General features: G+C 42.1%; 1 protein-coding gene and 1 long non-coding RNA gene across 4 annotated transcripts; both read left to right on the forward strand.

Moving 5' to 3' along the window:
• Positions 1–25,099: 25,099 nt before the first annotated feature.
• On the forward strand, positions 25,100–32,902 carry LOC121709573. The gene is made up of 2 exons (XR_006031988.1): positions 25,100–25,534; positions 32,690–32,902. It is a non-coding gene; the product is annotated as an uncharacterized LOC121709573 (long non-coding RNA).
• A 16,599-nt stretch (positions 32,903–49,501) lies between these two features.
• On the forward strand, positions 49,502–225,215 carry tmem132e (transmembrane protein 132E). Of its 3 annotated transcripts, none has more exons than XM_042092998.1 (9): positions 49,502–50,796; positions 174,891–175,848; positions 198,845–198,985; positions 204,369–204,561; positions 208,522–208,665; positions 214,156–214,361; positions 216,045–216,321; positions 218,365–218,559; positions 221,270–225,215. In XM_042092998.1, the coding sequence occupies exons 1-9, from the start codon at positions 50,736–50,738 to the stop codon at positions 222,338–222,340; spliced, it is 3,246 nt and encodes a 1,081-aa protein (XP_041948932.1). In that variant the 5' UTR covers positions 49,502–50,735; the 3' UTR covers positions 222,341–225,215. The 3 variants fall into 3 exon arrangements, with proteins under 3 accessions (XP_041948932.1, XP_041948933.1, XP_041948931.1); XM_042092999.1 differs by lacking the exon at positions 49,502–50,796 and adding an exon at positions 78,637–78,726; XM_042092997.1 differs by lacking the exon at positions 49,502–50,796 and adding an exon at positions 173,434–174,056.
• The last annotated feature ends 63,143 nt before the right edge of the window (positions 225,216–288,358 follow it).

The following is a 288,358-nucleotide window of genomic DNA, read 5'->3' on the forward strand; positions in this document are numbered from 1 at the left end:
TCGTCGGGTTTTTTGCCTCCACTATGTCCATTAACTCTGTATCGGGAGACCTTGGTGGCCGTTATCCTATCCATATCTTTGCCGTGGATCAGCCCAGGGTTTCCTCCAACAGGGGAATTTTTTTCTTGTCCCTGTCGCCTTAGTAGTTGTTGTAGGAGAATCAAAGATAAAGTCAAAGCTGGATTCTCTAAAAGTCCTTGAGACACATTTGAGACACTCTACGTTATAGAGCTATATGAACAAATCAATTGAGTTGAATCTTTGTTATAGCAGACCCCATCTGTGGTATTTTGTTGAATCATCTTTTAAATCAAAATATTGTGCAGTTGTTCAGGGAGTGCATGCTTGATGTTCTGGCATCACAAACCTATGTATAGTATTTCTGTTCCCTCAGCAGCTGGGGAATGAGGTCTTCAGTGCTCAAATGCGCTTCACAAGCATTTAGATTTATAAGGAAGAACCCTCCTCTGGGCATATTTAACATCTCAAATTAAGGATTAACCCAGAAAATGTATCGTATGGGTCACAATCCAGCCTTGGGCATGAGGGGAGAGAGGGAGAGAGAAAATGAAGATGTCCTTTATCATCCTTAGCAGCAATAAATGACTGCCCTGGGGTGGACCCCACTGCCGTCTCTGAGACAACACAATTGACTGAGGAGTTTTTTTTTTTCTAAGAAAACTACAGTTGCCTTGCCTAGAGTCTTCCTCACTTTTTTGGAAACCGTAAATAAGGATGTTTTTTTTTCTACAAAGAGAATGGGATGATAGATCTTCAGAAAATCAGATGACAGGGAGTATTCAGTCATAAGGTTGAGGTGGATAAGGCCCTGGAGAGGAGTGCTCCAACAGTGCACACAGGGCTGCATGCAGAAGAGGGAGGTGGGTGGAAGTCTAGGGGCCCTAATTTAAATGGCAGGCAAAATGCAAAGTCTAACTAAAGGCAATTTAATAACAAGGCAATATCTATTCACTGTAAATTAATACCATGAGCGAGATCCTAAGATGAAACATCAGTGGATCAACTAAATACTCACATATGGCTTTAGATCATGCACAAGAAACTTAGCTCATTGATTGATTTTCTTTAGAGACGTTTTATCTCTAGATGTTTTCCTTAGATGTTCCCAATATTATAGAATAGCTGCATGCAGACCTTCCACAGTGGATTTAGTTACAATTTGTATATGTACAGTACAGTTGTCTACATCAACGTTAGCCGACATATATATGACGTATATGCTTTATCTGACTTATGTCTCATGGGTTACAAAGGAGTTATAAACTATTTAATAACGTACATGATTATATCATTTATCAGAGCGGATTTACATTTACATTTATTAATTTAGCAGACACTGTCACATATGTCAACTATTATTACAAGGCATTACATGCCAAATGAAGTACTAAGTGAACTCTGAGCACTGTTGTGCCCCACCCTCCATCAGTCAAACAGTAGCAAAGAATACACAAAAAACAGTTCATGCAACACACAGACACAACATCCCAAACCGTGACTAAGTCAACATATAAAGCCAATTACACTGATATATCAACAGGTAGGTTATTTCCCCCACTTTTACTCCATTACTCTGGACTACTCTACACTGCTCTATGAATTTAATCTCCCTTGGGTCAACTCTTAACAAGATAATTCTGTGAAAGATGTTATCTGCAAAAGGTTTTTGATTAAGTGAACTGGATTAAAATAGTGGACTGTATCTTTATGGTTGTTACTCCCATCTGGTGCTACATACATATGCAGAGACACATTCACATCTCTCCCAATTCATTTTCAATGCAATCATAACATGTAGGTAAAGGTGATGGTGTATATATATCCCCTTATAGACCTATCTATGAATTGATTCCATGCATTTAAGTTTTAAAGTTTTAAATGAAAAAACATGGAACATGAATGATTAAGAAAGGACAAGTGGAATACATATGGAACATGAATGATTAAGAAAGGACAAGCTTGACAGGTTGTAGCAATAGTGCTCCATCAAAACACAATCTAGCAATCTCCCTGTAAGCAACAATAAGATCTGTAAGGTCTGCCAGGTGGAGCCTTGGTGAAGGGAGTTTGTGACCTAAATCAACTCATCTAAGTGATTACTGGCCTTTTGTAATGATGTGAATGGCTAATGAATTTCATCTGCATAGTGAGGATGATGATGATGACGACAATGATGGTTTTAGACAAAACCACAAATATTCTGTACCTCTCTATTCATTGCAGAGCGTAGACAGAATAGGATTGATTCACTATACTTTTCACTGATGTGTGGTCTCAAATGATTTAAATTTCTATTTTCATTTTCTTTCCTTAATGAGTCATTGTATAAGAGATGTGTATGCCATTACTTGAGATAAAGATAAAATACCTTTCTTAAGGCTTGGCAAGTTGTCAGTATCAGTTTGAGTAATGCATTATTTTACCTGGAGTCAACTGTGCCTGGATACAAACTAGAGATGATTACTCTTTCCTCTCACAGTTTGAATTTTTGAAAGAGCTGTCTTCACAAAGCTTTTGGAAACTTTAATGTGCTTTAATCACCAAGCTTGAAGTTTCTCACAGAAAACATAGAACATCTGTGAGAACTGTGAATCTATGGCTTCTTGCTCTATACCATTTAAATGAATCATGAACGTGACCTAATTTCTAAAATTAATCATTAATGGAAACTAATGGTGTCAGAGCTTGTTTGGATGTGGAACAGAGAAGCCTATGTTGCCGAAACTTGCCGAAATGTGTGTTGTTGTGTCACTATAGAAGTGTCCTACAGCCCTGGTCCTACCCATTTCTACAGCAAAGACATGAAACCCCTCAGAGAGTTGGTTTTCTGAAGTTTATGTTCTGACTTTCAGTGACCAAATCCCAGAATGCCTTTGGAGAACACAGAGAGCCAAGCTAAGATTTCTCTGGGAGCCTTATTCGCCAATGCATCAAAAGAGGTGGTGGATAAAAGTTTTGAAGAGCGCCTGGTCTGTTTCTATGGTTTCCTTGCCTTTTTCAGAGGTGATACTGTTAAGGTGAGAGGGGATAGTGTGAAGGACAAGTCGTTGTAGTTTCAAACATGGAGCTAAATACAGCCATACATTGGATTGCAAATGAGAAAAAGATATGGTGACACATTCCATTTTCAGAACGTTTGTGCATAATCTATGCCACATTTACCTCAGAATTGCCATATGTAATTATAAGCTTTAACTCTGTAATTAAGATGTTTGACGTGGCAGTTCAAAGCATAAAAAATCACATCACACTTAAAGGGGAAGATGTAAGACAGTTCAGATATCATTAAGAAAATGTTCCATTAAATCTCATAGGGTTTAGTGGTTTAAAAGGTCCTTTGCAGTTGCTCTAATCCAATTCCAGAAGCATAATAAATGGAAATTCTGGTAAATATAATCCCCTGTAAACGTTATGTCATATCAACATGACTCGGTTGACCATAATAGACATCGTAATGATTCTAACTTTTTTCTACTCTTTACCAGGGGTCCAATCTGTCAGGGATGTCACTGAATGAGCTAGAGTACCCGACTGAAATAAATTGTGATCATTAGGTGAGATAAATTGTCTATAGTGAAAAAATGACTCTGTGGCAGCATGAGACTAACAGTGGAAAGGTAAGCTAAATATGTGGAATTTTATGAGTTAGGGGATGCATTTCTGTCATTAAAAGGCATGTCTTTTATAAACCATAGAACTGATTTTGAGCTACATTCAGTGGACATAACTACAATACTGGTTCAGTATGATGTGAATGTCCAACCAGGACTTCGTAGGACTACAGATCTGGTGAAGCACAGCATTCTGTGTACAGCAATCCACATGGACAATCCAACACCTTGACATAGAGTGTTCATAGGGTGGCGGCTTCTGTATATTGTGCTATTAAAGTATGGGCCTTGTTAAGACATTTGGTGGAGAAATGAGTTTTAGAGGTATATTCAGCCTCTTGTTGAAAATAAAAAATACAGTCAAGTTAATTTGGGGAAAAAAACTTTTCTTCAACATCTCATGGATAAAATGCTTTCCGCAGCTTGTGACTTGATTTCATCATAAGTTACGGTCAGAGGCGGACAGAGTACACAGCTTCATTACTTGAGTAAAAGTACAGATACCCTTTGCTAAATTTTACTCAAGTACAAGTAAAAGTACAACAGTCAGATGTCTACTAAAGTAAAAGTACTGAAGTACTTGTTTTTAAAAGTACTTGAGTATCAAGAGTACAAGAGTAGCCTACATTTTCTAAATATTGCATTACTACTGCCACAGTGCTTACATTTATGTACAGAAACGTCCTACATGGAGTTATGAAAAATGTTCATGTTAATACCTTGGAGAATGTAAAATTAATTGGAAGTAAAATCAAGTCATTTTCATCTTTTTACCATGTTGCCAGGGATGGGCAGAATTTCTAATACATGTATTTAAAATACGTATTTCAAATACAAAATACTATTTTGTAATTGAAACACTTGAAGCGAAAACTATCATTAACTTGTTCAGAAAATTGAAATAGTCTGGCGAGGTGGGGCCACAGGTTGGCACATTCCCGGGATGGACCTGCTGCGTCTTCATCCATTGTTTCGTCCATGGTTTCGTCTCTTATCTAAATCTGACCATGGAGTTGACTTTGGCGAAAAGCTGAAGGTGATTGCTGATAGGCTGTCCCAATCAGTGGCGCTTGCACAATCCAATCACGTTTGAGAGGGAAACAACAAATTGAGGGTTTCCGAGATTTTTCTTTTTTCCTTTTTTTTTAGAAGTAGTAACGGGTACTCACGGTTATGGATAGAAATGTAGTGGAGTAAAGAGTACAATATTTGCCTCTCAAATGTACTTGAGTAAAGTCATGAGTACTCCCCAAAAATGATACTCGAGTAAAGTACAGATCCCTCAAAATTGTACTCAAGTACTGTACTCAAGTAAATGTACTCCGTTACTGTCCAGCTCTGTTTACGGTAATAGCAATAGTTTGACTAAGTTTACAAAATCAAACCTAGCTACAACTCCTGAAATTATACTAGGAACCTGCCATAATCTGTATAAGTCAAGTCGGCTTTTATTGTCAATTTCTTTACATGCACTGGTCATACAAAGAATTGAAATTTCGTTTCTTACTTTCCCATGCAGACATAGACATGCTTTAAATACAGACATAGACATACTATAGACATAGCCATAGACAATAAACATATAACTGATTAATCTGTATAATTAATTAAAGATGTTGTATTTCAACCTTTGACAAATGAAAAGTTGGCCTTAAATTTTCATTCTCATTCATTCTCATTGACCCTCTTCCGTGTCCTTAGTTTTTGCTCCTTATAGCAGCAGATTTGTCTTACCCAGTAAGTTGGAAAGCACTATACAGTGCTGGCCAAAAGTATTGGCACCTATGCTAAAGTTGACTGAAAAGAGGAATATAAAATCATCTTTTGGAAATTGATCTTAATGCCTTAAGTGAACAATGAGGAAATATCTAACCTTTAAGGACACCAATTTTCTTAGTGAATGAATAATGTATCATAAATAAATAAATGTTCTTCCTTAAAATACAGGGGTCATAAGTATTGGCACCCCTATGTTAAATTCCTATAGAGACAGGCAGGTTTTTATTTTTAAAGGCCAGTTATTTCATGGATCCAGAATACTGTGCATCCTGATAAAGTTACCTTGGCCTGTGGAATTAAAATAGCCCCACATCATCACATACCCTTCACCATACCTAGAGATTGGCATGGGTGTTATTTCAGTTAGCCTATTAGCTGGTTTGATTTGCATTGAGCTCAATGAGCATCAAACCAGCTAATAGGCTAACTGAAATAACACCCATGCCAATCTCTAGGTATGGTGAAGGGTATGTGATGATGTGGGGCTATTTTAATTCCAAAGGCCAAGGTAACTGCACTGGACCATGAATATGCCACCAAAATAATAAATAGCCTACCTAAATAGCCTTATACTAACTCCACGTGGGTATCGAACCTGCTTCCTAAATGAAACCTCTTACATGATAACCATTTATCTATATACTTGCGCCACGAACCAACCCTAAAGTCATAGTGAAATTTACTTGAGTTAGTCTATACAATTAGAAGAAGTCAGCTGATGATTGTAGCAAGTTAATACGGCTGATGGTGGTGTCTTGCTACAGCAGTTGCCCAAGCCAGTAGGTCTTCAAAGTATCAAGTTTTCAAACATTTCACTGACTGCTGGTCAGGCTCTCTGTGGCCACCTAGTCTATCTGTAGCCTAAATTGAGGAAGCGTTGCTGGTCTAAAATAAATAAATAATAATAATAAAAAAAGTGTGATGGGGAGGATTGAACCCATGTCGACTGCGTGATCAAGCAATTTATAGGCATGAACCTGTTGCGCCACAGGAGAAGCACCAACTTAAGAATTGGGAAGTAAAGTATCAAAAACACCATCAAACCCATGTCTACGTGTTAGCAACATTAATGTTAATAAGCTTAAAGAGTTTTGACTCTCCCTGTGCGCAAATTTTGTGTAAAATATGGACACGTTATAGACTTCTCCTGCCCATTGCTGTGTGCGTTTCAATGCCTGTGTTTCATGAACTGAATTCTTAAAAGAATAGGCTGGACAGAAGGATACACAATTAGGCAACACATTTTTATTTGATTTATTTGCTGACGTTCATGTTCATGTGCCTCTACAGAGACTTCAGGTAGGGGCGACCACAGCCTAACCTCAGTGAAACGTTTGTAAAACTTAACCATGATACTTTGAAGGCCTACTAAATGGCTTGGGTTCAATCCTCCCCATCACACTTTTTTTTTTATTATTATTTATTTATTTTAGACCAGCAACGCTTCCTCAATTTAGGCTACAGATAGACTAGGTGGCCACAGAGAGCCTGACCAGCAGTCAGTGAAATGTTTGAAAACTTGATACTTTGAAGACCTACTGGCTTGGGCAACTGCTGTAGCAAGACACAAATGTATGACTGTTAAAGCTAATTTATTGCATTATTGATTAGCCATTGCAGACCATATGTTATGGTGTTATGCTAGCTCACAATAACCTTTAAGGGACCGTTCGTTATTTATAAACGGGGTCACCAGAGGGATTTTGAGTGCTTCAATCAAAAGTTGCATGACCCTCCCCTGCCTGCAAGAAAATTATCAACGACCCTCCAGCAGCCTTTTCAAAAAAGACATGACCCTCCCTGGCCAATTGTCGATACCTTCCACCCACGTTATAAAGCGCTATGTAAACACATCGACTTTAACTGTCGTTCTAAACTCACCCTCTGCTTTCTGATCTTACACATCACACTTCACCAAGATGGCGGCCATCTCTAGGCTTCCTCAGTCATTGTAAAGTTGCCGAAGCTGAACATTATCCAAAACTCAATTTCTCAGACGAGCGTCAATTTGGGAGCTTGCTACTCCTTCCTTCTCAAATGACTTGAAAAGGCCGTTTGCACAATTTCACAAATAATCACAGGGACCGAAAAATACCTAACATGCCAATTTTTTCCGGGTTTAGGCCTATCATTTTAACTTTTCCCCGCTGTCTTGCCGTTTTAATATTTTCCCGTAGAATATCCCATATTACTGTAATACTAGTCCTGCATTCTGGCCTGTCTCTGTGTTATCCTGTTGTTACCCCTTGCCCTTCCAGAGAAACAGATTTATTCAAATCATCGTTTTGCTTGCTTGAATGCGAAGAGTGATGTTAACCTACAGGCCTATTTAAGTTAACGACGTGGTTGTCGTGAAAGCACGATTCATTGGCACTTGCAGTGTTCGGCAGTAGGCTATGTCTACGTGCGCACCTGCCAGGCTAAGAGCTAAAGAAATCCCCCTGTATAGGCTATTCACTCCAAGTTGGTCTACCATAACTTACCAACTCTACACTGTAGACCATAAACTGGCTATTTATTTGACCAATGTATTTGTTCAACTTTATGAAGCAGAATTACGCACTGCTTGGAACGTAACACATTTTTGTTGGCAGGAGAGAGAATGACAGCGATTAACAAATTGCACTTGTTGCTGGTTACCAATAAATAGGGCCTACTATATATTTTTTTGCAAACAACAAAAACAGAAAGGATGGAGACAGCAAAGCTAGAGATGGGCAGGAACAAGGTCAATTGGTAGAAATGCTTGTCAAAACGTTAGGACCTGGATGTGTGGATGAATGAAGCACATATGCTTTATAAGCATGCACACTGTTTAAAGTTAGGCTAGGCTACACGGTAAACTACAAGTAAACCAAAGTTAAATTGAGCTTTTTTAGGGCTGGATAAAGTTGACCAAATGGATAGGCCTATAGGCTGTTAGGCGTGAAATAAAGTAGGCTACTTTGTTGCTCCAACCCTTCCAACGTTAATGGAGACGGATGTTGACATTTTCCGTATTTTGCGTGAGAAACCCGGGAAATCTCCCTTATTTTCATTGTTCAATGTTGACAGAGCTATGGAACGAAAGAGAACGTTATGGCGACAGAAATCAACAATCAAACAAGCCACTTTGATTTTTTGCTGTTTTCATTAATACAAAAGATGGGTGACCCCCCCTCCTAGACAAAAAAAAGTTAGGTGACCCTCCCCTCAACAAAGAATAAAACGACATGACCCTCCCCTATTTTCCTCCGGTGACCCTGTTTATAAATAACGAACGGTCCCTAAATATGCTTATTTTGGCCATATCCACTTGATAAAACCAGTAAATATAGTTGATAAACTGCTTATTTCTTACATGTCTGAAGCATTTGGTCCAATAGTGATATTTCAAGTTGCTGTGTTAACTTTAATTGGGTGATGGCGGCACAAAAATCATAATCCATAACTCGCAATGAGAATGTTCGCGCATGCGCGATAAAATCAGTTCATTTTGCCATAGAGACTGGTGTTACAACTTTTTATTTTCATTAAATTGCATTTGCTGTGACTATACAAATCAAATGGCACTCATGTTAACTTGAAACAGAGGGACTGAAGATATGAATGACATGTGATTGAAGTCCACACGCTCAAATTTCACGAAGCAAACTTAAACAAACAGTTGCGGTTAAAAAATAAATAAAAAATCGCTATGCTTGAATTTTGCACCTTTTTGCTTAATATCTCTGGTCGTATTTATAGTAGACCATTCATATTTGGATGGCTGTAAGATTATACATAATTACATGATATGTGTCTGTTTACGTTTCCGTACACCATATCTTGAGAATAAAACACTGTTACATTTGTACCGCTGTTACAATTGTACCAGGGGCCTGTACTACGAAGGGAGCTTAACCTACCCAGATGTAACCCAGGGTTACTTTGTTAAACCAGGGTTGACAAAACCTGGTTATCTTAAGTGGTGTTAATCGGTACTACGATGCTGATTATGAAGTTGATTTGTTGAGCCGGGGTTACGGCTCCCACACACAGCTGCGTGCATCGCGTTGCTGGAGACGCATCCCATTCACTTTAAATGGGCTCACGTGATCCGTTGCCTAACTGAATTGTGGGTCCGTCGCGTCGCGTTTCTCCCGCTGCTCACGTTGAGGAGTTCAGCTGTTGCTGCACCGACAGACGGCACCGGCCAATCAAGCCAATCTACGGACGGCACCAACCAATCACATTACGGTTTTACTTCAAGTCATTTGCATAGCTACCGTCGGGAACACCCACTGGAATGCGTTGACGGAACGCAGCTGTGTGTGGGAGCCGTCTACCTGTGCGCGTTCACATAAAAGGGGCGGTTTGCAGCGCAAGTCACTTTCAATGATGACGCGATCACCTTATTTTACGGATGAGGAATGCACAATTATTATGACAAGTTATGAGGAATTAAAACCCACTCTACGACAAAAATCGGCAGTGAGCAAAGCAAGGCTGTTGGCAACGTATTACAGATCGGGTAGCGTAAATGCCTAAAAGTAAAGTTTTATTCCCACATGTTCTTCAAATATGTGTTACGGAGGATTAGTAGCTTGCGGATGGAATGTCTGAAATGAGTTGAAATAATTAAATAGCCTAATTTGAGTTCATAGAAAGGCCTACAGATGCAACCCAATTCAGAAGTGGGCATAGATTACAGTAATAAGGATAATTGAATGTTTAAGTAGCCCCCATTGACTGATTTAGTGTATGCCTAATCCTGTGAACATTTCAGATGCAACACCATTGCCAAACGCACATGGCAGCAGGTGAAAATGAAACACAAAAACATTATTCAGAATAGTAGGTTTATATAGTTATAGCTTGCATTAATATTTCTTAATTATGAAAACATGTAAGCCTAGCTTATAGCCACTAGGCCTCTGTTTTACAGCTAACAAGAAACAGCTGTCTTTGAACACTACTGTAGGAGGAAAGGCACCAGAGTGTTTTACAGTAGCAGAGGAGTTGGCCATCGCAAATAATAGTGGAAGGCCGATTATGGAGGGGGTTGAGGGAGGCATTCGGTCGGATTCTGGTGCTGTGGAAATGTGTAGCCTTTATGTGCGGGGTACAGTAATATGACATTCAATTCAACAAGTTTGTTAAAACTGGTGATTTTTATTTATTAGGCCTACTGTAGGCTATGTCCGATTTATTTTAGGCTATTCTTGCTCAGATGTTCAGCATACTGAAGGCCTATGTCCGATTTATTTTCGGACATAAGCCTACAGTATTCTTGCATCACCGATTGAATACATGAATGTCCACGTACGGGCATTGCTATGAGACGTCTTCCTAGATCATCTGACAAAGATAACGAATTCCCTCGGCTGACAATCTATATCTTCATAGAGAATATCGTCCGGGTAGGCTATATATATTTTCTGGCGGTCTCTAAAACCCCTCGCCCTGCGAAGAGAGTCCCTCACGATTTGCGCTTCAATGGATCATCCAGGTACGCCGACATGTCTCGGGAGAAATTATTAGTGGAGGGGTGGTACGTATAAAGGTTGTGGTTAACGGAAACCTCGGGTTAACCAAGAACATAACCTGGTCGGAGCAGGTTTGAGATGCAGCGTAAATTGCCATGGCAGCATACCTCGGTTAAAACCTATCCTTTCGTAGTACGGGTTAATCGGGAAGTTACGCCACACGTGATCAAGTTACTCTCGAAGTTACCCAGATAAGCCAGAAACCCCGCTTCGTAGTACAGGCCCCTGCTAGGAGCAGGTTTGAGATGCAGCGTAAATTGCCATGGCAGCATACCTCGGTTAAAACCTATCCACCTTTCATAGTACGGATTAATCGGGAAGTTACGCCACACGTGATCAAGTTACTCTCGAAGTTACCCAGATAAGCCAGTAACCCCGCTTCGTAGTACAGGCCCCAGGTTTGGTTGACAGCATAAGATACCATCGTGATATAGCGACACTAAAACAGATCCACTTTCGTGTCACAGCATAGCCTGGCTTTGAGCGCAACATACCTCACTAACCCACTAATCGAGATTCGTAGTACACCCCACAGGTATGTAACCTATTTATGTTTTTGCCAGCTAACTTTTAACATGATCTTCATATTCATTGTGATGCTAAATAGTTAAATTATTTAATAGTGAATTATTGTAGTGAGGACATTTATTTTGAAACAGTTGTGGGCAGAGGAAATAGTAGTCTTAAGAGAGCCAGATTGTATGCTTAACTCATTGAGTGCCAAAAACGTAATATTACGTTTTTAGTTTTTTTTTTTTTAAATTACGAAACTAGACACTTTAACACACCTTATATGTGATTTTGGGAACTCTTTGATGAATGGAAATGAAATATATGACGATCGAAAACTCATGAAAACGCACAATCTGGACATTTTATCTGGACATTTTATCATAATTTGGTTGCCGCTTTGGGTCGAATCAGTGACGCATGCACGTCAGGTCAAAACCAGGCCATTTCCGTGGGTCTATCACTAGGTGGCAGTCTCGCCAGGTCTCGCTGATCACTTCCCGGAAAGTTACAGGCAACACTTCATATTTCATGAAAGACGTGAAATCTCCAAAAAAAAACAGTGATTTTGATAAAAACTAGCCACTGGTTCGCTTGGGATTTCTCAGGAACAGAGGCGTGTAGAAATACACGGTTTGCACCCACTGAGAGCTTAAAGTCTCACCTTTTAAAGTCTCACCTTTGAAAACAGCTTGGCATTCAATGAGTTAAAGCCTGAGACAGAGTATATAGTTTAAAAGTTGAATGTATAGTAGATAGTATAATGGATGTTGATAGGCAGATTGTTTAATGGATGTTGATGGATAGTTTAAGTGGTGGATGAGTGAATGGTTTGAAGAGGATGAATGGATAGAAAGTTGGATGGAATGTGCCTTATATCCTTGTAGAATGGAGAGACACAGAGAGAGTTGGCCTAGTTAAGCAGAAAGCAGTTGATATAGGTGCAATCAGTTTAACTGGCCCTTTGATGGGTCCTAGTTGAGCAGCTGGAAGTTGATACAGGTGCAAATCAAGTTAATTAGTCCATTGTGATGTCATAGTGCTAATGCAAAGTCTATACGTTAGACCGGCACATCCGGGAACTTGACTCGTGACAAACGTTCCCGCCCCTTTCGGGGGGAAAACAAACAACCCCTCTCATTAACTCCAACGCAAATTAGGGTCAATAAACGTAATTCGTACAGAAATCGCAGGAGTAAATAATAACAAAAAATACCACAAATCAATATGACCACTCAATACATAACCACTTTGCCGGTCGTTGACCGTGAAAGATACCTACAAAAGCTTAATTCAATTAATATAAAAACATGTCCCTTCAGTCTCCCGAGTAGGCTACGAAGTGGTGCAACAACCCCACTCAGTGACCAGAAGTGTCATACGGTCTTCTCTTCTTATGGCTTGTAGCCATAATTTTCTTCTGTCAGGATTTTTTTTGAGGACATGGTAGGCAAAAGAAACTCAGGGAGGGGTTCTTAGCTGTGTGGTTGGTACATGTCTACCGGTTCACTCTGGCTTGTTCTGAGGGAATGTTTTCCCCTCAAAAGGGGCATGGCGCAAACAACCTGCTCTGTGTGACGCGGGTCCGGTTGTAAGTATGGGGGAAAATAAGCTTGTTTTTTGTTATATCTCAAAAAGTATAAAGTTTACAAAAGTGAAAAATACATTCCTCAAGTGTCCTCTTCAAGACCTACGTTACAAAATTTGAACAAAGTTTCTACATTAAACGGTTGAAGCTGAATTAGACGCAGAAATTTGGTGGGAAGAATAACTAGAAATGCAATTCCAAGGAATTACCAGTGCATGAAAATGCAAAAGTTGTGATGTGAAATATCATGTATAGTTAAAATAGATAATACAGAGATGGTTACTACGGTGATGCTAGGATAGACATGGTGGTTGCATAGCTTAATAAAAGCTGATAGTTTAAAAGTAGACCGTTTAAAAGTTGAATGTAGATAGTTTAAAAGTTGTTGATAGACAGCTAGTTTAATAGATAGATAGTTTAAAGGAGAATTCCGGTGTGATATTGACCTAAAGTGTGTTGAAACATGATACCGAGTGTGAACGTATGTCTCATAGCCCATCTCGGCTTTTTCCCTGCACTCCAAAATCTGGCGCTAGTTAGCCGATGCTACCAACAGCTTTTTCAATGGTGGTGCTTCGGCATCGGGCTAGCCATGCAAATAAATCACTGTTTTACACCATTTACGAGGCTCAATGTATCTCCACACTTCATTGGTAGACTTCCGAGGGCCCTGACATTTAAAACGAGACATTGAGAACTTTGAAAAAGCACTGGTAGTTTACTTACAAGACGATTTATACAGACAGTATCTTCACGAAGTTTAGCGTTTGCAGCCATCTTGAATTTAGTCACGATGAGTCGAGCGACGAGTAAGAATGAACAGGTATGATAAGGGATCAGATTCCAAAAATAATTCAGTGGAAATGCATGGATTCCAGTTTCTTCCAGTAGCAGCAACTGGAATCCATGCATTTCCACGGAATTATTTTATTATTAACTTAGCTAATGTTTTATAGCAGTTTTGCTAAAAATGGTAACTATGCTAATAATGATAACTATGCTAACAATGCTACTTAGTTAACTTAGCTAATGTTTTCTAGCAGTTTTGCTAAAAATGCTAATGATGTGACTATGCTAACAATTCTAACTAGCTAGCTAGATAGATAGATAGATAGATAGATAGATAGATAGATAGATAGATACTTTATTGATCCCCAGGGGAAATTCAATTCAGCTACAGTGGGTAGGAGCCATAGTTGATGACAAGTGACAGTTACAATGGCTGAACAGTAAAAAAGTTCAGTAGTTTAAAGGGTTAAATTGTTTAACAGTGAATTATTGTAGTGATGACTTTTATTTTGAAACAGTTTTGGGCAGAGGAAACAGTTGAATAGGATGTGTAGTCTTAAGAGACCCAGATTGTATACTTAAAGCCTGAGACTGCAGGTGGCCTGAACACCTGGCATAGGATTCTAATTGCTTAATAGCCACATTGTGATGTCACAATCACAATGTTAAGTCTATGGGGATTTTTAAAAAGTTTTTCTTTAAAAGTTTAGAAAGTATAGACCCTTTCAAGAGAGTTCCATTATCAGCATCATAGTTGGCCCCACAAGACTTCCTTTTAAACATTCCATATATTATCTTAATGCAGAGGAAGTAGATTGGGGCCCAAATAGAACGTTCAAGCATTGTTTTTGTTTTTATTGTTGAAAGGGTCTATAAAAGTTTCAAAGTTGAAAAGACATAGCAACCTGATGTGTTTGAAGACCTACGTTACAAAGTTTGAATGAAGTTTCTGAGTTAAACTGTTCAAGAGAAATTGCGTACGGAAAAAGTGGTAAGCGGAATAATAATAACTAGAAAATGTAATTGAGGAAATTACCAGTGCATGAAAATATAAACATACTGTATATTAACATAAAATGCAAAACAAACTTTTATTTGATAACAGTTGGCAGAAGTCATAGTTGATAACAACTGACAGTTGAAATGGCTGAACAGTTAAATAGTTGAGTAGTTTAAATAGTTAAATTATTTAATAGTGAATTATTGTAGTGAGGACATTTATTTTGAAACAGTTGTGGGCAGAGGAAATAGTTGAACAGGATCTGTAGAGCCAGATTGTATGTTTAAAGCCTGAGACAGAGTATATAGTTTAAAAGTTAAATGTAGATAGTGTAATGGATGTTGATAGACAGAAAGTTGAATGGATGTTGATAGGCAGATTGTTTAATGGATATTGATGGGATAGTTTAATGGGTAGATGAGTGAATGGTTTGAAGAGGATGAATGGATAGAAAGTTGGATGGATAGAAAGTTGGATGGAATGTGCCTTATATCCTTGTAGAATGGAGATACACAGAGAGAGTTGGCCTAATTGAGCAGAAAGCAGTTGATACAGGTGCAATCAGTTTAACTAGCTTTTTGATGGGACCTAGTTGAGCAGCTGGAAGTTGATACAGGTGCACATCAAGTTAATTAGCCCATTGTGATGCCATAGTCCCCATACAAAGTCTATTACAAAAGTTTACAAAAGTGAAAAATACATTCCTCAAGTCTCCTTTTCAAGACCTACGTTACAAAGTTTGAACGAAGTTTCTACGTTAAACGGTTGAAGCTGAATTAGACGCAGAAATTTGGTGGGGAGAATAAGAAGAAGACTTCGGATAACAGAACAGTGCATTTTCATGCACTGTAATAAGAAGCCTAGGAAGAACAGTACAGTGCATTTTCATGCACTGTAATAATAAGAAGTTGTTGCCTATAGGAAGAACAGTAATATAGTATTATAGTAATAATAATAATAAGACTTCGGATAACAGAACAGTGCATTTTCATGCACTGCAATTAAATAAAACATTATTTTGTTATTATACAATAGCACTGCATTAAAAATAGATCCATTCAAACATTTGCCCTGTAACAGTTCAAGGTTCAAGTTTCCTTTACTCGGTCTCCCACGGGAGAGATTTGTTTTGGATAAGGGTGAGGGCTGCCACCTCTTCTAGTCTTTCTCATAGTCCCTTCTAAACACATAGACGGCCTTCACACTGACACATTTTTTTCACCTCCACAATGCGGGCATTCCAAGTAGTGAGTGTAATGTAGTAATAGAGTCTAAGTAGTAAAAAAAAACATGACCTCAAAAGTTGAACTATTTCTAACTTTGAGTTGGGAGACTTTTTCAGCTTGTGTCTGAAACGTGTGGTGCAATCCAACAGTCAGTTGCTTCGTTCCATTGGGAAACAATTCGAGGAATTCAAGCACTTGGAGGTGAAGAGCGTATCAGTATTGCCCCATAGATAATCTGTCACGACACAGACTCAGGACAAGGAGGTAGAATTCAAACAAGGTAGCTTTATTCCAAATGAATAACAGGAAAAGGGGTGTCAAATCCAGGGCACTAACGCACAGAAGTTCAACAGGAAACGGTAAACCAAGGAGAGTCCAAAACACAGTAGATCAACTTAGCTAGATAGGATCCGGAGAGGGTGACTCGAGGGATCAGACGAGGAGGACGCTGGGCCAAGCGACTGAAGCGAGGGGTATCCAGGAGGAGTATTCCCAGAGACTTTCTAATGAGGAGACACAGCACTCAAAAAATCCTCCATAGAAATGCATGGGGTTAGTTTGTAACGTCAATATGGCCGTTGTCTACACATATCACACCCCTTCCTCGGAAAAACGTCGACATGTGAATACATTGAGCCAATCATGTGGTGTGGTGTGAATACATTGAGCCAATGATATGGTGTGTTGTGAAGACATTGTGCCAATCATGTGTTGTATTCGCCGCTGGAGCAAGATTGGTGTCGTGAAGCCTTGCGCACGCGCATTTCTGCCGAATAGGATGCCCGATGAGTGCCCAAAAAGCGTTGCAATATGGCCGCCGAGTGGAGGGACTTGCCTAAAAGGACTTTGGTATTCCTAGGGAGTCAGGCTTGTGGAGAGCACTTTGGGTTCTTCAGTGTCATCTCTGGCGACGCCAGACCATGACTGAGAGGAGACTGGGGTTTAAGTGAGGCTGATTGGGAACAGGTGCAGGTCATTAGTAGTCTGTGGAGTGTGAATGAGTGAGGGGAGCTTCAGGAGAGTGAGAAGTGGCTGTGGCTGGAGCAGAACCTGGTGTGACTGTGACACAATGTAAACACCCTGGGGAATAAGTGAACTATTTCATGAGGCTCACCTGAGGTTTCCCAGTTTACTACTCTTGCTTTAGGCATAGTCTTTTGGCATTGCTCAGTGCTTGGCACCACAGATCAATTCCAATTCCACACGGAATTGAATAGGAAAAAAGAGTAAAGAACCTATGTTAATAAGCTGTCTGTCATAGTCACCATTTTTGTTCAAGATGGAACACAGAAAGTTGCTAGGTCGTTAGAGGGCCGCTCAGACAATGGCAGAAGTGTATTTTGTCATGTTATGAGGTCATGTGCCATCAAAATAATTTTGGAAATGTTTTGTTATGTTAAAAAGACTCTGAAGGGTGCCTTTAATCAAATGTTGGAGTCATGGAAAAATTAAGAAAGAAAAAAAAGCAGGTCACACATTATGGGTATCTCGTTAGACATTTCAAAAAGAATACATTCAAAGAGAATATCATGTGCTTGCATTAACAATTTATCTTATGCCAGTGGGATGAAAAGTGAAATACAGATTTATCATTATAGCTGTAAAATAAACATTGACTTAATATCCATGATATTTACTTCAAGTGTGACATTAAAATGTGTTCCTATCACACTGTAGCTGATTGTTTACATTTGGTGAATCAGACTTGGTCTGTGAGAGACTGTTCTTACAGTTTTTCCTCGATTGCTTTTACCTGCTTAAGTAAACTAGAACCCACTTGGTCTTCATGACTACTTTCTTTGCACAGCAGAAGTCATCTCTAGCGAATGTGTTCACACATTTTCATTGGGTTCACACATTTCTCACACCCTTTTGCAAAACAGTTAACACAGGTGTCATTCAAAAGCCCCAAACTCTATTGGTTTTCCCATGCTAAACAAAAGGAAAACATCTTTTCACAGGTGGTATAGATTCCTTGCATAAGTCTGAATCTCTGATACACCTGTGTGAAACTCCTTTGCACAATTCTTCAATCAGCAATCATTCATTATCCATTAGAGATGTCTGTTCTGTGTTGCTATTTGCAAGTATGGATCTAATGCACATTTAGACAAAGTACTGTATTGCCTATTTGGTGGAGAAAACAGTACAAAAGGTGTTTACTGTAGGCCTATTTCGATGAAAAATGACAAGTTGTAGTTCAATGAAATTTACTGTATCTTGCTAGGTATTTACTGTATGTCTTACATGTCAATGGCAGTTACATCTTGGGAGGAATGAATAAATTATTTTTTTATTCAGTACATTTTGTCTTTTCACAGTTTTTTTCTGATAGGCCTACCAGAAAAATTAGAAAGTAATGGAACAGACATAGCAAAAATACTAATTTTGAGAACTAGATTTTGCATTTTGTTGTCCAGTGTGTAATGATTGATTAAAGAGTGTTTTTTTAATTGGCAACAAGTTGTAGTGTTTGAAGGCAAGATTTGCTTTTGCTGCATGTTTTAAGTGTTTTGAGAGAGTAACAGCCTTTTGCAAGCAAAATGTGTCATTTTGTCCAGAGTGCTTTTGTTCAGACACGGGTGTTAACTGTTTTGAGAGTGTGATTTCAGAGTTGACACAGGTATCAAAACGATTGAGAAAAACTATAGTTCAGAACCGAAAAAAAGGCACCTTACAACTATTGGCCATCAGCTGCATGCATGTCTTGCCATGACAGATCATTTAATAAAGGAAAGTTTGAGTTGGTGGTTTTCATGTTCTGTCGCACAGATTAGACTTCCACCGTATATGCTGCTATCTATCCAGAGAAAGTGAAGTGTATAGTCAACAGGACTGCTGTTGGAATTCTCTGTCTACTCAAAGAGAACTCAAAACCCAAAGGGCTACCATGATTGACAAGACTCATCAACAGGCACTAGTCCTTTTACCATGTCGATATGGCAGTAGATATGTCAAGCATGATACAAAATTGCAGTGAAACAGTTACTTGTCTGAATGCCTCTCTAGGGGAGAGATAGAGTTGCGGAGTCTGTACGTCTCGACACAGTCTATCTACATCTTTGGTTGAAGGGGTGCAAATTTTTTTGTCTGCGTATAGCCTATGTGAGGGGAAGGGATTCTGAGGTGTGTGTATATGTGAGACAGCATGTCTAATAGTGAGAATATGTCTGTGAAGCTGTTACTTGTTAAAAAACTGTCTAGGAGAGGGAGATGGCGCTTGTGTGAGCTAGTGTCTATGTGTCTGAGTTGCTCTGTGTGTGTGCTGTATGTCTGTGTGAGTGTCTTTTTATGTGTGCGGAAAAGCAGTTTTCTGTGGATCATCCTTTGAGTGTGGATAGATGAGACAGAATATCTATATAAAAGTGATGCTATTTTATTTTAGCCTGTATTTGAGATTCTTTCTCTCTCACTCAGCTGTCAAGGAAAAATTGTTTTTAAACAGAACTTGTCGACAGTTTTGAGTGAGTGTGGAATGTAGTAATAGATTTTAAGTAGTGAAGTTCCAAAACCATTTGAAAGTGTTGGTAGAGAGCTGTTGCAAGAGATTGATTAAGTGTTGGAGGAGAATCATATGTGAAGAGATGGTTCGACAGGATAGGCAGAGAAATGTGATCAGGAGGAAATCAACACCACTGTGCTGGAGCAGATGGATATGCTGACATCACCTTTTGAGATAATACAGACGTCAAGGATGTGTTGTTCTTGAAGGATAACTCCAACACTCAATGTTCAACAACAACAACAAACTTCTGGCCAACATATTCTGAAATCACTGTGGCCGAAAATGTAATATCTTATTATTTGTCGGCAACACAAACAAACATTCCAGCGAATGCAGAAACTCCAAATACCTGCAAAGCCACTTACTGTATGTCTGTCTTAAACTCTGGAGTCGATTCTGCCCACCCTGACTCAACTAGGATTCCCTCTGCACCGCTGCTCGCACCCCAGCCACCGCCACAGCTTCCGACCGAGATGAAAAGGAAGAGAAGAAAGAGAGAGGGAAAAAACAGACAAACAATTTGCCATAGACACAGGCAGACAAACAGAAGGGGCAAAAGGACACAGACTATCCGTGAGGCAAACAGCTATACAAATGGACAGAAAGGCTCAAAGATATGTATTGCAATTCAGGGAGACATGTGAAATCATACAGTTTCAACTTCTCAACTCAACTTCTCAACTATGCCACCACATAGAGGACGAAGACACCTAGGCACATTAGTACACACAAACATTACTTTTATGTCCTCAATTGATGACCACGTAAAATATATGGTTGTTATTGTGTCATATTTGATAGGTTGCATAAAATTTTATTTGTTTTCTCAAAGTCCAACAGCATCACTAAAGTTTTATATACATTTCTGTTTAGAGGATCAAGACTTTAATTTAAGGTCGACATCAAGTTATTATTGGGAGACAAACACTGCAATACTCATTTTGTTTTATATCGGTGGTAAGGTTACCCTCTGACAATCAGTTGGCCCGGGGTTCGATTCCCGAACCTGCTGTTCATGCAGGTCATGCTTTGTTAATTATAAGACATAATTATTTGCATAATTAATAATGCAAAATATAACTAATATACTGAAATGTATCACATTAGTTACCATGAACAGACTGTTAATGACATCATTGTTTAATTTTTATTTCTTGAGATATTTCTAATGCATCAGTAAGTGGAAGTATTGTAGCGTGTCTGAGTTAACAACATTATGGTTGGCAGGTTAATGTGTGTACTGTTTGGTGATAAGCTGTGTAACCTGGGCCAATGGGGTACCACCCCGTGTCTTGTGTGTGGTTGACTGGAGAGGTTGTGAGGCGTGGTTGTGGCCAACAACAACCGTAATAAACAGATAATTGCATCAAAGTTTCTTTGCATTGCATGTATTTAAATAGCAGTGTACGCTACAGTATTTTAGAGTGCATATTATGAGGATCCACCCCTTCTCCTACCACTCTGAGAGAGTGAAACGGGGGTACACAACCAGACAACTTTCCCTCCTGCTACAGGCCACCCCAGTTGGATTATGAGGCAACTAGACTGACATACAGAAATGTGACACGAGAAATAAAAATAGGGCCTGTCTGCTGTGATGTGACTGGCACGAGCCAAGTGTATCTGAAATAGTTAATTCAGCTGTGTTGAACAGACAAGTAACATCTGGGTGAGCTGCTGACAGCAGAGTTACACAATATTGGTTTCTGGAAGACTGGCCATATCATGTCGGAGCATGTGGCTATGGTCTTTGAAATATACACATGATCTACACGATATCCTTGCTTTAGTGGCAATATTCACAAGTGTGTGTGAATACATTACTAAGAGTGACATCCTTGCACATTAGCAGGCTGAGAGATATGAAGCCAGCTTTTGGACTGGTTTTAAATTAATGTCATGTTTCCTTGTAAATGCCAAGTCCATTAGCAATCATGCGAGGAAGGTAGATAGGAGAATGTGTGTCTAATGCGTTGGATGCTAATGGTCTTTAGCAATACTGGGGTGGAACCAATCATCAGTCAATTACATCATCACCATATGTATGATGGCAAGACGTTACACACAGGGGTATAGATGACAGAATGTGATGCCAGGCATCATGCATTCAGAAATGTTTATAGTATACATGAAAATATGATAAAAATCTTTTTAAATTAATCCGCAGGCCAGTTTTCATACCTAAGATGTAGGCCTAGATCATATTTTCACATCTTAATAGTTCAGGTTTCATACATACGGTATAGGCCTACAGTATGCTTAAATGCTTGCTTACAGTAATTGTATTTTACAAAAACATCAATTTTTGCAAATAAATATCATATGCTAGTGTAGCGGAGTAAATATTTCTACTTGCCATTAAAATGTAACTTTTCATTTAGCTAGTAATTTCTCTATGAGACAGGCTTTTCATGTAACACGAGCACCATCTATTGGTGCTATTCTGCTGACGTTTAGGGTAAGTTCTTACACACACAATCACCAGTCTGCAGTAGCCTGTTCTCGTGGTAAGTTGCATATATTGAGCTCCGCTGTTATAGCGTAAATAAATGTGTCCAGTGTAATAATATGCTAGTATGCATGTAGTAAATCCACACAGGAGGTCTCTAATAGACCATTTTGTTTTGTTTCTTTTGGTTTAGCTTTAAAGTGAAATAGTTCGCCACGTTCTGCTAGCTTGCTAGTCTGGTTAGAACCTAGCTTGATAGCTTAACTTTTGTAATACTTTACGAACCGTGAACTGAATAATTTCTGTTTTCGTTTTGCTAGCTGGAGCTCTCATGGCAAATGTGTGTGACTGTGAGACATTTGTTCTATCAGGTACAGTTGTCTATTTTCGTGATTCATACTTTTGTTCATGTCTTGTGTAAATACTGTTAACCAGTCTGCAGTAGCCTGTTCTCGTGCTGGAGCTCTCTATGGCAAATGGTGTGTGACTGTGAGACATTTGTTCTATCAGAATAAACGGCTGTGGTAGCCAGAGAGAGTCAACGCCTCGTCGTCTATAACACAACGCAAGAGAGAGAGTAGCCTACACACCCGCTACACTAGATCAACATTATCCCATCTCTTGAAACTGTGACTTCTCAAAGTGGTACTTCAGGCGCGATTTTCCCCAGTCAGTTAGGGCAATTTTCTGTTCATTGCTTCTGTAAAGCAATAAAACTGCTCATACTGAATAGTTCTCAAGTAATAATGTAACTTCATACAGTACCTCAAAAGACTTATTAACATACCATTGCTTCAGGCTGTCTCATAATAATTTTAACCTTCATGAAATGACCCATTGCTAATTTGTTATTATCCTAATTGGATTTACTGGTACATTACAGATTTTGTACAGACAACATATTTTGAGATACTGTACTTTACATAGGAAGGCAAGACTTGGCAAGTGTATTTGTGTAGCACATTTCATACACAAAGGCCATTCATTGTTAAGTACATGAACAAAAGCAAAAGGAATGTCCAAAGGGAAAAAGGCAAAGTGCTTCTGAGCACAAAACAATAAACTATTGCTAAAATAAATTAAAAAGTAGAGTAGAATCGCTCTATTTGGGATACATGTAAGATCCTCTGGCAGTGTGTTCCAGTTACATAAAGCCTAAGGCTGCTTCACCGTGGCCTTTGTTTTTGACCCTTGGATCTAGCTGACCCCAGTCCATAGACCTTAGAGCCATACTTCGTTTATACTCTGTCAGAGATTTGGGCCCAAACCATTTGCGTTTTACATTTGCAGATTGCGTTTTATAGACTAGCAGCAGCAGCAGCAGGACTTTCAAATCTATTCTGTAGGTTGCTAGCCTTTCTAAAGATTTTAGAACTAAGTCTCTGTCGTGTATAATCATTCTAGCAACAGCATTTTGAACGAGTTGTTTCAAGAAACCATTACAGTAGTCCACCATGTTGGAAAAAAAATGCATGGATGAGGTTCTCTTGAAATAAAAGCATGAATGAGTTTCTCTTGATCTATCCATTTAGTACAATGAAAATATGAATGTGAAATAATGGTTCATGATATGGTTGGAGTTTGACTGCACTGAGAGCATTTGATCAATAAAAATAGCCTTGGCTTGATACACCGATAATTTAGTCATGTGGTCATATAGTCATTAGTCATACACTGGGAATGTATGGAGGATAATTGCAAGGAGTGGGTGATTGGTGCAGATACTGTAACCAACCACGGGATACACAGAGCTCTAATTTAAAGAGTAGTATCTAAGACAGACCATCAGACCCACATACTGTAAAACGGTGTGTGTGTCTGGGGTCAAGTGGACGTGGTGGTGGTGGAGGAGGGGAGGTGCTGTTCACCAGTTGAATGAAAGTTCACACTCCAAATACTTCAGACTGGAAGAAAAAAAAAACAAAGTCAGAACAAGACCAAAGAAAGAAAAAAGAGTCACACACACACACACACACTCACAAAAGAGTGAAAATGTCCATGACCTTCATGTAAGTACCGACAGGAGCTGAGACAGACTGAGGACGCAATAAAAACATGAAGCCTTGAAGTGCTCCAGTGGAGAGGGTAATAAGCGAGGAAAACCTTCCCCTCTCTCATGATCACAGCAATCACAGAGCTATGTGGAGACTAAGACAAAGACTGAGAAAAAGACTCAGATGGTCCGGCCCGCACTTAAGCAGAGTATCATTCGACTTTGAGGCCGTGTCTTCTGGAGACATTATTTGCTCCATTTCTTAGAGGTGCATGTGTGTGCGTGTGTGGGGTGGGTGGGTGGGTCTTGGGGCTGTTATTCAAAATGAAAGTGCTAATGTTTCATTTTTTTGTGCCTCCATAAAATGCTAGCATTTGTGCTTTGTTGCGACTACTTAAAATGAAAGTAGTGCAGTTTGTCAAAGAATTTATAAGAACATTGACCACAGCTGAGACAGGGACAAACTAAACTCTGTTTTCTGCTGATGTGCTGGGCTTTGTCATAAAACTGCCTTTGTGCGGTTAGTCCTGCAGCAACACACGAAGCAAAGGGGCCTTTAGGGGGGGATAGTATTTCAAAAAAATGTTTTTAATTTCACCCCGTTTCTTAAAAGATTATTTCGACTGCCGCTGGCACTTTCAGCTGCCTTTCAGGACAGTGATTTTATAGGATTAGATTTACCAAGACTTCCTTAATGGGATGGCTGGCACATATCCCATTCATTTTCTTTCCATCAAAAGCTAATGCACCTTTTGAGTATATCAGTTCAATTTACACTAATTGCTCAGATTGCACTATGCTGTATCTGTGCAGGAGGCAAAATGGCATTTACTGTAAGGTGCTGTGTTGAGGTAGATTTATTCAAGGCCGTTTTGGACCTATGATTCACTTGACCAGTTCTTCAACACAAAAGGTATTCATTTGAGGCAATTAGAAAGTGCTGCATTTAATGAGCAAATACATTGCATTGGTTACTGTGAATATCTCGAGAACCGTAGGGCCTAGGAGGTCCACCTTTTTTATGTATGTTGGTCAAGAGTTGCATTGGTTACAAGCCTGGTGTTTAAAAATGACCTGATTCCAAAAACATTCTTTTACTTTAATTGCAGATCGTGTAGAGGATCTCATATTCCAAATCCAATGTTGCAGAGGTGATGAGAGAGTAGAGTGCATTTTCAGTCACTAATGAATCAATATTAATGGTGCAATATTTTGAATGAGATAGGGCAATAACTGTTACTGTACATTGCTACTCTCCTGACTTTGAAAAGATCTTTCATTTGTCTTCAAACTCAAATACATTATTTATTAGGCATGATTTTGGTTCTGACACTGGCAATGGTGACGATTGGAACATGACTAGAAACTAAACAGGCAAAGAGACTAGATGGCAAGCATGGATCACCAGCTCAGGCCTCTAAGCATTTGTGTTGGAGGTGCTCTAGTCTCGGAAGAAAATGACCACAGATCCACACACACAGGAGGGAGACAGGGGACAGGAGGAATAACAGACTTACACAGCCTGGACACCACTCATTTGGAGCAGAACCACACAGGTAAATGAAAATGAAATCCCATCACCATTTGTTTGTGTGAAAATGAAATCCCATCACCATTTGTTTGTGTGAAAATGAAATCCCATCACCATTTGTTTGTGTGAAAATGAATGCTTGATGGTCTTTTGGGCCCCCACCGTCGACTTCAAGGCACCTAACCCTAACCTTAACCCTAACCTCAACCCTTGACTAAGCCTAGCGCATTTCAGGCAGCACTGCTAGGGGCCCAAGAGACCACAGATCAAAATGAATAGTAATTTGTCTCCAGCAAACAACTTACGTAGCGAGGTCAATTCAGCTTCAGTTTAATGTGAACCGATAAAAAGCTACCCAGCAGCATCCACATCACTGTATTGCATTTAGCTGGCTCAAAAGCCTAGAAATGGATCAGGTAAAGCAAGATGTTAGGGATATAGCTTTTATAAGCATTCGGCTGCTCCTGGCCCTGTCAGATATGGCAGTGCATGGTGGTCTTTATGGTTTTGCCTCATTTGTTACTGTAGAACAGAGAATTATTGATGCAACCTGCCGTAATTGAACAAAAGCACCATAGGGATAGAGAGCAAATGAAAAAGGGGAAATATTGCTATCTTGGTGAGCTTGTGTGCAGTTTAAATCAAGTTCTCCTTGGCAGTTTCCCATAAAGATGCTCAGCAGAAATGCTTTACATCACAAGAAGAAACTAGATAGCTGTTCCATTATCATGATGCCGCCATTATGTGCAGTGAGACAGAACAGTTAATAGTCATCCTGCTGAGATTATGTTTATAATTTCAGAGCAATACTATCTCAATCTATTTAACAAACGTATTATCTGATAACGTCTGAGGAAGTGCTCTTGAATGTGAATTTGATCTCATAGACCTGCATGGTGATAGTATGATAGTGTAGTTATGCTGTTATTATGAGGAGCATGATACCCATAGCTTTAATCTTGTCCTCTGCATTTTGCAAAGAAAGAAAAACACCTCTCTAATATGTAAGACATTTAAACTGACTATCAAATAGTACAACAGTATTACAATGAGTTGCACAGTAAGGGGGTTTAAATTCAAATAATAACTATATGTTATGCTGTAGGCTATACATTCACTACATTTATACAGAATGAAAAAAATAACTGTATATATTATGCTATTGGCCAAACATTCACTAACAAAATTTGTAGAATATTTCCCAAGATAAAAAAAAAGTTCACGTCATGAATATTCATTGGTGCACTCTCGTCTGTTGGGAATGTTTTTTATGTTTACAGGATACATGTTCTTCTTCCAGCATGTTTAGGATGTGTGGCGCCGTGAAACCTCTTACTTATTCATAACCTACATAGCAATGGAACAGAAGACAAGGGTACATTACCAGGTGCATTAGTGAATTCATCTGTAAAGCCGTTTAATGTTGTTAGCGCTACAGGCCTAATACATGCATGTGCACTAATGAAATGGTGATGGCTCTATGGTGAGCTGGATATTTTTCATGTACACAAGATACAGTATGCCAGAGATGTCTAACTCTCTCCTGTTTGAAAGAGACTCCCATAGAGCCCTGTAGACTGCCAAAGGACATCCCTCAGATGTGTAAGAAATACATTGAAGGGCTTCCAGCTGGGAAGGATACTGTTATGGCTTTGAATACTGGAGATAGACCTGGTAGAAATTCAGGGCCAGATGTACGTACATTTGCAAACATAGCGTTATCAGCGTCATGGACACACCGCAGATTGCAAATGCTGTCAGACCGTGCTGAAGTTTCCGTCGCATCGTTTAATCCTTAGTGTAAACTGCGCCTTTCTGGGCCCATAAACGCAATTTACGAACGTCCACAACTGAATGGCAGCGCCTACATACAAGCGCAGTTGAATGAAGTTAACTGATGACAACATTAAAAAGAATGTTAGCAAGTAGGAAAGTTTAAGTGAATGACGTGAAAGTGAAAGTAAGACATTCGAAAGGCCAACGAAAGTTAAGGTTGCTTTTGGTAGTACAAATACTTTCACCACAAAAACTGGTGCTCTAAATTTTGTTGTCTTTGAAAGGTTCTCTTATTGACGCATTGAACTGCAATTTGGATTAACACCTGCTTTTACAAGGCGGAAGTATTTAGGCGCAGAATAGACGTGCGCTTTCAAGAGCAGTCTTTGTACATACCGCGGAATACATAATTAGGCGCTCTTTACTCTTCCCCTCCCATGTTTTTACGCTAAACTCCCACTTTCCCCTGGATCCTCCCATGAATGCATGACACTATCTGCCACTTTCAGCTCCCGAGACAGGCAGTTTGCGCTTTTACATCATTGCGGCCTGTTTGTACATACCTTGCAATGATTTTACACGCACATTACGAAACAAATACGCCTGAAGTGGGCGCAAAAGCGTTAGTACATCTGGCCCTCAGGGTACTCAGAAATGTGGCTTTTCCTAGAAGCTCAGACTCAGATCTGGGCCCCACCTCCCAATAATGATGTATACATGCATATATAATATAAAATAATATAAGCAAGAGAGTGTTCTCTCTGAGTGATTTTATGAACGTGTTTTCATTTTTACAATGTAGCTCATGCACTTAATGGACACAATGTCCATGCAAGCAGTGATGAATTATCACTTAATTTGTTGATATGATCATGTCACAGCTACTTATTATGACCGCCGTGCCGCGCAGCGAAGCGGCGGCCATATAGGTTTAGTCAGATTTTTTTTTTTTTTTTCCACATGCCTAAATTTCCGTCAAGGATTCCCGGAACACTGAAAGACCGGGGTACACGAAACTTGGTGGGCATGTAACCCCACATGGATAGAATGGAACCATCGTTTTTCGTTTTGATCTGTAGCCCCCCCGCTGGACTGGACCCCCCGAAAGGAGGGTAGGGCAGACACAGTTTTCTGTGAATATCTCGAGAACCGTAGGGTTTAGGAGGACCATTTTTTTTGTATGTTGATCTCAAGGGGCCATGTCAACCCATTCCATAACTACTCATTTCATGTATAGCGCCACCTAGTTAAACACAAAAAAGTAAAAATGAGGTGTTGTAATCGCAGGTATCTGTGACCTAACATAGTCAAAACTGCACAAAACTGGAAGTGTAGGATCATTATGACACCCTCTGAATGCACGCCAATTTTCGTGGAATTCCGTTCATGGGGGGCCACACAATAAATTAATTTATGTTACTATACACCAACTGGCCTGTAGATGGCCGGAGACAGTTTTCTGTGAATATCTCGAGAACCGTAGGGCCTAGGAGGTCCACCTTTTTTATGTATGTTGGTCTTAAGGGGGCATGTCAACCCATCTCATTACCACTTATTTCATGAATAGCGCCACCTAGTTAAAAATTAAAAAGCAAAAAATTAGGTGTTTTCATCACAATATCTCTGGCTGACATGGTCAAAACTGCACGAAATTAAAAGTGTAAGATCATTATGGCACCCTCCGAATGCATGCGAAGTTTTGTGTACTTTCGTTCATGGGGGGCCTTACAATAAAATAAATTATGTGTACATTTAGTGACGTACACCAACAAGGATTCCCGGGACACTGAAAGACCGGGGTACACGAAACTTGGTGGGCATGTAACCCCACATGGATAGCATGGAACCGTCGTTTTTCGTTTTGATCTGTAGCCCCCCCGCTGGACTGGACCCCCCGAAAGGAGGGTAGGGCAGACACAGTTCTCTGTGAATATCTTGAGAACTGTAGGGCCTAGGATGACCAATGTTTGCCTCCAGGGGTCATGTTAACCCATTTCATGTGCACACATGTGCACAAACAGATACACACGCACACACATACATTCACAGTAATCATACGTATGACACATACTCACACAGTACACATATGTACGCATGCATGCACAGGCACATACGCAGGCACACACACGCACACACACACACACACACACACACACACACACACATAACATAAACATGTACATGCACATATGCACACAATTCAAAAATTTCTCAGAATTATGAACAGGCAAGATGGAGGTGGGCTTGTATAAAATTAATTTTACATGTGAAATCTATGAACTAATCATGTTTTGGTACTTGTTGTCTAGCAGATACCAGTGAGAATTGAGTGTGGATAATGCAATTTAGTGAGACAGTTAGAATCATATAGGCCTTTCAGCGTGATTTATTTTTGTGGAAAAAATGTGCTGGACTGGGCGCCGGTCATATTTTGTACCGCTCTGCGGTACATCTAGTTGAACTAGTAGCTGTGTACTGATAGGAATCTGGTGATATGAATCACGATCTGATTCAATATATCACAATATGTTGCTACACTGTAAACAAGTTGATATGTTACTATAGGTTGGCTAATGCTCGTGTTGGCAGTGCATCTTCCTGTCCAAGTTTATGTTAGCCTATGTTATGAAGTCCCTCGGGATGAATAAAGTATCCATCTATCTATCTACCGGTATCTATCTATCTAAATTATTCATATATAAGACTTTCAATCAAAGTCAGATGTGTGTCACTCTGGTTCTTCAGCAGAATTCACTGTTCCATCCATAGACTGTATAGTCTATGGTTCCATCAGCCACCTCCACCCCAAGCCATTGGGTGCAGGCATAGTTTGAATTTGAATTTCAAACCTACTGTGGTGAGTCCGTGTCGCTTTGGATGAAAGTGTCTGCTAAATGAGTCGCCTTTACTTTACTTTAGGTGACCATGCAAAACGTGGTACAGTTTTCCCTCCCATGAACCTTACTGGTTAACTTTCAAGGATGACATGACTTTGAGCCTTTTGATGTGGACAAATAGTAGAATTACCTGCGATAAAAAGTAATGAACTATCTTTCTGATTTTGACTCGTGTGTGTGAGGACATGTGTCTGATTGTATTACAGTTTTTCTCAGTCACTTTGGTGCTTTTCTCAGATCAGAATGAAAATTCTCATAACTATTAGTTCAACCTCCACAACATTTACTCTTTGTGCACATCATAGTAGCAATTTCTCCTTCCTCTGAACAAATTGCAAATGCTTTTGAACATGTATCAGTTGCTTTGTCATGTCAGTCAAAATTAACTATACTTATGGATGCTGAATAGTCGTTCCCAATAAAACTAATAGTCTTCATTTCATTGCTTGAGTCATTACATACAAAATTGGTGAACTAGTTAACAAATTCTGTCACAATGCTGTAGAATTGCAAAGAGCATAGTAAAAATGTGAAACGTACATACAGTTTTTCTCAGTCGCTTTGGTGCTTTTCTCACATCACTATTAACATTTGCACAGCAGTTAGTGCAATTCTCAAAACAATTAGTGCAAACTGCAAAACATAGTGGATGACCTGCAAAAGCACGTCACTTGCTGAAAATGGATAGTCCATTCCTCAAAAGCAGGTATTCATGTCAATGAAACTGTCAGTGTCATCAAAATTAGAAGTCTTGACACCATCGTTTATGAACAAGATAGTCAAATGGCTTTGTCATGTTTTCATTATGACAGTTCTCTCAGTGTTTTCCAATGCAAAAAAAGGTCAGAACTCGGTGGCACTACCTGAACATGCTCAAGACAGCACTATACAGCACTTGCACAGCCATTTAAAAACTACAGTAAAGTTACACATTGCTGTAGTTACGTGAGTAAGTGAGTACAAGACACTGAATACATACATTTTTACTGTATGCTCTTTGCAATTCTACAGCATTGTGACAGAATTTGTTAACTAGTTCAACAATTTTGTATGTAATGACTCAAGCAATGAAATGAAGACTATTAGTTTTATTGGGAACGACTATTCAGCATTCATAAGTATAGTTCATTTTGACTGACATGACATAAGCAAATGATAATGTTAAAAAACAGCAGAGAATTGTATGAAAGCAACTGATACATGTCCAAAAGTATTTGCAATTTGTTCAGAGGAAGGAGAAATTACTACTATGATGTGCACAAATGACTAAATGTTGTGGAGGTTGAACTAATAGTTATGAGAATTTTCATTCTGATCTGAAAAAAGCACCAAAGCGACTGAGAAAAACTGTATTCAGTGTCTTGTACGCACTTACTCTCCTATGTACAGCAATTTCTAACTTTACTGTAGTTTTCAAATGGCTGTACAAGTAGTGTATAGCGCTGTCTTGAGCATGTTCAGGTAGTCACCTAGTTCTGACCTTTTTTTGCATGCGAAAACACTGAGAGCATAAACTGTCGTAATGAAAACATGACAAAGCCATTTGACTATCTTGTTCATAAACGATGGTGTCAAGACTTCTCATTTTGATGACACTGGCAGTTTCATTGACATAAATACTTGCTTTTGAGGAATGGACTATACATTTTGAGCAAGTGACGTGCTTTTGCAGGTTATCCACTATGTTTTGTAGTTTGCACTAATGTTTTGAGAAATGCACTAACTGCTGTGCAAATGTTAATAGTGATGTGAGAAAAGCACCAAAGCGACTGAGAAAAACTGTAATCAATGTTTAAAATGTTCTTATGACTTGGCCAGGGAACAAAGAGCGGACATTTTGAAAAACATTCGATAATCACCGGCAAACGGTCAGAACTTTTCAGTTGATCAGAACCATTTTTGCATTCGTGCACTCTGTACAGACGGGATAGCAAGTCAGTTCAAATACCAATTAGCAGGGAGCAGACCTCAGCTGCACTGTGAACGAGGTCTAGAGAGAGAGAGAGAGAGAGAGACAGAACTCTGGACAAGAGAGAAGCACAAATGGCTGATGTGACATTGCCAAGGTCAGAGCGAGTGCCAAAAGTATGGCTATTTAATCATGAAACCCTCCATCTTCTGGTCCCAGCCCTAAAAATGGACTACCCTCTCTTGTCAAGTCTCACAGGACCTTGGCGCTGAGAGATAGCGAGGATTTTGGCACTTGCCATGTGGCAATCTCTGCCAAAATCATAAACATCCCTTTGCATATACAATCTTTCACATTTCGCCGTCACTCTGACAAAGACAAATACTTCCGTCTGTGTGGCTTGTCTCATCTTTTATCCAATTAGAGCATTAATACTTCTCCCTCATGCTGCTTATGGAAATGAAGATATTATTCTCCAAAGACTTGGCATGTGGGCAGATTTTTTTTCACCCTGCACTGTAAATGTACTAACATTCAGTGCGTGCTGCTTTCAGTGTGAGGCCTCTGAAGTTATTCTCTTTTACTTGTATGTCTTTAGGCAGTTTTCACTGAAGACCCCATGAGACCAGCAGGATGGTGTGTACTGTTTTGTTTAGAACAAGCAAGACTCAAGATACATGTTCAAAACTCAAGCAAGACTCTGGTGAGACAGCTGAAAACAAAGCAATTATTTGCCCTGTAATCAATTCCTGATGACAGAGCTACTGTTTGGGAGATGAAATTTGAATAAATTCATCTTCGGCATTTGAAACCTTGATTGTGTTTGTACAGTTTAACCTAACCAGTGAACAAAGTGAGAGGGCTTGGCATTATTTATTAATCTTGTCCACTGGCTGCTGGCTGTTATCTCCCCAGATGTTTGTAGATAGCTCATTACAAACACGCTCTGTGAAGTGAGAGCCATTTGGTTTGGGTGGAGGTTCCAGCAACAAACCCATGATCCATACACACACGCACACACACACACACACACACAGACACACACACACACACACACACACACTGCAGCATTGGAGCCATCTTTATTCATCTCTGAAAATGTCGCCTTTCTCGGCCACAATGTGCAAGGCACCTGGGGCCTGCTGTCTAATAGTGATGGCAGCGATGACAGAAGAGAGGCAGGACAGAGAGGGCTGAGGCCTCTTTTGTCTCGAGCCAAAAGTCAGAGCCATCACCTTGTAATTATATCATTTAATTAATGAGTCTACCTCCAGGGTAGGACTCCTCTCTGTTGAGCCTGGGACTCATCCTTCATCTCAACCTCTCACTGTCAGACAAGGGGATTTTTTGGAAGTGCGTTCTCATCACTTTAGCGCATATATTCCCAGTTCACTCTAAATGGGTTGTAGCTACAAGATGCTTCTATTGTCCTGGATGAAGTCACATTAGAGCTGATTGTTTTGCATGATTGGCTGCTGAGTCAGCAGTTTCACAGTGGTCCATGTGGTATGACAACGTTTCCCACATGGTATATTGTTCACAATAATACCAACACGGATTATCCGTAAAAACATTTATTATGTTTTTTAAAACACGCCCAATTTGATGAACTACATAAGCTCATGTCCATTTTAAAGTGCAAAAAAGAAAAGACCTCTATTATTTTCAGTCATATCATTCAGTCGCAGATAAACATCATGCATGCAATTATGAATGAGTTATTGATGATAAAACCAATAAACAAGGTTATTATCTCAATAAACTGAAATTATGGTTTTATTGAGAAGACTTAACGGTAACACTTTATTTTAATGTGTCGCTGTTACAGTGTACCTACCTAATTAGGTACAGTGGTACAACCTGTGTAACAACATGTACTATCAGGTACTATCATTGTACTTGCATTATGTATTTGTGGGTACCTACATATAGTTGTTACATTGTAATACTGAGTGCTTTTACAAAACTTTGCCAGTTTGCCTACATTTTCATCAGAGGCAAAGAGCTGACCTGAGACCTGCTGGATGGGGTAAATCTGGTCATGATAGATTTGATATACAAAGCATTCTTAGCTCCAGTCAAGGCCTCATTGTTTTCAGTACATGTAACAGCTGTGCTGCTACAACCTTGTTACTCTTTGATACAGTGGAATAAACCTATTAAGTGTACCAGTTAATTACTTACATGTACATATGACATGTATGTTATGTCTTCGATGTCTTGGAACAGGTCTACTAATTCACTACATAGTACATATATCAACTGTGTTGGTACACACTTATTGCTCTTTGATACAGTGGCATAAACCCATTAAAATAAAGTGTACCAGTTAAGTACTTACATCTACATATATACAGTACATCCTGTCAATGATGTTATATATCCTGTAATTGATGTGTTGAAACGTGTCTGCTGTTACACCACACAGTACATGTGAATTAGTAGATCTGTTCCAAGACAAGACCTGTTCCAGTTTATTCCACTGTATCAAAGAGTAACAAGGTTGTAGCAGCACAGCTGTTACATGTGCACTGAAGACAATGAGGCCTTGACTGGAGCTAAGCATGCTTTGTATATCAAATCTATCATGACCCGATTTACCCCATCCAGCAGGTCTCAGGTCAGCTCTTTGCCTCTGATGAAAATTTAGGCAAATTGGCAAAGTTTTGTAAAAGCAGTCAGTATTACAATGTAACAACTATATGTAGGTACTCACAAATACATTATGCAAGTACAATGATAGTACCTGATAGTACATGTTGTTACACAGGTTGTACTACTGTACCTAATTAGGTAAGTACACTGTAACAGCGACACATTAAAATAAAGTGTTACCGACTTAACAAAAACACACACACACACACAGAATCTCAGCATAGCAGCTGGTCGTTTCCACAAATAGTTTGTAAAAGATTGAAACTCCATTAGTACTCCATTCACTGAAATATCCCAGTGATACCATGAGCTGTCAACAGAAGAGCTTTGAGGACTTTGGAGAATTGCTAAGATCTGAACATATACCATAAGTTTGGTATTCCAATAACAAAAACATTGTATGCATGATAAAACAGGAGGATCAGCACTAGGTTGCAATGTGAACTAATTTAAACTTCACAATGAGTTTGGCGAATTAATGTACAAGCACTATTGTACATTAAACCACTGCGTAGGTTTACAATTATCTGAAAGTTTACTGATGTTGTAAAGAGCGCATCCCAATAGGAAATTCAACCAAGCAGAGGTATAACACCAAGATGGAGTTAACTCACTAGATAGATACTTTGATCTCACTGTGATGACTGAGTCTGAGTATGTGCAGGCAAAAGGATTTAGTCTGACGTGCAAGTTTACACACTGCGTTGATGAAGTGTGTCTGAGAATGAACTTGCCAAGCACCAAGAGAAAAATAAGCCCTTCTATATACAACCAAGTTTGACAGCTTAAAGCATCTTCATAATGATGTTTACAAGAATCCACATTGAAGCTATGTTTCTAAAAGTGGCCTTTATCTGATTAATTGATTTGTTTGTGTGCCTTTATCTTCATGTCATAAAAGTCAAACTCAAGGTCAAATTAATGTTCTACTTTTCCCCAAATTTGTATTAAAGTGAATGGAATGTAAGTATGAATAAATCGAAAATGGAAAAAAAATAATTAAACAAAAATGTATTTGCCAAATAAAGCACAAAGTTCATGGATATGATTATACTGTAGTATTAAGTAATAACTTTGAGCACTATCTACTGGCCATCACCTTTTCTCTGCTCAAATTTATCCTGTACATTCCATCATGTACTATTCAATTGTAGCTCTATTCAAGACTTCTAATTGGTTTCCTTTGTCTCCACCCTCAGCTGCAATAGTTTCTATACATGGGTAAGGTGCGAAGTTGTTTTGGTTGAGAGGGGGTTATATTAATTAACACCCCATGATATGAATAACACTCCATGGTCTCAAATGTACTTGTAATGCCCTTACAATACATATTTATAATGAACTGGGCTTAAGATATGCATTGCCATCTGAAATGCTTCAGTTTTTTTGCAGAGGGGACTTGCATGTGGATAATGAATCTGACGCAATGCCAATGGATTTCAGAAATCTTCTCCCTGGCTCCTTGCTGAGCCAATTCACAGTGAGCTACATATTTTCGACCTGGCAGTGCCACGAACCACCATGTGTCCTTTGGGCTATTGAATCCAACCATGTCTTTCTCTAATTTGCAGAGTATATAAGGTTCCATGGAGAGCCTAATCAAACAAGAAAATTACAGGAAGCACAAAACAATGAGCAAAAAAATGGAAATGAAATCATCTGCAGACAGAAAATCACCCATACTGTCCTTTACGATGCTACTAATAATAAGAGCCAGATTTTCTCTTCCTGGGTGTTGCTGGAGCAGCCAATGAGACCCTTGGCCATCGTCATCTGATTCAGAGTCAGTGGGAAGTGAGTGAGGAATTATGCATGGTTCCAGATGTTAAGGAGACGGAATAATGAGGTGGCTGGGGGTACTCCGTTCCGCGCCTCTCCTCTCCGCTCCTCTCCTCTCCTCTCCTCTTCTCTCCTCTCCTCTCCTCTCCGTTCCTCTCCTCTTCTCTCCTCTCCTCTCCTCTCGTCTCCGCTCTGCTGTCAGTAGAGGCACTCAGCCATGTGTGCCTCTACCATTAGCCGCAGCGCACAGTTTAAGAGTGCGGTTTGGAGTGAGCGCTTGAGGAGGGGAAAATTAGCGGTAAATCAGAGTCAGAAGCCGGCCCGTCTGCCAGTCCCTTTAAAGAAGTGTGGAAGAGCTTGTCAGAGAAAAAATACTGGGGTAAATGAGAGAGGAAAACATTGCACACTGTATCTTACATCCTTCATGTATCATAGCAATTAGACACAGCCTAGGGGTCTGACCAGAGACTATGCCTAATTGGACCGTCATGGATAAACCATCCAGTCAATGTTGTAAATATCATTATCATGGTTTTCAATTTTACTTAAAGGAGAATTCCGGTGTGATATTGACCTAAAGTGTATTGAAACATGATACCGAGTGTGAACGTATGTCTCATAGCCCATCTCGGCTTGTCCCCTGCACTCCAAAATCTGGCGCTAGTTAGCCGATGCTACCAACAGCTTTTTCAATAGTGGTGCTTCGGCATCGGGCTAGCCATGCAAATAAATCACTGTTTTACACCCATTTACGAGGCTCAATGTATCTCCACACTTCATTGGTAGACTTCCGAGGGCCCTGACATTTAAAACGAGACATTGAGAACTTTGAAAAAGCACTGGTAGTTTACTTACAAGATGATTTATACAGACAGTATCTTCACGAAGTTTAGCGTTTGCAGCCATCTTGAATTTATTCACGATAAGTCGAGCGACGAATAAGAATGAACAGGTATGATAAGGGATCAGATTCCAAAAATAATTCAGTGGAAATGCATGGATTCCAGTTTCTACCAGTAGCAGCACCTTATCATACCTGTTCATTCTTACTCGTCGCTTGACTTATCGTGACTAAATTCAAGATGGCTGCAAACGCTAAACTTCGTGAAGATACTGTCTGTATAAATCTTCTTGTAAGTAAACTACCAGTGCTTTTTCAAAGTTCTCAATGTCTCGTTTTAAATGTCAGGGCCCTCGGAAGTCTACCAATGAAGTGTGGAGATACATTGAGCCTCGTAAATGGGTGTAAAAGTGATTTATTTGCATGGCTAGCCCGATGCCGAAGCACCACTATTGAAAAAGCTGTTGGTAGCATCGGCTAACTAGCGCTAGATTTTTGAAGTGCAGGGGACAAGCCGAGATGGGCTGTGAGACATACGTTCACACTCGGTATCATGTTTCAATACACTTTAGGTCAATATCACACCGGAATTCTCCTTTAAGATACTTACTGTAGTTATAGTCAAATATATGTGATGAGGACTTATCGTTGGAAATTATAGTCCAATATATGTGATGAGGATTTATCGTTGAAAATCATGAGCAAAAACTAATGCACCTAAGCACTCATATGAGACATTGTTTTTTTGTTGTTTTTAGAGGGTGTAGGCACAGTATACTGGCACACACAAACACATGTGTGCTGGCTCCTACACCAGAAATGTAACCCAAGCAGCAGACTATACAGCTTTCTGGAGCAAGGAACTGAGCTGTGAAGCTTTGATACAGTATTTCATCTGACCGGCACAAGGCATATCTTCACAGAGTGGCTCAGTACAGTGAAATGTGGTATGAAAAAAAAAAAAGTCTTTGAAAACACATTAATCAAGTACTGCTGCATACATATAACTTATCAAAGAGGAAACGGGCAAGAAATGTGCATGCTACATGATGCATGAAACATGAGCTCACACCCCTTGGTCCTCTGAGGACAGATCTACTCTGGCTTCCTGTGCAAGATACACATAGATGCGGTAATGGGCCACCCCCACCCCAACCCCCCAGGTCAAAATGGTCTGTGGGGCAGAGTGTAGATACAGCAAATTATTCACCAGTAAGCAAAGTATGGTAAGACATATGATTTGAATGATTAGCGTAACTGGAGATTACAGTGTCTGCATGGGGTTTGTGGTGATCATCTAACGGTGCTTCCCCATGAAGAAAACAGTGCAAATTGCATTTATGTGACTGTGAAACCAAAATGTCATATCAACCTCCCAAATTGATGTGAGACTTGGTTGAGAATGAAGGACTTACTGGTGTTTGCCACTGTGTTGACTGGAGATATTAACCAGTTTGCATGGCCTCAATTAGACTGTGTTCTCAGCTGGAGGTGACAGGCAGTAGACATAGTATTCTCCTGTGGGTATCTACACACACACACACCATGCAGCCATATCAAAGGTGATCATTTGCTTAAGTCCAGAGTAAAAAGTCCAAATGAATCTAAAGCAAAGAAATAGTTGTCTGTAAATGTATCAGCAAATAAAGTGTTAATTTCCCCTCCCTCGAATAAACTGGTGATATGATGGCAATTCGCTAACATCCAAAGTGAGTTTGCCTTTCAAAAACCCCAGATAATTATTTTGTTGGTGTGTTCATAGTTAAAGGTGCCATGTGTAAGAATAGAGGTAAAAATATCCAAAAAATTAGCTACACGCATCAAAAGAATGAGAAGAAATAAGGGCGATGATGTCATTAAAAAAATGGTATTTTGGACAAGGTATAGTGCTGCAGAGATATCAACCTGAATTAGCATGCTAAATTACTAGCCACAGCCCAACAGGTATCACCAGTTTCGGCCATGGGAGGCGGTATGCGGGCAACATAACCGCCAGCCAAACTGCAATACATGTTTGTCGGTTGTTACTCTAGGGTAGACCATTTCACTTTCTGGAGGTATACTGCCCCCATCTTTTATGGAATGTGAAGTATGAATTGATTTTTTGGCGGACATTACACATGGCACCTTTAAGCACAAGACATCATGATGAGGAAATAGAAACTTAGAAACTTACCTTCTGCACTGACAACAACTGTCATCTTAGCTGTCAAAGATTTGACTGGCAGGCTGTCACAGCCAGAAACAGCAGACCTAGATCATATGAGGGCAGCAAGTGCAATAAAGCCCAGAGAGACTCATCATCCCCTGTCATGAGAACAATGTGAATTGAAAGTGCAACTTCTCATCAGCATCTATTATTGTCATAACAAAACTATGATAGGTGATTGGAGCCTCTAACAGTGAAATATTCCCTGCAATACAGAGTAATGTCAGGCTAAGTCTGATCAAATATCAGACTGCTGTTCTTCCTCTTGTTTGGCTGCATATCCATTGACCTGTAGTGGCAGAGCTGGTATTTTGAGTGGAGAAAAAAATCTGCATAATGAAAACAAATGTCTTAGGGTCTTTTTTGAAAGCAGTAGCAAGGAGTTTAGGTCTAAAACTAGCAAGTTATCTTCACTTCCTTCAATTCATAACTTCAACTTTGACTCTTGCATTTGCAAGAGCTCTGACATAGTTGATAGTCTTCTTGTGTTTGACTGGCTAAAATGCACTATTCAGAGTGGTGCAACACTCAATAACCACCATTTTCTATGATCATATCTGAGTATGTAGTGCGTACGCCTTATGCAATACTATGCTATTGGTATTATATGTTTGTCTTGTGCAATAGTGAAGCAGCATGGTGCGGTTATCTGTTGCAGGTGATTTTTGCCATACTGACTTAGGTCTACTACTGTGTCTTGTCTCAGTCTGTGTCTATCGACTTCTTCTCTGTTTTTATTCTCACTTGTTTCCACATTGTTTATGTAAACTACCATGATGGCATTTCTCTCCATATCCCTAGTGTTTTTCTTATCTCCATGTCTGTCGTCCCTACCCTGCCTTTTCTTTTCTCTCTGTGTGTATGCGTATGTGTTTGTTCCGACCTGTCTGCACCGTCTCTGCATCTTTGTATGCCGTAAAGGTTAAATAAAACACAAATAGAATATCAGTACAAACTTCAGTTTCTAAACACACTTCTAAACATTATCTCTGTTGTATACACGAGTGGTATACCATAGATCCAGTCAACCCTTTGTTCTCCTCTCCATTGTATCAGAAACATTGATGGCGGCTACAGTGATGTCGCTCTTTAATTTCATTTTCTTTTTTTGGCATGAGCAACTTGGGAGAATCAAATAACTGTATCAGATTTCCAGAAGCAGCAGCACAATTGACCTAATCATATGTGTTCTTCCCATTCAACATATCAAATTGTAGGACATCATTTGATCTCTTCAGCAGCACCTGACACAGTCACTTTGTGTTAGGCACTTCTCGGTCTGTTTCATTCAGCAGTCTATGAGCCACATCTATTTGTTTAGCAGACACATTTATCAAGTCCACAAATAGTAGATATTTCTCTTAGTGTATGTGGTGCCTGGGAGTTGAACCCGTGACCTCAGAGCAGTCTGCATTTTCCTCTACCAGCTGAGCACACATGAATACATTTATTTATGTTCAAGCCCTTTGTGGTGATCAGAACAGAGTCTGACATTTTGATCCACTGTTCAAATGTGGAACTTGGTGGAGCGTCAATACATGTTCATGCTCATGTTATTTTTAAAATAAACTACGTTGAGAACTGAGGAGCTGTTTTTAACCACTCGTAACAGAGGCTAGTCTCAATTCGGCTTTTGGTTTTGCAGGAACCTTTGAGTTGGTGCATTTCAAACTGACGCACGGTTTTTGAAACAGCATAAGTGATCCCCTCTGTAGTCTCCTACCACAACCTCCAGAGAACTGGTAAAGGAATGTTCATACATTTTTTATCACACGTCTGTAAGTCGCTTGTGTATTGCATGCAACATGTCCTTGTTCTTGCCTTCATGTATAAAGGCTTTTCATTAATCTCCCCATTATGACTGGTTTAATTTATCGGTGCTTTAATAAAATAAATTATAAAGCATAGTGCTCATGATTTGCCCTATCTAATGTAATAACCTAGCTGCAAAACTTGTTAGGCTTTGTATTGAGGGCATTCATCAAATAAAAAAATATATCTTGTAGGTGTGACAAAGAAAGACAAGTTAATAACTATAATGCAAAACAACATCTAATTGTAAATCGGAGATCCAATAATGAACCAAATCCTCGGTGAACTGTTTGATTAATATTTATTATGTATCAATATGGTGGTACTGTACAGATGCATTTGCTATACTGATGATGGTACAGTCACAGTGGATGTGATGGCATCTGTCATCACCTGCCAGCTTTGGCAACTGGCCACACCACAGCAACCGACCAGCTCAGGACCATGGAGAGCGACTGTCAATACTTGCACACAGACATCCTTCAAGCACACTGACACAAGGCAGTCTCAAAAACTACCCCTGCAATCTTCAATGATCTTCTGTAGGCGCAACCATTTTCATGCTGTCCTTCAACTCAGGAGGAACAGCAGGGCAAAAGCTCTCTGGTTGTCTCCAGGGTAAGAACTCTGTTTTCTCCCCCCATACAGATTCAGAGCTTAGGCCCTCTTTAAAGGCCGATGAATAACCCCACCATCCTCCTCAGCAAAAAAGTCCATTTCACATTTCACTCACATAGACCATTGTTACAGTATACTGGGCTCCTCTGCACCTCTACAATAAGTTCAAACTGATCCTTCGGATATAGTACAGTCAGTTGGATTCTGAGTGTAACCAGGATGCCAGAGCAAAGCAATCCAAGGGTGTACGTTTACAGTTTCTATTCAGACTGTCCTGCCAGAGAAAAGAGAGCTGGTGATGCAGAAAAGCAGGGAGAAGGTTGCTGAATGGATGCTCTGCTGACAGTGCCGGACAGATCTATCCAGGAAGAGGGAAACGACAAACAGCACTGGCCAGTCAGAAATTCATTTTGTAAAGCCTACTGTGGACACATGGGTGGTATTGAGATGAGTGAAAGCTAATGAGTGAAAGCTGATTTTGAGTGTTGTCAGTCAGCATTCTGGTGGTTGGCTGGCAAGCATGCTTGTGGTGACTCCATATACGAGCAATCATTTTACCCAAGAGCGACCATTGCACACAGTGGGCCTCCCTGTTTCAATATACTGCAGTTTCCACACTTGACCCCCTCCGCGACTCTCAGCGAGTTCTCCCTGTAGAGTGGAGCTCACTCGGCTGAAGAGCGAGAGAGGCTGGTGTGGCTGGGGCCAGGAGAGTTGTCATTATGATTAAATGGTTCACTATCCTGATCGCTGAGGGCACACCGCTGGAGAATGATGACCAATGATCTCATGGCACCCGCTGCAGATTGCAAGGCCCCTCGCGGACCTACTGGTAGAGCAGCTTTGGAGATCTTTGCCTCCGGGGCGAAGCATTTATTGTCATAGTTAAGGCCACTTGATGTATGGCCAGGGCACAACATATTGTGTCTTATTTGGCTTAAAAGATAAGGACTGTAAGTAAGTAGATAGGTATGTGCACATGTCAGTGTGTGCCTCTTGCCTTATATGCCTTCGATACGTCTGTATGTGTAGACTTGTTATGATTAAATGGTTGTGAGAGCTATGAGGTTGCCTGGGGAACACAGGCGTGAAGTGATGCTTGGCATGTCACAGAGCAGACAGTTGTCATTAATCTCAGGGATAGGACGGGATCTATTGTGTCTGTGCCATATCTACCGGTATGTATGTGTTATGCATGGACTTGCGTTATGCATTCAAGAGAACCACATAACCCAGTTAAAATCATGTTGAAACACCACTGCAAATATTTCATCCATACAGCAGCATGCAGTGTCATTCACACATACTCAAACAGTAGAGAGAGATAGTATTAACCAGAAAAGAGGCCAAATACGACCCATGGCTTAAATAAGAAAGTCCAATGTTGCAATGAGGGTGACACTGATTATGGATTAGTCATAATGTATCACTACTGAGCAAAACCAGCTGAGGTGGAAGCGGCTCCAGTTTGCCTCTTGTTGATATATGATGGAATTGGCCAATTTGTTGAACTATTGTAAAGCTAGAGGAGATTGGGAGTTATTTAGACATTTGGCATTCAAGAAACATTATACCAAATATATTATTGATAAAGCCAGAAAGTAATTGCCCAGGAAATACATTTATCACCAGTGCAAGACACTTTCTATGAAAATGTTGTTTGTTATTCAAAATAAAAGACGCTAATAAAATGTTCAATTACTGCATGTCACTTCTCTAAAGCCAGCTAATTCATATTACTAACAGATTTTTTGCACCATTCTTGCAAGGTTAGGCCTAAATAACTTACAGCAAAATATATACTTTTATCATCAAAGGAGAACAGTGATGCATTATTGAATTGCCTGCGGTATCAACATTCAACAAACTGCTTCTTCCTGGTCAGTCAATAACTTCCTGCTTCATGTATGCATGTGTGTGTGTCTACGTGTGTGCGTAGGTGTGTTTGTGTATGTGTGTGTGTGTGCATGTGATGGTAAATATAATCTGACATTGATGTTTTCAAGATATAAAAGACCAAAAAAAGACTATAGCTTGATATTAAAGTGTAATGCCTTTGGCAATGCAGCTACAGGTGGCTACCATTAGTGCCATATAGGACCCCCCATTCAGGCACTCTGTGGAGATGACTCTGGGCACAGATCAGACCACTGGTCTCTCAGATGCCATACATCCAAGATGATCTGTTTATTTATTTATTGCAAATAAGAACAAAGTGGCCCACATTAAACATTTAAACTAGAAACTATGGATGTTATAGCACATCAATTGAAAGTGCCAAGAGCTATCCTGTAAGTTCAAGGGGCTAGTCAGAAACAGTTGACAAATATTTTCACCACAACATAGGAAATACTGTGTACTGAGTAAATGTAAAATATGATGCAATCTAGTATATACTACTACTGTATACTCAGCACAGCACAACACACATCTAGCACAAATGAACAAAAATATGTTGCAATATATTGGAAAATAATCAGAAGCAAACATTACACCTGAACAGGCACTGCTGGAAAGGTGAAACGTGTGTGTGTGTGTGTGTGTGTGTGCGCGCACGCGTGTACATGTGTACATGTACTTAAAGCCCTGGCCCAATAAATAAAAAAGTGCACCAAGTATTCCATAAGTACCATAACATAGGTTGCACCAAGTGGATCAGTAGGTGATGTTACTTCAGAATAAAAAGTTGTAACTTGCCCTCATTCCCCGATGATCTTAACTCTGAGAACTTTCTTTTACGGAAAGAGCCTACATCACTCCACTGGGAGACAGGAATAGCATGTCATCATCCACAAGGCTTTTATTTTTATGGATGTCATTGCGTGCAAGCACTTAAAAACCATCACAGAAGTATCTATCCAAAGATATCTTGCTCGCTCTTAAACATATTTATAGGTTCCTGACTGCCTTTGGTGTGCCAGACTTTTTGAGCCAACCCACCAGGGCATTTTGATCAGATATCTTCTACAGAACCATCTGAAGATGTTGACATGAAAATTAAATTGATCTTTTTACCACTTAATTACCATTATTCATGTTAATCTTGCATAAAAAGGTAATTTATTAGCAAGAGATTGATTGTATGTAATATAATAAGGACATATATTAATTTAAAATAAAACACTATTATATATTTTTGATATATTTTATCTTAGCTACTGTCAAAGCCAAAACTGAGTAATCTGTTCAATTATATTCTTTCATAATTTGTGTTGCAGACATACATGGGAGCACTTTCTGGACATTATTTCATGCACGAGTTTGAAGATAAATTTAAGGAAACAGCTTATCAGACATGGCATATATGAAGTGGTGTACAATACAGAACATTGTTGTGTATATCCTTAAGAACTTCATGTTCCAAGTTAATACATGCATAAAAGGCATGGGGATAAAATACTTACAAACCATTTTCTTCCATTGACTATATATTTGCCAACCTATTTGACTAACCTAAAGAACATTACATTTATGTTTTATTTTTACTTAGTAGCTGTGGTTAAGGGTAGAAAGCAAAAAATACATCTACATTTGTACATCATTTTTACTGAATGATGATGCCTTACTAAAATTACCTTGTTGCTGTTTGGTCTCTTTAAATGTAGTGCAGTTTGGCAGACACTGCTTTCTCATGCAGCAGCTCCTCAATTCATTCCCATGACCTAACTACTAGGGCTGCACGATTTGGGGAAAATATCTAATTGCAATTTTTCTGACAGATATTGCGATTGAAACAAAAAGTAAACACACTCTCAAGCTTTAACTCTTTTAATTATTCTAAGAAAGCATGTCACAAGACGGACACGTTTCGGCCAATGCCGTCTTCAGCGTCTTACCGAGGATAAGACAAGGTGTAAACAGGTAAGATGTGACGTCAGCTAATTGAAATCTTTTTGATTTTATAATAAGTATTGGGTATCATTTGAGTTTGTGATCTTTTTCTTTTTTGTTTCTTTTCTCCACTTAGTCTTGTTCCAATTTGTCAATTAGCTGACGCCACATCTTACCTGCTCAAACAAAATAAAGGAAACGGGGAGAAAAGGAATATAACAACAGAAAAATAACATTATTGTTATACATTGCTTTGCAGCTGCATGTATCACCATGTTATGAGGACTTTAACCCTTAAGCCAGTACGGAATGTTGGAAATTGAACGTTCTAATTTTAGAACGTTCCAATGTTAGGATGTTCAAAACTCCCCTGCTGAAGTTAAGTCACTTTTAGAGGCTTTTGAGACTTCTGGTGCTGTCATTTGTTATGCAGCGTTCCTTTGACTCCTAGTCTATTCTGAAATGTTTTTGTTGCATTCATGAGCAAGCAAACAAACAAATCATATTATTTTGTAAAAGTCACTGGTTCTATCCCCTAAAAGCTGTTTGTTGTGAGTATGAAGGATATTTCTATTGTGATATGCCAAGGTTATTATGATCCCCCTACTCATTCCCTCTTGTGGTCCAACATTTTTAGAGGGTGTGATGAATGTCCCCTTTCACCAACCAGCTTTGATTAAAGCTTTTATGATGGAGGCCTATATAAACCCACTCTGCACAAGCCTTGCGGTCTGTGTGGACCAGACTTTACCTCGACCATTAATAACATTCTAATAAATGGACTCATTCTTACTTTTTTAATTGCCACAACGTTTCATATTTGATTCCAGAACCCGGATTCAAATGACCCAACTTCTGTCTGCTTGTCTGATGGCTTAAGTTAAACAAAACAAAGCTAACCATAGCTTGAGTAAGTGTCATTGTAGATCATCCTTTGAATGGAATACCAGATGACACAGAGTGTGACAAAGGAAGGTTTGAAATTTAGAAAACATCAAGATTGGAGGTTAATAATGCAGAATGCACATGCCACTGAAGGTTTCCATTATCCAAAAATCTTCAAGTGGCAACCTATTTCAGCTTTGCATCAATATATCAAACATAGAATATATCAAGACAATAATCTTTTAAAGGCAATTGTTACAGAGTGCTTTAAAGAAAATAGTTTTCGATAGATATGTTAGACTGGAATGTCCTCATTTTAAGATGCATGAAACAGACCATGGAACAAGTTGTTGGGGCACTGAACTGCAGTTAAAGCAACACAATGTAGTTATTTTACCTTCAAATAACAGCTTCACACTCGTATGGATGATAGTCAAAATTCAGAGAGTGCAGTCTGACATTGTCAATTGTTTGGTTTAGATTAGATTAGATTAGATTCAACTTTATTGTCATTGTGCAGAGTACAAGTACAAAGACAACAAAATGCAGTTTGTGTCTAACCAGAAGTGCAAAAAAGGAGAAAAGTGCAATGTGATAAAGTATAGACAGGTGGTGCATAGACAGGACGAGAAATATAGTTCAGTTTAGACAGTAGCATGTTTTACAGAAGGTGGTTTAGAGTAATATAAGTAAAATATAAATATGTGCAGAGTATTAGCAGTTACCTTATAAGAGCAGAATAAATATTGCTATATAATATGAACAATTAATTTGAAATTGTTGAACAATGAAATTGTTTGGTATTGCACTGTGTAAGGTTTTATGTGGCGCATGAGTCTTTTTGTCCGTTTTAGATTAATTGGGTATCCCCTTAACGCTACATTGATACACACTATGTTGAAAACAGACTAATAGGGGGATTCCTACATTGTCTTATCACAGCAGAATGGACAAAAACACCAATTCTACTGGTATACTCATGACTATACCGGTTCTATGAGGGAAGTAACAGACACAGTTACTTTGTTTTACGTCATAGTCCTTACTAGTAGTCTTCCCTTGACTTTTGTTTTGAAGCACAGCGAATCCAACATTCAAAGATTCTTTTCAATGTAATGAAATTAAACCAAATAATATAAATTGAACAAGTACAGGTTGTCTGTTGTTTTGATTGTCCTATGAACTTTTTCTAAATTAACAAACATCCAGTTACTTTAATACAATGACATTTCAAAAACATCAGTTGTCCTTTGAAGGGTAAACGATTAATTAGCTGTGTAACACACGGTGAGCAACAGCGGACAGAAATTAATGATGTCTCTGTCTTTAAAATAATAGCCATTTTAAAGGTGTCTGCTGACAGTAATTGATTACATTTATTCCAAGCCATTAATAATGACAACACTTTGTCATTCTTGTCATGAAATACATGGGCAAAATGTTAATACATTTGGTTTTGCATTGGATTTTTTGACCCTTTCATTATGTATTGATCTGTTTCACTGTGAGAATTGGAAACATTTCTCAACAAAACAATATTCTGCTCACAATGTCACAAACTTGTGACACATACGATACATATGATAGCCTGGTATAAAGTAATGATAACATTGTAGCAGCCAGGGTATGTCCTGTCACATGACTTTGAAATTGAAGCCTTTTTCGTTAATAAGCATACCCACCGCTTCATGCAGTGTGGATGAGAGTCATAATCTTTGGCAACATTTTGAATTGTTGATCAGTAATAACTTCAGGCTCTGCTGCACAATATTGGACAGTTGGTCACACTAACTATGGCCCACTGTATCCTCATAATCCCTCTTGAAGGCAAATTGCCCAATGTCTGGTGAAGTGAAACACCTTAAGGGTTGTCCGGTTCAGATAAGGTTGCCATCCAGTGAGGGGGTGCGTAGTGTGTGAGGTGGTAAAAAAATGATGGCATAGGGCAAGAGGAATAATAAGATGGATAAGCCTCTGGTGGTCTCTGATTTAGGACAAGGGATTGAGGTCAGATATCGTGAGGACGCAAGGAATTATTCACAAGCCATACAGTCTTGATCAAAAGATCCCCGAAGGACGAAGGATTGAAGGAATTAAGCATTACAGTCATCAAAATGGGTGTGGGCCTCTATTGCAGTAACCAGTAGATGTCACTGTGCAGCAGAGCCTCTGGCAGTTTAATGTGGTATTGTTTGCCGAAGTTTGGAAGAGCGGGCTTTTGAATGATGGTCCAGTATGTTCTCCCTGCCTGTATAAGGTTAATTGTACAACTTCAGAGTTGAAGTTAAGAAAGTAGGCTATACGTACATCGATAAAATATGTAAATTAAAGCCAAATTGTGACTACTGTGACATTTTATTTTTTTAGAATTTGGGGCTTTAACGCACGCGAACAGACTTGCAGGGGCTGAGGAAAAAGGTTCTTCCTTATGCCCATACATCCATTTTTGTTTCATTCTCCCTCACGCGATCACTTTAGTACAACTACATTTGGTCTGTCCCTGTTTAAAGGGAAAAAGTCATGCATAATACCTACTGAAACAAGGACCAGAAATCTGTTGTTTTTCTGATGGACAAAAATGTCTTGAACGGACTGGAGCTTTACTCAAAATTCCACTACACAAAAGCTACTATTATTATGGTAATAAGTTTAACCATCATACCTAGTGTTTTATTTTCATCCGACCGGTTGGCGGATGGGGGACCGTCAGTCTATGTGATCACCGAACCACGTGACTAAGATTTGGTTGTAGCCGCTTACCACTGAGGTAGAGGAGAAGAGTGATTTCCTCTGTTCCAACAATCGGAAGGTTACCTACACTCTGTCATCGAACATTATAGAAGTACACAGGCGTTGCTGCTACGAATGCAAATGAACTTAAATTGTTTCACTCGCCAAAAGGATAGCCTGCGCTCACGCAGTCTCTTTTCTTCTGAATAGGACACTCAACAATGAAGACGAAGTACCCATGAGTTTTTTTCTCTGACTGGACTGACACAATAGGCTACAACATTCAATTAAGCGCGCCACCGCTGGTTTTAGTGGAACTTTGACGTTTCGAAACGACTTGGAGAAGATTATATCACGGAAAAAGGACGTTTAGGAGCAGAGCTAAATGCTGCGGTTTGCGGTGCGCCTGACGTTTAGCTTACTTGTAACAGACACTATTGCATTTGTGATCGAGTTGCAATGTTAACATTTTACCACCGTTTGTTTTGGTGAGATCTCACCAGAAGGAGAAGGACTTTTCGCTTCGCTGAGCGGAGGACAGTGTTTACAGATTTGCACAGTCGAAGCTTGAGTCACTCCGGCACACGCTGTGGAACCTGATCCGGTAGCCTAGTCCGCATCAGGAAGAGCGGGCGTTTTTCTTTGCCTTCTTCATGTGTTCAGACAAACCGGCACATTCTTAAACAGGCAACTCACCAGCTGGGAAAGAAGACGTGTGTTTAAGGCTAGACATTTAGCAAGAGCTACGTGTGTTACCGAAGACATCTCCCGTGCTACATTGTTTAACTTCCTAGAAGCCCTCATCTGGACATGCCACACGTATAATATTTTATCTTTCGTTGCTCTGGTATTTACTTGCAAATTTGCCTAGGAGAGTAAATTCGGATTAGCTCACTAGGCCCTGTTACATTGTGGAATTAACTAGAGGAAAGTACTCAGAGGAATAAAGCGCGTGGGAGGCTAAAGGATCTCGAATTGGACACCAGGAACTTTTCTCCTTTTGATAAGGGCGAACCTTAACGATTTCGGGTGCGCTGCGTTTGGCCGACCATAACAATCGTTTAGTTCGGCCATTATAACATTCGGGGTTGGTAATGGAATTGACTACATTTAATGAAGTTAAACATAATTTTGCCAAATTTGTTTAAACACACCATTTGTTCTCAGTGAAAGCTAATGCTCTCAAGACTGCGGAGAAACCGCCATTCCATTCATTCTGTCGGAAGGCTGTCGAAGTGACCACCACTCCTTCCATATTTTACTGGATATATTTGGATAACTACGATGTCAGTAGCACGATCTTGTAGAGGAACTGTGCTGCTTTGGCTCATGTTCATTTCAGACGGTAAGTAAAGGAAACTATGTCAAAAATACTTCCCGGCAAGTTACTACATGGAACTATTTACCCTCCCCTAGACATGCGAATTGCGTTGCACAGATTACTACTTGGTATTTTTGATGATGGATTCACTGCTGCAGTTCTTTCTTTGTACTGATTGGTTATTCTGAACACACGCACACACGCGGTCTCTCTCTCTCTCTCTCTCTCTCTGATCAAGAGGTAAACCCTGAATGCAGAGGAGGAACATGCTAATTTAACTCTTGGGTCGTCTTTGAGTAGCCTGTATCTACTCACTCACCACTCGATGTTGGTTCTCTAGTCTTTTTAATCTGATGCTAAATAGGCAGGTTGCCGCTGGTGAGATCATATGCGTTAAACACAGAACATGAACATGCCTGTAGACCAGACTTTGTACATCTTGCTGAGGTGGTAACACAATTGTTTCATCTTCCATACAAACCAGCCACCAAATCGCTACATATTCCTAACCAGAGCAGGCTTCCATTTCAAAAATATAACACCCAATTGAACACACACACAAACACACACACCTCTCATCCCATTGTACCCGATGACATGGACTAAGAAAGCACAGCTGCAAGGCAACTGTAATGCAGATCTTTCTGAATGAGGAGAGCTCCGGATGCTTTACCAGGTCCATGTGTATTCAGTAATCTGACATACTTTTAGGTATGGTAAGGAAAGGCATAATGGTTAGGGCTGGATTTAAGTGCCAAAACTTTGTAGCTGGTTGTTGTAAGTTGAAATTGTTCAGATTTACATGATTGGAACTGTGGACTCCCAAAACCAAATCCAAATATGGATTTATATGTTTTCATTTCTTCCTTCGCCTCTAAGAAAGTGGTAGATGGTTGCGTTGTGTTTTACTAATCTTTTCTCTCAGACATTTTGTTTTGCCTTAGGCAAATGACACACTTGATGAACTCTGAATTAGACTTGCTGAAAGTGTTGGAAACCTGGCTATGAAAGTCAGGTTCTGAGAAGTTTCCCTCAATGGTTTATGTTACATGCATTTGAAGTTGTAAAAGCTGCATGTTTGTGCAAGTCCATCTTTGTCATAGACAATGATTGCAGTTTGATCTCCCTTTTCATGTCACAGATCCTCCTGTACAGTGGGAAGAAGGCCAGTTTTATTCCTGTGTGCGTATGTTGCTATTGTTACAGCTCATCAAGGTGATCAATGGCTGTGCAAGAATTTCATGAAGGATTTAATGAACAAATTGTGATCACCCAGCAATAGAAGAATAGTGTCTACATTTGATTGCACTGTTCAAAAACCTTTACATTATTCAAGTGTAATTTCAGGAAGTCTGTTTATATCATATTCAGGCAACATGTAGGCCAACAACAACCAAAAGATATGCCAGATATAGATTGGAGACATTACTGGGGGGAAAACTCGTTAGGAACCAGTCTGCAGTAACATTCTCCAATCACAGACAGCTCACTAAGACAAGGTTGGCCCCTGCTAAGAAGTCTCAGCCCAAATAGTATTCATCTTTTCAGTGAGCACAATTCCTTCAGACAGTGAAAGGCTCTATTGTCTGTATGCATCCTGTTGTGTTTCATCAATGACGGTGACAGACAGGGACCAGGCGAAGGATCATGGTAACAGATAAACATGGAGAAAGCACGTCTGAGAGGCACTGTGTTCCCCAGGGACGGCGTGTGACTGTTTTGTTGTGTGTGCAACCAAGTCATCTGTAAAGAAATTGCTTTGTTATGCTCTTTTTTCCACTGTATTATTTTGCAAACAAACAAGTGGGATGCTATTATGAATCAGTCTGCATTGCTTGACTCAATAGCAAGACCTTTGTGTGCACTGATTCACATTATACACGGCTGTGTAATTATGCTTGATAGTGTTGCTAATTGAATTCTGATGAAGCCTGTATTTGACATCTCATTTTTGTCAGTTGTCAGTCTCTGTTGCTACTAGAAGTCTGGTAACATCCAATGTATGTTGTCTTTGCTGCTCTATCCTAGTGATTGTTGTGAAATGTTAGCATTTAGCCTCTCAGGATATCAACTGGTGCTTTTAGATATTGAAGATGAGGATGTGGTTTTTGCAGTTGCTGTGTCTCAGTTGTCAATTTACTAAGTGGGTATATTTCCCTGTGCCACTTCATAACTCTGGTGCCAGTGTTTTTTGAAGTGGGAGTGTTTCAAGTGCCTATTTTATGATGGTTAGTTTGCAGGTCTTTGAAGTTAGCAACATTTCCACACTTCCATTTCATGCTGATTCCGACATCAAGTGGACCTCGCATATTTGCTTTTTGCTCACTTTCCTTTTGATTGTTACTCAACATTAAATGCAAATCAGTTTGTTTGGCTGCGTTTTCCAAACCAACTGCATTATATTACAGCTCAGGATGCGATTTAATTTGAACCTTTAGAAACTCAAGCATTCAAATAGATGCCTCAAGCCAAGTTATTCTCTATTGTAGTATGAATTTCCATTATATTAGTCAAACTTATTCCTGTGTCTGAGGGAACACCACCAGCTATGCTCCACAAATAGCTGAACATGCTCTGTTACCCATATACACTATATTGCCAAAAGTATTGGGTCACCTGCCTTGACTCGCATATGAACTTAAGTGACATCCCATTCTTAATCCAGAGGGTTTAATATGACGTCGGTCCACCCTTTACAGCTATAGAACACCTTTGAGATGAATTAGAGCGGAGACTGAGAGCCAGGCCTTCTCGTCCAACATCAGTGTGTGACCTCACAAATGTGCTTCTGTAAGAATGGTCGAAAATTCCCATAAACACTCCTAAACCTTGTGGAAAGCCTTCCCGGAAGAGTTGTAAGCTGCTATAGCTGCAATGAGTGGACCGACGTTATATTAAAACCTATGGATTAAGAATGGGATGTCACTTAAGTTCATATGCAAGTCAAGACCCATTACTTTTGGCAATATAGTGTTTATCTTCATGAGGATTGGCGTTTGGAAACATTTTGAACCCCCCACACCCCCCCCCCCCCCCCCCCATCCACAATGGACCTGAGGCCTAATGGCCTTAATGGCCATACCAGCTGTTTACATGTATTGCAGGCATGCTCTTTGAATGGTACACTTGCAGACACAAATGTGTCTGTCTTCAAGTATGCCAAGGATGAATGCATTTAGCAAAGTGTTCTTTTATGTTGGCAGAGGTGGGCCTAATGGCATTAGATTCAATGCGGGTTTTTTCTGAATAACCGTTTAAAGAATAGTCCTTCTATTGTGTTTCTGAAGTCATATCGATTTTATGCAAGATAAATGAATTCCCCCCCAGGCGACTAGTATACCCAGACGTACCCATCAGGCTGTAGGGAGATGATGCAACCATCTCCTTATGTCCCAGTAATGGCTTCAGTCCAGTGGACTGCCAAAACCAGCTCCCCATAGCCAAGGTCTGGTGTGCTGCAAGATCGTCTTCAGCATCAACCTCTTTAGTCAGCACAGAAAATAGAATTGGAAGCAGTGTGATTTCTGAAGCTATTTAAGGAGCTGTTCGGAAGAGTAAAATTGCTGACTCAGATGGCACTAACATTTATTTCCTGCTCCTTCTTTTGTTCTTTTATGTTTTGTTCCCTCCAGGTCTTTGGGAGTGTGTCTTGACTTAAGGAATAGTTATTATAAACAGTGTTATTGGCAAAAGGAACACGATGAAAGGAGATGGATAGTTTAGTCTGTGTTTAAAATCGCAATGAGTACTGTAATTAAAAAACTAGGGGGAAGAATTAGGAAGACCTGAATCGAATAATAAAAGGCACATTATTTTAAGTTGAATTATGATACAACATTTTTTTATATCTGCATTTTTCCCTTGAAATATAGCCTGACATTGTTTTGTTTTGGTCAGAATTGACAGCAATTACCGTCGTCTGAAGTCCCAACTTGAACCCCGTCTTGAGCATTTCTTTATCGTTCAGTGGACGGTTTGAGTTTACATGAAAGATTAGTCTTTAATGAAAGCAGTTGGAAGCTCAAGAATTATGGGCAGATTTTTGCCCTGGAGCACCTCTTGGCTGTGGCTACCCCCTCCCTTAACGCACATCTCACAAGTGACAAATGTGGAGAAGAAGTCATACACACTGTCCTCCTCCTACTCCTGACTGCAAAATCAGCACTGTCCCTTTCACTGCGACTTTAACTGCGCTTGGCCCTTATTTTCATTATGATAATATTTTGCTGCACTGCAGTGAGCTCGCGCTGCCCATGCGAAGTTCAGCACCTGAAGTCGGACCTGTCTCATTAACCTGGCATATCGGTCAGGCTTGCCATCCGGCGTTACGCAAATGAGCCATGTTAGCCCACCGGGAGGGGGGTTTGGTTCGGCAAAAAAATTACTTTTGGTCGTCTTTATTTTCAACCCAATTAAGTGGTCTCATGACACGCGAGGTGGCCATGGCACCGAGAGCTTGTTGGATCTGTGTGGTTGGATCATTAGTTTACTTGCCTAATTTTCTGGCTCGTGTTATGTATCTTGTCATCAGAATTATTGCAAAAAGTTGCTGTCACTTTATAGCTTTGAAAGTGGAAGCAACTTAGGCAAGCGTGATTTAACTACATTTTATTGGCCTTAGTTGAATGAACTTTTTAACTGTTTAATAAAAGTCATATTTTATGCTTGATCATAAAAAATGGTGCATTGGAAGTGTCCAGAAGATATAAATTTAGATCAACATTAGATAGAAGGTTCATTGTATCCCTGTTTCATAATGAAAATATTTGAGACAGATTATTTTTATAGCATGGTGATGTTAGTTGGTATTTATGCTAAGCAAATCTGCCCTACATATTTGAAGTGTTAAACATGTTGAAGACCCTTATTAGTTTCTTCCTTATTAGGCTGTCCTTGGTATGTAGTCATTAGTTTTTCTCTCTAATACATCCTGTGATGGAGCAATTCTGATGGGCTCACAATCAACATCATTGTTGATGCACAGCAGTGAACAATATACCTCACATGGAGCACCTACGAATGTAATTACCGCTTAGGGCAGCTTACTTGAATACCATTGAGCTGAGAAATTGCCAGAAAAGCTTGAAATTGTGGAATTAGGAGAAGCATATTACATTGGCACCAAGGTAGTCAAGCCTGTAGAGCCTGGGGTGTTGCATGGAGAAAATGGCAAGTGCAGAGCAGTGCAGTATACTGTACCAACACACTTTGAGTATGAGTCCAATCAAAGAAACATAAGGAAGTTACTCTCAGAAAAAAGTTTGAAATGTTGCATAGTCTTGTTGTGGAGGTGTTTTTTATTTTTACTTCTTTGATTGGGCCCTTTTCTGCCTCCCTCCAGCATCCTCCAGCATCAACTCAAATCAGAGCGCTGTGTGGAAGGGTTATGGAGTCGAGCTGTTTAAATTCAGTCTCTGCCTCGGAGGGTGAACAAGAAGTACTACTTGTCTTGGCAGCAGGAAACGACGTTTGTTCATAAATTAATACCCCTCTCGTGCCCTAAGGCCACTGTAAACGCCTCTTAAAAACTAGACTCCATCGACACAAGCAACTATGGGAATATCACAAAATAGTGTTATCATTCAGTTCCATTCTGAGCTGTTTTTTTTAAACTTTGTGTGCAGTTGCAGGTATACACTCATCATAAGAAATCCATTAGTCTTCAAACATGTTCTCGCTGTGAGTATGTAAACCAAATAAAGTCCCCATATTCCACTTGGAATGCTCTGGCTGTCGAGGGGGGGGGGGGGGGGGGCGCATTTCCCCCAGATTGAAATCTGCACCAGTGAAGCGGTGGGGATTTTCTAAGATTCTCTAATGATGAGAAACTGGAGGATTCACTCATTCGGAGATTAGATCTGAGCTGCTTTGTACCTGAAGAAGTACTGTAAAATCAATAGATTTCAGGGAACTGTCAGTAAGCTGTCAGTGTGTGAGACTTGTTTTTTTTTCTCTCTTTCAAAATGCGCCTCTTATGTGGAGGGACTGAAACTACCATATTTAGCACTACTGTGAAATAGTCCTTGTCTTCTTCAGGGGAAGGGAGGGGAACGGGGCAGCAGATGAAGTGAAAAGCTCATGCCTTTCCCGGTATGACTTAACAATGACTTTCCCGGTATGACTTAACAAAATACCAATACCCACAGTGTAAGGATAGACTCATGGTATAATACTTGCATTAATGTGATTAGCTCTCTAGGTACCTAGTATTAAAAAAGGAGCCCCCAGTTGGAAGTGTTTGTTTACATTTGTTACATGTCACAGCCAGCAGCGTGTTCCCTCAACATCCACAGGCTTGTAGGACAGGCTGGCAGGCAGTGTCGTCCCAGTGAGGGGCTAAGTGCTATCAAGAGACGGTTCAGGATGAAAATAGCACTGAAACATCGCCACGTATTCCCAGGCTTGGGTTTGCACACTGACAGAGAAACCATAGTAACACCCCCCCCCCCCCCCCCCCCCCAAAATAGGCCGTGCATGGATGGAGTCATTAAAATGCCTAATGTATTTAACCTTCACATGAACAGTGGTGACGTACGCAGAGGCTGCAAATAACTGATGGCGAATGTAGTCCGCGGTTGCAGCCAACGGAGAGTGCGACGCGCGGAAGATGGAGTGCCTCGCCGAAAAATGGCTCTCTGGGAAGGACGGGCCACATTATGAGCCATTTTTATTGTTGAGTAAAGATGTGGCAGAGCCGAGATTCTGACACCTCTCCGATAGAAACGGATTAACCCGAGACAAGCACGTTGGAGGCTGAGAGATGAGAGTGCCGAATCCTTGAAATAAGCACTTGCACCCTTGGGAAATCAAACTCCATAGGAACTAGGGGGTCCAACATGGGTAACACTCTGCGAAATATTAAATCACACATCGCTGTTTATCTGGAGATATTTTTTTTTTCCAGAAGCTTCCACAGTCATCCTCAAATACAGTATACATAGACACTCTCTTTCCATACATCTCCCTCTCTTTTTTGCTCTCTCCCTCCATCTTTCTCTCCATCTCCCACTCTCTCTTTCTCTCCAACTCCCACTCTCTCTTTCTCTCCATCTCCCACTCTCTCTCGCTCCCATGGTCTCCATCATACACACAAGACATATATAGACCTATGTTTGGTGTGGTTTGTGTGTGTGAAGTTGATGCTTTTTCCCTCCTCTTGCGCACTGCTCACAGCCATAAAAGAGTACCCAACAAAGTCAACCTTCTTTTGTTCGTCTCTTCCTCTCTAGCCCACGGACATATACTGTCGCTGTCTGTAATGGTAGTCTGTAATTAGTGATTTTAGAGGACGGCAGAATAGACATCACAAAATGAAACCGTTTCCTCTGTGAAATGAAACCGAGAGCATAAATATGTCTTTGGAGTTTGAACGATGAGGTGCCCCCCCCCCCCCCCAATATTCAACTTTGTGTTTAGATCTGACCTTTCCAGAACTGTCTGATTTGTACAACGCTGTCTTGTCGTCGGACATTCCTGCAAAATCAGGTTCAGGTGCCCTTTTCACAAGCTTTAATTATAGGTAAATGTCTTGGCGTAAATTTCAGTCCAGTGCTGAGGTTATTGACTAAGCTGGCACTCTAAAATAATTTTTCTGTTTAAATATGCATGGGCCTTTGTGCAGTAACAGTGATTCAGCACAATACGGTCATCTCAGGAAAAGAAATAGTCCGCCCATGGGCTTTGACCTTTTTGTTGATATATTCATGAAATTTCAAAAGAATTCTGCTTGCCCCTTTCGCCAGAGCACCCCAGATAAAAGCATAACTTGAGCTCTATTATATAGTGTACGCTGCTCTTAGTATGTGCCTATGGTGTACGCTGCTCTTAGTATGTGCCTATGGTGTACGCTGCTCTTAGTATGTGCCTATGGTGTACGTTGCTCTTAGTATGTGCCTATGGTGTACGTCATATACTATGTACTCCCTCTGTTTCTGTTATCCGCTGTGCAAGTGAAATCACAAAGTTGCAGCTTTTGCAGTAATTTGGTTGCAGAAGAAAATATTTCTGGGGAAAAACAGTATCCATTATTCAAAAAGTCCAAATAAGAAAAGGGAGAATATGAAAGAAGAAGGGATGAAAAACAGCTGATGGCATGTCTGGAACTGATCCAAGTCTTGAAAATGGGATGGTTTTAAATGGCTTTTATAAGCAGAGACTATGCTGCTTGCAGATGGGGCTTGTTGCCATGTCACTTTTAAGAACCCATCTCTGACTGACTGCCTCTTCTTTGACTCCAGTCATGTGTGGAGGCCTCCGATGCCAGAGGCTCTCACATGTGTCTTTCTTGGCATAGCGGCATAGCGATGGAGAAGCTCCAGAGTACATTAATAACATCCTGCTTTTCAGAGGTGGGCCTTTTGTAGTTTTTTGTTTTGTAGTTTTTTTCCCCCTTTCTTTTACTGTGTTTGTACGCCTCATGCAGAGAATCGTAATGCCTGCTGAAAAGTCTTGATGTCGTCGTCAAGTTTCAATATAATTTATAGACTTAGCATTCTGCTCGGAATTAGTGTGGAAACATAACTCCAGCTCATAAAAATGATGCTAATTTGGAGGGGAAAGCACCTTGTTTTGTGCACCTGGCACAGAAAATGCCATGTGATGTAATTTGTTAAGTCGTAATTGCTGCACCTGTGCATACTTTCGTTCATTAGTGTGGCTTTCTACAGGTGTGCAATAACTTTGTGCTTAAAAGCCCCAAGACGAAGTCAAGTACCTCTGTTCCATCAATAATGACCTTGTGCTGTTTTGAACCACACACTTGCATATTTGCTAGCAAAACCTTCCAAGTAAAGCCAGATAGATAGGCATTCACCAGCAAATACAAGCAATTCAGTTCAATTTGATTTTTATTCATATAGTGGGAAAAAATGTAAATTGTCTGAGTCCAGAGCCTGAGCTTCAGCAAGCGAAACAGGAAATGTGTCATCAGTATCATTACAGTGCCGTGCGTCCTCATACTGCCCCTACTTTGGTCTAGAGAGTAGAGTTTAGAAAGCCTGATTCTGCCTCTGATTGTCCTTGGAAAGCTGTTACCGAAAACATGACTGCCATGCACCACCATACGGCAGGCACCTAACACTGTATTGTCATATAAATTGGGTCTGTAGCTAGACCCAAAATACTGGCTGAGTCCCTGCTCATCCGCCATGATTTGCTGTGGCAGAGTAGCTGACCGAGTTGCACTGGGGGAAATTTGATAAGGCAATTTACCGGGATGGTACACATTACAACAAAATGACTTCCAGTAGTCTGCCAAAGGTATCCAATGAAGGATTGACATGTGCCTAGTATTTTCATCCCGATGCATGGAAAACACCAGCTGTGTTGAGGACAAAAACTCTCCAAATCTAAAATGACTTTCTAATGGCTTTTGTCTAGAAATGCATGAATTTAGAAGAGCAAGTATGCCGGAAAAAAGCACTTTTATTTATGCAGCCCTTAATATGCTGTGCCAGCATGTATTCACTTCTTCACAGTATCGAAACAACAGACTGAAGGAATGACTGGATGCACTGCTGCATTTCGATTATTCAAAAAGAAAGACTTGCATTGTTTTTTTAGTGGAGTAGAAGAACATGCTTGTGTGATGTACTGATAAGATTATAGCCCGGTCAGACAGCCTTTTTCCCTGCATTGTAGTGGATCACTTTGGTCAAAAATGTGTGTGGAGGTGATAATGATGTTGACTCATTTCCCAGAGCCGGTTTCAGAGCAGAGAACATAACTGCACTTTACTAAGGCTAAGTAGCTCAAAAAAGCCCACTCTGTTCATTTGAGTGTGTCTCACAAATAAAGCTTCAATGTCTTCTGTTCTTTCAAAGGAATTTAATTTTCGCCAGCTTTGGGAGCTTCAATGTGTGTGTCAAGCAGACATAGCCTGGCACTGAGTGATCCTATTTACCAGAAGACTGGACTGTCAATTAGCATATGGTTAGTTACATTGTGTTATGTTCATTCCAAATAGTGCCACAGATTTGTGTGCACACACCATTTTTTTTAAACAGCAATTCTATGGTAATTATCGCAATGCTCAATAGAACCGGACCACCCACTAAAGAAAGTTTTGCTCTCATCTCTTTCATTTTCCAACTCAAAGACCTCCAGCTATACAAAGTTGAGGTGGTGCCAGAATCTGCCACTGGTGGCACCCAGAAGCTGGTGCATGGCAGACATTCAGCCTCATTTGCACAGCTGGGTGGCTCTAAATGTATGATTTAAGAAAGGAGAATACATTGCTTTTAATTGCTTTGAAGTGAGCTTCATCTGGGCCCTGAATCGAACCCACTTGCTCTTCTGGACTCTATTGAGATGCTAATGTAGTCTCTCTCTCACACACACTTACACTCTCTTTCTCTCACACTCTTGCTCTCTCTCACCCTGTCAGTGAACACAATCTTATGTCATTTACTTGCTTTTGCAGTTGTTTTTTTTCCAGTTTTTTTCTCACCACAAAAGGACTCTACATTCCCTGGCCTCAGCTAGTTCAAGTCTGCAATTATGAGATACTTTATGAACTTCTCTTGTTCATGAGTTAATTACACTGGCAGGTGAAAATATGGCAACACCAAAATGGAGCTTATTTCCTCCTTGTGAACGGGGATGAGGGGTTGTGAAGCTCAATAGAAGCATTGCAGGGCACCTGAGTGTGCGTGTGAAGACGTAATTGGCAACAAAAATAACCCATTTGTTTGTTAGAGTGGTGTGTTTTTAATGTCTAAGTTTTAGAACTTTACTGTGAATTTACACCGCAAATTAAGACATGAGTGAAAGGTAAATTAATCAATTTACACTGCCTGCATCTCCAGTGTGACCCGACAATGTGTTTTTCAGCAATTCATGTGCTTTTCTAGCCTGACGAGCCAGACCCACATTAAAATGTAGGGTCTGGGCACTCACCGTTCGCAGTGCTCAGTCCGAGGGGCGGGATAATCGGTTGTCTTTCAAATTCCCTCTGCACGCAATAGGACAGCGCTGAGTCCCATGCGTTTTCCCACCAGCGGAGCTAGTGGGCTAGTTCAAACTTTTGCCAACTTAAAACAAGCTTAACTCGTGTCACACTGTTCGCCAATAGCAACATCCATCTTCTTTGTTTTCAAGTAGCAGGGAATTCAAGCCAAACCGTTGCAACTCTGCTATCAATCATTATGTTAAGCCTGCCTAACGACTCTATACACGATTTGATTGGCCTGATGGAAGTTTAATTTTTCGAGCTCACAAGCCAACGGAGAGTTGCTAGACTGGCCCTGGAAGCAAATGTAATTTGCTGCCGCTAGGGTGCGTCTAGATTTCGAGGCTAGTGCTTTTCTATGCGTACACCTTACATATACTCTCCAAAAATAAAAGTGCAACATAAACATGCTATTTCTGTATGTTACTTTTCATTGCCGTAATACATGCGTAAAACGCTGCTGGTGTGAATTGATGCATTGACTCTAATGGAATTCTGTACCTAACAATAGTCAGACATCAGACGAGTGACTAAAAAAACGGGCTCAAAACTATGTGAGAAGCTCTGATTTGTGTAAGTATGTTGTTTCTGAGTGTGGGAACGTTGATGACGGAAATTACTTACTGACGCAATCAGGAATAGTTGTCGGAATTGGAATTGTTTTGTCTTTGTTAGACAAATGAATTATGACAAACAAATAATCGTCTTCCGAAAACAAAACTTGAAACAGAAAGAAAATGCATGTTTTCTCTAAAAGCAGCAGAATATCTTCAACAAATTATAGAAATCCCTCATCTAGATATGTGCTTTACTCTAAAGTAAACCATGATGTAACATAGCTCCGATACTAGTTAAATGAAATAATCAATAACCTATGAAGTTGTAGCTCATATACCTTTACATAGGAGATGCTGTGGTAGGAGCATCCAGGGAAGTCTCAAAGCTTTAACGTTTTTTTCAATGCCTTCTATTCCATATTAACAAACGTTCAAATTGGCTTCCTCGTTTGCAGCTTCACAACTGGGACCAGCGTTTTGGAGGCAGTGCAATCCTTTTTTTCTTCCGATTCCACCTTCACCCTGCAGTCAGTGTGTGTCCTAGATTCTCCATCTCCTGCTCTCTCCCATACACTCCACTCATCTACTCCCTTTATTTACTGTTTGTGCATTTCAGAACAATTTAATCACCTATGCCTAGTATAAGAACACCTATGTTTCTTATACTAGGCATCGCTTCAAGGATATCTCTTCCATATAGCCTAATTTGAATCTGGCACAGTGGCATAGAGGTTATAGAGTCCAGCACGTTGCATGGTGCATACCACAAGGATGTTTTTGAGAGTCTTGTTTTTAAAAGGATGTTTTCATTATGGTTACGAAAACAAGAGCTGGCTCAGAGTTCCTGCTGACAGTATGATGTAGAGTGTAAGGAAAACAGCAAACAAACCAGTGATATCAGACTAGCAAAATATTGCATGCAAATGCCTCAAGAAGTTTAACTATGTTGACACTCCAGCTGAAAAGTTTTTGTCTGACAATGTCATAATAACTGGGAAAGATCTTTTGGAAATGCTAAATGAAGTAGGCCCATCTGTTTCTTAGTTGATCCGGAGATTGTTGAACTTTTGCATTATGTGTTTAATTTATTTTCTGAAACTCATTCACTCATTTAGTTAGTGGTTAAAATCACTGAGAAAAATGATTCTCCTCACCCTCCTCCCCACCCCCCAGGCAGACAGTTGTACCTTTTGTGCACTACAGATGAAAAAGGTCAAGTTAATCCCTTAACATCATTCCAGCAGTTTACTGAGGCATGGCGTTTTCATTGACATAGCATGGCAGAAACACCTACTGCTGGTGTCCTATTATGTCACAGTGTCAACAGTGTCAAACAGTAACAGCAGATCTGTTAAGTATGAGAATCTGTTTTTCTGGCTAGTAACGTTATCCAAGTTAGCATTCTGTAGGTATGGTGCATTATAAGCCTACTTCAAATGCTGTCTTCAACAAATTGCACTCTTATAACCATAAGTATATCAAAAGGTTCATGTGGTTCCATGATGAAAAATATTTTTACTGGAGAATAACTTTGTGTCTGTTTGGTGTTATGGCAGCCAGCTGGTACGTAGCAGTGCAGTGTGTGCATTGTGTAAACCTCCCTCCTGACGCCTTAAGAGTTGTGCTAGTGAGAGAGCTAGCAGCCTGGTCTTTTAGCTCAATTGCTAGCGCGCTGGACTCCCAAACCGAGGTGCTGCTGTTTGCATTTGCGGATTTGAGTACAGACAAGTGTGGGCCTGAGCCGCGTGGTCAACACAACACAGTTGATTTGGTGCCGTGACCCGGATCGGGAGTGAGGTTTAGGGGGGCGAGTGTAACAGTAGCCAGCTGGGACGTAGCTGTGCAGTATGTACATTGTGTAAACATCCCCCCTGAAGAGTCGTGCTAGTGAGAGTGCTAGCAGCCTGGGCCTGGTTGCAGGTTGCTTTAGAATCTTCTAATATTACTCAGGGTGTGGTTTAGACAGGAGTTGGAATGACTGGTTTGATGCTTTAATTCTGAAACTGGGGTTTTAGTGACCCACATTTATTTTGACTAGATTTGGGATGGATTATTTTCCCCCATTGTTTCTTTAAAAGTTATCAGTCCTATCTGTCCTTACATAATTTAGGTAGAGCTAAAAATAGCATAGCTGTGTGCAGTGCAAGGCAATTTCATATCTGTGTGAAAATGTACCCTGCACTATGTGTATGTCTGGGATATTGAATTCCATGGTGAGAATGTTACATATTGGTTTTGTTTTTGGACTTACCCAATGCATATTGATGACTTTTAAATTCTAAAAAGCACTCTGATTCAGCATGCACAGCTGAAACTATTATTGAACTTTTAATTTAGTATAATGAAGGCTTTTTATAATTATTTAAAGCCCTTGTTCATACGACAAGTGTATCATTTTCTTGCCTCTTGTCTGGTTAAGCATGACTGTTGTACATTCATGATGTTTTATGATGACCTCAAGATTCAGTTAGGACACTGTAAAGTAAGGCATATGTGTTTCTCCTAACCTGTATTACACATACACACATACTTACTTAACCCACGTTTATGCTCCTTGTAAATATGCAATAGACTTATAAAAGGCTACCCAGAGATACCTCAGTAAGTAGTATGCAAAAAAGTGCTTATGTTATTACTTTGGCATAGGTCTGCATGGGAATGAAAGGTATAGTGCTCCGTTAACAAGCATTTTTTTTAATTGTCTGGGAAAACTGCCGTCTTATAACCCCCATGTGGAACGGTTTCCCGTTTATCGGAAAAGGCCAGGCTTCTCGCTCTGTTTGAACGAGGAAAGTGAGCAGGCGCTGTGCCCTCCTCGCAACCTTCTCTTTTCCCCTGCCCGACATAATTGGATTGTAAAAATGGAGGTTGGAAGAGTATGACAATGTCCTGCTTACACAAATGGGTCCAGTGAACCAATAAACTTTGGATAGAGGTCCTGTACTTGACCTACTGGCAACAATTTCCTGTCCTTTGAGCTTCCGTTTTGGATGTGAAAACTAGTTTCTTTTTTTTTAAATTTGTCCTGCATGTTGGAGATGTTCACCTTTTTACATAGAACCTCAAATAAAAAATGTAAAAAAGTCTGTAGCCTCTGAATTGTCATTTATTGAGGTGTACTATTATTGAATTTCACTCTTTTAGTGCCAGTTTGAGGTCTATTGGGCATCATCAGTAGGCCGTAGGCATCATTAGTGCGGTGTTGTGTTTCCCCAAAGGTTTATCACTCTTAGACCAAAGTTACTGTGTATGGCCGATTGAAGGGATGGTGTGGTGAGCACAAGGAGGAGCTTTTTTCATTTGGGTCCAAGAATCAGAATCAGGTGAATCAGGAGCTATGAAGTGTACAATGAATCCTCGTGGAGATTTCCATCTGAATCAATTCTGTAGTTTTCATTTTCACCCAAATGGTAATAGGTTGATGAATGCAGACATCTGCTACATGCCCAGTGACTGGGTTGTCTGATAGCCATGTTATTTCAGATCCTTTAGATCTCTCTGTGTTGCTGTCAGAATGCCCATGTAATGTACATTTAAAAACATATACAACAAGTAAACAAGGAACAAGTGTTAAGGCACAGAGAAGTTTAGGACCATAAATCCTTCTGTTACATACTCTATGGTTGGTTGGTCATCTTTGAGTTGCTGAGAATTGCAAATGTTAACAGTCTAGTTATTAAACCTCTACTGGACATGGGCCAGATCTGTAATGTCATGGCCTTGCGAAATGTTATTTCACCTCCATTGGTAAATGGATCATATCATGGTAGTAAGATTTGTGAAAGATTTGCTCTGAGGCACTGTGGAAGCAAGTGGAGTTGTTGCATATTAATGAGGCATCTCTTGTTTCATATTCCCATGACCCAGCCCTGCAGGCTTTTGGAAAATGTTAGTAGGAGTTTTACAAGCACAAACAGGGCCCTGACAAATTACAGAGAAGACGCATTGAGCGGTATTGGGCTCTGTCACCACAGTGTGAGGCAGAATGACAACTTGATTTGGCTTTAATTAGGCCACGACAGGCATTTACACTACCGGTCCTGTCTGTCAAGTCGAGCACGGAGCTTAAGGGTGAGGAGTGTTCATCTCTGCCACCCTTGGAGACATATTACCTGCTAGCTCTTTCTCTGTCATGTCATAGCCTCTCGACACTTTGGAGAGTGATGGATGTTAACGTTGAAAGACTGAGTGCACAATTGTTTGCCGTGACATTCTATTGATCTGATATTAGAGTACTGCTATGCCAGCGATTGTGTGTGGACTGCAGTATCTTAGTGAGTGCATGTGTTTTAGAAATTATGGATGGATTTTTCCCCTACAAAATGTCTGGGTCACCTCATGAAGAACAAGTATGTGAGATTAAGCTTGGATACTCCTCGTTGTATGGTACCCTGTTCGGACTCAAAGAGTCCATGATGAAGCATGTCTGTCACATGTTTACAAGAGAATGAATGAAAAGAAACGAAAGAAGGTTTATGAAAATGTTCACTGCCTTTTGAAATCTCAGTGAAAAAAGATTATCATTGTTCTTAAGAAATCACAATATGCATGGCTGGACCGAACATTTTGGACTATAGTGATTTTTTTTTTCCCCAGAGGTTTGGTTCCTTGCACCGCCTAAGGTTAGCTTTAGATAGCAAATGGCTTTTCAGGAGCAGCTGTCTGAGGTTCAGCCGGTGGGATTTGGCGTAACCATGCCCCAAAGACAGAAGGAATTAGTTGCCTCTTATCTTCAACAAGCAGCCATATTTTCCAGTAATCTTATCAGTGAATCAGGTTTTAAGGGTTGGCATCAGAGTGAATCCCTTGCCTTAAGTGAGTCGCTGATCACTGAAAATACGGCCCAAAGATTTAGCAGTTTTTTCATTGGATCTGTGCACCATGACTAAACTCCATGCAGACACAGTGAGGTGTCCTGATGGCATGTTCAGATTTAAAAGCACAATACTGATAGAATTGTGTAGTCGACTCTGGAACTGACTCATTCTGAGTACAAAACATCATGCTGTGCTAAGATTTAAAACCTATTCCTGTGGTAATTGAAATTAAATAATGAATTAATAACCAAGGTACACAATTAAGAAACATGGCATCTTTTGTTACATAGCCCTCATCCAAACCATGATCCAAATGTTGCACGTTGATATGCTGTGCTTGTATGATTAAAACCCTAGCCCTCACCTCAGTCCCGACCTCACAAGCCATGTTTTATTCAGCGGTATGGCCATCTGATGCTTCAATGCTTTCAGTTCAAAGTACGCACAAAATTAATATATCCTTGCTTTATATGCACGGAATTAATTTTCATACTTGACTGTGATCATTTTGATGAAGATCCCTCCTCCCCATCCTCTCCTGATAGTGTAGCCTCCCTCTCTCCTCCCTTAAGATCACACACCTCCACTGTAATTAAAGCTGGCGGAGGAGGAGGATGTCTGTGTTTACTCTGGCTCTGCTGACGTGCGAGTTATGGGAGTGCTGTCTCAGCAGTGCCGCTCCGCTTGGCTCCACTCTGCTCTGCCCGGCCCGTGGGCCCGTGGGCCCGGGGTCCTCCACCGCGAGCCGGCTTCATGGCAGGAAGTCCACCATTGTGTCCCGACAGAGGTGGCCCCAACTCGTGCCTCTGTAATCAGTCTGGCAACGCCACCAGAGGCTCATCTCCTTCTCCAGTCCTTACACTGGGCTGTAGAGCAGGGAGGGTGCCTTACGTCAGCAAAATGTGCTGATCACACACACATTCAGGAAATTAACAGATACAAAAAATAATTAAAAACTGTTAAAAATGCTCCTGTACTAAATGGATTGTTGGTGCAGCATGCCATTGTAGCAATTGTAAATCATTATGAAGTGACATATTGTTTTGAGTCTGGGAGGGACATGAGTTGTCATGTGTGACTCTTTCACTTTATGCTGGGCATGTCATCATTTATTGAAAACAAATCTGATTTATCTGGTTATTTGATAAATCTGTTTATTTCCAGTGGTTGGCATCTGTGACTGTGGCCCATAGGACTGTTATTAGCTTCGTATTGCCTTCCACCACCACCACCTTCACCTCGTTGCACAGCTGACACATATTTTTGAAGAGACAACTAGATTCTATGTTGCCTCAGACTTTTGTATTCCAGTGTAATTTATCAGCAATTCATTACTTGTTAATATTGCCTTTGTGATCCTCAGGGATGCAGCTTGTCAGCCTTAATGACTATGGATATGGAGTTTGTTTTCATGGCAGCACTGTACTCCCATTCAAAACATGCTGGACAGATTACCTCTTGGCTTGAATGGACATGCTGGAATGTGTTTGCTCTGTCTTTTTATTTGTTCTTGAATACCCTGTAATAAAGGCACATTTCCACTGCAGTTCTAGATGGCTGTACATGTGAAGCGGCTTGCTTCTTAAATAGCCGTGTCTTTGATGAGCACCTGGCGGTATCATGGCAAGCCTTATGATAATGACGGAGCGAGGAAATGGATGGTAAAAAGTGCCGGGGGTGCCCAGCGCGAGAGAATCTGTCGTCTTCTATTGTGATGAGCAGCTGGCTCTGCCTCTTGCTCTGGTGTGTGTTTATGGGTGTGTGTGTGTTGTGTTTGTGTTTTGTTTGCTGAGGTGACATGTCGCATCCTGCCTGGCGGTTATTTATTTGAAGAGCCGGCTTTTTTGTCCTAATAAACACTGATAGGGTAGCATCTGCGAGCTGCAGTTGGTAAATAGTGGCCCGTCAGTGAATAAGCTGAGTGATTATGTGGCGCCTCTTTTTGTCTTCCTGCAGGTACTCTGTGTAGTGCACTGCACTAGCGTCCTTAAGGATTCACAGCAATTTTTCTCCCTCTTCCTGACAGCATTGACATGTGCATTATATATCTTATTTATTTATATATATATATATATATATATATATATATATATATATATATATATATATATATATATGTTGGTCGTGTAATGTTAGTGTCTCTAAGATGGTTTGGTTGATTTATTTAACGACCTGTCAGATTATTCTCAGAGAGCACAAAGCAGAGAGCTACTTAGTGCTTTCGAGAGCATCCAGTAGGATGGTAAACATGCCAGTGGTGTTTTTTTGTGTGTCTGTATAAACATTGCTCGTATTGGGTTTTTTCCACATGTTGTTTTGGTGGACTCCATACTTTAATCAGCCATGAGTCTGGCCAGTGCTTAGAGTAGCACAAAGAAGTTGTCAGGAGAAGAAAATGAAATTATGACCCCATTTCGCAAGGGCAGCGGTACTCAGTACGCAGCTGTATTTTGTGCTGCAAAGATTACAGAGACAATCACACACGCACACAGACACAGACACGCACACAGACAGACACACAGACAGACAGGTACACACACAGACAGGCACACACACAGACACACAGACAGGCACAGATGGACGGACGGACGGACGTTCCGGACAGCATTGACGTGCTTTATATATCTTATATATATATATATGTTGGTCGTGTAATGTTACAGTGTCTCTAAGATGGTGTGGTTGATTTATTTAACGACCTGTCAGATTATTCTCAGAGAGCACAAAGCAGAGAGCTACTTAGTGCCAACGGACGGACGGATGGACACTCTACCAGTGAGCACACATGAGAAACGAAGCAAAGGATTACCAAAAAGAGAAAGCCAAGGGGCATCTGGGCAAATAGTGTAGTCTTAAGTGCACTACAGGAAAATACATCTGATGCCAATAGTTTTTTGGCCTCACTCAACAGTAAAACCTCTTCCCTCTTTGCTGCCTGTCTTCTTGTAAAAGCATTTCCATTCAATGCTTTTGAGTTAGCCTCTAGGAGAGACGATCCCTCCAGCATCTCTCCCTCCCTCCCCCTGCTGTAGTAATGGACTAGCAGAATAGACATTGTGAACATGCTTTTTTTGTTGTTGCAAGTTTAAGCTCTTAAAGCGCCACTTTGATTGCCCCCTCCCTCCCCTCCCCTTCCCCACAATCTTGCTTGTAGAAAACAACTGGAGCGAATAGCAGATCCAGAGGGCACCTTATGATCATGAAAGCGCTCTGCCCGCTAGTCCTAGCTGGCTCGCATTGTCCAGAGTGCAGTCAGCGACTGCTGTGACAGGACTGGCCCATTCAGTCTAGTTTCTACATTGCTTATATTGTGACAAGCCATCTCAAAAGACCCCCCCCCCCCCTTCTGCCCTCCCACCCTCCCACCAAGTCAATGCAAGCAGTCACTCAAGTACTTGCCCCTGAAGGATGGAGGACAGTTAACCCTTAACTTGTCTAATTGAAAACAAACATCAACAGGTTTTTTTATTTTTTTATTCCTCAAACAGATTTTTTATTGTTTTTGTCTGTATCCAGTGATGGTGGGTTTGAATAAGTCCTCTGTGTGGCACTTTTGAAGACCCTGAGTGTGCCTTTGTTGTGCATTCAGTAGGCTGTGCAACTGGCACCTGTAGAAGGCCACCTCTTGTGTGAGCAAGAGTGTTTGCTGAAGGTGGCACCATAGTCGAAATGGTGGCAAATCCCTCAGAAAGTCAGTGCTATCAAAATGGCAAACATTCACTGTGAACATTTGCAAACACTCAGGACTGGACTGAGGAAATGGTTCTTGGCAATGGCAAGCAATGATGGATGCTGGGCTAAGGGTTAAGAATGTTTACATAAAAATGAAGATATAAATGTTAATATATATAATGTCAATAAATGTTTGCATCAAACGTTTGCTGAACAACAGCATTTTCATGCCATGTTGTATTCTTGGTGAAAAGCCAGGCCAGCAGGGATCATATTTTCTTCATAATGCAGAACTGACCAGCTATCAATCATGAGAGATCAATTAGCAAAACTCCAAATGTCACTAGGCAACGAACCCTGGCACCAGCACTATGCTGAAATGAACTGTGCAGACTTTACCAGTTCTCCTTTGTACTCAAACTTGTATTTTAGCCAGGGTGTTGTTTTTTAAGACTCAAGGTCAGTGTTAAAGTCTGACTCACTGTCTTTTTTCTGATTTAGAGACATGTGGAGCTTGTAACTGCTAACCCAACCTAACCTTGCAGACTTTTGACTTGTTGACCACATTTACATACATGTATAGTGCTGTAGACTTGGCTTCTTGCTATAAATAAATTGAGCTTCTGGACTTGACCTCATATATTCAGATGAAGTGCATCTGAGTGGAGCCAGTAAAGTGAACAATGTTTTTTCTCATGAAGCTGGCAAAATTGTAAATTATCCCAGCACACAGTCCTGAAGACACTGATGTTATTTGGCCAGCAGTTTGAGTAGAAACATTTTATGAGAATCTGAAGGAAATGTGGTTAGTCTAATGTTTCTGCACCAACCTGAGAGTATGATGTTAACATTTATCTAATGTTTCTGCACCAAACTGAGAGTATTATGTAAACATTTCTCTTGCCAATTTGTCCATGACACTTGACACATCTTGAGTATTACCTTGATGAAGTAGTAAAAATACCACAGATGTGCCTTTTTGCAGCTTGGAAAGTGGTCTTTTGTTTTAGAATGTAATATATGCAGTGTGCAGAGCTAGTGGGAATGTGTCAAAGCCATAACCTCCCCAGTTTTTAACATGACAGCTTTTAGGCAGTGCTCACAAATGTCTATATAAAATCACAATTTCCCCATATTTCAGATGAATGTCACTTTCCCAGAATCCCAGCACAGATGAGGAAATTAAGATGTTCTCATTTTTATCCCATGATGTAGCCTCTGCAAGATTTGTATAGCACTTCCTTGTGGCCTTTAGCGAGTATGCAAATGACATACGCAGCAGAAGATGTTTGTGCATCCCAGCCCATTCATCTCCAAGGCTGCTAGTGCAAGCGAGAAAATGGCAGAAAAATCACCATGCATGCATTTCCCCCGTGTGTGTGTGTGCGTGCGTGTGCGTGTGCGTGTGTGTGTGTGTGTGTGTGTGTGCAGGGTGGAATATGGGGCTCTCAAAGGCTCCATCTGGAGTCGTGCGAGACTGATACTTACTGCTCTCTATCTTCTTGCGGACGTGTCGCTAGCATCCCGGTGATTGGAACCTGCTTTCTTTACATCTACAACAGGGGTGCAGTGAAGGGAAGCCTCTAAATTACAGCCTCACAATTTATCGCTGCAGTGTTTCCTTTTAAAGCAATACAGGGGGCTTGCTTTCAGAAGTCTGGTGGTGGACTTATGAAGATTGCAAGGCCATCATTTTTTTGGCTCCTTTGAATATGTTTTTTCCCCCTCAATACCACAGCTCCATTTTGTGTAAATGAGTTTCTATGGCAGTACATGTAGATCTACCTGTGAATGTTGTTGTCCCGTGTCTCTGAATAAGGAGACATTTCTCTCTGAGTGCGGTTTCTGTACCCAAAGGCTTCCTCCATCCCGCACTCTGATGGTTTTTCTATGTGATGAGGGGGCTAGGGGTAGGGTGATAATCACAAGCACACACACAACACAGCTGGCTCCTGCTCTGCCAGAAACATGTTTGGATGAATGCTGCTGCAGCTTTGCTGGGTTTTGTCGGAGTGTGTTGTGGTGTTATTGCACTGGCTCTGTGAGGCTGCAGTAGCAGCAAGGCAACAGGGGCGACACAGGGGGATTTTATGGGCCACGGTGGAGGCGTTTGCATGTGAGCTGCATTTTGAACAGATTCTGTGGTCATTGGTCAGTCTGTCATGGCACGGGCAGCAGAGGCACTAGTGCCTTTTAGTACAAATCTAATACATGAAAATCCTATTACAATTAGATATAATTAACGCTGCTTCTAGTCTGACCAAACTGATCTAAGAAGATTTGATAAGATTCATATTCACCACTGCAGCTGCTAGCAGAACAGTCAAGTCTTTCCACTTAATTATCTGAAATATCAGATGTCGTCATTCATCTCTGTGTTTCTCTGAATAAATAATACCATCATTAGCCAGCCCATGTTCTTGTCTTGACTGAAACCTAAGCACTGTTGACTGGGTAGCCTGCCCCCTCTCTGCAGAGGCTGTTTGCCTGCTCTCGTGTCTGGGATGATATCAGGCGGATTGAATACCCTTGCAAAGTTTTACTCGCTGGGAAATGTATACGTCCCTTTGTGGAATCTCTGTCTTTGTAGTCTTTTTCATTTAGTTTCACTGAGCTTGATGCAACAGCGAGCAGACCATTGATCAAGGGTAGAATTTGGTTTCATCTCACACAGTCCCACTGCACTGTTCTCTCTCTCTCTCTCTCTCTCTCTCTCTCTCTCTCTCTCTCTCTCTCTCTCTCTCTCTCTCTCTGTCTTTCTCTCTTCACCCCCTCTAAAACGGACATTAAATTTTAAACACCACTTCTGCATCTGTGTGGTGAAATACTAACCAATCCAGGCACAGTTTGTTTGTGTGCCTTTGGAGTGCGTTATTCCCAGACACGGGAACAGTGATTTAATCAGTGACATGCAAGATGTCCGGCAGCCCATGATGTATGTATATGGGGTGTGTACACAGACAAGCCTTCTCCAAGACTGTCCAGCCTTAGACTAGCAGCTCCACAGCAGAACATTGCAATGGCTTCCATCCAGTGAGATGCTAGTAGAAGTAATATACTGTTTTTCATCCATCATTGAAGTGAAGTTTGTGAAACACAAAAGTAACAGTGGTGTGTTCTCAGGCTGTAAAAGGGATTGCCCTTCGCTCCAAGTAATTATATGTTCGTGTTATCTGCTTAGTTGTTTTTGTGTAACTTGCACACCTCTCAGCTCACAGAAAATGACTCTCAGAAAGAATGACTTCGAACAAATAGTGGATCTTCTCAGTTGTCATGTCCTTGAGAAATCCTTCTACGGTCTAGAATTGGAGATCATTAATTGAGAAATCCTTCTACGGTCTAGAATTGGAGATCATTAATTTGGGTTTCACTCAGATTTCACTCAGATTTTGCTAGGCCCAGGAAGATGGAAGGAGTTTTTGTTGCAGTGTCTGACACTGTGCTTACTTCCATTGTACAGTTATTTTTCAGAATGCTTACATTAGCTGGCTATTTACTCTGATGGCCATTGCACAAATGCTTTTAGAGGGGGAAAAGTAGTTTAAGGGGCTCTGAGAGTAAAATCTGAAGATGGGTCTGACAACATTCATGAATCATGGAGCATCCAAAGAGACAGGCAACGTTGCCTGCCAATTATTTTGCGTGCATGCCACTCACTCAAGCGGTTTGGGGTGGGGGTAGGGTGAACTGCTTGTGTAGTCTCCTAATGCAGAAGTTTGAACTAAGCACCTTTTGAATCATATGCTCATCTCCCTTCATATTTTGGATTGAAACAAACATCAGTAAACTCATCCTTTTAGTTATCGTGAGTGTATTGTTGTCATTCATTTGTAAACCAGTAAATGAATCAGCTTGGACCCTCATGGCATTTAGATATTCTTTAAGCTTGCCCGAGTAAGCAAACAAATTTGATGTCCATTTCATTTGCCTCAGTCATCCGTGGCTCATTTCGGAAGTAGCCCTGACATCTGTCCACCACAAGTTCACAGTGGAGAAGGCCAGCCAGTTATAGACAGTCATGGCTGCGCTCCCTTGCGAGCTTTAGACCCCACCACAGTGGCGGGGCAGAACTGGAGCAGGTCATGCGGCACTGCCGTCTGCCGTTGTGCATGGCACGCTGATGAGAGGAGGCATTAGAGGTGTCTGCTGATTTGATTTACCCCTTCTGTCACCCTGCCAAGGCTTTCTGACTGATTGATGTCACCGAGTGGAACTGTAACTGTTCCCCTCACTGGTGATGTTGCTCATGGAGTGTGTGTGTGTGTCTGTCAGATGATTCAGAGGATTGTTTACTGTGACACAGTTGTCAGACTATTTTGTGCAGCTAACCATAAAAGAGAAAACACTGTAGATGTGTTGATGTCAGGTGTGTCTGGGCCTTCCAAAGGTTCACTGTATCATACAGGATGTATTACAGACAAAAGAGTTTACAGAGAAAAACTACAACTTCTCATTATCTTGACCTTTTCATTCTGTTTACAGCTGTAGGCAAACTTCTATTCATTGATAACTTTATCATTGTTTGTAGCCGGAGGTAAAGTTATTACATATTTGTCACTTCTGCTGACAGTTAAATTGATTTAAAACATTACATAATGTCAGCACCATGCACATTTGATAAAGAGTTCCCTTCAAATAGACAAAAACACATTACTAAAAACCAACCCCTTGACCAAAAGTTTTTGTTGCTGATTCATCATTTGCAACAACGTTAACTATAGAAATGATGGGCCAATTAGGTTTTAATGCAGATGCTAGAAATGGCAAACATGTTGGCCTACTGAATTACATTTTATATGTAAAATCAATAGTCTTTAAGACATGTTAAAACTACTTTACACAGCAAACCCTGTGGAGTCTTAGATAATTCATTAAAGTAATTCAGTAGTTCATATCTTAAAATGTGTGCGTGTGCGTGTGCGTGTGCGTGCAGAAGCTAATGAGTGGACTTGAAAAGGCCAGGTGGAAAGCCTGGCTATAATATACTTGGGGAAACCTATCGCTTATCCATGTTGACATAACTTCCAAGTGTATGCTCTGCTCATCTCTCTGAGCAGTGTACTAAATCCTCTGGTAGCCATTTCTTATTTACTCTGTTTTTATCCAATAACTCAGCTCAAGCAACACATCTAGGATGGGAGCAGGTCAACCAGCAAGAAATGCAGCATCTTGAATTTAAAACTCAAAGCCTCAATCTCAAAGTGGCATCTACTCAGTAAACCCAATAAGACCTGAAATTGGTGATTTTAAATATGTGTTGGTTGAAAGTGACCTTCTGTCTCCTTGTGGGTATACCTTTTGCGCTCCAGGCTAAAAGTTATCCATTAAATAGAAATTTTAATATATTTTTTTTCTTACTCAGATATTCCTTAAGCAAGAGGCAGCAGGCTATGTAATTTTGTCATCTTTTAGAAGGCAAGCTAACAGTCATGCCATAACTTCTTGCCATCCTGTTTAAAGATCAAGTCAATTGGTAACAGAAGCCATTACCCTTCACACTGGAGAAATTGTATCTCGACCTTTCCAGCTCTTTTTTGCAATTTGCTGTGGCTTGCGAAGGAATTTGACCCCCTATGAACATGTAACCTGCGTTGTGTTGAACCTGTGCGATTCAGCCTTGCACACGCCCGGACTCGAACCCGCGGAACAGCAGCCCTCGGATCGGGAGGCGAGCGCGCTAACAAATGAGCCAATAGCCCAGGCTCGCATGCCAGCAGCACTCTTGAGGCGTCGGGGAGTGAGGTTTACCAACGTTCCACAAGCACAGCTAAGCTAGCTGGCATCCGTTACAAACACACTATTTGCAAATATCCAGGCCCATTTTGATTGTTCTGTAATAAAGTGAATGACACAGAGCTGTCACTTATGTGACCATAACGAATTGTAAGATATACCAATGAGTGATTAGTGTAGAGATCTCCTGGATAACAATTTTGTGAAATAACAGAGGGAAACTGATGAGATAAGGTGATTCAAATGGTTAAGTGAGGGAAACACCAAGAAAATATCCATTTTGATAATCAATTGAGCATAAGCATCAAAGAAGAATGTGGAAGGTTCTTTTTTTCTAGAAAAGGCAGTCCCCCAAACCAACCATCCAAGATTATATTAATTAGTGAGGGAAACCATCAGTCTAGCCCAGAAGTGGCTGGAACTGTGGTAAAGGTGTTGGAGTCATTGTTCTAGATTAGAAGATCCACATTTAAACATGTATGGGGGCTGTTTAAGATGTGGTAAAGGGTTTTAATGGCCATGTGAGACAGAAACAGAACTTTCTGTCTGATCCTCAAAATGCTACATGTGGTGTAAATACTGCCACTGCCTCAGGAAATACCATTCCAGTTGTGAAATATACCAGAGATTACACTGAAAAGAGAATGGATGTTAATCGATTCTATACAACATCTCAAGAGACCCTGTTGCAGTCCTGTTGCAGGATTATTTACCAACAGGTTATTTACCTCAAGCATAAGGCTAAAATAACACCCAAAAAAGTCATATTGATATTTGAGAAATCAAAGCTCAGTCAAAGTCTTGATTAAAATCCTACTGAGAATCTATGTATTCCCAGACTGCATTTTCATCAAGCTAGTTCTAAACTCTGACTGTTTCACTTCTAGACTGGAGCAAAGGGATTTTCTACCATGTATTTTGATTTCAGTACTTTGATTATAAGTAGCTTTTAGAAATGTACTACAGTGTGAACGACACCGACGCACATGAACAGAATCTCCGTGGTTGAACACATTCATGAACAGAATCTCCGCATGTTCTTTGCTTCGTTCAGACATAAGCTGATTTACATAATGTCCGTCGGAAATACTACGAGCAGTGTAACAGTGTAAGATATATGGCCCAACTGCTTGAGACATCCGCAGAACATGCAGTTTTACACGTAGGTCTGAAAGCAGCTAATGTTAAGTGCTGATTGGGGTTGGGACTGAGATGTGCAGGTATTTTTCAGAGGTGTTGAATACTTTTTCACGTCACTGAAAATATACATTTTACATGTGTTTTCCTGAGATTAATCTGAAAGACACTTGCGGTTTCTGTCGCATGTAAGAAAAATAGGTTTGGCTGAATATCCTGAGATACATAAGTAATTCATTTTTTAATTCAGGAACTAATAGGAGGTATGGCACCATTTTAGGACAGCGTTTTTAAGCTGCAGGATTGCCTCACCAGGGAGTGCTGTATGATTGGGTACATGGGCTTAAGAACATGGAGCAAACTCCAGAAATGAGTTCATAGGACGTTCATCGATCAAGGTGCCAGCTGAGTTAGGGGAGTGGATTTTGATGGTCGGACGCTGCGGAAGAGAAGCCTCAGCCTGAGCAATAAACTCCAACCTCTCTAAGCTTTCTATTTCAAGGATGGCAAGTCATCGCTTGGCTTGTAGGCGTGTGTAGTTTGAGAACTGCAACATTTAGGGGCATTTTCTTGGTCATCAGCTGTGGGATTGGCACAGCTCATCTGTGCGCCTCCACAAAGAAAACAGACTTTCAGTGATGAGATTTTAACTGGATTTCATTATAGTCTTTCAGTGAGAGTCTGTGATATTTAAAGGGCACTGTTAATTTGGGGACCATTTGAACGCCCTTGACCTAAAGCGTTTTTTCCATACATTTCTTTGCACTGGATTTATAAAAGCAGCCTTGAAACTCTGGGGTCTGACAGATCTATTTCACTGCAGAGAATACGGCGTCAATAGTGGATAACATACTGGCACAGACTGTCCTGCATTGCCAACACACACACGCACACACCTTCTCTCTGATTTACGACAGCCAATTGGCTTCTTCTCCACCATGCTGATTTAGGATACTTCCACTCCAATCTCCCGCCAACGTGATGCCATCGACCGCGCCGTCCTGTTAAATATGAAACAAACCCTGGAGAGCATGCATGGCTAACAGTGCTAAAGACTTGGGAACACCCAGGGTTTTAATCAACTTGCAAGGTGTAGCTTTATATATTGAGTTTCATTTACCCGCACTGTGTGATTGATCTTGTGAACAGACCTAGAAATCCATAGGCACCATTGGTAGTAGAGCCACAAAGGATAAGCGTCATTGATTTCTATCAACAGTGCTCATATCAGACATATTCAATCAGGTCACCCGCATTTCCAGTAAATATTTTCTATCATTACCACAGTGCATTATTTTTCCATTATCTAATGGCTCCCTATGATTATCAGTTTGGGCAAAGTGCTTGGGGAAGTTTCTTGTGATTTATTTTTCCAGTTTATTTTTAACCATCAAGAAACAAGAGGGTTATATCCATAAAAAAATCATCATCTTCACGAAAGCCTGATTGTTTTCATCAGTATGAAGCCACAACCATGGCATTAACAAGCCAAATTGTATCCTGTGAGACGTCATCGTCTAATAATGTGGCAGATTAAAGGCTCATCGCTGATACGTTGACATGGAGCTAGTGGCACGTGGAGATGATGTGAGGCGCAGTGCTCCACACATGGCCCCTGTAATGAAAGCCATGAATAATTCACATCCATCCGGCATATTTTCGTGTGTGTGTGCATCTCTCTGTGTGTGTGTGTATGTGTGTGTGTGTGTTTATTTGTGTGTGTGTGTGTGTGTGTGTTTATTTGTGTGTGTGTGTGTGTGTGTGTGTGTGTGTGTGTGTGTGTGTTTTCCCTTTTTCCTTATCACTTTTCCAATGGTGGAAGTGGAAAGTGAGTCCGCCGGAAGGATCATTACGGGGCTGCAATATTATTGCAGCGACTAATGATAAAGGATGCCTGATCTGTGGCACAGTAGGTTATTGCCATTCTGAGGGCCCTCCCTGTCCTCCCTGTTGCTCTTAAGAAGAAAGGCAACGGTAAATGGGCAGTAATGAGGAGAATTTGTTTTATATTCAGGTGGCTGGTGGTCTTTACTCTGCTCGCTCATGCAGTGTAGCAACCTGACCACCTGGTGGAATGGCCACAGCATGGTCGGGTTGTTTAGATGTATCATTTTAATGCTTCAGTGCTGAACTCTTATGTTTCATCAGGTGTGGCCTGGTTTCTGCAAATGTGTTGCCCCGAGGAGGTGCTATGTCCATTGCATGTTTTACTACAAGACTGTCTCAACCTTTTACAGAGAGTGTTGATTTGCAGAAGAGAAGGACAAGGGTTTTTACAAGTGTATTGCGACATCACTGAAGTCAACTAGTGCATGAAAGTACAATTACCCCGTTACAGTCAAACAGGCATTTTGAGGATCCATTTAATTCATGGTGAGATTTGTAGAATACACTGTCAGCGGACTACCTTTTTTTTTTGTACAAGCACAAACCCCAGAGCGAAAGCACACTATGGTCAATTGCTTATTGCATCCTGCGCCCACAGCCTCAGATATGTATAAATGGCCACTCATACGGAAAATAAATGGTCATCTACCTCACAGTGTGGCCCAGCTTTGTCGAGGGTGCCAGTGGATCATTAATTCAGGGGGGAAGTTGAGCCACCCAGAAGCCAACTTGCACGAATCGCCGCTTGCTGCGGCAGTAATTAAAGGGCTAGGATTGGCCGAGCCGTGAGCGCTTAAAGGCCCGTGCTGTGGTCCTCCGCTAGCCCGCCACCTCCTTTGCTCTCTCTATCTCTCTTTCTCTCTCACTATAGTCATCTTTCTCTTTTTCTCTCGCCTGAAATGGCTCCCGTGGTCATTTACTTTGATTGTATCTCCTTTCGCTCCCCAGTAAAAGACAAACACCACTTACTTTGAGTGATTGCACTCTTCAAACGAAGCAACAAATTTGACTTTGTCTGAGCCGAGCGGTTGTTGGTTGTTTTTTATTTTCCTCCGTTAATGGTTATCACTACAGAAAGTCTTGTCACTGTTTGGTGATGGAATGAAGTCCTCCCCTAGTAATGCCTCATGCAGGCAGTTGAAGTGGAGGTCAGGATGATCACTATGCAAATGTCGTCTGGGAAAGGAAGCCATGCAGTCTGCAGATCTCCTATTTGTTGAGATGAATCAAAGGGCTGTCTACAGGATATGGTCATGAAAGACTGTGTGTGAAGAGCAGTAAAACAACATATGACATAATATCTTGATACACAGTTCGTTAAAGTGTCATCGCAGATGTGGAATCCAAAGATTAAAGGCAATGTGGAATTAAGACATCATACAGCAAGCATAAAAATATGTAGTGCATTTATTTCAGACCTGTCCTGTCCTTTCTCCTCAGTTTGTCACAGTTGTATTGCACATGCCTTGAAACCTTTTTCTAAATGGGTCCTGCGTATATAGAAATTTATTTTCTGCTGAAGACAGGCATTTTGGTCATTTTCCAAGAAGAGGGCTGGATCATTACATTTTTTTCCCTAAGAGTATATTTAGGTTTCTCTCAGCTTTGATTGATCAGCTCTTGGCTGATGGGCCCGGATCACAGAGAGAGGCTGCAGGCACACAGTTTGAATGCTAAAAACCTGGCTCACTGCTGCCATTGGAGCACTCCCATTTTCTCAAGAGGGGTGTCTGGTGCCAAACTCGAGATGATGTCATGGCTCTAGGTTTTAAAGGCCTCCATGCCTTCCCCCAACTGTCTCCACGGCTACTGTGGAATTCAATTTCAATGCTTTGCCTTCGGTGGCTTCAGCTTTTATTTTGTTGACACCATCAATGCAGACAGTAGGTAGATATGTTTTGATACGTGTGTGCATGCGTTAAAGTAATCTGGATTTCCACTCAGAATAGTACCCTGCACACCATATATCCATCAAGCAGTAGTCTCTAACAAGTACCATTCAGTTAATATACAAATATTGTATGTTGTGCTTGTGTGCCATATTTTCATGCTAACATGTTTTTTTAATTATTATTATTATTATTATTATAGTTTATCCATCGGTATTAGGTATTCCTTGTATACATTGTAAAAAAGAAGCACAACAACAAAACATAGTTATTTTGCTTCAGCCCACTCAAAGCATTGACTGAGTTTACTGCCAGAAGCTTCTGTTTTAATGTCAGGGATTGAGTATTGTTTTTATAGGTGGTTGACCCTTGTAAGCTATGGAGTGGCAAGATGTGTGCAAGTATGAAATATAATAAAAACTTGAAAATGGTCATAACACCTTGGTGTTTGGCCAGCTACTACAAACAGCAGCCACAGAACAAATTAATATAGCCTACTAGTTTTTAATATGCCTCACAATGTTTGTCTGATCTCCAGACATTTTCACATCCATACTTTGTTTTCTTTTCTGTGGGTCTGCAATGCCTCAAGCAAAATTAATTAGTAAATAAGCCATATGTAGCCTCTATCCTCTCGACTGACTTAAAAGAGTGGGCTTGTTTAAGTATGACATTGCTTTGACCTTTGTAAATTGGAAATGGAGCAGTTTGAACTAGGTGTGGTTTAACGGCGTACTCAACAGACAGGGGAGATGGGGACTCTTTCTATCAGCTATTGACATTTTTTTTGGTTGGGTAACCATTCAAATTGAGATTGTTTATTACTATGGATGTCTGGCATCCATTTTGTCTCTTTAGGATCCTTGCTTGATTAGAAAAGAGCTTTTTAACATTTATCTTTCGCGTATGCCATAGCTTGTGGTTTATCGACAGGATGGCTGATGTATCGGACTGATCCTTTAAGTCGGATAATCTGTGTAGTCATTTATTTTAGAGACATGTAGGAAAGTGGGCCTGCTCAGAAGTTTATGCATTCACTTTCTGCAGGTATGTTTTAGAAAGCTTTTTAGTTGATACGGGATTATGAGCAGAACATTGAAATTATGATCTTTCCCAGAAAGGCTGTGCAATCTTCTGCTTGTAAAAGTAGGATTAGTCACTTAGTCTCACCGTTGCATTAGGCTAATAAGGAAAAATGGATGTAAATCCGTGTAGCTAGTACTGTACATAGAATACATTTTCCTCATCCACAATATTGTAGTAGAGTTGGTTGTGATCATCCCTCAATCCCTCAATTATTGCATTTTTGCGGAGATTCTATTTCCGACATGCTACCTCATTTCTAGCTCCAGATGATTACAAAAATGATGGGAGGGGATGAAGGTTTTCTAATCTGGTCAAATAAAGCAGATGCATAGTTACAAATTAACAAATAGACAGGCTTTAAATGTGAATTGCATATGCTCCAGTTGTTCACATTTGACCAAATAATACCCCTTTTGAGTGTTAGACTTGGTGCTTGTGGTCAGAGTTAGTAGTAGATGGGCATTTGAGGTTATTATCGGTTTTATAGAATTGACTTTTCCATCAGGTTTTAATGGAGTGCAGTGTCTATTGAACTGGATGCTCGACACTGGACACTGCTTGACTTAGTCATCATCATCATCATCATCATGTCACATCATCACCTTTATGGCCAGACACGGGGTCAATTCAGAAAACACAGGCAATACAGACATGACGTATAACATGCATTAAAAAAACATTCTACCAGGGTGACTGGTATTGTTTGGCACGCAACCTAGGATTTGATAACAGCATAACAGTAGGCCTATTGTTCTGAGAGCCGTTCAAGCAAATAGACAAGTACCGTAAATGTTTATGTCAAACTCCTCAATAACTCCTGAAAGGTGCTTACCCATACATTACAGAACAGCCTACTTGCACTGCAGCCCCTGGGTCTCTTGTGTGATAATGGTCATTATAGCCAACCTCGCCTGTTTCAGCTTGGCCCAAAAGGGTGCAGTATACAGAGGAGTACAAAGAGTGCCTACCATATTAACCACTCGGTGAGTTGCACAGTTTTGAAAACGAATGTTAAGGGTTGTTTTAAGGACATGTTTGTGCATGCCCATAGGCAGCCACTCTGAAGTAGTCAAAGGCGATTCAAAACGTGTCAGAAAAGTCGAGACAGGACCCATCGTCAAAATTTCGGTGTCCACCACTCTAGTTCATCCAAAACAAACCAGAAAAGGGACTTGGCACATAGCCGTTTCGTCTGTTTAATCCAGGCCTTGCCACATAGCCGTTTCTTCTGTTTAATCTAGGCCTTGCCACAGAGCCGTTTCGTCTGTTTAATCTAGGCCTTGCCACAGAGCCGTTTCTTCTGTTTAATCTAGGCCTTGCCACAGAGCCATTTCTTCTGTTTAATCCAAAGTCAAAGTCAGCTTTATTGTCAATTTCTTCACATGTTCCAGACATACAAAGAGATCGAAATTACGTTTCTCACTATCCCACGGTGAAGACAAGACATTTTACCAATTTAAATCCAGGCCTTCGCATAGCCATTTTGTCTGTTTAATCCAGGCTTTGCCACAGAGCCATTTCGTCTGTTTAATCTAGGCCTTGCCACAGAGCCGTTTCGTCTGTTTAATCTACAGTGTAGGCCTTGCCACATAGCCGTTTTGTCTGTTTAATCCAGGCCTTACCACATAGCCGTTTCGTCTGTTTAATCCAGGCCTTGCCACATAGCCGTTTCACCAGATTTTCTCTTCAGTGTCCTATAAATGTTGTGGGAAGCTATTTCTTTCTACTAGACTGTCCTTTGTATTACGCAACCTTGGCAACTACAGCACACGATGATGCTTTTCACAGGGGGGGTTTCTTATTGCCCTTTCCAAATCAGAACATGTGGTTCTGCCTTCCTGGTCTCCAGTTCATTAGACGTATCCATCACGACTAAAATAGCCCATAACACAAATCTGAATGAATGATACACATTTTGGAGTTGACATTCCTTGACCAACATTTAGTCCTGCAGCTGCACATCGGGACCCTAGGGCAATGGATTTGCATGCATCCAACATGGAGATGTGTTTGTCAAATACACATGCAGTCCTGTCTCCAGTTTCAGGTTGCTTTGATTTTTTTTTTTGCAAGGGTTATCTCCATGATGCACTTTGTTAATGGGTATTCTGTTGCTATTTAGCTACCTTACTCTGTGCATTATTGTTTTGAAATGTCATCAACTTTGTTCAGCAATCTAATCGTTGTTTATTTCTTTTGTTTCCCCTGTGAACTCCCTTGCTGCTACCTGCAATCTGGATCTCGGTTCTGTGTGAGTAGGTAAGTAATTCTAATTGCCTGTTCATCATTTATCTAGCACACAAAGTTTCATTGAGTTAGAGTTGCGAGGTTAAAAGTAGAAAGATAATTGGAAGATAAAAAAACAAAAGAAATTTAAAAGGCTGTGAGCTCATTAAAGAAATTCTACCATGGCTTTGTGTCACTGATGGGGTTGAACTATCTAAAACCATAAAGGTAAAATTCAGCCGTAAGATGAAACCTTTTGGAAAGGCATCAAACATTTTGCCTGTATTTATAGACAAAATAGTTCGTTTTTCCTTTGAGCTCTTGATTAAAGGTAATTGGAATGCATCAGGAAAGGCTTCCTTGCTGTTCTTGAAACTCCTGCCAAAGAGGATTTAAAAGCACTCACTCATTCACTCATCCCTGTGTGAAGTTGGGTTCACTTTAATTACTTTTAATACCTGCTCTTTATCACTTTAAGGACTTTGTTCAAAGGAATCTTTAGGATATGCTGCAGAACATAGATACAACAGAGAATTAAGTAATTTATTTATAACCCTCTTGGTTGATCACAGAAAATATGTTCAATCTGTTTTGTGTTTTAGTTTAGACTAAGATATCAGATGTATTTATCAGACAGAATGTTCTCTCCAGCATTAACGTCCCATCCTGCGCAGGTGACATAGTGCAATGGCTTCATTTATGGCATTCTGTTCTTTGTTCTCTTTGGCTTTTTGTTCCTATGTTCCATCTCCCTATTGCACCTAGCACTTGATGTCCACATTTGTCTAATTTCCTGACATGAGTCCGTTATCCTACACATTCAAACTGGCATAATAGCTGCCCTTCAGCTGACATTCCCACCTCACAACTATTTGAATCGGGAGTGTTTAATCATACACTGTCATCTTTGGAATTCTAATCTCTGTTCCTGAGAGTTGCACATCTCATTTCAAAGAAAGGTGTCAGTTTAATGGATTGTGCCGAAACATCAGAGTGAATGGGATGTCAAACACCGCTTAGAGTACTCGCCTGTTGTCTGATGAGATTTTTTCAGCAATCCATCTATTTTTGTGGCCATTACAGGGATGCATATGTTTTAACTGTCATCGCTTTCTAATCTGAATGAGCCATGCCACAATTGGATTGACGGAAACCAAGCCTTAATTTCACCATTGCCCGTCTACACACATTTGGTGCGGTGTAGAGGATTAGCCATTAGTAAAAGAGGAAGAAAAAAGTCACATCTGTGCTATCTCTTTTTTTTTTAACTCACAGCTGTCTTGTGTAGCCTACGTTTTGAAAATGGCTTGTAACACACGGCTGGCAGGATGGCTCCTGTGCAGGCCTCACATGGCGCTGCAGGCATGTAGCGAATACTAACCGCCACACGGCTTCACTTGGAGGAACGTGCCGCGCTGTCGCAACGGCAAATCAAAAGAGCAAAAAAAACAACATGTGAGCTCTGCCCATACAGCTGTACACAGATAAGAGCAGTGTGGCGGCTATCGCTTCATCAGCAGGCCCGCTGTTTACACGGGGGTCATCAGAGATTTGATCTCTACCTCTGGGAAACCGTAGCAGATGACTCTCCTGTTTTTGCCACCGAGCGGTACGGGAGGAGGGAGTTAAAAAAAGAGGTCAGAAAGATCGGAAAATTAATCGTTCAAAACAGGTCAAGCCCGAAGCCTTAGCCATCCGGAGATTGATACAGAACACGAAATGCCACACATCTGTGAGGGGGAAAAATAGGCAATGTATTCTGTTATATTTCATATGTTGATGGTAAGACCAAGCCAGCTGAACTTGTGCAGAACTGCAGTTGTGTGCTCTCCTTAATGTACAAGAGAATTCTGGTTTAGCCCCCCCCCCCCCCCCCCCCCCCCTTTGAAGTGGTAATGACCTGCTGAGACTCTTGCTTGTCAGAGGACTTGCTGATCAGAAGTTATCCTCGGTGGTGCAATTAGAGGTCCCGTTAAGAAGTTGCACACTCCCTTTAAAAGGATTGAAATGCTGTGCTTCATATTTCTGAATGCGCGCTCGAGAGGGCCAGCTTTTTTTTTTCAGCTCAGTCTTTTATTCCCTCTTTTATAGAGAGAAAGAGGGAGAGAGAGAGAGAGAGAGAGAAAGAAAGAGAGAGAGGGAGAGAGAAAGAGAGGGAGAGAGGGAGAGAAGCAAGGAAGCCCATGTGCGGGCTTGACCATGTGACACAACGTGCGCAAATCCATTTAGTGCTGAATTAAAGTAATTCGCCTCCTTTGCTTAACCTTTTCCGCCAAATCCCGAGTCACGTTTCTTCTGGAGGTGTCTTGCATACTGAGGGGTTGTTTTCTTTTCTTCCTTCCTTCCTTCCTTCTTCCTTTTTCTCCTCTTACGAGCCATCCCTGCAGGAGTCATCACCCGTGTGTGTGTTTGTGTGTGTGTGTGTGTTTGTGACGATTGCCGCTTCCCCTACCTCTTTAATTAAGTGTAAAGGTGCCGGCGAGACTCGGATCAGGGCGGGTCGCACGGTGAGCGTGCCCTGCGGTGCCCCCTCTGGAAGGCTGCGAGGTCCTCTTGGCGGGCTGAACCGCTTGGCCGATGCCTGATTGCTTTGGCAAGTGGCGAGTGAGACCAACGTGTTCTTCTGTGCCGGGCTCTTTAAAGCGAGGCTTTTATGTGCCGCTGCTAGTCATTTGCAAAACGAAAAAACAACCTACATGAGTTGCTTACCGCACACGTCACACTTTTAAGTGGATGTCAGCGTTGAACACATGCCGTGAGACTGTCACCCCTTTTTGAAGTGAATCCTTGGACTTGTGATGAGATCTATCTTGCTGTTGCATTGAGGAGTGATTGAATGGGATTTCAGCTTGTGCATTGACATTTTTTCTTCTTAATCTTAAGTCAACCCAGTGCTTCCATGCAATCCCATTTGGTGAAGTAATGTGCTTAAACCTGAATACCTAAGGCTGTGCCATCAAGAGAAAGGCTGTTGTAATGCTGGAATATTTGGGAAGTAGGATTTTGTGAGGATTTACTACTGTGAATGTGACAAGGTCATTGTTGATTGCTGCTTGATTGGATCATACTGCAATAGTCACAGCATTTTTGGAAACACACAGAGGTCTATTTGAAACATAAGCTGTCCAGATGTTTTGCAAAATATAGCTTAAAAGCAAAAAAAGACAGCTGTAGCAGTACAGTACTGCCTATCCTCTCAAACTGTCACTGTTTGCTATACTTTTCATGGAAAAGCTTAGTATATCTAAGCAGGACACACAATAAGGCTGCAGAGTTGTGTTCAAAGGCCCGCACATTTAAATGAGCTCTTTTTCAATGCTGTTCTTAAAGATCTTTGAATTTAGATCCTCTTCATATGAAGGTTCCTTCTGCATGGCTATATCAGAGTTCTTGCACAGAACACAAGAGCATCTACTTTGAGTCTATCTCCAAATACAAATGTGGGTGTCATTCTTGTTTCTCACATATCTCCTTTTTTGCAGTTGTTTAAACACATATGATTTATTTTCTTAACAGTTTTTCAATATGCAAAAATGTAGCTATAATGAACTGGCCATAAGGTAAACTGTCCTCTACTGAAACGCTTAAAATGGCCATTTGTGCACGCGCTGAGTGCTCTTTCTGCGGCCATAATTGGAGCTTATTTGTTTGACTGGCAGCCATTAATTTTTAATGTAGACTCATGATGATGCTGCTGCTCAGCGCTGTGCCTGGACGGTGCGAATGCCCACGTTCGTTAAGACTGACCTCGAGCCCTGCCGTCGGTGGCACCTCGAACAATCACAAAGCGAGTGGACTGCAGAAATGTGCCATGTTGCCGGAGTGTGATGAGAAGTGACCTTGGTACCATTTGCACTGTGACATTTGGAAAAGACAGAAATGAAACTAGCAGAACACAAACTAGATTGTTCCAAGTTGTATGTCTATTAAATATATGTGTGTATGTGTGTGTGTGTGTGTGTGTGTGTGTGTGTGTGTGTGCAGAGGAAGTACACATTTACTGCACTGAAAAAGCAATGCATTCCATTCCATTTAGCCTATCAGCTACATAATAAAGGCTATTTCATCCTTTGGTTTACACATTCTTCCCTTTGTTAATGTTCTTTTAATTGCGTGTCATTTAGTCTCATTTCATGTATCAGCCGTGTTGCAATGGTGTGCTTCTGTTACCATGCAAGCGTCTGAGATTTTTCTACATTCTGCATTGAACTGCTGATTGTTAGTCCCCTTATAAAGCCAATAGATGCGTACATGTTCCTTCTTTTTTGTCTACTTTGACCTTCAGCGCTTTGTTTTGTTCAGTGTTCCCTGGGGAGGAAAACAGAACTGTGTGTCGCATAACATCAGAAGTCACAGTTGTGCCTCAGTTGTGTATTTAACTGACCTGAATTGAGGCTTCAGGAGTGCGCTCGTCCCTTCTGAGCGAATGAGATCTGGCAAGGTGAATCTGTGTGGAGCATTGCCATTGATTTGATTACATTCACAGGGGATCTGTATCGCTCACTGTATTTCACGTATGCACGGCTGAATTGCTACTGTTGCCAGTAAACAAAGCCATACCTCCGTATCCACTATTACTACATCCAATTCAGTATCTCGACAGATGCAAAGATGCAACAAATCCAGAGACTCTGTGAGTCATATTCAGAGAGGGTAAAAATAGCACCAAGTGGTGGTCGCTTGTCAGCAAAGTACAGTAGATAATAAAAGTACAGTCTTTTGCCATCAAGAAATGCAAACCCCTTCAGTGACCTTAATCCATTGATGTTTGTGGGCCAGACACAGCAAATCCACCCCAGTGCCACGGGGGAAACATTTTAATTTCTAATCTGAAACACTTGTTTTTAATTTTCTTGTTTTTATATTTGGATGCCTGTTTTGGAGAGAGGTAGCACAGAGAGACACAGAGCTGAAATTTACTCATCCATTTGTATTAAGGACCATGGCTGGTGTTTGCGCCATGAAAAGCTGCCACTGCCAACTGTAACAGTATTGAGACTTCATCCCCCACCCCCCAAGCCCATCTGCCTGGCCCACTACTCTATGGCCAGCCCTTACAGGAGCTCCAGCACAGCCTGTCTCATCTTCACTTTCTCTGCAATGCTGCCTTGTAACATTTTGGAATTCTGTGCATTTTTTTATGCCATTGCTTCTAGTCAGAACAGAGGCCATGGATATTATTTTAATTATTCAGACTGTAAGCACTGCTCAAAAGAGCGAGTGCCGGGGGAAACAACAGCCTGTAAGAGAAATCTATTTAGTCTAGCTGTTGATAGAAAGGTAGAATTACCCACATACCTGAGGTCTGCATTATCAAACAAGTTTTCTCACTGCTGGGCGAACCAGCAGGATTTTAACTGAATGAATTATTTGCCGTAAGAATCTCTGGGAATATCTGTAAAAGTACATTTCGCCTGCCTCGCAGAATAATGCATGATGGCCGCTCTATTACAGGATCCCCGAGCAGTACAGGAAATAAATAATACAGACACAATTAATGAGAAACCCCACTTCAAAGCCTAATCAATGGACGCATATTGTTTCATTGATGGAACAGAGGCCCCACCACAGAAATGACTGTTCTAACTTTAATTGGTTTTTCTCCACTTTTTTCCGGTGAGCGGTGAGTGCGGATGGGCATCTGGTGAAGGTCTAAATGTTAAAGAATCACTTTGAGGGAGTTTCCCATGGCGTGGGTTTCAAACTCCGCACACTCAGCACTCACTCGGAGCAGATTGGGCTTGTCAGCATCCTGACTCGATTACTGTCTGGTGGAGATCAGGGAAGAGGAGGAGGAGGAGGAGGTTTGGGGGCTGGGGGATCAAAGCAGCGGTAGTGGGCTATGTGCCACTGGCCACTATTAACGCTTCCTAGAGCTTTGTTTGCACTCTGTAATCCTTGGCCCAGGCTCATTGCTGTCTTTGTTTTTGTCGCCTTTGCTTTGGATGATATGCAGCCCAGTTTATAGGTTTCGACTCCGACTTTTCAGCTTTGACCTCTGGTACATGTGCCTACAACAATCTGAATAGATATATGGTACAAGTTATTCATAATCGTGTATATTATGAAAGGTGTACTTGAACAGGTATGTCAAGAAATGTATATGACACATAGTTAAGTACACTTGAAGATCACTTTTTAAGTACACTTGAATATCATTTTACTTCTGTTATTGTAAGGGAGAAAAAAGTTAATTGAAGTCAAGCTCTGACCTTTGAATAACATTAAGATAATGGAAATCTTGCAGCCTTACGTAAGCGGTCACCTGCATTTGCTAGCTGTTGGATTGCAGTGAGTTGATTTGTTTGTTGTGTCCTTAGACAGCTCTAAGTGAGCACAATAAGATAAAGAATTTTCTGTCACTGTCATCTTATGGCATGCCGAAAATGGACCATGAAAGGGCTACTCTACGTTGTGACGCAACTTGTCCGGTTAAATGTGAATTCATTCCCCAGGAGTCGATATTTCAATTTGTTAGGGGCTGAGAGGGTCTCAGCTGACCGGTGGCACCAGAAGCCATCATATCACTGTTGTTTACAGTTCTTGGGCCGGGCAGTGAGCGCTGTCAGAGGGCACTTGAGTGAAAATTGATTGAGTGGTGTTGTTTCTGGAGCTACATCAGTGTCTTTATGGCTGAGAAGGAAAATGAGACCATTTGTAACAAAGTGAGGCCTCGCTACCGACACAAAAAAAATGAAACCCCAAGCTTGGTGGGATGAGGTTTTTTGGGGACAGTGATACAATCTGTGTGTTTATTGGTTTCCTGAGGAGCTGCACAAATGTGAAAGTGGATACGCAGGTGCTCAGCGTTTTATCTGATTTTGGCCTCATGTACCTAGCGTCCCCTGCCCGCAACTAACACCATACAAGCACGTTTATTCAACAGCATAGACACCTCTCGTCACCCGCCTCATAAACTTCTTCACACACTTTGTCTGTTTTAACAAATTGTTTTCCTCGTCCTAATACAAACCTCATGTTCACTGTGAATGTTAAATTGAAAATAATGAAATTGAGACAATAGACTGCATATCCCAACTGAATTAATATTATTCTCTGAATGTGTTAACATTGCAAAAAACAACAGCAAATCTGTTCTTTTAATGCAAAAAGAACCCTGAGGAATCATTCAGCAATGCTATCTTATTTTGTGGGCGTAGGTTCCCAAGCTCTTTCGGCGGCTAATAAATGCTGCATAAAATACTCAAAGTAGACATCACATTCTTTCCAGGCAATTAAACCCCATTTTAGCAAACAAAATAGGATGAGGGTCATGGTGAATGGGCAATTACAGGGACATACGTAATCCATGCCCACCGACATCCAAAAGATGGCCGAAGCTGCTCATAGTTGACAAGACGAGTTAAACGGGTCATTCAATTAAAATTAAACTGTGACTAACTTCCATTCGGGCTCACTGAAAAGTTATGAACGCCTTCTTATCAAATGGTTAAGCTGTAGTAATGATTTTTTCCCTTAAAGAGATCTTGGGGTTATGATCTCCAGAGTTGGAGCTTAAAGTAAGATTAATCTTATCTCTCAGTCTGCATAAAGAGCAGTACCTTGAATCTAATAACTGTAATAATCACAGTATCTAATTCATTGTGAAATAAAAAAAAAAGTCTGTCCTCACACTTTGCTTTTTAACATGGTAGCTGAAGCAACAGCTAGTGATGCACAGAAGATTGCTGTTAATAATGGAAAAGAAATCACAAGTTTCACAAGCAGCTTAATCATCTCTCAGAATGAGGAAGCAGACTTCAGTCAGTGTGTGATGGCAGCTCCGCCAGCATCTGCATATTCAAACACCTGTCTTCATTTGCTGCTTGCTTTCACTGATGTCCTGCCAGATGAAGACTAAGAGTCTCTCATTCATTCTCATGGCGAGCAGTACTCCGCAAACAGTGCTTATTGATTCTGACATGGCGTGCGTTTGGACGCACAGATTTTTTCCCCCGAAATGGCTGTGGGTCGCGGGATGAGAGTAATCTGCTAAATGGAAGGTCATGTTTGCTCCATTTAATGGTCTTCCCTGGACTGCTCAGTCTCCGTAGTCTGTCAAGAAAGTTGGTATGCTGAGCACTCAAACAGCTGAAGCGAGACAGATTTATGTTCAGAAATACACAAAGAATGGAGGGATCTGAAAAATGTTATTCCCTCGGGTGCTCTAGCTGTGGTTATCACACTTTGCTATAGCTTTTCCATTTAGCTCTCTGTGTTAAATCTGCAGAGTTTTGTCAGGGGGATATGCGAAATGAAGAAACCGCAAGCCAGTAATTGGTGGAATTCATCTTGGTTTATATTTGTTTAGGGAGATGGATCCACTCTACCTTCAGTGCCACCATTTTAGGACTCCCCATCTATTGTTAATAATCCAGTTGAATCCGATTATGTATTGTGGCCACCCACAGTGCAAAAAGAATCCTACTTTGTGTATGTGTAGAGGAACGTGAGGTATGTGTCCTGATTGATTCCTAAATGAGAATAGTTAAAGTGCTTCAAATTGGACCAGATGAAATGTAAGTCTCTAACCTACTCTGACAATCTGGGAAGTATTACAAAGGTCAGAAATAATCCTTAGGCAATTGAGACATCATGCCAAGTACAACCGAATGTTGACTGATTTCTACATGTTTCTGTTGGAATCTTAAGCAGAGTGCATGAACTGATTATGGATATTATATCAGCCTGAAACTGTGACTGCTGCATTAGAGACTGTATATAATTGCAGTAATATCTATTCGAGTTTCTCATGGCGAATGCAAGGGAAAGTGGCAGTGAGTGTAGTAGCATTAATGCTGTGGGTTACTGTCTGACTTATTACACATTCAGCGTCACTGATGTTTGTTGTTAATCAGGGCTAAATGTGTCTTCACGCCACTGCAGTCCAGCAGAACTCCTTGCTTGAGAAAAGCCCAAATTAATTCTGCAGGGGGGGGGACTTTCATCTTAAACACAGGATGATTAACTGTAGATAAATGTACTCTCCTCTGCTTTCTTGCTGCTAAACTTTGTGGAATAATCACATTAAAAAGTAGAAAGAATTCATTATGCGCTGCAATAAAAGGAATTGCTAACTGATGATTCTGAGGAAAAGTTTGCCTTGCTCACCCAAGATACCCTGGAGGACCCGTGTTTCTTTAAATTCTAACCCAAGTAGCTAATGACTGTATGAGATGCTTGAGCACAGAGGCTGGAATTAGGCTGCATGTTGTTTATGCCACCCTCCCATTGCACAGGTCTCTATCTCCACACTGCCGTATTCATTAGCTTATACAGTGCATACATCATTGTAGTGCATACCCCCCCAATCACCATAATGATGTTATTTACGTGCCAGACCGGTTCTTTAGTTTTAAATTCTAATTCAGTCAGTCGTTCATTTGAGGAGCCTAACAGGGCTACAGAGGCCAATCGTATGTGTGTGTATGTCTGTGTGTGTGCACATGTGCATATCCCGTCCACTGAGCTGTGAGAGAGCAAATTAAATTCTCTGTGAAGTGAAGGCAGCTCAGGCATCCATCGTTGCTGTCTTTGTGCTGCCTCTTTGGCGGGATCCATGTCATGTGCAGGGAATAGGCTGCTGCTACTGCTGCTGCTGCTGCAGTGGCTTCCTCCTCCGCCTCTTGGCCCCGGCTGTCAGACTCTGTGCATGTGTGTGGAGGAGGAGGAGGAGGAGGAGGAAGGAATGGGAGAGGGAGAGAGGAAGGGGAGGCCTGGCTGTCGAACGGACTCCCCTTTGAGGCGGGGATTATTGCTTTCCCCTCACCGCTGTAGGTCAGCTGCACAGGCCATGAGGAGTGACAGAGATGTGAACGTCGGGTACTCCTTGAGGGGGGGGGGGGGGGTGGGGCTGGGCCGGCCGAGCGCAGGAGCCCTTTTTCAGCACGGCCGCGGATTGACAGGGCCACGCTCTCTGGCCTCCGCCAGCGCTGATGTTTAAAAAAGAAAAGGAGCGAGGCTATGGCGAAGCCCAGGAAAAACAAACACTGAAATGTCACAGGTGAAATGAAGATGGACAGGGGAGCGCCGCGCTGTCCTCACCGCCAGCTGAGAAATGTAAGGCCACAGCATCCTTCTTCCAGTAGTGAATGCTTCTATCTCTCATCAACCTGCAGGAAGCCAATTCCACTGCACGCGCCGACTGTAATCGCCTGTAACCCATTCAGTGACACGCGTTGACATTTTTGCACAGACTGGGTCTAGTGTGCCTAAAAACAGTTTTAATATCTGCACTTTTGTGCTTTTTCAGACAGTCCTTGCTTAGGTTTATGGTTGTCCATAAAAGAGATGTGCCAATAGGGGACTCGTAGCAGATTGTCGAGTGCGCTTGACTAATTTAATCAATCAGAAAAGGTGAAGGACAAGGTTTATGACATGAAGGTCGGTGCTCCCAACCTGTTAAGGCCAAATCATATTTCACACTAAAAGAAGAAAACCTAGGGCGGTGGATCTGTCATTTCTAAGATCCTCCCTGCGGTATTTAATAGAGTGGAAAGCTTTATATGTGGACTGCTCTTAGTCAAAACAAGGTCAGTCTTTATAAAGATGCTTGATCTGTTTCTCTCACAAGACCTTGCCTACCAGAAAAGACATGCCTTTTAGCCTGTGGCTATTGGACACCTTTCAAATGGCAGCCATGAGTCCAAATACAAAACCCTTTGACCACAAATGAAGAGCTGGGAGAAGGGAAGCCATGTTGCCTTTAATCATGGTCTGATATGACAAAGGTCGTCAGTGAGTTTGTCTTCTCCCAGCTGGGGACATAGTCAGTGGCCTGTGCTGCCATTTAGCACTGACCTCGCTTGTCTTGGCCTAATTCTGTTTCAATAATTGAAAATCCTTAGTTCCCCACAGCTGTCATTTCTTAATGTCTATTAATCATGTTTTATGTATATACTTGCAGAAATGTAAAGTCTGCTCAGCGCACTGTGAGATGTACTATGGAGATAGTGTTGCGGTCCAATGGGAGACTAGCTTGGTTGGTTTGGCACTGCTGGTTGTTGAGGAAATCCATGTTAAAGAGTGCAGAACAAACAGAACTTAATGTCTGAACATGTCTACAAGAATGTCTTGATCATCTTTTATTAACCATTTAAAGTCAGAATCTATGCAGTATGCATAAACACACACATAGAGAGAGAGAGAGAAAAACAGGGCTATGAAAAATGCCTCAGAATACTCCGGTCAGGTTTATAAGACGGCAAAATGCTCAGAATTCTTTGTTTTGCACCAAGGTATGCAAAGATGGTATCGAGTAAGTGAAGAAATTGGGGACAGCTGTGTTGACAGACTGCATGGCAAAAATTTGCTCAAACAGGATTATGCCCTGGCGGATTAACTTGCTTTTGGAATGTGCTGAGAGAAAAAATTAAAATATCAGTAAAAATTGCAGACATTGTAGGGCTTGGTAGAAACAAACACAATTAAGAATTTCATTAGCAGATACAATATTCATCAGTGCGTTTTTTTGTCACCTGTTTCCACTTTCTTCAGGCGTACTGAATACTAATATATTTACAGAATGACACTCTTAATTCAGATTTGACAATAAGGATGTGTTTTAAAATATAATCACTGTTTTAGAATGCTCCATTGGATTTCAGCAGGTTTATGAGTGTCGCTAAAGAGCTGATGAATATATATTGAATACGATGGGATCATTGTGAAAACATTGAGCTCAGTGGTGACAGTTAGTAAATGAAACTTTTTTTTCCCCCAGACCTAGTGAGGAGATTAGTCATACCGTTTTTTCCCAAAAGAAATGTGAAGTGTTGCTGCACCAAGCTCTTCTCAGTGAAGATTTCCAAAACTATAACTGTAGCAGGATCCGAGCTGGGGTATGTTTTTTTGGCAGGGCCACACTCCAAAAGAGCGGTTGCACAACGTACTGTATGTTAAGAGTGAGGAGAACTGCATGATGGTGCAACATACCATGGGGACGACTCTGCAAGGCCCATGAGTCCTCCTAGGGGTAGGATTATTGGTGTTAAGCCAGTGGTCTGGGGGATGAACAGCAGGGGAACAGTTCTTTTCCATAACAGAGTCAGATGTAAATGTTGCTTCTCATAGTTTTAATTCACGGTGGCTGCCCAGCCTAATGTCCCAGGGGAGCCTGGGTCAAATGTATTTGCATGGGATTCCCAAGGGACCACATCCTTGGTCACTCTCAATACAGGGAATCCATACTAATTGGACAGACTCAGTAGGTAGCATCTCACCCTGTTAATACAGCACATTCTCTCTTTCTGTGCCATGAATAACCATGTCGGGCTGCAGAAAGCACAGCAGCTGAAGCGGAAGCATTTGCCGGATGAAAAGTCTGAAGTTGTGAATAATAATAAAAAAAATCTTCTGCTTTAAAATATGCTTACTATCAGTCATGCTTTGTGCAGTGCTTTTATTCGGCAGAGCCTTTTTTTCTTATTGCCCACAGTTTTCACTTGCTTTTGTTATGAAGGGTTAGCAGAGAATATAATAATACATATGGCAGTATTTGCTATTCCTGGCCCATAGTACTATCCAAACAAATAATTTATTTAAGCTTGATGTATATTTGGGATAATAATAAATCCTGTTGCTTAGTGGTCAACTTTAGACATTTATGTATCAAATTGTAGTTATGTAGGTCAAGCATGCTATAAAGGGCTCAGACCCTCTGGGTTAACTGTGAAGTCCTGTTGATTATGACGATGTAATTTTATTTTGTCAATGGCCTTTATAATATGTATGCTTACTGAACATGGATAATCTAGCTTTCCTAATGGGTGGTAAAGATTATGGTTGTTTAGGGTGAATGGTCCACATTCATTTGATGGATCCCCAGCCTAATTACATCAAATCTGTGTCTGAGTGTTGGCTCACATCCCCTTATGGAAAGCCTTATTTAGCGACATGCATATTAATATATGGACGAGAGTGCACATTGCATGGGCTCATGTTGCAGTGTTGTTGATGAGCACCTAATGTTGTAAGTGGTTGACTCTGACCTACTCGACTGGGGGCTGTCAGCAAAACTGTTCTGTCCCAATAAACCCATCTAATATATAACCAGAGCAGATTTATATTAAGACATTAACAATCATCTCTGTTGGCTTCTGTAAAAGGGCAGAGCATAAAATATTTTATTATCAGTCCTGACCATTAACTTCCCTGAGACATTTGCTGTGATTTTTCCCTCCTGAAATGAGCTTCATGCCACTCTTTCATTTGCTACAGTCATGGTCAGCTATGTCATTATTGGAAAACACAAAGTATGTTGTTAAGAATGTAATGTGTGCTATTGTGCTCTGGTAATGTTCAGGATGAGTCTGACTTCCCCTGTCCACTGTGCGTGTGTGCGCGCGTGTGTGTGTGTGCGTGCATGCGTGCGTGTGTGTGTTTGTTTGTTTGTTGGGGGGTCTCAGAAATGCGTGATTCAAGCTATTGTCTACATGTCCTCTCTTGTTGGACAGTCTAATCTTGAAGGCTTAGCCATCTGGATAGAACATGACGGAACCCACACAGACAGGCTCTTTGAGTTTATTCTGCCTTACATATTCCCCAGCGGCATCTTAGATCACGCAAGGTGGATGTCAAAGACTTTGTGAGATTAGGGCAGTAAATAATTGGTAGTCTGGATGTTTGCTTGGACTGCCAAAATGAGGCACTTGGATCGCTTGTGATGTTTTGTCTTGTATCATTTCCATCTCCACGGTTACTGTATTGGAGGCCTTCCTGATGATCATGATGGAATGCGGCAGCTAATATCGCTTAATTACACAACAATCTACATTATGTTCTCTGTCACGCCAAGTTAGCCTTGTTTGATGTGTATGTCTTGAATGGTTATTGTTAGCCTGTAGCACATGTGCTCTGTCCAAATGTTCTCATCCTCATGCCCAGCAGCTGCCTTTGCTTGTAAACATTAATTTCTTGCTGTAAGGCAGAACTTGTTGAAGATTGGCTTTTATGTAGTCATGGGAATGTATTGTTCATTGGAACGATCATATGTGTGTTGCAAGTGGAGCAAAGAACTCACTGAAGTGAGGCCATGATTGTGAATTCAGCACCATTCTTCTTTTTTTCTCTTTCTGTTCTGTAAAAAAATAATAGAGAAGACTGTGCTATTTAAACTGTCAGGAAGAATCAGCACTATTCAAACTTTTAACAGTCTTTTGTCTCAAAGCTCTTTTGGATCACTGATGGTTTCTCAAAATTTAAATAGATTCAAGATGTAGCATCAGACCTTTCGAAGCATAATTTTCATTCTTACAATAGAGGCCAAGCTTGAGCTCTGCACGGTTTCAAACACTCTGGTGGACTCCTGACCTCTGTTTTGCCTTTGGTTGTCTTTTAGAGACGCCATTATGGCTCTTGCCCACAGTGGAAGTGCTTGAAATTCGCATTAAAAAAAAATCTCTAAGAAATGAATCTGCTGGGGTTTGGGGGTGGGGGTTAAATCCATGTTTGCATTGGGATGGAAATTACGTTATTATTATTATTATTATTATTATTATTATTATTATTATTATTATTATTATTATTATTATTATTATCATTTGTTGACAGTTTATTATGCATTGTGTATTATTAAAAATGTTGAACCCACAGCTGTTCACAGCTCCTCCCTTAATTAGGTGACTGTCTGTTTTTAATTTGCGCGACAGTGGATGAAAATGCACACAGTTGTTTTGCTTTTAGACAAATACCTGATGTAGCCTTCCCCCTCTATTATTCACAGGAAAACCACTTTGAGAGCCGGACTGTACGGTCAAGCAATATGTAGCTAACGATTGGTTTGATGTTGAGGGGGGATCTCTCTGAGTAGCCCTGGACAAAAAATGATGCAGCATTTCATTATCTGCACTTTATTGATGGATGCATGCTGATCTGTTCCATCTACATGAACCACCATGCCACATCCTGTGGGTCAATAGACACCTAATGGGATGGTTGGAGACTTATGTATATGGGTTAACATCAGCAGGGATGGATCACATGATGAATGTTTCATGCAGGCATTGTAACACACAAACACAGTTTTGGACTTTGATGTTTATGTTTGCATAATACTAATATGTCATAATACTAATATGTCACATACTTCATATATTATAATCCAGCAGGCTTGACTGCTCTTACTTGTTGGGGGATTAGAAAGGGCCTAGCCTACGAATTTGAAATGTCACATCAGTATGTTTTATATACAACAGTGAATCTAAACTGTCTTTCAGTACACTGAGTGTACTATAGGCTAATCCTTTATTTGATATATGACAGACATGTTGTCACAGAAGAAGCAGTAAATGGTGTTACTCTAATACACAATTTGTGGTAATTTCAAATGTGCGTAATAACAGGTTGTAATGTAATGAAATTCATGAGTGGGAGATTAATAATCAGGCACGTATTATACGCAACCTTTTGCATTTTAGAAAAGGTATTGTTGCATTCATTGTTTTCATGGCAATCTGCCCCATTGCACCTTGCCATTTTTTCCTTTTATGTGAAATCAAATCCATATTAACTTTTATTTCTTCCACAAGTCAGGCTGCTATTATTACAACTGCAGAGCAAATCTGTGGCATTTAGACTACGAGATACATAAAGATGGCCTGGCTGTGCACCATCGACAAAACAAGCATTGGTGTGAGATTAAAGCTTTATGAAAAGAGGTTTCTGTTGGAGAGAGATAGGGCTTGCCTATCACAGAAACAGTGGGGCCATGCAAATAGCTGGATTTTGCATGGTACCTTTCCGAGTTGGTGGAAAATCTGGAGGGGAGATTTGGACAGACATGGGAGTGCTGTCCTTTGAAGGCACCTCAGTAGGAACAGAAAAGATCACGAGGTCGTACATCATAGCTTAATATCTGCCTTGGGGGTTTCTTTTTTGAGTAATAATGTCATATCCCGGTTTTAAACACAATGTTTAATGCATAAAACGGCTATTGGTTCCTGTGCAGCATTTAGTGTGTATACTATCTCAAAACATGATGGAAGTATTTTTTTTACCTCTGAGGTAGTAAGATCTAGTGCACTGGTGCATATTTGAGTCTGCAACCATAATTAACACATTCTTTGTCATTTTTTTTAAAGCTTTGTGCTTTGTGTGTCACTAGTGTACAATACATTTATTTACAATTTCAGTTTCTGAGAAATGTACTGAAATCCCATGAAATTCCTGTAACAGTCAGCAAAATGAAAAGAAAGTGCACAAAAAAGGAGTACACTGTCTTGCCTTAAAAAAATAACTGTTTCTCTAGTATAGGTCTAAAAAACCTCTTTGTATTGCTCACAATAACATCCACAAACCACGCCTTTCAGTATGTGAAACCAGCCGATGTTGATCTAAAATGATTTTGACAGTTCATTTGATGAATGACTGTAGCAGAGAGGCAGATATACTGTATGTATTTGGCGAGTGAACCCAGGGGGTCTCGGCCAAAAATTGAGGGAAAGACTCCCCCGGCTCGGTCCCCAGCCGCCCGCCACTGCACCACTGAGGGTGGGGACGTGTCCAGACCGCAGAGCCACACGCAGCCAGTGACATGGATGGATTACTGTGGTTGCAATGTGTGATCCGTTAGGAAGCATATGCGCCTTGCTGCATATTGACGTACAGGTTGCTCCTGGCAACTACTCTTTCAGCAACATATATACACACTCTCATCTCTCACACAAGTCTTATCTCTCCCTCTCTCCCTTTCTCTCTCTCTCTCACTCTCAGACCTGCTGAGAAGCCCAGTGGAAATGAATAATACCAGAGCACAAATCCGTATACCTAGGTTGAGACTGACAACTTGTAGTACTTTGATTTGGGTTGGATTACAACCACCACAGCTTTCCCTCTGTAAAACTCAGAGCAAGAGTTTTCATTTTTTGATGTACTCTTGCCTTATTTGAAAAATTTGAGGCCAATGCAAAGGCATTTGAGTCACTCATTATCAAAGCCCCTGCCTATCGCTCAAATCCCAGGAAGCCAATTAGCTGCAGAGCAGGCGTATTTTATTTGCTGAGGTCTTTTGTGCTTCCTGGTGAAATAAGTGCTAATCTCAAAGACCTGGGGGAGCACGGCGCGCACCTTGACCGCGCAGATCAAACTTCAAGGTCGTACTGTCAAACAAAAACAAAAACAGTGTGTTATGTATCTGGAACAGGCCTAAGCACTTCATGCTGTCCTTTTCACATGGAAGTATCCAAATGAATGGCCATGATCATCGTGTGTATTTATCGCCAATGGATGCTATTACCGCTACTCTTTTATCTAGCGTCAACCTTCAGTTGCTTTTGAAACTCATTGACTGCATTTACATGGACATTGAGTATCCTGTTTTTATCGGATTTTTTGAAGTTTTCAGATTTTGTGGTGTTTGCGCATGCAAACATATCCCTATTTCAGAACCTCAGATAAGTCGGGCAATGTCATGTTGCTTATGAATGGGAAAACATGTGAGGCTATCAGCTGCTAACCACCAATAAATAATAACATTGATGCCTTTTCCTGCTTCTATGGCACATATTTTATGAAGCAAAAAGACTACTATGTGCCCCATACATGTAATAGGCTGTGTATTTATAAAAGCAAGAACTCAGTCATTAATATTAGGTCTTTATTTTACCTTGTTATCTGATGCCAATCCTGCCCAACAGTGTTGCCAAAATTGCTCCCAAGTATATCATCCGCCTAAGCCTTGAGAATGCCAGGTGACTGCTAACACGGTCACTTGCAGGTGAAGGCAGGGTTACCGAGGGCTTAGCTCTTTTTGACCTCAGATCTGCTTCATGAGATTGATAAGTGATTTATAGGCACCGTATGTGACCTGTCATGTACGACATCTTGTCTTGTCGTGTTCACAAACTGTTTTTATTCCACATAAAGAGATGGCGTAAACTAGCTGGTAGGTTTCTATGTAAGAGCACTCATAGATGGTTCAGGTCCAAAGAGCACTTCAAGGCCAAGTTTAGTAGGTGCCTTTTATACAACAATGTTGTCAAATAAACATGGAGAGATCCATCTATGTGTATATCCTCCCTCACGATGCTCTCTCAACACCAACCAATGTTGAGGTCAGTAGACACATAAAGGAAGCTCTGTGAAGGCTTTCAAAAAACTCCTCTCTTTCCCTCCTTCCTTGGCCCTCTTTATTTGGCTGCTTGTATACACACTGGAGGAGGCTCCCCAGCTTTACAGTTCCATGCCCATGCTGAAGTACGTAAAGCTGGGAGCTCTCCACCAAGGCCAGCCTTAGAGTCCACTGTTCTGATCCAGCGGCCTTTAAAATATGTTGCCCTTAGCATTCTTCTCTCTCTTTCTCTCTCTCTCTCCCTCCCTTCCTCCCTCCTTCTCCCTCTCATCTCTGTCTGTCTCTCTCCCTCCTCTCTCTCTTTTACACCCCCGTCCCTCTGCAAGTGCTCATGTCCACTAACTCTGTTATTATTTTTCTCCCTCCTTTCAACACCTATGGGCTTAGATCATCAAAGCTGAATCACCGGCGAGCTCTCCTGTCAAACACCCCACCGACACCACCGCAGTTTATTCTCTAGTCTGAGAGCCCCCCCCCCCCCCCCCCCCCCTTTTAATGTGTGATTCAGCAAGCACTGATGTCAAACCTGCTGTGTTATCGCTGCGCAGCAGAGGGGCTGATTGCATTTACAACCACATCTTACAATAAGGTCACACAGATATGAGCAGCAGAGCAGGGATCTCGCAGCGTGTGGCATGCGCCGGTCGCGTGTCCGGGTAGTTTGTCCCAGAATTTAACATGAGGACATGACTACTGGGGAAAAAGCCCAATTCTGAATATTTATAAGGGGAGACCTCTTTGAGCATTAAATGGCTAAATTAGGGTTTGTGACTGTTGTGACCCTGGTGTTAAGATAGCACAGGGTGTGTAGCAGCTCTGCCAGAGATGCTTTATTATCTGCAAAGTAGCAATGTTTTTATCAGTACCGGAAGAGACCACATGGATGGCTTAACAAATGACACAGAAGCTTCAATGGTCCTCTTTTCCCATTGTGAGCAATTGGAGGATTTCAGCAGTTTTGTCAGAGAAACTTTCACCGTCAGAGTACACTAATATGTAGGATGGAAGGTTAGGGCCTGAAGGTCAAAGAGAGTTTTCTTTTCCATACAAGCTGACGAGGGTGACCCTGGTACTCTGAGGAAATCATAGCTGGCTCTAATTCAGATCCAGACAGTGTCATCTCTTACCATCAGCTGTCAGGGGTTAAACAGAGGCCAAGTGCTAAATTCATGTCACCTCACCTTCATTAGTTCAGTTCTCAAACTGAACTCTGAATACCAACTATGGGCCTCGGAGCAGCATTTTATTAAATGATACGTGCAAGCCTAGTGAGAGACTCCAGCACTAAAGGTAGAAAGGGAACTATTCAAGGTCAATGGCTGCTAACATTTGGTGCTGTGTCATTACATGAACAAATAGTCATTGTAAAAATGTTAATGGATCTTTGTCTAATATTAAAATATGAGGCATTTTATCATGTGAGAATATAAAGTCAGGATAGCACAGGCAGGATAGCATTTTAGACATTTTCCCAGTACAGTTTTATACCCACACACACATGCAATGAAAGAGACACACATACAGTACACACATAGAAAGAAACCCACACACATGCCCACACACACACCTACATACAGTATATATGCATGTACATTCTGTAGTCATATTCACTAGCCGGTGGGAAGGGGTTGGGCATGAAGGGTTGTAAATCAGTCTCTGCAGCTTTGTGCAACCTTGTGCGCCAGCATTTATCCTCCACCTTGGGGGCAACTATTAAGCCCAATAACTTTGTACTTGAAGGGGGAGATTTCAGCGGGCAGCTGAAGCCCGGCAATCAGCAGACTAATTAAATGAGCCCAAGTCTGGCTGCTATGATGGCTCTGTAGTAATAGTGTTGAAGCTTCGGGGACATAAAGGAAAGGTCACTCCCTATGGCAGCCCTGCAATCATGTTTCCAGAGGCGTGCCAAGATGACGAAACCAGGGAAAGACATCAGCATCATACTGTACTTAGTGTATGTCTGGGCCTTTTCATAGATATGTGGGGGAATCCATTGCAGGTTTGCAGTCTAAGTCCACATGTATGAGGGAAAGTGGTGAAAGGTGTCCATGCATTTGTGCAGTAAAAAGAGGTAATGATATAAAAATGGAGGTGCTTAGCACAAAAATCAAAGCACTCATACGGCACTATTATGAGCCTATTTCAATTGGTAGCACTTTTACCATTCTAGTGCTAGTAATTGTTATATAAATACACCTTTTTTTAAAGATGTAACAAACATGTTGGTTAATAACAGATGCAGTTAGTGTTGAGTGACATGGCCAAATTGTAGGTTACACTACGCCCCAGTTAGGGTTTCAATATTCCTGGAATTTTCAAAGTTGGAAACTTTCCATGGGAATTAATGGGAATAAACTAGAAATGTTTGATATGGCAAGTTAGTCTATAACAGGGAATTTAAATGTAGTGGACAAACCCATCTTGCAGCATAATATTAGTTAAAACAACCTGATTTAATGCAATTTCAGTCAAATTTCTACCCTGCACATACGCCACTCACATGCACACAGCAATCAGCATAGGCTACTAGACATAAAGGAAACCTATGGTGCGTTCATGTGCATGGGGGGAAAAATTCTGGGATTCTGACTGGACAAAGTGATGGTCAGTCAACGTTCCAACCAATCCGATTTTGTTGTTGAGTGGCGTGGTGTATCTTGGGAAGTTAAGTGGTTTCATTGTTGCTAGCTTAGCACGCTAGTAAACCATAGGCAGAGAATGGGATTCCCGCTAGCATGGTAGCTAGGTTTGTATGCTAAGCTAAGCGAAAATACGAACAAACAAATCATATTGCTTATTACGAAACAAAATGATAATGTTTGTATATGAAACAGTTTGTATGAATTACCCAAAATTCCCAGTTAATTCCTGTAAATTACCATTAATTCCCATAATTTCCTTTAATTCCATGAAAGTTTCCAATTAGGACTATTTCCAAAATTCCCCAGCTTAACTTCCCATGGAAAGTTTCCGGAAATTTACCGGAAATTTTTCGTCCCTTTGCAACCCTAGCTCCAGTAACTAGGGCTGTACCGGTATGTGTCTTTATAGGTCTTGTCAGTCGTCTTTGGGAAGTAAGGCGACAACATTGAAAACAGGTAGACACACTGTTTGGTGACTGACGCAGAAGAAAAATTCAGAGCCTACACCTCCTAAGCAAATGGACTAGGCTTCGCTGTTGTAAGAATGCATTTATATTTGCATTCCTGGTGTTTCTGCGTAGCTCTAGAAGATACCAGAAAATCGGTAGCTTGTTGGAAAAACATCATCTTGCAAACTGCTAGTAACTTCAGTGCTGTCGATGGTGTTTGAGTGACAGCTTAGGGGAAACAATTTCAAAAACATAAATTGTAATTAATCGAATTACTTTGATATCGCAAAACTTGTGCCTTTGTCTTGCACTTTGCTGCTTGTGCTTTTCTGTGCGGACAAAAAAGCTGTCTGTGATAGTTGCATAATGTGTGGGCTTGAGATAATCAGTTAGACACAGAGTTTCCACGACTCCATGAATACCAGCAAAGACACAAGGCTTCAATGTGTCACCTACGTTGTTTTCATCGCACCCAGTCATCTTGCTTTTAATCCTCTGGAAGCCCACACCGGCAGTAACTGTCCTGCTAATCTACTAGTGTGTCACCATCAGGGAGTCCCAATCAGCATGATTGCAATTGTGATTGTTAAATCCTTGGCTTGGTGATTTGCTTTTTTCGAATGGCAAACATTGCCACTGTTGGCTGGTAACAGGGCAATTAATTTTGAATGTGCAATGTGTTTTCACTTGCTTCCAATCTACACACCAGGCACAGGTGATGAATTAATTTGCTTTTCCCACGCGACCCATGCCATCCGCCCTCTCCAACGACTGACGCATTCCTTCTTTTCTTTCCATTGAAAATATGAGGCATCGTTAGCTTTCCGTTAATTATTGGTGCTGCGTGTTTAATTGCATTTGTAAGTGCTAAAGTTGGTGTTACTCATTGTAAAGCATTAGTTCCATACTGTAAATGAACATATTAACATGCAAAGTGAACTTGTTGGTTTCTTCAATGATTTCCTATTTCACACTGAGAAATGAGCTTACTTAAAGGGGTCATAGAATGCAAAACCGAGTTTACCTTGTCATAGATGAATAACGATAGTTCAGTGGGTGAAATGGAGATACAGAGAAGTTCAAAACCCCATCCACGCCTCCTTTCTGTGCAAATTCAGATGAAGTGCAGGCAGTTTCACATGTTTGTGGTTTTTTGACACTTGTGAGACTGTGTGGCTATGGCATATTCTTAGTCTGTGCTCCTCTTTGGTTGGCTGTGTCTGGCACAAGCAGATACCTTTATGCCACATGAATGTGTGAAGGCCAACCAGAAGCAGTGATCTCTCTTCAGAGTGAATATCTCCTCCGCCACAGTCGGCTCAGAGTTTCCTCTCTCTCACTCTCTCTCTATCCCTCGGTCTCAATATCCAACCTGCCTCTCTCCCACACACACACACTCTCTCTCTCTCTCTCTCTCTCTCTCTCTCTCTCTCTCTCTCTCTCTCTCTCTCTCTCTCTCTCTCTCTCCTGATCTGTTTGTGCTGCTCCACTGTGCTTTTGCACTGGCTGAATAAACGTGTTTGCTCGCTCTCCCTGAGGTGACATGTAAAACATACTTCCCAAGGAGGTCAGCACACGCACACACACATGCACAGAGCGAGGCAGACAAACACAGGCAGTGTGTGGAACACCGGCACATCTTCAGATCAGGCCCTCTGGCATGCCGCCTCCCCCGAGCGAACATCTCCGCTATTGATCACCTGCTCGCCAGACTAACTGGAGCAGACGTGCCCACGGCACACATGAAAGGGCCTCCTGCGCCGCGGTGCAGACCTGCACCCTAAAGCTTCTCACCTTCTCTCTCGCTGCACAACAATGCTTTCCAAGTTCACACACAGCCTTGTTTATGCTCCCATTTCATACGAAAATGGATGCGTCGGTTTTGTGTAAGCTTGAAGTGAATAGACAAAAAACAGACGAAATGAGCTCTGTATCCATATCCGTCTTTAATGTTGAGCATAAATGAGCTGTGTGGAAAGATAAGGTTGGGTTAGAAAAGGGTATGAAAATGTCATCATGGTGTGTGAGATCACTTGGCTTGTTCGTTAGTACAGTACAAGCAAGGACCAACGCGTTGAGTCATATCTTGACTTAAGGGGACATACCGAGATGTATCTCTTGTTATGGGCAAAGAAGATTATGAAACTTCTACTGTGAACTCATAGAAAGGGATGAAACAGAAGGCACAAGCTTCAAGGACTCACAGTTCTCTGTTGCTGCTGAACTATATTTGTTTTATATTCGCTACATTGGAATTGGTATTGTGTTGTGTTTAACGTAGACAATGGTATTCGTTTTGAGATCTTTTGCCATTTGAAAAGTGCACACAGTCATTAGAAACTGACTGCAGGATGGAGACTCTCATATGGCGGCATCATTATTGGCCTAATGATAGGCCAGGCTTGTTTTTTAGCCTTTGAGCAGACCCACACTAAATTGAACTTAAAAGGTAATCAGACAGCAAGGACAATCTTTGTTGGTTGTTTTCTTATGAGACTTGATTATGAGTATCATCAGGGTTCATCTCCGCTGGAGACTCCTCTGAATGTAAACTAGAATGCTTTACTAAACGCAAGAGATTTGCTAATCTATTTTTTTCATTTATAAAGGCTGTATTTCGTATCAGTGCACTGATTCTCATCTACATGTGTTAGAGGACAAAGCATCACCTAAAGCTGTGTGAAGCTCTTTGTGAAGACATATGCTATAGTTTGTTGTTACATTGTTTTATGAGCAACCCTTGCAGTCACTTGACACGGGCCGTATGTATCCATCGCTTCATTTTGATGAGATGTACAATATTTACAGCCGTTTTGCAAAGGTAAACAGTGTTCTGTTTGGGTCTTAATGGAGGTCGGTCAGATATTGTCACCAAATAGGCCTGTACCTTGTGATTCATATAGTTTGACTGGCAGACTGCTTGGCTGAGATGAAAAAGCCAGTCATTTTGCAGGAAGATATGGTAATGATCCATGTTTTGAAATCTGCTGTGTCATTGTTACCTAGCCAAGAGCTCTGTGTGAATGCAGGCCTGATCTTGAGGAGGGTGAGAATAGCTGTGCCTCGTCTCACACCCATCACGTCTCTCCTGAAGCCGAGCTTGCCTTGGCATCACTGGGCACCATGCAGATAATGGAGGGGCGGGCCTGGCATCCTGACTGGCAGATGCCGATTTCCTCACGTTGGCAGGTGGCCATTGGGGGGCCATTCAGATCTCCGAGGGTCTCCATCAGGCTGCCCACCAGTTCTTTGACAGACAGACAGACACCTTCAGAAGCTGAGGCAGAATTAGTCTCACAGGGCTACACGGCTCTCCACGAGCCCTTATGACTAAGCCTTCCTGTGCTTTTGTGAGAGCTCATCATCATCATCAATGCTTACTTAATTGAGCTGTTTACGCAACTTGTCGTTGGCGTTTAAGTGCTGCAAGTTGTGTGTCGCAAGTTTTCGGGTGCAATGCATCCACCGTTTCAGGAGGCCGTTATAATTGCAGGTTGCCATGCAACTGGAATCATTCTCAAAGAATTATCAGTCTGTCAGTGGAGTTGAAGTCTTGAGATAAGAAGGAGCTTCTTTGCATAGAAAGAGAGCATACACACATCATTCTGTCAAGGCTCTCACTATTAATCCACACACACGCACACACTTTCCCATTCTCAGTCTTCTGATACATTCACACAACTGAAGTGAAGAAGTGATCACTTCCAATTTGGCTAAATATGGTGATGCTAATTTACACCTCTTAATTTTCATTATGCTTTTTTCCATCATTATCTCTTGTACTGTTTTGTTTATCTAATCTATCTAATTGTGTCATCCTGGAAAGAAGGGCCAGCCAAAATTATACACAGAAATACACGTTTTTAACCTATAAACATTCCAACTTCAAGGACACTTGTTTTACCCAATACTACTACTGTATATTGAAGACAAATCTATATGGCAGGTAGTTTTGTGTCATTAGTGTTGTAAAGCCAGTATAAGGCTGTGTGAATAGTGATCTAGTAGCACCATTTGGAGGCAGATATGTGGTGTGGTAGTTTCTCCCTCACCACATATACACCCACACAAAACACAGGCTTCCCTAATATGCCTGGCATCTCCATGGTGATTCAGTGTATTAGTAGAAGTAAATATCTCTAATTATGACCGCCGCGCAGCGAAGCGGCGGTCATATAGGTTTAGTCAGATTTTTTTTTTTTTTTTTTTTTTTTCTTTTTCGCATGCCCAAATTTCAGTCAATGATTCCCGGGACACTGAAAGACCGGGGTACACAAAACTTGGTGGGCATGTAACCCCACATGGATAACATGGAACCATCGTTTTTCGTTTTGATCTGTAGCCCCCCCGCTGGACTGGACCCCCCGAAAGGAGGGTAGGGCAGACACAGTTTTCTGTGAATATCTCGAAAACCGTAGGGTTTAGGAGGACCATTTTTTTTGTATGTTGATCTCAAGGGGCCATGTCAACCCATTCCATAACCACTCATTTCATGTATAGCGCCACCTAGTTAAATACAAAAAAGTAAAAATGAGGTGTTGTAATTGAAGGTATCTGTGACCTAACATAGTCAAAACTGCACGAAATTGGAAGTGTAGGATCATTATGACACCCTCTGTATGCACGCCAAGTTTTGTGGAATTCCGTTCATGGGGGGCCACACAATAAATTAATTTATGTTACTATACACCAACTGGCCTGTAGGTGGCCGGAGACAGTTTTCTGTGAATATCTCGAGAACCGTAGGGCCTAGGAGGTCCACCTTTTTTATGTATGTTGGTCTTAAGGGGGCATGTCAACCCATCCCATTACCACTTATTTCATATATAGCGCCACCTAGTTAAAAATTAAAAAGCAAAAAATTAGGTGTTTTCATCACAATATCTCTGGCTGACAAGGTCAAAACTGCACGAAATTAAAAGTGTAGGGTCATTATGACACCCTCCGAATGCATGCCAAGTTTTGTGTACTTTCGTTCATGGGGGGCCTTACAGTAAAATAATTTATGTGTACATTTAGTGACGTACACCTACAAGGATTCCCGGGACACTGAAAGACCGGGGTACACAAAACTTGGTGGGCATGTACCCCCACATGGATAGCATGGAACCGTCATTCTTCGTTTTGATCTGTAGCCCCCCCCCCCCCGCTGGACTGGACCCCCCCCGAAAGGAGGGTAGGGCAGACACAGTTCTCTGTGAATATCTTGAGAACTGTAGGGCCTAGGATGACCAATGTTTTCCGTATGTTTGCCTCCAGGGGTCATGTTAACCCATTCCATGTGCACACATGTGCATAAACAGATACACACGCACACACATACATTTACAGTAATCATACGTAGCACACATACTCACACAGTAGACATATGTACGCATGCATGCACATGCACAAACACACATACGCAGGCAAACACACAAGCACGCACATACACACACACACACACACACCCACACACATAAACATAAATTTGTACACGCACACATGCACACAATTCAAGAATTTTTCCCGTCATCTACTCCCTGAATTTTTGGTCATTGATACCCGGGACACCGAACCACCGGGGTACATGAAATTTGGTGGGTATGTAGCCCCACTAGACTTTTACGGAAAAATTTAATTTCATCCCCGACCACCACCACCCCCATGAATGTCATCAGAACATGAAATAATAACTAGCTGCCACACTTAGAAGCTAGCTATTCTAGCTAACGTTTATCGTAGCTCATAGTGCTAGGGCTAATGTAACTCGTCAGTTTGTACGTTGCCCAGCGAATAAACTTACTTCTTACATGTCTTAAGTTAAAGAATTGAAAGAAATAGGAAATTAAAAAAAAACTTGAACGGTATTATCTGTTTACATTCAGATCTTGCCAAAGACTTTGCCTAAGTGCTATCTGCCGTCCTGTTCAGAGTCTATGGTTGCTATAGCAACCGCTGCTGTGCTTCATACACTGAGGAGATAAGCATGCAATTGTGGTTGAAATACTCCCGAAACACAAAGAAAACAAACCAAAATATATCTATGCAAGAACATGGGATGTTGTTGTATTCCAAACAATAAGCCAACAGTCGTGGAAGGGCATTACTACGGTTAAATCTCACTATAATCTCCTAGCTGTGCGATATGTCCCATTACAACCCATTGATTTGATTCGTGTTCTTGCCGTCCACTAGGCTATTTTGCTGTGGCGCGAACAAAACGTGACGTCACTTGCAAGGGGTGAATTGGCGATAAGTAGTCGTTTGTCCACTAGATGGCGCATCGTTGCAGTGAGACGTAATTTTGTTGGAAGTTAAAAGTGGGTTGGAAAAAACAATGGACGCTTCCTACAAGGACTGTAATTTACCGCAGCGAACATCTAATAAGGATAGGACGATGTTCACATGAAGTGTAATTCCCATTTCTTCTTGAAGCCGAAGAAAACTATAAATGCGGTTATACCAAGCAAATTGATAGCAGCACTGTTTGTATCTTTCGACTGTCATTTATTGCACGTGCTACAAAATCATTCTGTGCAATAGAAAATTTCCAACGTTACACCGGTCTGATACAGTTTTGCCTATACATGCGTGAGACTGAGACACCTGTTTATTTTGTTGCGTGTGCGTGCAGGGTGTGAGAGGGGAATCGATGTGCTTTGATTACAGCTTGGTAGTTGTAGTCTGTGAAATTAAAAAGCACATGTGTGTGAAGTATCCAAACAATGACACCTTAATTTCATTATGGCTGCTTTAGCAACACACCTTAAGCTACTGTGTAGTGGGTCCCATTTAGAAGTGGCTACTTCATTCGCGCTTTCCTTGACTCATGGAGCTGCGTGAATGTTATTACAACTTTTCGCCACGATATTACAGTTTAAGTCCGCTTGATACTGTAAGGCGTAAGCCATTGGTTTCCAAAGGAGATTTTATTTGTGTCGCCAGCATATCCTATTGACAATTTATGTTGTAAATAGGCCTACCTTATAATCCTACCTGTAGCTTAGGGAAGCTAACAGCTTTCTATTAGGATCTAGTTTGTTAGTTACCGTTTTGTCATAACTCCCTGATGCATTTTTGCATTTAGAATAGCCAGAGCGTGTATATCTCAATCGGAAAATTAAACAATATCGGGTGCCTATGGACTAGGCTGGGTGAACCCAGCCTGATCTGCCCGCTATTTATTTTTTGATTTCTTAAAAGATTGAGCTTGGTCTGATGAAAGCCAGACTAGCCATGGACCTCAGTTACACAATGCAAGGGAACATGAATCAGCCTATATTTGCACGAACAATAACGGACAAAAGCTCTTCAACTTTGGCCCGTTAAAATGTGTATGAACAATCTAGCTACGCATTTCATCAAGGCCCATTTGGACATGTCAGTTATTTGCACCACTGGTTAGATGTAAAACAGCATTTCGTTTCAGACTAGGCTACTGTTACTTAATTTGTGCATTAACAATAACGTTTCAGACTACTGTTACTTAATTTGTGCATTGACAATAAAGTATTACATGAACTAAAGATGACTAAAATCTTATGTAGAAGAAGAAACATTCACAAAAAATCCATCCATCCAAAAATGACCTTTGTTTTTGATAGCTGTTGAAAACGGCATGGAACTGACAGAGATGTTTTTGTTTATAAATACATAAAAAAATAAAAAAAAAAATAAAAACATTATGCTGATACCTTTTGCTTTTCCCAAATACAATGTAGCCTACAGGTGTAAGTGACCTTTCATCAATCCAGTTGCAATGGATGAACTGTGATGAACTGCCCTACTTGTGATTGTTTAGAGATTTTAAAGGTTTTATAACAATGCTACATCTTCTTTGGCTATTCTACAATCTATTCACCTTTTCAGCACCAGTAGGCTACTTTCTGTGCAGCCGCACACACACACTCAGGCATGCCAAACAAGCATACACAAAAGTTTCAAGAGTGGGGGATGGAGTAAAATATGGAGACAAATTGAAGTGTGATTTATTTTCGCGGAACGGATGTACAGGACTGAGCGGCGGTCATATTTTGTACCGCTATGTGGTACATCTAGTTATTATCAAGGTTATCACCATATCAGTATCACTTTAGCTCAGAACAAGCATACAGCAACTGCACTGCACAACCCTAAAGCTGGTTCAGTAATAAAAATAATTAAATAAATAAAAAAAACTCTTCCGGCTATCATCTCAGCAGTGAGCAGAACGAGCAATAAGACTGTGACTGTTTTTTGGATGAATGTTGCTTTCTCAGTGGAATTAGCCAGTGGGAGTCATCGGGGGGTCAGTTATTAGCAAGCATGTTTTTGTCATTTTTTGGCCACTTTGTTCTGACAACCCTGGCCTTTTTAGCCATGTACACAAGTAGGCCTACTTGTTTACCAAAACATGCCCTGTGTTCGGAACAGCCACTCATTCACTGCATAGTGCACTATAGCTTGAGTTGTAATACACTATGTTGTGAATGTTTCGGGCGTTGGTTCAGAGCTGTTTCTCTTTTTTGTGTTTTGTCTCGTTCCTTTCTGGTAAGTCCATTATTTATTGATCTGATTATTTATTAATGCATTTAACTGACACCTTTATCCAAACCGACTTATAGACACCAAATACAGGGGTACAGGGGCCAGTCTCCCTAGAGCAACATGGGGTTAAGTGCCCAAGGCCACAACAGAGGCAGCTGGGAATTGAACCCACGACTCTTGTGGCTACTGCATGCTAACTCAACTCCTTTGCCACTACGCCACCCATTACAGTGCTGCTCCACCCATTACAGTAGTGCTGCACCCATTACAGTAGTGCTCCACCCATTACAGTAGTGCTCCACCCATTACAGTGCTGCTCCACCCATTACAGCGCTGCTCCACCTATTACAGTAGTGCTCCACCCATTACAGCAGTGCTCCACCCATTACAGCGCTGCTCCACCCATTACAGCAGTGCTCCCACCCATTACAGCACTGCTCCACCCATTACAGCAGTGCTCCACCCATTACAGTGCTGCTCCACCCATTGCAGTGCTGCTCCACCCATTACAGTGGTGCTCCACCCATTACAGTGGTGCTCCACCCATTACAGCGCTGCTCCACCCATGAGGTGTTGTTACGGCGGCCCAGACCAGAATTGATGCTCAGCTGCGGTGCAGCCAGCTGATAGGCCTGGCAACAGCTGCCTCGCTACTCCAGGCTAGAGCCTCTCCTGACGGAGCTGAATGGGGTGCTGTCATGTCTGAGAATTTCCCAGGGTATATAAAAAAGGGATGAAAAAGAGGCTTAATGGATTAAATCCATTCTTCTGCACTAAATACACCGCCAGTTTCTTCACCGGCTCTTTTAGCCTTCTTCCCGGCTGAGAATTTAATGGATGTTTATTTTCTTTAACACATAGCTATCTACCGCTATATATAAAGTGTACAGGAGAATACATGCTGGATTGAAGGGCTAACCTGACTTGAGCATAGCAGTTAACTCTGCTATGAAGCCTATGATTGCGCAGAGACCCCATTCAGCCCTCTGCTATTCTAACACACAGCTTATTACATTTTCTCTGGATTTCCCTTTTAACTTAATGGCCAACTTATTAGATCATACCAAAAGCGTGTCTGAAACCACTAGCTTCCTTCTTGGCTCTCTCACACCACCATGGATGATTTCATAATGAAACTCTTAGAACGAGAGGGGCAACACATTCGGCCCTGCTCTTCAATGGCTTTTATCAAATGACTGCCTGAGAGCCGGGCTCTTACCTGAGGAAGTCATATGTTCTTAGGCTCATTGTATGTGAGGTGTGTTTTTTTTCTTTTCCCCGTTGCTGTTCATTAGCTGGACACCATAAGAGCCCCTTTAGGTGTTCAGAGCTTTTTTTTTATTTTCACCACCACAAGAGATTTTCTGTCAGGGTAACGGTTGCCAGTAATCTGTAAACTGGCCTGTTGTTATGTAATTCATTTTTTTATTGATTTCATAAGCCAGTAATTTGGGAAGCAAGGTCCTGATGATCCAATGTAGTGGTTTAATGAACATTATGTCATGCATCGAACAGCCATCTGTTCTATTGGAAATAGTTGTATTTCATTTTGTGACTATTCATCAGACCTACAAATGCTGCCCTTGCGTTTTTTTGTAATAGCGTTTCACATCTCTTTCCTTAGTCTTCGACTGTAACACACTTCACCATGATGCGGCTTGATGCTGGCCTGAACATCATGTCTTTTTTCAAAGTGATTCCTTTTATGTGATAAGGACGTAAAAGCTGGCCCTGTTGCTGCAGCGCTGAGTAGAACAACAGCTGTGGTTGTTGGACTAAGGTGAAGCAAGGCCTTGCGGATTTTTAGTTCAATTTCATGGCATGAAACGTGGCAATCAAGTTAACCTCACTGAACAGGAGTAGTCATTATGTGGCTTAATCCTCTCAAGCCCTGAATGCCTCTGGCGTTCATAAATAGAGCCACCTGTTATGTACGCCAAGTGCCTATATTAATCAGATCTGCAGTGATTGATACGCCGCAATAACAACTGGCTGTGGCATGGTCGTGTTCTGCTGGAATACGCTAATAGCTAATGCTTGGCATATTTCACGTTGATGTCCTTTCCCCCACTATTTCAGACACTAAACCGCAAATTTCTTGCAGCCATTGGTTTTATCCTTCTGAATGTCTCTTATACCCAATAGCGTTTTTATGATCTGCCATATGTAAATGGCCTATCTGCAATATATGCCGTTGGAGAGAGAGGGGAAAAAAACCTACCAGAGATTTGTGAGAATGGTGTTGAAAGATTCACACCCCCACAAAATGCCCCCTCCCCTCAACCCGACTGAACCATCCACCTACCCGACTGGAGAACGTAGGAGATGTGTTTTTGTTGCGTCAAAAAAAAAACCCACAGAAGCTGTATTTAAATGAGCACTCGCTCTGACCCCTTCTCTGTCGGGTGAAGCGCGCCTTCATTTCTGAGAGTGGAGGGGTATGAAAAGACCCATCTGCGCTGGCCACACATCCGGTTTTTGATGCAATTAAAAAAGGCCTCATGCATCGGTCCCCTTTTTTTTTTTTTTTTACTTTTCTCTCATCCTTCTACTTTGAGTTGTATCATTTGTCCTCTGGAACAAAAACAAAACAAAGCAAAAAATCCTCCCAAAGCTCTACCACGGGGCCACAGAGAGACTGATGGTGTGGCAGGATGAATATGTTTTTGTCTATCTCCTGTGTATTTTTACAGCCTTGACCTGGAATAGCAGGCATTAGTCTTGTCCCTGGGGTAGACAGTCATAGGATGAATACACCTTCATCTGCACTCACACAGGGCCTAAATTGTGTTCTGATTCTGCTCTGATTTGGCTCAGCTTTGCTTGTGCTACTTAGATTCTGCTCTCAAAAGCATTTTTGAAGCAGGAAAACTGCCACAGCTGCACAACCATTTAGCTTGATTAGAAGGAGAATGCAACCTTGGCTATGACCTACACGATTAAACTCTCATAGTGTTGTCTTAGATCTGAACCTTATCCTTTCTGCAGTTTTTCCAGTTTGCCATCAGGATGGCAAAGCAGCAGGAACCATACAAATATACTGTGTGTTACTGTTGTTGATTTGATTGTTTGGGTGACACTCCTACCCCCTGTGTGTTACATTTGGAATAGATGGGGTCTCTTCACAAAACATGTTGACTATGAATTGCTAAAATGAAGATTAATTGCAACACTAAACAGGAATGTGTAGTTGCTACACATTCTCAGTTTCCCTGGGGTGTCCTCGAACAAACAGGCAAACTCTCCCTAACCCCATATGGGCAGATAAATTTGGAGCCGTGTGTGGTAAACACGGCCTGGCCTGGCCTCTGTCATTTGAATAATTCCTGGATCTGCTTAGACCCAGTTAACTCTGGCTTTTGTTTACACTGCAGAGATTAGCAGGCCTTCTGCATGCTGTGTATATCTCCAGTGATCAAGAGATCATGTTAACGACCTGCCTGACAGGAATCAGTGTCGTTAATACACACAAACCTGTAAAGCCGATTAGGGCGCCAGATCGTGTGTCACAGGGTGACCCAGGGCAAATAGGCGGCCCGCTCGCAGATGTAGCCAGAGGCAAGGCCTCATTAACGCAATGCTCCCAGAGAGGACTTTAAATTAATTTACCTTTTGCTCTGCATTTCTGTGCTGTGAATGTCAAGAAACACACAGTGCTCTCTGTACTGTTTAGTGCAGAAAACTAAATAGGGTTGCAGACACATTAGGTCAGCTTGTATTATTTCTGAATTATTCAATTTATGTGCTGTTACAGCGCCAAGGTACAGAGCTTTCTCACACAGCAGCTTTCCATAGTGATTTCCTCTTGAGGTTTGTTTCTCCCCCTCAGTTTTTCTATCTAAAGACGGTCTTTATATCTTTATATCTAAAGACACATCCGAGTAAGTGCTGACAATCTGCTCTGCTCTCTTTTTGAGGAGCAGATCAGACATGATCTCACTTGCCATAGAAATCAACTGTAAGGAGTTGCTAATGATCATTCAGTGATGTGAGCATTGCCATGCTGTTTGTTGTGTTTGAATGAGAGGTGTGCCACCGGAAAAAGGGTTATCACCAGATGATTTCACGCTTGCTAAATGCGGGTTAATTGCCACTGATTATAGGAGAGGGCCATTACAGTCCTCCACACTCTCAACAGTAATTTTACCCCCCAGAGCTCCCTACCGAGGTAGGGTAGTAATGTGGCTCTCCTTACCCTTTCAACGCATGTTTGGGGGGGTTGGTGGGGCACACAAAGGGTCCTGGGAGGATTAGGACTGGCGGCACGTCAGAGCCCCACCCAACCACAAACCCATCTCTCCACCCCTCCCATCGCTTCCCCGGCTGCCAGCTCCCTCCTGAAATCCCCCCCATCATTAGAAGCTGTAAAATGTGTCCTGCGCTGCCTGAGAATCACTTAGGAAGATTCGCTTAATGCACGGGGGCCCCCCAGACTGGCCACAATTAAAATTTAAAAACGAATTCACGCTCCTGCATAATTTACGCTGCCACAAATGGTTAGTGGGGTCAGGGGCTGACAAAGAGGTGTCAGCTTTCTCTCTCTCCCCGACTGAGCTCCACTCGTGCCCAACTGTGCCCATCCGGGCAGCGCAGAATGATGCCGGTCGCGGGCAGGGGGGGGGGGGGCCTGGGTATCAGGTGCATTGTGGGAGTCGGCGGAGATCAGAGATTTGTTTGTCTGGCACGTGCAGATTTTTTATTGTTTGTTTTTGTTCCCTTTGTTTACCCTCCGACTACCAAGTTCAAGTCATGCAGATGATTTGAGCAAATCATCTGTGGCTTTGAAATGTCAGAGGAATAATTCTTACAATAGAAGTTGCGTTTATCATGGAATACTATGTACAATGTGTTGACGTAGTTTTTCAATCCACAAGCTATGGCACTATGCCTAACTACACAATAGTAGTGGTTATCCGTTTGACAAAATGCATTGCATTCTGTAAATGTTGAGACTGGAAATATTTTCCCTCTGTAAAAATAAGGCCGTAATTATGTAGATGTGGATGAATAATGCAGACCCCTTTCAGAATTTAATGAAATAGATATAGTGTGAGAGTTTGACTCTGTGGGCACAGCAGGCAGCTGGAGTAAAGCAAAGCTGAAAAAAAAAAAAACATTCAGAGCTGCACTGGGCTAAGCAGCGCCAACACATGTTTCGGGTCATAGGTCTCCGAGTTCTGTTTATGTTCATCTGGAAAGCCAGTAGTGAAGCGCCAAAGGTTATGTCTGTGTACAGGCGATAGCTCAGGACAGCTCCTGTCCTGCCGTCGTAGCGGAGACGGTCATAGGCGCCGAGGGGGTGAAATGTCACTCTGCCTCATTTCCCCTCTACCGAGGCATCGAGGAACTGCACTGAGCTGCAGCTGTGGCTGTGGTGGTGCCACGATTCCATAGACCTCACGGCACGGCAAGGCACATTATTAGTGTTTGTTCTCGACGCTGTTTTGACAAAGTAATGCTGTATCGCCTGGGAGTCACAGCAGCACGAGGAGAACGATTGAGCTCATTGTTTGGGGAAAAACGTGGCCCGCAATCGCAAATCAAAGCTGGGGAAATCTGTAAATCCAATTGTGGTAGCTGAGCAGCTGATTTCACCACTCAGTTTCCCATCATGGCATCGTCCTCCACTTCAGCGGAGGGGGACGCGACGGCGACAGCGACAACATAAAGAAACAAAACAGCAGAAAGAAGAGGGAACCGTTCCCCGTGGAATCTGCCATTTTTCGTGCGATGACCAAAGTGAATGGATTTACAGAGACAAGTTTTCATTCATTCACATTCACCAGATCTACTACGGATCATGGTGCATTGCCATGGCTGGGGCTGTGGGAGGGCTGCTGGTATGTTTACAGAGAGCAAAAAGAGCTCAGGGAGCGAATTAGTGTGTGTGTGTGTGTGTGTGTGTGTGTGTGTGTGTGTGTGTGTGTGTGTGTGTGTGTGTGTGTGTGTGTGTGTGAGAGAGAGAGAGAGGGGGCATGAGGGGGTTAGCTATAGAGTTCATCCAGCCTGAGGAGGGGTCCAGGAGGCCAGTGTGTTTGTTTGGGAGCTGTTTTCCCAGATACTTCTGCACTAACCCTCCAATCGCTCGGCTCTCCACTGTGCCTGAATGGATCTGCTGACAGCCCCTAATAAGCTGCGTGGGGAGGCCCCCTATAGCGCCGTCAGGCTAGCTGCTGAAAGGTATGGATCCCTGTTTTAGGGGGGATTGACTGCGGCTAGGTCCTTAATTAAGATCCAATTTAGATCGCGAGGACCAGGAGAATGCTGAGGCCTTGGGTGGAATTGGATTAGTAAACTACGACGCTTCATTAGCTGTAATTAAGAATCGAGGGCTGAAACTCATCCCCCGCCCCACGTCGTCAGTGCACCGCAGGAGGTCAATCTCCGCCTGATTCTGGGTGTGGGCCATAGCATGAGCACCTTATTGGCATGGACGTTGTCGCGCACTGTTAATGCCAACTTTCTCACCAAAGGCTAGGACTTGAGAGGAAAAGCTAAATAGCTGATCTCTGATCTCCTATCTCCCACTCAGCTTTTTTTTCTCTTTCTCTCTCTTACTCTCTTTCTCTCTCTCTCTGTCTCTCTACCCCCCTCCCCTCTCTCTCTCTTTCCGCCTTCCTCATTGTAAATTGTTTGTGTGGCGTCATGCCTGAATAATACATAATAAATACTAAATAAATAATTAAAAAAACATTTTGTTAGTGATGTGCTGTATAAAAAAACAACACAGGGCCTGAAGAGGACTGGCCATCCAGATAGATTGTGTTCCAAATGGAAGAGAGGGGGAAAAAGCACCACCATTGAACTGGACTCAGCCTTAGGCCATGTTCTTGCCCCCTCTTACCTTGTGCTTGCCCCCTGAATAACCTCAACGGTTAACACTCAAGGACAGCTCAGTCATGCACAAACATATCTGTGTGTGATTGTGTCTATGTGATTGTGTATTATTGTGGTCATGGAGAGAGAGAGAGAGAGAGAGAGAGAGAGAGAGAAAGAAAGATTGCATGTGTGTGTGTTATTGTTGTTGTGTGTGTGTGTGAGATTGTGTGTATGTGTTATCGTGGTTGAGAGAGAGAGAGTGAGAGAGAACGATTATGTGTTTGTGTGTGATGGTGGTATTCTGTGTGTTATTGTGGTTGTGTATGGGTGTGTGCGTGCTATTGTGGTCGCGTGTGTCAATGTGTGTGTGTGTGTGTGTGTGTGTGTGTGTGTAGGCAAGTATAGAGCGGCCCAGGAAGCCGGCGAGTGCTGATAAATGGTCCAGTGGCACAGGTTGGGCTTGTCTCATCCGCATCATCTGCCAGGGCCACTGTCCCTTCAGCGCACTGGTGTGTTAATGGGCCCCTGAGGGGAGCCGGGCCCCATTCTCTGGCCATTAGGCTGCAGTTTGGGCTGCTCCTCCACACGCTCTGCGCCGCGCACCACTGGCTCGTGGGGACCCTGGCTCTGCCCACTGCATGTTATGAAAGAGGAATGAGAAAAGACAAACGTTTTCCCCTTAATGCGTGCGTTTGCTCTGCTGTCACGTATTTCCCACTTATTTGCTGACAGCATTGGTTAAAGAAGAAAAACAACAGATTTTACTTTCACGACCGACTTGTATGTTGTTTATGCCGCCTTGAATGTCTTCTTTTTTTCATTGTTCTTTTGTTATTGTTTTGTGACGTCTTTGGGAAAAATTCATGGAGCAGGAACTTGACATAGTATTCACCAGAGACATTATTTCGAGCTCATAGCACACCAGCCTGCAAAAGCATGTCAGGGCCCAGAGCTCTCATTTGTTTTCATTTGTGCCTGCTTGACTTTTGTCACAGCCGAGCCGAAGCACTGCCGGTTTTTGAGTCCAAGGTCAGTGTATTGACCTGACAGACAAATCCTTTAACTATGTCGGCTCTCAAATTAAGATGGTGATAAGTGGCACTCTATTAGCCCCGAATAAAACGTGGAGGAGCGGGTCAATTAAACTGTTCTGTGCAGGGAGAACCTATTGGGCTCACTCGCTCTGCCGAGACCTCATCAAGATGGCTGTCAGGAGCATTAAGGACGAGCTGATCTATGTCATATAAATTAGGCCTTTCTTAAAGTTTCTGACAGGGAACTGATGAGGGGGAGGAAGCAAGGCACCGGGGCCCCGTACACATAAAATATAACAAGTACTGACTCATAGGCCTCTGACACGCTGTGAACATTGTCCATATTTAGACACGTTGCTTTTTTCTCCACAGCCGAAAGGCCAGATTTGGTGATTGTGAGCCACTGGTTCTCAAATGAGGTGTTGCTCACAGGTTGGAAAATTCTCCCATCATGTTACCTGTATGTTAAAGGCTAATTTTCCTGCAGACTTGGACTGAAAATAATCCCGAATTTTTTTGTGATCACCTAGCAGTTTTCATTTGGGTAACTGCCACAATCACTGGCTGTGTTTTGTTTTAGAGACTGTTCTTGGAAGATTATGAAAGGTTTTGAACATGCAGGTCAGCCATGTACACTGACCATTGGCTGACCATGGGTGACAAATTGGTGTGAATAGGAAACTGGGACAACATCTGGAGTACACAATGTGAGGTTTGCATAATCCAAGGTCCACTCTTCGAGGCCGGCTTGTCGTCATGCCTGAAAAATCTCCCCAGGATAGCTCTGGTTTTTTCCCTCAGCCTTCTTTGCGAAACCTCCCACTATAGCATTTTTAAAGAATTATGCCTATTCTGCAGAAATCTATCCTAAATGAAAATAAGTCATGCGAGAAGAAAATTAACTAAAACGTCCCCAAAACGTGACAAGATACGCTTGAATATGAACAATGGATGATAGATGCCCCCTCCACACACACACACACACACACACACACACACACACACACACACACACACACACACACAATGGTATTAAAGGATTTCAAAGCTGAGGCATCCTTAATAAAATAACTAGCGTCAAATGAAATAATGAGTCCACCTCCCTGTCGTTGTGCCATTTGTGTCCAGAGTGGGTGACCGGCTGAGGCCTCTCTGTGCTCTCCACGAGGATTCCTATTTGCGTTTGCCCCCCCTTGGTATTGCATACAAACAAACTGTAAATATAATCTTTTGAGGTGCCAGCACGATTGGAGGAAGTCGAGCTGAATTCCATTTGGTAGCGGCTGTACTCTCTATTAGTGAGTGGTTAGGCTTGCGTTTTCTCCCACCAATTAGGTTGCGCTCTTGCATGAGTGCAAACACTATTGGGAAACGTTGTTTAAAGTCAAGCACAGCATTACAATGTTTTTTTGTGAGTGGGTGTATGCGTAGGTGTCTGATGGAGAAACAATACGCGGTTTATTAGGCTGGATTTTTAGCACACCTGTGTAAATCCCCAGTGAGCTGAATGTGACTGGAATAAACACACCAGCAGTCATATCTGATTCTGCCCCTACTCTATCCCAGTTGCTATGAGATTACAATAGTGTTTTTTTTTTTTACTTTTACTTTTCTATGAACTGATGTCAAAAGGTTAAAGCAGCGGGTCAAACGTGCCTACCCCCATATCCTTGGGATATGAATTCTCATGCACTCAAATGAGGCTGAAGAAAACAATCCTCGGTGAGTGGCCTTTGCCTGAGGACATGATTAAGGCCTCTTTTTTTAAAGGTGCATCATGTCAGAGGAATCCATCTCTGCAGCACCACGTGCATTGCTGGGTGTAAGTTAAGGGCATGGCGATGCGGTGATGTGCTTTCTTAGCCCACACACACTCATTTAACCTGTGCAGCCCATGATGGCTCGTTTGCAGTATACTAACCTTGAGAAGTCCGCTAAGAGTATGGCCTCTGAGGTTCTCCTCCCAGCCTTATGCAAAGCAAAAACACATTCTGCCTAGTGTTGTCACGATACCAAAATTATGACTTCGATACGATACCTGCCATAAATATCACAATGCTCGATACTAAAACGATACTATGGCGAAATCCTAAGATATCTGGAGAAGAAAGGACTCATACCTCCTCCAAGTGTATTGAGTCATTTGTGTTGAATTTGGTGCACTTTTGTAGTGTGTAGGTCAATTCTGGGTTCTAAACTTCCTACATAATTATTATTTTTTTATAGTCAGTAAAATAGTAGGCCTACTCTCTGTGATTAAGTCCTTTATTGTTTGTTACAGTTAATTTACATTGTGTTGTGTTTTGGCAATAAAGTAGCTTTAAATAGCCAAACTAGGCTAGATCAAGGTCAGTGTTAAAATTACTGCATGCAAATCACTGAATGCTATGCAGAGGGGCCTAATCTTTAGGCCATCTGATGTACAATATAGGCTACCCTAGGCCTTCCCGTGTTCAGTGTTCATGGGATTTCTTTGACAGTTGCAAAGGGGGAAATGTGAGGATAGTTTCCTTTGCGCCCAGTGTACAAGTACGACGTTCCAACCACTCAGGTCTTCGTCAGATAGGCCTACACCATTACCTGTTGCAATATGTCTGTGTGCATTTCTACATTACGTCTATTTCTTTGATAACATGATTTGCTAGCACATACTGTAACAATACGCTGCTATTATTATTAGGACTCAACATGCTGCAGTGGTATTATATGCTGTGGGCTTTAATTAGCGCATTTCGGGTAGCCTATCCTACATCTGGGCAATAATTATTGAACAAATTGCAGTCTACATGCTATGACAAATATTACCAGTAGTAGGCTACTGACCGAACATGAAATAGATCGTTTACAAGTTATGGTAATGTTATTCTGGCGTGAACATTGCGCTTTCATCACGTTAGCACCCTATGATTACAGCTCGTTATGTCTCGTCAAAATGATTACAGCTCGTTATGTCTCGTCAAAATTCATTGATGAAGGAAGGTTCGCTTTATCCCAGAGAACCATACTCGTTTCACTTAGGCTAGACTAAAACATAAGAGAAGAACTTGGCACTAACCATGTAGTCGTGTTTTCTATAGCATATTCGTTAACCTGTCGTTCTTTGAACTCTTTAAAAATGTTGGGATATGTCTGCGAGGTGTTTAGCCAAGTTCCATGCGTAGCCTACTGCTTTTAAATGACTTGTGTACCTTGCCTTAATTCGCGATGTATCCGAAATAGTTGCAGATTTCACTGCACCTTTTGTTTTATCCACAAGGCCTAGAACAACTGTCGGCAAAGAACTATGTTGGCGTTGGCTGCGCACTCACTCACTCAGAGCTGCCTGCTTGACACGCCCACTTGCCTAGATGCGTGCAAGGAGCAGTGAGAGCAGCAGTTCACACAGACACAGAATGTTATTATGTTAATAAAGTATCGATTCTAAAAACGTCTGAAATCGTATCGTTTTTTGCGTGAAGGCATCGCGATACCTTTTTAGTATCGATACACCGTGCAACACTAATTCTGCCTCTATCTCCCACACAGTGTTGTGTGGATGGAGGGTGGAGTTTGAAAGATCAATATGAGATAACTGGAGATTTCTTTCAGCATATACTTATACCATCAATCATCATTTACTGCTGTAATAGAGTTGCGCTCAGGCGACTTTTGCGTTACATGCTAGGGCTGATTTATTTGCAGTCATGTTTTAGATAGATAAAACAGAAAGATAATAGCCTATACATTATTTGTGTGTCTGGATGTTAAAATAGTACTAGAGTGCTTAAACTGCTGAGAAATACGTTTTGATCATTTGGATCAATTTGTATTAGTATAATGGGAATGTCATTCAAAAGCATTATATTCACACTCTGTGTAATATTCATATTCATGCTTGATGATGATGAGAGTTTTAGCCTGTAGTGAAGACACATTTACTGTAGTTGATGCCAGTTTAGTCTGATCAGTGATATGATTACTAATTTGTTCATTTTCTCTTCCCCCTTCATCTCTCTTTCTCTCTCTTTCTTTCTTTCTCTCTCTTTTCTTTGCATCCTCTTGATACCGCTCTACTGACTGCAACCCTGATGCAGGTAAGTAATTTTTATGAGCTCCCAGTCTGTGCTGGAAATGGAACCATTTGTTTTTGTTTAACCTAATCTGAATGGATGACCTCCCCGCGAGCTCTATATATAGTTCAACCTTCATAGAAACATAGCCGATGGAAGTTGTTCAGCCCAGTCTACTTCAGTAGATGGGCTGCTGAACTCAAAATCAATGAAGGTATTAAAATGAGTTGTTTTGCCGGACAGAATTTAATAATCTGAAATGGACTGGCTTTGATTGAGAAAGCACAGCTTCGGAAAATAAGGGTCACAGGGTCACTGTGGTCTACTGTAAGTTGAGTCCTTCGTTCATGCTTTTATGTATCGTCAAAAGGATTTCACTCCTTTCCTCTGTATCCATCGAAAGGCTTTGTGAAGCAAAAAGCCTTTAAAATGCATTCTTTCTCCACCAAGTATTATTAGGAAATGGTTGGCTGACAGTCACATAAACCAGGATATTGACATTCACGGTCACCTTAGTGTATTGCAGTGTTATAGCCTCGTGGAACAGAGTCGCCTTTATTAATAAAGATGCAAATATTCCCTTCTCACACAAGGACTATGTTACACCAAGATGATGTGTGACAACTAGGTTCTATACTTAATTCGTTTAATTTAAAACATGAAAGTAGTAGTTTGCTTTCTTGTTGTTATTTTTGCCAGACAGAATATTGCAAGACTCTGTGCTCATTCAGTTGGCTTTGCTTCCTTAAGTTCATCTCCAACTACCAAGAGAGCTGGAGCTAGTTCAGTAACTATGTGTGTCTGAAGGGTGCCTCGCTCTGTGGAGTAATGGCCAAAGGCCTGAGCACTCAGCAATGAATTTGCTGTCTTTCAGCAGCCCTGTTTTTATATATATATATATAAAGGGGGGTGGCGGGGCAACTCCAATCTATTGGATTGTTAGACCTGCCCAGAGAACGCTTCCGTTAGCTTCAGAGCTGCAGCTCTTGATTTTAATTAGTCTCCAGAGATGGAGAGATGTTTGGCCAGTCATTCTCTGCACTTAGATGCGTTTGTTACTCTCCCTTCAAATGGCCTCCACTTTCAATCACTGTCAAGGTAAGTGTGGGCGCTGGTGGAGAATTTTAAAACATTTCCCACCCCTCACCATGGTTCCTCAACTTTATCATGTCTCACATTTGATGTAAATGTCTTTCTGTGGCTTGGAAGGTCGAAAGGCCTGCGTTGCCAATATTCTCTCTGAGAGAAAAATAATAGAAAATGTCCACTATGTATTGAAGCCACTCCACATTTCACAAAGCATAAATGTGCCGGTTAGACTTTTGCTCTGTGTGGCTTGTGTATTGGTTGCTCTTCTCTCCGCTGTTGTGGCGCTTTGCTGTCAGTCATTTCTGTTGCCCCACATCAGAAACAGCCGCCTACTTTTATACAAGTCTTCTGAAGAGATTGGAAAATGCAATGCACAGTAACACTGGCCCGTGAAATCTACTCTGAGCAAACCACTTTGAACAAAGACCACTTCAAACTTCAAATGTGTTTTGATCAAAAAAAGCCCTCATAATTATTTAATGGTTTATTTCACACACTTACTTAGTCAGGCATTATGATGATGCTTTCCGCAGTAAACAGAAACCTCATACTATTTATGATCCCTCTGTACTGCGGAAATGGCACAGCCAAAATACTTTTGAAGTTGTTGTTTTTCTCTCTGACACAGAAGACATGATATCTGAGGCTAACAGCAGTGCTGTTGCATTGACTTTGATAAATAATATTTCTAAGAACATACTGTACAAGGTTAGGTCTGGTCCTCTTTTGTTCCTGAATTATATGGGAGAAAAGAAAAAATAAGTATCATCTCTCTCAAAAATGGTTAAATCTGTTTCACATATTTCACAATTTTTCTGTGGACATTGTCCTCATAAAATTTGAAGCCCACGTTCACTGCCTTTTTTTGTTGTTGTTTTTGTTGTCTCCTAAACAGAATATAATCAAATGACACTCATTAGAACCTTGGAGTTGTAGTGCTAATTAAGGACTTAGCCATATGCACTGTAATTACCAGCTGCTTGCCAGCAGCCCTTGGGGTAACTTTGAGGGAGAAATGGGCCATTGGTATATCTCCAGAGAACACCCTTGCAATTTTAAACAGTGTATGTGCTCTTGGGTACACGCCCAGTCAAGCAATATGTAGAACAGCAAGCAGGTAGTTTAGTGATATAGTCTTTTCATGTTATTTCCAGGAGTGGTAAGACATAATGGCTGGTTTGATCCCCTCGCCCCTCTTCACTGCAGAATCCATAATTGTTGTGTTGTCATTTGGATGTCCTGTGGAAAATTCAAGGCTAAATGTTTGTGCATGCATCTTTGTTTGGCTCCATTTAGGATTTAAAGGAGAATTCCGATGTGATATTGATCTAAAGTGTGTTGAAACATGATACCGAGTGTGAACGTATGTCTCATAGCCCATCTCGGCTTGTCCCCTGCACTCCAAAATCTGGCGCTAGTTAGCCGATGCTACCAACAGCTTTTTCAATGGTGGTGCTTCGGCATCAGGCTAGCCATGCAAATAAATCACTGTTTTACACCATTTACGAGGCTCAATGTATCTCCACACTTCATTGGTAGACTTCCGAGGGCCCTGACATTTAAAACGAGACATTGAGAACTTTGAAAAAGCACTGGTAGTTTACTTACAAGACGATTTATGCAGACAGTATCTTCACGAAGTACAGGTATGATAAGGGATCAGATTCCAAAAATAATTAAGTGGAAATGCATGGATTCCAGTTTCTTCCAGTAGCAGCAACTGGAATCCATGCATTTCCACGGAATTATTTTTGGAACACCACCATTGAAAAAGCTGTTGGTATCATCGGCTAACTAGCGCCAGATTTTGGAGTGCAGGGGACAAGCCGAGATGGGCTATGAGACGTACGTTCACACTCGGTATCATGTTTCAACACACTTTAGGTCAATATCACACCGGAATTCTCCTTTAATCCTGTTTTTTTCTTATGCTCAAATTGAACACTGAGATGTTTTAACATTAACATTTAAACAAAACAAATGGAGGAATGTCATATCAAAATAATCCCAATCCCATTATGACGTAGACAAAGCTACAGTAGGTCTGTGCCTATATCCTTTGGGCATTGCATGTTCCATTCAGCATGACCACCTAGATGATCTCAGAGAGCATGTGCAGCATGGGCCTTAGACCTGCACAAAGGATCCCCCACCCCTCCCCACCCCACCCCACATTCAAGGGCCAGACCTCACAGAGGCAAACAATGAAATATTGATTAGGCGTTTGCCCAGGCAGAAAATGAACTCCACAAGGTAAATACTGGTCATATGAATGGCTTTTTGAATTTACAGGCTTTCTGCATACTGCAAAATTGATATGGGTGCGCTGTGCTTTTCATTGCGGCACGGGACAGGCCCTGTCCTTCCAGTCAAGCGAGAAAGTACACAGAAAGCTGTTGAGTCTCCAAGTGCATCCATGAGACGAAAACTTTTATTTTTGAATAGCACAAAAAAAAATCATCAGGTATGTTTTACCATGTGGGCGGTTTTCATTTAATCCTCTTTCCTCCAAGGGTTTTCCTATTTTCCCATCTTTTTTTTGTTTTTTGACATGAGAAGGACTATGGAATTGCATCTCCTCAATATCCCTACAGCTTCAAGATTTCTGGAAAAAAAATGGCCGCTCAACACTGCCAGATCACAGAGGTTAAAAATGATCCAATGTGACCGGAAATTATAGCTAGTGTCACCTAGTGATAGCAAATCCTCAATGATGTTCAAAAACGGCATTATAATTCAGACAAGTCGTTGCCTTCTCCGGCATTTCCATAGAGATATGATGAATTGCTGTGTGGGATGATGACAGTAATTATTTAGTTTAATAAATAGCTTCCTTCTGAAATGTTCAGAGGAATACAATAAGGACTACACGCAGGCAGCTCACACAGAGGAAAGGTCATCCTCAGAGGAGAACCTTGGGGCTTTAATATTTCCCTCCTCGTCTCAAAAGTTACAGTAAAGCCTTGTGAATGATTGAAACTTTTTTAATTAGCACGTTTCCATGCTTTACTCTTAGCTTCGTCTTATGAACATTTAAGGATGCCATTTCCCTCCAGAGTTCACACATGAAGACAAATATTGTCTCAAAATTCATGATGGCTTCTTTTTTTATTGTTATTCCAGTATAGAAAAAAAAAACATTCAAATATATTGGCAGTCAGACTAATGAATAGCCAAATGGCATGAGGCAATGCCCCATTTACCTATTTAACACACCGGCCAGTTACCATCCCAGATCAGTAGAGATTTAGCAGGCTTTCATTTCTTTCATTAATCATGCCTTTATACCTCTTAATACTTTTGGGATTGTTTTTTTCTTCTTCTTCTTCTTCTTTTTGGCCAATAGCACAATAGCCGCCGACTGTAATTCAATATAACCCATGCTGTGCTGTTTCATGACCAAAGAAAAAGAGAGGGGTGGAAATTAAAACACAACATGCCAAGCGTGCCCAGATAATCCAGATTAGCATCTGCATCTCGGAGCCCCGTGGTCTATAGACTGTCACAGGACCGGATCAGCATGAGACGCGTCAGCTAGCACGTCCCCCGCTGATAGATCCACTTATCTGCCCCTCAATATAAAACAGAATAATAGTCTCCGCAGATGATAAGAATCTGATTTCTCCCTCCCCCCTTTCCCGCTTTAAACACGGCCATTAATTATACAGCAACAACCCGTCACATTATCTTTAAATCAGAGAGTGCCATTTTTTTGTGCACTTCTGCTTTCAAACTGAGTCTGTTGTGGCTTCAGAGGAGCCAGTGTTTGTAATGAATGGAGCTTTGCGAAAGATTTCCTGTGAAAGTGTCCTGTGTTGTAAAATTCAGTTGGCAGCCTTGGATCTCAGCATCCTAATGAACCACTTTGCCACATTACATGCATTTTTGAAAATCAAGATGGTTTCATTTAGCTTCCGTCAAAGTCCTGAAAATAGGAGCCACATGTTTTGATGGCTCATGCTCATATGCTTAGGTGCTCGGCGTTATATCTGCTGCAGAGATGAAAAACTTTAACCTTGAGCACTGTGAGAGTAATACCCATTCCAGATCAGTGTTGTGAAAGCTTAATCTTAGATTATGGTTTTACTACTGAATGTGGTCTGTGGAGAGGCTCTCTGCTGAAAGATCTCACCCACTATGTTATTATTATGCATTTATTAGAGTGCGACAGACTGATTGGACACCCAGAGGCCATTATTGGCCCCAATCTGGGCCTATGCTTTTGCTCCCAGCAGTTCGTCTTCCTAGTCTAAACCTCACAAATTACATAAAATGCTAAAAATGAGATGTTCTTTTTCAGATTATTACACTTTCGATATTTGTAGAGCATCTGTTACTGCTAGGAAGGAATAGAAGATTGTTTTTCATTTAATGGCATACAATAAATGTGAAATGGAAAATTTATTCTGACAGTTTATAATAAGAATTCAGAATGCTCAATAACAGTTTTGGTCTTTAATGTGTTTAGCATAGATGCTTGTGCCTCCCTCCTATCGGTAAAAAGGAAAGGGAAAAAATGCAAGTAGCAATACTAGGTAGATTTATAACATTTTTGTGAAAGGACAGTGTTTAAAGACTCTGATGTAAAGAGGATGCTCAGTATTTTCCCCAGCAGGTAGCACCAAATTGATTCATCCATGTTTTATTCAGGCATATTTTGAAATCTCACTTTCGATTACTGACGGGCGTGCAGTAAAAGGACTCTGGAGGCTGACTGAAAGACCAGAGTACCTCAGCACTTATCTGGTGTCTGGAACTGAATCTGTGAGATTCTGACTCATGATTTTTGTTATTTTGTATGTTAGTCTCTTCATATATATTTTTTCAGAGCCAGGCTATTGATCATAAAGACAGTTTCTAAGCTTTCATTTATGCATTTAATAGTATTGTCTTAATTTGTGGGAGTATTTTCTTTTATTAATGGATAAAGTCAGGTCACCATTTTTTTTTTTTTATTGGCACAGCTTTTAGCCGGGCAGCTCACAGCAAATAGTGTTTGACTGAAGGCACAAACACACTGATACTATTAAAGGCCAACATCAGTCATTGACAATGAAATAACCCAGGAGAGGTCAGCAGTCCTGCCAGCTGTTACCTCTGTTCTATCTGAGATGGACACGGGATGAGAGCGAGGGGTGGAAAGAGCCACAAAATAAAATTGAATTACAGAAACAAATTAAATTCCTCATTGCCAGTCTGTTTGCTGTCACAGGGGTGGGAGTGGGGGATATTGCGTCGTATATCATGACTCCGGGGGTCGGTGACCTGAGTGGTGCCATCATAAAGGAAAAAAATCCAAAGCTCCTCTTTCCCCGTGGAATGTTCTCGCCTCCATTTAAATAGTACTGTTTTGGGAGGCCTCGATATTCATCATGGATGTCACCTCGGCCCTATGTGATTACTTAATATGATCTAGTTTGATTCCATTGTCAAAGCCATAAAAGAACAGGGGGACATAGCTTGCATAATGAATGGCTCTTTTTAGTCTTAGAAGAATGCTGCTCCTTGTGCAGGGCCCTTGTGCGACCCTGTGGATGCCAAACCTTTTGTTGTTCATGTTGTTGCTTAGATAGAAGGAAAAGGAATGCAGTATTGTGGGATTTCAGCACAAACAACCACACATTTTATAGCTACGTGGTGTTGTTATACATCTTTAGGGATAGTTCATTGAATATTTGTGAAAAGTAAATGTCAGTAATTCATTTCTTAAAAATCTGAGTCCTTGCAAAACCTTACCAGGGGACATGTTCTATTTTTTATAGCCAGTTTATAACACTTATGGATCTTTTGATTCATGTGCAAAAAATATTGACATGCTGGATTAAAAAAAATATTATTATTTTATGCCTTTTATTTGTTCTGTTTTCGTACAAGATGGGGTAGCCTATGTCCCACTGAACTTCAGCACACAGAGAAGCACAGTTCTAAGCTCAGCACAGTTCCAAAATTTCTGAAAAAAGCAAACCACAGCAGTATACAATCAGAAGGATGACCCTTTTAAAACATGATTGGTTCTTGAGAGCAGAAGTGATGTCATGCGAAGTAAGAGCTGAGACGAAGAAAAGACGCATGTAAGTCACTTTAGTTTCATATAAACAACATTTGTTCTGTTTACTTATTTATTTCCATTTTCCATAAAAGCATGTTGGGTTGGCCAGGAGTCATAATCTGAGTGGGCAACACATAGTGATAACAGGACACATTTCTCCAAATTCCAATGTCAAAGACAAACAATCTTTGAAAAGCAAGTAAACAAAATAAAAATGTGTGGCTACCACAGCCAAAAACAAACTGGAACAACACTCTGAGAAGTAGATCAAGAGACATCCTTTTTTGTGGGGGAAACTCCACTGTTTTGTGTGTTTTCTGGGACATAAAACAGAATCACATTGCCTTAAAGGGGGAGATGAACTATTGCGCAATGATTATCTTCATGGAGTACATTCCAAGCCCTCCCACAGTCTTGGTTTCATCCAGAGCTGCAGGGTTCCTGTGGCTTAGTTCAAGGCTCTTCACTGATGTTAACTCAAATGAGATGCCATTTTCAGCTTTCCTCAACATTTGATATACTCAGCAGAGGATGAGACTTTTTAAGAGGCCTTGTGAAGAAATCTGGTACCTCAAACATTCATGGAAGACAACAAATCTTTGGTGCATGATCTGTAATCGTATAATTATGATTTATGATACTAAAATCCACATCCTGTTTTTTTTTTTCCCCTGGCCATTTTTGGCTGTCTCGCTGTTGAGTGTATGACTCCTCCATTCTGCCAAGCTCTCGTTGTGAATGGAATCTCAAGAGCCTTCTTCCTGCACTTGATCGTCAGCAGGAGCAAGCGATCCAAGTTGTTAAACTGGACCACCCAGATAAATTCCTTTCAGAAGTGCCTTTGAGTCAATTTAGTCCTAAAGTGCAGACTGTTTTCACTCGGTGCCTGGAATCACAGGTTACTGGTGCTAGACTGATTGGTAGAATCAGCCTTAATGGGCTGTATTGACTGGTTTGTGCGAACAGTATCTGGGCGAGTGGCCCTAATGGCATGTCAATGACTTTGACGTGCTGTACAGCTTAAGCCTCTCATTCATATCAGGCGAGACTCACTGTTGGGACTCTTTATCATAGGGACAAATCAAAATGCTTTCAAAAGTTTTATTGGAGTGCAGTGATTTGGTTGATATATGTTGTGCAACACACATGGGACCGTAATTTGTTCGGCGAGGAGACGCATTGTTTCTACTAGCCAGCGTCACACTGGCAGTAGCACAGTTTTCCGTTCTGCTTAGATTCACAAATTCATACAAAAGCCCATATAACTTATGTGATGTGTCAGCAGGGAACTGCTGTTTTGAATAAGCACCAATAACTTGCCAGCTCTCTGGCAAATAAATATTTGTGCTCTTCATTAATAAGAGAGCAATGTGTAATGCACAAAACTGATTTGATAAATCCGTTTCAGTGAATTATGCCCAGTTTGTGGTTTTTTAATGAACAAAACAATTATAAGGTATAAGAGATATTGCTTATTGCCATAATTATGGGCAAAAAAGACTACAGGCATGTGGATACTAAATCTGCCCGAGTCTCAACAGATTCAACTTGTCCTTCTTCCGAAGAAAATCCATCCTTCGAATGAGACGTTTAATGGAGGTCCTGACTCACTGTGGCCATTTAAGATCCCATGGCACTTTTCACAAAAAGAGTAGAGGGGTCCCTGGTGTCCTGGCTAAATATCCAACCTGGCTCATTCAATCTGGCCCCCTAATCATGCCCCAGTGTAATGGGCTCATTCATTGTTTCCTTCACTCTCCACCCCAAGCTGGTGTGTGATGGGCCTTCTTGTGCATAATTGCTGCCGCGGCTCACCCAGATGAGTGCTACACATTGGTGGTGGTCAGTGAGGTTTCCTTTTCATTCTAAAGTGCGTTGGGTGCCTAGAGCTGGACCGCGAAGGTTCAACACAACACAGGTTACATCAACTGTAAGTCAACATCCACATAATTCTAGCAAATATGTGCTATATTGAAGTGTAGACTTTATATATACAGTACAATTAAGCAAAATGAGAAGTCCAAATGAGAAGTCCACAATTTCACCTCTAAGATCCACTAGAGACTGCCAGTCGTCCTCTCTACTGTTTGAAGTGCTGTCAGTGATGATAAGTGTATTGTTACAGGAGTTCTCTCTCAGTGATAAAATATTTCTGATCCTTTGTAGTTTTTGCACTTGACTTCAAAGTCCCCATCAAAAAAAGATTTCTGTGTGGAAAGATTTTTCAAGAGCACACTTTGACAAGCTACACCACCAAAGGTCCCCTTTCCCCGAGAACTCCCAAGTAGCATGTTGAACTGTTGATTTCTTTCTTTTCCTCCCTCTGTTGTAGAAGTGTGTTTGGTTGTGTGAGTATATGACTGTATGTCTGTCTGAGGTTGGGGGGGTTGAGAGTGTGTGTGTGTGTGCGTGCGCCTGGTGGTGAAGGGTTGAAAAACTCCCCTTGCCATGTGTCTGGAGATTGGGAGGAACTCCATTAAGGCAGGCTGAGCGATCAGAGGCCCAATTTCCCATTGATTTCCATGGCAGAATTGATAGCCACTGCTGCTCCACTCTGAAACCCAATCCACTGGCTGGTGCAATTAGGCTTCGCTCATCTCTCTCCCTCTGCATTTATGCTTCCCCTGCATAATTTAGCAGGCGCTACAATGGTTCTACCCCATTTCATTTGATTTCTTTTTGCTGTTATGTTTTTCTTTTTTTTTGGTTCATGCACATGGGGAGTATATGGCCCGGCAGCATGTCCTATTGCTGAATCATTGCGCTTTAATAGGCCAGATGGATGGTAGCTTGAAACTGTGTGTTTCTGAGGACATAGGATTCATTCAACTGTTGTTTAGGCTGGGATTCACAGCCTCAGAAGACATAATTTTTTCACCAAACACACGTCATTTGATGGTTCTCAGTATGTGGGGATGTGAGGGTAGCTGGTCTAAATGGATTAGCAGAGGGACACGGATCATACACATGTAATGAAGAAACCCCTACTACTCACTCTCTCTCTTTTCAGTCCTAGTAGAGAAGGGAATGATGCAGCATAAGAGCTCCATGCTGTCAAAATCATGATCCTCGGGAGGAATCGACCTGCTTCTGATTGCACAACTTGAGGTAGAAACACCTGAAGTTGGTGCTCATGACGAATGTCCCCGGAGATGTGTTTTGGAGGAGAAACCTGCAGAAGCAGATGACAGATTGGAATTTTCAAGTAAAGTTGCCTTCGCAGTCGAGGAGGCAGTCGCGGGAGTGCGATTGTCCCCCACAGCACGAGCAATGTCTTATCCTGGTTTCGGCATCTTACGAGGTGTCGGGTCCTCGGAAACACTGGAGAGATATTTAGAGGACAAAGGACAGTTGAATTATCGCAATCTCCCTGTGACATGTACCAATTAACTATTAATTTTCTTGCAAGAGATGTGCCGTAGCAACGGTTGTTTTCAGGGTTTAATTTAATTAAGCTTCTATCTTAGAGTTCAATTATGCTGTCACAGGAACAGATTACACACACACACACACACACACACACACACACACACACACACACACACACACACACACACACACACACGTACACACACACACGTCCCTGCTGTAAAGATAAAACCTCATTTGATCACCTCTATTCTTACCAACAAAGATGAACATCTTCGACTCAAAGAGTTTTGAGTTGATAGGTCTAACTCTGTGTTACATAATCAATTGTCAACATATGAAAAGTGTCAGATTAACTCAAGTATTTGTTCATTTGTACTCAAAGAGAAATGTGCATACTTGGTTGTCATTTACAAGAGATGGGTAGATAATACTCACTAAAGATCACCATGGCATCTAATTGTGTTGGACCCGCTCGTTATCAGATGCCATATTACCTGATTAGACAACCTTACAGGATGCTCAGAGTTGTCACCTTAATGTCACCCAATTAATTTATGAGTCTCAATTAAAAAAAGTAATTGTGTGCTAATTCGCCATTATGGAAGTTAACCTCTCTCAGCCTCCCTCCGGTCCGAGGTGCAGGACACTCTGTGCTCACAGCTCCTCCCCGGAGGACACCCTGGTGCAGCGTCTGCAGTAGCATTTCCTATCTTTTAAGCACTGATGATCACTTCTGCTCTGGATGACACTGCAGAAGACTGGGCACACATTCTCTGTCCTCTACTACGTGGCACAGATTTGGTGGTGTTGTGGGTATCGTTTGATAAATGTTGAGGGCTTTGCATCTTCAGTATTGTTCCAGTGTTGATTGCTGGTGATTATTCTGGCTGGGGCTCTCTCACACAATAGCCTCCAGTGCACTCAAATGCACATGTGCTCATGAGTCTCATGAATTATGCACGGATTCACACCGGCTTTATCTGTCTCACTGAGTGGAACATTTGGCAGGGCGTTGTCACCGGTCCCTTTTAACCAGATGTGATGGCTGCTTCGACTCGAGTGGGGTCTGCCCGATGGAACGGACAAACCTGAGTCAAGGTCACAGTAATCACGCCAATTACGATCACTGCCATGCTCTCCTGTAACCCCCTCCCCCCCCCCCCCACCCACCCACCCACCCACACACACACACACACACACACACTCGCATTATAAATTCACTACGATTTGATTTCCGTACCCCAGAGATTACCAGGTTTCCAAAAGCTCTGGGCAGCAAAACATCTCTCCTAGTCCCCAAGTGCACTAGTCAGCTCGTCTGAAATTGGACGCGCATGAGAGACCAGCGAATGAAAACCTTCCAAGGATTTAGCCGAGGCAACTGAATAAAACATGAGGGCAGATGCACGGCACAAACTTTTTAAGTTGCGCAAATATCAGAAAATTGGCCGTTGTGAGCACTATGATTCAAAATGGGTGTCCGCTGTTTTTCGAAATGAAATACATCTGTGTTACAGCATACTTGCTGCCATGCTCCATTGTTCTGTAATAAGCCCTTCTTGGATGAAAGTCAGAAAGGAATATAAGAAAAATGTAACATGATACACAAAATGTTGAAAACAATGAGGCATACAGTCACTACATTTAAAGCGCTTCCTTAGGAGGTGTGTCACTCATTTTGTTGATTGATGACAGGGACCATCTGTACCCCCTAAGGGTTGTCGTGACAGAAGCCTTTTTCCTGACAGTTGCACGAGTGTCTCCCAAACACATCACTACTGTTCAGCCCTCTAGTCAAAAAGAGATGGGTGGTCAGTACGTAGGATTAGTTGTGTCACTCATAGTGGCTTCATATACCACAGTCACATACTGTACTGCTGCTTGATAATACAACTATCTCATGTCCGATCACACAATCACACATTACCAGAGCCAAACATAGCACTATCCCTCAGTATAATCTTGTGATGACTTGTGCTTACAAAGAGAGGGGTGTATTATATCTGTAATGATTTGAACAAATAGTGATTTGGTTATTCTCAGTTAATCTATGTGACTTTGAGTTAAATAGGTACTGCACAGTAGGCTGCTTGAAGTAGAGTTGAGTGAGACGTGCAAAAGGGTCCTCATGAAGCTTGTGTTATACAAAGGTTACATAAAGACCCTTCTCTTTTCAAGTTACATTACGTTGTGTTTATTGAAGAATTACTAGCAAAACGGTATCCATTAATTAAGTATCCAGAACACAATGGCAAAGACTAAACCCTGTCAAGTGGGGCCAGTTGTTCCCCTTGTCCTGAGCAGGTGAGCGTCCTCCAGGCGTGAGCGGAGAGCGAGAAATCTCTGTGGAGCATGGCAATTAGAGCTCCTCTCTTACTCTAGCCTTGTGAGCTTTCCCAGAGAAAGGTGATGAGAAAGCTTTGTCTTCATAAAAGAGACTTTTATTCAAGCCTAGCGGGTTTTTAGTAGCTTGAACAATGAAGGGAATTATAAGGGCTTCACGATGGAGTAAAACTTTACCTTGGATATGGGGGAGAGGGGGTCTCTTCTCTTCTCTTTATTGTTGGAGATATAAGTTTGAAAACATTTTAAAACTAAGCTGCAACTCGAATTTCAGATGGAGTCTTTGTGAAATTAAGGGCAAATCGACTCAAAGAAACATTTCATTTTCTTGAAATGGCTTTAAAAAGCTTTGAAAAGGTATAATGAATGAAATTAGGTTCTGGTTAAGGTAAGTGTTTTGACAACAAAGCAAATCCACAGTAATAAAGACTTGTATGTCTTTTGTCTGTTTTGCTGTTTTTTCTGTATTTCTTTTCCTTTCCTTTGATGTTGACTAGCCCCCGCTCTCCCTCCAACATGGAGGTCTTCCCAGGTTATACACTCACAGAGACAGGTTGTGTTATTCTGCATGTATTGTGTAGGTCCAACCTGCCTCCCTGCATTCTCTCTGATCTTTAGCGGCCTGTAGGGGTGTGGACCTGGATACGTGTGCACCCTTGTGTCACTGTTGCATCTGTTTTGAGTCGGACATTGGGGGGGGACGTGGGGTGGGGTGGGGTGGGGGGGGGGTGGCGGGGCATTGGGGTGGCAGTGGCAGGTGACGTGGCCTGACAGTAAGCTTGTGATTGTCCTCTTGTGCTAATCCGCCTTTTGTGAGCGATTAGCAATATCCTGGTAACTCCGCTCTGGGGAGCAGTGAGTGGAGCCACCGCGCAGGGGGAACAATGGCCTGCCACTAACCACGCTGTCTAATTTCATTACTTTCACATGCTTTGTGTGTGTGTGTGTGTGTGTGTGTGTGTAGGAGAGGGGGGTCATAGGGTTGGAGAGAGAGAGAGAGACAGCTGCAACTCAGACAGTGATGTGTCAGGGGAGACTACAGCAACAGCAAAAAACTTTTTTTTTTCCCCTGCTGAACCAAAATAACGTGATTAAGGTGCTTTGATCTGATTCACAACACAGTTGTTAGATAATGTTATACAATTTTGCACAAGGTGCACGTAACACATGTGTGTATGTATGTGTGAGGTTAAGGGGAGGGCAAGGGGTTGTGTTCTGTTTCAAAACAGGCCTTGATCTCTATGGCGCATGTTGATTTTGCAGTCAATTGTGATGCGTTTTGGTGGGTTAATTAGTGTGTGTGTATATGATAAACATTGATGGTGACTTTTTTCTGATGTTGCTGCTGTTGTAGTAGTTGGTTTGTTTTTATTTTTGCAATTGAGTTTTCCAGGCCAAACACAACCCCCCCCACCCCCACTTTTGTTTGTCACTGCAGGGCTAATAGCGGAAAGCTTCCGGGAGCTCTTACTTGTATACTTTGACTTGATGTGTTTTGTCCAGCGAGGACATCGCTGAATATGTAACAGCCGGTAATGTTTCACACCCCCTCTCCTCCCCCCTGTCAGCTTGGGATTTACATCCTGACAGTAAATAACGTTCGTAGGTGCGCCAAGTGCATGAATTATTCATCCAAACCACATATAAATCATCCTTTTATATGCGCCTCCTCCACCCTTATAATGAAATATTAATTGTTGATTTTTCTCTTATTTTTGAGGAAGGGGGGGGGGGGGTCTCTCAGTTTTTCTTCACCTGGTATCGGTGGGAGGATTCCCTCTGTGTTGACTTTTTCTTATCAGTGCAAAAATGTGTTTAGAAAGTTGAACTTTCTGTTTTCAGTTTTTAGTGTGCTCCACACAGTCACAGGTTTGTTTTGGGTCTGCAGTTAATGTCTTGGGGCTATTTATCCAAAATACTATTATGCCTTCATGATTTAATAAGAGGAATCTGCTCTGCTGTGTCTCACATTTCTCTCATTACATGTTTGTAGTTGGTGAGTGTGGTACCCATTTAAATAAAGTATCCGTGTTCCTCTGTTATTTTTCTAATGAATAGTGCTTGTTTGTTGGGACGGGGATTGGGCGGGACTTGAGTTGGCAGGTGTCTGCACTCTGTGTGAGTGTGTGCCAGCACATGGCTCTGATGTCGCAGTGTGTTAAAGTCCTTGTGCATTTTGCTGTCAGCGTGCATGCGTAGGCTTTGGCGTGATTTGTTTGATCAGGAGGCCCCGGGCGGAGAGTAATAAGATTATGGAGCTCTGATTGATTTGCTTTAGGTTGAGGCAGGTGTCAGACAGAGGTTGATTGAGGCATGAATGATGACTGGACTGATCGCATTTATGACTGGCACGGCTGCTCCCCGCGGCCTAATTAGCACATCTAATGGTGCACCAATTAATGGAATCATCAAAACATGAACGGCCTCGGCAGCCTGCTCTGGCCCATTCCGAGACATTAAAACCACTTTTTACAATCTGCCCCAGAGCTTGGGACCTCTAGGTCATATATATATATATATAATATATATATATATATATCAGTGTTGCGCGGGTTTGGTCACAAGCGGCCCGCGGTCGCCCGATATTTTAATCAACCCGACCGCAACTCGGACCGCGAATATTAATTAGGACAAAATTATACCCGACCCGCGATCCGACCCGCTTATTTACAAAATGTGTGCTTTTGGTTATAGTCTGCATGCAGTGTGACAGTAGGCCATTTCTGTAAAACGAACTAATTTATTTAGGCATGCAGAACATAATGTTTGCGTAGGAGAGAGAATGAGAATAAGAGCGTAAGCACGCACGCAACCACCAAGGATTAGAACACTAGGATAAGATTTGAAGGCCATGGACATACATCTTTCTTTCGAAAACAGAAATGGTGAGGCAAGGTAGGCTAGAGTCACATTGCTGGTCAAAACGTTTGCGTAAGAACTGGTTTATAATGCTGAATGAAGCACAAAGCTTTACAAAAGCACATCCACTGTTTAAAGTCACAAACACAACGAACCTATGCGCGAACCTATACATAGGATGTGTAGTCTGTGCCATAACATTTATTCCTGCAGGCTGCCCGTTTTGGCTGTCATACTTTTAAATGGCTTCGCAAGAAGCAGGCCTACATAGACCATAACTTACTGTCATCTTCTTTAAGAACTTTTCCCAAAATTTCCCATAGCCTATATCGCTTTTCCTGAAGGGGTGTCTATTATTTTTAACTCGCGTCTTCAGCTTTTTTACTATTGACTTTACTGTAGGCCTATTGATGCTTTACTATATTGATGCCAGCCTTCTTGTGATATTTTAAGTAGGCCTAGGCCTATTTGTAGAAAATATATATTTAATTAATTTTAACTGACCCGCCCGCAAATGACCCGAATATCATTAAAATATTTTGTTTATGACTCATAACCGCGGGTGACCGCGGGCAACCGCTTAATTTCGGGCAGACCGCGCAACACTGATATATATATATATATATATATATATATATATATATATATATATATATATATATATATGTGTGTGTGTGTGTGTGTGTGTGTGTGTGTGTGTGTGTGTGTATGTATGTATATGTGTGTGTGTATATATATAGATGGATGTATGTAATGGTGAAACATGATGCAGTGTTCAGCAGAATTTAGTACAGTGGTGTTGCTAATGTGCTTGGTGGGTGAATAGTGCCGAGTCAGGTTTGTCACTGGGGTCCTACTGAAGCTAAGCATGACCGAGCAGAAAACGGACACCCTTCCTCCTAACACCCGTCTTGAGGTCCTGGTTGGCCCTTTTAAAGAAGTGCTATTTATAAATAATACAACTGTTTGCAAACAGTGACCATCTGCATGGAGGAGAGAGTGGCCAGCATTTAGCAGGTGATGGACGCCAGCAGAGCCTTATCTCGCTGCTGCTTATGCACACTCATTCACAGCTGCATGTCGTCGCCGGCCCGCGCCTCGTGACTCAGATCACAGCCGCGTCCATGTCCAGGTGTCAGCCAAGAGAATGTGAATGTTAGCGCGTCTGTGCTGCATGGGAGATCAGCGGTGTGGACCCTCCCCACACTAAGCCCCCTGCCCTCCAGGGCTCTGGCTAAGCATGTGTCCCTCGTGTGTGTGTGTGGGTGAGGGGGAGAGAATGAGAGAGAGAGTGTGTACATGCATGTGTGTGCGTGAGTGTGACAGCGTTTTCTGTGCTCGTGAATCTGCTGTTAGCAAACACGAGAGGGATTGGTTATGTGTGGCCTCCCCAACCCAGAGAGATTAAATCTCCCCGGCTGCACGGCGCTGCAATGGCCGTGTTTATGGACCACTTCATGCTGAGGGGCCAAGGCCAGGGCTCAGAGCACCCCGGCGTCCCGCTGCACGATCGGCCTGTTTCGTGCCAGATGGGTCCGACTCGCCTGACACCAGAGGCAGGGGCTTACTGTGGCTTGAGCCACGCTGTAGATTTATATTCTATCCTCTTGTTCAAAGGGGAAAATATCTAGGCTACCCACCACACTAATATATTATTTTTTTCAAGTAAATGTAAGAATCAGCATTCAAAGTTGTCTCCATCAAACGAAACAAAGTGGAGTATGGAGATTTGTCTTAGACTTGGAGGGAAAAAAGAGTCTTTGATGACAGAGATGGATGTTGGACTAATCTGTAATTCACATGCCATGGAAAGGCTGACTTTCTCCTTTGTTTTAGAAAAATTCAATTCATTTTGGTACTTTATTACACAAGAAATCGATAAAAATGCAAATGTCTCTTTTAATGGAAAAAGTGCATAATGCCATATCCAAGCAGACTCCACAGGTAGATAAAACATACCAAGCCATGTTCTTGTTTCGCCCACCAATGATATGGGTGTAATATTCCTCGCGGCTTGGAGGGACATGGATATATTTGGACCCTGTTCCATCTCGGGCCAGATCTCCCATCAGATATATCACTGGGACTTCATTACAGGCCTGCCACTCCGGCTGCGATGGCATCAGCAGTCTGTCAACCCCACCCCATCCCCCAACCCCCTGTTGGGATGGCTCTGCTCTGTGGCCATTAACATGACGTCCTTGGCTTTTTGGAGATATTAGCCATGTATCAGTCCGAGTGCTCGGCCACCATTACTGCCCTGACAGTGAGGACCGTGGCACGGGACCGACGGACACGTGCTGCACTCTAATCAGGCGTCAGCGTCCTTGGCGCCTCTCCTCTGACAGGCGGACTGTGGAGAAGAAAGAGGAGGAGGAGGAGGAGTAAGGAGGGCAAGGAGGTTACTGTGTTCCATCTTATAGTAACTGAGTTCCAAGGCAAACAGAATTTGACTGTAGGGCTTTTAGTGGGAGTTTGTGTGTGATTGAGAGAGATCGAGTGGTAATGAAATGAGAAACCAATGTGAAATACCATGTGGGCCCAGCATTGACCCAAGGAGCACTTGGCAATATTCAACACAACAGGAAACAGTGTCGGCAACTGATGCGTAAATACCGGATTTTGGAACTTTCATTCCAAAACCAGCATCAGGCATAAATGATTCTACATGGTTGGTTATGGAAATAGGAAAAAGCAGCTGTTGAGACTTAAAATTTTGCCTTGTCTAAACAAGGGTAGCATATGGCTGTGGGCTTGTCAGTGTTTTTTTTTATCTATTGATTAATCACTGCTTGTTGCTTACAGCACTTTTCAAACAAACTCTGAGATCAAAGATAGTCAAACTTGCATAATAAACTACTGAGCACCACCCCCCAAAAAACACTGATTTCTAATAGTTTTTCCCAATCTATCATAGTCTTCATGGCATCCTAAATGTATCATTAATGTAACATATTCCGTAGCAATACATACGTTAATGCATAATAGAAATGAACTGCATGATTCTTAAAGGTCAAGTCCTTGGTCCTGGTGAAAAATGTTTGTTATTTGAACTCAGCAGCCAGTCAAACACATCCCTCCCCTTCTGAAAATTGGTTTATGTCTCAGTCACTTTGTTTCCCAAGACTGTATGAATGTTTTTACCTTATGCCCACACACAACAGACAGGTAGATGATCAAGGGGAGAATGTTTCTGAATTTAAAAAAAAAAGTGCATTGGATGATAATCGATGACCGCTCTTTTAACCTTGAATGTGAACAGTCACCCCTGGCTCTCAATAAAACAAATCCTGCACCATACCCTCTACCCCAGAACTGTAGACAGCAATAACCGCATAATAAATAACCAACCCGATTATAATGGACAGTTCACAAACCAAGGCATCTGCCGTAGCCACACCACTGGCAAAGTGTCACTGGCACACAGCTCTGGGGCTACAGTCCAGCCCATGTGCTCAGCAGAGTCTGCATGCTCTTCTTATCATTTCAAAGATCTACACAAATGCCCTTGTCCACTGTGTATTATTGTGCTGCTGTAGCAGACTCATTTAGTATTATTGACCAGCATTGTTCTTGCGTGAAGTGACTGACCACTTGGCTCACTTGCAGTGGCAAGAATTACCTCAGTGAGGCAAGGAAACCAGCATACTGGCTTTGTGAATATCATTTGTATTGCCCTTGACCTTTTCTGTTGACCTTTGCTGTTTTTTAATGCAGTCAGTTAACATTTGGAGGCTCAGCAAATGCATTAATGTCCTTAAAGGACAGCCTGTAGTCGTGAACACACCCGTAATGTGTCCTTAAAGGACCGCCTCGGCTGACTTGAGATCAGTCTGGGACGCGGTCAGATCCACATCCCAACGCCAGCTGCTCCCAGCTGACACTCCCATCTTTCTCGTTCATCACATAATCTCCACTGGGTTGCATAAAGAAATAATTTTATTCAGGATACCGAGGAAGGCAGACGCTTGGTCCTGTATGTCTAGAAATGGCAATGATTTTGCACACCAACGTTGCGTTATCCGGAGACACGTAAACAGCTCTGACACATGTCATGTTACATTTGGTGTGAACCAGTAGAGAGCTGCTCCAGTGTGTCTCCCCTTTGCGTCTGTGCAGCGGCGTGTGTGCCATGCTTTCATCATGAACATCTTACACCTGGTCAGTCCATTCCTTCACCGGTGTGAGTGTGTGTGTGCGCCATACCGTCCCGTCCTATTCCCATGGCTGTGGGCTCCATGTCTATCCGGGTGACCTGACAAACAACAGCTGTGACACGCCAGCGCCGGCGCTGTCAGAGACGCTGACTGATGGCAGGAGAGGCGGAGAGGAAAAGTGAGGAGAGGAAGGGTGGAGGAGAGGGCAGGAGTGGAGGAGGAGGAGGAGAAGAGAAGAGAGGGAGAGGAGGAGTGCTGTCACCGAGAGCTAGTCAGACGGAGCTGAAGACGGCGTGTCCCGCTTGGGCTCAGGCGGCAGACGCATCCTGTTTGGAAAGGCAAACTGTACGCATAATGAGATGATTCTGATCTCGCTGAAGTGGTGCCAGTGTCACAGCGTGAAGCAGTGAATCACTCCAGGTCCTCGTCACACACAGGCAACACACACACAGGGTGAGGGGGGGCGGGGGGCAGAGTAGCCGGGTGTCTCTACCCTGCTTTCAACTGAGGAACTGGATCATGCCACTTTCTTTTTTTTTTGCCTAATGGTCTAATGCCAAACTAAATTGCAACACTGTCAAACAAGACTGCCAGCCTCTGAATTATAATGTTGTAAAGCTAATGCTGTTTAGTATCTGCTTTATAATTGCTACAAGGACATCCATAGCAGCACGTCCATTCACAACATATATCTTGATTCGTGCCTTTCAATGCTAGGAGCAGTCATAGTGTTGCACACAATGGCAGACGTTTCAGTGGGTGATTACGGTCTAAAAAGCAACAAGAAATCATTCCCCACACACTGACCTTCAGCTTTTTAGCCAAGAACAGCTGTTTAGGTCTGTCAGACACAGAAACACACACGCACACCCCAATCACTGAAATCAAACAAAAGAAAAACACTTTATGCCACTACAATCCACCAAGCACCTTGCCTGAGAAAGCAGTGCACTTGTAACTCATTAAACTGACAATGTACTCACATTCCGATCCACGGCTCCATCAATTTTGCATTAAATGCCTTTAAATTGGAATCACAGATGGCAGTGTTTCATCTTTGCCTTTTTTTATTTTGGTTTTTTTGCTGCGTTTGGTGCTGAAGGGCCATTCCTCTGAGACCCATCCCTCACAGTTGCTTTTATTAGCTCTGGAGTAATCAAAAATGCAACTCCAGCTCCAGCCAGGCTTAAACAACAGCACATCCCTGAAAACATACCCTATTTATTTATTTATTTATTTATTTATTTATTTATGCATGCATGCATGCACGCACCTTTATAAGAACATCCAACCAACCAAATGTATGGGCCCCAAGCTATCTAAAGGAAAGCAAAGAGACTAAGTCCATAAAAAACTACTCCGTTGCACTTGGTTAACGTTTCCTTTACTAGTGAAAGGAATATATTTGTATGCATTCCAGACACTAGTAATAAAGGTTACAAGTTTTAGGATTGTTTTTTTTTTGGGGGGGGGGGGGTTGTTTTATCATTTATCTTGCTGAGGCTCAGGCTCTGAGAAAAGGCCACTGTTTAAACATGGATGTCTGTCTATCTCCTCGCTCATAACCTTGCCATGCAGCAACTAGCCAGAAGTCTAATAACTGCTGCAAGGCAGCCGCTAGTATTAGATAGCATTTTCTCAATTTGCCTAAATTCAGAATTAAAGCGGATTACCAAAAAGGGGGAAAAAATAGGTCAAGTCCTCTTAAATGACTTGGGAACAGCTGCTGAGGTCCATGTAGTTCAAGGGTTTAATCCAATACATTTGTAGGTTGTCTGTGAAGGGCCAAGTAATATCAGTGCAAGATACCATACGTGATAAATAATCTATTTCTATATCTCAAATCAGTTTTCACAAACTAAAAACAGACTGAGAGACTGTTTAAGGCAAATAATTACTCAATTAGTATACACATTGCCCCGGGCAGTCTTTTGAGTTGAACTATTTAGCACTAATGCCATTAACATTCGCACTAACTGACCAGATGTTACGAATTATGGTCAAAAAGCAAAGGTTCAGTCATTTTTATAATCTCTTGAAAACATTCAAAAGCATCATCCTTCTATTAGTCTTTGGCAGACACTCCAATGTAAATGAGAGAGGTATTCGTGCAGTTAGTGCTTAAGAGGGGGAAAAAATCCATAACAAGAAAAAAAATCTCTGCATGCATAAACTGCTACTGAGCCTTGTATATCAACTGTAATGGATCAGGAATATGGCAAATGCAACCCTCATTCTCCAAACTAGTCATGTGTAGATTTGTATTAAGTGCTAAATCAACCTATCATGCTCAAGATGTTTTGACTTGCTGTACATATTTGACACAGGTATGCGTGGCATCGGTGTGCCATTTGTCTTGTCCTACTGATAGATGGGCGCAGTGCTGATGGCGTCAAAGCCCAGTGTGAAGGTGCCGAGAGGATAGCTGAAGGGATTTGGAGGCAACAGAGCAGATTAATTAGCCCAGATCACTGTGACTTAGAGCATGTGCTAGACCTGCCACAGTCGGAGGAAGGGAGCTACAGCTGTCAGTAACTCTTAATGAGCAGTGAACCACACAAAAGTTCAACGCATCGGCAAAGTCCAACTTCCTTTGTTATGAATTCCCAGACAAATGATGCCCACCACCTGTGTGTTTGTGTACGTGTGTGCGTGTATGCACGCCACGTGTGTGTGCGTTGGTGATTGTCTTTGCCAACACCTGTTTTCTTTGTGTGATTTTAATGTGGGTGTGTGTCTCGACAGGAGCCAAGTTTCTCGCTGTCCTCCATGGAACACACCTGCATCTGAATCATGCAGAAATGGATTTCTTATCTTCATAATAGTTCCAGCTGTCAGGATAACTAGGTCTTCATTTTGAAACTGAAGCATGAAGGCTAACTAGGCATTAGCAGTGCTGAGCATCCTGTTGGAGCAAATGATTACTCTGCTTGTGATTATAACAAGCACCTGCATATTTATGTATTTATTTATTTATTTATTTATTTATCATTATAAATGATTATCTTTTTGCAACATTTTGTATTGACTAAAATTACTTCTTGGCTTAATGGATATTGTTTGTTTGTGTTAACGAGTTCATCAGATCAAACTTCTTTGAGAACATGACTTTGAGTTCAGGTGAGGAACTTCACCTGTTGTGGCTTTCTGCAGGTGTTTATTGGTAGGTAGGACTCAGTATCACCGTAAGACACACTATACCATTGTGCCGGAATGGATCTACTGAGTAGTATTTCAAGGCTATTGTAATTTTCGGTTCTCTTCATTTTATGTTGCTTACATTCGGGCAAGCTTATGTTAAAATTAGGGCTGTCAAAATAACTGATTAATTTCGATTAATTAATTTGAGAAAAAATAATTGAAATATAAAAAAAATTAGTGCAGATTAATCGATTCCGTATGACCTTTGACCCCGAACCATTCTAGTCAGACTGTAAAATGAAGGAGAGAGAAGAAAACGTGCTGCCTGGATCATTGATTGGAACAATTACTTTTAAAAAATGGCCTGATGATGTTGATAAAAAAATAAAGTGTTGAAAATAAAGTCCTCTGCAAAGTGTTGACATTGAGGGGAGTGTTAATTAATTTTCATTGTGTCCCCTAGGTTATATCTGTGGCCTGAAATGCCTTGTATGTGAAAAAAAAACTTTTATTTGAACAGTGAAAATAATAATAAAAGAGTTTTTGAACTTTAATGTCACTAATGCTGATTATTCAATGATTCATTTGAATTTAAATATTTAAAATACTTTCACAGCAAAAATTATATATGCGATTAATTTAGATTAATTAATCACAGAGTATGTAATTAATTAGATTAATTGTTTTAATCGATTGACAGCCCTAGTTAAAATGTTCTGACTATATGGCTCCTTTCCCTCCTGTTTACTAACTATTGCAAATTACAGCAGCTCAAAAGTAGGGATAGCTTTTCCACTTCATAGTTTCTTCTTTAGGTGTCTTAGTCGTTCACTAGATATATTTTCACCTTCGTTTTCATTCTATGTTTATGAACAACTTAAATGGCCCTTCCATACTGTTTCCTGTAGGCTAGCTCCACACCTTTTCCCCATACTTCTGGAAGACACCATTTTTCCTGTTTCTGGCTGATGAAGGAAATAAGTGTTGTACATCTGTAGTGGTACATTGCATCTAACCTTGACCGTGTCTTATTCTAACTGCAGTCTGTAGTCACATTTATGGCAGTATCTGAGCTTGATCATGACCCCATTAAGAATCAGTTTGCTTTGGTGTTTTTTCTTAAATTCACTGTGAGAATACAGCCTATGGAGTTTAGCCCTCGGTGTAGCCTATATCCTGCCAGCAGTAGCATATTATATTGTGTGTTTCACAATTCAATTTAGTATCCGAAATGGTAGTGACAATCACACAGTTATATGTCATGCTTATCATACATAGTAGGCTATTGTTTGTAATTTCACACTGCCAGGCTTCCTCAAAGAGATTCGATCAAGAAATACTGCACCATGAAATGTGGTCCCCGTCATTGCCGCTACGCTATGCATCTTTCAGGTGCCTCCTCCAGTTACGCTCAATACTCAGAGAGGGAGAGGAAAAGAAAACATAACAAACTACACGTGCATTTCAAATGTTCTTCAAGCACACTGCTGAAGAGGCAGACCAAGCAGGTACCCTCACTCCTCGGAGTACAAAAAGAACTTTCCTGAGTCCTTTTGATGCGGCTCCCATGAATAATTAAGGGACCCTTCCGCATCTTGGGACCTCATCAGTGGATCTTAACTGTAATTGCAACAAGCAGCCCTCCTTTTGTTCAGGCTGTTGCAGGAGGCTCGAAATGTTAGGACCTTTATGCCGACAGTCTGTCATGTGGGAGAGAGTGGATCTGACACAAACAGATGTATATCAGCTTGTTCTGCCTCTCACTTCATGAGCACACCAGTCACACACCATGTTAATATTAATTGAAGTCACTGGGTTGTGACAGGAAAACTTCCCTGTCAGGGTGATTCAGATGTCTCAGGCAGACAGGCAGTGGAGAAGCGCTGTCCTTTCACAGTGACACAGGACAGCGATACGTACAGTTACAGCTACTCGTTATCGTTGACAAACCATTGGCCAGTAATGAGGAACTTAACATATGAATGTCAATCATTGAGAAATTAGCACTAAATGGATGAGTGAAGAGTTCTTGATATCAATACAAATGTCTCTTTAGAGCAGATGCTGGACTTGCCCCCAGCTCAAGGTAGCCCGTTGTGTTTGCAGGCACTGGATCTCCTCCAGTGGGGATCTTGCTTCAGCTGTAGCATTGCTCTCCTTGCAGTCACTCTGTCTCTCTCGAGGGGATTTGTGGCAGTTGACAGTTGACGTGTTTCCCAAGGTTTTAGCCCTTCCTTTCTTCTAAGCTTTCTGAAAGGGCAGAGCCAAGGTAAAGCTGTCACAGCTCGGGCCGTTAATCTCCCATTCACACCTCTTATCACCATGACAGGGAGGAAGATGTGATAGACTGCCTCACAACAAGCAGTGAAATCCTTTTGACAAAACTGCAAGCTCTGTTTATCCTGCGCCTGGCTCTCTCCTCAATGAGGCTGTCTCTCAATGAGGTTGGAACTCCAAGCTGCACAATGGTAGGCAGCTCCGACAACCCAGCAATGTATGATTGAGTAAATTAGTTGCTTTTTGAGTAAAAAAGCATGCACAATGACTTTGTACTTCATTGAAATGAAAGTCTCTCATTTTTTGACAGCTATTTGTTCCAGCAAGAGCACTTAAGAAGAATATAAACATATTTTTTCTCTTATTTTCCTGTGAAGACTCATGCTAAAATGCAAGTTAAAATGAAAAACTCTCTCCAGACCTACCTGCAGGGCTTTGACACTGCTGTGATATTTCAGACAAACCGGAAGTGGTCTGCACAATCAGACTGTGCAGTGTTCTTGAAATTACCACCTAAACAGCCATTAACGGTCATTACCTAAGCCTGTGTCAGTACCCGGGTTATGGATGGATATGACACAGTGGCGCCCATTTTGTCAAAACACAGGACAGTACAGGAATGGTTGCTCAGTTCACGGTAGACACCATACACGGCTCTGAGACTTGTTATTCAGCGTTCCCAGGTTTAGAATTCCAGCTGTACACTCGCTCACAGCAGGTTGTTGCTGTTGTCTCTGCTGTAGGGGCTCCTATGGGCTTATCGAAACGTAATGGACTAAAGAATATGAGTGTGGGCTCCTTCCCTTCTGAGGCCCATTAAAGATCAAAGCTCTGCATAGCATAAAACACTCGTTTTCATAAAGCGCCCCATGTCAGTGAGATCCTCAACATCAGGTATTCCCAGGCCTCCTTCTGCTTTCTGATTCAGGAGTGTGCTGGCTCAGCATTTTCCTCCCGTTCTCAACTCTGTTCCCTCTCCCGCTTAAATATCTGCTTCATTTTAACATCTCCCCAGATGGTCTATTGTAAGCGAGCACTGACCTAGACACGCATGTAAGTGGACTTGCCCATGCAGTCCATTAGCCCCAGGAGTAAAGCGTTTTAACCTGCGGCTTTGTCGAGGCGCGGGGAAATGGCTCGAGAGTGATTCGGACCCGGCCCTCTCAATATGTCCAGCACATAAAAGTTCTAACCCCCTTACACTCTCGCCGGGGCTGGTTGAAAAGTTGAAGCGCTGGCCCTCTATTGTTTCCCATTTGCCAATCAATAAAACATTTGCTTTGCTTGTAAGAGTTTCTTGAATATTTAATCTCCCCCTTCTTGTTTCCTTTTATCTACTGCCTCCATAAAGATAGATCAAGAAATCCTCCCCGACCATTGACTTTGAATAGCTCTCTCTTATCCAGTCCATTTGAAACTTTGAAACACTAACCTGAAAGCACTAGGGAGTCGGGTTGACACTCTCATGTCCAATATCCGAGCTGATGTTTTTGTCTGGGGAAACAAAGCCCGCACGTAGGTTAAATGCCTTTGTGTGAATTGCTAAACCATTTGCTTGTAGGCTGATCCAAGTTGACCGGCAAAAAAGAAAATAAGAATGACTGAGACTTGTGTGTGTGTGTGTGTGTGTGGATACTCAGTTGCGTGTGTACCAGACAATGTTGATGTTATACATTTGCGAGAAAAAGCCACCATCGCCAGTAACCGCCCACAGTTTTGACTGAACATACATTTGCACTACTACTGGACGTTTTGCAGTGTAAACAGAGAGACCCAGAGGAAGATGATTTCACAGGGGAGGCTCAGAGCCATATGAGACTGGTGAGGGAGAGGCAGCTGATAACTGATGGCTGGCTCAGGTCCCCACTGTGAGCGGTATCAGGAGCTCCGCCATGCTCCTGCTTTGTTTCGCTCTGATGCAGGAACACTTTCTCTCCTCACGTGGGGATCGGAAATAGGAAAGGAGCATGACCGATTATGTCCCGGGGAGATGCCGAAGGCTTGGAAAAGTCTGAGCTCTACTCGCCGGCACGAATGGAAGGTTTCCACATCACCTGTGGCTCTCTTTCTCTGCCTTGGCCTGTGCGTTTGTGTGCCCCATTCCGTGTCGTTGGCTCCCTCTTATTTTGAAGACAACAGGTGCTAATCCACTTACAGAAACACCTCTTGAAGGATTAAACATCACCCAAGGATCAGATGCTGCCAATCTCATTACGGGCCTTCTCCGTGACAATGATCACACCATGCTTGGTCAGGTGCTACTGAAAGTTTTGAGGTTTATTTGTGTTGTCATGAAGCCTGAAATAGCAAATAGATAACTTGTTTCCCTCAAATTAGATAATTAACCTTTAAGTTCACTTGAGTGTCAGATCCCAGTTGGGAATTATATGGAGTTCATGTTTTCTCGCATATGCCAAGAACTAGCATTTCTCATTTTAAAAAGATTACGTATAAGCTGTAATTGCACTAATTTAATGTGTTATATTTTAATAATGTGGAAATTTTCATATTTCCCATTTCATGCATGCAGGTCCTGAGAGAAAATGTTTATATATGTAGCCTACATGTTTTTATAGATAGATATGCAGAACTAGAGTTCAGTAGGGCGACAGCCGCAGGGAAGAAGCTTCCTCTGAACCTGCTGGTTTGGGTGCAGAGAGACCTGTAACGCCTCCCGAAGGGGAGTGGGGTTAACTGCCTGTGGTTGGGTGAGAACAGTCTTTGATGATGTTGCGCGCCTTATGCAAGCATCGCTTGCCCTGGATGGCCTCGATTGAGGGGAGTGAGGAACCGGTGATGCGTTGGGCAGTTTTCACCACCCTCTACAGTGCTTTCCCGTCGGAGGCAGAGCAGTTGCCATACCAAACTGTGAAACAGTTGGTGAGGATGCTCTCAATGGTGCAGCGGTAGAAGTTCATAGATAGACCTAAAGAGGACTTATCAGTAACTTGGTATGTATTTGAAGAAAAACAATGAAAAGAAGTAGGTGACCTCCTCTTGTCCTTTGGGAAAGTCACCCCCAAACCTCACGGATTAAACTGCTGTTGTTGGGAATATACCTTAAATACTATTCAATGTTGTGTAAACTGCATTTTTGACTAAAATTATTCATGGCTGTATGGGGATATTCCACAATTTGCTATATGACAAACCAGGGTGGAATCAAGGGTTATCCTTTTTGAAAAAAGACTGGCGGGTAGACTTGACCTGCAAATATAGCCATACTTTTCCTTGGACGTGGTAGCCATGACAATATGCAACAATGTCACAAAAGGATGCCATTGAGTATAGTCGGATTAGAATGTAGGCATTGCCATCTAGCTTGGTTGAAATAGGAGTGACTGCTTTGTTTTTTTAAGCCTATAGATTGCTGGAGTCGTGGTATTTTCTTGGCAAAGAATCCGTGCAACTACCCAAGAAAGAAAATAGATAGATAGATAGATAGATAGATAGATAGATAGATAGATAGATAGATAGTGAATGATCACAGTCAAAGTGATGTGTGGTGTAACCTTAAGGTATAGTCAGCTATTTTTGATAGAGATGCACCGATATGGAATTTTAGGGCCGATAACGATAACCGATATTTATTGGTTTGTTGTGGCCGATACCGATACGATAACCGATAATATTACTCTTGAAAAAAAATTGTGAAAAGTGATTTGGGGAAAGCATTTAATAAGCATAATTTTATTGCAGTAATTTTACCTACCACCAAATGATGGACAGAACTCATAATAGTCCTCAATAGTATGGCAGTCAACAATATAACAGTAGCCTAGCCCTACAGTATGTGTGGCTCCTTTAAGTAAACCTGGCGTCAGTGAATTGCGAGTGAGTGGCTAGAGAGTTTGAATCGTTTTCATTTAGGACTAAACGCTCATAAACGGCTCAGCTTGGAATAAGCTACAGTATAGCGACCAAATCAGAGTTTGTGAGGGAAACTTAGGTTTAGTTTCAACTGCGGGTAACTGAATAAAGCTGTAACTCCTCAGACTGTATCGTATGTCCGTCTACTCTGTTGCGCACACCCTGCTGCAGCAGAAATGAAAGGCCTTAGCCCCGAAGATTTTAATAACTTATTATGATGACCTGTCTGGAACTGAAGCACGAATGGTTAGCATATTTCTAGGTAATAATACAAAACCCAAGCTAAAGTAATGCAAATATAATACTAAAACACAACTTCGGACTAGGCCTACTTATGTACTCGTCCCACTAACGAGTTTGTTTATTTGTTTCCCCATGTGCAAACACACCAGCACAAGACGGCTCTAGATAGGGCTGAGCTCCGCTCTGTTAAGGTTAAATGGCAGATCATTCACGAGAGGATTTTGAGATGCACAGAGTCCCAAATGAACGCATATCCACAGATTTTGTTAGAGTTGTGAAATACATTCACACCGCTGACATTATATTGAGGAAAAAGTATAGTCAACCAAGCTCAAGTAGGCTAGCTCAGTGTAGCCAGACGGACCTTACATGCCTAAATTAGGACGGCACAAATTATCGGCCAGAATTCTGTTATCGGACCGATAATAATATTTTCATTTTTTCACTTATCGGCTAATAATATATCGGCCGCCGATATATTGTGCATCCCTAATTTTTGACAAGGGTTAGTATTCCTGTAACTGAGCCCTGACCATCCATTTTAATCGGTACAAGGACAACTCGAGAACAGTGGCTTGTTTATCGCTCTCTGCTTTTGCTGACTTGGTTTGTTTGCACTATACATGGCTCTTCAATTTAAGGAGAAGACAAACATAATATATATTTGCCAGTTAGATAATATGTATTTGCCAGCCTTACACATTAGGCAAAGTACTACTCACAGAATGCTATGAAGAAGTATGAGTGTTTCTACTTCATAGGAAGTTTGAGTGTTGTGTGCGCTCTTGTATAGCAATGCCTCAGCTTGTCACTAGATCCCCAACAAGTCATTAAACACGAAGACAAAAGCTCTCATGATATCCATTTCAGATTGACTGCAATCACACATTCAGTCTGAGTAGGGTTTTTTTTAGTGTGTCTTTGATCATGGTGGTCACAGCAGATGTTCAGAAATAACTTAGGAAGTTGCTCATGGTTTCATAGTAACAAGAATTCCCTTGACATCTGCAGATCTTAGTCAGAATTCCTCCTGCCAGTGAAAAAAAGATAGCGTGACTCATAAGACAGACGTGGAAATGAATTATTCTTTTCCGTTTTCAAATGGAGACTGTAGAAGGCGTTTTGTTGGAGATATTCTGTCACCAAGCTGTTAGAATATTTAGTGTTCCATTAATTGTTTTGGCTGGGTAGTATTGCTTCTCCACCAACTGTGCTATTGCCATGGCCAATGTCTGAAATAGATATAGCAAATAGATATGAAATAGATACCTGAAAAGAAATAGATATGAAATAGATATACCAAATGATTGTTCATGATCCAAAAGTTTGAAATGTTTTTGCGACCCAGGTATTCTTAGACCTGTGCCCTCTGAGCTAGAATAGGGAATGGAGTCTGTTCTTTAGGCCCCCACTTGTTCCCTGGCAAGTAGAGTGCTGGTGCTTCCATTGAGCTGGTTGTTATGGTGATTTGGCGGAGACTTTTAGGGCTAATCACCATGGGAACTGATGAAATAAAAGCAGTGTGTGAGACCCAACTCATGTAAGACAAAGATACCTTTTTCCTCCATGCCATGATCTCCCACTCCAGTAATGTACATGACATGGTGCTATGCTGTGCAAACCCTCCTGGCATTACTTTAATGCCTTTAGGAATAGTGTAGATTTGCATAGTGGTCCTCCAGGGCCTGTACTGCTTAGAATTTAAAAATCAAGACCAAAATTGTAAAAAGTGATGTTCCGTTTGAGGTAGATAGAGGTCACAATTAGTCTCAAGAGTCTCTATATTGGAGATTCCACAGATTGTGTACCTTATGAAGGTGAAAGCAATAGGTTCTACTTGTAATCATTTATCACACAAAGTAGACGCCTTTTCAGTCAATGGACTCATTACAGTTCCCAAGGGATGGCATTTATCCATATTGCTTTATTTTCCCATGGTCATTAAAAAGTCTTCAAAGTGAAATCAATCTTTTGTGCATGAGGAGGTCTCTCCCTCTATCTCTCTCTCGCTCTCCCTCTCTCTCTCTCTCCCTTCCTCCCTCTGTCTCCCTCCCTCCCTCTCTCTCTCTCTCTCTCTCTCTTTATTTCCTCTGTCTCAAATATGCACAGATTTTAAACAAAGATTGTATTCATATATGCGTAGCTCTCATTACTCAACAATATGTATTTTACTAGAATACTGATACTATGTAAATGTATTCCTATGTTTTTCCTAAGTGGAGAATGAAGGGTTACTGTTTCCAGCAAATCATCTGTTGTCAGAGGCCACATTAAACATGGGAATAATCATTATAATATTACATTACATTACATTACATTACATTTGGCTGACGCTTTTTAACCAGAGCGACTAACAACATGGTAAACAGTAAGTTTTAGAACAATTCTCACAATTTTAGGACAGTTTAAAAAAAAACATTAGAGTACAGTAAGAATAAGTGCGTCGGTGAGTGCTGTTTTTAACATTTACTTGTCAGTTTAAAACGGCTGGTGAGTGCTAGGATCAGTAAGACTTGTTGTAAGTGTTGCTATGAGAGTAGATGTTCTCTAAAGAGCTGGGTCTTCAGGAGTTTTTTGAAAGTGGAAGGATGTCCCTGCCCTTGTAGGAACTGGCAGTGTGTTCCACCAACGAGGAACAACAGATGAGAAAAGTTTGGATTGGTTTGAGCGCACCGGTGGTAGAGCTAGACGTCGTTCGTCAGAGGAGCGCAGCGGTCTGGAGGTAGTGTAAGTCTGTATGAGGGCATTCAAGTAGGTGGGAGCAGAACCGGAGACTACTTTGTACTTTGTGAGACTAATATATATATCATAATATATCATAATATCTTAACGTAATGTTAGCCTTTATCTATCCTTTGGCATCTCTATCTATTCTGGCATCTCTAATAATTTTCAGAGGTATCCAGTGCTCCCTTTTCAGTTTCCTTGCTTCTGAATGTCAACATGACAACATACGGATGATAAAAAAATAGTCTATTGCTCCCAGCACTTCATATCAGAAATCGTTTGGGCAAGACTTCAAAACACAGAGTTTGCTTAAATATTGCTTTTACCGCCTAATGCTGCCCATTTGATTTGTGTTATCACAGCTATCACACCAAAAATGATAGTGTTCCACACAAGAAGGATAGCAGTATAAAGGCCACCCCTAAGATGGGTACACTTCTGTGTGGCAGCTCAGACTGAAGAGTGTCTGCTACTGTAGCACTCTCCATTATACAGACAACACTTTGATCCTGCAGCCACCGCCTTCATACAGTAATAGTTCATTACATCTAGCACAGATTTGTCTGTCAGTAGAAGCACGTTGTTCACATCAGATGAAAAGTACTCACTAAATCTAGCTACAATTACAAGCCATCTTTCTATTTTACTTTAAGAAATGAAATCCGCTTATCACCTGAAAAGCTTAACATGACTTTCATTTGACCCTCTCAAAAGCGTTGTTATGATTCCTTATGTCTGTCTATGCTCATTGTTTTTAACCTTTCTCTCTCACGATTGGCCTTCAGTTTGAAAATCTTCTTTGCATTCTTAGAGAAAAGGGCATTCAAGAAAATGGTTAGTGTCTTTTTAGAGACTGCTTATTTAATTAGACAATCGATTTCATTTCACAAATGAATGTTCCTCACTTAGTACTTTCAAAGCAAGAGACTAATCTACTACTATTGCGCTGCAGTCAGGGTATAATGAAGGCAAACAGAAACTCAAAGCCTCAGGCCATCAAAGGTGAATAAATCTGAACTGATACATTGAAATAATAAAAAAGTCCTCCCAATTAGTGTGTAATTGCCTTCGATCTCACCTTCTATTTAATGGTTTCCTATGTTTGTTTTATTTTTCTATGGAACATGTTCTATTCTATGGAAATGTCCATGTTCTATTCTATGGAAATGTATTATGCACATAATATGTATAGAACGCCGGTCATTACTGGGAAAATAAGTCCCGACAGGGCGAACCGGACCCCGACGCGCAGCGGAGGGGTCTTGTTCCGCCCTGAAGGGACTTATTTTCACAGTAATGACCGGCGTTCTATACATTATCCCGCTTATTACACGGCTACTTGCCAAAACGAAATAATAAACTCCCCACTATATGACTTTAGCCTACATAACCTAGCCTATTTGTTACCGTTCGTCGTGGCATTTGCTGAGAAACAAATAGTTCGCAGCAACACACGCTGCTGAACTTGAATCAAACATTCCTTAGAACACAGCTGATCAACCGTCTGCTTTCACGTTTGAATGAAGTTCCAGTCCTTGCGTAGTGATATGAAAGACGTATCAGAAGCACAAAACCCGTTGCCATTGACAGCGGTAATTATATGTTTGCAGCGGTAATTACCTGAATTTATTTACCGCTAGAACTTTGGGAAATCCCATTCAAGTCAATGGAGCGTTCTACTAGCATTGTGAAGAGCCGTATAATAAATGTAATTATATTAATCCATCTAAACACTTGGACACAAACTAATAATGGATATAGTGTAGTAGTGGTTATAAAATAAATAAGGCCATTCTGTGGGAAATATGCTGAGTTTATTGTTAACCGTAATGTGATCGCAATTTAAATGGTAGGCCAGTGCATTATACACACTATATAACTTCTTCACAGAGGAATGCTGGCCCTGTGTCATATTGTTGTCAGAATATTGCTGACACACCCACATCAGGGGCTTGCATGCTGAGCCTAAGCCTAGATGATTCCAGCTCTTGCTTCAAAGTGACTGTTGCTTAGAAATGGCACCTCTTTCTTTTGGAGAAAGCCTTACATAGTGGGGCTGTTAAGCTCTTAAAATAGGGACGATCTTGCCTTTTGTGAAAGAAGCATGAAACTTTCAGGGTTTGTTCTTGATGACCTAAGCTTTAATTTAAGATCTGGAGGCATTCTCAGTTTGACCTCTGAGGTCAGATAGAGGTCACTGACCTCTCTAATATGTTGTGACACTACAGGTGAATGGGGTAAAAAAATTAAATAATAGATATCACCATGAAACTTTCTCAGTTGATTACTCATGTTAAGCTAAGAAAAAAATGTATTGAAAGTTTTTTATATTTTAATGTTTAAATATGCAAATTAGGCCTTATCTCATTAAAAATGTGCTAATTTGCATACATTTTAAAAAAAACAAAATCAGATTGTCTGATAAAGCCAGGCTCAAAATATTTTTTTCATTTTGTTGTCATATGAGATGGGAAAAGAATTACTGAGGGGTTTATGGACATCTACTTATATTATCCTGTAACTCACCTGTACCACTGTGATATGAAATTTCTAGGCCCGAAATTAGAAATGGGTGTATCTTAGGATCTAAATGTGATAGAAATGTAAAAATATGTTTTTCCATGTTTCTGGGCATGAGGAACTCATCTATAGCATTGATAGCACGCTAAGAGGTCAACATCATTAAGTGCAGTGAAGATCACTGGCAAAACATCTACTTCTGTTATCCTGCATATATATAGGGTATTTATTCAGGGGGGGGGGGGGGCAATAATGATAAAAACAGCAGGGGAAGGGTGACATGAACATTTCGAGCAAACAGGTGGCCAATCAGAGATTCGAAAACAAACGAGAGACCAACATGTCACAATGCAAAAACGCCGGTTTCTCTATTTACATGCAACTGCGAAACTGGAGTTTTCCAAATAGTTTTTGTGATTTTCATGTAAATGAGAGGCCAAACCACGTTGAAATATCTGCGTTTTCCCTTCGTGTAAACAGGATCTTATTTCCCCACAGGTCTGGGGTACAGGGTGGGGCATTGGGTGTGGCCTGGGTGTGGTTTCAGAAGTTCCGGCACTTGGGAACCTACATGGTTTTGTGCTGCTCGCTCTCTCACTTTCTCCTTTGACTGTCCAACAGCACAGAGCGATAAACAGCAGACTCAGTTCTTCAATTGAAGAAGAAATGTTGATTGCCTTTGGAACTGGAAGCCATTTCTGTTCACAATGTGGTTACTGCTCTGGGTCCTTCCACTGGTTCTGCACTGCTAGCATTTCATGCTTTCACTGGCTGTGATACAACATCTGCATTCAGTGGCCGTGGTAAAAAGACTGCCTGGGATACATGGCGTGTATATCCAGAAGTTACAGAGGCTTTCCATAAAATGTTGCATATGCCACAAGAGTTGAGTGATCTTTCCTTGTCTCAACTAGAACGTTTTGTGGTGCTGATCTGGGCGATTCTACCGAATTTGTGCAAATTGCTGTCCCAGACCCTAAAAAGTAATTTAAAAATCATTTGTACAGAAAAATGTTACATATTTATGAAGATCTTTTTATTATATATTAAGAACTAAAACAATATTTGAGGTACCATCAAGCTTAATATATATAAAATCATCATGTTTAGGGTACTTTCAATTGAGAGGTGGCTGTCCCAAACCCTAAGGCCTAAATTTCACCTTATGAAAAAAAAATATAAAATCATTTTTGTAATTTTTTCCACTGATGTTTTTATAAAGATCTTTTGAATACCTATGATAAAAGCAATCGAAAAAATATATTTATTGCATATTCTTTTCAAAAATCATAAATTATTATGTAAAAAATGTTGTCCCGCATTTTTATGTCACAACCGAAACACAGGTTTAGCCCATAGGATGGTAATGATTTTAGCCACACCCCTCCATTTTGGACCAGGAAGTGTGTGTGCATCCCTCTCTCTCTCATGGCCACATGGTGAGTAGATCAGTCCAATCATTTTTGAGTAAATGCATTCAAAAGTCTCAAAATCAGGCTGGAACATTTAAAAACGTCACTACCGAACACATATTTATTTCAATTAATCAAGTTGTTTTGGTTGTTTTTTTGAAAATCTAGTTTTTATTTGTGTATAAATGTTCAGAACTGTGCTATCTAACCATGTGCTGACTAGCATCTTTGAGATAGGCTCAAAAATATATTTTTTCGTCACTACCGAAACATGTATTGAAGTTTCGGTTGTGACGAGATTGTTTCGGTAGTGACTAAATGGAACGTTAGGTGCTATATTTTGGTAAATCAGTGATATTTCCAATTGCATATTTATATAAATAAAATGCATTTTAGGATATTTAAGACTAGGCCTACAACCTAAAATAAAAATGTTGTTTCAATGATTAAGCTAGTGCTATTCATGGGTTTCATCAGGTTCCTTTCCACAGGTGTATTAGTCAAGCACCATGCAGTCTGCATTCATAATCTAGGTTCTTGATTGTATACCCCTGTGGAAAGAGACCTGATGACACCCATGAATATAGAAACAAATTGCCAACTTGTCTAAACATAAAAGAAAACATGGAGCAGAAAGACTGATAAAATATAGACAAATATTGAGGAATGACTCAGTGAAGTACCAAGAATATTTAAGAAAGGAAAGTGAAAGAAATCATTGTTCAACTGCACATTTTTGCAGAAGCATTAGTTAGGAAGACTGAGGGCCCTATCTTACACTCAGTGCATTGAGGAACCAGTCGCGACACAATTGTTTTTCTAGTTTTAGGTCAGCACATTTTATCATTATTCCGCCAGACCTTGCACACCCACGGGTGTATCGATGAAAAAAAAACAGGTGTGGTCAGGCATATGATCAGAAATTGCTATTTTGATGCCACAGAAAATTATAACACCACTGACCAAGGAATGTGATCTAAAGTTAAATGGGCATTATTTCGGTTATTTTGAGGGTGCACTGTCAGGAGTCTAACAGCCTGGTAAGACCTAAGCCAGTGTTTCTTGAACTGGGGGTTGACAAAAATTTGGGAGGGGTCGCGAAATTATTTGCAGAAGGTTTTCAGACCAACATGTTTAAAAACTGGGATATTCAGTAGTCCTAGATGTAGGGTTACAATTCACAGTGTTTCCATAATGTTCCTCCGAATGTGGATCCTTTGTTTACGCAAACTCAAATCTCTATTTGCGCCTCTTGCAACGATAACTTCAAAGATTCTGTGCGTAAACTTACCAGTGATGCAGCCTTTTCTTGCCACAGAACTGCCAGTTATACATTGGATGAGTGCTAGTTATTCTTTGGAAAACAATAAATCAGATTATAAGGCTTGGTTTTGATGTTGACATAGCATACCGTTTCTGCCTCTGCCTCCAATGCCAGTCTTGCAACATTTTCCAAAATGAAACCAACTTTCATTGGCTGGAGAGAAGGGGGTCTCGAGGTTTGGCCAATGTTTTTTGGGGGTCGCCAGTCAAAACGTTTAAGAACCACTGACCTAAGCAACAAGTCCCTGGCAACGCAATTCTGTCTGTGCTGGTGTGCTTGGATGAATGTCCTTAGCATTTTTAACATTCATTGGAAAGGGTTGTAAAAAGGGTTGTACCGGACACTGTAAATGCAAAAAGGCAGCATTAATATGCACAAGCTGCACAGCTGTTTTGTAGGCCTTTTTCTTACCCCCAAAAGCTAAGGCCTACAACAACTTTCACTGTACTTTTTAGAATGCCTGTTCAATGTTACATTGGGGTTTTGTGATAGGAGTTCAAGTTGTGACTTTTTGATAGGCGCTCAAGTTCAAGTAGGGCTAAATTTTTGTTATGTCCATATTTATATGGAATTGTTTGGTGAAATGATACATTTTGTACTTGGATTTGCCCAATCATTGGATCTTTTGCCAGTAATCTTCACTGCACGTAATTATGTTGACCTCTTAGAGTGCTATCAATGCTATAGATAAGTTTCTCATGCCCAGAAACATGGAAAAACATATTTAGTTTATATTTCTATCACATTTAGATCCTAAGATACACCCATTTCTAATTTCGGCCTTGAAATTTCATATCACAGTGGTACAGGTGAATTACAGGATAATAGAAGTAGATGTCCATAAACCCCTCAGTAATTCTTTCCCCATCTCATATAACAAAATGAAAAAAATATTTTGAGTTGAGTTTGTCAGTGCTTGTGGAGTGCATGAATCACGTTGTCGGGGATGTGTGGGCTGGGCTGATTCTTAGCAATATACCCTTTAACGAGCACAGGGTCGCCTGCAGGAATTAATGCTATGGGTTTAGGTTTGTGCATACATAGCATAACAACATCTACATGCAATAATGCAACAACAACGTCTACAATTACCTATTCATTTGGGCAACTTTATACATCCCTATACAGGTTAAAGCTACCTTTAGTTGTGTTATAGCTACTGTAACGTCTGGCTTTAAACAGCTGTAATGCAGTCGTTCTGACAAGCACACCAATTGCTTAGCCAACCTTGTTCTTGCCCATCTTGAATAGCTCCTCTAGCTTTGCTGCCTCCATCCTCTCTGTTTTCGTTGTTTAAACTTGATACGTGATATCCTTGATGAGTATTGAGTTAGTGAATTAGCTCAACATTGTGTGCTGATAACCATATAAAGCCGAGTAAAAGAAAACCTAGCCTATGCGTGCCTGCGTGCGTATTCTCTCCTGCTCAAACATGTGTGCGCGTTAATTTTGATAAGTGTTCACTAACTTTACTGAAAGGGACACCAGGCAAGCCTGATGCTTTTTCTCTACGAAACTCCCCCTCGCTCGGTCTGAAGCTCTTTTCCTTTTCTTTGCGTCTTCCGTCAAGTGTTTTCGCTGCTTCTTCGCCGGCTCTGCCATTATACACACGTTTGCAACAATCTCTAGCGTTTCGTTAGCCTGCCTCTGTGCTGTAAACTGATCCTGCTTCGGTCGGCAGGTAGGATACACCGAACTTGCAAGTGGGATATTCTTCCTACAGGCAGTAGGGGCGGGCGAGAGAGCCTTCATTCGCCCCGTAATGAGTCATTTAACCATATACCGACTCGGGCGTCGCCAGCTATTTAAAACATTCGGGGCTAGAGCCCAGAAGTTAGAGTTCTTTTTTGTCCGGGGGTTCGGGGGTTTCTCCCCCGAGAGATTTTGAAAATCGTGCTGATGAACATGCAATTTTAACCTACTTTGAGAATGAAAAGGAAGGCCAATCGTAATGACTCACGTCACGGCATTCTGAATATTTTGATGTTTAAAGACCGTGTAAGGAGAACCAGGCGCGCCTGCAGGTGTACGTCCGTACACACTGTGCGTACCATCAGGCTACTCAACAGCGAGAGAAAATTTCCCTTGTGTGTGTGTGTATTCACACCAAATCGGCCTACCATACCTTCCCAACTATGTACAGTATCCCATTAGCTGCATGCCATCAGGCTATTTACCATTTTCTATTACGTAAAGTTAGTGAACACATTATGTTTTGAGCAGGAGAGAGAATACGCATGCAGCCACGCAATAGGCTACTTGTTGTTTTCTTTTACTCGGCTATCTATATGGTTATCAGCACACAATGTTGAGCTAATTCACTCAATACTCATCATGGATATCACAAGTTTTAAACAACGAAAACAGAAAGGATGGAGGCAGCAACGCTAGGAGTTGGTAGGCAATTGGTGTGCTTGTCAGAACGTTAGACTGCACTAAAGCCAGACGTCACGTTACGCTAGAACAAAACTAAAGGTAACTTTAGCCTGTATAGGGCTGTATCAAGTTGTCCAAATGAATAGGTCATTGTAGACGTTGTCGTTGTATTATTGCATGTGGATGTTGTTATGCTATGTAGGCTACTTTTTTGCTGACTGACCAATGCACGGACCTAAAACGGACAAATATTGTTCACGAGTGAATTATTTCTTTTGCGGGGGGGGGGGGGGGTGCGTACCATAGCATTAATTCCTGCAGGCGCCCCTGAGGAGAACGTCTCTTCTGCCAAAGTGCACCACATACAACACCCCAAATATCACATTAAAATAGCCTGTAGAATAAACATCGTCATGCACCTCTGTCGTGCACTTGACAGGTGTGAGCGTTCGTCTCGGGATAAACATTTCGGACGTCATCCCCTTCAATTAATGGGCTATGGGTGCCTTGAAAGCAATGCATTTGGGTTGTATATCACGAACTTTTGCCCAAAGAAAAAGTTCCATTCTGTCAAAATCAAGCCCAACATGCATTGCTTGGAAGCCCCCTCAAACGAGGTCAGGTTTATTTACTGCGCATGTGATTCAATAGTAAATCACGATATATTGAAACTGAGCTGATCGAAATGTCCTCCTGGGTTGCGGGAGACGATGACACACTGAAGAGTTTCCACTTCTTGTCCCTGCTCTGCCCTTTTTTTCTCTAAATAAACTTCTAATATCCATTTGTCCTTATACACTTATTTCGCTAAGGCTAGTTAGTAGAAGCACGAAACAGCAATGCGTAATAGCGTAGAGGATAATTGAAATTGCAACATTTTGCAACAAATGATTCTAAACCTTCCCAGATCACGTCAGATTGTCTTGCGCTGCTGTTAATGCACACAATGGACACAAAACACAAAAGTCTCTTCTACAGGGCTATTTATTTCATTCACGATTAGAGTTTTTGTTGTTGTTGACGGCCCATAGATCCGGGGCTATAGCCCCGAATGCCCAGGTCTAACGACGCCACTGTACCGACTTACGAAGATGATTAATTAACACGAAAACGTTGCCTGGTGTCCCTTTAATAGAACATTGTAAATAGCCTGATGGCATGCAACTAATGGGATACTGTGCATAGTTGGAAAGGTATGGTAGGCCAATATGGTGTGAATATACACACACACAAGGTAAATGTTCTCTCGTTGTTGAGTGATGGTACGCACAGTGCGTACGGACGTACACCTGCAGGCGCGCCTGAACGAGCATACAACTAGATGTACCGCATAGCGGTACAAAATACGACCGCCGCTCAGTCCTGTACATCCATTCCGCGAAAATAAATCACACTTCAATGTCTCCATATTTTACTCCATCCCCCACTCTTGAAACTTTTGTGTATGCTTGTTTGGCATGCCTGAGTGTGTGTGTGCGGCTGCACAGAAAGTAGCCTACTGGTGCTGAAAAGGTGAATAGATTGTAGAATAGCCAAAGAAGATGTAGCATTGTTATAAAACCTTTAAAATCTCTAAACAATCACAAGTAGGGCAGTTCATCACAGTTCATCCATTGCAACTGGATTGATGAAAGGTCACTTACACCTGTAGGCTACATTGTATTTGGGAAAAGCAAAAGGTATCAGCATAATGTTATTTATTTATTTATTTATTTATTTATTTTTTACGTATTTATAAACAAAAACATCTCTGTCAGTTCCATGCCGTTTTCAACAGCTATCAAAAACAAAGGTCATTTTTGGATGGATGGATTTTTTGTGAATGTTTCTTCTTCTACATAAGATTTTAGTCATCTTTAGTTCATGTAATACTTTATTGTCAATGCACAAATTAAGTAACAGTAGTCTGAAACGTTATTGTTAATGCACAAATTAAGTAACAGTAGTCTGAAACGAAATGCTGTTTTACATCTAACCAGTGGTGCAAATAACTGACATGTCCAAATGGGCCTTGATGAAATGCGTCGCTAGACTGTTCATACACATTTTAACGGGCCAAAGTTGAAGAGCTTTTGTCCGTTATTGTTCGTGCAAATATAGGCTGATTCATGTTCCCTTGCATTGTGTAACTGAGGTCCATGGCTAGTCTGGCTTTCATCAGACCAAGCTCAATCTTTTAAGAAATCAAAAAATAAATAGCGGGCAGATCAGGCTGGGTTCACCCAGCCTAGTCCATAGGCACCCGATATTGTTTAATTTTCAGATTGAGATATACACGCTCTGGCTATTCTAAATGCAAAAATGCATTAGGGAGTTATGACAAAACTGTAACTAACAAACTAGATCCTAATAGAAAGCTGTTAGCTTCCCTAAGCTACAGGTAGGATTATAAGGTAGGCCTATTTACAACATAAATTGTCAATAGGCTATGCTGGCGACACAAATAAAATCTCCTTTGGAAACCAATGGCTTACGCCTTACAGTATCAAGCGGACTTAAACTGCCATATCGTGGCGAAAACTTGTAATAACATTCACGCAGCTCCATGAGTCAAGGAAAGCGCGAATGAAGTAGCCACTTCTAAATGGGACCCACTACACAGTAGCTTAAGGTGTGTTGCTAAAAGCAGCCATAATGAAATGAAGGTGTCATTGTTTGGATACTTCACACACACATGCTTTTTAATTTCACAGACTACAACTACCAAGCTGGAATCAAAGCACATCGATTCCCCTCTCACACCCTGCACGCACTTAAAACAAAATAAACAGGCGTCTCAGTCTCACGCATGTATAGGCAAAACTGTATCAGACCGGTGTAACGTTGGTAAATCTTCAATTGCACAGAATGATTTTGTAGCACGTGCAATAAATGACAGTCGAAAGATACAAACAGTGCTGCTATCAATTTGCTTGGTATAACCGCATTTATAGTTTTCTACAAATGCAATCAATCAAATGGGCCTCCATCACTCAACCAACGCTAACGGTAACATTACCTAGGTCCTTATTGATATTACAAGATTAACGTACCTGCAGTAAAAACCAAGCATGTCCGATAAACATCCTCAGATTTATTTCGGCTTCAAGAAGAAATGGGAATTTCACTTCATGTGAACATCGTCCTGTCCTTATTAGATGTTCGCTGCGGTAAATTACAGTCCTTGTAGGAAGTGTCCATTGTTTTTCCCCAACCCACTTTTAACTTCCAACAAAATTACGTCTCACTGCAACGATGCGCCATCTAGTGGACAAACGACTACTTATCGCCAATACTGAAAATGCAGCCATGATGATGATGATGATGAATATTTATTTTGGCTTTCTTTTGATCCTACTGAATTTGTAATTATGTACCGGCCGTTCTAATACCGATAGTATGTGGGTGCCTGTGTGTGTGCATGTTTATATGTGTGCACCGCCATTTACAGGCCAATGAGTGTACAGTCACTAAATGTACACATAACCTAATTTTTTTAGACCCACCATGGATGAAATTCTACGAAACTTGGCATACCCCCAGACCCCCAGAGAATGCCAGGTCATGTGGGGGTACATGCCCACCAAGTTTTGTGTACCCCGGTCTTTCAGTGTCCCGGGAATCCTTGTTGGTGTACGTCACTAAATGTACACATAAGTTATTTTATTGTAAGGCCCCCATTGACCGAAAGTACACAAAACTTGGCATGCATTCGGAGGGTGTCATAATGATCCTACACTTTTAATTTTGTGCAGTTTTGACCTTGTCAGCCAGAGATATTGTGATGAAAACACCTAATTTTTTGCTTTTTAATTTTTAACTAGGTGGCGCTATACATGAAATAAGTGGTAATGGGATGGGTTGACATGCCCCCTTAAGACCAACATACAAAAAAAAGGTGGACCTCCTAGGCCCTACGGTTCTCGAGATATTCACAGAAAACTGTCTCCAGCCACCTACAGGCCAGTTGGTGTATAGTAACATAAATTAATTTATTGTGTGGCCCCCCATGAACGGAATTCCACAAAACTTGGCGTGCATACAGAGGGTGTCATAATGATCCTACACTTCCAATTTCGTGCAGTTTTGACTATGTTAGGTCACAGATACCTTCAATTACACCACCTCATTTTTACTTTTTTGTGTTTAACTAGGTGGCGCTATACATGAAATGAGTGGTTATGGAATGAGTTGACATGGCCCCTTGAGATCAACATACAAAAAAAAAATGGTCCTCCTAAACCCTACAGTTTTTCGAGATATTCACAGAAAACTGTGTCTGCCCTACCCTCCTTTCGGGGGGTCCAATTCAGCGGGGGGGGCTACAGATCAAAACGAAAAACGATGGTTCCATGCTATCCATGTGGGGTTACATGTCCACCAAGTTTCGTGTACCCCGGTCTTTCAGTGTCCCGGGAATCATTGACGGAAATTTGGGCATGCGAAAAAGAAAAAAAAAAAAAAAGAAAAAGAAAAAAAAAATCTGACTAAACCTATATGACCGCCGCTTCGCTGCGCGGCGGTCATAATAAGATCAATTCGGCAGGGCTAAAGGTTTTTTAGGTCAAAGGGACTACAGACATTTATGTGTGCAAAACAAGTGGGCTATTAATAGCACTACACATTTGACATGACATGGTTGGTAATTTCCTTCAGCTGAGAAGCCTTTTTATTCCTTTTGATTAATCAATATGTACATTTCTAAACCACTGAATTTATCTTAACTCCCTGGGTGCATTTTCACTTACTCTATGGTCTAGATTTTCAAGTGAAGTTCTTGATGTGTTCATTAGCCATATTACAGTTTATCCTATTTTTTTTGTTACTCTCAACTATGCCTGTAGAAGGTATGAATGTTATTCTGTGGAAGTTGCCATTCTTCCTTTCAAGCCTTTTGTATCTGTCGGTGTTAGATTTCATGTAGTAGTGAAAGATATATCAAACTCCAGCACACTCTGTCCCTGCAGCGTGTTAGTCATACTTTTAGTTTTTGGATGAGAGGATCCATTTGCAAGGAAGGGAATCTGAAGAGCTGTTGTTAATGACGAGAGGCTGGTAGCAGCAAAGGAGAGAAGCATAAAAGAGTGGAATGGATAAACAAGAGGATTCCATGGTGATAAGCCAGCGCTGAGATTGTTGGAGCACACTCTGCAAACCCAGCCTCAGCTCAAAACACACAAGCTCGGTAACAAATATTCCATTATCCCATTGCTCTAAAACAGCGCCCCTTTCTGTGCCTAACTCTGAGAATAGCTAGCAGGTTAGAGGGTTGGGAAGGGGTTATGGGAGGTGGGGGGTCGTCACTGTATCTCCCAGAGATCTGTTTCTCAAGGCAGCCAGTGTTTTCATTGTCATGCTACAGTCCTTGATTCAGACTCCGTATTGTAAGGTTTTTATTTCCCTAACAGGCTGTAAAGGCACAGGGGCCTGAGGTTCTTCTGGTTCTCTCGCAAGCCAAGGCTTTTGCTTCTTCTCATGCTAATCACCTCATTTGCAACTGTTGTTTGTCATGCTAAACTCAAATTCAATGTATTCAGAGGAGCCTGAATCCGAGCACCTCAGATACTCGTTAGCATAGCACGAGCAAAAGGTCTGTTGGGAACAGTTAGCATATTCTGCTAATCTGTCTAATTTCACAGATAGGCCTGAATCTCCTCTCTTGCTTATAAACACTGAGTTATTTATGAAAGTTGCTTCCTGAGAGTTGGCATTTGGCCATCTGCACTTCTAATAATGATAATTACTGTAGAAAAATGGCAGTCATGTAAGATTGTATAGATATATTTTCCCACCTACAGAAGTATGTAATTTCAGTTAATTCGATCTAATTATGCTCCCAAAGTCCATAATGAATGGTAATGTTTATAATCAAGTGTCTGTCATGTGGCTATAGTTTTTTTTCTTTACGGTGTGAAATGAGTGGCAAATTAAAATAGGGGAGTAACCAAGACAACATAAAAGTGCCAGAGTTGAAGAATCACCCGTAAACATAAACAGTGCAATTAGTCTAGTTTGCATCTTTTTCAAGTCTGTTTTCATAAATAATCCTGAGAAATGTTTTGTTCTTTGCTCTGGTGAAAACTGTTTGTCACCCAAAGCAATAACAGAATGAGCCTAACCCTGGCACAATCCAACAACAAACTTTTGGAACCAAGGAAACTTCTTGGCCTCGTAAAACAGCAAGCAATTTTTTCTTTTCCTTTTCCTTTTGTGTGAGGTCTTTTGTGTAACCCACCACCGGAATTAAATGGCACAACCTCGACAAGTCAGAAAGGAGATGTTTTCATTATTTCACATGAGGCCCCAATAGATGGAAAAAGCCCTGAGGAGCTGCCAGAGCCACATTCAAACCCCCAACAGATGTGTATCATGTAACTGAGTGCAGCAGGAAGAACAGACACTCCATTTTACCCAGAGGTCTAATAGGAAGCTAAAGGAAGGCTAAGGTTTCACGGCGGCGTAATGCAATCCCATCTGTACCCTCACTTTTGCAGCTGAACAATACGCAGGGAGAGCCTTGGCCAAGATGAGCGGTAAATCAGGCCCTCTGTCTCATGAGGATTGCCCCAGAAGCTGGCTTATGGGAGGTTATGCACAGGCAATTGGATGTGTACATTACCTTCGGTAGGCCGGGCATGTCAAATAGTGAGGCGAATGCTCAGCTTGCTAATGCATCTTGTACTGTAATAGTACTCAGAGCAACCCAGGGGTGAGTTGTTGCCGCTCTGCGGGGGTCTGCTGTTTATGTCTGCGATCGCACTTTCCCATACTCCAGAAAGTGTCCTGAGCAAGGATTGGAGAGTCTCCAGCATCAGTTCCAGCCGCGAGGAGAGTCTCCGATCGGGCATAGCCAAACCAAGGGGTTTTGCCAAGAATTTCAATGTGGGGGGACATTATTGTTGATTTTATTTGTATAGGAGACAATACGTTAGAGTATTAGTCTGATTTCATTATCAAGCATAATGGGCTCCGTCATTTATTGTGCCGCCCAGTGCTGTTGTTCTGGAGGCATAACTGAAGGCCTCCCCTCTTTTTTCCTGTCCAATTCCCTGTAAGCAGGGTGACTGGGGAGACCGTAAAGAAGAAGAAGGGAAAAAAACACCGTCTCCTCCCCACCTCCACCCTCATTCAGATGTATTTCTCAGGGGCCCCAGTAGAGGAAGGAGGAGAGGGAAGCTAATTCGTCAATGATCTTCCTCTAATCCCCCTCTCTCTCCTGCTCTCTTTGCCTGAAGGCACTCAAAGTAATGCAACCCTCCCCCATCCCACCCCTCTCACTCACACACACACACACACACTCACACTCACACACACTGCATTCACGCTGAGTCTGCCTCAACATGTCCAGTGGGAGAAGATAAATGGAGAGGGTTGCTTTGCAGTTCCGAGGTGTTTTGCGTCCTGCGAGGGCCCGTGTTGCTCGGCGCTGCCTGGGCGGTAAAGTGGTGATTATAGTCGGCGCGAGCTAGGTGTGGCGAGACAGGGCGGTGTCAGAGGCTTTGTCTAAAGCCTGCCGATGGGGACCGGAGCGACACAAGCCAAAGGGCTCGGACTCGAGGAGGAGTCTGAATGACAACCGAAGAGAGACAGGGACCGGGATCTTAGCACCAGGCAGGGATCCAAACAGTCAGCCTTTCAAACACGGATTACAAACATGGTTGAAAGGACTTCTGATCAACAGTGACCTTGTTGGGGAGTTACATTGAAAGCTGGATTTTTAGCAGGTTTTGCATATACTTGGAAATTTGGGGGAACATTTCTGTCTGTCTGTATGTCTAGCTCTGTGGGTGAACCGAAGTAAAGTTTTTTGTTTTTTTAATCCTTCAAAGTGAACTGTTTGTAGGGATTTTACTTTTTGGGCTTGGTTTTTCTGACTCAAATGGATTCACCTTTGTACATGCTGGAATTTTAATTCATTTGGGACTCCATGCGAAACATTTTGGGACTATGGGACTTCCTATTTCTGAAGTGGAGTGGAAAGACCGACTGTGGCACTTTTTCACCCTACATTTCATAATCTTGATAAGTATGTTATATTATAGTAATTACAACAGTGACAAACCTGCCTTGCAAAATTCTTAATGACCTGTCAAAGTGGGCACAGGGCTTTTTCCTTTGTTTGTTTTTATATTCTCTCTTTGTCAGCGAGCGATTTTGATTTTGTGTGGCGTCTCATGTGGTTCCCCATCAATATTATGCTTTGATATATTTTTCCTTGCCACTTCATCTACTAAACCCCTCTTCTACTGCACTTTTTAACCCCCCCCCCCCCCATAAATGCACAAATAGGCTGACACCAGACATAATTTCACTGCATTTCTTACTTCCAGTAACTATATGCATGTGACAACAAACTTCCTTGTATCCTTGTATCCTTTAATGTTATGTTTTAAGCACAGGTCCTTTGTTGATTCAGAATTATCTCTCAGGGTGGGAAATAGTGTTCATGGTGTTGAACATGCAGACTTATTGATTTAGAATGCAGTGTCAGGTAGTTTATCTTGGGAACTTGTTAGACAGAGATCAATGTCGGCTGTGTGTGCATGCATTTGACATTTCAATTGATTATGAACGGCTAAACAATAAGGACCTTTATCAGCTCTATCTATGGGGTATGTCGACTTTATCGTCGTACTAGACACATGTATGGATATATATAAGGGGAGTATAATATGCTTCTTGTAATGCAAGCCTTTGGTGAATATTTTGTTTGGACACTTTTACCTGTGATTTATGTGAAGTTATGCATAATTAATTTCACAAGTAATTAATAACGTTTCTCCCTTCCTTCCTTCCTCCCTCCCTCCCTCCCTCCCTCTCGCCCATATCTCTCTCTCCCTGTCCCTCTCCCTCGGCACAGTTGCAGGTAAAGTGTCCCCAACCAGCTCCGATGTCCTTCTCAGTGTGCCCTCTGCCGGTGCCACTCTCAGTCCCCCTGAGGTGTACCTCCCTGCCAGCTTCAAGCTCTCCAATGCCCAGCTGGCCTTCTTCCTCCAGGAGACCCGCTCCTCCTCCTTGTCCGCGGCCACAGGACGACAGGGCGGCCACCCGCTGCAGAGGTCAGAGAGCTTTGTGGTTTTCCAAACCAAGGAGCTACCGGCGGTCAACATCAGCCTGGGTCCATTTGTGCGTGACCAGGTAGTGTCCAAAGACCTCCTGCAGCCCTCCAGCCCCCTGGATGTCCCTGGCCGACTGACAGTCAACTGGAAAGTGAGGGCGTTCATCGTCCAGTCACGGGTGTTCGCCAGCAACCCGGTGGTTCAGGTGTTCTTCTACATCGCCGGACGGGACTGGGATGACTTCAAGGCGCAGGACAGCCTGCCCTGTGTGCGGCTCCACGCCTTCAGGGACGTCCGGGAGATCAAGACCTCATGCCGTCTGCAGGGGAACCTGGCCCAGTGCTTGGCCCACCTTGAGCTCCCCATCACCTGGTTCAATGCCAACGTGGCTCCCCTGGGCCGCCGGAAAGGCTCGAGCGCCGACAGCCTGGAGCTGAGCAGCGGCAGCGAGAGCTTCCAGGTGGAGCTCTACTACACTTTACATGACCCGGATGGCAGCGGGGAGTGCGGCGAGAGCTTTCCCCGTCGAGGAGGAGGAGGAGGTGGAGGCGGCAGAGGTGAGGCCTCTTCCCAACAGCCTCTCCTCCGCATCGGAAGCATCAGCCTGTACCAACCCAGCCAGGAGGTGCTGGTGGTGGACAAGCAGCTGGACAAGAACATCTTCCTGCGTCTACCAGAGAAGCCTCTCAAGCCGGGCGAGACCTTGACCATCAGCCTCTTCTTAGTACCAAACTCCACCGTCGAGCAGTTCTCTCTCAAGTGAGTGTCTCTTTTCATTACCAGCATACTGGTCATGCATTCATATGATGCACTCCTTTTGTATCTCTGAGTGGCACTTTCTAATCCTCTGGATTGGCTAACACTGTACACTGTACGCAGACACACATCTTGTGACATCTTTTGAGTTTCTGCCGTATTACCCACCTTCAGAAGTGGAGACGGGTTCTCGGCAGCTCAGAGTAAAGCCATAATTGGTATTAATTGACATCTGTTCAAATTAAATTCCTCACAAGCTGACCCAGTTCTTGTTGAATTAGAGCTTTGGGGATATGAAGCATGGCTTCACTCACTTACCCTGTGTATTTCGAATTTATTCCTCGTTGTCAACATAATGGGAGGGTTAGAGTTCCCGAGAAAGAAAATGATTATTTAAATCCTTGAAAGCCAGAAGAAAATGAGCTTTTTCCCCAGATGAGAGTAGCAAAGGGGTGGTGTTGGTGTGTGTGTGTGTGTGTCGGGGGGGGGGGGTAGATATTAGCTGGGTTTTCAGGCATGTCGGCGCAACGCTTCGTAAACACAGTCACCCAAAACGTAATGGAAATTCTCAGACTTCAATTTAGGAATTCACCGTGAATTAATTAAGCTTCGATAACTCATTAAGCAGAGGGGGGAGAAGCCACCACTATGATTTATGCAGGCAGGGGTAGTTTATTAGAATTATCTCACGAAAATGTGTCTGCATACATATTAGTGTCCGTGTGTATGTTTGTGTGAGGACTGAAGAGTTGTAATATTTGTTATATTACAGATCACCAACACACCAAAACTTTATGTTTTAGTGATGAGATGTTATCCATGTTTAGTGTACAAGCAAGTCTCATTACCTAGCATCGGCACCTACATTAGTAACTAGTTTCTGCCGTTTACAGACATGGAAACGAAATCAGTGTGCGAATGCTTTGCAATGCTGCAGAGAGACTCTAAATTCGGTGGATGATTCGGCAGAACTCCTCTGGCACCATTTCACCGGGGTCAGATGTCAGTGAGTTTAAGGCACGCCCTGGTTCTGCAGAACAGAGGAGAAATGCATTAGTTTCATTCTCTGTAAGCCTTCATATTTCAGTCAATCTGGGTGCAGGGCCCAATATTGTGACTTCACTCCTCAGAGGGGGAAAAGGCATTGTAATAAAACTCCCGTCAGGATAGAAGGATGAAAAAAGAACGTCTCAGACTCGGTCAGCTCAACTGAATGGGAATTCACAGTGCCAGAAGCCAACGGTTGAGGGTTACCCACAAAAAAGTCTATTAAAGATGCAATAAAGAAAGTCTTTAAATATTAATTAAGCGTCGCCAGAAGTCTTCCTCCACTCCTCAATCCCACAATTCTTTTTTTCCCTCCCTGATTCTTTTTATTTCTGTGCCTTTGAAGCCCTACTGCCTGTTTTTTGCCCCTCATTGTAGGGGATCACATTTGAGTCTGTGAGGAAATACCCTGGAAACTATTCCCCACATATGAAACACGAAACATATGAGCGGAAGAGTATGTGTGAGTGAGCTTGTGTGTGTGTGTGCGCGCTGTGTGTTTGTGTGTGTTGCTTACATCAAGACATATGCAGAATCTACTTCTCGTAGCTGAGATTTCTGTTACCATGGAAACACAGTAATGTAGTATTAATCATTTCTTTTTCCTGCTTGTCATTGTTGTCCTATACTTCAGCTTTCAGAGCAGCCATAAATTATATTTCGTCAGAACGTTGCATACATTTGTTCCGATTGAAATGTTTGCAGTTGTTGAGAACACAATGCACAAATCCTCGGAAACTTGATGAAACGGTGCAGAATTACCAGCATGCCTTGATGTCATCATTTGCGCATTTGACATGGGAGATTTCTTTTTCTTGCGTCGTTCGTAAATGTAGAGTGGGAGACGCAGAGTGCGCGGCTCTTCAAGACTCCCTCTGTTTGTTTCTCGAGGGCAGATAAGTAATTCTTCAGATAGGATGCGGAGGCCTCATTAGGGGCTGACGTTGCAGTCGTGAGTCGTGACACATATTCCATTTCCCGGAGGTGATTGTCATGTCGAGGAACGTGCGCAGGTTTTCGCCAGACGGGGTCTATTTCTGGGCACCTAAACGGCCCTGAGGATGTGTTTTGGGCCTTTTGCTCACCCCGGCCCAGCCTCCGCTCCCTTTCCGTCTTCGTGGACCCATGATGCTGTGACTCAAGGCGACCATGCTGTCACACTCAGCCCCCTCTCTGTCTTTCTCCATCTTTCTCTCTATCTCTTTCTTTCTGTCTTTTCTCTCTGTCTCTCTCTGTCTATCTCTCTCGATGACAAAATACATCACAGCTTCGCCTGTCAACGCAGGCCTCGTTTCCAGACTCCCGCCTCACTCCCATCTTCAGACAGTATCCTTTTCTCGGAGGATACTGTACAGACGGTCGTCCACTGGCGCCTCTTCTTCATTGTTTACCGGTTCGGCTTCATTGAGCATGCCACCTGCGAAGTCTTCCTCTCACTCCCACTTGCCACTGTGCTATTTATGAAGGAGAAACTTGCCAGACGAACCATTTAGCTTTCGGCAACCGGGGGCTGAAGTTCTGCCAGCTCTAGAGGTCTTAAACATGGAGGCCTTGTACTGGGAGGATATGGGGCATGAAACCCTCTGTTTCCCCACAGGTTCTGTTTGGCTATTACAAATCCTTATTACTGCAGTTAAACTAAAAGTTTATTCCTGCATTTCAAGCATCATATACTGTATATCCCCTGTGTAAATAAAGTGTACAAAACTGAGTGGATAACTACATGTACACACATTTTCCTAAGACCAATATGTTTTTTTCAGGGCCGATACCGATATCAATTATTACCAAAACAGGAGGCCGATAACCGATATGTAAAACCGATATGTCAGTTGTCAAAAAGGGGTAGATAGTAAAGGCGATATGCTGCAAAAATGTAATTCAAAAGCATTAATTCAAAAGCACATCCACGTTTTCCCTACTTAAATACAGTTGCACGAGTAGTTGATAAAAGGAGAAGCCCCTGGCTGCAGCTTGCAGATCGGGGCTGGGCTCAATGTGGGGCGGAGCGCAACGTTGAGCTCAGCCCACCTTCAGCACGTCTTCTCACGCTGACAATGTCCATAGGGCCTACCTTGTTTCCTATATTTCTCAACATAATCTCTAGGAAGAATGCTTAAATCTATAAAAGCATTTCCTCAACTTCAAGAGAAAAAAACACGGAGGTTAGACTGTTAGGCTGGTGGAACTGGTACAATTGTAACAGCGGTACAAATGTAACAGTGTTTTATTCTCAAGATACAGTGTAGCTACGGACACATGTTGGCTAATTATATGTAGAATCTTACAGCCATCCAAATATGAATGGTTTACTTAAATACTACCAGGGATATTAAGAAAAAGGTGCAAAATTCAAGCATCACAATTTTTTATTTATTTTTTAAACCGCAACTGTTTGTTTAAGTTTGCTTCGTGAAATTTGAGCGTGTGTGGACTTCAATCACATGTCATTCATATCTTCAGTCCCTGTTTCAAGTTAACATGAGTGCCATTTATATAGCCTAGTCATAGCAAATGCAATTAAATGAAAATAACAGTTGTAACACCCGTCTCTATGGCAAAATGAACTGATTTTATTGCGCGGACACTTCTGATTGCGAGTTATAGGCCTATGATTTTTGTGCCGCGAACACACCCAATTACATTTATGTATAAACAAGAGGCCAATATTATGTTCTCTACTCTTAGCAGACCTTGTTGACCATATTTTATAGGGATACTAAAGAGGTTCATTGTGGCATGTCCCCGGGACTCGCACAGGCTACTAAACTATTCTATAAAGAAAATACTGATAGGCTAGAAATAAAATGCATTGATAATGTTATTGCTATAGGCCTATGTTTATGCAGACTGGATGTAATGATCTTAGCGTAGCCTAGGCCTACTTAGATTAGGCTACCCAAGAAACGCATGGTGTAGCACAGATTCTAGAACGCTAGGGGGGAAGTTCAAGGAGGATTCGCTTTTATAGAGTTAAGCAGTCTTCCTTGAGAAAAATTCTCGTTACTCCGAGTCCGGGTAAATAGACGGAGTCCGGGTAAATAGACGGACACAGAGAGGTCAACGGGTAATGACAAGCTGGTTTTGGGCTGAGCTCAACGTTGCGCTCCGCCCCACATTGAGCCCAGCCCCGATCTGCAAGCTACAGCCAGGGGTACTTGTGCTAACTAACTAATCAGACGGTGTAGTGGGCGGGACAATGCTCTTGACCACAGAGTAGCAAATGCAGGGAATGAGAGACGCTTTACAGACAAAGTAGCGCGTTTCATTCTTTATCTATTTCAATATCGGCTTATTGGTGGAAAAAATGACCGATACCGATTATTATAAAAATGCTAAATATCGGCCCTAATAATCGGCCAGGCCGATAATTGGTCAACCCCTACTCTGATTATGATAAAGGCCTAGTACATTTTCACAGTTATCAAAATGCTTTCCATAAAATTCAAAAGTAAAGATCATCACCACAGACTGGTGGTGATGGTTTTTACATTTGAAGTCTGATATTCATTACACCGCCACGTGATACACCATGGACCGTTTTTTTGTCAGTGGGCTCACTACATCACTACTGCCTGGTTGGAAATCTCTGGGACATTGAGGTCCATACGGGTCTTATCCAGAGTGCACCCTACACTAGTGTTAATTTCGTCAGATGAGACGAGAGGAAATATGTTCGTCAACGACCTTTTTTTTCATGACTAAGACGAGACGATGACGAGACTGCAGTAATGTCCTGAAACACTGACTAAGACCATCTTAAGATGAATTATTGTTGACGAAAAAAGACGAGACTAAAATGTTTTGCATGAAATAAGAACTAAGATAAAATCTCTCTTCATTTTCGTCTACAAAATGAGAAGACAGAATATCTAGCTGTTACGTTTTCAAAATATTCCGAATGAGTTCATACGCAACAGCTTTCCTGTAGGCTAGTCTACGTGCTGTTGCTGCAACCCTGTGGCTGCAACACGAAACTACATGGAACAAGAACACTGGAGATTTCTGCCAGAGTTAGCCAACTACCTAAGCTTTATGCCACAATGCTACATACCCAGAAGTTGAAGCTTCTCTCATACAAATTAACATCCACCAGAATGTCCATACGAAAATGTTCATCATGTAATGTCAACTATTTAACTAGTTAGACTGATGATGCAAAGTTTGCTAGCAAGTAAGCTAATATGGAAAGTTCGCTAGCAAGTTAGCTATGGCTAAGATGGAGAGTCTGTTTGGGGAATGTGTTGTGTTTGGGCGCATATTGCCATCTAGCGAGGCGGAGTAAAACATTAATACTTTGGTCTACGACAGTGTTTCTCAAACTTTTTCAGTTTCAGGACCACTTAACTAACCCTAGCTAAAAAAAAAAAAAAGATTAGACCTACTTCAACAGTAGCCTATAATTAGTCTACACTATAGGTCTACTCACTGAACCACCTTGCTTATTGTCTTTGCACTTTGCTTATTGTGTGGATTCATACTGCATGATTTAAACTGGCATATCTTACATAGACAGTGTTGCAGAACTGTTTTTACATACAAGTTGGTTCAATATTGCAAACAACTGATCTATATTATATTTTACCACGTCTGCTCACGGACCACTTGGGATAGCTTGCGGACCACCAGTGATTCCCGGACCACACTTTGAGAAACACTGGTCTACGAATATGACAGTGGTCCAGTCAAATCTTTTACTGTCTATGGTCAAATCCCAGCCGAGCTATAACTGTAGCTCGACTTACCTGTGCATGTAAACATACTGACTGACAAAAAATCAGAATGAGTAATTATAACAGACGAGTAGCCCTGTGGACACACAATATTGTTGGAAAATTGAGATGTGTGAAACACTATTTGACTCAAATGGTAATCAGAAAAAAATTGTTATAAAAAAAGACTAAAATGTGTTGACTAAAACTGACTAAGACTAAGATACCTTTAGTTTTCTTTTGACTAAAACTAGACTAAAATGACGAGACTTTTAGTCGACTAAAACTTGACTAACAAAAATGATATTTGAATGACTAAATATGACAAAGACTAAAAAGGACATTTCTTCACAAGACTATGACTAAGACTAAATTAAAAATAGGTGACAAAATGAACACTACCCTACACCGTGTCTCCCATAGAAACCTGTGGTGGAATCCTGCGGTGGGTTTCCAGAAGTCTCCCACCTAGGTCCTGCCCCAGGTCTAGACTTGCTTAGTCTGAGTGCACTCCCAGTGTTCAGGCCTGTTGTGGAGAGTCAATGAACTATGGCTAATATTTCACTCTCAGCATGCATGTTCATAAAAATTAAGAGCCTTTCAACAGACTAACTCTACCCATAAACTGATCTTTAGCCCGCATGCAGGAGGGATAGCCTATTCAGTTTTTCTTTCTGTCACGAAAGGAGCACACACACCTGAGAAAGACTCCAAATGTCAGTTTCTTGGTTCTGAAGGCTAACAACTGAAGTAGGCCTAGTCTTATGCCCTCTTCCTCTGTCATGCTTTCGATTTCGAGTTTTGACAATGAGCAGCAGGAACAAATTGAACCCACGTAAACGACAATATAGGCTATAGGCCTGCTATCCGTCAGTTATGCTTAAACCCCGTTTTTTAATGCTGCCTAACAGAACATCCAGCTGAACTATAGTTATGAACAGTACTTTAATCATTTCCATATTTAATTTTACGCACATATTTAATTTGCGGGAGTGCAGTGAATCATCGGTTTGTCCCGCACCCGCGAACGCACCTCTCTCATCCCGCCCACTCCCGCAAAGAGCTTTCAAAAGTTGTCCCGCGCCGCACTCTTTTGCGTCGGGACCCGCGGGTCTACCGCAGGAGTGCTGACCTCTAGTATCGATACTTTTAAGAATGACCGTGTTCTTTTGAAGTAACATGCGTGTGCGCAAGGCATGCTTCTAGTGCCTCCTCCCCTAGCCTGTGGCCGTGCGTCTTTTCTCCTCACACACGTATGCACAGCTGTCCTGCCATAAAAACAGCAAGACATGGCTGCTGTTGTAACACATAATAATAGGCTAATATCAAGTTGATTTGCTCACTTGCATCTCTCAAGTTTGTGTTGCTAACCTACCTAGGCTGTGGGATTTAGGTTAGTTAGGCCTACTATTGGGTTTAACGTCATTTAGAAATAGGCTACGCTACGGAAGGGTTGCCACATGCACTGGATTTCCCAGGATTGTTCTCTTTTTTGAGTGACTGTTCCGGATAATTATTAATATTTCCGAAACACGAATTGTCCCGGTTTTTGGTGAAAATTAACTTCTGATTATAATTTCTGCTAGTTTCAAACGGTTTTGTTCTTGGTTGTGTTTATCATACATCAAATCCTGTGTAGCCTACGTACACAGACATAAAAGGCTTGCTTTTTGGTGATTGGCAGCAAAAATAGAGTTTACATTATTACCTAGCAACTGCCGTGCAACCAGACCCAGACCCCACTTTGTAGTTACATGCGCCCTTAAAGTGACAAAGCACCATATTTTTTATTATATAGCCTAAGTTCAACAGCATACAATTAGCAGCCCCCCAACAGCATTCAATTAGCAGCCCTCAAATCAAATACATTTTTTTTAAAGTATTGAAGAAGTATCAAAATAGCAATTCCTGACTTGGTATCGGTTTCTAAACAATTTTGGTATCGTGTCAACACTAATGGCCTCTCTGTTTACCATGGGCAGCAAGAAGGTGTGGCCATAGGAAAGATGTTAGTCCAGTAAACCTATCTAAAACAATACAAAGAGAAGTAAGCTTTTTATTATTCTAGCTCTCGTTATGCCACAGTGATCTCAAGCAGTGCTTCTCAATTATGCCCTTTTAATGTCACATTAGATAGAAAATGCATCGTAGTATGGTATCCTCAAATGTAATGATGCTGCATTTTGCACATATGCACTTAAATGTATAGAGGAAATGAACCAGGAAATGAGACATAGACTCTAGATAAGTTCTATTCAAGAACCACTACTACAGAGATAAAGTGCTGTCACTTGAGAAAGCTGTATAATTGTATTTGGTACAGTAATATTGGCAGAACAATATGGTTACCTTAACTGGTCCATTTGTTCATAAGAGACAGGGCGAGACATCCTGTTCCTCTGAGGGGAATATCATTACTCCAAATTAGTCTTGCAGTGTAATTTAGCCTATGTCCATCTCTGTCCTATTGTATTACGTCTTCACAGGCTCTCCAGAGGTACTCTTGGAGGTGCCTAAGACTACAGCCCAATCTGAGATCATTAGGATCACTATTTGGATGCACCTCCATTTATCTCACAGGGAAGCGCGTCATGAAATAACTCTGTTACCAGATACTGGATCAAAGGCACAGCCACAGGGCTGGAGTGCCGTCTCTGATAGCTTTGATAGTAATAATGTACCTGTACATAACATCTCTCTCTCTCTCTCTCTCTCTCTCTCTCTCTCTCTCTCTCTCTCTCTCTCTCTCTCTCTCTCTCTGTCACTCACTCTTTCTGTCACTCACTCTCTTTCTCTCTCTCTGACTCATTCTTTCTCTCTCACTCACAGGCGCACACACACACACACACACACACACACCACGCACATACACAATACAGAAAGAGTGTTATGAAATGTTATGCATGTAAGACTCTTTATTTAAAAAGGTAACAGTTATTTTTAAACAAAGACCTTAATTTTAAGTATCATGTAAAACAAAAGACTCCTTTCTCTTAATATAAGATGGACATCCTGTTCTATGGACAGTGATGGGAATGATCTCATTGCATGTTTCATGAAGCTAAATTTAGTCGGTGTAATGGATATCTGGTCTTAAGGCTCATTGTGGTTGAAGTCTTGGTCGATTTCTCACTGTTGAATAGCTGCGGGTGAGCGGCATTAGCGTGCCCTCTTGTCTTGTCTCTGCTGATTACATTTCTTTATAATTGTTTACACGGACGCCTGGCAGTCGCCAAAGAGAGCGTGGCAGTTCATAGCGAGGCTCGGTTGGCTGACACCTGCTTTGTTGACATAAACATGGGCATTGGGTGGCGTGGTCAGGAGGAAAAGCGCATGGCATGAAGATGGGTGCCAGGGTAGGAGCTCTGCCCACTGGCTGGGCCGAATTCCATGAATACTCCGACCGGCACGTATGAGAAGTCAATTGAATTGCATGGGGAGAAACTGAGGCAATATTCACAATATGAGTAGGTGTTTGTGTTATTCTTGATTGTGTGTTGGTGTATGTTGTGTGTGTCTGTTTGTGTGTCGTGTGTGCGTGTCTGTATGTTGGTGTGTGTCTATGTGTGTGTATGTCTCTGTGTGCGGTGTGTGTTTGTGTCTTTGTATCTGCTCCAGGTGGCTGAAGGGAGTTTTCATAATGATAATAAATGCATGGATAGCTCTTGTCGCTCCATTATAATGGGAGAGAATGTAGCGGTGAGGGCCCCTTCCCATCATTCTGCTGTCTACATGACATTGCCATTGACCCTCGGCATCTTGTCTGGTGGCTCATCTAAAATGGTGCTACTTGCTTTTAAACGCATCTGAATGTTTGCCCTTGTTGCATTCATCAAGGCCTCCTGTGGCTATGGAGACCTATGATTCATCAGTATTCTGGTGACTTCTCCCGGGTGAAGGACAGACAGCCGGCTGAACAGCAGCCTGAGCGGCTGCAGAATTAACAGAATAATGCTAATTGTGAAGCGTGGACCTCAAGGCTGAGGCTGCTGCTGCTGTGGCGGCGGCGCTTGTTGTCCACATCTGTGTGTGGGGTCAGTGCGGTGAGGTGCACTGTGTAGCCCAAGTTGTCTGAGCTCCTAAGTGCACACAGAGCCAGCGGAAAGAGTAATTGGCACTCTTTACAGTAATTACCTTAACAACAACGGAAAACCGCAACACGGACCGGTAGGCCAACTACCGGGCCAACTCCACTCAACTACCCCCCCCCCCCCCCCCCCCCGACACACACACACACACACAAATAACACACATAAATAAACACCCAGCCCACACACACACACACACACACACATTAATACACACCCAGCCCACACACACACACACACACACACACACACACACACACACACACATAAACACATACATAAACACACACAAATACACACCCACCCCCCACACACACACACACACACACACACATAAACACACATAAATACACATCCAACCCACACACACACGCAAACACAAAAATATCCACCCCACACACACACAAACATCCAGCCTCTCTGGTGCACACACAGTCTCCCCAGGGGTGGCTGCCTGGGGGCTGCCGATAAGGCAGCCTCATCCCCAGCTGTGGCAGCGGAGGCCGAGCGTCTGTATGGCCAGCTCTAGGGCTCTGCAGTTTATCCTGCACACGCGTCCAGTGCACGCACTCGCACTCTTATACGCGCAAACACACACCAGACAACACACATACATGCTTACACACACAGACACACACTCAACACAGGCATACACCTACACTCTGCCACTCACACTCAATACACACATAACATGAAAATATACCTATGCCCACACACACACACACACACACACACACACACACACTGATGTCGACAGCAGATGTGCACCCAGCGGAATTAAATTCACAGATGCAAACACACGCACATGGTTGTGTGTGTGTGTGTGTTTGTGTGAGTGTGTGTGTGTGTGTGTGAGACAGCACATTAGTCAGAGGCTTCTGAGTGTGCGAGGGTGCTGCCCAGGCTCCCAGACGGTCAGCGCGTGCAGGCCTTCAGAGCGCGTGCGTAACGCTCGGAGTGAAGGCCAACCCCCACGCCACCCCCTCTGTGTGTAATGGTCATATCTCTTTGGATGTGATGGCACTGAAGCCCTGCGTGCTACCGGCCTCCCTGCGGCAACGAGACTGCGGCTCACGCTTCAACATCACAGCTCACTCAACACTGCAAAATCCCCCCTCTTATTTTGAATATATATATTTTTTAAAAGAAAACTTTTTTCCCGTTTTTTTTCTTCCTGAGAGCAGCCAAGGGGCATTCAGCCAGTGACTTGTCAGTTGTGCTTCTGTCTGCTCAACCTAATTAGTTTTTACAGCGGAGAGGCCTGCTAAGGCATATTATGGTGATATCATTTCCCTCGCCGCTTTGGAAGAGTGATCAATGGATTTTGGGATTGTTCCTGCTGAGGTATGATTCCTCTAAAGAAGCCCAAGTTGTAAATGTAATCTCCCTGGCTCGAGAAAGCGAGAGGCACGCCACCACCAGCCCCTGGACCGAGCCGCCCCCCTTTTGCTTTTTATCACTTGCTCATCAAGCTCAGCCGCCACCACACAGCACTGAGCGGAGCAACAGAGAACAAAGCTGGCTCTCTCTCCAAAGTTTGCTTGCGTTGAGCACTCGAAGTCTCTACATGTTAATATTGGTTGAATAAGCCACTTACATGGTGTGCGGTATGGGCACGCACTGTCCATTTTCTGGTCGTTAAAGCACAGTTAACAGGACACCGTTAAATCACTGTCACAGTCAGTCTCCACTCAACACAACTCACACACTCAACAGGACCAGCACAATATATCACATAAGGGGATAATAACAGCTCTTGTGGGCACTTTATTTCCGGCATTAAGCAAAATCATTCTTGTTCTCTATCTCTATTCAGAATTGTTCAATAATCATAATGACTCATTTCCATACATACAACGAATGCCATGTAAAAAAAATAAGTTCTATTTGAGTTGGGTTTGAGTGGGCAGTGGTTAGCTGTGAGCATCCTTAAAGCTATTGTTAACGTGTGCAGTTCTAGTGGAAGGTAGCTTTTGTCCAAAGGCCATGGCACAGCTTGCACTAGGCACTTATTATACATATATGTTGAAATGCTCTGGTTCCATTTCTGATTACAGAGCCTTGGATGATCACAGGCATCATATGTCGATTAGATCCTCAAAGCCTCTTTGTTGCCAGATTCTGTAGTCAGAATTACAGCACAATTACTTGAAGTATTACAATACACTAAATATAATAGTATTACTAAGGCATGTTAGCACTCTGAGCTTCTGCGCTAAACACAACTAGAAAGCTTAAAATAGATTAAATGGGATAGTGTGGCAGCTTCTGTAGTATGTGGGAATTGGACCCACATTTGTGTGAGGGTACAGTACCACTGTACTTACAGTATTGTGGCACAGTAATGGTCTTTTATTTATGTGTGCTTGTGGGTGTTTTCACATGGATTCATGACAGACCCCGAGTCCTATGACGACCCAAACTTTTCCGCGAGTGTGACGTCGCTTTTTTATAAATCTACACGGGTGCGATCTTTTGTCAGACTACCAGCTGCGGTTATGCAAGAAAAGTTTTAATCCTCCCCAGGCTCGTCTCAGCCACGCTCATGAGGGAAGTGTTTTAGGAGATGCAGCTGCAGTGGTCTGACAAGTGCCTCAGCTGACAAGGCCTGAGTGTTTTCTTTTTCTTTCTCTCTCTCTCTCTCTCTCTCTCTCTCTCTCTCTCTCTCTCTCTCTCTCTCTCTCTCTCTCTCTCTTCTGTTCTCCCCCCCCCATTGTTTTGTTTGCTTTTGTTCCTAATATTTTCCCTTCTTTGCCGAAAAGAGAAAGGAATCAGCCAACAGACAAAATAGACAAAAAAAAAAACGTGAAGCCCCGGAAGAGCTCTGACTGCCATGTGTGTGAAACATTTCTGTCCCTGGAGCCTCAGGAGGCAGTGTATCATGAGGGTGATTTAGAAGACTGGGGGGTGTAAATTTGAACTCGTCCTTATTATTGATGCCTCCCAGCTAACTGGGCCAGATTTGTTCTGGCGATTTCCATTGCCCCTGTGCTGCTATTTAATGGCTGCTTCGCCCGTCCGCCTCCTTGCACTTCTGAGTGATCCGTGACCCCCTTTTCTCTTTTTTATGGCCCTTATTAAAGCGCAGTAGACAAGTGGAAGATGTCAGGCAGAAACTGCCGTGCATCTCTCTCTCTCTGCTTTCTAACCAAGAGTGAAAATGTGTCATTTGTCCTGTGGAAGTATTGTCTTCGGGTAAGGTAGTCATGCTGTGCTTTTGTGCGAGAATGCGTCAGCTTATACACCATATTAACCTACATTCTCCACAAAGGCAAAGGCTCGTTTTTACATTTTTACATAGTTCCTGAAAATCCTCTTCCCCTCGACCACCTACACCTGTCTTCAGGGAATATGTGCTCAGGTGCAGTTTGGAGTGCACCGTTGACAACCGGGGGCATTTTTCTTTTTTACCCCGACATTAGGTAATGTCCGTATGCCACTACCAGCAACTCTGGAGAGGGTGAGAGCAGCACAATGCCACAACCTCTCAGTGGGCATAAACAACAAGCCAGGGTGCCAGTATTTTGCGCAGGCCATTTGGAAGCCAAGGCTGTCCACTCCGATCAGTCCCTGGGAGAGTTTGCTCCCAGTTGTCCCACCTGACCACGGAAGCCCCCGCCATCCTCGCCTCCTCCGCCCCTTCCTCTTCCTCCTCATCTTCCTCCTCCACCACCCCCACCTCCTCCTCTGCCACCCTGGACCTACACTGGGTGTGGAGCAGCCGGCTGATGGGAAGAGACAGCCCCTGTTCCAGCAGACTTGGCACACCTCAGGCTCTGTGCTTATCGTCTGGACGGGTCCCTCAGGGCCCGAGATCATGTGGTGTCGAGGGAGAGGGAGAGAGAGGGAGGAAGGAAGAGGGAGAGAGAGGGAGGAAGGGAGAGAGGGAGGAGGAGTTGTTGAGGGCTGAGCCATGTGTAGACTCACACAGGTCTGAGACGAGGGAAGAGTACTGCAGCAGAAGATATATACACACACACACACACCACCACCACCAAAAACAACAACAACAGCAAAATAACAGATAAGAAGTGGTGTATACCGTCTCTGTGTCTCTCTGCTGCTGCTGTGGTTTTTGCACCAATAGCGTCCTGCTGCTCGTGACAAACCCTGCTACTAGATGTTACACAACTTGAGTGGTGACTCAAGCAATGTGCCTGTGTATTGATGTGCTGCATCATCTGTCAGAGTAACCCCTCTTCTACGTTTCTTTCAAACTTCGAAAGGCATGCTGTCATATTTCTTCCAGCCTTAATGGCTGTTTGAGATGTGGAATGCCTAGACACATACATCACATTGCTTTCCAAATCTATTTCATAAGACTGCAGTCATATCAAATATAAAGTCTGACCAAAGATGCTTGATCTTGTGTTCGGAGAAGAAAACTAATATGGCTAGCTCTAAATTAAGGCATTCTCTTCAAATAGATACTCATAAATAAAATATGGATCCCTTTTGCATGTAGTGATTTCATCTTTTTTGAATGGCAGGAAGCATTGAATATTTTTTGTATTGCAGTATTAATTTTAATTATTAATTCAGTTCATGTCTATATCAGTATGGAACAGTTCCTCTGCTGGTCCTTCTAATTGCAAAAACAAATACATGGCAATAAATGAATTCAGTGTCTCCTGATATCCAATGCAGATGCTTAAACAATTTGACTATCCATTAGAGTTGTTTGTAAAAACCTAAATTGTGAGTCGATGAAGACAAAGAAACGCAACAAGCTTTGCAAGTATATAGGCATCCCTTCAGCATTTCGCTGTTAGTCTGAGAATTGATAGTCTCTTAATACTTTGCCAAAAGACATTGTAAAATACGTGAATGAACTCATTTCCCTACAAATTGGCACGCATTATTAAATAATTTGCTGGGTGCATTGCATCATTTATCTCCATGGTAACCAGAGGTAGGCCCATTTCCCCTGGTGAAAATGAGGGATTTTATACTCATTTATTATAATGTAGAATTGATTGAGCATCCAATTGACTCCAGTTCATTTGGAGTTATCCCCATTTGGTGGTTCTGCCCCTAGAATAAGCACGCTTGAAAGAGAAATGGTTTCATCTGAAGGCTCGTCCATATTCCTTGGCATTCCAGATCAGATCCCTTTCCCATGCCACAAATAGATGTATCCCTGTTATAGTAGCCAGTCACTGGGATTTAAATGCAACTCTGTCTTTGATGAGGCTCATGGGAAGACATTTCAAGGCAGTTGCTGCTGCAAAGTCATCCACAACCCCACGTGGGCTTTCCAGCATTTGAAAGTGCCCCCTCTCGCCGTTCCCTTAACCCCCGGCTCTTCGTGAAAAGTGAAAAATCCCCTCATTACACAAAGGGAAGAGTGCTTTGTTACATTTGAGCAAACTTGGGAGTCGAGCGCAGACGTCTCCCGGAGCGTGTGAAAAGTAAATGTTGCCTCATCAGCCCTGATGCGGCGTAATCTGGTCTGAGCCCTTGATGGAACATAGAATTCCGCCTGTCACGACAGCGACGACGCTGGCTCAGGGGGCACTCTTCCGTCTCAGTGCCCCCTGCTCCCGCTCCACCTTTTTATTATTGTCGTCGACGTTGTCGTCAGTGTTGTTTTTGGCATAGCTCCGCGCCCAAACACACATAATGAAACGAGTCGTAAAGCAGACGGAAGAGCACGGGTGAGTGGGTTGAGCGCGGAGCTGGGTGCTAAAAAAGGGGCCGTGCATGGCAGATGAATGGCCTTTATTAAAACACAGACAGGGTCACCGTCCCTTGCTCCCACTGTCCTCGGTAATAGGACGAGGCCTCCCGATGAGAATCCGCTGACTTTCATAATCCACTCGCTCATTTTATTAGCTTTGGCGGGGAGTTGATATTTTACAGTGGACGGTCAGTGATCGTTACCGTTGTTGCCGCGGTTCAATTACACTTACAATCAGCAGCAATGCGTGGGGGATCTAGCCCATTTAACCTGGAATCTTCTACTCCTCACCATGACCATCTGCAGCACGTGTGCCTAATGAGATGTCAGGGGTTTGAGTTATAACAGAATGGATCTCTGGTTGAAGTTGAGGGTCTACATGGACCATAAAGTACATAACAGTAGTTACCACTGAATTAGGTGTAACACCACACACCGCCGCAGACAGGTATGGATTGATTTTGTGAAATGGCTTTTTAATGACTCCCTTCTCATCTTCTGTGAAGCCTTTGATTGCTACAACAGCGCTACGTTTCTGTCTGGGTATACTAACGATACTCATATGCTCTATCTACCCAGTTAACAGCAAGGCGATAGATTCTGGTTGAAAGCCATTCAAAGAAAAGCAGGGAAAGAAAGTTCAAATGAATTGTGAGGGAAAAGACAGACGGATTGTAAAAGAGAGCGCGACAAGAGAGGGAGGGAAAGAGTGCAGGGAGCTGAAGCGCAGCGATTTCAAAAGAGCCTTGGGAAGTAGATTAGGCAGAGGTTGCCGTGAGGACAGGTCTGAGTATATTAAACAGCGGCACCCGGCCACGTGAAGGTGAAGCCGAGGTCGTCACGAGTAATAGTTCCAGGCCTCCTCTGCGGGCACGGGTTAATTTACTCTTTTTCCCCTCTCTTTCTCCCCTCCTCCCTTTCTCAGTAGCTTGGTTTTGGACATAAATAGCCTGGTTCCTGCTTTTGTTTTTCTTTTCTTATATTTCTCGTTTGGTTCAGCAGTGTCCCTTCTTGAAATGAAAAAGAAAAAACACCCTTGAAGTGTGAACTAAAATGTCTTATTTATTTTTAGACCTATTCACTACAACCATGCCTGAAGATTACACTGCATGTTAACGGGTTTTATTTTTGGTCCAAGAAGATAAGTGTACTTTGCTTGAGTTTGTACCCTGCACTGCCAGCAGGTTTTGTGCAGAGACCTGGGTGCAGGTTTGCCACAGCCAATATAAGCAGAGCTAATAGAGAGTGAGCATAGCATCCATCACCAGTGACAGGTTGGATATGGCCTTCGGTGCTAGTGGGCCTCCTTGTGGTCTGCCCACATCATTACAGACTTGGGAGTCCTCCCAGTCCCCCATCTCCCATATTAGCCACTGATCGTGACAGCAGGGCACCAGAAATTAGGTTAAAGTAAGACTACATGGCTGAGCATTCATCCTGTTCAGCAGTGGCCAGAGGCTTAGTTTCCTTTTGAGGGTGAGAGTGTGGGGGTTGGAGGGGGTGGGGGGGGGGTCATTTTGGAACAATGGGACAAGTGCAGCGTTTGTCATCAAGTACCTCCGAAGCTGACCTATTTGCTGTTGAAAAGGCACTAGCAGATTGGCAACAACAAAAAAACAAATGCAATATTCTTGCATTCAGCATGAAATCTGATTAGCCAAACAAGCCACCGGGCACAGCCTGGTGGAAGTGCCATGGAGCAGCTGTGCTGTTGGAAGTGATTTGCTTAAGAGGCTAGGCACCAGATCCGCGTGAGAGGAAGGAGCTGAGGAGGCATTGGAGTCAGAGTGGGTGTGCTAGCAGGGCTTGACTGTAATAAGTGCTGGTGTTTGTTAATAATGGATGTAAACCTCGCTCCCTCGCAAGTGCATTTGTCACTTGCTGTGGCACGCTGCTTAATTGTCTTAAGGATATAAGTTAACATCAGGAGCTAACTGCATAGCCACTGTTTCTTACTGCACTTTAGCCGTGCGGCGGTTTGATCAATGTGAGCGCGACTAAGCAGAATGAATAGAGGGGGAGTGTGATCCGCACAACAAGCCGCCTCCACATCTGTGGATTACATTTCTCATTTCTCCTGTTTCGTCTCCTTTTCATTCCTCCTTGCCTCCTCTGTCCCCTCCAGCCCGCCGATCCTCTTGTTCTGCCGGCCGTTATTATCAGCTTTGACATTCATTCAGCTCGGGAGGGGGAAAAGGATTCTGGTATTTGGTTGATCTTCAGAAGTGCTTGACATGACATTTATCTTTCCATCAAATTAATGTACAGCGTCAGTCTTGCAGTGCTCCGCAGAGACTGTCTCAGGGGCCGCCAGCATAAGTGCATGAATGCTGATGGAAAATAACTCTCTAAGCCCCCTCTGCAATAATGGGAATCTCTCAAGCACCAAATCCTTTACTTCATCCTCGCCTGATTCTTGGGGCTGTGAAATTATTATACCTAAATATGCTAATTCACGATGGGGGCCTCCAGGCCCGTTTATCCAATCACGGCATCCCATCCGCCTGATTGGTATTCAGGTTAAGCCCAGGCTCTCCTGTCAGTGTAGTTACCATGACACAATCTCATCTTCTCCCTACGCGGCATCTGTAGTTAGTTGGTAATCTGTATTAATGGCGTGGCCCTCTCAATCTCAGTGTCCCCTGATGAGATCTACACAAAGTCACTGAAGCTCCTGGATGGGGCCTCCCTTCCCACACACACACACACACACACACACACACACACACACACACACACACACACACACACACACACACACAGACACACACACACACACACACACTACGGAGTGACTTTTCGCGGGGGCCTTGGAATAAAAATATTATTCCCGGGCCTGGCATGCACTGACGTGGCCAATGAAATGTCAGCGCCTCCGTTTCAGAGAGGGTGATTTCCTTGTTCTCCGCCGATGCTGGCAGCCCTGAGCTCCGCTCGCCTTATCAAATAAATTGGAGAGCGGCTTTTTTCCCGATTGCCTGCGCAGAAAGAGGTTTTGGCTCACCCGAGGGTCTTCCGCTCCTGGCTCCAGCTGATGGGAAAACTACTTAGAATAATTGTGTTCAGGGGGGGCGGATTGCGAGGGCCTTTGCTGTGACTCTCGCGTTGCTATCGCTCACGCTCTCTCTCATCGTGGTTCCACGTTCGGGGTCTTCTGCATCAGTGCAATCTGGAGCCGGAGCTGGATGAGGGGGGACACGTCACCTTACCAGCACTTAACCTCATAGACAGGAGTCTCTCCCTGCCTCCTCCTGCGCTGTTTTCCAGGCCTTGTTTGCATCCCATAATTGCCTTTTTTGCTGTAGGTCGGGAGTCATCTCCATGGCAATGGCTGGAGTCATTGTAGGCAGCAGTCGTAATACCCTGCACTGTGGCTGCTCATTTGGAAAGCTGGGTATTGGTTTGCTTGGGAGCAGGGTCAGGGAAGGCCACATTTAGCCTCTTTGCCTGCATGGAATTAAACTGATTCCAAAGTTTGTGGGATTTCAATTGCTAGCAGGATATCCACAATGGCGCCATTGAGGTCCCAGCATGCCTTTTGATTTTATGTCGTTGTTTGTTTCTGTAGTTCTTCAAAGCAGTCTCTCTCTCTGCCAACTGCATATCACAGTCAAAATATCTTGTTGTCAAATTGAATTCCATCCATTGAGAAAGGGAAAAAAACATGCTGTTTTTTCATCATAACCAGTTTTGTTGTGATTTAAAGTCGATAATCTGTGCTGATAGATGCAAGAGCTTTGCACTGGGTGCCACATTGCCTCTCTGCTATCTCGTCTGCTAATTTATCAGATTTGGGTAAATCCTATCTGTCGGGCCGCTGCCTCCTGCTCTCTCCTGCTTTTGTCATTTTTTTCTTCTCTCCTTTTTTTAACTTCAGCTTATTTGTTCTGACAGTGTGTGTGCGCGTGTGCGTGCGTGTGGGCGTGCACTGCCAGACTTGTGTGTGGCACCCAGTAGTGGGATGAGCACTGCACACTGTCTTTGTGTGTGTGTGTGTGTGTGTGTGTGTGTGTTTCCCACGTAAAGTGAACATCTGTCCTCCAAGCGACTCTAGTGCCAATTATACCAAAGTCTACACACATTCCTAGTGAATACAGCAGACTAGTAGGACATGGGTGCGTATCGATGACTCTCATATTCCTGAATAATGAGCAGGCGGCAGCAGCGCTACTCAGTCTGCTCTGACTCTGTGTCAAATGCACTCTGTTTAAATGGACCCTATCGGAAAGAGGCAGCAACATACATCACCTGATTCAGTGCCGTTGTTGTTGTTGTTGTTTTTATTACGATTCTTTCCTAGCGTGGGAAATTCTTCATTGGATCGCTGCTGTTCAAATAAATGGCAAATTGAAGACGAAGGCTAAGTGTGTGCTGCCATAGGAAAAGCTCTATGAGCCATACGCTAATGTTGCATAATGGTTTGCGATTTGCTCAGGCTCGCATGCAAACCCTTTTGTGTTTTACACATTAAAGATGGTTGAACATTAGAGTAACATGCTCAATTTGGATGTCTTGGAAAACACACGACTTACACACACAGCATCAAGCACTATGGGGGGGAAAAGAAAACACATTGATGGCTAAATAATATATTGCTCTTTTTTGAATGGATGTGTTGTGACTTCAGAGCTGGAACAGTGAAGTTGTCTGCAAAGTGGCCCTCCGGAGAAACTAATGGAAGCTCAGCCTGCAGATGGGGTGGAAAAAGGCTTGGTTGGCCAGATTTAGCTGTGAAGGGGAGGGACTGTTTTTGCAGCAATGCAAAAGGGAGTGCGGCTAATGCCTCTGAGACGCGCAACTGCTGACATTTCGCTTCTTGCTTGTTTACTCTGTTATGTGTGTGTGTGTGTGTGTGTGTGTTTCTTTTGCTTATATTTGTGCTGCGAGGTCTACTGAGATTACAGACGTGAGGACCGTAGTTCTCTGTATCAGTGCTCCGCTTCCCGTCTGGTAACTATTTGTTGTTGGTTCTTTTCAGCACACCGGTGACTAGCTGAATGTTGATTTAAATCAGCAGTGTATAGTCTCAGAGGCTAGAACGAGCGAGAAGGGGTTGATGCAACAGATGTGTCGTGTCCATCCTACTGTACACGATCACCCGAGGTTTATACCACTCCATACACTCAGTGCCATCCGATTCAAAGGTGCAGCTTGAACTACCATCCTAAATAAATACCCAAGACAATGTATCAAAGACAAAATTTATATTATTTTAAGAATTTGAAGATGGATCATTGCCGGTGCTTTTTGTGGAGAAAGAGGCCTGTTCATTAAACTCACACCCTAATGTGCAAATGTTTGTCCTCATATGTTTGACAGCTCGTCTACGCCTCATCACTGATCAGATGCATAATTTAATTCTGGGTGATTCCTTTCACATGCAAATGTGTTAAATCATCTGGCAAGTCATTTGCATTGCCTCCACAATTTTAAATAGGTTGATTTATTTAATAATTTGTTTGTTGTTTCTTTTTTGTTGTTGTTGAAAATTCTGAAATATATTAGAATTTGACCAAAACAACTAAAGGGCATATTCACAGAGGTACTGAAATGGCATTCAGGGCACAAGCACAACGATGTGGGGCACAAGACCCAGTAGTCAAAACCTTTTGTGTTTGCTTCAGGCCAACACAGCTTTTTAGATGCAAAACATAACACGGGGACATCTGGTAGGGCAAGAATCCCCCTTCAAGGAATTCATGCCTTGAAGAGCACTGGAGGGGATTGTGGCCTCCCCATCCGATATTTAACATTTCCAGCTTCAGAGCAAGGGTCACCATCATTCATAGTTACCCCTTCGATGCGCATTGCATGTATTATGAGACAAAATGGGAACCTTTTCTCCACTTGGGGGTGTGCAGTGGCTTGTGTTTGGTCATGGTCCAGTCCTCAAAGTGAAGCGGTAGTTTTATCAGGTAAGTGCATTCGGACCAGCAGTTCAAAGGCAGGGGAGTCAGGCTTCTTTAAACCCTGTTGGAAGTTAATGCAGCAGAAAGATTCCCTTCACACTGAATCTTTTGCCACCCCATTTAGGGGTTCAGGCAACCCTTCAGCACGGTGACTTGTGGTGCACAAAAGTATAGCGACAGTCTTGACTGAAACCCTCTAGACCTTTCTAAAGTCCTCCCTGCCTTCCACGTTATTCTAATATTTGAACAAAGCCCAGGGTTGGTATTAGTTTTATCACTTTTCAATGACAGAAGCCCATAACAGCAGGCGATTATCATTTAACACTAATGAGTGAATATTACCTGAAATATTTTCACAGGCCAGTCGACATCAGTCTGCTGATAATTTTCAGCGCAGACGTCTGTGCAGACGATGTTAACTAATTTGCCATCTGATGTCAGCTTCAGCAGCTGCAGTTTCATCTGCCGATATCTTCCTCGGCTTCCTCGTTGTGGTTCCTCCCTGTATCCTATGAAAGCCTTCCTGGCAGGTTCGGGCGCCTTCCGGCACTGCAGCTGTGTGGCAGTGGCACTTTGGTGCCATGGAATCTCAAAGCTGTTTACTTGCTCTGATACACAAGATAGTCATCAAAGTGCAAAGAAAGATGATGGTTCAGATCGCTGGCATAGCCAGAGGCAAAACGTACAGAACGTTAAAAAAAGGTGGAAATGGCATTCTAATCACCTGCTGCAGTAAATGCCTTTCGGAGCCAACGGTCTACTGAGACACCAATAAACTGATGCAGACAGAAGGATTCCTGAATGGTGCAGAACAGACTGTTGCAATCAAAAGAGGCGTTGTGTTCCTTGAAAGTGACATGTTCACTAGTTTATAGCATAATCAAGCGCAGCGGTAAATTGAACTTGAATCTTGAAATGCAAACTAAGTCTGTGTCTGTGTGTGTACAGTATGTGTTTGTGTGTGTGTTTGTGTGGGCCCCTGCATTTGCATGGAAAATTCCATTACACATCTGGACCCCCGGTGTTCCCCTGTAATAACTGCAAGCTGAAGGACTGGATGTAGTGTGTGACTAAGTATTGCAGCTCTGTTGTCTGCCACTTAGGAACAATCCTTGAGAGAGCCTGACTCGACAGAGGGCATCTGTGACATGAATAAATTATTGTCGCATCTTTGTCTGTCTCCAACTCTGGTGTTATCGAGGGAAGAAGGAGTCAAGTTGACTGATTTGTTTTTTCTCTGTACCTGTCACTGTCTTATTATAAAGTTCTAGTGATGTACTTTCTTGGCTTTGGCTTACGGAGAACTAAATGATTCTTCCTCTATATTTATCTATCCATCCATCCATCCATCCATCCTAAGTAGACCTTAATCTTAAAAATGCAATATACCTTAGTTTTAGACAGACTGAATTTCTGTGTACATCTATACTTGCTCAGGCAGCTTTTGAGTGAGATTGAGTTAATGACTTGAAATAGTACCAAGTGAGCTCTGCACGCAACACTTTTGGGCCTCTTAAGGTGGCCAGAATGCCTAATTAATCTTCTGTTGGTAATGTTTTTTAGGGTGAAGGCAAAAAAGGGGGTGAACCTCCTGAGTACAGAGTCCAAGAGCCCTGTATGGAAGGTGGAGTGGGAGAGGCAGTCTGGAGCCAAGCACTCCATAGCAACAGTGACCGTAAGCAAAAACAGAGAAGTCCAGCCTGGGTAAGTCCAACTCGTTTATATCCTCCTGATACATGCGGCCTCTGGACATGTCACTGGTTTTCAGACCTCAGCCCAGTGGTCTTTGAATAAAAACCTTAAATAATTGAAATAGTTGGCCAACATAGACGTGTCATGGGAGAAAGTTAAGGGTATATACTAGCTTGCAGCAAAGTATATTCACTTGATATGCTAATCTTATTTTTGTGTGAAATGCAGATATACTGTGCACTTCTTGTGACCCCTTACAACATCAACATATCTCACATAGCATGACTGTGATTGAGGTAATGTGCAGTTTAACCGATTCAATTTAGAGGAAACAATACATTATTTAAGAACAAATAAAATGTTTTTGAATAGCACATCTACTAAAACAAAACCTTAATATTTTCAAACACTTTTGTAACATCAAAGATGTAGCACCCTGATCTCATACAGACACAACAGCCTTTGAAGTAGTCAGATGAAGTCTCAAAATTTTGATGAATCAGGGTAGCCTAGAAATCTAGACGCGCCCCTAGCGGAAGCAAATTACATTTGCTGCCAGGGCTAGTCTAGCAACTCTCCGTTGGCTTGTGAGCTCCAGAAATCAAAACTTAATCAGGCCAATGAAATCGTGTATAGAGTCGTTAGGTGGGCTTAACATAATGATTGATGGCAGAGTTGCAACGGTTTGAATTCCCTGCTACTTGAAAACAAATAAGATGGATGTTGCTGCTAGCAAACAGTGTGACACGAGTTAAGCTTTTATTAAGTTGGCAAACGTTTGAACTAGCCAACTAGCTCTGCTGGTGGGAAACGCATGGGACTCATAGCGCTGCCGCTGTCCTATTGCATGCAGAGGGAATTTGAAAGACAACTGATTATCCCGCCCCTCGGACTGAGCACTGCGAACGGTGAGTTTCCAGACCCTACATTTTAATGTGGGTCTGGCTCGTCAGGCTAGAATCAGGGCTGAATCAGGCTCCACAGTGGCAATTGTGAAAGTATTTAAACAGCATTGCAATGAAGACTAAGCAAATTAGATCATGACTGTGTACCACCCATACAAGTGGTTCAGGCCAGTTTGCCAGCTTGAAAGACTTGGCATTTCCTTTTATTTAAACTCTGCAATTGTCATTTCCCATCATTTGCAGTAGTTTTCTCCATGGCTGTATTACAGGGAAAGATAACACACCCTGCCAAACTCCTCAGTACAGTTGAATTCGTTCCAGGGGCATGCCTGTCTACAATGGCTATGGCTTACAAAACAATTATTTATTTATTTTTGTGCAAAGTATCTGAAGATTTCCCCACTGTGCTCTTGGACTCAATTCACCCTGCAGAGAAGCTGGCTTGATTCATCAATTTTGTGAACACCTAACAACAGCACAGTTGAAATACAAGAGGAGAGGTACAAAGTGAAATTACCTTTAAAATAAAAACAAGATGCATCCAGTATTTTTATGGACAATGAGGGGAAAATAAAAAAACTGTGGATAAATCCTGGTTTGCTTGTAAAGCATCTGAACATGTGAACAGTTATCACAGTACCAAAAAGTACTTAGATAGGGTATTATTTTGTTTAATCAGCATAAATGATAAGATCTCTGTCTTTCTCTCTCTTTTTCTCTCTCTCTCTCTCTAATTCAAATTCAAAGGGCGTTATATGCATGACTGTAAAGGTACTATATTGCCAAAGCAATCTGATGTGTATATAACATCACAAAACAAAAACTATCAAGGGAAAAAAAAAATTACCTGGAGTTTTAGAATGATAAAAGAAAATAGATTGAAATTCTCTCCCTCTCTCTCTCTCAATCTATTTAACAGACCTCCTTCTATTTAGTTCTCAGTAATTAAGTACCTACCGGTGGAGTGGGAAAGTACCTTCTGGTGGGAAAGTACCTACGGGTGGGGCACCCATCATATAATGGAAGACTTATTGAACAAAAGGATCAAGTCCTTCTGGATTGCACTCTTGTGATCTTCAAGAGGAATGGCCTCTGGATTTTCAGCAATTTAAAGTATTGAATACAACAACTTACAATAGCACTTGGTGCTTCTAAGCATGGTAACCCAACGGAAATGGGTATATTTTGAAGTATTTTTCACCATTTGTTGCAAGCATATCAAGGCATCAAGTATCTCTACAAAAATAGTGAGCTTATTATTTAAATATAATAGAGGCAAATGTCCAAAAGCTGTTTTGAGCCAGACTCATTCTGCTACAATCCCAGAAATCTTCATGAAGGAACGCTGAACCGCGATATACTTTATAAATATGGAATGGAGGATAATTTGACTGAGCCAATTTGCCTGCTGAAGGATTTCTACTATGAAGATGATGCTCAATCAAGCACTTAATCCTTCCATAATATGGACAGAGCGCTAGTGTAGCGCGCCTCTGCTCTTTGCGTATCCCATCTAGCATAACTCTGAGGGGTGGTGATAGCTGTAGCTCTGTGTATGCGACTTTCTAGACAATGAATGCAGATCAAAGCGAAGCTGGCTGCAGTGAGAGCCTCCCCAAGGCACAAGCAACAAACTGCTCAGCAGACAGATGTGAGCGCAAACATGGCTATCAAAGTTGTCACATACATCTCTTAACTTCTGAAGATGAAGGGCCCTCTCCAGTCCAGAAAAAAAAAACCTACCATAGCACAGCTTCTAAAATGTGGTGATGGCTAAACAATTTATTATGATTCATGGATGATTTCCACCAAGGATGCCAGTAGACAACCTGTTTTTGTTTCTAATACAACAAGTAGGCTATTATCCTGTGTGAAACGTACTTGCCACACAAACTAGGACTATCACCCATGAAAATAATACTTGGGTTGTACTGAGAATCAGTTTTTTGCTAATTCATATTTGTCATCAGTCCCCAATCTCTCAAAATGTAGCACTTTACATCTAATGATGTCATGATATCTCTGTCAGTGAAATAATAGTTGAATACAGTAACACTATCCCCAAACGCTCAAAAGCTGTCCCTTTTGTTTGTTGAGCCTACTGTTGAGCCTTCTGGAGATGTAGTGGACCTAATTCAACAAAACACAGATAAAGGAAGGTGCCTGCTTGATAACCCTGGTAAAATGCTCACAGTGGCTGCTCTGATGGAGATGTTTTTTTTTGCACACAAAGGTTGCTTTGTTGATGATTCCCTTCTCTGTTGTATGGGTTCTTTGGTTGGGTATTGAACCTACTGGCAGCGCCTGTAGCGCCTACGTCATGTTGTTTAGTGTTAAATAGCCTTGGCTGTTGATTGGCCATTGTTTGATATCCCCTACCTACAGTACAAGGAGTTTAACATGTGTAAAGCTGAAATTGTTACCATTTGGTATTGTGATCATACTAATGCGTAGGCCTCATCACAGCCTCATCACAAATTTGGGAGGTTAGGTGGAGCTTGCATCTGGTATATGAGCAGTTGCAGGCAACGTTTTTGCACACTGGCTCTAATGCAGTACTTAATGACTAACTGTTGACAAAACTCTCCACGGCCTCTTCTGCATTGTGTGAGGCCATTGATTTTTGGCAATGACTCGCTAATTATAGCAACATTGTACGACATCCTATAGAGAGACAACTGGAATTTTTAATTTACAAAATGGATTTGCTGTTAGTACATTTTGCTTTAAAACTTTTCAAACTACAGGAATGAATGACACGTCAATGGATTCAATGAAAAACCTCCTGTGTCCGAGACCTGCAACGATTTATAAAAGACTCACTGTTGAAAGGAAATAGATTAGTCACTATTTTGCAAAAGCCAACAAGATTGCATTTGTTATTAGCAATTTTTACAAAATTGATATGGATGCTTTTTAGCTATTTTATCTTGTCCTTCCTCCATATTGATTGTTTTGGAATTGTTTTAAAATTAGAGCTTCAGAGAATTCTTCCCGCACAGTTTGTTCTCATTGCACCTTTGTGGGGATGCAATGGAAGAAGGCTATTGACTGACATGATTTGTGCCCAAAGCAGACTCCGCTGTCTTTGTACTCTACCATTTATCTTCATTAACTATACATGCTGGTTTAGATTGGACTGAAACGGTCAACATCATTTTCTCTGCTGGCAGTGCAAGATGCACCGCAGCCCTCCAACTGGCAAGCGTAAGAAATGAATCACAGATAATCCTCAAAATAATGAAAGCTTTTAATTAAGGACATTACAATCACGCTTCAGCTGAGCGTGATAGATAGCTGATTCATTTCCAATTCATTTTGAAGTGTACCACTCAGCAGGCACCCCCACTCCCCTGACAGCCACTCATGAGGAGGGTCCGACTGTGATCTGCCGGCGCCTCCATGGAGTGGACAGACGCTGAAAAGGCGTTGCATCATTTTTACAAGGATCACACCTGTTGAAACCCTCCACGGGACCCCATCTTTTTATTTTTTTAAGCAAAAAGATGAAAGAGAGAGACCGCAGAACAGAAAAAATTATCCTGCCGATCTCGTGCATGGATGAGAAAGCCTCCAGCGCAGTGTCTCCTATCCACCAACATCTCGGCCATTTGGCGCATCAAAGACCCTGTCAATATTCTATAGGGACTATAGGGATGTTTTGTATTGTTTGTCCCAATTCCACATAAAAGAATAACACTGTGGGCCGCTGCGTTTTCTGCACAGTTGTCATCTATCATTTGCAGAGCTACCTGTGTGGTGTGTGTCACAGTAAAGGCCATGATGGTATTCCTTGAATGAGCATGAAAGAAACAGACAGCACTCATTTAGCCTGTCATATTACATTAGGCTGTGCTAGGAGAAGTCCTTGGAAGGATGTCTGGAAAGAGTACTCTCTTGCCTCACCTTTGTGTGCGTGTGTCTTTCTTGTCTGTATGAAATCCATTATTGATTTTGAAAGAAACAACAGGGACCGCTTTAGTTTTTTCATCAGTCGTTTCGTTCCAGAATGCTCATAAAACGTTAAAGCACTGCTGTTATTTGGAGCAGTCTCGATAATGCTGCCTTTAACTTTGTTATCCTCATGGTGCACACAGGTACAACTTAAGCAAACTTACCAGCCATGTCCGTGTTTGATTGCCTGTGAAATTCAAGCAAACAGTCGGATGCTACCATAAATAATCCATTCCAAAACAACAGATGGGGCCCAGGCCGCTCCCTAATTGTTTCATTTGCTGATTGTTTCAATATATAATGCCTAATACATGACAGAACAGATGTTTGTACTGATGGCCAGCACATTACGGCATTTAATGATCAAACGCTCGCCTGACCCTAATTAGAGGCTTCTAAATGAATGTAATGTAGAATTTGGTCATGAGCCTCACCATATTTTTTTGTTAAACAGCCATGTAATGGATCATATTGTCACACGCTCTTTCCCTACGCACCCCAACCCCCCCCCTCTCCGAAACAATTTTGTCCTCCAGGGAGATAATGGGCAACATCGAAATCATGCAGCTGGACTTCGAGATGGAGAACTTCACGAGCCAGTCTGTGACCAGGAGGATCAACTGGAACATCGACTATCAGGGCCAGAACCCGCCGCCCGACTCTGAAAAGGTGGTGACCGAACTCACAGTCGTTCAGAGGGACATCCAAGCCATAATCCCTCTTTCTATGGTAAGTAGACACCAAAGGTATCGCAAACATAGGCGAAGGCTTGCAAACACTTGCAAACAGTCTGAGGAAGTAGTTCTTTGCGAGCATCCAGTGGAGCTGTAAGTGGGCTTGACGAAGGCAACAATGCAGTTACCGTTACAATGGAATGTTAACACCAAATCGCTCAAATGTAACTGTTCAGAGAAAACATGTTCGCCGCAAACATTCGCCAATGTTTGTGAATTTCAACGCACCTCTGGTTACGGTTATAACAATTAATGTATGAAGGAAAAGACAAGACGCAATCACGACTAAAAGAATGAAACTAGAACATGAAATCGAAAGCTCCCCACTTCTGAGCTACGTGTCGAATCTGGTCACCCTTTTAGATGTGGCTCAGTGCGGAGCGCTCTTTAAAGACACACCACTTCAGCGGCCCTTTGTCCCACCAGCTAATTGTGGCGCTCTTGCTTATCTGGTGAGAGGGGCCGTAAAAAGCGTGGCCGCGTAATGAGAGACATTTATCAGCTAATAGGTCTGCGGTGGCGAGCCCTGAAAGGTCAGGGAGGCTGCCGCGCGGTGCGGTGCGGGCCATCTGCCGTGCGCCAGAGGAACAGCTCCTTCGAGTGGGAAGCGGCGTTACAGGGCCATTAGAATTCAACTGGTTGGTGGGAATGGACAGAACTGTTGCTCTGCTCCGCTCTCTACAGCTTGGAGCCCACACCGTCCTACACACACACACACACACACACCCACACACACACACACACACTCATTCCATTTTCATGTATATTTAACTGCCCCAGCATGGTTAGTACAAGGCTATCTATCCCAGGTGTTGGAGAGGACGTGCGGCATCGCGACAGTGTATCGGTGGTGCTTAATGAGAGGATGCGCAGTGACCTCGCTCTGTGTTCGTGAAAGCTGCCTGTGTGTGTGTGTGTGTGTGTGTGTCACGCCCATGTACGCAAGACAAGGCGAGACAGGAGATCAGAGAGGCGACGACTCGATAAGGGCGCACGGGGGACACTTGCATCTGAAAAATATTCAAATCCCACCCGGAGTAGAAGCTCTGAGCTGCGAGAGCTGTGCTGTTTTTATTCTGTCTGTTTGCAGTGGAAGTAGACTCCTGAGCTCAAACACAGCTGCTAACCTCACACTTCCCCGTATTTACAGGTATTGGATTGCTGTAAGAGACCCACACATTATCCCAGGTACATTTGTAGTGGAAATACTGTGGTTGGGAGGTTGTTCAGCAGAGTTTTATTTATTTAATTTCTTCCCTTTCCCAGTAAAAGGATAAGTGCAAAGCAAACCAAGGTGTCGCCATGACAATGTTTAGAAGCACAATGAAGATGGACCAAGTCATTACTTTCCAAAGCCTCAAATGGGTTGCTTTCTAATTGACTTGGTGTGCTGAGATGGGTTTGTCACTTAAACAAACACACACACAAACTTACATAAACAATTCCCACACATACATATCCCTGCAGCACCCATTGTTGCATAACCCTGAACCCAAGTTTCTTAATTTGTGTACGCTACACACACACACACACACACACACACACACACACACACACACACACACACACAGAGAGAGAGAGAGAGACAGGCTCAGTCTCCCAGCACAGAACAGCTTTGGTAAGCAGATTGTCCTGCAGCCGTGGGTGGATAGCAGAGGCTGGAGTGGCACCTCGGGAGCAGCGGCGTCTCCCGTGTGTGTGTGTGTGTGTGTGTGTGTGTGTGCTGCAGCGTCTTGCGGGAGGCCAGTGCTAAATCAGCCCGGGTTATCATTTCACTCCGTCAGCCCCAGCCCAGCTCCCCTGGCAGCCCCAGTATGGGCACAATTAGCGGGCGCCTTCCCCAGCCATCTCCCAGGCTACTTATTAATGAGGGGGGGGCTTGTGTGTCATTAGGTCTCAGTGCACACGTTTGGGGTTTTGCATTTTTGTTTGCCTGAATCCATGTTTTGTGTATGCATCTGTGTGTGTGTGGGTGTGGGTGTGTGGTGTGTGTCTGCGTAGGTGTTGTGTGGGTGTGAGTTTTGTGTGTGTATGTGTCTGTGTGTGACTGAGTGCGTGTGTTTGTGTGAGACTGAGTGCATCTGTCTGTCTGTCTGTCTGTATGTGTGTGTGTGTGTTAGTGTGAGTGTGTGTGTGAGTGAGTGCAGAGTTGGGGGTTGGTACAGGGAAGGGCGGTCAGGGCAGCTTCACTTCTCCCTCCCCCCTCAGCAGCAGCAGCAGCATGATGAATAAAACATGGTGTGTGCCTCGCTAGCGGCCGGTGGCACGCCTCCACTGGCAGGAGCATCCTCCCCTGTCTGGCCAAACACAGAGCTCAATCAACGTCAGCGCCGCTCAACGGGCTCCTTTCATGTCACACAACCTAAATGCATCTCCCACAAACCCCTCTGCACAGCAGTCTCAACTGCAACAACAACAACAACAACAACAACAAAAGCAACAAAAAACAGCGGCAGCAGCAAAACTAGACCTATGAGAAGGTCTAGTTTTTAAGAAAAGGCTTTAATAAAAGGCTTGGAGTCAGGAGTGGAGGATGCATGCCGTCTCTCAACAGCTATCAACTTGTAAATCAGGCTTGGATGCGGACGGATGGGTGTCCACTGGCACAGCGGTGCCGGCTTGATAAATGCATCCTCTCTGGGCGCCTTAATGTGGGTGGTATAAAATTGTTAACCTTGTCCAAACTTGATCTAGCGTGTTTAATGGCGCCAGTGCCCGTGTTGATAGCCCCATGCCCCTCTAATACATGGGGAGTCCGGCCTCATTATTAATCCACGCAGAGCAGGTAGCCACTTAACGCCGCAGTAAATTTCCGCTGCTTATTTACGTGCCGCGCGCTAGATGGAAGCAGGATGTTATTTGACGTCTCTGTGGAATTCATTCACTCAACTCCCTTAAAGACCTGCTAGGCCAAAGCGCTTTGCTTGTGTTTTTGTTTAGTTTTTCTCACAACGCTTTTGTGCTATGTTTGTGTCATCCCTTACTTCTGGGGAGTGGCTTTGCTAGAGTCGGTTTATGATAATGTTCTACAGGTTTGCATCACATTACTTCACACATTATGTCAACACGTGTCAAAGTGGAAACAAAATTAAGAAAAAGGAAGTGTCCCCCGCTCGTTTCTCATGGCAAGTCATTATATGCCTTTTATGTGTGTTTGTGAAATGAAAGGCAGGAAGACGAAGTGAATGAATTCACTATTTTCCCGTAGCTGTAGCCCCAAGATAAAAAAAGACGAGCGACCACAGAGTTTCCTCCAGTGTGCAGTTTTGATTGAAACATGGGGGAAATCTGCATAATGTTTGCTTTTTCCCCCCACAGGGCCCACGAGGGAAATAAATTACAGTCAAAAGAGTTCTGTCTGTCTGTGCCGCATGCTCTCTGCCAGACTAACGAATTAATTCAGACTGCAAACGAGAAAAGGACCCTGTGCGCCTGTTTTAATTGGGAAGGATATAATTATTTGTATTTTTAACCTTGTTCGCCAAGTGGTCAGTTAAGTAGTGAAGAGTAGTCGTGTTATCAGTTGCTAGGTTACCAAGTTTGAAAAGGTTGTCAGTTTATTAACTTTCCCTCTGCATGCAATCCGAGCATTTTGTGCATAGTTTTCCAGGAATGGCAGGAGAACTTTTGAAAGACAGCACAAATTGACAGCAAATCTGTCTTGATAATAGGTATCAGTTCAATGAGGTAAAACTAGTCATTTGTCAAATTTTCAGTCCATTTTCAGTTTCATGGTATTTATATTAGTTTAGTTCTGTAGCCATATTTAGAGTGGCCGATAAAGAGCCCTGGCAGCCTAAGATATGCAGTCATAATCCTCTACTTAGCACACCTGATAAGGTTGCTGTCACATTGCATTTTGGCATGTACTGAATTTCTATGCCAACTACTGGACTGTGTGTGTGTGTGCGTGTGTTAGTGAGTTTAACGAGTCTCCTGTTTTTTTTCTCTCTAGGACACCGAGATCATCAACACTGCTGTTCTGACTGGGCGAACTGTGGCCATTCCCGTGAAGGTGGTTTCCGTAGAAATGAGCGGGATTGTCACGGATGTGTCCTCTGCTGTCCAGTGCAAGTCCTCTAATGAAGACATTGTCAAGGTATGGCACGGACAGGCCCTGAGGCACCGGTCAGCCTTCACTCACCTCCCTCGCTAAATGAATGGGATGTTGCTGCATTTAAATAGCCATCAAGTGGGCATCAAAACTTCATTAAGGAGCCGCATACGTGCTCTTGACTCCGTGGCCTGTGATCTCCAGAGTGGAGTCAGTGTGGGGGTGTTTTGTCCTCTCTAAATGGCGCACATAAATCAGAAACCCACACCACGCTTTCATACTTTCCAAGATGTTGACATTTCTGACTAGGGATTATGGCCCCAGTCAGTCCAGAGACGACTGCTTTTCCTCTAGCATTAAATGTAAAAGGTGTGCGCTGAGAAAATGTTTGTGTTTAGATAGGAATTAATGTGTTAGCTCTTTTAGTCTCTCATGTGTTCATTTTGCAAAGTGAGCATTAGAGTGTCCTGGGATCCACTGTTTGGATGTGGCCCTCAGGGAAAGCTGGACTTAAAATACGGCGTCCCCATCTCGCAGATAAAATAATCATCCTAGTGTAGCCTCTAAGCCCTTATTTGTCTGTTGAATAATCCTTTTCAGCCAGTTCTTTTCCCTCAAGTGGATATGGTTTGCAGTGCCTAGAAAGAGATTTCCCTCCTCTCTTTAGTTTTTTGTTGAGTTTTATAAAGTGTGAAGATTGCAGTGTAACCATAAAACTATTGCCAATTGCACATTATTGCTTTATGTTGGAACATTCCTAATAATCTCTGTATGGTAATTTAGTTTGCTCCAATATTATAGCTTGGAATTGGTTCAAGGTTCTGCTTTGTGCAAACCTTGAATGAATACAAAATAATTTTGGCAATGAGTACCCCTAATTGGATTTTGACATAAACTGCATTTTTTTTTTTTAAAGGACATACAGGCACACCCATATGAGGGGAAAGAAGACATTTTCTTTTAATCCTCTTAAGATTTAGAATTATTATTGACTCTTGTTACGCTGTGTGTAGGTAGCTATCTGGCCTGTGTTATCGAGTGGGTTTGCTTGACTAGCCTGGTCATTGAGCTCTGAAGGCTAATGCAAGAGAAGCCCTTTAAGCCGAGATGTACATAAGTCCTGGCAGTCTAATAAAACACTCTCTGCTCTATGAGAAAGATTCACATAACAGACAGAACAGGCTCAGGCCCAGTGCATTTTCCCTGGAAGCATTATTCTGCCTGTAGCCATGCATATTATATTAGTAAATGCATGAATTCATGGTGTTATACTACTTTACGTTTATTTGGCCGTGCAAATTGATATGGTAATTGGTTGAGACTGTATGGCCCATATGTGTTCATTTCATAAGCTGGCCTCTATGATGTATATCTTTGGTATTGTTTCCCTGTTTTATGACTAGTGCATGTCAAATTAATAGCCTTGTTCCCATGTGAATGTAAAAGACTGCCGGTTTATGAGGGCAATATTTCTTAAGACATGTGTAAGGACAGTGCTGGTCACAGCGAGAGTCTGGATTGATGGTGTGTGTTTGTGTGTGTGATAGAGTGCGTGTGTCTGTGAGTGCGTGCATGTATGTGCGCATGTGTGAGTGTGTATGTGAACGTACGTGTGTGTGTGTGTGTGTGTGTGTGTGACTGTGTGTGTGGAGGGGGGCAGTGGGTGACTACCCTGTGGGGCTTTGACACTGAGCACTGCTTCTTGAGTGCCAGTCCTCCAGCTGATCCTTCCTCCCAAGACGGCGTTAGTCACGCTGGCCGTACGAGGACGGGCACGAGTCCGCAGTGCAGCTCCACATTTCCCCAGCCTCGCTCTCCTCTGCTGCTCGCTCCAAACACTTTATCCTGCTCAGTCATTACTCACCCACATGACACGTCTACCTCTCACCCCTGAACATAAGGAGTCAGGTGCTAGTCAGCGTCTGAGTTTATCTGCGCCGACAGGTGAAAGGGACGTGTATATGACGTGTGTAGAAAACAGATAACGGAGTGTTCCTCTCCCGTTTCCCTTTAGCTGTGCTTCACGGTGTTGATGTGCAAACAAGGCCTCTGTAAATGGGAAAAGAGCAATGCCTCATTGCATTGCTTTCATACTTTATGTGTACTGCATTGAGACTTGGGAGAGGACTGCAGACGCCCACTTTCCTCAGTGCGTGCTGAGCCGTCTCGCCACTGCACAGACCGTGCCATGTAAGTGCAGTGCCTGTCTCACCAATGGCTGGTTGCAAGAAGAGAGGGCAGGGCAGGGGAGGGGAGGGGGGGGCTTAACTGAACGACTCTCCTCCGCCTTCTCCCTCCTGCCTTGCACTCTGGGCATAAGTAGGGCAAGGGCACTCGGGGCACGCTAGTTCTCGTGCCACTTTGCCCTGACCCCACCCCCCAGCGTTCGGCTGGCACCATGGAAGGTGCCACAACAGATTAGGGCTCCCATGCCAAGCTGATGTTGGCCCCGGCGCATGATAGCACTATCGGCCCGCGTGCCCTCCAGGACCACGCCAGGCCTGTAGTCCATAACCGCTTTTGACTCACAATTAGGCAGCCGAGTTTATCAAGCGGCCACAGGAGCCTCTAGGTTTTAGCCCAGCCATCCAATGGCCCAACTGAAGAGCAGTTTGAGTTTCAGGTGATTTGTCTCTATGTCAATATGCATAATATATTTTATCTTGGCACTAATGACATGCATGAGCAGGGTAGTGAGAAGTTGAGATACCTGGATAATGGTGTTGTTCAAATAGGCCTTTCTGGTTAAAAATATATATATATATTTTGCCCTTATTTGAAAGGGCACCAAGCTGTGACATAAAGACAGTGCTGCAAATGATGGAACATCAAATGGGGGAGTCTGGAGGGAGCTGTTATTTGTTTGCATGCACTCATACGATGCTAGGAAACCTTTGTGGAACCAGTGAAATGGGGAATTATCATTAGCCTGTTTGTTGCTGTGGCTTTGACAACAGTGCACACCATGAAGATATTTAAACAATTAAAGGTAACACTTTATAATAACTACACACATGTTTACTATGAGCAAACCATTTTTAACTGTGTGTAAACATGATTTACAAATGAGAATTAATGTAGGAATAATGCTTTGCAAATGAAGAATACAGCAAATAGTTTACAGATGTTTAATAACAGTGTGTAATAGAAGAAAACAGAAACTCTTGCATAGTTGTAGGGGGTTCTATCTGGGCCAAGGTACTGTGGATAAGGAGCAGGTCTAGCATGCAGTAGCCTGAAAAGTTGGGGGTTCGATTCTCGGCTTTCACTGTCATGTCAATGGCCTTCAATTTAATTGACATGTGTACGTCGCTTGTCTGCTAAATAAATGAATGTGAATGTAATCTTTACAACTCATTTTGGTTTATAAAATATGTATCCTCGCCCTAACTAATCATTAGTGCATGTGTATGTAACAACTGTTAAAATGGAAATATTACTTAATCAACAAAATATTATTGCAACATTTATTAAGTATTAACAATAATTCATAAACATATTTTAGATATAGGCGTATTTACTATGAACAAACCATTTATAACTGTGTGTACAAATACTTTATTTATAAGAATTAACATAGGAACAATGCTTTACAAATTATGAACAAAGCATTTTGTAATAGTTTGCAACTGGTTTATAATAAGAAAATGATTTCATTTTAAGTGGTTGATTCATTACTTATTAAGTATAAATCATGTACTTACAAACATATTTTTTTGGATAGGCTTATTTACTATGAACAAACCATTTATAATTGTGTGAACAAATGCTTTACTGATGATAAATTATGTATGAACAGGAAATTACTAATGATGAAGAAACCTTTAACTAATAAGTAACAAAGGCTTAATAAATGATGAGTTGTGTGTAGTTATTATAAAGTGTTACCCCAATGAAATTGTGATTGTGAAAATATTATGTTGTGTTGAATTAATAAAAGCTCAGCAAAGTTAAATCCTGTCCGTAACAATTAGTTTGCATTCTGAAATTTTCACTAGCGGTAATGTTTTTATAGAGAACGTGTAGGCCAATAGATCATTTGTTTAATTTGATTTTGCTTATTCAATCTCCACTCCAAAATATAGTGCCAACTGCAGTGTTGAACATCAAACGTTGCCAAGCAACAAATTGTGTCAACCTGCAGCCAAGAGGACTAAGGCTATTAGTGTACATTATTTACATTTTAATTTTTGCCTCTTCCTTACATGCGCCCCCTAACTTTTGCATTCCTCATTTGCTTGAATCTTTCACTCGATAACTTTCAAAGGTAAATCACTGCCTGCAATTCTGCTGTCTCACTTTGAATGGATGGAGATTGTTGACATCCTACAATTCAATGTTTTAAGTATATCAAATGCAGAGTGATTACTGTTGAGTGGGGTTGGGCCAGAATATCCCCACTTATGAAGTGCCATTTGACCAATCAGAAATCAATCAATCGTTCGATCGGACCTAAATGTTGAATAGAACATTCACTTTTTTAAACAGTATCTGTAATAATGCTAAATAATGAAAAGGGTCTTTAGAAATCTGAAAAAAAATATTTTGCAAGGTCCCATGAATTTAATAGTTGTTTAGTAATTAAAATAGCTTTACATGATGCCCTTCTTTGTGCCATAAGAAAACATGGCATGCATCTATTAAATTAGGGCCAATTGTTGATAAATATGCCTTTGTCAGGCAATTTGACCTTGTTGTTATCTTACTGAGTACAACGTAGTAAATTCAAGCTGGGAAGAAACAGCGAAAGAAATGTGATTCCTACTACCTGCTGGCGTGTGCAGCCTTGGCTGTGTGTGTGGGCACGCTGTGTGCTTTTGAGCCACATGTTGAGAGACAGTGAGGAAAGACCTCCAGATCAATCCTCCCTATTGATAATATGGGGAACCGCGTGGGGAGTCTGGGAAGGCGCAGTATTTTATTACACTGATACCCCACACTATGATGAATCCCCAGCCCTGAAAAGACGGCAGATCTCGACCTCCATTTGCAGCAGATTAGCTTCTCTGATTACAGTGTCAGCTGCCCAGGACCCTCCGATAAATCATAGATGGTATCCTAAAGCAAAGCTAGCTAGCTATTACAGTAAATTATTTATTGATAAACGGTGCCGCATTTATGAGAATCTGGTTGCTGTCTTTTGAGATGGGGGGTGAATACTCATCTCACTACCACACGTTTTCTTACTCCATAATTTATCTCCAACGAGTGCGTATTGTAGAGTATATGAGAACTGTGAATATTGAAATACAAATACACCATTTGTATGATTCCGTGTGTGTGTGTGTGTGTTAGAGAGAGAGAATGTGTGTCCGAATGTGTGTGCATGCTTAGGTATTTGACTGAATACAGTATTAATCTTTTTTCATTCATTTCCTCTGTGATATCCATATTGCTGCACAGCAATCCACTGCAGCTTTTCCTAACAGGTGGCCCTTCAGCATCATATGTGTCTCATGTCACATGTAAAAGCCATGATATTTATCTTAACCGTGAAGATAAATGTACACATTTTCAAACCGTGGTGTGTTGCAGGTCTCGGACAGCTGTGACTACGTGTATGTGAGCGGAAAGGAGACGCGTGGCTCCATGAACGCCAGGGTGATGTTCACCTACGAGCACCTGAGCGGCCCGCTGGAGCTGACCGTGTGGGTGCCCAAGCTGCCCCTCAATGTGGAGCTCTCCGACAGTCGACTGAGCTTCATCAAGGGCTGGAGAGTCCCCATCCTACCAGACAGAAGGTATGCAGCCTTAATTCAATCACTCTGTGTGTGTGTGTGTGTGTGTGTGTGTGTGTGTGTGTGTGTGTGTGTGTTCTCTCTCTTAATTCTCTCTAATTCTCTCTAGTTTTATTGGATTGAAGTGTAAATCCTTGCAGTCGAGTGTTAGCCTGACTAGTTGTGATGATATCAAATTCCTGTGCATTGAGCAATCTCCTGAATCTCCATATTTCCAGGTATACTGTGTAATGAGATTAGCAATGGTTTGGCTGCAATACCAGATTGTTCTTATGCACATGTGTTGGGTTTTCGGGTTTTATTCAAATGTCTTCTTATAATTGAATGGCTTTAAATGGACAATTAAGATTGAAATTAAATCTCGTTTTGCTGACTAATCCCATTCAGGCAGGAGGTAAATCCATACAAAGCGATCCAGATCCAACAGGGTTCCCTGCTCGAGCTAGCGAGGGATATACACCACCGCACACACCCAAACTTGTGTACATTCACAAAGCGTAGGAGGTTCCAGCACTTTAATTATTAAAACTGTCATTACAGAGTCTCTTAGAAGAGCCAAAACTTAAACATGGTGTGTTTTCACCTTGCTCGTTGAACGGCTGACAGTCATCTGCAGGGGCCTTTAATTATGCAGATGTCTAGTTAATTTTAGCTTCCTCTCATTCGGATAATTTGCGCAAACTGTTCCTGGTCTGGGTCGACATATGCTGAACATATTTCAGGGTAAAAACTGGAAATCCAACAGATGAATTGTGTCTCTGGCTCTTTCATCCAGTGTGGTTGCTTAAGAAGAAGTGAAAATAAGCACCCTTGCAAAGCGAGGCAACTGGGCATTGGAGCACATTTGTGGAGGATCTTAATGAGAAGAGACAAACTTCTGCTCAAGATTCCTCCCATGTCTAGATGCAGTCTCTCAGTGGCTGACTCCCGGTGACCCAACGGAGAAGATCACAGCAGGAGAGTGCTGGAGAGGGCTTCTCTCCTCCTCCCCAAAGAAAAAGAGACGACTCGTCTGTTAGCTTCACTGCCTCCCTAACTGACGACCCTCGCCTCCCCAAGGCCGCTGTTTACCCCGCAATCGGGCCGACGAAGCACAAATAAGCTCTCTCTCTCCCGCGCTTCCCCTCGGAGCGACCTGTCCAGCACACAGCACATGTTCCTGCTGATGCTTACGCTTTCAGGCGGCCTACACGGGACTGCTCTACATTCTCCGCAGCTTTTTGAAATCAATGCGATGGATATGCTTTGTCAGTCCCTGACAGACAACCTGCACTTGTACCTCTCAAGGTGTCTGAGGAGACGTCAAAGCGGAGATTAATTAGCTCGGTGGGCACAGCTGGGGAGGGAGGGTTTACCTTGTTACGAGGTCCCGCTGCGTTGGAGAAAGGCCTCTTTAAAAATACACACTGCCTCTTGGCTAGCTACAAGCTCCTACATCGCATTAGAATGCAAAGGCTCGTGGTTAGCAGGCATCCTCTTTCAGCAGCATTGCACTATGGAGATATACAGTCTGACAATGTAAACACAGCTGTTATGTATTTATATGCCCAATCCACAGTTCCACAATCCAACGTTCTTATGTAAACAGAATGCACGGAAGATGAAAACCGGAGGGAAGTCGGGTTTCTCAAATAAGGTGGATCGCATAGTTCAAAACCCATCCACCATTTTGTTTTTGTCCCCCAGATCTGCCCGTGACAGTGAGGATGACGACGACGATGACCGCAAGGTGAGCCGCGGCTGTGCCCTGCAGTATCAGCGCGCCCAGGTCAAGGTGCTGACGCAGTTCCACACCACCTCCACGGAGGGCACCAACCAGGTCATCACCATGCTGGGCCCGGACTGGCAGGTGGACGTCACCGACCTGGTGCAGGACTCGCTCAAGGTGGTGGACGCGCGGGTGGCCGAGCTGGTGGACCGCACGGTGCTGGTGGGCCTGGAGCTTGGCTCCTCCTCGCTGAAGGTCAGTCCGCCCGTCAGCCCAGTTCGTCACAGCACCCCACACAGCAGCACAGCACCCTACAGCGCTTATGTTAATGTTTATGTTTACAAAGCACTTTAAAATCATTTGTTTACAGATTCCATCAAAACAAGAGCCGTTTAAAAGATGACAAATACAGTACATTTTAGCTTTGCCTGCCTGGAATGCCTGTACATTTTTAAGCAGAATCCTAAAGGGTTACTGTTGGTGCTTACTGAAATTGAAGGACACAAACGCAATTTAGCCCTCAACATCCCGAACATTTGGCCACTTAAATAAGCAACTGTTATATAAAAGCGCACACATCAGACCTTCCCTTCAGATTGGTGGTTCAGGTGTTGTAATGGCCATTGCAGAGCGTCCTAGACTATGATAGATGATCCCTCACAGCAGCTTCAATCTTGCTCATCTGCCTCGGCATCTGCCGCCATGCAAGATGAGGGATTTATAACTGGCAATAGGGAGATGCTGGAAAGTTCTGAACCTGATTTGAAGAATGCAACTTTCTCCCCTTGAAATACAAGAATGGTTTTGGGTTGTTTTGTCCTTCTGCTCCTATCTCGAAAATGAGTTTTTAGCAGGCTGTGGAAGAGTTCGATCTTGAGAAAGAAGAAAATGGGGTGTCTTTCCTTTGACTTTGCAATGAAACATTCTTTCATTCATGAAACTAAACGAGTTACACAAAAGACAAGTAATGGCATAGTCCAGACAATCAATTAGGCTTGGTAATTGGGAAAGGCCAATCTTGCCATCTCTATTCTCAGCAGTCACTGGTTGGAGACTAAAATTTTGTTGTACTGAATGTTCTCATCGACATGCATGAGAATGATTACTAGTGAGCCTAGTGTCTTTAAATCATTAGGAATTCTAGAAGAGTGCAGATAGTTTTGCATAGTCCTCATTCCCACTTGGAAACGGGCTGCAAAGGAAGTGAAGTCCCCAAAACTATAGCATGTCTTTTTACACAAAATACATCAAGTCAGATATATGTTTATATGTAGAGCCCTCAGTTTAATTTCTCTCTCTTACACTTACACACACACACATACACACACTCACTCACTCACTCACTCACTCACTCACTCACTGACACTGTCGCTCTCTCTCTCTCTCTCTCTCTCTCTCTCTCTCTTGATTAGGCTTTTCATTTTTATAAACCTTGCTTTGGCAAGCTTCTATCAGGGAAAATTATTGCAATACACCACAGACCATACAAAAACGGAAAAACAGAAGTCCAGCAGTGATCACTCCTAGTGATCAGCCTGTGGTCATAATTACCTTTGTACCCTTCTTACAAATGGATGGCAGAAATTAACAAATTACTCCAATAACTTTCGAAAAGGCTTTTTTGCAGGAAGGTCACGTAGCCTTCCAAGTTCGAGTAGGGCAAACGTTTCAGCTGTAAATTAGTCGTTTCTCTCTATTTAAAGAGACAATGTGTGGAGATGTCCATAGACTTTGTTGGTGGTTAGTGGAGACAACAGAAAATGATGTTTGAAGCAGCGTACACACACATATGACTTTATCCCCTCAAGATATATTGGAAATGTGTACACACATGGATATGTATAGAGCTGAATGGGCAATGAGCTGTGCCTGTTATTCCAGTACATTAGTCAGCCTTTGACAACAAGCATCTGTGACTCTGAGTAGAAGAGTTGCAGTGAGATGGGGGGAGCTAGGGCTGGAAGTACAGAGAAGTAGTTTAGATCCTGCTCTTTGGATTTCACACAAGGAGGAATGCAGTCACCACCAGGAGAATAGCCTAGCATCATAGCATTAGCCAGTCTACACTCCATCAGTCTGTACTTCTAGAGGGAGTATATTGATGAGAACAATGTGACCTTTGGTTTCTCTTATCGATCACGAGTATCTCCATCCACAACAAAGCTTAGAATCGGTGTAGCACAATGTAAACAATGCAAAACATACAGAATTAGATCAGACAGTCAGGCTTGGCTTGTTTAGGGTTTTTTGTTCGCCTGCCTACATGATGTTATTTAAGGATGATTCATGTGTTCACAGGTGGAATCCCCTACCGCTGTGGAGGCGGTGCTGGGAGAGGCTCCATTCTCAGTCACTGATGAGAAAGTCTCTGTCCTGGAGCTGCGAGCTCATGCCATCTCTGGCCTGTCGCTGTCACTGCAGCCTAGTCCTGGCAACAGCCACACAATGGTCGCTAAGGCAACGGGGCTGCAGACTCTCACCACCCCCAAGCAGGTATGTTGGCTCGAGGTGATGCGTGATGGTCATGATAATCACATGCCACAAATGATCCGTAGGAACAGGAGCGAGTTTGCTGGACAATTATTGACATGTACCTCCTCATGCTCATTGGTGATCTTGATGGGATCTTGAGAATGAATTTTATGTTGGAGCGACTGCTTCTTGAGTGGATTTCAAACCCTTGCAAATACCAATGTATCTTCACTGAGAAACTAATACCACTATCTGCCCTATGTGTATGCCCTCCAATATTGGACAAAATTGTGTGGTCTAATGTTATTTAACATTATAAGTTATATCAACTACACCATGTACTATAGTTTCATTCAGCAGTGTTCTCTGTGTGCTGTACTGTATATTATATGCAGAGCCCTCAAGTGTCATGGAAACAAGACCTATGTGTGGCATAAAAATATTTTGCTTTGCTTTAGCTTGATGGCCTGCAAATATGCCAGAATCTGCCATCTTTGAGTATCACAATCAACCTCTGTACAGGAATCATGTTGGGATCATTTAGCGTTGTATGACTTGATCAGAAGCGTGTATTTGTGAAATATATTCAAATTAAACCAAGCTTAGATACCAGGACAGTAAACGCACCCCAATATCCAAAAGCTGAGCTATGTGGACACAGTTGAGCCTTGATTGCTTTGCCATTCACACCCAAGCCAAATATAACTAGACACAGTCTGTTTGATATTCAGGTTTATTAAATTCTGCCAAGGAACGCGGCTCCCGGTGTGAGAATGTCTTGTTTAATAAGAGGCCAAAAACATGCCGCCACCTCAGTTCCCCCCACTCTCAACCAGCACCTGGGGGCTGTTGTTCCGTTGCTTTCTAATCCTCCCAAAGCCATAATTGGGCATGCACACACACACACACACACACACACCATATTGAAAGAGGCTTGGCCTCTCTCTCCTGAAGCCGAGAGAGCAGGGCTTTGCTGTGCCGTGCCCCTGTGCCTGTGGCCAAATCCAACATCAGACAAGTCCGGGCCTTCATCCGGCTCTGCATTAAAAGCCAATTTCTGGGGCCTCCCCTTGCTTGAGCACCTTTAGATTTAATTAGCGTAATGTCTTGTCTTAAGTGCTCTCCGAGGCCCGAGCCATAAATGCGAGCTTTTTCCCCTGCTCGGGGACTCCATCCTCAGAGGAGTCCTTGAAGCGGTTTCACACAGCATGGCTAATCTGTACTATATGTCCGCAGCGCTGGCCACTCCCCGCTTTTGACGGACAACCTGCCACAAGGCCAAACACGGCCACCGCTGTGTTGCTATTTTGGAACGCTCGACTCGCACATTACACTCGTTCCAGCCACGAGATGCCACGTTTTTTTTGCACCGTTGCCTCCACAAAGGCCTGCAGTGCTGCTGCTGACCATCCTAATAATTAAAATAATGTTCCTCCGCTGGAAAGATTTTGCCCAAAGTGGTATATGGAAGCTCGTAAAAACCTGACGTTTCAGAGGCACATCTGCTCTCGTACACGCGCTCGCCTCTCTCTCGCCCAATGCCTTCGCTCAATTAAACTCTCCCTTGGATTCCACACTGTTGGATTTGTGGTGATATATAATCATAATAAAACAGGTTCAAGGGTGATGTGCTCAGGCGTATTCTGCACTGCACACACACACACATACACACACACACACGCAATGATTAGTTGGGAGTGCAAATCGCCCACCTTTCCACCCATTTTTAGGTGTACTCCTCTAATGTGGCAGAAATGTGCCAGGCTCATGAGGAGCGGCGTCGTGTTCGCTGCATTATTCAAATCACCCATTTCAAAGATCTCCTTTATCTTGACAAGTGGAGATGATGGGGAACAGTGCTGGGAACGGGATGCGGCAGCGGGAACCTTGACGCCGCTGCGTGACAGAGGAGCTTGTCAGCACTCCTGGCCCTCCAGTGTCCCGTCGGAGACCAGTGGGTGCAGTGCACTCCTGCCTCGCTGATTAAAAGAGCTGCCGCCGCTGCCTGCTAAAAAGCCCCTGACAGAGAGAGAAGCTGTTGTTTTTTTCTCCGGTTACAGTTTAGCAGAAAGTTTTTCTTTTTTTCCCTTGTTCAGAAAACTAACCTGTATTGCCGGGGCATGATTTCAAGCAGAGCGTTATTTCTATTGTTCCATGGACCATACACTATCTGTCAGATAAGGCCGCTGTGCAGTCAGGCAGGTCTGTCTGTTGCAGCCCTCAGGACAACAATGGCCAGTGTCTATCCTGGGCTGCTCCCTAGCAACCCCCTTCTCCTTTCACTGTGACGGAGAGCATCTGAACTCTCTCTGGGCCTCTCTGTTCCGAAGTCACGGTTGCACCCAAGTGCTGTCATGCAGAGAGATCAACAGCTTAGAATGCTGTGACAAAGATATGCAGGGTAGTTTTACCTTTCCACAAGGTGAGCTATTGAAAAACACTTTTGTTTGAAAAACAGGTAGATGTGAGAAAGTTGCCTTTGACACATTGTGAGTGTTGTTGTACAGTATGTTTTATGGCACAAGCAAGAATCTGTCTGGTGGAAATGGGCAAGCTGAAGGCAAAAATGATCCTTTTGTTTGATAGTGAATGCCTCCAGTTAATGAATGTGTGATGATGGAAGCATTGGTCTCATCAGCTGTTGTATCTCACTCCCATGTTCCTCTCTCTTTCTCTTTCTGTTTCGATCTCTCTCTCTCTCTGTTTGTTTTTCTGCCATCTGCCTCTGTAGGAAGCCAGCTTGTCGGTGTGGGTTTACTACAGCGACAGCACGGTGGCCCCACTGAGTCTCTACGATCCCAAAGACTACAACCTGAACGCCACCACCTTCGACGACAAGGTGGCCTCCGTGACCCAGCAGTACCAGCGCTGGCCCGTGGTCACGGCCGAGGGCGAGGGCTCCGGCGACCTTGTGCGCGTGGAGATGACCATATGCGAGGCGTGCCAGAAGACCAAACGCAAGAGCGTCATTGGCGCGTCGTCCGTGTACGTCAAGGTCCGCTTCGGACCAGAGGAAGATTCCGAGGAGGAGGAGAGCGAGCCTGAGACCAGGGAGCCCTCCAATACGAGGCAGCCTATCATTGACACCAACGTTGGCGGGGGAGGGTATGTGCCATCCAATGAGCAGCCTGCAAGCGTTCCTATCGACTACACTAACTTCCCGACCACTGGTAACCAGGAGCCCCCAACTGAGGAAGATGAAGAGGACGAGGATGACGATGACTATCCTCCCTTGCCCCGCAGCATGACCGACCTTGAGATTGGCATGTACGCCCTCCTCGGCGTCTTCTGCCTGGCCATCCTGGTGTTCCTCATCAACTGCATCGTCTTCGTCCTCAAGTACCGGCACAAGCGCATCCCGCCTGAGGGCCAGGCCAACATGGACCACTCGCACCACTGGGTGTTCCTGGGCAACGGGCAGCCCCTGCGTGCCCAGAGTGACCTGTCGCCGCAGCAGGTGGAGAGCCCCAGCAACCCGCTGGAGGGCGTGCAGACGTGCTGCCATGGCGACCACCACAGCAGCGGCAGCTCACAGACCAGCGTGCAGAGCCAGGTGCACGGACGCGGCGACGGCAGCTCGGGCGGCTCCACCAAGGAGCACGCTGAGGATGGCAGCTCACCCACATCCAAGCGCAAGCGGGTCAAGTTCACCACGTTCACCACACTGCCCACCGAGGACATGCCCTACAACTCCATCCCCATCGCCGACGAGGAGGACATCCAGTGGGTCTGCCAAGACATGGGCTTTCAAGATCCCGAGGAGCTGCGCGACTACATGCGCAGGATAAAAGACATAGCCTAGTGTGTGGCGCCGCACTGTAGGGCTTTATAGAGCTTTCTAAAGACTTTCCTTTATATTTTTTGCTTTTCTTTTTCACTTTAATGGAGGTATTTTTTCAAACTTACAAAAGGCCAACTACAGTGTTTTTGTTTTTGTTGGGTTTTTCTTTTGCACAGTGCTGTTACCCATACACATTCACACTTTAACCAACAGTGGCAAAAACAACAGCAACAGCAACAGATGGATAAATGGAAAGCCAAAGACTGGACTAGAGGTTCTCAATCACTAGCAAAATGGCTTCATATGTCGGGTCGCTTCCCCAAGATAGCGGAGTACAATCTCAAAGGGAAAGGAATGTTTCTGAGATGAGCACGTGTAGCGGCATGGAACTCCTAAATGCTCCGTCACTCCTCGCTTGGTCGGGAGCTTCCTGAGACGAGGACCTAATCAATATAAGAGTGGAATGCGTTAAGTCTTGGCTGAGTTTTCGTAAGTTTGTCAAAAAAACAACTATTTTACTCCAACTAAGAGGCCTTTGATGTGCAGAGTTCATTTAAAGTGAGGGTTTGAAGAGGACTGATGTGTGTCATCTCAGCAACTGATTCTGAAGTAGAGTTCTTGTCATGGATATGTAATGGATCTTATTTGATTTCATTTTATTTTATTTGGGAAATATCTGGATTTATGACTCTTCTATTCATTCTTGTTACAACACATGCTTTGATTCAGTTCCATATGTTCACTACATTTCATACTCCAAAAAAATCATAGCTGGTTTCTTTACCACCCTCTCAGTTCAGTCAGATGCCTTATTAAACAGATTTCGCCAGTCACTATTAACTTGAGTGACGCACTGTTTTTTCCACATTGGTCACAGCCAACGTTGGAAGTTATTACCGTAAAAAATCAAAACAAACAAAACGCCATGAATTACATCTGGGGTCAAACAAGAGCTTTTACATTGTGACCATGAAATGATCCTCTCCGACATTCTTTGCATGAAAAAGGAGGCACAATCAGCAACATTTTTCTTTTTACCAAATTTGTAAATGTTTGTATTGTAGCAAAAATTATCTAACCATACATAAACAATACTAAAGGACATAACTGTATGTTATCATGCATTGCATGCATGCAGTGCCGAGTCTGCCCTCCATCCAGCCTTCCCCCATGTGTACAGTAGATAGACACCACGGCCAGCTGAAGAGTCCATGCTGGGGCAGCGAGCCCTGACAGCTGGGGAAGCAGGAAGGAGGATGTTCTGACTCAACGCTTTAATATTGGGTCTTTTTATAGGGTTTTTTTTTTTTTTTTGACCCACTCTCATTAATTGTACAGTTTAAAACCCCAGTTTTTTAAAAAGAGGGCAAAATAAAATGAAAAGAATTGACTAATTAGAAAAAGAAAAAGCGAACATCAAAGGGGCCATGATCTGAAACCTCGTCCACATTTATATGGGATCGTGCCACTCCCAGTTGGCACTTGCGAAATCATGCATCAGTTTTGAGTTACACTGGTCCCATTCACTCTGTCTGGCAATGGTTCAATGCAGTGCTATGTGACGGGTACATAGATCCAGGAATGTTTTAATGTGGTTGTTATGTGGTTGTTAGCCCCATATTTCACACTAGTAAATGCCTGTATGATTGGCTGGTGGCGGTGCCACGTTAAGGCAGTAACTAGCAGAGATAAGTTAGTTGTAGATCTTTCTAGACTTGTAGAACTAGGAGCTCACACTAAGATCAGTCCACTGAGGGATGTGATGACATTTACTAGTGTAGAAATGTTGAAGGTCACAATCTGAAAGTTTTGAGTTTGGTTCTGTAGTGGCTATGGAGGGAATCCCCAGGGCAGGCTTATGCTCATGGGTTCCCTTACTAAGTGGGGGTTGGTTTCATTTGTTAAAGTAAGAGTAATGTTTTTGTCACACTTAATTTGTTTGCAAAGTCACACGTAGAGTGTTTCTCCTTCATCACATATATAATCAGGAAGAGGTCCTGCCTTTGCCGACACACACTGTCCTGGACCTCAAGCACGATTTAAGTACCTCTTGCACCTCTACCCTGTTGACATGTTTATCCCCTGGCACTCAGTACTGATTCCTATGCCTTATTTAATTTCCCAACACCTCCCCTGTGTGTGTGTCCAAGGGCTTGTATTGGCCCAGGTGTGGCGATGTAAGAAACCTTTTTAATCATCAGCTTATGTTGAAGTGTTTTTTGTGATTGGATTCACGACAAAAGGCAATCCCTTCGTACAAGTAATTTGTAGGCTGGATATCACAACATAAATCAAGAGTTGCTAACAAAAAAAGACATTTATTTTAGACCCAAATTTCTCACATTTTCAGTGATGGTGTCTCAGGATGAATGTATAACTCTCAACTGTACTTTGACCATCAACTGAATATTTTGATCATGCGTGTTTCTGTGGTTAGTTTCTACTAGCAGCTCTTCCACTCATCGCCCCCTCTCCCCCAGCTTAGCCATGTTGATGCTGTACCACATAATGTTACCACCATGTTTTATTCCATCTTGATTGTTTTATATTTTTCTTTATGTATATATGTATATGCATACCATTTTGTAATGTGTGACTTTGGTGAACATGCATTTATGATTTGATTTGATCTGATTTGATTTGATTTGATTTGATTTCTTGTGTTAGTAATTTGCGAGCTGCTACTAGGGACTTGACCTGGCCAGATTCTGTGGTTGAATCGTTTGAGCTGCACCCATCGGGGGGCCTGCGTCTGCACGGTCTGAGCGGCTCTCTCCTGCTGTGACACTGGTCATGTACAGAACACTGTTGAACTTATTGTATTCTCCTCAAAAAAATCAACCCTTGTATTTCCCCTTCTATGTAATTACTAAAGAAAATACAATGCATAAACTTTTATACTTTGTCGCTTGTCATTGTTCAATGCACTATAATACATAAGTCACATCCCAGGAAGTTTCTGCTCCATGTAGTTTAATCTGCAGTAAATAACCACACATTCATAATAGGTCATTAACAATATGTCATATACTGTAGGTAGGTAGGTATAGAAATTCATAAGAGGATTTCATCAACATCTTTCATTGCTCTTAGCTAATCAATAAATTATTTTAGTAATTAGTTGATAATTAAAACACATGTGTACCAGGAGACAGAGATCTAATACATTGAGTGGGCTTACTGACATCCAGTGACAAAAATCTATATTAATATACAGTACAAGACCAGACAACAAGATGACATGTTGCAGTTTTGACACCAGCATCACTTTGTGCACCCCCCCCAGCAAAACTCCTGTTGTGTGGAGAGAAAACAAAAAATGCTTTGTCACAAGAAAACTTAAAGTGAGATTGAGTACCATTTCACGAGAGGCAGCAGTTTACAAGGTGGCCGGTTCTAAATGTGAAACCGTCTTCCAGCACCTGAATGACATAAACAGTGTGTCACCCCCAGCATGATAAATGAGAGAGAGAGACGGTTGCGCGGGCCAACTTCTTTAGCGGGCCAGACACTATTAGGATGCTTCCTGGTAGATGAGGACATCATACTGGCCAAATGCAGCCAGAGCACCAATCTGTTCAGCAAAGTCATCAATTCAGGTCCCTTCAAAACAAGAAGAAAAAAAGAAAAGAAAAAAACTGAATGAGACAGCAAAACTCTCACGCTTAAGAACTGTATTGCATGTTTTGGTCGCAGATGTTATTTTGGGGTCTTTCTTTTGGACTTTCAAGTCTTTTTATATGCCCAATACAATACAATGACCTAATTCCTTAATTAAGAGTTGTAACACAACTTGCTTTTCATGTAAGTACACATTATGAGATCACTAACTTGATTGCAAGTACAAACACTAAGCACGGCATATTTGAATAACAATTATTCAAATACACAGTACAGGATCAGTAGTAGTATTAGCAATTTGATCCCGTATAGTAATACACTAATATACAGCATCAGAGTCTTAGCAAGAAGCATTTACGGTCACAGTCCTCAATAAATTGAAGTGGACAGTCATCTTGACCCTTCCATAGCTTCCATGCCCTGTTAAAGTGGATTGTAGATGCCATTGCCACCTCCATGCTGTGGCCCCACTGAGCCCTGAGCACGACTCCCCTTTGTGCCGTGCCTCCCAGGGGGCGCAGGAGAGTGCACATGTTAAGTGAAGGCCCTGCCTACGCCGTGGCACACAGTCAGCCAGCTAGCCTGCTGCCAGCCTGACTGCCTTTCCAGCCTTCCTCTCTCTCTCTCTCTTTCTTTCTCTCCCTCTCTCCCCCTCTCTCTGTCCCTGCACGCGGCTGGATTTAGCCATCTGTCATGGAGGCTGAGGCAGCCCAGGCAGGGCCGGGTGTAAATCACTGCACTCGCTCGCTGCTGTATCGTGGCTTCGGAGAAGTGGAACAGTGCAGTACAGGCCCACTGCAGTGACAGTCTCACTCTCTCTCACACACACTCACCTCTCCTGCGAGGGTGAGCCTATGAGTCAGCAGAGTCATTTGGACGTTAGTAACTTTAAAGGACAATGTCTGGAATGGCCCTAGGGTGTCTCGTCACACTGGAAATGCTGCACTCCCAGTTTTAGCCACTACTGGACATGCAGTGTAGGATACTGTACATCTGTGCAATGACCATTTTTAATTCCTCACCAACATGACAAAACATGTCAACACAATTCAGATGTTTGGTTATTGTTAGTTAAATAATGACATTTTGAATTAATAAATTCAAAATATTTACTGGTTGAGAGAGATTTGGAACATTCCACTTAAAGGTTGTAATCAGGCTACATGTACCTGTCCAGATGGATGACTTCCAGCACGTGCAAGCTGTGATGTGATATGTATTCAGAATACATTTCAGATGGTAATCTAACAGGGAGCATTTCAGACTGAATTTACAGAAGTGATGAGGCCTGTGGAGGTCCATTGGCCAGTAATTGGCTGTGCAGATCTCCATCAGCCTGTTCAATTGTAATTATATTTTTAGTATTTTAGGGAAGAGGGGATCTATTAAGGTCTAAATAGCTAATATTATGGACAGGCTGATTTTTCATCAGCGGTAATGACCTCCTTGACAACCCATCATTGTGTCATAAATAGAGCTTTAGCATAAGTGAGACTCTGAGGGGAAACCAGTTAGGGACTCTGGAGAGACCAGCGCCATACCTGGAAGAGATACTATATCTCAGATCACAGCGTAACAGTGGACCTCATACTATAGACACATATAGGTCTGCACGGATTGTTCTGAGATGGTTATTAAGATGGTAAAGTTTTGAAGCACTAATGTCTAAATCTGAATGTCACTTTGAAGGTCACCACAATTCAGATTACCTAATTGCTTCAAATAAGTCCTGCAATCATTAATTCAACTATATGCTAGCCTGGACACAAGAGCCTTCTGGCTCCCCATCCCGACGCACAAAGCAGCAAGTGACTCCAACTACCCTACAGATCTGGCTGAACGGGATGCATGTTTGTATTGTAATTGCATGAAGTCAAACAAGTCTGTGCGTAAGTAAGGGGTAATGCACTGGCTTCAGAAAGTGTCCTTACTAAAACCTCTCTATACACATTCAAAGTCTGTGGGGATCCTCTCCAAATGACCACCGAAGTGTAAGGCTGTTTTGACCCTTGTCAGTTTTTTGAAAATAGCGATTTATTTTGATGTGGCTCCATGCCTGCTGCTAAATCTAAACTCTTTCACAAAGTGAACAAAGTCTAGTGACTCACCATTGGGATTCCTTTCCAACACTTGCATCACAACAGGCGCTAACTTTGAAATCATTGGTCCAGCCTAATCAATCACATTGACTAGAGATTCTTAACGTTACTTCCTACTTCGTCTAAACTTTAGAAACTGACAATAAACAGCATCAGCAGTCAGAAAACAGTATATACATTTGCTGTAAATAAATTTCTGCATTTTTCCAATATGTAGGCCTATCTACAGCCAGGATAAAATTGGCTAGGCCTAGGTATGTCTGGTTTAGGCTACACAAGCTTGCATAAATAACCATTGACAACTTGTTATCAGTTTGAAAAGCAAGTGCATTTATTCACTCTTCTTCATTTAGAAATTCATGTGTGCTGTGCTTTCCTGCCATCCATTCACATAGACCACCCGGTTGCAGTCAGCCTGATTAGACCACCATCCACTAGCAGAGTGAAGCGGCACCTAACTGAAATAGAAGAAAAAAAGAGACAGTTGTTAGATAAATATGTTCAACTGAACAACAAACTAACAGCTAAGCCTACAATCAAGTAATTTTATGCCACAACCTACCACTCATACAAATGTAGTTAAAAACAAAGCCTAAGTTTCAGCCAGTGCCATATCCCTTGTCAGGCCAGCTATCGCTAGGAAAGGCAGCTAACAGTTTGAGTGTGAAGCTAATTATTACTTAGCTGCTAACACTAACACCGCCACTGGCTCCAAAAATGGCAACAATAAGCCTGGTGCAGACTGGACCATCAAACTTAACAAACTTTTTCACGACGAGATGTGTATTGCACTTCAACAGAAGTGACGTTACTGAACATTGCTTAGAGCACCTTTAAATAACCCATGATAAAGTGCTATTTCAATGTAAAGATCCTCCAACTGCTGCTCCATCGCTAAAACACCCTTGTAATCTCAATCAGAAACTGTATTAAATTAGATTCAACTTTACTGTCATTGTGCAGAGTACAAGTACAAAGACAACGAAATGCAGTTTGTGTCTAACCAGAAGTGCAAAAAAGCAGAAAAGTGCAATGTGAAAGTATAGACAGTTGGTGCATAGACAGGATAAGAAATATAGTGCAGTGTAGATAGTAGTATACAGTTGGTTTACAGAAGGTGGTTTAGAGTAGTATAAATGAAATATAAATATGTGCAGTGTATTAGCAGTTACCTTATAAGGGCAGAATAAATATGGCTATGTAGTATAAACAATGTATAAACAGCATGTACAGATATGTGCAATGTAATGGCAGTACCATTATAGTAGTAAATCTGTATATCTTCATGTCACTGTATGTGTTTGTGCTAGTTTGTGCTAGTACGTGTCTGTTCAAACTTGTGTGCACTGTGTGTGTGTGTGTGTGTGTGTGTGTGTGTGTGTGTGTGTGTGTGTACACTTTGAACCTTTATATCAAAAGTTATTGGCACATGCATGTCATGAGATTATGGATTATTGTGGCACCGCATATGGATGGAATTTCATGCATTTGAAGAATGTGGTCGTGATGCAGCATGTCAAATTGCATTAACTTTGAACTTTGGGGTTGGAACCAAAATGTTCTATTCCTTATTTACCTAGTAGTAGGGCTCCATACCATATGCTACAGGTTCCTAGGAATCGTCAACGGAAAATTGTGTGTGCGCGCGTGTGTGTGTGTGTGTGTGTGTGTGTGTGTGTGTGTGTGTGTGTGTGTGTGCGTGTGGTGGTTCTCATAAATAACCTAGATTACTTCCCTGTGCTCAACTAAATCATGTGCTTCTGAGGGAACTTTAAAAATATAATATTCCCCAGCATTCCTTACTCCTTACTGAATGCATCTTGGTTCTCTGAGAGTTTATATTTGTTTACATTTTAAACACCTGCAAAATGAAGATAAAAGCAGTTAAAAGACAGACCTAAAGCAAACAAAACCAAATAATGGTAAACTACAGGCCATTTAATCATAACTTTTCCTTTTCCATTTCAGCTCTGAAGGCTGGGTGAAAAAACAGCACCCCACACAAGCTTTAGTGTTCCACTGGAGACACTGGTGTCTGTGTTCAGCTCTTCATAGTCAGCTCAAGCGCTTTACAAACAATACATTGTGCTGAGACAGTCTCCACCTCTTACTCCAATGAAGCGATCACACATTTACATTTCCAATGGTTCAGTTAGGATTGCAAAGCCACTTTTATTAAGATAATGCCTCAAATGATACATTGTCACTGTCCGTGGGAAGAAAGACCATAATGGAATTGGGGGTGTGGTGAGACACATTAAAAGGCATCATAATGTACCCCATGCAGGGAGAGTAGAATCATAGTAGGGACAGAAAAATGCTCTAAATTCTGATTTCTGCTGTAATGCAGTATTATTTCTGGGTTAATGTCTCTATCCTCAGTGTCATCATTATCATCATGTGTGTGTGTGTGTGTATGTGTGTGTGTATGTGTTTGTATGTGTTTGTGTGTGCTTGTGTGTGTGTGTGTGCTTGTGTGTGTGTGTGTGTGTGTCACATACACTGCCTCATGGAGAGTTGGGATCTGTTGACTCCTGCTTAGCAGCATACGACACAACAGACCCAATTGGGTTGATGAGCTGAATTGGCCCACTCTTGATTTAGAGGGTGAGCAGGTCTGGCCTTCTCTGCTCCCAGCGGCCCCATGAGGAGCCAGGGCCAGATAGGAGACCCATGAGGACAGCAGCCACCGCACTGCCCACGCCGTCCACTCCCCCTCTCCACTCTCCGCTCCTCTCCTCTCCGCTCCACCGGGGCGCCATCATTAAACCGATTTCAGCTGACTCATGGGCCCCCGCAGGCCACGGCTGGCTGTCCACACACACACACACTCCGCCAGAGCCGACGTGTGGCCAGCGTCCCCCATGCATCCCAATGATGCAGCATGTGATTACCAACCAAGATGGATGTGTTCCCCCGACAACAGCACTCCCCCGACAACAGCACCTGTCCTCACTCATTCAGCCCCCAATTCAACTAACTCCGCTGCTTTTCTAGGTTAGGACTTTGTAATACATTTTACCATTATATTGTAATATTTTCCAAGTCTGCTTCATACACAGACCAACTGTCTCCATAACCAATAACAATATTTGTGTGTATTTATTTGAAATGTTTACAAAGTGGAAAGTGTGACTGTGACCAGACCATTAAGCACAGTGCTCCACACTAATTAAGAGACTGGAACAGAACTCTGATACTCTGTACCTACATAACCTCAACCCTATAGCTATACTTTCAACTATAACAAGGCTATGTGATATATAGCAGAATTGTGCAGAAAAGTGTTGCTCGAACCAGTAGTCAACAGCAACGTTTGTTTGTATTCTTCACACAATGTTCTGTCTCTCTCCCTTTTAACAGTCTCCCTCCCTCCCTCCCTCCCTCTCTTTCTCACACACACACACACACACCAAACACATTTTGGTATCTTCTTGTTGCACACACACTCCATTCTTTCCATCTCCCGCCTACATCCTCATCCACCCCTCCTCTTTTCCTCCCCTTCCTGGGGGATCGCTTCGCAACGCTTCTTTTCCCACTAACTAGACCACTAATCCCAGCGCTCCACCTCCACAGCTCTCTGTCCTCTCCTCTCCTCTCCGCTCCCCTCCTCTCGTCCTCCAGGCAGTGGCCGCGTGGGGGCCGGTCGGTCGGCCGGCTGCCTGACTGACACCACAAAGCCGTATGCGCCGACTTCATGGCGTCCACGGGGGATGTGGGCGCCAGTTCTGCAGGAGGGGAAAATGAAAAGGGCCACTTTTGTGGTCCACTAATGATCCTAACTCTGCAGCCAACTTCTGACATTGCGCCGCTAGTGCAGGTCCGTTGCGTGGCGCATGGCGGCCTTTCATCGCTTCTCTCTGAACTCATGGTGGCTTTGCTCTTACTCCGAGGACCGACGACTTTGTCAGACTCCTGTCAAGGTGAGGGTAACAGGTTTCCCTGACAGCAATTCACGATTCATTCCGAGTTGATCCCATCAATTTGAGCTGTTTTTATACTACACACACCAAGCGTCGCCCAAACACCACATCACTTTCCTGCTGTGCTGCTGCTGTATGTCTGTGGCAATCAGTGAAGTTTGAGATGTGAGTCAGCTTTCGGTGGTACTGTAATGTGCGACTACTTGTGCGTCATTCTGAATAAGCAGCTTTTTTTGTTGTGAATAAATGCAGATGGTAACAGATTGAAACACATTAGTACACTCCAGAACAAAAATCAACCTTCCTGAAAAAGCGGAAAAAATAAAACCGCTGATGTGTTTTGCATCTTAATTATACTTTTCAGACTTCAGACTATACACAGACCAAGCAAATTGTCAGTGTTCATACAGGACTACATGGCTGGTTCATGGTGAGGTTGACTGTCCAGCTTTTGCCTGCTACTCTCCTCCAAAAATGTCAACACTGGAATACTCATGACAATCTAAAAATCTCACCTTCAAAACAAAAATAAAACAAAAAACATTTTTTGTCTTTCATTCATACAAGTACTTATTTTCGTTCCCTCCTCTCCAGTATCTCTTGTTCTTACTTCTCCTCCATTCTCCGCAACAGTACTTCATCATGTCGGTCTTTGCCCATGATCCTTATCTCTCTCGCCCAAATACAATCTGTTCCACTTCAACTAGTCTGCCTTTGAGAGGGGGGCCCTCCAGCTCCCTTCAGACAGCTCTTGTTCCGAGTGATGGATGCTCTCTAATCTGCAAGAGACAGCGAAAGTGTCATCAGTCATCATATTTTAACGCACCTGCGTGTAGCGTTTAACAGAGAGCTGTCACATGCCAGTGGCTACCTTGGCCTGGCCTGACTGGCCGGCTGTGCTTTGGGCAAAATAAGCAGTTAGCCGCCACCAGGGGAACTTCCTCCGAGCACCACCCAGAGGTCAGGTGTCTGAGGTTGTGAGGCTGCCCGGATCACAACAACAGAGCGTCTCCGTGGCGATTGGCTGGTACCACTCTGGGTCTATCATTAGCTCGTATGCACTTCCCTGTCACTTCTGGTCTGACAACTGCACCTGCTTTTATTTGAACAGATTGCAGTGTGTCAGGACTTCTCTGTTGGAAACTATAGCCGGTGTGTTCCTATCTGTCTGTCCAACACTGAGAGCCTCATCACTCTCCTGTCTGGAGAAAAGTCAGAGCCACTCCATATCTTTCCCACAACGAAGATTTAAGTTGTAAACAAAAGTTAACTTTCCTTGCTAAGGCCATTTCACTGCCATTTCAAAGCCTTTTCACATTTGTCTTCTAAATTGCCTTTTCTTGAGGCGATATTTTTCTTGAGACAATATGTATACAGAACACAACAAAGGCACTGGATATATTCCATTTCTGTAATAACAGAGAGGGTATCGAAAAGAAAGACATCAAATAAACAGAGTTTTGTAACTGACCATCTTAGGAGGTACAATTTTCATCAAGAAAATACCTGATACCCTGTATGATCTGGAATTATTGTGATATTTTCAAAAGCACTGTAAGGGATACAAAGAAAGATAACAGATTTGTGAAAACACTCTCCCTCTCAGCAGCATGACACATCCTGGCATATTTTTCTGATTTCTCGAAAGTGTCTTCACAGTGTTGCACTCAACTGAAGACTGCCATCCAGAAATAACGTATGGAATATGAGAAAACAACCCATCTCTGAGGCAAGTCCAGGGCATTCTTTTCCCTCTCCCTCCTACCTTTAGTCTTGCTGAATTAGCCCTGTTGAGTAAGATGGAGGCAGCCATGCATGTTGCCTATTAAGCAGCTGACAATGGCGGAGGATTCTTAGTGTGGGTCACTGAGCGGCAGCCTTTCCTTCCTCACCTTAATGCTGTATGTATACACAGGCATTCCTATTTTGATTATTGGGGCCTTGGGCACTGTAAACACATGAATATTGATGGGAAGGATACATGAACGTTTTTTTTTCTCTCTCTCTCTCTGTCTGTCTGTCTTTCTCTCTCAGTATAAAAAGAGGGGGAAATACGCAGCACAGTTCAATGGGCTGAATAGCCATGGGGTGAGGAATCTAATTGGTGGATGGAGTGGCAAAGGCACTCTAGCGAGAAAAAGTTCTGGAAGGGTGACTTTTAGTCAGGAGCGTTTCTCTGCTCTCTCCGTGGCAACCCTGCATCTTGAGGTCAGCTCCGGCGTCTTTATTTGTATATGGGAACGCAAGCCCTGGAGCAAGTGCAGGAGATGTTTGTGATGCACTTCCACATGACTGTGGATGAGTTTTTTTAAGGTGATGGCACATATTGCTTTATCTCTGGTGCAGAAAGAGTAAAGCTCATATTTGAGAATTTGAGAATTTCTCATCTGAGCAGTGGACATGTGACCGTGAAGGACAACATCACTGAGCATCACCGTCTTGCAAACTTCTAGGACAGGCCAGTGAGTTTAATAACGTTTCAAGCATGTCACACAAACACTTCCTGAAGGTTTTGTGCTTTCGTAACATTTTTTTTTCTTGTAAACATACTTAAGAAAAATAGTTTCATTTGGACACACTCGTACGCTTAAAGATTCCTTCCGTATGTCAAACAGCTTCCAGTGGAGAGAACAGACATGTAGACATGTCGCATGACTTGTGATGGGCAATGGAACAAAGTGTCCTGGATTTGTTATCGAGGGTCTGGTAGCATCTAACAATTCCCTCAAAGCTTCTTGTCTTGTTTCACCTGCTGACGAGGTATACAAATATGTGCTGGAGAGGGCAGGTTTCGGTCATGTGTGAAATGGATTTAGTCACGTCATGTCACATTAGATCACCCAGGGTGAGGGTCTGTCACAGGCAGTGCATCCATTTTCAGGCCAAAAGGTGGACAACGCTGTAAGTTGTCATAGCTGTAATGAATAAGTGAAATGAATAAGGGCCAACATGAATTGAGTGGACTCTGAGGTCTTAATGTCTCCACAGTCTGTGTAAAAAAATACTTTTAATTCCAATGATATAAATGGCATTTTAATACACTGTTGTAAAATGACAAAAACTGTTCTTTTTTCTCAGTTCATTTCATATGTTTTAGGGTCCAAGGGGTAGTTAAATGGTTGTCGATTCTGCTGGTAAGGGACAGGTACAGGAGTTTCATTTCAAACTTGTATCTACAGGGATAAGAAGGACAAAATGCCCAAATTGGAAACATTAACTCTTCGCCATGGTCCACAATTTCTATTTCTTTTAGTTGTTGAATGACCTACTGCATGCTTACTCGTGGTGTTTTCATGCTGTAGCTTTCATAGTGAAACACAGGTGCCCCTTTCTTGCTTTATAGCTCATAAAGAATATGAGTTATTACAGTTGGAAAAGAATGTCATAAAAACAAAACAGTTTGTATCATTCTGTACATTGAGCTAAGTGTAAAATTAAATATAGAGTATTACTATTAGTATTAGTATAAAAACTAATAGGTAATGATTTTAAAGTAGCAAACCCAATCCTCATTGGTACTTTAAAAAAAAAGTAGTTTTACTTTATGGCCCCCCATGTCTGGATTAAATGAAAAGAGGCAATTTTTACTCCCACAAGAAACCGGATACAGAAATATTGATGCTTGTGTTTGTAGCACTGAGATAGCATCAGCCAGCCAGGACAAAATGTTGAGAGAGAACATAAAATGTCTCAGTCTCCCATCTCCAGTTACAAGAGGTTCTGATAAACAATTTCCTGTCTGGAGATCAGACATGGATGGGGCAAACCTTAACTGCATTCGCAAGGAAGCGCTGATTATATCACTGTAGCCTGTGGGCAGGGTCAATCATGTACCGTGATGCCGTTTTGTTCTCGCATACCTAATGGAATGGCCCACACAAAGGAAGCTCTCTAATGGAGAGAGCCTCTCAGACAGGTCAAGTGCATTTATTCAGACCTTGGCCAGTGCTCTGCTCTCATTGCGTGGTCTTATCAAGTCCTTTCTCTGGGGACCGAATGGAATTAGCCTCAGCCTCTCATGTGAAGGGGATTTTTGTTTTTCAAAACTAAATCAACAACAAAAAAAATATAATATACAAAATATGAATATACAAAATGAAAAGACCGTGTTTCTGAAGTACTTTTAAAATAGTGCTTACAGAGGGCCAAAGTAGGACTGTTGGATTATTTGTTGAAGCCATTACTGAGAGTGAGCTTTTGTTTAACAAAACATCTTTCTCTCCAATCTTTCTTTCTGCTTTCAAATAAAACATGTTTCATTTGTAGCAATCCATAAAAAGACAAAAATAGAGCATTGCTAAACCAAAATTGTCCTGATGTGAAAATTAGTTGACAGAACAACAGTACATCAGCGTGGACTGTCATTTAGTTTCCACAATCAAATTTTGATGCTCTGAAATGTGGGACTCCACTGTGTAATAACACTGTTGTTGTAGATGACAAGCTGTACCGTGTCTTTCAGCAGATCTGGCACATCCAGCAAACTATCACAGAATCATATCTAGCAGTCAACAGTCCTGTCAACAAGGCACAGTCCCTTCCACACCCTATTCTATTTGAGTCCCTCCCGGATGCCTGGCTGCACAGAGATGTAATAGAATGATATTGTTGATAAAATGAACATGTAGAGAATGATACAATTCCATGCATCTTCGTAGGCAGTCAGTTTTTCATGTTCCATTTGTGCATTTTCATATATCAAATTCTTAATATCCTCCTTAATTATGACCTACTGTAATCAGCGACTGTCACTGATAATCATCTTATACAACCTCTGTTTACTTTGCAATAATGAGACTTCCTGCCATTTCAAACCTATCTGTTTGTTGTTTATGCACTTATTTTATACCCTCATGATGTGTATTCATTAAACACTGCACTCATTACAAAAACACAATTTGGAAAGGATTTGTGCAAGGATTTGTGCAAAACCTGAGTCTAGCTTCAGTCACTGTAAGAATGAATGTTCAAAACCACACTCATAGGTATGGAAGGTTTTACTGTAAAATGCAGGTTATTTATTTGTATGATTCAGACAAATGTTCATGACTGATAACGCAAAAGAACAGATATGAATTCTACACCCCTTGCCTTGCCTGCGTTTTTTGTTTTGCAGATCAATATTGCATTGCCGAGCCCATCCACAGGGCTGTACTTTACTTAAGCACAGCATTTTAGTTGAGCTCTGGGGCTTAACATTCACAATCCTTTGTCACATTTTGAGATATTTCTTCTCTGCAGCCAGTGGAAGATCAGAGGCCCCTGTTGTTGTTATCGTGTAGCATTATAGCTGAATTACTGCTCCTTCCCTCATTGCCAGATCACTGGAGCCATCCCTGCATTAGGCTATTCCTGCATACTGATTCATAAAGAATTATTGCTTTGGGTACATTTCTGTATGTTACTGCATTCATGCCCTTGCATCGAAAAACAATTTTGCCGTTATGCAACTTTACATGTGTGTGTGTGTGTGTGTGTGTGTGTGTGTGTGTGTGTGTAAGAGTAAGTCTGTATAAGAGTGAGTCTGTGCGTGTGTGTGTGTGTAAGAGTGAGTCTGTATAAGAGTGTGTGTACAGTATGTGCGTGTGCGTTTGTATGTGTGTGTATGTCTGCATGTGTGTGTGCGTGTGTGTGTGTGAGTGTCTGGTAATATGAGAGAGTTATTTCTATCTAAACAATTTATTGAAAACTCTATCTACTTAAAACTGTTTCTCTCACCTGGTGGAATTGTGAAAGAGCTGTGTCATCTCATGGTAATATAACTTATAACAGTACTTGTTTCTTTGTTGCATAGCAACAAGTTACTAGTGTGCTCTAAAAGAGATTAAAACTGGGAACAATACTGACAATGAATCACGTTATGTTTTTTCAAGCATTTAATCTTTCCAAAGATTTTCCCCAAGCTGCCACAAGTTAATAGTTTTGCATATCAGTAATACATTTCACGTAGCTGTGTGAATCACGGAAAGGGCGAATGAAGTGGACACTTCTAAATGGAACCCAACCCACTGTACTGTAGCTCAAGGTCTGTGGCTAAAGCAGCCATAATGAAAGCGTTATCATTGTTTGGATACTTCACACACACGTGTTTTTTAATCGCATAGACTACAATTACCAAGCTGAAATCAAAGCACATCGACTCCCCTCTCACACCCTAAACACGCACTTCGAACAAACAAAAAGCGCCTCAGTCTCACGGAATAGCCATAGGCAAAACTGTATCTGACCGGTGTAACGTTGGTAGGCTACTAAATCATCCATCGCAAAGAATGATTTTGTAGCACGTGCAACAAATATGTGTAGGAATGCCCTGAATACATCTCAACGTGCCCTCTAAAACATCTGGTTTATATGGAGATGTAGATCATCACGGGTGCGTTAATAAATCTACATTGCGGCGAGATGACACAAATTATTCACTTTGACGAATTTATGTAGTTTCAGTTACTTTACTTTGAGCCATGCTCTTCCTTACTTGACTCACCTTTGAAAATAGAGGATTGAAGTAGCCCATAGACTGTATATATATATTATTATTATATATACAGTCTATGAAGTAGCCTATATGGGTGTTTGGGAATGAACGTTGACTCAGATGCTTTTTGAGACTTTGAGCAGAAATGTCCCAGCCCGGTGTTTAGGATGCATCATAGACAGGTTATCTTTAAGGTAGCCTATATATTTTCCATTAAAAAGCCATCACGTAGCGAACGTGTTGTGGCTAACTCACTTAGCTCCTGTTAGTAGCCTAGGTTATGGTCATAAGCAAATGAGATGACAGTCGAAAGATACAATTAGTGCTGTTATCAATTTGCTTGGTAGCCTATAAACGCATTTATGGTTTTCTACAAATACATTAATAATCAAATTGGCCATCACTCAACCATGCTAACGGTAACATTATTTTACCTACGTTCTGCTATTGATAAGATTAACGTAGCCTACCTGCAGTAAAAAACAAGCATGTCCGATAAACCTTCTCAGGTTTATTTCGGCTTCAAGAGGAAATGGGAATTACATGTCATGCAGAAATCATCCTACCCTTAGACGTTCTCTGCGGCAAACTACTGTACAGTCTTGTCCTTGTAGGAAGCGTAGTGTCTTTCCAACCCACTTTAGATTAACTTCCAACAAACGTACGTCACACTGCAACGATGCGCCATCTAGTGGACAAACGACTACGTGACGCCAATACTGGAAATGCAGCCAAATTATTATTATGATGAATATTTGGTTTTCCTTTAATCCTACTGAATTTGTAATTATGTATCGTCCGTTCTAATTGCCGATACTGATGGTATATGTGGCTGTGTGTGTGTGTGTGCGTGTGTATATGTGTGCTCCACCATCTAAAGGCCAATGAGTGTACAGTCACTAAATGTACACATAACTTAATTTTTTAGACCCCCCCCCCCCATGGATGAAATTCTACGAAACTTGGCATACCCCCAGAGAATGTCAGGTTAATCATACACATAAAATTTGGTGCAGTTCTGAACGTCTTTACTGAAGAGAGGGGCGATTAAAACAGAATGATATTGCATTTTCATTTTTTTACCGGGGGGGTGCAAATCACAAATGAGTGATTATGGGCTAGGTTGATGTGGGCCCTTGAGACCAACATACCATAAACATTTCTTCATCCTCGGTGCCACGGTTCAGGTAGTTATTTAGGAAAAACTGCATTTTTTGGGTTTCGGGGGGCCCAGCGCGGAGGGGGAGTGGCCCCCGGGGACCAAACGAAATTGTTCCGTAAAAGTCTAGTGGGCTACATACCCACCAAATTTCATGTGCCCCGGTGTTTCGGTGCCCCGGGTATCGTTGACTAAAATTTCAGTAAGTAGATGACGAAAAAAAAAAAAAAAAAAGAAAAAACTTTGACAATAGCTTCGCTAGCGGCGGTCATAATAAGCCGTGGAGACAGTATTTTTCGTTGATTAACCACTACAGAGCTTGGACCGGTATGCGCTATAGCCCCAAATCGGCTAGGGGCAGTGAGCCAAACGCTTCCGAAATGGCATTTTTTAACCACTAATATTATTCAAAACAGCACCAAACCTCGTCAGTAGCTAGCTCAGGGTCCCTACACATAAAACAAAGCACCAACAATGTAGTTATCGAACAAGGAGTTTATTACAGAAGACTGTTAAGAACACTTACCAACTGTTCCAATACCAGCTCCTTTCGAAGGAAAGCCTACATAACTCATTACCTTCCGGCAACAGACATCATGCTTTGTCACATTTTGAGATATTTCTTCTCATATACGTCATTACCTTCCGGCAATAGACATCATGCTTCGTGTGAGATCTCAGTCTTCTCTGAGATTAACAGTCTGTAACAACTTTATTTCTTAAACCTATTCTCATCGGGACAGCCACAATGATGTGTAAATTTAATGAGCAAGTCATGACTTTTTTATGGCCATACAAGAGTCAATTTTAAACAAAATAATACTGTAGTCTGGTGTTTTGCAGAAAAATTACACAGATGGGAGTGAAACCGCCCCTGAATGCCCAATTAGAGTATAATTATTGTCATGATGAAGTAATAATTTACATTTTGTGCTTGAATCCCTTGTACTTGAATGTGAGTAATCACAGGTCTAAATAAATCTGCACTGTGTTGATTAATCTGGTCAAGCTGCTGCCTGTTTCTTTACTTGTTTTACAAATTATAATTCATCACATCGGTGTAAAGTGGAAACAAATTAAGTAGACATTAAACATGCATTAAACTCAGTTACCCTTCTAGATGCATACTCGATTAGTTTTCCAATATGATGTTAAGTACATGGCTGTACTCACCCCCGACTGTATCGCTCGATGTGGCCTCATGGTCATACTTTGTCACGCTTTGCTTGAGTGCTGATTCCCTCGGGCCTCCTTAGTAGCGTTAAAGACAAGGCGAGCTACCCACAATCCCCTGCGGGGCAACACCGCCACACCTGCTGTCCTGCTACCATGCATTACCATCATCACCACACTCGGAGCCGTGTCCAGCACCTGAGTCACAACCGAGTCTGTCTCTGTGCTCTGCGTGAGAGAGAGAGAGAGAGAGAGACATTTCTACAGTCTGCATAAATGCCTTCTAGGTTCTGGCCTCAAGACATCCCTTGGTGTTTCAATAAGGGCACAGTTCCTCTCTATCTCTGAGTATAAAAAGAAAAAAACGAGGTGCAGCACAGATCAGTGAAGTGAATCTCCACAGGTTGGCAAAGACGTTCTTGTTCCATTCATGTTTCAAGGGCAGGGGTATTCAATTAACCTTCAGCAAGGACCAGTTACGAAAAATTTCCTCAAGCAAAGGTACGGAGCATCATAATGTTTAACGTGCAGGGGAACAGTTCCTAGATCAATTTGATCTGCATGTGTGTTGTTCAACTAGAAATGATCATCACCATTCATTCAAAATGGGCGTACTGAACCATCTTGATGGGCCAATATCAAAGGCATTAAGACTGCTCAACATGGCTAACTCTGAGCCTTTGCTGCATGGCTTTCCAGTTAACTCACTTTGCTTGTTTTGAGGTTAACTCCCTTACACAGGGGCATTCGAAATCATGAGCCCAGTGGAAAGGTCCAGGTCCAGGTCATTCTGTGTGAACAAAGAGTATAGCTGCCACCAGAACAGCATCCAAGTCCTTTTGTAGTGCCTGGTCAGGCTACAAGTAGGAGACAGCAGTAAAAAGAAAAAAAAAAAAAAAAAAACTTGTCCCCTTCGTCTGAAGGCACAGCTGTGGAATTGGGAAAGGGCTTGAAACAGCTCCTAAACACTCGGACAAGAGCCCAGGTGGCTAGTGGCTATCTCTTTCACACACGGGATGACTGTCCATCTATTCCATTTGGGTGTAACAGTCGAAAGCCTCGCCAGATCCCTTCCGGCATTATCACACAAACTCACACAGGTCATCGCTGAGCTGCAGCCCAGTCCAGATCCCCCCCGCGCTTTGCACTGGATAAAACACTGCTGTTAAAGCATGGGTTTGCCATCTTCCTGTTTCAGGTGATCTGAGCGCAAGCAGTCAGAGCAGACTTCATGTCCGTCTTTAGGGTGATATCCTAACTGGAAAAACTAAAAACAGTTGCAGTCCCTGTAGTCAACTAGCCTGGGAAACAATGCGAGGATGAGAGCATGAACCAGTACTGTGGACTTAATCTACACTTTACTGGCTGGATGGACCAAAGCCTGGGTGTTTCACACCAATCACTTGGTGAACAGTGCTTGTTCTTCAAGTTAGCCAATGAGCTGCTGGGTTATGTTAATCCAAGACTCAGTTTAACATATAATCAAACAGGGAACCTGCTCAGCAGCTCTGTGGTTTTGGCAGCATGCTGAGAGACTAGTTTATCCACTGATCCAAACTTTTGGGAGATGACTAAATTGCCTGCTGCAACAGATGTGACCATTGGGCTATGTGTCCCTCTCTGACATCAACGTTGTGGGAAGACAACACAATACAGCAAAACAAAGGTAATGCAAGTCCAATCTGTTACCATCAAAGACACATTGGTGGGAAAAATATGCTTTACAAAGAACTCTTATTGTCAACAGCTGCTATTATCAGGCATGTATTCACTGAAACATGTCCATGTCTAAAAGCTTCTAGGCTTGGTTTACTAAAGGCAGTTGGTTATTCACAGAGAAACAGATAAGCAATGCTTTGACTTGTGAAAATCACAATATATGTGTATGTAATATGTATCCTTGTTGTTAGGTGTCTACCACTGCTGTCAGTGAAGAAGCCTCTTTTGGATAGCAGTCAGATGCCAGCTATGCCAAGTGGCCAATTTTACAGGTGCAGAATGCAGCTATTGTTGTCCAAAAAAACAGAAATGATTTCAGATCTATAAACTGATGTAATTTAAAAGGCATGACAAAAGCACAAGTTTTTCTTCATATTGTTGTACCAGAAAGCTTTTTTTTTCTTTTCAGAAAAGTTGTTTCAGACTCAGGCATACAATGACAATGAGAAGCACCACTAGTCATCTGAAATTCCTTTATAATACAGAGCAAACCAAAAAGCATATGGGTGAACCTGGTGAACTGACCTCTTCAGTCACAGCCCCTGTTAAGTGTTCACCTTACTAGGATGAGAGTTAATTCCCCCAACTGTCTCTTTTGCTGCTGTAGCAATGCAAATGTATCCATTGTGAGACAATTGAAGGATTATCTTATCTTATCTTATCTTATCTCATCTGAAACATTCAGTGTCAGTGTTGGTCAGCATCAGTGTGGTAAGGGTAATGTAACTGAAATGGCACTAGAGAAGCCATAGTGAACTGAATCCACATGTAAAGCACACAAGTTAGACAAAGAGATCAGACTAAGGGATTGTTGATCGTCTGTTCACTTCTGTTTGAATCACTTGCAGCATTGCAGCAAGTGCAGATTTGATTCTCAGAAATCATGATGTCTTGACATTGTCCTGTGGAAAACACATGGAGTGCTAAACGTTAATGTACAGGAGACATGGGAAAATCAGAGATTAGATTAGTAAAAAGCTCATTCTGTCTATTGTCTGACAGTGGCGGCAACAAAGCTAAATATTTCACAAGCTTTTCATTTCAACAGAAAGGAGCTTTGCATTTTAACAGAAAGCCGATAATATAAACTCAATTCCAAAGCCTTATTCAGGAACTCAATTCCAAAGCCTATCAGGAACCCAGATTCAGCTGACCATTAACGTCCAGGAGAGGAGGGGGTAGATAAGAGTTGGGAAGAGAGAAAACAATGATTTTATGGGCTTAGGCGATGGGTCACGGCTTGTGTAAAGGCTTCCTTATCTCAAGTGAAATCATTGATACTGCTTTCATTAGGAGTCTGGGCTGTTAGCTTAGCTGCCTGGTCAGAATAGAAGGCGATCAGTGCTCCTATGTTCAGCACATACTAGAGGTCAGGACTAGAGGAAGGGTTACTTGTGTCTTAGAGCGACTAGGGGCCGGGGGAGATGAGCAAAGGGAGAGTCTACTCCTCACGATCATTAGGAGCCGGGTAATTGGACTGGGAAGCTGGACAATAGAGGCGGTGTGACTGTGTCGGATTAGCGAGAGCATTTCTGAGCCAAGCGATGTGAAGTGTGTACACTGGTGTTTGTTGTTGGAGGAGCTGATCCATGTGAGATGATAATGGCTGAGGGGGTAACGAATGGGTGGAAGGCTGGTCCAGCGTCATTTTCATGGGCCATCAGAGACAATCAACAAACCATCTGTTCATACACACACTGACTGCTGCTGGATGCACGAGGGACACACATCCACATAGGCTGGTTAGGGTCAGGGTTTGTGGACAGTTGAGTTGGCTAACATGCAGTTTATGGTTACACTGATATGACAGTTGTAACAGTTGACAGTTGTAACTTAAATTTAAGTTTGTTAAACATTTGGTATACTACTTCAAATAGTTTGTTGACAATCTCATTATGGATCATTAAGATCATTAGGATTCAGTGACAGCTTACATATCACAGCAAATGAAAGCTTTCATGACAATAATATATTAAATATATATTATATTAATCAATCAATCAATCAATCAATCAAATTTAATATAGCACCTTTCATGCAAAGAAACCGCAATGCAAGTTGCTTACAGCGACACACTTTATTCTAAATGGCTATGGAATTAAGTTTCAGACAAATATACGTAGATGTCTTCTTAAATTGTCCCTAATTGCACTGCCTATGCCATGAAAGTATAAGCACTTATACTAAAAATACTGCTGGCTACCTGCACACATTTTCTTCTCTTTAAGGGAGTGTAATCTATTCCCTCACAACTAAATTGCTGCCTGTGTATTCAAAATGACAAACCAATTACACTGAAGTAAAACTATGCAACCGAGAGTAAACCAAATTGCTCGTTAATTACTGGGTATGGGGACATGAAAATGTTTTAAACCTGCCTTACTTCAGGAACTCTCATCTCATGCTCTTCGCTCGTTTTTAACACTAATAAAATAAGGAGTCAGTCATCGTCTTACACATATGGCTCTTTTCTTCTCTGCTCTAATTTCTCGGCCCTGTTGGCAAGGCCTTCTGTTTTCTGTCTGTAAACAGCTTTCTTCCAATTCCTGTCAGCTGTGGCTTCACTTGTCCTCTTTCATTTGTTTTCCCTGCAGAGTAAACAGTGTTCGATGGTGTTCGTCCCTCAAGACGCTGAGCCAGACTATGTACAAAACATGGAATTCCACTGAGGGCTGGTGGTGGTCTGGGACAGACGCCCATCAAAATGTTTCAGTCAAGTCGTAAACATCCTGAATTCTCTGAGGGATGCATACAATAGTTTCTGTTTTGTTTTATATATATATATATATATTTATTTATTTATTCTCTGAAGCACATGCTTCCCTGAATTTGGAGTGTTTCATTTTAAATTGAGTGGGGGGAAATATTCACAGATATGTGTTCTATATGATACGCAGATTCACAGATATGTGTTTTATATGTATAAAGTTTTGTAGTGAAACATAAACACATAATTCACGCAAACACAGTGTGACCTCTCAGTATGTTCTCTATAGGCTGAGGGGAATGTTCCAGGTAGATTGGTAGCAGTAATGACCTCCAAGTAACCCACTTACTGGCCACTTCACCCACCATCATACAATGCCATTTAAACAATGGGCGTAGAAGTGATAATGGAAGTAGGTTCATAAATCAAAAGAAATATTGTCCCCCGATAACGATAAGCGTACAAATTGTGACTTGTTTTGGAGGGAATAAGTGTTCCATTGCTTTGACACCACCTCTGACACCGCCGCACTCAACTAGGGCTTATTTTTCATTACCAGCTCGCAATACAAGATAAATGATCATCATGGATGGTACAGTCAAGGACAATCCCATAGGGAGCAGCTCTGATGCATCTTGGCAGGTTCAGTCAATTCAGCTTTGTTTGGCTAAAGTGCTCTATTTCTTCATACACAGACCGGCTTTATGAATTTACAGGGAAAATAGGTCTCTCTTTGTATCCTTGATTTATATGAATTTATCAAGCTAATACTTCCTGTTTCAGACCTCGTTTCATCAATGTGTGTATGAAATAAAGGCGTCTTGTTCTATATTAATCGCTGAATCCATAACAACATTCAGGCCCCACGCATCTTGTTTACATTCTTAGTCAGATGTTGGAAAGGCTCGCAATTTAGCTTAGCATATAAGTGGGTCGGCCTCTTCAAGTGAACACACCTACATACAGTGTTAGCCTTTCTGTGTGGACCATGAAATAGTGTAGTATAAGGTCACATGTCAGAGGAAGATAACAAACAGCCTGAGTCTGTATTTGGAGACACTTCAACAACACGCTGGCCTGTTAAGCAGGGGCTGGGCCGTGTGGGCTCCCGTCATCTGTAAAAGGCTAGAGGCAGGTGCATGAATCAGCTTCCTGTAAGAGGAGCGAGCCCACACAGCTCGTGATAGAGGAAACGCTGAAGTACACACATTATAAGTAGCCCTACATTTAAAATAAATATGTAATGGAGGATTGTCTTACAATTACTTCTCACTCGTTCTCTGTCTCCTTCTCTCTCTCCATGTGTGTGTGTGTGTGTGTGTGTGTGTGTGTGTGTGTGCCCGTGCATCAGGCCTTCAGATTCAAAAGTTTTTAAAAGGATGTTTGGGTAAAGTGCAATATGATTTAACCGATTGTTATGGCAGATGAATCTGCTGTTTGTGTACAGTATGTGTCTATATGTTCAACGAGCACCATGTCACCTTATCTGCTTACAGAGGTCTGTTATGCTGAGGTGAGATTATTGATTTGCAGTTTCATGTAACTGTAAACTTTGTGAATAGAGATACTGTCGTTGTTATATGGCACTCAAACACACTGCCGTGTTCAGCTACTGGCTGACGTGTTGGAGATTCATTCCACTATTTTAATTTGTATATCTGTATTGGTTTTTTTTTGTAAATTCAGTATAGTAAAATATAGTATATTATATATATATATTTACCACACAACTAATATTCTGAGAATGAAAACACTATAAAGTTTCAAAAGTACTTCCTGTTTAGTACAATGTTGAAATGTACAATTCAGATGATGAAAATGTAGGAGAGCATCTTCTGTTTCAGTAAGATATATGTGATGTATTCTGGGGCTGACTGTGCGCTCTGCTGTTCCACCTACTCGGCTCTGGTCTCTGGTGCACCTCAGCACGTGGCCAAGAGCCAGCTGCAGGGTCATCAGTCAGGAGCCCCGCACCTCTAATACTCTGCCCCTGTAATCTCAGGACATCTGCTGGTGGCTCGCCAGTGGACAGGGACGTGTCTTCTGCCACCACCTTCAGCTGGACGCAAAGAAGTTGAGAAAACCAACACAAAACTTATTTATACATTATTTTTAATAGGTAGGCCTATTAAGGTGGAGAAAATCTTATCAGTTGTTGATTTCTTAATAAGTATGTGAAAAAAGATAGATTGTATCAGTAATAATGTAATGAGTAGCAATGTACGCATAAGTCATTTCAGGAAGATTAATTAGAATATGATCTATTCTATACATCTATAATGGAATTTATTATCCATGTTGTCCACATGGGATTTTGACGTGCATGCCATTGCCTTCAAAGGAGATGTTGCATAATCAAAAGACAAGAATCTAAAAACCCTTTAATGTCTCGATGTATACAAAAAAATTAGTTGTCCTTTTTGCCTTTTTTTCACCACTGTAACAAAATCATATAATTGTTACATTTCTTTCATCTTTTTTAAATGTCTCTGCCACAGCCCATTGTACGGTAACAGCACTGCAGTCAGCCATGTCCTGGGTCTTATCTGTAACAACTGATCTGATCCCTGTTATCAGGTTAGGACAACATGTTAACTCTGATGTGTATCATGACAGGCCATGTACCATGCATCAAAGACAAAATAAATTATATACCGCTAAGTTATTCAGTATGAAAAAATAATCCACCAGCCTGTTTACAAATGTCAGACATTACTGCTTGAGTGAACATATGGCCATCAAAGACTCGTTTGTAGCATGCTGTAGTGTGGCTCACCCCGTATCCCCCTTCAGAACAATGGGCTTTTGAATGCTGAAGAAGAGGGGCTTTGCGGCTGTTAATGGAGTGGTTTGATGTGGCTGTGAAATATGATCGACACATTTGCCAGTGCCTAAAACGTGGTACAGATAACAAAGCATGGACACTGAGCCTTTATGCTAACCGCTTATGTGAAGGCAGCTCTCTCATGGCTCTCAATCACTAAACTTCACCTTGTTATGAGAGGTGATCTGAGTTAGGGATGTCCGGATCCAGCTTTTTGCACTTCTGATCCGATACCGATATTGTAGCTTTTAGCATCGGCAGATACCGATACCGGCCGATCCAAGCATGTATTAAAGATTAAAGATATTTACTTATTTTGTTGTTATACTCATGTTGAAAAGGGTTGTACTCTACTGTACTGTACGAACAACTAGCCAACTTAATTAGGTTAGTTTGAATAATCCACAGTGGTTGGTAATGAGAAGCTGACCTGTTTATTCTTAACAGGGTTAAATAAGGGACCGTTCATTATTTATAAACGGGATCACCGGAGGGATTTTGAGTGCTTCGATCAAAAGTAGCATGACCCTCCCATGTCTGCTATGTAATTACCAACGACCCTCCTGCAGCATTTTCAAAAATGACATGACCCTCCCTGGCTAATTGTCGATGTCTTCCGCCCACGCTCTTACGCACTATGAAAACACATCAACTTATACTACCGCCCTTAAACCAACCTCTGCTTTCTGATTTTACACATCACACTTCACCAAGATGGTGGCCATTTCAGTAGTTTTACTCACTAATGTTGTGGAAACACAATAAGCATGGAAACTAAATGCACACTTCCTGCAACTGCATTAGCCTAACGAGAAAAGTTACTCCTCTAGTAAGTATTCACATGAAATAAAACAATAAAGCATTGAGACCATTCAACAAAGCACACTGGGTAATAACAAATTCAACACATGGACTCGTCTCTAGGCTTCCTCAGTCATTGTAAAGCTGCCGAAGCTGAACATTATATCCAAAACTCAATTTCTCAGACGAGCGTCAATTTGGGAGCTTACACTCCTTCCTTCTCAAATGACTTGAAAAGGCCGTTTGCACAATTTCACAAATAATCACAGGGACCGAAAAATACCTATCATGCCAACTTTCTCCGGGTTTATCATTTTAACGTTTCCCTGCTGTCTTGCCGTTTTAATATTTTCCCGTAGAATATCCCATATTACTGTAATACTCTCATAACATTAGTCCTGCATTCTGGCCTGTCTCTGTGTTGTCCTGTTGTTACCCTTGCCCTTCCAGTGAAACAGATGTATTCAAATCATCGTTTTGCTTGCTTGAATGCGAACTCAGTGTGATGTTAACCTAGGCCTATTTAAGTTAACGACGTGGTTGTCGTGAGAACACGATTCATTAGCGCTTGCAGTGTTCGGCCGTAGGCTATGCCTACGTGCGCACCTGCCAGGCTACTCAGCTAGACAAATAATCGTATATTCACTCCAAGTTGGCCTACCATAACTTACCAACTACACTGTAGACCATAAACTGGCTATTTATATGACCAAATGTATTTGTTCAACTTTATGAAGCAGAATTACGCACTGCTACTTGGAACGTAACACATTTGTGTTGGCAGGAGAGAGAATGACAGCGATTAACAAATTGCACTTGTTGCTGGTTACCAATAAATAGGCCTACTATATATTTTTTTGCAAACAACAAAAACAGAAAGGATGGAGACAGCAAAGCTAGAGATGGGCAGGAACGAGGTCAATTGGTATTAGAAATGCTTGTCAAAACGTTAGGAGCTGGATGTGTGGATGAATGAAGCACAAGTATGTTAAGCATGCACACTGTTTAAAGTTAGGCTACACGGTAAACTACAAGTAAACCAAAGTTAAATTTAGTTTTTTAGGGCTGGATAAAGTTGACCAAATGGATATAGGCTGTTAGGCGTGAATAAAGTAGGCTACTTTGTGGCTCCAACCCTTCCAACGTTAATGGGGACGAATGTTGACATTTTCCGTATTTTGCGTGAAAAACCCGGGAAATCTCCCTTATTTTCATTGTTCAATGTTGACAGAGCTATGGAACGAAAGAGAACGTTATATGGCGACAGAAATCAACAATCAAACAAGCCACTTTGATTTTTTGCTGTTTTCATTAATACAAAAGATGGGTGACCCTCCCTCCTAGACAAAAAAAAGTTAGGTGACCCTCCCCTTAACAAAGAATAAAAAGACATGACCCTCCCCTATTTTCCTCCGGTGACCCCGTTTACAAATAACGAACGGTCCCTAAACACAAAATAATAAATAGTCAATTAACCACACAAACTGAATTGGCATCAGTGCTCTGCTCTTGAACAACAAGAGTGTAAACCAAGGCTTAAAAAGCTATCAGTGCAAACAATATTGTAAACTGTATAAAAAAAAAAGCAAAACACACAGAAAAGCTGAGTAGAAAATAAATAGTCAACCACACAAACTCAAGAGTGGCTCAAGAGTGTAAACCAAGGCTTAAAAAAGCCATCAGTGTAAACAATATTGTAAACAATATAAAACTAGATGTACCGCATAGCGGTACAAAATATGACCGCCGCTCAGTCCTGTACATCACACTTCAATTTGTCTCCATATTTTACTCCATCCCCCACTCTTGAAACTTTTGTGTATGCTTGTTTGGCATGCCTGAGTGTGTGTGTGCGGCTGCACAGAAAGTAGCCTACTGGTGCTGAAAAGGTGAATAGATTGTAGAATAGCCAAAGAAGATGTGGCATTGTTATAAAACCTTTAAAATCTCTAAACAATCACAAGTAGGGCAGTTCATCACAGTTCATCCATTGCAACTGGATTGATGAAAGGTCACTTACACCTGTAGGCTACAATGTATTTGGGAAAAGCAAAAGGTATCAGCATAATGTTATTTATTTATTTATTTATTTATTTATTTATTTATAAACAAAAACACCTCTGTCAGTTCCATGCCGTTTTCAACAGCTATCAAAAACAAAGGTCATTTTTGGAGGGATGGATTTTTTGTGAATGTTTCTTCTTCTACATAAGATTTTAGTCATCTTTAGTTCATGTAATACTTTATTGTCAATGCACAAATTAAGTAACAGTAGTCTGAAATGTTATTGTTAATGCACAAATTAAGTAACAGTATAGTCATAGACCCTAGTCTGAAACGAAATGCTGTTTTACATCTAACCAGTGGTGGAAATAACTGACATGTCCAAATGGGCCTTGATGAAATGCGTCGCTAGACTGTTCATACACAATTTAATGGGCCAAAGTTGAAGAGCTGTTGTCCGTTATTGTTCGTGCAAATATAGGCTGATTCATGTTCCCTTGCATTGTGTAACTGAGGTCCATGGCTAGTCTGGCTTTCACCAGACCAAGCTCGATCTTTTAAGAAATCAAAAAATAAATAGCGGGCAGATCAGGCTGGGTTCACCCAGCCTAGTCCATAGGCACCCGATATTGTTTAATTTTCCGATTGAGATATCCACGCTCTGGCTATTCTAAATGCAAAAATGCATCAGGGAGTTATGACAAAACTATAACTAACAAACTAGATCCTAATAGAAAGCTGTTAGCTTCCCTAAGCTACAGGTAGGCTTATAAGGTAGGCCTATTTACAACGTAAATTGTCAATAGGCTATGCTGGCGACACAAATAAAATCTCCTTTGGAAACTAATGGCTTACGCCTTACAGTATCAAGCGGACTTAAATTGCCATATCGTGGCGAAAAGTTGTAATAAAATTCACGCAGCTCCATGAGTCAAGGAAAGCGCGAATGAAGTAGCCACTTCTAAATGGGACCCACTACACAGTAGCTTAAGGTGTGTTGCTAAAGCAGCCATAATGAAATGAAGGTGTCATTGTTTGGATACTTCACACACACGTGCTTTTTAATTTCACAGACTACAACTACCAAGCTGGAATCAAAGCACATCGATTCCCCTCTCACACCCTGCACGCACTTAAAACAAAATAAACAGGCGTCTCAGTCTCACGCATACAAAACTGTATCAGACCGGTGTAACGTTGGTAAATCTTCCATTGCACAGAATGATTTTTGTAGCACGTGCAACAAATGACAGTCGAAAAATACAATTACAGTGCAGCTATCAATTTGCTTGGTATAACCGCATTTATAGTTTTCTACAAATGCAATCAATCAAATTGGCCTCCATCACTCAACCAACGCTAACGGTAACATTAGGCTACCTAGGTCCTTATTGATATTGTAACATTTGAAGGTTTCAGGACGTCAAGAGTTGTTCAGAGCAAGCTTTATTGGCTGAGAACGAGGGCAGGGACACAGACACAGAACTCAATACACACGGGGCAGGTCAAGCAGACACACACACTACACATACAGGGGAGGTCCAGCCCCCCACACAAGAAGGAACACACATGAGGGGAAACTAAAAGGGACACATGTTACACTAAAGACACTAACTTTACACTTATAACTTACAAGAATAACGACATAAACCCCCCAAATGTTCGCTCTCGTATCCCAGCATGCATTTCGCGGGAGAACGCTAACACTGTCTTCCTGCGCCGACGCTACAATATTATAACATTAACGTACCTGCAGTAAAAACCAAGCATGTCCGATAAACATCCTCAGATTTATTTCGGCTTCAAGAAGGAATGGGAATTACATTTCATGTGAACATTGTCCTATCCTTTTAGACGTTCTCTGCGGTAAACTACAGTCCTTGTAAGCGTCCATTGTTTTTCCAACCCACTTTTAACTTCCAACAAAATTACGTCTCACTGCAACGATGCGCCATCTAGTGGACAAACGACTACTTATCACCAATACTGGAAATGCAGCCATGATGATGATGATGAATATTTATTTTGTTTTGTTTTTTAATCCTACTGAATTTGTAATTATGTATCGGCCGTTCTAATACCGATAGTATGTGGGTGCCTGTGTGTGTGTGTGCATGTGTATGTGTGCACCGCCATCTACAGGCCAATGAGTGTACAGTCACTAAATGTACACATAACCTATTTTTTTTTAGACCCCCCCCCCCCTTGGATGAAATTCTACGAAACTTGGCATACCCCCAGAGAATGCCAGGTCAATCATACACATAAAATTTGGTGCAGTTCTGAACATCTTAAAGGGACACCAGGCAAGCCTGATGCTTTTTCTCTACGAAACTCCCCCTCGCTCGGTCTGAAGCTCTTTTCCTTTTCTTTGCATCTTCCGTCAAGGGTTTTCGCTGCTTCTTCGCCGGCTCTGCCATTATACACACGTTTGCAACAATCGCTAGCGTTTCATTAGCCTCCCTCTGTGCTGTGGATGCAGGATGGAAACTGAAACTGCTTCGGTCGCCGGGTACGATACACTGAACTTGCAAGCGGGGTATTCTTCCTACAGGCAGTAGGGGCGGGCGAGAGAGTCTTCATTCGCCCTGTAATGAGTCATTTAACCATATACCGACTTACGAAGATGAGTAATTAACACGAAAACGTTGCCTGGTGTCCCTTTAACTGAAGATAGCGGCGATTAAAGCAGAATAATATTGCATTTTCATTTTTTACCGGGGGGGTAAATCACAAATGAGTGATTATGGGCCAGGTTGATGTGGGCCCTTGAGACCAACATACCATAAAAGATTCTTTATCCTCAGTGCCACGGTTCAGGTAGTTATTTAGGAAAAACTGCTTTTTTTGCGGTTCGGGGGGCCCAGCACGGGGGGGGGGGGGGGGGGGAGGGTGTTTACGGAACGAATTTTTTCCGTAAAAGTCTAGTGGGGCTACATACCCACCAAATTTCATGTGTCCCGGTGGTTCAGTGTCCCGGGTATCGTTGACCAAAAATTCAGGAAGTAGATGACAAAAATAAATAAATAAATAAAACTTTGACAATCCCTATATGACCGCTTCGCTAGCGGCGGTCATAATAACTGTCACGTCTTCTACAGTATTTCTATCTCCTTCACACTTTACTGCTCCATCTCCATACTCCCTTCAATTTCTATTGTTTGCCCTGGCTGCAGTCTGAGCATGATGGGGAGTTTCTTCTTCGCAAAGGTGATAATTTCAACATGTTCAGGTGTCAGCCTGCTCCTGTGCTTATCAATGATAAGTGAGACTGCGCTAAAAAGCCTCTCACTGTTGCGTTTTAAAAGCGAAACTGATGCCACAACTGGTCTGGGTTTGCTGAAGTAACCTAGGCTACAGGCTGCATTTATTACAGAAAATCAAGCAACATAGCAAGTAGGCCTATCCAGGGTACCCCCATAATTGTCAGACCTAAATTTAAGACTTTTTAAGACCTTTTTAATACCACTTCAGATGAAATGTAATACCTACATCTATCCATTCGGATAGAATAAATAATATCAAAAGGTAAGATTAAACCTCAAATAATTACTATTTAAGTGTTTGAACATGCCAACATGAACATGACAGCAGTGCAGTGGCAACGCAAAGATTTGTCGCGGTATTAACGTGACTGAATGTCCTGCTTCATGGACAAATTTACACGGAATAGAACCTAGTTGATTTCAGGGATTAAAGTGAAAAAAAAAAAAACTTTTTTCAGGCCATAAGTCATACGTTGTTCATATCTACCTATAGAGATGGCACCCCTTTAGCGGTCGCGACCTATTGGTTTTTAATGTACAAAAAGATGCAAACAGCAAAGTAAAGCACCAAATAAACACCAACACGAGGCTACAGGGTACTCTTAAGTTACTATATAATTAATGCCACCTACAGGTGAATGCATAGAACATAACAATCCTATGGTTTGTGTACCCTGTAGCCTCGTTTTAGCCGCCAAGTGAATAAGGCGAATTGAGAGTGTTCTTGATTGAGATTGAGTTTTCCTGATGAACAAAACAATATTTCAATACCATCCCTGACCATTGCTGATTAGCCATTGCTGTTCTTTTCTACTGCAGCAATATTGTAGCGGTCACGGACAGAAGACGACCCAAGAGCGCAAGTTCAAATTCAGAGTCTTTTTATTGAAGGGTTCAGGGGGGAAGAGGAGTGAGAGAATCGTGAGGTCTTGGAGGTTCCGGTTCCAGGGGTGCTAGGAGTGCCAGGGGTGTCAGGGGTTCCAGGGGTTCTCGGGGCTCTGGGGTTTTTCAGGGTCCTGTGGGTTACCTGGGCTCCGGGGGTCACCAAGTTTCCGGGGGTTCCAGTCCAAGGTGCTGAGTGTGTGTGTCCCCCAGTGATCGAGCGGCGTCTCGGGCTGAGGGTGGTGACGCATCTGGGCTCGCTCGTCTGGTGGTCGGAGGCCTGGGGGAACACACACACACACACAACAGCAAGATGAACAGCAGGCAGTAGTACAGACCAGGGCTAGGCACTAAACGTAGTGAGAGACAGAAGGCAGATTTGAGTTACCGGGGGGGCTGAAGATCGGAGCGTAATCGGGAAGATCCGGAAGGCAGGTCGGGATAACCGGGGCAGTAGAACAGGGAGGCAGTCAAGAATGGATCCGAATCACAGGTAGGAGTCAGAGAGTGAGCAGGCGAGCAGGCAGGCAGGCAGGCAGGCAGGCAGGCAGGCAGGCAGGCAGGTTACTGGTCCAGGTTTGAAGACGATCTGACAGGGCTTGGCTGAAAAACAGGGCTTTATATACTGGGAGAGGTTAGTGGAGAAATGCAGTGCAGCTGGCAGAGTAATTAGAGCAGAGTGGGGCAAGGTGAGGATGGTGAGTGGGAAATGCAGCGCAGCTGGCCAGGTAACAAGAGCAGAGCAGGGCGGAGCCAGGTGGAGCTCGTTAGGCAGAGTAGAGAGAGAGTGAGCAGAGTGGCAGAGAATTGAATTCAATTAAGGTTGTTACCAGGGAGAGAGAATGCTCATGACAGTAGCAAGGCTTTAACTTAGGCTACACTCTTATTTAATTACTTCAGGCCAAAAGTATTTAAAGGGGAGATTTTTTTTCTTGTTAATATGCAATTCAACACCAAGTAAAATCTATAAAATCAAGTTTGCAAGACTTCACATTTCCTCATCAAAGTAACGAATCAGAACAGTCTAGATCAGGGGTGGGCAAACTGCGGCCCGCGGGCCGGATCCGGCCCGCCAAGCACTTTCATCCGGCCCGCCGAGCATTTCATTTGGTTATCAGGCTGCTCCCTATTTTTTTCCTGCGATAGAGACGACGTTGGTTAGCTTTACTGCAAACTGCTTTTCACTCTCCTTAGAGAACATTATGTCAATGTCAAAACATCATGTTAAATAGAGATAACATCATGTTAAACTAAGTTAACTCTTAGTTATCTCCTTTGCAGCAGATCTAACGTGAACATTATGCGATCCATTTAATTGGGAACGCATCTGCACTCACAAGAGGGAGAGAGAGCCGCAGGTTCCAGCTGGCTTGTCATTGTTGATAATTGATATCTCATTACATTACATTACATTTAGCAGACACTTCTTAACCAAAGTGACTTACATATGACAGCTATATTACAACAAGGGATAACATTGTCCCCGGAGCAACTTGGGGTTAAGTGCCTTGCTCAAGGGCACAACGGTGGAAGCCGGGAATTGAACCGACAACTTTCAGGCTACTGCATGCTAGCCCAGCTCCTTAACCACTACACAACCACCGCCACAATATCTCCTTCTTATAAGAACGTTTTAAAAGGAAATCATGAAGGCAACAGTAGTTCTAGCTTGGGGGCAAAAGCTGAAAAAAAAACTGGAATGGATTACCTACATCGGTGCGCTGGAAAACACGGACCGGAGTTTTGAAAACAAAATGGATCGCGAGTCCGGATCGGGATTTTCCCGTGCAGGCCGATTCCATATTGATATGCATTTTTTGCTAATATCGGCGGCCGATCCGATCCAAATATCGGATCGGGACATCCCTAATCTGAGTTCCTCTTTTAGAATAGCACCACCAGGGGCCTGTATTACGAAGCGGGGTTTCTGGCTTATCTGGGTAACTTCGAGAGTAACTTGATCATGTGTGGTGTAAATTCCCGATTAACCCGTACTACGAAAGGTGGATAGGTTTTAACCGAGGTATGCTGCCATGGCAATTTACACTGCATCTCAAACCTGCTCCGAGCAGGTTATGTTCTTGGTTAACCCGAGGTTTCCGTTAACCACACCCTTTATAAGTAGGGTACCACCCCTCCACTAACAACTCGAGACTATGTCGCATACCTGGATGATCCATATGACATCGGAGCGCAAATCGTGAGGTGCTCTCTTCGAGGGGTTTTAGAGACCGCCATATACTTACAGTAGTGTTCAAAGACACCTTTTTCTTGTTAGCTGTAAAACAGAGGCCAAGTGAAGGCTATAAGCATACTAGGCCTACATGTTTTCATAATTAAGAAATATTAATGCAAGCTATAACTATATAAACCTACTATTCTGAATAATGTGTTTGTGTTTCATTTTCACCTGCTGCCATGTGCGTTTGGCAATGGTGTTGCATCTGAGATGTTCACAGGATTAGGCATACACTAAATCAGTCAATACGGGGCTTCACATATCGATGTAGCCGTATCTTACACGTTAAAAACGGATACCGATACGTATCGGTTAATCTTTACACCCCTAGTCGGCAGTGAACAAAGCAAGGCAAGGCTGTTGGCAACGTATTGCAGATCGGGTAGCCTAAAAGTAAAGTTTTATTTCCACATGTTCTTCAAATATGTGTTACGGAGGATTAATAGCTTGCGGAATGTCTGAAATGAGTTGAAATAATTAAATTGCCTATTTTGAGTGAATCGTATCGTCTTTTACATGAGAGATTCACACCCCTACTGCCGACGTATTTGATTTTTGTCGTAGAGTGGGTTTTAATTCCTCATAACTTGGCATAATAATTGTGCATTCCTCATCCGTAAAATAAGGTGATCGCGTCATCATTGAAAGTGGTGACTTGCGCTGCAACCTGCCCCTTTTATGTGAACGCGCACAAACTCCAATTAGGTTAACCCCGGTTCAACAAATCAACTTCTTAATCAGCGTCGTAGTACCAATTAACACCACTTGAGATAACCAGGTTTTGTCAACCCCGGTTTAACAAAGTAACCCTGGGTTACATCTGGGTAGGTTAAGCCCCCTTCTTAGTACAGGCCCCAGTATAACTACTACTACTGCTGACACTATAACATAATAATAATAATAATAATAATAATAATTAATTGCAGTTTTGTGCAGGTTAATAATAATTACAATAATAATAATTGCACGTTTGTTGTTGTTCTTGTTCTTGTTCTTGTTCTTCTTCTTCTTATTATTATTATTATTATTATTATTATTATTATTATTATTATATACATTGTTAAATCATTTTGACAATAATCCTAGATGGTTCCTAGTGCTATTAGTTGCAACAGCTGTCACATCGTGCCCTTACCAACAGTGCTTGGTTCCTGAAGTATGTGACAACTTGTGGTCTTTAATTATTTAGGACATTCTTAAATGAATAAAAAATAAATGGCCAACCTGCACAGCTGGTTGGCAAGATTTGAGATTTTCATTTTACTTCTATAAATAATGTAGCCAGGTCAGCACAAACCTGCATTTTGAATATTTAATACGAGCACCCATAAATTCTGACTGAAAATAAGCCAATTAAGTGAGCCAAGATCGTTATCTCTGGTGCCCTCACATGTGGCTAGAGGACAAAGCCAGGCCGTCGAGGCACATGACTTTATCAGCTGGCACTTCCTGTTCCTCCTGCCTCCAAAATTAAAACAAACTAATTTGCAGTCACCCCACAAACCTCATGACAGTGGCTTTACTTCGTAGTGGTTCATATTACACAATGCTGATACAATCTCACCGATAATGGGTTTAATTGTGTATCCCAGCTACATTATTGGGGCCCAGCAGCCCTAAGACTGCTTTGCCTTGATGGGTTTTGTACTGTGAGAGAGCTGTATATTTCTGTTCATTTGGTTCCTGAGGCTTCAGGTTTTATATGGCTTCAATTTCAGCAGTTCCCCATATAACATGGAGGCTGAAAAAGCACTCTTCTATGACGCTCCAAACACATGGTATTCTACTGTATGTGTGCCATTCAATGTGTCTTAAAGACACAATGGGCGATTCTGGTCCCATACACTTTTTTGTCAAATTCACCAAATTGCTCCCCATTGTCCTTTTCTAGCTGTCCATTTTGTGTTTGCGGTCATAGGGCTCTATTTTGACGATCAGAAACGCAGCGCAAAGCCCGACGCAAAGCTTATTCTTATCTTACACCTAGTGGCGGATTTTGCGATATGTGCTTGTGTCACGAGATGTAAGCAGCCCTTAGCAAGCAGTCCCAAACAACTTCTCTGGAGGATAAATAGCCTTAGGATTTTTATTCAGTTATTCAAACTATTGAATTATTGGGGTAAGGGTTACTTTTTTCAGGCTATGTTTCTGATTGTAACCCCTTGTCAATCAATAGTGAAAGTAAATAACTGTGTAGAACTGTTTTGCCTATGAGACCACAGAGATGATAGTTTCACTTTGCCTTTGAGTTCAAATAATAGGCGAGTGCAGACTAGCCTGGCTCCGTCCTCCTACGTGCTCCCGCTCAATTTTCATTTTCCTTCAGTACATCGTCTGGGATTTCGGTATATTCGTGGATTTTCTCAGGCCAAATTTTACCTGTCCAATCAGCGAACAGAGGGGGTGGCTGAGAACGATGACGTTGAGGTTGTGCGCTAGGTTGAGCATGACATACGTCAAGACCAAACATTAGCGATTGGTTATGGCAGATCCAGAGTGGCTCTGGGCAGATCCAATACCGGTAGTTTTAAACTTCAACAGAGTACTCGCCTTCAAGGAAGTTACATGTAACACTTGACAATGGAAATTGGCCAGACTCTCTGTACATGATGAAATGTACGAGAGTCTGGTATGACAAGGCTAAGTGCAGACTGCATGTAGTCACAAACAGGTTTCAATATAGGTTTAGTGGAATCCCTGTGTTCTATACACGGTCTCGTATGCAAGCAGATTCCTTCAAATACGCCGCTGACTGCCAAAACACCGATGTTTGAAGTTGCGCTGCTTGCTGTTATGACACATGTCACTCTCATTGGTTGAAAGGATGTTACACCCAAATCACCCATGACTGATTAAGAAACAGAACAACCTAATTTGAACAATGCGCCCGGCGTTTGATAACAAAAACCACCCCGAATGTGAACTGGACACACCACTAAATGTATAAGCTTTTCGCCACTGACCATGCGTTTTAGATCACCAAAATAGGGCCCAAAACCTCTAGTGCACATAAACAATCAGGCCTCTAGTGCACATACACAATCAGGCCTTTGTAAATGGAAAACAACCACAGCGGCTCAGTCCAAGCCATGGATAGAACCTTTTCCACTGACAGAGTACCAGCTCCGTTCTGGTTCCCATTCCAGATGTTGAGCTGTTTGAAGCATTTCAACCAAAAATAAATCAGTTAGGAATCCGGAAAGTTTTTTGGCGTAGCGTTTTCTCCCCCTGTGAACAGGAGTGTCATTCTAGTTCAAAGAGGAAACAGAACACAAGTGGCATGAGTTTTCTCTCCTCAGCATAATAGCTTAGCTAATAACATCTTGTTTCCACGGTGATGATGGCACCACTGTCATATTATCATCTCTTGTTGCAACACCCTCTGTTAATGATGCATTCTAGTTCCATTCAAAACTGGTGGGGCTGGTTCAAGGTTCAAAGCATTCTGAACGGAACCAATTCAAGTACTTGTTTTCTGTTTGCTGAAAAACACTAAAACAGTCTCAGCCCATCAACACATGTGCTTCAGAAGCACAGGAAATGTGAGGCATAATGTGACTAGCTGTTGACTACAAATATCCTCAACTGCATCATAGACTGCATCTTTTTCATGATAGTATGCATCGGTATGTGTAAGGAGTATTCCGTGAGTAAGAGTATTCCGGCGTAAGAATCTTCCGTGAGTAGAGTATTCTGTGAGTATAGTATTCCGTGAGTGTAGTATTCCGTGAGTAGAGTATTAGCGCATTCCGTGCGCTAATATTTCTTGTGGCTGCCACAGTGTTCCTATCTGCATTCCATCTGTGTTTACAGACCCACACGAGACCCTGGAGAGGCCGCCAGCAGCAGCAGCAGAGGAGGAGGAGAGCTGCTGATGGAGCTTCTTTTTGTTCCTGTCCTGATGAATTATAAATGGCAAAGGTGAGGTCCTGAACGGCAACAGATGAGCTCCAGGCTGACCAGTGCAACTCCGCAGGGAGAAATAATGAGAACGGCCCTTGAGCCCTTGTTTCCATGTGCTCAACAGTTGAGTTGAGTGGGCTGATGAAAATGAAACTACAGTATTGACTGGGCATCTGCTATGCACACATGCAGAACATAAATAGCAGCTCCTCTGTTGTTTGTTTGTTTGTTTGGTTGGTTGGTTGTGTTGCATTTGGGTTTTTCTTGTTTGGCAATTTCGGAGGAATGTGAAAAAAATAAGTTGCCCATCTGCCAAGAAACTCACTCAGGAGGATTTAAGATGCACCAGTGAGAGGAACAGATTAAATGGTCCTTGCCAGGAAAGGGTTTTGTTGGTATCTGATTGGCCATCTTTTGCATTTAGGGTATCAGGTAAGACAAGATATTGAATTGAATTCTGTATGGAATTCTGCATTCTCTAACTAACTTTTTAAACTAATTAGCCAGCCAACCAGGGCAACATTAATCTCAAAGCCAAGAGTTCTAGTAATCATGACCTCCACATCCTGTGCCTTAGGTCACCACTGCTAATGCTAGACAACTGAAACGAGAAAAGATAATTGTGTTGTCAAGATGCTTGCGGTCAGACTGTTGACAACTTGTTGCTGCTGGTGCATCTTAGAGCTGCTTCCTCCTCTACGTTCCTGACAGGAGCTAATGGCAGGGGCCTGGCCTGCACAGCAGGCTGACATCAGCGAGACGCCGGGATGAAGCAAGCTGTTCTCATCCGTCACCTTGGCAAAGCACCTACATAATTGTATTACGACCTCAAACTGACATGGGAGTCTGGGTAGGTGGAGGTGAGGGGTGGGAACATCCACGCAAGATGTTCAGACAGACACATTCCATACAGGAGGAGAGGGATGGTTGGTTTAGTTGGTTCTTATGCTAAATGTATTCAGATAAATTGTAGTCCTTGGAAGTATTATGAGTATAGTAAGTTAACATTTGTAATGTTCAGTGATCTTTGTATGTCACTTTTTGAGTTTCTTTGATAGAGAGTGCTCAGGGTCACATGTAACATGTAGACAGTCATTTCTGTCACTCTGTCATATGATGAAAAATTCTGTGTCATTATCTTCACTAACTTATGCTAGTGCTCAGACTGCTTTGACCTCAGATGTCAGAGTACATTTTTCTCTGTAATTTTCCCTGTTTTCCATCCAATTTGTCCTTCTCTCAGCTATTATAAATCCATAGGCCATGAGATACGCCATGTTCTTGCTTCAGACAAAAGTGGGAATATATTTTAGAATTCCTTCCACTGCCATAGAAACTATGTTCTGCTATACATTCATTGTTATGCCACCAATTAGCTGGATTCCACTTAACGGTAAAGGCTATACTGGGGGCAAACTTGTGCTCTCTATATATAAAGCAGCACAGAGCACAGAATTTAGTAAAACTTGCCCACAGCTTACTGAAATTAGTGCACGATCTAATCAAATGAGCTCACAATTTACAACCCCAAAACAGAAAAAGTTGGGACGTTGTGTAAAATGTGAATAAAAACAGAATGTAATAATCTGCAAATCTCTTAAACTCATATTTAGTTGCAAAAAGGACACAGACAATATATCAAATGTTGAAAATGAGAAATTTGACTATTTCATGGAAAATATATGTTAATTTTGAATTTGATACCAGCAACATGTTTCAAAAAAAGTTGGGACGGGGGTAACAAAATGCTGGAAAAGTTGTGTAATGATAAAGAAAACAAAAGGAAGAATGTTTCACAACTAATTAGGGTAACTGGCAACACGATTGGGTATGAAAAAGAGCATCCAAGAGAGGCAGGGTCTCTTAGAAGTTAAGATGTAGGGGTATTTATCACTCTGTGTAAACCTGTGGCACTGCATCAACACCAGACCTGTTTCCAGACCTGTCATTGTATTAGCTCAGGTCAACCTCTGATAACCATTGTCTATGTGCCCAGTTTGATACTCAATTCCAAAACTACAGCCAAAATTGTAACAGCTAAAATTGAGTCATGATAAAATACCACCCTGTTATCTGGGCCTGAGCTTGTTTAAAATGAACTGAGGTAACGTGGAAAAAGGTCCTGTGGTTAGACCAATCAAAGTTTGCCATTCGTTTTGGAAATCATGGACTCCTCTGGGCTAAAGAGGAGGGGGCCTATCCACGTATCCAACCTATCGAACTTGTTTTAGTGCTCAGTTCGAAACCCAACGTCTATGACGGTGTGGAGGAGCATTAGTGCCAACAGCATGGGCATCTTGCACATTTGGCAAAGCACAATCAATTCTGAATGATGTATACAAGTTTTGATCAACATATACTGCCATCCAGGCAATGTCTTTTCCAGGGGCAACCTTGAATATTTCAGGAAAACAATGCCAAAATTCTGCACATATTTAAATAGTATTTCTCCATAGAGGAAGAGTCCAGGTGCTAAGATGGCATGTCTGCAGTCCAGAATTGTCAAATTAGATGCATAATGGAATAAAAAGCATGACTAAGAATACCCCATACTGTTGAACAACTGAAATCCTATATCGGGGAGTAATGGGACAACATTTCATACTCAAAACTGTAGCAAATGGTCTTCTCAGTTCCTAAACATTTACAGAATTGTGTTAAATGAAGAGGTGAAGCAGTACAGTGGTAAACATGCTCCCGTCCCAACTTTTTTTGGAACATGTTGCTGGCATCAAATTCAATATGACTATTTCATACTTTCCATGAAATAGTCCAAATTTTCATTTTCAACATTTGATATGTTGTCTATGTCCTTTTTGCTGCTAAATATGGGTTTACAAGACTTCTACATTATGACATTCTGTTTTTATTTACATTTTACACAACATCCCAACTTTTTCTGTTTTGGGGTTGTAGTATAAGCACACAATTTAGTATAATTAGTGTACATTCTCTCGATACACAATGACACCTCCCTGGGTCCGTTCTTATAATAAAGTATTACCTAATTAATTGTGTTATTATATGCATAACTTCTTATTTTGTTACCCATTGCAGATAGAGCTCCAGTCTTATCAGAGATGGATGTGTGATCTGGCTGACAGTGGGCAGGAAACTAGAGAGACTAGAGAATCTGATATTTTACCAGAATGAAGTCCAGTGCACTGCACTGCATGCCAGCGCCATACAGATATAGTTTCATACCTGTTCATACTAATGGCTGAAGAAAATGCCAAGAGTGACGTCAGACTGTGCCAAGCAAGAAGAATGATAATCAGCAGAGCAGCTAATCTTTAATAACATCAGTGAAATACTTCACAGGAGAGGTGCAAACACGACGCCCAGCAGAGCGGTCATTCTGTGGTACACAGTGATGGAACATGTCACTGCCCTTAAGAGGAGGATACATTTTCTTCTTAGTATCCACTTAATGACACTCTGCTGATTCTAATTGACACATTACAGAGTTGACAGACTATGGTGAATAGGGTTGCAAAGGGGCGGAAAATTTCCGGTAAATTTCCGGAAACTTACCATGGGAAGTTAAGCTGGGGAATTTTGGAAATATTCCAAATTGGAAATTTTCATGGAATTAAAGGAAATTATGGGAATTTACGGAAATTAACATGGAATTTTGGGTAATTCATACAAACTGTTTCATATACAAACATTAACATTTTGTTTCGTAATAAGCAATATGATTTGTATGTTCGGATTTTTGCTTAGCTTAGCATACAAAGCTAGCTAGCATGCTAGCGGGAATCCATTCTCTGCCTATGGTTTACTAGTGTGCTAAACTAGCAACACTGAACTGCCCAAGATACACTACACCACTCAACAACAAAATCTGATTGGTTGGAACATTTTTTCCCCATGCATATGAACGCACCATAGATTTCCTTTATGTCTAGCAGCCTATGCCGATTGCTGTGTGCATGTGATTGACATATGTGCAGGGTAGACTTGCCATATTAAAAATTTCCAGTTTATTCCCATATATTTCCGTTAATTCCCATGGAAAATTCCCGGAATTTTGCAACCCTAATGGTGAATGACTTTGATGTCATAACTTGCATGGTGTCTGAAGGGTCTTGGACTGTGCTACAAGAGAGGTGGTCAGAGACTCTTCGGAAGGCATGCATTTTTATCAATACACTGATGTGTCATCTGTAAAAATATGTCTTTCATGCCCAATACATAATATAAATAAATATATATCTCACCAAAATGTAAAATGTTGGACAGATACACCAAGAAGTAAGTACATTTTAATTGGGGTCACCAGGTTTTAAAGACAACAAATGACCTTTTTTATAACCACCTGGTGGAAGGTCACTTTCCCTGTAATGAAAAGTTGTGCTCTTCCTTGCTCAAGCTTGCTTGCATTGTATCAGCTCCCTCTGTCTCTCTCTGTCTCTCTCTCTCTGCCTCCTCAATGAGTCAATAGACTCGCACAGAAGGTCCAAACTCAGCTTAAAAGATTTACTGCTCGGCACCCCAAGGTTTTTCATCACTGGCTGTGCAGCCCCCATACGAGTAATTATCTCCATCTGTAAACAGCGCTCCCCTGGGCCCGTCCACCGCTCCCATTATTGAACCCCTTCCAAAACAGAGGAGTAAATACAGGCAAAGCAGCGGGCCGTCCGGTCACTTCATTAGAAATGGCTGACCTCAAAATCCCCGGTCATTATTTCAAGAAACCGGACTCTGTTCTCAGTATAGGTTTTGTTTCGGAAGTTGTTGACACATTTGGCGACCACTAGTCAAGATGGCTTTGTTGTTATTTATTGTGTTGTTGAGATTGTTTTTGGTTATAATGGCTGGCCTTGAGACAGAAGAGTAGTTTCTATGGATGTCGGATACAGTAAAAACTGGCTTTTGTGGTCTGCTGAGTATGTACTTGACATTGTTAAAGAATGCTTTTGCTTGGGTTTGTTTTCTGGCAGTGTACAGCAAAGGGAGAGCTCTGGACACGGTGGTTTCATAACTAAGACAAAGCTGTAAGAGTAACAGGCTGTGAAATTAAAAGTTTGGGCCTCACAGGCTTCCATTGTTCTCTGCATGCTGAGACATAATAAATTAATTGCCACTAATGTTAGTTAGTGTGATTTGATTTAACCATGTTTGACTTTTATCTAATTAACCACCATGGTGTCATGGGCTCATGTCATTTTCATAAACTGCTCTCCCCATGATACTTCCCCTCCACAATTGTGTTCCCTGATGCTGTGAAGCAGAGAGAGTCTAGCCTCCTCCTAATGTGACACTGTAGCCTACTCAGATGAACATATTTACATAACCTTGGATCTTACATGGCGGTGCCTTAGGAGGAGGAGGTAACGTGGTTCAAGGGGTTCTTCTTTGTGTCAATACTGAAAGTTCATTTACACATTGTTGCACATTTACTATGAAATATTCATTACGCCGCCATATGGCAATGTGTCTCTCACATGTTGATCGCTTGATGTCACCATAACAACTGTGTTACATATTGTATGATAAGCCTCATGGCACTGTCTGACATCAAATCTCTTCTCTTCCCTTTCATCTGTTGCTGCCTTTGCACAGAGGCAGATGGGACACGTTGCAAATGTAGATCATAAAAAAGACATGCCATTTATCCAAGATGTTGCTAAGCGATGTGAACTGAAAACACATTAGCCAGTTAACAAACAAACAAAAAAACAATAACAGTATTTTATGAGACTATGACTGAACTCACTGTTGATGGACAAACCAACTCTGCATACATGTTTGAGGCTAATTTTACAGGGATGTTCAGTGTTGCACATGCACAGCCACCTTTTACAGTACTGCAGGAATATTCCTGAGCTGTGCAAAAATTCTCCCAGGAAATTAACTTGTGCATTCTGGCAAAAACAAAGCTATTTATGTCCCAGCCCACAAGCTACATACAACCATCACAAAATACATCTTCTAATTGGATCAGCAAACTGTTCCACCTCCCTTATCTCTAATAAAGTGTAATGCACAACCTGAATGAAGATGGTTGGAACAATACCAACCTCACTGGTAGGGAGCACATGTGTTTTATCTGTAAAACTGCCTTTTCTGAATTCTAACTCACTAAATATGGCAAACACAAGGCTGAATCTAGTCATCCAAAACAACCCTTTTAAAATCAGGGTCTCCCCATCACAATCCTTTCAACTTCCTGTAAGTGTATGCACAACCCTTTTGAAAACTAGGCTATCTCACAAGCTGTGTTTCGTGCCTATGATGTGCAGGCATCAGAGGGGAACTATCAAACCCTACTGTGTGGGACTGTCTAATTATTATTTGGACTCCACTTGAGGTAGAGGATGGGAGGGTGTTGCTGGCATGGCAAAGATAATCACCCAATCACCCAAACCCTCTACTGCTCCACTGGCCTGAGAAGACAGCAGAGGCAACCCAGTGTCATCTCTGATGAGCTTCTCGCCGCAGGGTCGGTCATTTCACATTCCTATCATCTCCTGCTCAATTAAAAATGCTTCATTAAACAGTTTTTGTAACAGGAGTCATGCTGAGACGTTGACCTTTGACCTGTTTGTGGCTTTTGCGCAGTTATTCTGTAGCATCTGCTCTTGTCAGCTCTCAGACCCTCCTTATGCTGGCGCAAACACCTCCGATCTCACAGTACCAAATAACGTGTCGCAACGCATTAAAAACAGTTTTTTGGCATTGTTGATCAGTATAAATCACAGCAACGGATGCCATTTAGGAGAGTGTGTTGCCATTTAGTGCAAGACGTGATGCACGCAGACCTGCTGAGAAGCCCCTCTTCGGCACTCAAGACAAATCTTCTGCTCCCAAGCCAGAAATGGTCACGGGCACTGAAGCAGAGCCGGGATTCACCTGCGCCAATGAATCAATGGGAGCTGATTGGAGAGGAAGGTTAATGATTTCCTTTGTCCACTTGTGAAGCACAATATGTTAGAGGAGTAGGAGATGGATCTGTTGATTATGGGCTGGGTTGCACCATCAATGATGTTCCGCCATCCAAGGAAGAAGAATAATCTTATGAGTCAGCTCTAGCCCCAATTCACCAGACTGTTTTATACACACAAACAAATGATGTTTGCTATATAATTCCTGTTAATAGTTTATGATTCCACTAAATAATTTGTATCAAATGTATCTACCGTACGCCTGTATAATGACTAACCACAGTGTGGTAAGCCTGCACTTTAAATTCCCTTTTCTTGTGGGCAAATTAAATTCTCAAATGAATGAATTGCATTTGAAAGGGATAAGAAAATAGGGCTGATATTTCTTTCTAGGTACCCAACACTTTTGTCAAATTGCTTATATCTTCCAGGAATCTTTCATTAGCTTTAGATAAAGAAGGGCTTTGAGATTGCTTTGTGTGCACGAGCCACCGAATTTCAACAGAGGCACATAAAACACAGCAGGTCGTCAAACATGACACCAGCCAATCGGTGTCAGACACAATAAACTCCCAAATCGCGAGGTCTTTGCGAAGGGTAGTAACAGTGCCGCACCCCAGCACCAGCAGAACATAAAAATGTGTGGGAGGTGACGACTCTTAACATGCTCTCTCTTTCTCTCTCTCTCTCTCTGTCTCTTATTCTCTCTCTCTCCCATCAAGGTGCAGCCTCCTGGGACAGTATCATGCTCTCTCTCCCCTCTCTCTCTCTCTCTCTCTCTCCCATCTCGAAGCAGCAGCATCCTGGGAATGTGAAAATCCTTGTCCCGCATACTCAGGTCAGCCGGATAACAAGGCGAGTGTGTTTACGATGGCACCCGCCCGTGCCGACGCCCTCTCTCTCACTCAGAGATTTACGACCCCGCGCGGCGCACGTCCCTCAGCTGGGGTGCGGCCGAGAGACGACTCCTATCTTGTTTGTTGTTGACACTGAGGACATCAGATCTCTCTCTGCGGCGGCTCCTCAGTGTTTGGGAAACACTATTACCTCCCACACGTCATCCTCCCTGCACACCACTGCACTGAAAGCGGCTAGATTCCATTAAGCAAAGTAAATAAGTGAATACCGGCCGCCCAAACAGGTTTTACTTCACAAACCTTTGTTTCTTTGCTTTAGAAATCAAAAGTTGTGAATGGAGCCATGTTGTTTAAAAGTCTCTGGATGATTGCACTGCGCTCCAAGTCCATTTCTCGTTTAGATAAATGACAGAGGGGAGGGGCTGTCGAAATACACCTTATCCAGCACTGTTATACTATTACTGCCTGTTAGGGCTTCCATACCCTTAGTAGGCTCGTCCTGATGGCCTGTCAAAGTCACTTCTGTTCGTAGCGAGACAACCTGATGTACTCACCTTCACGACTGCTCTTCCACCTATGAGTCCTTGTCATATGCACAGCAGGGGCAATCACACAATTATACGCTGACGGAGCGACTCTGACAACATCTGATGGAACAATTCATCACTATTAGCCAGCGATACAGGTGTCTTCAGTGGGCCATGTATGGGGGGTCTCTTCTATCCCCCATAACTCTCTATACGCTACAAAGACTAGACTGTGTTGTTGAGCACAGCATAACTCTCTATACGCTACAAAGACTAGACTGTGTTGTTGAGCACAACATAACTCTCTATACGCTACAAAGACTAGACTGTGTTGTTGAGCACAGCATAACTCTCTATACGCTACAAAGACTAGACTGTGTTGTTGAGCACAGCATAACTCTCTATACGCTACAAAGACTAGACTGTGTTGTTGAGCACAGCATAACTCTCTATACGCTACAAAGACTAGACTGTGTTGTTGAGCACAACATAACTCTCTATACGCTACAAAGACTAGACTGTGTTGTTGAGCACAGCATAACTCTCTATACGCTACAAAGACTAGACTGTGTTGTTGAGCACAGCATAACTCTCTATACGCTACAAAGACTAGACTGTGTTGTTGAGCACAGCATAACTCTCTATACGCTACAAAGACTAGACTGTGTTGTTGAGCACAACATAACTCTCTATACGCTACAAAGACTAGACTGTGTTGTTGAGCACAGCATAACTCTCTATACGCTACAAAGACTAGACTGTGTTGTTGAGCACAGCATAACTCTCTATACGCTACAAAGACTAGACTGTGTTGTTGAGCACAGCATAACTCTCTATACGCTACAAAGACTAGACTGTGTTGTTGAGCACAACATAACTCTCTATAACAGCATATTTCATTTTCTTCTTACTCTCTACACCCATTTTCTGTTTCAGAGTGTAAATGAAAGCTGACTAATGACTGTAACAGTAAGTCAGTATTTATGATGCCCATAAATGCATCTGCAGCCAAGCTGCTAATACAGGGCAATGTGGTTGGATCCTCTGGAGACATATATACATTCAGCAAAAAGGTTTTAGAATTTGAAAATACTTGAGATTGTATGCTAATAAGCTTATGGATTTTAAATAAATGAATTACTGGGACCAACTGTTTCATGATGGTGTGAAAAAAAATAACAGCATACTCTGTAGAAGCATAAATATCTCATCAGCAGAGAGGCAAGCGGTCTGTGCAGGGTAAGTGAAGGTTAATTTATATTTGTGTACTGAGAGCTGTGCATTGTGTGTGGGGGTGGAGGGGAGGGGGGTGGGTTGGTGGTGGTGGTGTTGTCGGTAGTCTTGTTTGTCGGAGTGTGTGTGCGGAGGAGGAGGGGGTGGCATGTAATATAATGTTTTCAACTGAATGTCAATAAAGGCAAATGGCATTTCATTCGACCAATAACCTTCAGAATCACCTTTTCGGTAAACAAATTACCGACAGTGCGGTGCTCAACAGCAGCGCTCGATCACTCATCAGCAACGGGAATCTTAAACAGCTGGCTAACGGCTAATGTGGCTGAAGGTCGTAGGTCACCTTGTGCAGAAGGATGGGTGGCTATCGGAAGAGGGTGGACAAGTAGGTGGGTGCCAGAATTGTTCTGGCAGTCTGGCATGGTGTTTGCCTCAGCCTCCATAAGCATTATCTCCAGGAACAGCACACACACACACACACACACACACACACACACGAGAGGGTGTGCATGAGTGCTGTTGTGTTTAGCAGGCGCCAGACTCTTCCTGCCCCTTCCCAGAGTGATTTCATGGCAGCTGAAATGAGTCGTCTGGAGTGGCAGGCAGGTGCTCAGCATCCCAGGCTGCCAGACGCACCCGCCTGTCTGGCTCTTGTCAGGAAGCCCCCTTCCTCATGCCGGCCGGCCTGCCTGCCCGCTCACGTGCCCAGTGCCATGTCCCCCTGTTATGGTCGCGAGCCGTCTGACATGAAGTAATTGCTGTCCTTGGTGCTTCGACTTCTGGACCAGGGGGCTGCCTGCCAGGGAGTGAGGAGCCTGTGGTCTGAGCCTCTGAAAACATCATTACCAGGGAGGGGGGAAGGGCTTCGCAGCAGAATGAAGGGGGGGAAAAACTTCAAAGGGAGGTAAATAATGACGATGCTGTCTGCCATTTAAACACAATTTTTGTGTGTTCGCGTCGCTTCACCCCCCAACCCCCTCCCCCACACCCCCCTTTGATGCATCATTGCTCTTCCCCTTCCCCGCAAAGCCATCGTGCAGTGTTTGGGCAAGCGCACATTGCAGCATGGCACACTGCCTGCACGACAAGTGTCTGCCAACCATGCTCTCGCTCAGCACCATGGACACTAAGCTCCTATTCCGCCCAAGCACTCAGTCATGAAATTCAAACCCTTGAGGCCACAAATCTGCAAAGTATTTTTCCACGTTAGGAATGCAAATAGACAAATTACACTGCATTAACAGTATATGCATTCTAATCTGCGGCTGTATTTCCAGCAATGAGTAAACCTTATCTGCAATGATATATATTTTGCCCTGATTTAGAGCAAATTACTTCAATTAATTCTCCAAAGTTGAGAGTGATTAATGTAACACTATAATGACTGAATCCTTTCTGCTGGAGACAGAGTCATGATAACAAAGGATGTTGAGCAAAGGGAGCAGATTAAGAACACCAGGCAAACACTGAACTAGATGTAATTAAATGATAGTGGAGTGGTGTCCGATGCCTTAAATTGCTGTTCTCTCTCTCACGTCTAAAACAAATCGCTCTCACTGTCAGAAAAGAGGAATGGTGTTATCGGCAAATGCAGATTGATGGTAATATTCTTCTGCACCATTTTTTTAAACAAATTTCACTTGTGAATAACATAATACAAATTTGAATGTAAAATTACCCCATTGCCATCCAAATCACATAGTCTCAGCATACATCATACATATACTATTTTGCACCCAAACCACTCTTCGTGCCTTAGTTCATTTACAGGACCAAATTACCAAGACAAATTGGTCTGAGTAAAATTTTTGCATTGAACCATTTTTAATAGCTGTCTAGTGCTTCACTCAATCACTCAATCAAATATACATACATCAAGGTCAGAATTCATTTTGATAACTCCATCCACTTGTTTTCAAGACAGCATGATATCGCTACCAATTCAACACGACTGGTCTCTGCCTTGTTTTCATCTGGGTGGGGAGATGAGGTTGCTCTATGGCCGCCATATACATTAAGAAGTCACATGGAGTCCACAGGCAGCTGCAGTGACCCCCGCTGAAATGATTGTGCTGCATTGCAATTTCCATTTTCTAAAATGCCTTTGCTAATGCTGAAGCCTTAATTAAAACAACTAGATTTATCTTGTGTGGTGTTCAGTGTGTGTGTGGGGTGTGTATCCCTGCATGATTAGAATCAGGGAGCATAGGTTGGAATGAGTTGGTCAGGCCTGGGTCATTTACAGTTTACATCACGGGCAATGACCACCACCCCGGAACAATAAAAGTGCTCTCAGATGCACATGATCTAGTGAGATGCTATGTTATGGTCCCTACCTACCATGGAAGCGTCATATACAGTAAGTCACACTTTTCAAAGACAAATATTTAGATCCATCCATGCTGAAAGGCATTTCTGTTATAGTAATAGAGTGAAGAAACCTCAGAATGGCTTTGGTGGTTTGGTGGCATGTTTTAATGGAACACTTATTTCTCTAATTTAACAATGATGATCACTTAGCAATCTGGACCAGTCATCAAGGCACAATCAGCAGAACAAATAAATGTTCTATGAATTTGAATGTGGATAGTCATTGTGGAAATGTGCACAGTAGAATATTCCATTTAACATTCCATCCAAATGTGACCCCCAGGGGGTGCTCAAGCTCACAATTTGTATAGCTAAGCTAGACCACCAAACAGAGCTCTCCCTCAAACTATCTAGGCAGGTTATGTCCAATGAAGGAAGAGGAATGGAACTGATGTAATCAAAAAATATACATTTATTAGACACTAGACAGACACCATAAATACACTGATCGGCAATCAGGACAAGCAAATGTTCCACATAGGCAATAGTGGATGAAATTCTATAATAAATTATAATGAATGAATAGGTCTTCCAGATGAGTTACAGTGTATAAAGTCAAATACATTAATAAATACTTTTCACATTCACAATCTAAAACACTCCAATCTGCAAGAGGCACTTCACACCAAATGGGCCGTACACACAGACACGGCGTTTCACACTTCACACTAGTGAGCACTGCAAACGAAGCACTGTCCCCATAAGAAATATTGCACAATTCCCAGGCCGAATACGTATTACAATGACTGCCAGACAAACAGACAAAGAAACAAACAAAACATTTAAGCTAACAGGTTACCACCAGCAGGCCTCCCCCTAGGCCCACCTAAGTTCCCAGTACACACTCAACAGGTGTGTTAGATTTCCGAGGCACATACATACATGAATTGAAATAAAACGAAATAGTTAAATCCAGGAAAAACAGTGGCTTGTTGGACAGACGAAGGCCAATACCTAACGGCTCCTACAGACAGTTGTGTTCCGTCAACGCATGCCAGTGGGTATTCCCGACGGTAGCTATGCAAATGACTTGAAAGATAACCGTAATTTGATTGGTTGGTGCCGTCCATCGATTGGCTTGATTGGCCGGTGCCGTCTGTCGGTGCAGCACCAGCTGAACTTCTCAACGCGAGCTACGGGAAAAACGCGACGCAACGGACCCACAATTCAGTTCGGCAACGGATGACGTGAGCCCATGTAAAGTGAATGGGATGCGTCTCCAGCAACGCAACGCACGCAGCTGTGTGTAGGAGCCGTTATTCAAATGGTTGCAGTCAGCTGGTTACGCTTTTTAAACTGCGGCACTACTTCCTATTACTAAATGTAGTAGCAAATATAGCTGCAAGCAGCAATGAGGGGGCCAAGCAGAATAGGCCGGAGTAGCCACGGTGACAAGATATAACTCAGCAGATACAGGGATCAACAGGGCTGAGTATTGCCACCGCCTCCGCCAGCCAGCCCCCCCCCCCCCCCTCCCCCCCACCTAATCACCCCAGCCCGTCCTGCCCTGCCCTTGCATGCATGCATTAGAATTAACTGGATGGAACATGTTGTCATCTGTTTCACATCAAAAAATAAAAGATTGATAAAACACATCAGCAATTACACATCAAAATGCAATATTGCTAATTGCAGCACCCCCTACAGGTCAAAGGTTACCAAATTTTTTGAGCGTCCTCCTAATGGGGTCATGAATATATGTAGTAAGTTTGGTTATGATACATGGCAGGGTTGCTGAGATGAGCTCACTTCCTGTTTGGCGGCTTCGCCACCAATTTCGATTGGCTGTTATGGGCGAATGCTTTTGTCAATTGTTCCAGAGAGCAAAATATTGATAGGTTATGGTCTGAAGATGGTCTGTGCCAATGTTGGTGAAGATCAGATGAAATTTGCGACCTGTGAAAACTTTTTGATGTTTTTTTTTTAAATCTAACATGGCGGCCGAATCAATTACGATGACATCACAAGTTGGCCTGGGTCGGCCTAAAGACCTCCAACAATATTACCAGACACCACTAGTACATTTTAATTCCAAACACAACAGCAGCTACAGGCCAAAAGCCATGTTTCTTAATTACAGCGCCCCCTAGAGGTCAAAGGTCACCAGATTTATTGAGTGTCCCCCTGATTGGGTTGGCTTGCATGTATCAAAGTTTGGCTTTGATACATGCAAGGGTTGCTGAGATATGAGCTCACTTCCTGTTTGGCAGCTTCGCCGCAAATTTCGATTGGCTGTTACAGCCAAATGCTTCTGTCAATTGTTCTATAAAGCAATGCACTGATAAGGCATGGTCTGAAGATGGTCTCTGCCAATTTTGGTGAGGATCCGCTGAAATTTGTGACCTGCGAAAACTTGTACGTATTTTTTTATTAAATCCAATATGGCGGCCGAATCAATTACGATGACATCACAAGTTGGCTTGGGTCGGCCTAAGGACCTCCAACAGTATTACCAGACACAACTAGTGCGTTTTAATTCTAAGCACAACTGCAGCTACAGGCCAAAAGGCTGCGCTTCCTGTCTCAACCACCCTACCCACTACACAAAAAAGACCCAGGGCTTCACTAGAAAAGGAACTGTTCTACTGACAAATGGCAGCTATCAATATTACAGAAGACATGAAATACATTCAATTTCTGAAAATGTTCACACAGAAATTATTTCTGTGAAAGTATTTCTGCGACTCACTAGCAGGCTTCATTCAAGAGGCCTACAAAGCCAATAAGTGTTTGGAAGGCCTCCATGGTTTGCAATGCAAATACTGGCATGCTCCTGGCATCATGCTGGTTACAGTAATAGTTCCCTTTTCACATACAGCCAAAGTTATAGACACATTGGGCTGGAAGAATCAAAGTAATGTGTTAGAGAGCCTAAGACTTTAAAATTGTGTGACTTAATCGCGGTATTTGACAACTGTCTCGCCCATGAGACTGAATGAGACTTTTTCTGTGTCTGCCTCAGGCTCGAAGAATAGCTACACAAATATCACAGGCATTATTAACTCTCCTGTATATAGGAGGATGTAGGAGGAGACTGGTCGCATGCAATTACCAACAACAAGATATAAGAGCAGGGGCAGGCAGCTAATCATATCAAACATGTTTAGTTCCAAATGTTCATTATCTGTTCTTGATGTACAGTATTACATATCATGACATACATCATGAGTGAAATAACAAGTAAACACCATGGCTAAGTATTTCTGATGGGCAGTGCTCTAGTTGATGTTTTAAAATAACAAATCAGATCCCTGGGAACCCAATCCTGAATGACCTGCAGGGTGACGTTTTCCAGATCATTTATGGGAAAAATAGTTTTCCTGAGAACACATCTGCACATACAGCTTTGCAAGATTAGCAAGCTTTCGTGTAAGAGCATAACATTTAGCCATTTGATAAAGCTGATGTGTAGGTGTATTGTAGGAGTTGTATTCAGTGTCGGGGCGGGGGCAATTAGCTTCCCATATTGGAGATGAGGCAGATGGAGTAGAGATGCATACAAGCCATGTCCAGGCCATGAAGGGATTTTTGTCCAGCAAGCATGCACATCCACACAGTCTTAAAACTGAGTGCTGGGCCAAAACAAAAGTAATAACTGTAAAGAAACCCTTGCCCCGAAACATCACAGATTAAAAAAGACATTTGCTAGGGAGTGATTGGTGTGTAGTGTGATTTTCCATTAAAATCTGCCATGAATCTTTCAGGAACTGAGATTAGTTGTTAAGGGTTAACTAGAATGTAATGCCAGAGGAATTACAATAGTGGATGGAAAGCTGCTGGCTTAATGTTGGTGGGGAAATTCCTGGAAAAAAACATTAAATCACTTAATCTTTGAGTTCATATAAACCCTCGTACCAAAAGACCTTGTGTGTCAAGGCGTTCTTGAGATATAACACTCAAGGTGTTTTTGACCATGACATTTGACCTTTGACCTCCAACATCAATTCACTTCATCTTTGAATCCATACAAATACTCAGGCAAATTTCAGGCATGTATGTCAAGGCATTCTTGAGATATCGCACTCAGAGTGTTCATTGAATTGACCTTTGACCTCCAACATCAACTCGCTTCATCTTTGAGTCCATACAAACACTTGTACCAAATGTGAAGCATATGCGTCAAACGGTTCTGGAGATATAATGCGCAAAGCATGAGATATGGCTGTGACTGTGATTATTTTGACACACGGGAAACACAGAATGTGTAGTTTAAGGCTACGTTTATACGGTGACGATGAAAAGAGAAGACGCAGAAGTAGCGTCTCGTCTTAATTTTTTTATTCGCATTTAGACGAGCATTCTCAGGGGGAAATCTTTGTTTATATGAAGATGCAAGAGTATGTGATATTTGATTGGATATGCATTCCAGACCGTTGGGTGGTGGTGTGATATAACCCCGGTACGTCACACGCAGACATTCTAATTTGACAGTTTAGCCAGAGAGGTAATCAAGGATCTTTGGTTTAGTCGTTTAGACGGAGACTCAACCCGGGTCGTCTTCAAAACTCTACACTCTGGAAGGAGTCTTCAGATTTTTGCGTCTTCAAGCCCCGATGGCGGGGTCGCCATGTAAACGAAAGGCACTTATGATAAAATATTTTGTCGTCTTCCTTCGCAATCGTTCTCGTATAAACGGCCCCTTAGAGAGCACCAGATTGTATGCATTAGAAGCTGAGACAGTTTCACAGGTGACACCTGTGCCAGTGTTCTGATTAGCCCGGGAACTTCTCTGGGAGCTTAACGAGCGCAGCAGGCTTTAGGCCATTATGACATCACAGCCATACAAGTCTATGGGGGAAAAATTAGCTTTTTGACATTTTTAATCCCCTATTTCTCAAAAAGTATAAACTTTTAAGAAAATCTGAAAAAATACATCTCTTGTCCAACTCCAGATCTACACAACGGTTATTTCAACATGTCTGTAGGCAAGGCAAGGCAAGGCATATTTATTTGTATAGCGCATTTCATGCATGTGGCAATTCAATGTGCTTCACACATAAATGACAATAATAAAGTAAGATGTAAAATACATATATGTACATGAAACACCAACAGCAGAGAGGCAGTTTAAAAGTAAATGAGAGAATAAAAAAGACATGAAAAACATAAAAACATAAAAAACAATGTGCATTAGCTGCAGAAAGCATCTAAAAAGAGTTTGGTCTTAACTTTCGTTTTAAAAGTGGCTATAGTTGGGGCGTTTTTGATGTTATCTGGAAGCTGGTTCCAGAGATGGACGCCATAGTGGCTAAAAGCAGCTTCACCCTGCTTTGTTCTGATGGTCGGTTTCAGTAGTAGTTGCCTTGCCTTGCCTTGTCTGTACGTTAAGTGGTTAGAGTCGCATTCATTCTTGAAAAGGTAAAAAGAAAAGGTAATAATAACTAGACTGCATTTCCTGCGGGAACTGCGAAAGTGTGCTTGCCCTGGTCCGGTCACCAACGTGAACAGACAGTGGCATACGCTATGCTGAACCTGGCTTGATCCAGGCATTGTAACAGTGCCTTTCAGTGTTGGAGCAGTGGCAATATCTCAAAAGCTCTAGGAGAGGGCTATTCAACTATTGGCTTGCGGGTTGGGATTGTTTTGTGAGCCTGGGGTTGTTTTGAGAGCCTATTGATGTAGCCTAACTCAGATGTATCTCAGAGTAAAGGAATACTTCATATTACTCTAAACCACCGTCTGTAAATCAGGCAGCCAACTTCCATACAGTGGGTCCCATTAAGAAGTGGCCACTTTATTCGTGCTTACCGTGATTCACACAGCAGCATTATTAAATGAATCTGTCACCATATGCCTACGTTTGCAAAAAAAAAAAAAACATTTTAATTTTATTCACATGAAACGTTACATTTAATGTACATGTTGACAATGAGTAGGCTAGTTTTGGTTGTTGGTGGTGTTATTGCATCCCTTAGTTATGCCTACAATGCAAGTTCCCTCGCGATTGGAAGCTCCTGTAGACAATAGTAGACGCATTTAAAAACATCACGTTAGGAGTCCTCGACACTTCTTTTAAGCTGTCACAGACTTAGGTACTACTTTTAGGGCTAAAGTTCTTCGTGAATTACTGTTAGTAAAAAAAATAGCAGTCCTAAAGTTACAAGTGACGAAGTTACGAGTGCAAGCATCTCATATTAAATGACCATGACATTACGCTAAACAACATAAATCCCAATTAGCAACATACATCTCCTCCCTATAGCTAGCCACAAAAGAAATTAATGCTTAGCATGCTTCTCCGCTTAGCATTCTAATAACAGAAGGGGCACATTTATGTTGACCACTACAACATGACTCATGTCTGTAACTCTATAAAACACTTACTTTCATAAAGGACGCACACCATCCAGCACAGTTCTACACATGGAAACCGATATTTTGGGCACTTGTTTGGCCACGAACTCGTCACTCTGAAACTGGACTACTGTAGGCTGCACCCAGGGTTGCTAGGGGCAACATCAAATAAACGAAATGAGAGTCTTTTCAAGGTGTTAAAAGTGTAGGTGTGATTACTAATGGATGTGTGTGTGTTTTGCAATTAGAATAAACAAGAAATAACATTTCCAATAATTTCCCATGATAAATTACATAATATTTGCACCTTCCTTACTTGTGAAGCTCACACCGTATTTCAAGTACACTAGTGAAATGTAATACAACGTTGCCACCTAACGTTCAGATGTAGGCTATTTAACATTAACGTGACATTGCTTGCTTATTCTTTCGTCAACTCCATGCTTTTAGGAAAACGATCTTTTTATCATAGTTCCCTCTTCAAAGAGCAATTACCAGCTCGTTTTTGTAACAGAGATAGCTGTTTATTGTCCCTAGGTTTACAGAAACACCTATTCATATTAATACGTAGCCTATGGAGTGCCGACCACTGTTCATTACGGCCCAGAATGCCTTGCATGTCTTTATAACAACACAGTAAACAACACAGTAAAACCTAAATGCCCGTAAACATATGCATTTGCATACTTGTAACATTTTTAATAATACTCTCCCATCATGATATTTAACAATAATGAAACATTTAATTTGAATACCGTCAATGTGAAAATAACTGTACTACGTCAGCAATAAATAGCTCTCCTAAATGTTCTCCTTACCATTTCAGTTCGTAAATCCATACTATCCCATGGCAGAGCAAGGATTTCATGATTGGGCAAGGCTGCCCAGAGGCATTGTGCATACTTGGAAGGCATTGTGATAGAAGTACAACTGCAAATGTGAAAGGTAATAGTTACCAAATATGGATGGGTGGTTTGCCAAATGATGGAAACTTTTGGAATGTTTTCTTTTTTTTTTAGCTTATGCACCCTCACATTGAAGTCCCGAGTTCAAATACAAAATTTGGTATCGATATGTTGGCAGAGCAAGGATTTCATGATTGGGCCAGGCTCAGTGTTCCTGAGATATGGACGACTTCCTGTTTCGGAGCTTCGCTGCCGATTTCGTTTGGCTGTGACGGGCAAACGCTTTCGAAAATCAAAAATCCTTCTGGTAACTTTTGTGAGGCTTGGTCCAAGGATAATGTACGTCATGTTTCGTGGCGTTCGGACCAAATTTGTGACCTGTGAACATTTAGTTTCGCTTTCTGTTCAATCCAATATGGCGGATGAACGACACGCCCACCTGACGTCATCTTCGCGAGCAACTTACACCGGTACTCACCGGACGTTTTAAAGTTGAAACGGTGTCTCTGTCTCAAAGGGCCTAGGCGCTAGAGCCAGGGCTTGAAAACGAAATTATTTTTCAAACGTTCCGTTCCGAACGGTTCAGGTAGGCCTATGTTTAACGTTTTCGTTCTTGCATGCGTTCCGCCACCAACATATCGGTCCTGAACCGGTTCGGAACGCAAAATATTGTTCGTTCTTAAAGTTCCGGCAGTGTTTGGCGGGCCTATCAAGTCTATTTTTGTGGACTTTACCTTAGAATAGACGTACTCATTATTTCCCCTTGATTTAGGCCTAGCCTATACCGTAGCTATGCCCAAAAATAATAAATCACAGGCGGCATCCAAAAACATTCAGATGGGCTATCCATCCCATAGCCTTCAGACTTACTGTAGGCCTAACCTATGCCTATAAATAATTTCTTATCAAAAATATTTCTGGATACGTGCTAAACTCCTTACCTGGTTGTAGCCTAAGTTTTATCCATATGGAGATCTTCAAAGGCTTGCGCTATAATTCCAACCCTGTTTATAAACGAACCTGTCTGTTGCTGACAAGGCCTATCCCAAATTTCCCGTTTAACTCTTCTACATAGAATAGGCTATAATTTTGCAAACATTTCAAATCCCGACTTTAAAACGACAAGGCGTGGACAGGCAAAATAGGCTATTAAATAGGCTATCAAGGCTATCTTGAATTTCCCCTTAAGGATCAATAAAGTATCTATCTATCTATCTATCTATCTATCTATCTTACGCATAGGCTACAAACAATTTCCAAATCAGTTTCAGTAGCCTACGCTACGAGCTGGCCTAAGATCCGAAGTGGCAGAGGGATAGGTTAGCCTAGATTACAACAGCAAGACAAAATATACACATTTGGACCAAAGGTCCATTTATTCGTTTTTTTTTTTAAACTGCAGAAATCAAATTATTAGGCTGTTATATAGGGAACGGAAAAAAACGTTATTAACCGGTTTTGTGGATTTCAGAATAACGTTTCTGTTCCGGAACAGTTGAAGACCATTTCGTTTTCGTTTCCGTTTCCGCTCCTCGTAAAATTCCGTAAAATTCCGTTCGTTTTCGGTTTTCGTTTTCGTTCCTTGAACCGGTTCGGAGCCCTGGCTAGAGCTGGCAAAAAATTAGGGAGACGGGAAAAATAAAACTTAAGAAGAACAATAAGTGTGCTGCTTTGCAAGCCCACTTAATTATAGAGTTATACTTGCCTTGCACTACAAGTCCATATTGACAAGTAGCTGTAATGTTATAGTGTGTTAACCTCAACAACCCAACAACATTCTATTGTAGTATGCTAACATCCACAACCCAACAGCTTTTTGTCTATTGTAGTATGCTAACATCCACAACCCAAATTTACTCATATAGGAATATAGGTCATATAGGAGAAATGGGCTGAGTGGTTGAACTTTATTGGTCTATATCTCTGAAATGGAACAACATATCCAAATTATTTTGATAACTTTTGTGAGGCTTTGTCTAAACATTGTCTGTGAGAATTTTGGTGAAGATTTGACAATTTTTGAAGCCTGAAACTTTTTATGATGTTTGGCTTTTCTCTGAAATTGTGGCAAAAGTAAACATTTTCAGAGCATAAGACCAGGGTGAAAAAGATGCATCTGAATGTAGAGATTAATATGATGAAAGAATATTGAGTCTAGGTAAATCTGGTAAGGAGAAATAAGCCTTTTTGACAAGAGCGCCACCTTTGGGTGCAGTACCCCAAATGTTGGGTTATGGGTAGTGGGGGGTACTGGTAACAATACTTGAAAATGTGAAGTTTCTAGGACTTACGGTTTATAGGAATATAGGTGATCTAGGAAAAATGGCCTAAGTGGTCTAACTTTATTGGCCTATATCTCTGAAATGGAACAAAATTCTGAGCGATAACTTTTGTGAGGCTTGGTCTAAACATTGTCTGTGAGAATTTTGGTGAAGATTTTATTATTTTTGTTTGGCTTTTCCATGAAATTGTGTCAAAAGTAAACATTTTTAGACCATAAGACCAGGGCCAAAAAGATGCATCTGAGTTTAGAGATTAATATTATGAAAGAATTTTGAGTCTAGATCAATCTGGTAAGGAGAAATTAGCATAATTAACTTTTTTTCCCAATAGCGCCACCTTTGGGTGCAGTACCCCAAATTTTGGGTTATGGGTAGAGGGGGGTACTGGTAACCATACCTGAAAATTTGAAGAGTTTTGGAGTTACGGTTTAGGCTGCAGTATGACTTTTACAGAAATTTGGCCAAAAATGAACGGTACAGAAACAATAGGGGTACTGCAGCTACGGTGCTCGGACCCCTAATAATAAGAAGAAGAAGCCAGGAGATTTCAAGATAGTGGATTCCATCCACTATAATTACAGTAATGGCTAGAATGCAGCTTTAACTTAACTCAAACTATTTGTGGCCTATAATGTTTTTCTCTTTGCTGTACATTTTTACAGAAGAAGCTTGAAGCTTCCTTTAAACTTTAGAGTCTAAAAATAATGTGCACATTCTCCTAAAAGGCACATGCTGAAAGCAGATCTAAAATGTTAAATATCTAAGCATTTAAAATACTACACACTCAAAACGTATAGGTATATTTGATGTTAAATGTAGATGTCTGTCATTACTAGAATTGTACTTACTTATTATCACGGCATACCCAATGGTATTGGTAACAGTAGCCTACCATGCTGTGAATAGGCTATGGGACCTCCAGGTCAAATGGTTGCATAGGCTCTGAGCTAGCCTTAGGCACTGGACCGTATTTTGATTGTTGTTGTCATGGCATTAACATTCAGATTAAGATTCCTGTTGTATCTAGTAAAAGTCTCTGTTTGTTTGTATATATGTGTGTGTGTGTGTGTGTGTGTGTTCATAATGTCATGTCCATCCAGTAGTTGTGGGTGTATTGATTGTGTCAGTAATTAGTTCAGCGATCATCTTTTCACAGCCATTGTCTGTGTCATTGTAAAGACAGACACGTCTCCTGTTCTCCCCGCTGTATGAGAGTTCTCCTCTGTGTGTAAGCCAATAAACGGTTGACAGATATGGGACCTAACAATAAATCTGAGATCGCCATATAAAGGTGTTGAATGGCACAACCAAACAAGATGCTTGATACACCAATGATCATTGTCTCAGGTCTGGACACACCCATGAGCATTATTTGAACTCCACACTAACCTAAACAATAGAGATAAGCATGTGATGAGAGAGATGACAGGCTATAACAAATGGCAAGATATACTGTAAATGGTCAAACGTTTTTGTTCTACTCTGATGATAGTAAACTTTTATATAGACCTGAAGTGAAAGCACTGTCTGGGTTAATTATTGGCTTTGAATGTGAGGAAAATATCAGGAAATGTAGCATACCTCTAAAACTTCTAAGGCATATAACTCAGCATAATCCTTCTGCAGATTCAAAAGGCATTATCCCATTTTCACATCATAGCTTAGTTGCTGCTCAGATGGTTCATGCACTTCTGCGCATGGAATAGGTCAACTCTGTTAGAAAATACATATGTTGAGGGTTGCGCAGTGAACTAAAAACATCACTTGGGCTACACTAAACTTCCAATGCTATTCCTTTGTAAAAGTCTTTTTAATAAATAAACATTAACACACCACTTTACTGTAAATACAGAAATGAGAGGGTCATTATAAAATTGTTCGATAAAACATGCTCTTGATCTCAAAATGGCTCATTAGTGTGGCTGTGACTGCTCTGTGTAGTTGATAACTGGCTACAGCCAGGTGCGCTTCACATTATGATATCCACCATGATCAAGGCTGGAAGGAGTGTCCAGAAACCACCCACCCAAGGCGGCTTCCTGGCAGTCCCCTAATTACTATTCACATTTTCGTCGTCCGTTAAACATTTCCTCACCTCAGACCTAAATGAGCATACCATGCCTTTAATGAGACGGGATAACTGAGAATGAGGGTGAGAGACAGAGAGACTGAAGTCCTGTAGTGAATGGAGCAAAGGGCCATTTACCATCTAATGAACCGCACTGACCATAGTGAAGGAACAGGGAGGACTCCTGGACAATGTGGTGCTTGAACTTTGCATATAGCCGTATCAAATCCTAGCGGCAAAGGAAGGCTAGGGCTGGCTAATGAGATTGGGGATAATCAGTCTAGTTTAAAAATAGATTTGGCTCATGGAGTGGAACTATATTATTTGAGTAATTTTATGCATTCTTGAAATTAGGTCTTTGCCATTGTAGGTGACATGATAATTTGTACATTTTGAGAACAAATGAGTTTTCCCCGACTGAAATAATGTATTCTATTGAAGAAAAGATGGAACATATTCAAGTATTTTGCATGTTTGTCTTTTTCCTCTACTACTACTTTACAGACACACACACACACACACACACACATACAAACTCACAGCGCCTGTGTGGCTTTCTCAAGGATTTGAAATATAGGACTTGCAAGGGCTGTCTGTGTGGACTGTTATGCCTCCCTCCCTCCCTCCCACTGCACCTCGCCAGTGTCCTTGTTATCTGTGGTCACATGACGTTTTGCTTTCATTGTGCCGACACCAAATCTCACGGGAGATGGTTTCCCAGAACCGGCCGCTCTGGGCACAATACCTCTGAGACCGCATGACTGTACTCTTCTCAGTCTCCACTGAATAGGTGACTATTACAGCCTTACAGTGCTCTCAACTCTGCATTCGCTTTCATTTATTTTCACACCTCAGTTGCTGTGGATCACTTTTTGGCAAAACTATGTCCACAAATGTATGAAGATACACTCGGTCCCTCATCTTAAATGATGGTATTTCGGCTGTCATTCCTCTGAGAAGGTGGACCCACCTGCTGACCAGTGATCATAATGAGAGCTGTTTTATTTTGCATTTTATACTGAGTTGAGCTCTGTGAGTCAGTGGTTTTGGCATACATCAGTGGAACATTGTTCTCAAGACTCAAGACAAGAAGATGATTCTGATGAGGAGCTTTTTTCCCAGCGTGTTTTATGTATAATTACACCCACAGTCTATGAAGTAGTCAGCTAACAAACCTTGAGAGGTTTGCAGGTGGCACATCAAACCATCTCTGAATACATTAGAAAGAATCCCTGTATCCTCATCAGCCGTTTGTGGCGTAATATTCTGTAATTGAGAGATGTACAAAGTCTGAATATAAATACAAGATCTTTCATTATGAATTTGCACATTTTTAATCTTGTGCGGATAAGATGATGATTAGTACTGATGCTTGCGGTCTGTACAATCAGGGAACTTTGGGAACCAGGGTGTTAGAACGATGCTGCGAGGTAGGAACTGGAAATGCGTGTGTAGCTGCTGAGAGGGAAACCACTCAGATGACAAACTATGCTGCCAGGTGTTGCAACTGAAAAAAGCATGAGACAAAAAAGTGAAACAAAACGTAAAGACACAAGTCACGTCCACCACATAATCAAACGATACAGTGCTGAGAACCAATTTAATGGGTGGATGGTTTTCAACTCCAGATAGTTTTTTTTGCAAAGCGGAGAGATGGAAATGGCATCATCACATGAGGAAGGAGGGCGGGGGGGTAGGAGAGGGTGCCTCAATGCTGCGTATGGGAGTAAAACAGATAGCACACACAACCCCAAAGAGATAGCTGTGCTCCACTCCGTTCTTCAGATACAGTTTAGAGTGGAGTCTCGCTTGTCTTCCTCTGCAGGATTTGTGAGGCTGGGCTAGAGTGGCTTAGCTGAGTCTTGTGCTGCTGAAGCTATTGAACTCCCACGACTCACGCACACACACACACGCACGCACGCACGCACACACACACACACACACACACACACACACACACACACAAATCGTCTGAGGAATTCACTTTCACTGCATTTCACACCTTTTATTGTCTCAAGAGAATTATGGCTCTGAAAAATGGCAACAGACTGGTTCTTTGAGGACCCGTTGAAGAGGGTTTTCACCTCTTGTCCTTAATGGTGAGTGTGTGATGACTTGATAATTATTCAGCACTACACTACAAGGACTAGACGAAGTCATGGTTCTGTTTTATGATTGATTGTTGCTAGGCCACATATCCTTCTCTCTCATTACGCTACACATTGTGTGCCCTGGTGATAAATGCTGGATAGTTAATTCAGGGTGTGGCTGTTGATGTGCCTGTCTCTAGGAAGAATTATTTGGATATGGCTGGTTGATATTAAAAAATGTAAATTAAATTCAAGAAGACACCAAAACAAACAACACAGTCTTTGATCCACAGACATTGAAAGACTTGGATCTAGAAACGCCTAATGCATCCAAAGCATTGTGTATTTTGCTGAACATTGGCTTTAGATACCTTTTACTGAGTATATTATTTCAAAGAGCCTCTGAAAAATGTAAGTAAGCTATACTTTTCATTAAAAAAAAAAATGTCAGAAATCTCTCCATTTGTCATTTTAAGGCAGAGAACAAACCGGGCTACTCATTTGAATTCTGTGAGAGTTGAGTGCTCCCTTGTGGTAGAAAAAAGGAGACCCAGTGTCTACAACACACAAAGCATATCATAAGACTCCGGACTGTTTATTAACCAACTGTGAAGGGGAAAAACCTGAGAACCCAGTCAACAAGAAACAAAACACAGCATGGCCATTGCATAAATAAACAAAGAAAACTAGCAACAGGAATGAACAAAACCAATTCCACTGGATGCCAATCAATACTTCTCCCTCTTCTCATCCAATTCTTTAGCTGTCCATCCCCACTCCCTGTGCCTGGGGAGCCAGAGGCTTTTTCTATCACCGCCACTCCTTAGCCACCCCCCCCCCCTTCCCCACCACCACCACCTCTCTCTCTCGCGACTTAAACAATAATCACCTGACTCTCTCTCGATTGTGTGCTTCTAGTCTATGAAGCATTTCTCTTTGTTCCATCGGTCTCATTTAAGCCACATCTCTACTTGGGATTTCTTCCCTCCTATCTTCACCTGGCTCTTATCTCTGCACCCCCAAATATCTGGCCTTATCTCTGTTTCCCTATTACCCGTCTCTGTAGAACTCTCTTGAAGTCCTTTATTGTTATCTTGCCAGTGATATCAGTGTGTCACATGTCAGGTTCAGTATCACTGAGGGGGCATTCGCCATATTCAGTTTTTTCTCTTTAATGCTCATTGCAAACAGTATTCTCATTCAACTATGTTTTTTTCTCTTGTTGATCTTTGTTACAATATCTAACTATAAAATCCCTTTCCATCATACAGTGTTGTAATTTGGTCCAAATGAGAGCATCATTGGGAAGGAACCTAGCTGGACATTGAGGACAGAGTTTTCTTCTTCGTCTATTTATTCTCATATCATACAGAGTAGGCATGAAGTAGGCATGTTTATTTGAGATCTTCAGAAGCTAGAGAGTGGAGCAGTACAGTAGATGATGTGTTGCTCAAAAGATGGACTAGAAACGCCATGCTGATTTGGCACAATTAACATCATTTGCTATTCAAAAGGGCAGTTTGTGTTTGAGGTTTCAGGCCTCTGAAGCACTAGACCATCTCTGTGTACACTGCCTGCCTACAGTACACTTTGCATACTTCTGTACACTTTTTGATTTGTTTATAATGAATAAAATATTCATCTCTGTCAACAACAGAATGTTACACAAAATCTTTTTACAGGGTAAAAAAATAGTTAGCAAGGTAAAACCATGGGAAATGACTC

This window comes from Alosa sapidissima, chromosome 5 (genome assembly GCF_018492685.1).
Source record: "Alosa sapidissima isolate fAloSap1 chromosome 5, fAloSap1.pri, whole genome shotgun sequence".
NCBI lineage: Eukaryota > Metazoa > Chordata > Actinopteri > Clupeiformes > Clupeidae > Alosa > Alosa sapidissima.

Coding starts and splice junctions, on each gene's coding strand:
- tmem132e (XM_042092997.1), top strand. CDS start 173,978: ATGGGACTTCCTATTTCTGAAGTGGAGTGGAAAGACCGACTGTGGCAC. Junction 175,849..198,844: donor GTCGAGCAGTTCTCTCTCAA/GTGAGTGTCTCT, acceptor AATGTTTTTTAG/GGTGAAGGCAAAAAAGGGGG. Junction 208,666..214,155: donor CTAATGAAGACATTGTCAAG/GTATGGCACGGA, acceptor GGTGTGTTGCAG/GTCTCGGACAGCTGTGACTA.